Source organism: Zymoseptoria tritici, chromosome 6 (genome assembly GCF_000219625.1).
Source record: "Zymoseptoria tritici IPO323 chromosome 6, whole genome shotgun sequence".
Classification (NCBI taxonomy): domain Eukaryota; kingdom Fungi; phylum Ascomycota; class Dothideomycetes; order Mycosphaerellales; family Mycosphaerellaceae; genus Zymoseptoria; species Zymoseptoria tritici.
In genome coordinates this window covers 2,174,212-2,429,350 of record NC_018213.1, presented here as the reverse complement: position 1 = coordinate 2,429,350, position 255,139 = coordinate 2,174,212, and the positions used below count along the sequence as shown (strand labels likewise).

At 51.8% G+C, this 255,139-nt stretch overlaps 62 protein-coding genes across 62 annotated transcripts; 35 read left to right on the top strand and 27 right to left on the bottom strand.

Annotated features, from left to right (window-relative positions):
* Positions 1–16,155: 16,155 nt before the first annotated feature.
* MYCGRDRAFT_43539 (uncharacterized protein) lies at positions 16,156–17,241 on the top strand (the record flags this gene model as incomplete). The annotated part of the gene is made up of 1 exon (XM_003851654.1): positions 16,156–17,241. The coding sequence occupies one exon, from the start codon at positions 16,156–16,158 to the stop codon at positions 17,239–17,241; it is 1,086 nt and encodes a 361-aa protein (XP_003851702.1).
* Positions 17,242–17,735: 494 nt separating this feature from the next.
* On the bottom strand, positions 17,736–19,739 carry MYCGRDRAFT_110011 (uncharacterized protein; the record flags this gene model as incomplete). Its single annotated transcript, XM_003851595.1, has 3 exons — positions 17,736–17,833; positions 17,995–19,130; positions 19,188–19,739. 3 exons carry the CDS (start codon positions 19,517–19,519, stop codon positions 17,736–17,738), a joined length of 1,566 nt encoding a protein of 521 aa, XP_003851643.1.
* A 1,062-nt stretch (positions 19,740–20,801) lies between these two features.
* On the top strand, positions 20,802–22,710 carry MYCGRDRAFT_43963 (uncharacterized protein; the record flags this gene model as incomplete). Its single annotated transcript, XM_003851655.1, has 3 exons — positions 20,802–21,153; positions 21,209–22,158; positions 22,291–22,710. The coding sequence occupies 3 exons, from the start codon at positions 20,802–20,804 to the stop codon at positions 22,708–22,710; spliced, it is 1,722 nt and encodes a 573-aa protein (XP_003851703.1).
* Positions 22,711–24,275: 1,565 nt separating this feature from the next.
* Positions 24,276–25,402, top strand: MYCGRDRAFT_110009 (uncharacterized protein; the record flags this gene model as incomplete). Its single annotated transcript, XM_003851656.1, has 2 exons — positions 24,276–24,394; positions 24,577–25,402. 2 exons carry the CDS (start codon positions 24,276–24,278, stop codon positions 25,400–25,402), a joined length of 945 nt encoding a protein of 314 aa, XP_003851704.1.
* A 3,082-nt stretch (positions 25,403–28,484) lies between these two features.
* Positions 28,485–29,217, top strand: MYCGRDRAFT_105000 (uncharacterized protein; the record flags this gene model as incomplete). The annotated part of the gene is made up of 1 exon (XM_003851657.1): positions 28,485–29,217. The coding sequence occupies one exon, from the start codon at positions 28,504–28,506 to the stop codon at positions 29,203–29,205; it is 702 nt and encodes a 233-aa protein (XP_003851705.1).
* Positions 29,218–29,261: 44 nt separating this feature from the next.
* Positions 29,262–29,997, bottom strand: MYCGRDRAFT_104997 (uncharacterized protein; the record flags this gene model as incomplete). The annotated part of the gene is made up of 1 exon (XM_003851594.1): positions 29,262–29,997. The coding sequence occupies one exon, from the start codon at positions 29,962–29,964 to the stop codon at positions 29,464–29,466; it is 501 nt and encodes a 166-aa protein (XP_003851642.1).
* Positions 29,998–30,090: 93 nt separating this feature from the next.
* On the bottom strand, positions 30,091–31,727 carry MYCGRDRAFT_73517 (uncharacterized protein; the record flags this gene model as incomplete). Its single annotated transcript, XM_003851593.1, has 2 exons — positions 30,091–30,560; positions 30,611–31,727. Coding segments are annotated over 2 exons (1,587 nt in total), but the record flags the coding sequence as incomplete, so codon positions are not given.
* Positions 31,728–32,366: 639 nt separating this feature from the next.
* On the top strand, positions 32,367–33,077 carry MYCGRDRAFT_94138 (uncharacterized protein; the record flags this gene model as incomplete). Its single annotated transcript, XM_003851658.1, has 1 exon — positions 32,367–33,077. The coding sequence occupies one exon, from the start codon at positions 32,367–32,369 to the stop codon at positions 33,075–33,077; it is 711 nt and encodes a 236-aa protein (XP_003851706.1).
* A 555-nt stretch (positions 33,078–33,632) lies between these two features.
* On the bottom strand, positions 33,633–34,271 carry MYCGRDRAFT_43835 (uncharacterized protein; the record flags this gene model as incomplete). Its single annotated transcript, XM_003851592.1, has 1 exon — positions 33,633–34,271. The coding sequence occupies one exon, from the start codon at positions 34,269–34,271 to the stop codon at positions 33,633–33,635; it is 639 nt and encodes a 212-aa protein (XP_003851640.1).
* A 542-nt stretch (positions 34,272–34,813) lies between these two features.
* MYCGRDRAFT_73513 (uncharacterized protein) lies at positions 34,814–36,305 on the top strand (the record flags this gene model as incomplete). Its single annotated transcript, XM_003851659.1, has 2 exons — positions 34,814–36,172; positions 36,235–36,305. 2 exons carry the CDS (start codon positions 34,939–34,941, stop codon positions 36,303–36,305), a joined length of 1,305 nt encoding a protein of 434 aa, XP_003851707.1.
* A 224-nt stretch (positions 36,306–36,529) lies between these two features.
* Positions 36,530–38,278, bottom strand: MYCGRDRAFT_86654 (uncharacterized protein; the record flags this gene model as incomplete). The annotated part of the gene is made up of 2 exons (XM_003851591.1): positions 36,530–38,001; positions 38,107–38,278. The coding sequence occupies 2 exons, from the start codon at positions 38,276–38,278 to the stop codon at positions 36,530–36,532; spliced, it is 1,644 nt and encodes a 547-aa protein (XP_003851639.1).
* A 951-nt stretch (positions 38,279–39,229) lies between these two features.
* MYCGRDRAFT_100608 (E2 ubiquitin-conjugating protein) lies at positions 39,230–40,180 on the bottom strand (the record flags this gene model as incomplete). Its single annotated transcript, XM_003851590.1, has 3 exons — positions 39,230–39,617; positions 39,713–39,926; positions 40,014–40,180. The coding sequence occupies 3 exons, from the start codon at positions 40,101–40,103 to the stop codon at positions 39,478–39,480; spliced, it is 444 nt and encodes a 147-aa protein (XP_003851638.1).
* Positions 40,181–40,646: 466 nt separating this feature from the next.
* Positions 40,647–42,088, bottom strand: MYCGRDRAFT_73508 (uncharacterized protein; the record flags this gene model as incomplete). Its single annotated transcript, XM_003851589.1, has 3 exons — positions 40,647–40,693; positions 40,751–41,776; positions 41,835–42,088. 3 exons carry the CDS (start codon positions 42,031–42,033, stop codon positions 40,647–40,649), a joined length of 1,272 nt encoding a protein of 423 aa, XP_003851637.1.
* A 1,934-nt stretch (positions 42,089–44,022) lies between these two features.
* Positions 44,023–47,362, top strand: MYCGRDRAFT_110004 (uncharacterized protein; the record flags this gene model as incomplete). Its single annotated transcript, XM_003851660.1, has 2 exons — positions 44,023–46,603; positions 46,824–47,362. 2 exons carry the CDS (start codon positions 44,023–44,025, stop codon positions 47,360–47,362), a joined length of 3,120 nt encoding a protein of 1,039 aa, XP_003851708.1.
* Positions 47,363–47,767: 405 nt separating this feature from the next.
* Positions 47,768–48,178, top strand: MYCGRDRAFT_94131 (uncharacterized protein; the record flags this gene model as incomplete). The annotated part of the gene is made up of 1 exon (XM_003851661.1): positions 47,768–48,178. The coding sequence occupies one exon, from the start codon at positions 47,768–47,770 to the stop codon at positions 48,176–48,178; it is 411 nt and encodes a 136-aa protein (XP_003851709.1).
* Positions 48,179–49,621: 1,443 nt separating this feature from the next.
* Positions 49,622–50,805, bottom strand: mg74783 (putative dolichyl-diphosphooligosaccharide-protein glycotransferase; the record flags this gene model as incomplete). Its single annotated transcript, XM_003851588.1, has 4 exons — positions 49,622–49,803; positions 49,872–50,227; positions 50,286–50,389; positions 50,461–50,805. The coding sequence occupies 4 exons, from the start codon at positions 50,797–50,799 to the stop codon at positions 49,622–49,624; spliced, it is 981 nt and encodes a 326-aa protein (XP_003851636.1).
* Positions 50,806–51,054: 249 nt separating this feature from the next.
* Positions 51,055–53,106, top strand: MYCGRDRAFT_94129 (uncharacterized protein; the record flags this gene model as incomplete). Its single annotated transcript, XM_003851662.1, has 1 exon — positions 51,055–53,106. The coding sequence occupies one exon, from the start codon at positions 51,055–51,057 to the stop codon at positions 53,104–53,106; it is 2,052 nt and encodes a 683-aa protein (XP_003851710.1).
* Positions 53,107–53,524: 418 nt separating this feature from the next.
* MgBGL4 (putative beta-glucosidase) lies at positions 53,525–56,145 on the bottom strand (the record flags this gene model as incomplete). Its single annotated transcript, XM_003851587.1, has 4 exons — positions 53,525–55,087; positions 55,141–55,555; positions 55,606–55,927; positions 55,980–56,145. 4 exons carry the CDS (start codon positions 56,143–56,145, stop codon positions 53,525–53,527), a joined length of 2,466 nt encoding a protein of 821 aa, XP_003851635.1.
* Positions 56,146–56,870: 725 nt separating this feature from the next.
* Positions 56,871–57,814, top strand: MYCGRDRAFT_110002 (uncharacterized protein; the record flags this gene model as incomplete). Its single annotated transcript, XM_003851663.1, has 2 exons — positions 56,871–57,218; positions 57,277–57,814. 2 exons carry the CDS (start codon positions 57,207–57,209, stop codon positions 57,622–57,624), a joined length of 360 nt encoding a protein of 119 aa, XP_003851711.1.
* A 282-nt stretch (positions 57,815–58,096) lies between these two features.
* MYCGRDRAFT_94126 (uncharacterized protein) lies at positions 58,097–58,547 on the top strand (the record flags this gene model as incomplete). The annotated part of the gene is made up of 2 exons (XM_003851664.1): positions 58,097–58,142; positions 58,198–58,547. The coding sequence occupies 2 exons, from the start codon at positions 58,097–58,099 to the stop codon at positions 58,545–58,547; spliced, it is 396 nt and encodes a 131-aa protein (XP_003851712.1).
* A 2,235-nt stretch (positions 58,548–60,782) lies between these two features.
* MYCGRDRAFT_44402 (uncharacterized protein) lies at positions 60,783–61,190 on the top strand (the record flags this gene model as incomplete). Its single annotated transcript, XM_003851665.1, has 1 exon — positions 60,783–61,190. One exon carries the CDS (start codon positions 60,783–60,785, stop codon positions 61,188–61,190), a length of 408 nt encoding a protein of 135 aa, XP_003851713.1.
* A 447-nt stretch (positions 61,191–61,637) lies between these two features.
* Positions 61,638–65,552, bottom strand: MYCGRDRAFT_86648 (uncharacterized protein; the record flags this gene model as incomplete). Its single annotated transcript, XM_003851586.1, has 2 exons — positions 61,638–63,469; positions 65,543–65,552. The coding sequence occupies 2 exons, from the start codon at positions 65,550–65,552 to the stop codon at positions 61,638–61,640; spliced, it is 1,842 nt and encodes a 613-aa protein (XP_003851634.1).
* A 1,608-nt stretch (positions 65,553–67,160) lies between these two features.
* On the bottom strand, positions 67,161–68,806 carry MYCGRDRAFT_109999 (uncharacterized protein; the record flags this gene model as incomplete). Its single annotated transcript, XM_003851585.1, has 4 exons — positions 67,161–67,992; positions 68,046–68,301; positions 68,398–68,413; positions 68,592–68,806. The coding sequence occupies 4 exons, from the start codon at positions 68,804–68,806 to the stop codon at positions 67,391–67,393; spliced, it is 1,089 nt and encodes a 362-aa protein (XP_003851633.1).
* A 1,360-nt stretch (positions 68,807–70,166) lies between these two features.
* Positions 70,167–71,297, bottom strand: MYCGRDRAFT_86647 (uncharacterized protein; the record flags this gene model as incomplete). Its single annotated transcript, XM_003851584.1, has 2 exons — positions 70,167–70,394; positions 70,455–71,297. The coding sequence occupies 2 exons, from the start codon at positions 71,295–71,297 to the stop codon at positions 70,167–70,169; spliced, it is 1,071 nt and encodes a 356-aa protein (XP_003851632.1).
* A 557-nt stretch (positions 71,298–71,854) lies between these two features.
* On the top strand, positions 71,855–73,015 carry MYCGRDRAFT_73499 (uncharacterized protein; the record flags this gene model as incomplete). The annotated part of the gene is made up of 2 exons (XM_003851666.1): positions 71,855–72,695; positions 72,867–73,015. 2 exons carry the CDS (start codon positions 71,855–71,857, stop codon positions 73,013–73,015), a joined length of 990 nt encoding a protein of 329 aa, XP_003851714.1.
* Positions 73,016–73,154: 139 nt separating this feature from the next.
* Positions 73,155–74,859, bottom strand: MYCGRDRAFT_43769 (uncharacterized protein; the record flags this gene model as incomplete). Its single annotated transcript, XM_003851583.1, has 2 exons — positions 73,155–74,669; positions 74,737–74,859. The coding sequence occupies 2 exons, from the start codon at positions 74,857–74,859 to the stop codon at positions 73,155–73,157; spliced, it is 1,638 nt and encodes a 545-aa protein (XP_003851631.1).
* Positions 74,860–75,089: 230 nt separating this feature from the next.
* Positions 75,090–75,852, top strand: MYCGRDRAFT_73498 (U3 small nucleolar ribonucleoprotein protein imp3; the record flags this gene model as incomplete). The annotated part of the gene is made up of 2 exons (XM_003851667.1): positions 75,090–75,573; positions 75,630–75,852. 2 exons carry the CDS (start codon positions 75,107–75,109, stop codon positions 75,724–75,726), a joined length of 564 nt encoding a protein of 187 aa, XP_003851715.1.
* Positions 75,853–77,545: 1,693 nt separating this feature from the next.
* MYCGRDRAFT_73494 (uncharacterized protein) lies at positions 77,546–78,544 on the top strand (the record flags this gene model as incomplete). Its single annotated transcript, XM_003851668.1, has 3 exons — positions 77,546–77,753; positions 77,812–78,399; positions 78,458–78,544. 3 exons carry the CDS (start codon positions 77,664–77,666, stop codon positions 78,542–78,544), a joined length of 765 nt encoding a protein of 254 aa, XP_003851716.1.
* Positions 78,545–79,052: 508 nt separating this feature from the next.
* On the top strand, positions 79,053–79,607 carry MYCGRDRAFT_94117 (uncharacterized protein; the record flags this gene model as incomplete). The annotated part of the gene is made up of 3 exons (XM_003851669.1): positions 79,053–79,266; positions 79,330–79,408; positions 79,487–79,607. 3 exons carry the CDS (start codon positions 79,053–79,055, stop codon positions 79,605–79,607), a joined length of 414 nt encoding a protein of 137 aa, XP_003851717.1.
* A 1,445-nt stretch (positions 79,608–81,052) lies between these two features.
* MYCGRDRAFT_43998 (MEP-1 like protein) lies at positions 81,053–81,831 on the top strand (the record flags this gene model as incomplete). Its single annotated transcript, XM_003851670.1, has 2 exons — positions 81,053–81,193; positions 81,253–81,831. 2 exons carry the CDS (start codon positions 81,053–81,055, stop codon positions 81,829–81,831), a joined length of 720 nt encoding a protein of 239 aa, XP_003851718.1.
* Positions 81,832–82,214: 383 nt separating this feature from the next.
* On the top strand, positions 82,215–82,828 carry MYCGRDRAFT_43207 (uncharacterized protein; the record flags this gene model as incomplete). Its single annotated transcript, XM_003851671.1, has 3 exons — positions 82,215–82,466; positions 82,556–82,666; positions 82,706–82,828. The coding sequence occupies 3 exons, from the start codon at positions 82,215–82,217 to the stop codon at positions 82,826–82,828; spliced, it is 486 nt and encodes a 161-aa protein (XP_003851719.1).
* Positions 82,829–85,036: 2,208 nt separating this feature from the next.
* Positions 85,037–89,276, bottom strand: MYCGRDRAFT_109995 (uncharacterized protein; the record flags this gene model as incomplete). The annotated part of the gene is made up of 2 exons (XM_003851582.1): positions 85,037–85,626; positions 86,540–89,276. The coding sequence occupies 2 exons, from the start codon at positions 89,274–89,276 to the stop codon at positions 85,037–85,039; spliced, it is 3,327 nt and encodes a 1,108-aa protein (XP_003851630.1).
* A 211-nt stretch (positions 89,277–89,487) lies between these two features.
* On the top strand, positions 89,488–90,697 carry MYCGRDRAFT_73484 (uncharacterized protein; the record flags this gene model as incomplete). Its single annotated transcript, XM_003851672.1, has 2 exons — positions 89,488–89,730; positions 89,787–90,697. The coding sequence occupies 2 exons, from the start codon at positions 89,676–89,678 to the stop codon at positions 90,695–90,697; spliced, it is 966 nt and encodes a 321-aa protein (XP_003851720.1).
* Positions 90,698–92,038: 1,341 nt separating this feature from the next.
* On the top strand, positions 92,039–103,961 carry MYCGRDRAFT_94112 (uncharacterized protein; the record flags this gene model as incomplete). Its single annotated transcript, XM_003851673.1, has 2 exons — positions 92,039–103,650; positions 103,940–103,961. The coding sequence occupies 2 exons, from the start codon at positions 92,039–92,041 to the stop codon at positions 103,959–103,961; spliced, it is 11,634 nt and encodes a 3,877-aa protein (XP_003851721.1).
* Positions 103,962–108,685: 4,724 nt separating this feature from the next.
* On the top strand, positions 108,686–110,173 carry MYCGRDRAFT_44183 (uncharacterized protein; the record flags this gene model as incomplete). Its single annotated transcript, XM_003851674.1, has 1 exon — positions 108,686–110,173. One exon carries the CDS (start codon positions 108,686–108,688, stop codon positions 110,171–110,173), a length of 1,488 nt encoding a protein of 495 aa, XP_003851722.1.
* A 1,722-nt stretch (positions 110,174–111,895) lies between these two features.
* MYCGRDRAFT_60336 (uncharacterized protein) lies at positions 111,896–113,247 on the top strand (the record flags this gene model as incomplete). The annotated part of the gene is made up of 3 exons (XM_003851675.1): positions 111,896–111,990; positions 112,068–112,443; positions 112,500–113,247. Coding segments are annotated over 3 exons (954 nt in total).
* A 44-nt stretch (positions 113,248–113,291) lies between these two features.
* On the bottom strand, positions 113,292–114,708 carry MYCGRDRAFT_73479 (uncharacterized protein; the record flags this gene model as incomplete). Its single annotated transcript, XM_003851581.1, has 4 exons — positions 113,292–114,162; positions 114,218–114,306; positions 114,368–114,493; positions 114,547–114,708. The coding sequence occupies 4 exons, from the start codon at positions 114,689–114,691 to the stop codon at positions 113,365–113,367; spliced, it is 1,158 nt and encodes a 385-aa protein (XP_003851629.1).
* Positions 114,709–114,880: 172 nt separating this feature from the next.
* MYCGRDRAFT_44455 (uncharacterized protein) lies at positions 114,881–115,239 on the top strand (the record flags this gene model as incomplete). Its single annotated transcript, XM_003851676.1, has 2 exons — positions 114,881–115,007; positions 115,061–115,239. 2 exons carry the CDS (start codon positions 114,881–114,883, stop codon positions 115,237–115,239), a joined length of 306 nt encoding a protein of 101 aa, XP_003851724.1.
* Positions 115,240–115,855: 616 nt separating this feature from the next.
* Positions 115,856–117,464, bottom strand: MYCGRDRAFT_22464 (uncharacterized protein; the record flags this gene model as incomplete). The annotated part of the gene is made up of 2 exons (XM_003851580.1): positions 115,856–117,121; positions 117,333–117,464. Coding segments are annotated over 2 exons (1,398 nt in total), but the record flags the coding sequence as incomplete, so codon positions are not given.
* Positions 117,465–118,296: 832 nt separating this feature from the next.
* Positions 118,297–119,658, bottom strand: MYCGRDRAFT_109992 (uncharacterized protein; the record flags this gene model as incomplete). The annotated part of the gene is made up of 5 exons (XM_003851579.1): positions 118,297–118,482; positions 118,536–118,657; positions 118,709–118,823; positions 119,344–119,348; positions 119,452–119,658. 5 exons carry the CDS (start codon positions 119,656–119,658, stop codon positions 118,356–118,358), a joined length of 576 nt encoding a protein of 191 aa, XP_003851627.1.
* Positions 119,659–120,460: 802 nt separating this feature from the next.
* Positions 120,461–121,339, bottom strand: MYCGRDRAFT_94108 (uncharacterized protein; the record flags this gene model as incomplete). Its single annotated transcript, XM_003851578.1, has 1 exon — positions 120,461–121,339. One exon carries the CDS (start codon positions 121,337–121,339, stop codon positions 120,461–120,463), a length of 879 nt encoding a protein of 292 aa, XP_003851626.1.
* Positions 121,340–125,211: 3,872 nt separating this feature from the next.
* Positions 125,212–125,603, top strand: MYCGRDRAFT_94107 (uncharacterized protein; the record flags this gene model as incomplete). Its single annotated transcript, XM_003851677.1, has 2 exons — positions 125,212–125,436; positions 125,499–125,603. 2 exons carry the CDS (start codon positions 125,212–125,214, stop codon positions 125,601–125,603), a joined length of 330 nt encoding a protein of 109 aa, XP_003851725.1.
* Positions 125,604–127,330: 1,727 nt separating this feature from the next.
* Positions 127,331–128,515, bottom strand: MYCGRDRAFT_109991 (uncharacterized protein; the record flags this gene model as incomplete). Its single annotated transcript, XM_003851577.1, has 2 exons — positions 127,331–128,387; positions 128,453–128,515. One exon carries the CDS (start codon positions 128,036–128,038, stop codon positions 127,331–127,333), a length of 708 nt encoding a protein of 235 aa, XP_003851625.1.
* Positions 128,516–129,798: 1,283 nt separating this feature from the next.
* MYCGRDRAFT_73475 (uncharacterized protein) lies at positions 129,799–131,761 on the bottom strand (the record flags this gene model as incomplete). Its single annotated transcript, XM_003851576.1, has 2 exons — positions 129,799–131,285; positions 131,370–131,761. The coding sequence occupies 2 exons, from the start codon at positions 131,473–131,475 to the stop codon at positions 129,799–129,801; spliced, it is 1,593 nt and encodes a 530-aa protein (XP_003851624.1).
* A 401-nt stretch (positions 131,762–132,162) lies between these two features.
* On the bottom strand, positions 132,163–134,447 carry MYCGRDRAFT_73474 (uncharacterized protein; the record flags this gene model as incomplete). Its single annotated transcript, XM_003851575.1, has 2 exons — positions 132,163–134,122; positions 134,182–134,447. The coding sequence occupies 2 exons, from the start codon at positions 134,445–134,447 to the stop codon at positions 132,250–132,252; spliced, it is 2,139 nt and encodes a 712-aa protein (XP_003851623.1).
* Positions 134,448–134,951: 504 nt separating this feature from the next.
* On the bottom strand, positions 134,952–137,619 carry MgSkn7 (response regulator receiver SKN7p; the record flags this gene model as incomplete). Its single annotated transcript, XM_003851574.1, has 7 exons — positions 134,952–135,499; positions 135,550–135,742; positions 135,792–136,733; positions 136,787–136,930; positions 137,002–137,074; positions 137,141–137,157; positions 137,234–137,619. The coding sequence occupies 7 exons, from the start codon at positions 137,276–137,278 to the stop codon at positions 134,952–134,954; spliced, it is 1,962 nt and encodes a 653-aa protein (XP_003851622.1).
* A 1,189-nt stretch (positions 137,620–138,808) lies between these two features.
* Positions 138,809–139,907, top strand: MYCGRDRAFT_104975 (uncharacterized protein; the record flags this gene model as incomplete). The annotated part of the gene is made up of 7 exons (XM_003851678.1): positions 138,809–138,954; positions 139,013–139,052; positions 139,111–139,138; positions 139,194–139,227; positions 139,304–139,415; positions 139,486–139,635; positions 139,721–139,907. 7 exons carry the CDS (start codon positions 138,812–138,814, stop codon positions 139,763–139,765), a joined length of 552 nt encoding a protein of 183 aa, XP_003851726.1.
* Positions 139,908–140,321: 414 nt separating this feature from the next.
* MYCGRDRAFT_43295 (uncharacterized protein) lies at positions 140,322–142,602 on the bottom strand (the record flags this gene model as incomplete). The annotated part of the gene is made up of 3 exons (XM_003851573.1): positions 140,322–140,597; positions 140,652–142,301; positions 142,360–142,602. The coding sequence occupies 3 exons, from the start codon at positions 142,600–142,602 to the stop codon at positions 140,322–140,324; spliced, it is 2,169 nt and encodes a 722-aa protein (XP_003851621.1).
* A 7,969-nt stretch (positions 142,603–150,571) lies between these two features.
* MYCGRDRAFT_94102 (uncharacterized protein) lies at positions 150,572–151,550 on the top strand (the record flags this gene model as incomplete). Its single annotated transcript, XM_003851679.1, has 2 exons — positions 150,572–151,034; positions 151,165–151,550. 2 exons carry the CDS (start codon positions 150,572–150,574, stop codon positions 151,548–151,550), a joined length of 849 nt encoding a protein of 282 aa, XP_003851727.1.
* A 1,925-nt stretch (positions 151,551–153,475) lies between these two features.
* On the top strand, positions 153,476–156,775 carry MYCGRDRAFT_43818 (uncharacterized protein; the record flags this gene model as incomplete). The annotated part of the gene is made up of 2 exons (XM_003851680.1): positions 153,476–155,926; positions 156,044–156,775. 2 exons carry the CDS (start codon positions 153,476–153,478, stop codon positions 156,773–156,775), a joined length of 3,183 nt encoding a protein of 1,060 aa, XP_003851728.1.
* Positions 156,776–158,821: 2,046 nt separating this feature from the next.
* Positions 158,822–161,813, bottom strand: MYCGRDRAFT_94100 (DNA replication licensing factor MCM2; the record flags this gene model as incomplete). The annotated part of the gene is made up of 5 exons (XM_003851572.1): positions 158,822–159,073; positions 159,127–161,378; positions 161,429–161,550; positions 161,601–161,609; positions 161,785–161,813. The coding sequence occupies 5 exons, from the start codon at positions 161,811–161,813 to the stop codon at positions 158,822–158,824; spliced, it is 2,664 nt and encodes an 887-aa protein (XP_003851620.1).
* A 4,703-nt stretch (positions 161,814–166,516) lies between these two features.
* MYCGRDRAFT_109989 (uncharacterized protein) lies at positions 166,517–170,071 on the bottom strand (the record flags this gene model as incomplete). The annotated part of the gene is made up of 1 exon (XM_003851571.1): positions 166,517–170,071. One exon carries the CDS (start codon positions 170,069–170,071, stop codon positions 166,517–166,519), a length of 3,555 nt encoding a protein of 1,184 aa, XP_003851619.1.
* Positions 170,072–171,422: 1,351 nt separating this feature from the next.
* Positions 171,423–173,516, top strand: MYCGRDRAFT_60318 (uncharacterized protein; the record flags this gene model as incomplete). The annotated part of the gene is made up of 2 exons (XM_003851681.1): positions 171,423–172,322; positions 172,441–173,516. Coding segments are annotated over 2 exons (1,632 nt in total), but the record flags the coding sequence as incomplete, so codon positions are not given.
* A 489-nt stretch (positions 173,517–174,005) lies between these two features.
* Positions 174,006–175,225, bottom strand: MYCGRDRAFT_94097 (uncharacterized protein; the record flags this gene model as incomplete). Its single annotated transcript, XM_003851570.1, has 2 exons — positions 174,006–174,227; positions 174,743–175,225. The coding sequence occupies 2 exons, from the start codon at positions 175,223–175,225 to the stop codon at positions 174,006–174,008; spliced, it is 705 nt and encodes a 234-aa protein (XP_003851618.1).
* A 1,709-nt stretch (positions 175,226–176,934) lies between these two features.
* On the top strand, positions 176,935–179,217 carry GND1 (6-phosphogluconate dehydrogenase; the record flags this gene model as incomplete). Its single annotated transcript, XM_003851682.1, has 4 exons — positions 176,935–177,079; positions 177,351–177,945; positions 178,003–178,431; positions 178,487–179,217. The coding sequence occupies 4 exons, from the start codon at positions 177,063–177,065 to the stop codon at positions 178,925–178,927; spliced, it is 1,482 nt and encodes a 493-aa protein (XP_003851730.1).
* Positions 179,218–179,778: 561 nt separating this feature from the next.
* On the top strand, positions 179,779–180,821 carry MYCGRDRAFT_43227 (uncharacterized protein; the record flags this gene model as incomplete). Its single annotated transcript, XM_003851683.1, has 3 exons — positions 179,779–179,908; positions 180,056–180,266; positions 180,386–180,821. Coding segments are annotated over 3 exons (777 nt in total), but the record flags the coding sequence as incomplete, so codon positions are not given.
* A 3,140-nt stretch (positions 180,822–183,961) lies between these two features.
* Positions 183,962–185,478, top strand: CYP-6 (putative P450 monooxygenase; the record flags this gene model as incomplete). The annotated part of the gene is made up of 2 exons (XM_003851684.1): positions 183,962–185,392; positions 185,463–185,478. The coding sequence occupies 2 exons, from the start codon at positions 183,969–183,971 to the stop codon at positions 185,476–185,478; spliced, it is 1,440 nt and encodes a 479-aa protein (XP_003851732.1).
* A 12,497-nt stretch (positions 185,479–197,975) lies between these two features.
* On the top strand, positions 197,976–198,570 carry MYCGRDRAFT_94093 (uncharacterized protein; the record flags this gene model as incomplete). The annotated part of the gene is made up of 4 exons (XM_003851685.1): positions 197,976–198,041; positions 198,112–198,225; positions 198,287–198,352; positions 198,406–198,570. 4 exons carry the CDS (start codon positions 197,976–197,978, stop codon positions 198,568–198,570), a joined length of 411 nt encoding a protein of 136 aa, XP_003851733.1.
* Positions 198,571–226,269: 27,699 nt separating this feature from the next.
* MYCGRDRAFT_109984 (uncharacterized protein) lies at positions 226,270–228,517 on the top strand (the record flags this gene model as incomplete). Its single annotated transcript, XM_003851686.1, has 6 exons — positions 226,270–226,378; positions 226,484–226,914; positions 227,682–227,753; positions 227,808–227,907; positions 227,972–228,036; positions 228,386–228,517. 6 exons carry the CDS (start codon positions 226,270–226,272, stop codon positions 228,515–228,517), a joined length of 909 nt encoding a protein of 302 aa, XP_003851734.1.
* A 1,281-nt stretch (positions 228,518–229,798) lies between these two features.
* On the bottom strand, positions 229,799–230,128 carry MYCGRDRAFT_94091 (uncharacterized protein; the record flags this gene model as incomplete). The annotated part of the gene is made up of 1 exon (XM_003851569.1): positions 229,799–230,128. The coding sequence occupies one exon, from the start codon at positions 230,126–230,128 to the stop codon at positions 229,799–229,801; it is 330 nt and encodes a 109-aa protein (XP_003851617.1).
* A 13,497-nt stretch (positions 230,129–243,625) lies between these two features.
* On the top strand, positions 243,626–245,811 carry MYCGRDRAFT_60310 (uncharacterized protein; the record flags this gene model as incomplete). Its single annotated transcript, XM_003851687.1, has 7 exons — positions 243,626–243,906; positions 244,019–244,144; positions 244,198–244,363; positions 244,417–244,595; positions 244,649–244,918; positions 244,975–245,058; positions 245,135–245,811. 7 exons carry the CDS (start codon positions 243,718–243,720, stop codon positions 245,678–245,680), a joined length of 1,560 nt encoding a protein of 519 aa, XP_003851735.1.
* An 8,114-nt stretch (positions 245,812–253,925) lies between these two features.
* MYCGRDRAFT_43924 (uncharacterized protein) lies at positions 253,926–254,321 on the top strand (the record flags this gene model as incomplete). The annotated part of the gene is made up of 1 exon (XM_003851688.1): positions 253,926–254,321. One exon carries the CDS (start codon positions 253,926–253,928, stop codon positions 254,319–254,321), a length of 396 nt encoding a protein of 131 aa, XP_003851736.1.
* Positions 254,322–255,139: the final 818 nt, after the last annotated feature.

The window sequence follows — 255,139 nt, the reverse complement described above, 5'->3', positions numbered from 1 at the left end:
CCTAGAGTATTGTTCTATTATAGAGATATACTTGTAATGCTACTTCTAGAAGTCCTTATAGTACTTCTAAGTGTTTATTCCTTAGATCTTAATATTACTAATTCTAAGAATCCTTAGGCTATTATAAATGTTTATAGTTATAATAGGCCTGTAGGTAGCTGCAATAGTATTATATAGTTCCTTAGCTATCTTCTCTATATCCCTAAAATTAGGCCTTAAAGATTAGTTAATCCTTTTGCTAACAATCCTATATGCAATTAGGTTATGCTTATGCTAGACTTAGAGAGGAGTTAGTCTTAGTCTACTAGTTAGAATAGGTTCTATTACTAGAGTGTCCCCTCCTTCTTTTTAGGAAGGAGTTAAAGCCTAGGAGGATAAAGTAGTACTCTCCTTAGTTAGTAGAGAGGGATATCTAACTTTAATTCCTAGCTTTAGTTAGGTAGGGCACTAGGGAATGTCGTAAAAGATATAGCCTAATACCTCCTTATCTATAAGGGCTGCTTTAAGTATCCTTAACTAGTCTAAGAAGTTACTTCCCTTTCTTAGGACTTTATTCTCTTTCGCAGTCTTAAACTTATTAGCCTGCATTGCGGCTATTATTGTAACTAGCTCTTTCTCGGCTCGCTAGTTAACTGTCTAAACAGTATATAGTAAGGTTCTAGTAGCTGCGCTTAGAACAGACAATTCTTCCTTAAGTGTGTAGTAGTTACGCCGGGCTTATAACCTAGTGTAATTAGACTTAAGCTAAGTAAAAGAAGACCTCTAATTAGCAGGTATATATTGTTATATAGAGAGAATCTTAAGTGTGAGATTCTCACTTTAGCTATCTGTGTGTGGGAATGCCTTAGCACTAGTCACGTGCACTTTACTAATGGTCAGTCTGATGATCCACAACAGACCCCGATATGGACGAGGCTACGATCACTCGCGCGGCCACCTCCCCGGATGATCATGTCCACATTCATGAGATGGACTCACGATTCTGCGAGCTTTGCGAGCTTGAAATGGGAAAGTCGCTAGTCAGTACTGCCCAAGTATAGAGCTATGTGATGCCGATCAGATCGTAGCATGGCTGGTTTATGGCTCTCTTCGGTTTCAATGCTTTGCGATCCTGCTTTGGAATCTGCCATCAGGCCCGCGAGAAGCGATCCGCGATGGGAACCGATATTGTGCATCTCAGAAAAGCCTTGCTGTAGACAGCTATTCCGAACAGAGCGAGGATATAGCTCTAGAGAGTCCAGTCGTACTCAGATGGCAGACACTGCAGCGGCATCGCCCTAGTACGTGTACAGTGGCATGACAGCAGCCACCTCTCTATTCTCGTACATTACTACTACACTGCTGTCACCGTGGGCAGAAAGTATTGCATATACCGGCCAAGCCATGCAGCTGAAGTCCCGTCCGTGTCCTTTCAAGACCCCGCACCTTTGCGGAAAGAGCTCAAGTGAAGTGCGGGCACGGCAAAAACAACCACTAGTCTCAGGCGCTCAGACCACCTCGCTTAACGGGCCTATTAGCTGCAAGCAGCTGGCCCTACTGTAGGTGGTCTAAGGGTCCAGACGCGCTTTTTTCGTAATAGAGCGCAGCATTAGTATATAAACACTACTAATATACAGTGTAGCATTAATAACGGCTAGTAGCGACGATAGCGATACTAGGTATAATATTCAAATTTCGGATACTATAACTTTGTACAACTGGACCTGCTAAACAACCTCCTACTATCTATTTGTCTATACCTCCTTAGTAGCGACCTCTAATAGAGCTCGCGTACCTCGCATCTTAACAACGCGTTTATATAGTAGGACGCGAGCTCTATTAGAGGTCGTAGTTGGCGACTAATACTAACAAAACTATATCTACTAGAACCGTACGCGCTCCCTCTACAAAGTTATAGTCCCCGATTTTCTAATAGCTCCCCTAAAGGCCTACTATAGACAACTAAAGGTCGCTAATCCCCGATCTTGCGCTAGCGATATCTCGAGCAGCTTTAGTGCTAGTAGCACCGGACAAGATAAGAATAGTATAGGGACGTTAGTCGTCGAGGAAAATCAATCGTAAGAATAGTTTCCTAATATAGATATTAAGTATATAGCTGCCCTGCTCGACTAGTTCGATAGGTGCCCGGGCAACGACGACGGTAGTAATAGCAGGCTTTCGGACGTACCTAGTAACTTCGACGATGTAGGAGGGCTTTAGGGTAGTCTACAAGCATCCGTTAAGGCGTCCGAGGAAGATTTGTCTATATAGAAGGTCCTAGGTAGAGGGGATATAAGGATCTATTTCGCTAGGCGACGCAAATAGGTAGCTAAGATAACCGCCGCTCTATTATATACGCTAGTAGAGGTTAATAACGTAGGCATAGAGAAGGTTGTGCTTTAGGCGCTACATAATGTATAGCGGCAAAACACTAACCTAGAAGCTGTGCGTTCTACCTAGCTTAGTCCGGTAGGCGCTAACGGCAAGCTAACCCTCGAGATACCTAAAGACATAGTTAGTAGTCTGTTTGTGCTATCGCGCCGGTAGGCGTTTCTTTAGGTGCGCAATGCAATTAACTAGGCGATCGACGAGCCTATCCCCGTCGATAGTAGGCTACCTATAACTACCGCTTAGTAGATGCATTTAGTTTAGCAGGCAGTGCGACTCCTCCTTCCCTACTACGCTCGCCCGCCGCAGGTCCGGGCACTCTACTAGCTGCTATTTAACAACCGAGATCTTATCTAGATCGCTGCTATGTCCGTAGGCAAGAGCCTCGTCTTCTAGGTGTAGCCTATTATCCGCAACAAGATGTCGATCCTAATCTTGCCCTTAAACTAGATTAGTAGGGAACAGTTTAAAAGGATCGAAGGTATAGGAGGCAAGCTAGTTGTACTAACACATAATACGAAAGCTAGTACTACGGCGGACGACTAGAAACTCCTATATTCTAGCAGGTGCACCTACTTAATATTGTCTCTAGAGATAGCTATACAGTCCTAGTTCTAGAAGCTTATAATAAGGACCGACATGTAGAAAAGGCTAGGAATACTCGTCTATAATAAGTTTTATCTCGTCTACTAGTAGGGCATTAAGGGAGGAGGATTCCGGAAATAGTATGCCTAGCTAAAGAACCTCTAGACTATACTTTACAAGTAGGTAAAGTTTTACAGCTGCTCTGCGACGCTTAATGCGTCTACTCTGCTTAAATGTTAGGAGGCGGCCGGGTTCGACCCGGACACTTAGCTTATTCGCGATCCGATCGATCGGCCGGAGATATCGATATAGTATTATACTATTCCGGACAGGATGCTAACGAACTAGCGGGCGCTTCGGTATCTACTCGTAGACCTAGTCGGCCCGGATAGCGTTGCTAGACCTTAGAGCGTAGAGAAGACGGTCGTCTTTATTAATAGCTATGCCGGCATCTATGCCGCTGCTACTAGTCTCCGGGCCTATATCTAAGTAAGGTATCCTAGTTAGCTAAGTTCGGACGAAGTATACCAGCTCGTAAGGACTTACTACGGCAGGACCGTAAGGAGGACTTAGGCAAATGTTATCTAAGAGTTCCAGAAGCCTAACTCCCGTATCCGCATCCTTCTAGCTACTAAGGCGCTTGGCCTAGGGGTTAACTTACCTAACATTAAACGCATTATGTAGTACCGACTAGCTATAAACAGCACTATGCGTACTATTATCTAGCGTGCTAGCCGCGTAGTCTAAGATAGTCGAAAATAGGGAGCTAGTTTGTTTACGTTCCTATATAATCCGTAGATGCTCGGTAATCGGGTTATATAAAGGCCGCCGGACTCTTAGGTCCCTACGAGATAACAGAGCTAAGCAGACGACGATACTGCAATGCCTACGAGCTCTAACGCTAACATAGATTGCCTGTTAGACGCTAGTTCAGATGTCGATAAGCCTCTTTAGGTTAGCTAGTCGAAGAAAAAGAAGGGTAAACTAACGAATTAGCAGAAGCGCGACAAGATAGATAGATGTGTCTAGAAGTTTGTTAACGCTTGTCCGCCGAGCAGTACGTCCTTTCTACTATCTTGTTACTACGTTGCGGTACTTAAGTTGTTTTCCGAGGTACCTAGGCCGGTAGCAGGACGTGTCTGTTGCGATATCTGCTCGCCGGCGTCCGCTCTGCCTTCGGATTATATGCTCGAATAGGCGACTAATCTAGGTACTTGTACGGCGGCAAGCATTACCCGGCTATACCTTAAGTCGATCCGCGATAGTCTGATTAAATAGGAGTCCGGAGCCGCTCGGTTATACTATAGCAACGCCGTCTTTCCGGGAGTTCCTAGGTCTCTACTGCCTTCGTATATAGTTAACTACCTCGCTAAAGCGTATAGTATAGAGGACGCGCTACCCGATTTTAGCTATAGCCGGATCTAGGGACTCTATATAGGTGTCGACTTTGTAGTCTCTTCTAAGTTGTGCGACATACTAGTACTATAGTTGTCGACCCTACGTAAGGTCGCGGAGTCTATTAAAGCCTAGCGGCTATAGAAGCTTGCGACTAAGCGCGAGGGTCGGGAGAGGGAGCGCTAGGAGGAGCGCTAGCGCTAGCGGCTCCGACGAGAAGAGGCCTCTTCTAGTCGAGAACGGGATTGTTTCGTAGCCTCTTAGGAAGTAAGGTCTGCTAGTGCTCCGGACCCTTGTATTGTCGCCTTTACTACTAGCAGTACTCGTTCGGTCCTTACTCGTACACCCTCCCTAGTATCGCCTACCTCCTTAGTTGTTACTAGTTCTAAGCGCCGCCGAGGGAAGGCGAAAGCTCCTCCTCTGCCTACTCCCGGCCTGTCTACTAGCGCCTAGCCTCTACCTCCTACGGCAGTTCCTAGCCCTACAGCGGTAGGCTCTCGGAAGGGCAAGAGCGCGGCTTCTAGTCCTGTTATTGCCCGAGCCTCGCCGGTGCGTAGATTCGGCATAGAATTAGATCCTAATCGTCGAGGCTCTCGTGCGCCTACTCCTGTTTCTCTAGCATCCTCCGAAGCAGCCTAGTCGCCTATAACTACAGAAACATCTCGAGGTAGGAAGCGGGTCGTAAACGGGGTTTATTAGCGGCATCGACTCGGGTAGATTAATAGTTATGTAGATAAGCTAAATAGAGAGAAGAGGTAGTCGGCGCTAGGTAGTTTGTTTTGCTAAGAATGCTAAGTTATAAGTGTATTTTTAGCTACTAGGCTCTTAGTTAACATTAGTTAACACTGTCGTCGACCTTATCTTAATCTAAGTTAATATTAATATCTTACAATATAGATTAATAATAGTTAGCTTCTAGTTCTCGCCGTATGCGTAGTCCTCGTCCACCTGCCCCTAAGTCGCTATCTAATTCGCCCGAGGGCTCGCCGCTACCTATAACTAAAGCTAGCTAGTAGACGAAACCTAAGCCGACTAGGAGGAAGAGAGGGAACAACTAGCATAGCGACTCGAAGTCCGCTCGCGAGAAAGTGGACTTTATACTACAGACTATTCGCAGGCAGCACCTGTCGTTCGAGGACTTCCTAACGCTTTATATAACGACTAAGAAAGAATAGAATACACCTAACTAGGGCGAGCGGGCAGCTACTAGGGCGGTAAAGTTAGCACGGATTCTACAGGAGGATAAAGTAGTAGAGTGCATCGCACTATATATGTCTAATAGTAAGTGGCTAAGTGCTGCGAGTCTAGCAAAAGAGCTCGAGGATCTAAAGGGACGGAAGGTAAGCAATATTAGCACGTATAGGTTCTATTACTAAGTCTATATAGGAATTCGGGTCTTAGGACAGAAAACTGCCCGTAGAAGAACTAGATTATAGAGACGCGGTAGTAGCTATAGGTTAGTACGTCCTATCTATTTAGGCTCTCGTAAAGGAGCTCTTAGGCTTGCCGGCAACTTAGGATCTCTCTAAGTTAATGCTCCGCCGTATTAGTCTTATTTCTAGTATGCTTCTGCGTATAAGACATCCTCGATCCGGGAACTAGTTCGCTATATAGTTAGGAGTGTACCTGCAGAGTTAAGGTATTAAACGTCGCGTTCTTGCGGTCCTAGCTAGACTAGGTATATACGGATACCCGAAGAGTATATACCGTTATAACCGGATGCTCTACGACCTAGCTGCCGGTCGTATTAAGGCATTCGGCCGGTCTAACCTTACCTATAGTGTATTCGACAACCTGGACTACTTTGCCTACGTCGGCTAGCATAGCTTCGGCAGGCGGGACGTCCTAAAATATGTTACTACCGCAAAATAGTTTAAGAGCATCGAGGTGCTACGCTTAGGCCTAAAGAAAGAACTATTCCGAGAGGATAGGCCGCTTTAGCTATAAGACATCCTAGATAGCCCGGGCAACTAGCACGACGCTTAGTAGAAGGCGATCTTACTCTACTTAATCGCAAGCGCTATAGTAAGGGTATATCTAGCCGACGTTGTATAGGCATTTAGTGTCGAATCTAACGATTCTGTTTTAAAAAAGAAACCGAAGAAGAAGAAGAATATTAGCTAGGACCCTAGTATTAGTAGAGATACCGCTACCGGTAGCGAAGCTAACCCTAACGGCATCGACTAGACTAAAGTAAAGGGCTTCCCTTAATTCCCGGCTTTTAATCGTATAGTAAAGCAGAAAACTATTAGTACTACTATAAATCTAATCTACGAATAAGAGGGTACGACCGAAGGCACTTATAACATTATAAAGAATATACTAGAGGAGCAACTTAAGCTTAGGGAATTGTACGAACAGGCCGTTAAAGGACAGAACGCAGACTAGATCTGCCGCCCTAGTAATTTCGACTGCTACGAACGCCTTCCTACTACTTAGACCTAGCCCTTTACTAGGCAGACCTAAGTGCCCGCTCCTCTAAATTAGTCGCCTATAGCTAATAACTATCGTCCCGGCACACAAATTTAGCCCCCCTCCTTGCAATATTAGCCGCCTACCTCGCAAAGCTGCCCTCCTAGCTTATAATATTAGCCGCCTACCTTGCAAAGCTACCCTCCTAGCTCGCAATATCAGCTGCCTACCTTGCAAAGCTACCCTCCTAGCTTACAATATTAGCCGCCTACCTCGCAAAGCTGCCCTCTTAGCTCGCAATATTAGCCGCCTACCTTGCAGAGTTAGCCTCCTAGCTTATAGTACTAGCCGCCTACCTTATAGAGTTAGCCTCCTAGCTTATAATACTAGCCGCCTACCTCGCAGAACCGCCTCCCTACGCTACGGAATCCGCCTCCTACTAGTCGAGACTAGCCCCCTAGTACTCGCAATCGACTACCTACGGACAGAGAACGTGCTAAGGATAACGTTCTGCATGTTCGACGGCTGGTCGAGGACTTTACAGGTAGTACGTATAACCCCTCTAGGTATATTCTACTAATATACAGCGATTAGCTCTCCGTAAGCAATATACGGACGTAGCTAAAGGAGTCCTAGGAGAATAAGGACGATTTTAACCGTATGTAATAGGTACTGCTATTGCCTAGGCTCTTCTACCTTAAGATGTATCTAATATAGGCAATCGAGAACAATTTTAATAGCAGAGAGGGCTGCCGGGCTAAATCGTTACTCCTAGTACACCGGGAGATAATAGAGCGGAAGATATGTCTATTATTTTACGCGCCGCATAGCCACCTGGAACGACTAATACTCGACAGCTTTAATACAAGGGTGCTAGCATTCGTGTACGAAGAAATCGACCCGGTAGTTCCTAAGAGGCATATTATATCTAATTACATCTAGGCGCTATTAGCCGACGGCTTTATAGGTCTAGTCGGAAAGGTATACGAGAAGGTGTTCTCGCTATCTGCTCGTCGCCTAGAACCCGATGCTATTAAAGCTAATACCTAGAAGGCAAAGAATTCGTACTCTTCGAAGAAGTAGTAGGGGAAGAAGGCAAAGGCGACTAAAAAGGCAGCTGCCCGGATCGATAGAAACGAAGAGCGGAAAAACTATGTCCGATTCCTACATATCGTCGAGACGTATTATATACTTAGCCGGGCTGTTAAATATACGGACATTAGCCTGCTGCGTCGAGTCGTTAACCGCTGTATCCTAATCTTCTATACACGCAGCTATAAGAATTATACTTTTATTATGCTATAGATAAAATAGCTAACCGATTCTAAGGCGTTAGATCCGGTGCTACAAAGAGCGATGCTAGCGAACAGGTTCGTAAATATAGCGGGTGCCGAGGATAGTTAGTTCGAGATTAACCGGGCAAACGAGTTCCTTAATTAATACCTAAAGACTCTTATTAGCAGCCGCCGTAATAGGACATTCGACGTCGAGAATTAACTAGAAGAGGCAACCCTCTTAGTAACGCATACTAGCTATCTGCGAGAGGTTATAGAGGCTAGCTTCGGGGAGTCTACAAACATAAAGCACACGTCCCCAAAATTAGTTAAAGAGGTGCATGCTGTCGTAGCGGCATACTAGGACGAGACGTTAAAGACTAAAGAAGTCGATCCGGATCCTAACGTAGTAGCCTAGTTTTACGCTATAGACCTATATGCTATAGGTGTTAAGAACCTAGTAACTCTAGTTAAGAATGTTAGCCGTCTAGAACGCTTTAATAAGAACGTAGTAGTTAAAGGATAACAGATTGTATAGGCCGATTAGCCCTTATTATCTATTAGCATAGAGCTTCCGGACCTAAGGACGGACCCTTACTTGCAACGAGCGGTAGCGACCGACCTAACACCTAGACTTATTATATTATCCTAGGATCTAATAGACGGATACGAATTAGAGCTTTTATAATAAGGCGAGGTAGAGTAATGTTAGTTACTTCGCTAGTCGCTACGTACTATACGGGAGCAAACCGGGCGTAGTAGGGCGCTGTTATGCGCCTGCTATCGTTAGCTAATTTACCGAAATTTACGGGCATTAATTGTGTTAACTACACAGGTACCTCCTAGTATATCTACCGCCCTATCGATATTATTACTCGGAACTCTTCTATCTACTAATAACATCTCGACTCCACTTTATTATCTACTTCCTTATCTACTCTCTTATCTACTTTATCTACTAATTAACTATCTCTTCTATTACCTACCTTCGCGAACGTACGCGAACTCGAATACTAGCTTACTATAAGCACTCCTACGAGCGGCAGAAACCTCTCGGGTCTCTAGCGACTAGCCGACTTTAGCGAAGCCCTACTAGGTACTAATTAAGACTAGTACAACGCGGCATGCATCTAGATATAGGCAAACTAGTTCAGCTAGCCAAAAATACGGATATTAGAGCTCGAGGTAACAGCGTTTATCGTTAAGCTTTATAGCGTCCTTACATAGGAGGATAGTGCTATACTAGATCTACTTAAGAGATTCATACCTAGGTTACACGCCTCTAGCAAACCGCACACCGAACTTATGCTTCTCCTCGACAGCTAAGCCGACTAGGCGAAGCTTATTCCCCGGGATAAGATCGCTGCGCGTATGCGCGGCCGCAATGATTTCTACCCGTATGCAAGCACTACTTCGCTTTCTGCGATCCTAGCTAGCTTTATAATAGGTGCCGAGCGCATAGGCGAGCCGGAGGAGAAGGATAGTTAACGCGGCTGCGACTAATACAGTCTATACGATAACCAGAAAGGCTTCGTTAAAGGCTGCTACACATTCCCGGCGCCGGATAGTTTGTCCAAGCTCTAGTTGGGCGCGTGTACTAACTGCCTACTAGACGGTAATAAGAAGGGATGCAGCATTAGCAGAAGGAAGTTATCGCGAGTTTACGACAGGCTAGCATCTAAAAACACAGCTAATACGTCGACTAGACGGCGCAACGATCTGCTATTAGCATTACTTAGACGCGTCCTAGCCGAAGTTAACATTGTAGACATCTTCGACGGAGATAGTGTCCTAGATGCTATTAGCTATCCTACTTCGAACGACTCTATCCTACGAGAAGACTGCATAGTAGGTACACTTAACATTCTATTCGTCTTTAGCTAGTATAATACTATAGAGGCTTACGTCGGTCGGATAGAAAGCGCAGCGGCTAAGACTGTAGAAGCATGTCGGACTGCTATTAGGAATGCCGCTATAGCTCGAGACTAAACTAAGATAGCTGCGGCCGAGGAGAGACAGGTGTCCTTATCTAGATCTAAAGACTCTGTACTAGTGTTTAGCATGCCGAAGGCTAAGATCCGAGAGCGCAAGTAGTATAGGAGCACGAGATTAGAGCGACTAACTTAAGGCAGGAGGGTTCCTATCGACGAGGACCGTTCTAGGCGCTGCTCGGATCGAAAGAATTTGCCTAGCAGCTTCGGAGAAATAGACGTTAAAGATAAAGACGATCTAGTTGTCCCTTCGGCCCGGAAATCCGGAAGGAAGAAACTAGCACTTACCGACCTGTTTAGTAGCCCCGAGCTAGAGACTACGCTAGCAAAGAAGCAAGCTTTAATAATAAGCAACATCTTTAGCAGCTTGCTAAGTAGTCGTAATAAGAGTCGCATAGTAACCCAGCCTTCCTAGCCTCGCGCCTTGCAGCCGCCGGGGCGGAGGGTCTACAAGCCGCGACAAATTTTAGATAAGGAGATAGTCGACGCTAAAGGGGACCGAGACGTTACTATAGAGTCCGTGCCTATAGGTACTATAAGGCCTAGCAGGAGCAACAAAGTAGACAAGAGTAATCGCCGCTATAAGCGGTAGTTAGATAGCTATACTAAGACACTAGAGCTTGCTTAATTTATAGCGCCTGCACTACTATTTTAGATTCGCGTTTTGCTTTATTACCTGCGTAGCTGCTATGCTGCCGTCCTGTCGTTAGGATAGCCCTATAGGACTAGCGACCGCTTCTTAGCATTTGTTTAGTGCATTGCGCCTTAGATTTTACGAACGGCAGTCGCTCTAATACGACATGCTAATTAGCAATAGACTACAAGCCCGTTATTAAAGGTCCGTTCGCACCTGTCGTTAGGATAGCCCTGCAGGTCGATAGCAAGTTGCTAGATATATTCTTCGAATTAAACCTTAGTATCCCTATTAGCTATCGCCTTATATTACTTAGGTGTTACGTAAACCTAGTAGTGTTATAAATAGGAGCGCAGCTTCTTTATCCGTATTATACTTATTATCCGAGCTACTATAACGCCGGAGTCTAGGACTTACATTATGCCTATACTAAAGTAGGCGGGCCTAGTACATATACACGGACTAAGGAGTCTAACATAGCCTCGAGGCTCGTAAACATAAGAGGAGCTATAAGACGAGGTCTAAACCGTAGACCGGAATGAATCTTAGATCCGGCTATACCGTACACCTTATAATTCCTAGTACTACTAGAATAGCTAAAGTTACTACTAAGTCCTTACTACCGGAGCGAGGCTAATAAGCTATATAACCGACTTTACGGCTAAGATCTTACTGCTAAAGTAAGCCTAGTGAACTATGTAACCTAACCGCGACGATAAGTAATATCGTGCTCCCTAAACACCTACGTGCAAGGCGCGACAGCAAACCTATTACGCGCTGTTATACGCGCAGGAGGGGCCGCGTAGTGAATTCACGAGCTAGCTAACGCACTAACTAGCCGACTCGAAAGCGGTAATTGTGCTAGCTGCATAGAGGGCAACCTGCGTATATCTATAGCCCTACTAACCTCGTTTCTTAATCTTCTTTCTCTATCCTTTATTAACCTCCTTCCCCTTCTGCCTTCCTTATATTATCTACCACATTATCTATTACACTATCTATTACACTATCCGCTATACTATCCGCTATCGTCCGCTTGCGTCGAGCAGGCTACTATTCGTAACTGCGCTGCCTTATTAGAAGCAGCTATTATAAGCTTATAACTTCCTAACATTTACCGCGATTTACAATCTAAAGACTAACGAGATTATAGTACTACCGAAATGTCCGAGACTCTAGGAAAACGCGCAAAGATTATCCGCGACGGTCTCGAGCGCCTAGCGAGCTAGGGCAATGCGCTATCCGGAATAGACTAGGAGGAGTACAAGGCCGTTATAAGGTAGCTATAGAAGCATTAGTTCGGCTGTAAGCGAGTCGAGCATACAAAGGAGAGCATCGCGGAGTTTATTAGAAAGCTTTACTAGGCTCTGTTATAGGAAGATAGAGTAGTAGTGCAAAAATGTAGAGAGTTCATCCTGTCGACTTATGCAAATAGTCGCCCTTATAGCGAACTAGAGTCTATCCTAGATTCTTTAGCAAGCTAGGCGAGGCTTATTAGCCTACAGGAAATTAAGGACCGTCTACGCAGCGACATAAACGTTAACCTATAGGGAAGCGCTACGAAGCTTAGCGCTATCCTAGCTAGCTTTATAAAGGGTACAAATGAAATAGGCGAGCTAGACGATAAGGTAGGTTAACGTAGCTATAACTAATACAGACTATCTTTAGACGCGAAAGGCCTAGTTAACGGCTGCTTTACGTTTCCTACGCCAGACGGCAAATCTCTCCTCTTCGGCAGCGCCTATACGAACTGCCTGCTTAATAGTAGTTACTATTTATATAGCATTAGCATAGTCCCGGTAAAGAAGCGCGTATCGCGTACGAGCAAAGGTAGCAAGCAAGAAGAAACTTAGCTGTTGTTATTGCTAAACAGAGTTACCTAGTAAGTGCGTATTAGCGAGATCTTCGACGATAGTGCTAGTATCCTAGACTCCGTTACCTATCCTACCTTAGACGACTCTATCCGGGTAACTAACCGCATAGTAGGTATACTAAGCGTTCCCTTTACCTTTAGCCGGAACGACGATGCCGCTATATACGTTAGACGGATTAAGAGCGTATTAAAGGACGGAGTAGAGGAGTGTCGGTTAATATTGCGTAATTAAGAGCTCCGGAACTTATCTAAGTCCGATACTAGAGATACTTAGTCGATAGGATCGGGCATTTCGAAGCTAAGAATAAAGACTACGAGTCCGAAGAAGAAGATGCCTTAGAGGACAACTAGTAGGATAGAGGAGGAGCTAGAGGAACTAAGGAGGGAGCCTAAAGACTTCGCGCGCAATTAGCGCCGCATTACCCGCTCGCAGAGCACTACCTAGCAGCCCTAGGCGGACGAGATAAAGGTAGACGATTAGCTAGTAAGCTGCCGACGTCGTCGCCGCTCTAAGAAGACTTCCTAACTCTTACTAGAGTTTGTACAGGAGGACTTAGATAAGGATCTCGAGGGGATCTAGACGTCTAGCCGTCCCCCCTTTAAGGACAGTAGGATAGTTAGTTCGAAGGTAGATAAGACACCTAGCAAGAAGAAGAAGGGTAGTGTTTTCTCGGACATAAACTTAGGCTTAGGTTTCAGCCCGGATCCTAGCGTAGAACCGGAACCCCGGACTAGAGCGATAGGGATGTTCGACAGGTTCCGTAGCCGCAGCAGCCGCTTAGTTGCACTATTAAGTGTAGTAAAGCCTCGCATAGCGGAGGCACTAGCTCGTCGAGCATACAAGCCTCGGGATTAGGATACGCGCATAAAGGATCTCGGTAAGGACGACACGACCTAGGACCTTACTAACACGTCTACTAAGGCAGGAAAGCAGAAGCGCCGCGAGTCTGGCTAGGGCGGTCGCTACCGCGACCGCTAAGAAACGGAGCGACAGGTACGGATGATAGGAGGGCACTATAGAGCATGCGGATGTTTTGACTTGGATTTCAGTACTTTTATTGCATTTACCAGCATCGCGCTGCGACTTTAGGACGGCCGAACAGACTGCACCTTCACGCGGTGGCCGTCGTAAGTACCTTCCTCGGAAGGGAAACCAAGACAGTCTAGAAGAAACCTCCTTAAAAACCTCTTGAAATCCGCCCGAAATCCTTCTTGAAATCCGCCTCGAAATACAAGCTATAACAGAACAACGGCACGATTCGAACGAACAGCCCTCTACGTTGCGAACAAGAAGAAGCAGTCCACTCTGCCCTATACGCGCACCTCCTCGAAATCCGAATCGAAATCGCATGTCCCTTCTCTAGAGACTTCGTCGCCCTCGAAGGAAGCATACATGCACTTTAAAGAGCTAGAACAGTTAGTAGAATCTATAACTCTGCGATTAACCTACGTAGCTGTATACGTTTAGAAGCGGTATACAGTTCTACAAAGGCATATTAAGGATAAGAGAAGGCAGCGAGTTGGACAGCTGCTTTTGCACTGCTTTTGTACTACGTTTCGAATTTGTAGTATGCGTACGTGCGAAGCGGAAGGATCCGCTAAAAATTCTACAAAAAGCTTAGCGCGAAAATTCTGCAGCCCCGGCTGCAGATAACGACACTCGTTTGATTTCCTTTGTCTTACGCTGTTTTAAAGTCCTTCGGCAGATTCTGCTTGTAGGTCCTGCCTTAGGCACGGGGTCTCCCCTAAGGTCAAAGAATACCGAAAAATCTAATTGTAACTAGATCTACTACTTTGCCTTTATAGCAAAGCCGTCCTACATAGTCTTGGACTCCGAAAGGACGTAAATGGAACAAACAAACAAACAAACAAACAAACAAGCTGCGACTTCAGCAGAGCAGCATCGAACTCAGCCCGTCGTCAGGATGGCCCTGCGGGTGGAGCGATTGCTAAGCGAGCATTGGATTTTACGCATCGCGACTCTTACATAAGATAGGAGTAGAGACGAGACATAACGCGGACGGCGGTGGACTGCAAGTCCTAACATCGCTGTCTAATTCTACCTGTCGACAGGATAGCCCTACAGGTTAAAAGCATACTTATAGTTAAGTCCTTTTTAATACAACCCTAGTGCCTTTATAACCCGAACCGTCTTATTTACCAGTGCTCTAGCAAACGTAAGGCTCCCTTTTATTAAACATTGCTATATAACAATAGAGTTCGCCGTAAGATTATAGATCACGCGAGGCGATTACTATTCTTATAGCACTTTAGCATAACTATTTATTAGATAAAGGCCGGCAACGTAGATAAGTCGACAGCTACGTACGAATAGCAATTAGCAGCTAACAGAATTCACTAACGAGATGCTAACATTGCGCCGCGTGGCCAGGCGACCGAATAGCATACAAAACAACCCCGTAAGAGCCCCTAAGACTTCTCTCGAATACTAATATTAACAACTATTAAGCGAGACTAGTAAGCATACCTTAGCTGCCTAGGCAAACATCCGAACTATACTAACATTTGCCAGATACTATGTGCTTCTCCTTAGACGACTAGTTAGTCTATCGTAGTGTTAACCGCTACCCGAAGTAAGGTCTACGAAAGTTGCGCGCCTTCCGGAACTACTTAGAAGAAGAGCGCCAGGCGTAGCGGTAGGACGAGCGCATAGCGCAAGAACAAGACTTCGAATCCGCATACGATCTTCTAGCACGGCGCCTATCTAACAACTGCGATTAGTCGCGATACGGAGGCTTAGGATACTATGTAGGAAGCTCTAACTACTACTACATAGATAAGACGCAAGAATCACGTTTAGGACAGCGCGTGGAGGGGAGGCTAGGGATAAGGCTGGATAACGGACGTAATACTAGAGATGCTAGGCGGACGACCCGGAATCTATAGCCCGCCTAAGTTAACAACCCGTTTATAACGCGGCCAGCGCCTTGTAGCATAGCGCCGTCGACTTATCGCAACACGGGACAGCATCCCCGTATTAAGACTATAGCAACTCAGTCGAGTGTACGTAGTCGCTCTAGCCGACGACTAAGAGCTTATTAACCGCTATTAACGAAGCAGAACCTAGCGGATTAGCAGAGCAGGGCAGCAGCGATTAAGGCTAAGGAGGAACGCGCGCGGTAGCGTCTTACTATAGCGGACAAATAACATAGTACTAGCGACGGATATGGGGGCGCAATAGACATAGGCATAGTAATTTTAAGCTTTTAGTATAAGAATCCAGCTACAATACTAGTTAGAAACTAATACCCCTACTGCGCACGACAGCGATAGAATTATAGCATAATTTTTATAGCAGTGCAATTAGATTAACATGCAGCTTCTTATACATACCTTAATTATGCGATAAAAGTGGTTTTGAATTTTCGATGTCGCGGCGCTGCATAGCATTACCTAAAAACGCTGCTGGGCCCTCAGACCCTCTTAGGCGAGGCGCTCGAAGAGGTTAGTGCTCGCCAAGAGGGTCTGTGCTTCTGAGACTAAACAACCACCTCACATTCCCTTCGTCCTCTCAGCATTGATTCAGATAATCGATCACCTCGCAAGCACATACTTACACAGTCCCAACCCAACTCTTGAAACACCACAGAAATAGCACCCATCATGAAGGTCAGCAAGATCATCGTCTACCCGATCAAGGCTCTCCGAGCAGTGGAGCTCGAAGAAGCAGAAGTCACGAAAGAAGGCTTCCCCAACGACCGTCGGTTCATGATCCTCCACGTCACAAAAGACAAAGATGGCAACACAGAATACAAAAACGTCCACGTCGCCCACTACCCCGAGAGCGTCCTCTTCTTCCCATCCCTCAACACAGCAGCGGGCACCATGACCGTAACCTACAAGCCTCCCCAAGGCGAGTCCAAAACCATCGACATCCCCCTCCGACCAGACATCAGCGACCTCTCCACCATCAACATCGAAATGCACAAGTCCCCCACAAAAGCCTACCAAATGCCCCAAGAATACAGCGAATGGTTCTCCACCTGCTACGCCAAAGAAGTCATCCTCGTCTACCTCGGCGAACACCTCCGTCCCGTGCTGATGTCTTCCACCCAACCCCCTCAAACATCCAACAACTCCGCCACAGGCTGGCTCTCCTCCATCACCAGCACCGCAGCCGCCTACCTCCCCACCTCCATTTCCAACTCCCTCCCTTCGCCCGGCATCACATTCGCCGACTGCGCGCCTTACCTCGTCGCCTCGGAAACCTCCATGGACGACTTGCAGACACGGCTCGAGTCCGAGAAAATGGACATCATCAAATTCCGACCTAACATCATCGTCTCAGGCGCGGACGAAGCCTGGGAAGAGGACTTCTGGTCGGAACTCACGATTGGCAACGCCACGAAGATCGAATGCGTGCACAATTGCGGAAGATGTAAGAGTGTCAACATTGACTACGAGACGGGTCAGCCGGGCACGACGGAGCAAGGGAGCATGTTGAAGAAGATGCAGAAGGATCGGAGGGTGGATGCCGGGGTGAAGTATAGTCCGATTTTTGGGCGGTATAGTTTCTTGGGTGAGGGTTGTGAGGGGGAGGTGGTTAGGGTGGGTGATGAGGTGGTTGTTTCGAGGAGGAATGAGGAGAGGACGAAGTTTGGTGAGTTTGACTTGTTCTCCATTTGTCCAATGCTACATGCTTCCTCTCGTTCTATGTTGTGGATACAATCGCTGACTGTGTGCCAATAGATTGGAAAGGCCTTGCCACGTCATGATAGATAGCGAGAACGTTCTGCCAGCACTCTCATCACGTTGCCCTGAGCGAGATCGATCATCAGAATGACTTCGTCTGACGATCCGTGATTTACGGCTTACGAGCTGCTTACTCGAGTGTTTCGCTGTCTCCGTGGCGTAAGGCTGCATATGCCACCTCGCATGCACAGGAACGAATTGCTCAGCGGCGAGAAATGAGCAGTCGTGCCCATCCGCCTTGCCGATGTGCAGTTGCTTGAGTGGCATGCCGTGCTAGTAGCTGTTCTTCCGAGGTATTGGTGTTCAAAACATTGTCAGCAGTGAACCGGCCCCGCTGGTGTGGCAACAGGAGGCCGAGAAAGCCATTTCTTGGATCTGCTCGTCCTGGCAGTTTGCATATCCATCACATCGTGGAATAATGCCAACCTCAGCCGTGCCTTGTCCCCTCCAGATATATCGGCTCGCGCGACGGTCTCGCTTCTGGGCGTCATCTAGCTCAAGGTGCTGTACTTGGAGTCGTACTCTTGATCGCTCAGCCTTTCGCTGACTCCGCTTGAGACCTTCGCATATACTGGCTCGAATTCGGCAGCTGCGGGCCAGCATGCCAAATGCCCTCTTGTCTCGGGTTACGAGAAAGCAGCGTGAACGCAGATTGGCGGATCGTCGGATTACGACACCTTGAAATAGCCATCCAGAGAGGATCTGTAACCCACAACGAAAACGACAAGTACGGCGTCCCAGAATTCGGACCAGACAAAGTCGGCAAAGGCGGACATGAGAACGAAGCGAGCACTTCCCTCGCCAGGTCCACGATCGCACGGAACTCCGACTCGTAGGCATCATACGCCACCGGGCCGGCGGACTGATCGACAGCCGCGAGCATCGTGCCGACGAGATGGTTCGCTTTGAGCACCATGGCGCGTTTGAGGTCCATGTTGGACATGTAGTCGCGCTGGTCGGAGAGGAAGGAGGTGAAAGCAGATTCCCACTGCTGAAACCAGGGCGAGTAGCGGAGGTACTTCTCCGCCATGGTCGCGGCGATCTGTTGTTTCGGAGCTGTGGGGTGAAAGCCCTGCATGAAGCGCATGACGCTGTTGAGGGCGGTGTGGAGGGTGTTGTGGGCGTGTTCGAGGCTGAAGATGAAGTCGATGGGTGGGAGAGGTGGAGTTTGGCCGGACGTGTCGATTTCGGGACGGCGACCTTTGTCGAGGAGGGCCGTGGCTTGGACTTCGAGGCGCTCCACTAGAGGTCGCATTTGTTCAATGTCGTCGTCGCCTTGGGGTGACATGCTGGTTATTGCTGCTCGGCCGGTGGCTTGAAGCAGTCGTCGGCCTTGCAGAGCGTGGTTCACGGCGCTGTCGCATCGTCCTTGCATGGCTTCAAAGCAGGTGAACAGCACACATGTGGTCAATGCTAGCCGTGAGCTTGGTATTCGTCTTCGATTGGGATCGTAGCCGCCCGCCGCGTCGTTGGTCAAGCAGGCGATAGCTTTGTTGCATTGACTCAACGCGAATTGCATCGCCTTTGACCTTTGCTTCTCATCGGCGAAAGCACGCTGCATGATGCATTCGTGCAGAGCTCCAATCGCAGTTATAGCGTGTCGAATGGCAGGTTCGTGGTAAGACGTCTGGATGACCATTCGCTGCCAGAAAGCAGAATCGAAGAAACCAGCCATTTGGGGAGCGCTGAAGTTGACGAAGAAGTTTAGAGAATGTCGCTCTCTCCAGCTCCGTCGCCATGTCGTATCAGGTCGGAAGGTGCTGAGACTCGATCCAAACACACCGTCTTCATCCCCTCCATCTCGCCCGCCATCATTCAGCGCCCAGTCATCGGAAATCGCGAGTCTACACTCCGGATTCTTCGGATCACACCTGACGCCCTTGATACTGTACGCAGTCAGACAGAGTCCATATTCAACGAAGCCGTGCCGTGTGAAAACCTACAGACAAGGTATACATCCCGTTTGCATCTTATTCCGCGGAATCTCCTCGACATTATCCTCCGTCTCCGTCGACACGTGGGTGCCGTTGGGCGACAGCGGTGGTGTCACACCGAATCCTGGCGCCACGTTCCTTCGCTGTACCTGCATGTCCATCCTGCTATCGTGCCGCACAATCTCTCCTTCTACCGGCGTGACGACCTCTTCCCATGCTCTCTTCCGCCCGCTTGGGGCCTGCATTTGTGGTGGTGGTGGTGTCCGCCATTGTAAATCCACCCCGCTGTACCAATTACTGCTACTCCGCTCTTTCTCTCGAACGTGGTTTCCGGCAGCCATGACCCGCTCTCGTCACTCCCTTTCTGAGGTGTTTAAGGAAACCAGAATCGCATCGGCGGCAGAGTCGGCGGCTGCAGTGAGATCCTCGATATCGATTCGTAAGCTTTCGGTGGGATGCTGGCCAGTTCGAGACCACCAGAAGGCCTGTCGGTCTACCGGCACAACATGTAGCACGCTCCGCTACCCCAGTAGTACGGTCTGCTCACGCAGGAGGTACTCGGCGAGCTGGCTAGTAGAATAGTGAGGAAGGCCGATGAGAAGGAGGGTTGCGATCCAGGCGGGCGAGCACAAGCGCGTTCGCTGGTAGGGATCAGCGTTGCAGGGCTGCACATGTACAGTGGAGCAACGATCGAAGTTGGAGAAGATGATGGGCAGCGATGTCCTATAACTACATATACATGGCTTGCCTCGTTATGACTGTACCTTCAAAATCTTCAACTACGGATGCTTTGCTTTCAAGATTGTCCACTCCTGCTCTCTTCACCAGCTGTTTCCACGATTGTTGCCCCTCCGGAGCCTGTTAGTACCGGTGTGATCGACAAGGTGCCACCTTGTCCGGATCTCGATATAGGGCGAATACAACCACGCTATTTTGTGGTAGCGCTCGAATTTCGAACTTCCGATCCGACGAGGTCTTGCATTTCATACTGGGAGCACGTCGGGAATGCTTCTGCCGCCGTCTAGAAGTCGTGGCATCTGGTACCCTGATCCCTCCCAAGTTCGACTGTCGATGTCAAGCCGGCGTTTGAGTTTGACCTCCGCATCCTTCCAAACCTTCCTCATGCTTCATGGAATACTCCGCTCGTTCTGCGCGGATGCAGCCTGAGGCCAGAGGCCATGGACGACAAGGTCATATCAGGCAGTGAGCTTCACTAATGGCACGCAGAACAGAAGATCCTGTCTCCTAGAGTTCACGGGTTCACGGGTATTGTGCAAGTTGATTAAATTTCCTGTTGTCTCTGCAGGGATCGGGACTTGGGTCTCTCGGCATGAGGTGATCTCGATGGCGTGGTCGAATGGTCTGGAGCCGGAGATGCAATCTGGCGAGGTAGACGCCTTCAGCAACCGTCTGATAGTCGCTGCCGTCAAGTTTTAATATAAGAACCGCTTCGTCGAAGAAGGTTTGGAACGAGAGTAGAACTATGGGTTGAAGAAGACAGAACCGGATACTGGAGCTTACTCATCCGGTCCGGCTTTTGGCCCATCGGATCATGACGCTTGATGAACTTCGACCTTCATCGTTCAACTTCCTCCGTACGTCTAAGCAATCAGCAATGCGGCCATGCTTCACAGCCGATCATGCACATACAGGCTGTTAGCACCCGCAGTCGCTCGACGCATTACACCGCTGGTGCCCTCGCAATGCCTCCTACAAACTCATAGGTCCCGGACCTACAGCGCGGAAGCCGCTCCCTCACACGATGTAGCAGTCCTCGGAGGAGGAATCACCGGCCTTGCCGCCGCCCATTATGTTACTCGCGAGCATCCGAGGGCTAAAGTTACACTCTACGAAGCTTCGGATCGTGTGGGAGGATGGGTCTCGTCGAAGCGGGCGGACGTCCATGATGGCACGGTTTTGTTCGAGGGAGGACCTCGCACGTTGCGACCCAACGGCAATGGCGTTCTTGCTGCGAGTCTGGTAAGTCAAGACCCGAGAGTCGTTCATTGAGAGGCATCGGAGACTGACAGATGCATCACAGATGCAAGAGCTGGATCTCACCAAAGACGCCATATTCACGCAAAAATCCTCGCCAGCCGCTCAAAATCGATTCGTCTACTACCCCGATCACATCGTTCGCATGCCTCATCCCTCGGCCGGACTGTTCAATAATCTATGGAGCCTCATGACCGAGCCCGTCTTCGCCACGGCTTTGAAGAGCGGATTTATGGAGGCATTCACGACCGGACGAGACGGAAGCATACAAGACGAGAGCATTGCAGAGTTCTTCTCGCGACGCCTTAGCCCGACTATGGTAGACCGGATCTTGAGCGCTGTGATTCATGGCATATATGCTGGTGATGTGAATAAGCTATCTGCAAAGAGCTTATTTCCAAATCAATGGCGGCACGAGGCCAAGTATGACAGCCTTATCAAGGGTGTTATTCAGGAACGAGCGGAAGGTACTATGGTCACAAAGCGGGAGGCGGACTTCTTGCAGGCAATGAAAGTCTTCGAATGGGACCCCTTATTGAAGGCAACACTCAAGGACAACTCCGTGTTCACGTTCAAGGACGGCCTGCAAATGCTACCGGACAGGCTACACTCGAGGCTGTTCGAGGACGGACGGGTCGAGTTCAAGACTGGTTCGCCGGTAGAATCCATCGTGCAGTCTCAAGGAAACTCGGGCATTCAAGTCACGACGAAAGGATCAACAGAGTCCAAGACACACACGCATGTGATTTCAGCGCTCTCTCCCGAGCATCTCAACACGGTTTGCCGGCATGGGAGCGCGAGCTCTCGTCTCATCGACAGCATCCCGACCGTGACTGTAATGACAGTTAGCATGTACTTCCGCACTCCGGATCTACATGAGCCGGGGTTCGGATACTTGATCCCACAGGCAACGCCCTTCGAGAACAACCCGGAGCGCGCACTAGGAGTGGTCTTTGATACTGCGTACTCGCCTGGGTCCTCGGACGTCGATCCTGCACGATGGCACGTCGATGCAGATCAGTTGAAGCAAGCTCGCGAACAAGGCCGACTCATCAACGTCAACGACTTCGCATGGTACAACATGCCCGATGTACCAAATATGCAGGACCACGTCAAGAGTCGGGGAACGAAAGTGACGGTCATGCTTGGTGGGCATTGGTGGGATGGCTGGCCAGCATTTCCGGATGAAGAAGAAGGCGTGACGATGGCTCGCGCAGTCCTGGAGCGTCATCTCGGCATCAAAGAGGCTCCAGAGGCATGGCAGGTGAATCTCCAGGCGGACTGCATCCCTCAATACACCGTGGGCCACGAAACGCGGCTCAAAAAAGCGCACAACAATATCTGGCAAGAGTATAAAGGCCGATTACGGGTTGCCGGAAATTGGATGTCTGGAGTGGGCGTAAATGACTGTCTGCGCAGTGCCTATGAAGTCGCCAGAAATCTATCAAAAGACGGAACAGGTCTGCAGCATGTGGGTGAGGCCCCCACGTTGCGAATGAAACCTGTCCGACCCGGTGAAAAGACTGAGGAATCATGATCAGCGTACATAAAGGCATTGCACATGGAATCTACGTCAGCCTGCGTCGATGTCAGTCGTTGCGTGTTTCACTTCACCTGTTTGAGGCGTTGCACGGACCCGCATTCATGTGCCATCTTCACCACTGCACCTTGCCTGACAGGCACAACTTACTCTTGCGCTACCGCTATTGTTCGATTGTCTGTCAATCGAACACGAGTGCCACGTTTCGCATCACACCAGGACGATAAACCCCTCAATCCCGTATGCGTGATCAAAGTCCGGGGTATGAGGTCGCACGATGAGCTGTGAAGCAAACACGGCTGCATGAATCACGCGCCAATGGTCGGTGTGCTGACTGAGGCCTCACAACCTGAATGATCCTGTCATTCTCGGTCTATGAGCGGCCTCATTCAGTCTTTGCACGCAACCGTGATCCAGCTTCTCATTATTGAGGAGACATACCGCAGCTCGCCTCGTCTCGTCACCACATATGACCTCACGCGTGCAGATACCTAGACTCCAGCTGGGATACCCTGACTTCCACGACAACCTTCGGCCCCATTCTGCTACTATTGCCAACTCGCACTCGCCACCGCCGCAGATCATCCCGCAATTCGACACACCTGCACGTTGACGGCACCGGCCAATGCCCGTCAGCCTGCGACAGTCACGTCTGGGCGTTTGAGATTGTGACGGTCGAAATCTTGATCTCATACCGCCTTGCAGGCCATCCTGCACAATGGCTTTCCCTTCCTATTACCAACATGACAATGGCGCCGATTGGATTACTACTTCATATTCGCGGGGTCCGCCCTTGAACCACTCTTCGCGTTCCTGGACGGACAACGGTGTGCAATATACCGTCAACACAGCTACGTTCTCAGCCCCAGGTCTTTCTTTTGGTGCGATGACAAGGAACACAAGTGATAATATCGGTGCCGGTCTCGCGATGCCTACACGCAATGCAAACAGGACTTCGACGTTCGTGGGAAATGCTTTTGGAATGCTGGAGGATATGTTGTCGACGCAGGAGCAACAAAGGAACGTGCTGACAAGAAATAACGGCCAAGACGGGAGGCGACAGGTTGAGCTTGAGAGAGAAAGTGGGAGCACGAGTAGCTCGGAAGATCATTTGGCATATGAGAAGTATGACAATCAAAATCGTGCAAGGCCACAGTCGATGTTCTCCAAGATCAAGAGCCGATTCTTGGACACCAAACCAAAGCCAAGGAAGGAGGACATCGCTCGCGAGTCGTCTCCAGCAAAGAAGATCTCAGCCGAGCGACCGCAGACTGCTCATCGCTCGGAGAGGAAAGAACCTGGCTGTACCCGGCCACGACCCAGGACTGCCACTCAGGCAGCGGACTTTGACCGCGTATCATCATCTTCCGAGGACGAATATCACGACATTCATTCCCCCCGCCAGAGCGAGGTAGACAACTTATGGATCCAAGCATTGGAGAATGCTGTTGAGGTACAGCGGCGAGCAGTGAAAAGCTGCAAGCGGCGTCTCGAGCAGGCTACACGGCAGCCGAACGCCAGCTCAAGTCTTCTGCAACGGGTGGTGGATGACATGAAACATCATGAGATGGCGTTGGCTACCGCAACAAGTAGTCTGCGCAGAGCAAAGTCAGAGCAACGAAGAAGTGCTGTTCCCCAGCAACGACCACGCCCGCAGTCATATCATCCTCGATCCGCACCAGTGAGGCAACCGTCCGTCAGGCGACCGCCGCCGCCGCCGACGCAGCCTCCGTCATCGCTTGAAGAGCACTTCATCTTCACTCCACTCGACATTGGCATCGAATCTGGATGGCATCCCGAGCATGATCCCGACCCAGTCTTCACCGCTTTCGAGCAACTGCATGGTTTTCAGCCTTTCGCCAGGCCACAGAGCTTTGGCACATACGAACACATCTTCGGCGGTGGCATACCTGAGCCAGCAAACGACGCTCGCTATAGTTTCTTCGCAATGCCCGGTGACCCACCGCAACAAGATCCACGCAAAAACTATCGATACTCTCACATGCCACCTCCAAACACGAGTCACCGAGAATCAATCCCAAACTACCGTGGCACATCGTTCACTCCGCCTCCACCACCAAAAGCAAGCCATCGCCATTCCTCCGCGAACTTCTCCTACAAAACGCCACCGCAGTCTAGCCATCGCCACTCGTCCGCCTACCAAGCCTACAGTCCACCACAACCGCGCCCTCCCGCCAACCTCATGAGACCCGAAGAAGCCAAACACCTCTTCAAACTCTACACCGACCGCTGGAACAACCTCTCCCCACTCGATCCAAACGTCCCCTACCCCGCCCGAGGCCTCGCCGCCGCCTCCCTCAGCGCCCGCGACACCCTCTTCGCGCCCGACGTCGACGTCTCCATCTCATCTTGGTCAGAGGAGACAGTCATGCAAGCCAACGCTCAGGCATTCTACCTCGGCGTCGTCGGTCTCAAACCGGCGTACAGCGAAGTTCCGGGTACGGGACGGGTGGAGTGTGGGTTCGAGAAGGCGAGGGCGACGGCCCCGCAGATCAAGGAGTTGACGGATTTGCTGAAGAAGGAGAAGGTTCGGTGGCATTCGGATCGGTTGGGGAGGAGGAATAAGGGTAATTCCGGCGGAGGGCAAAATGAGGCGTTGCAGAAGGACGAGAGGGCGAGGGCGGTGTTTCATGCCGTTTGTGAGTTGATGGAACGGGCGGCTGAGTAGCTGTGTCAGTGCTTCCGCCATGCGAGGCTCATTCGAAGTGCTGGAGCGGAACGGACTCGGTCGGTGCCTCTTTCTGCTTTTGGGGAGACTTCCGTATTTCCTTGTTGGCGCTTCCATATCACGACTCTCGTTCGGAGGGCGGGAGCGGAAGGGATTCGGTTGGTGCCTCTTTTAACCGTGGAGAGCCTGTATGAGAAGATCGAGGATCACTTCTGCCATACCAGTCTGGCTTGATCTGCGGCCGTGGAAGGCATTGGGCTGGTTCCCCTTCTATTGTGGAGAGCCTACATGGGAGGGAAAGATTGACTTCCTCCATGCCAGTATCGCTTGGAGTGAGGGGTTGGAAGGCATTGGCCTGGTCTCTCTTCTTTTGGGGAGAGCCAATATGAGAGGGCCAAGAAGAATCTCTTCCGCCATGCCAATCTTCCTCCCAGGGCGGCCGCGAAAGGCATTGGGCTGGTCCCTCTTTCCACTGCGGGGAACCTCCATGAGAGGAGAAAGAATCGCCTCCATCATGCCAGTCTGGCTAGGAGTGCGGCCACGCAGGCACTGGTCTGGTCCCGCTTTGCACTGCGGAGAGTCACCATGTGGCCGAGACGGAGAAGAATCACTTGGAGTTTACTGACAAGAGTCGAAGACTCCACCTGTTAATGTAGAAAATATGCATCCAGTATCAGTCTGTTGCGGCCCTCTATATCCCGCCACCACAGCTCTCTCAATCTCGACAGGTCCGTCAATGTCTCTCTGCTGGATGTCCGCATCAGCTTCTTCGTCGCCTCGTGTTCTGCTCTGGCGTCTCTTCCGTGGACGGAAGTCGTCAGTTGTTGCCGAACTTCGAGCCTTGGTCCCGGACTCCACTCTGACACAGGTGTCGAGGCTGACTCGGCTTCTGGTCGTCCAGTGTATCGCCTCCCAGAGCATCGATGTCCAACTGCTCTTCCTACTCGATAGCGCCGTCGGGAGGGTTCTCCTTGGGTGCATGGATGATGTTTCCAGCTGAAGTCCTCCAGTTGTGGTAGCAGCCGAGCCGCGCGGTTGTTTGGGTTTATTACCTTCGAAGATCGGAAGTCCGGCGGGTGGAGATGCTACCTTCTCGACAAGCTCAGGTTGTGCGGCGGGTGTACTTACAGGGGTCTCGTCGAGTTTGATGGCGCCGCCATTACTCTGGCCTACGCTTTCCTGAACAATCTTTCTCTTCTTCAATGCCAAGGGGCGGAGCTGGAGTCCTCCGAATGAGCTAACTGTTGCTGAGGCGCTGGCGGTATTGGTAGGCTTGGTCTGCTTGACAAACATAGAAGTGCTGTCTTGGTTCGTGTCATCTCCTTTCGCTGATTCTTTCTGCGCGCCATACCGCCGATACAAAGACTTCCCAATCGTGGCTCAATCCAGAGTCTGACGGCTTTGACCACTCATGGATCATCCTTCAACGGCGGTGAAATGCACTTGACCATGGGCGAGGCCCGCATACAGTCAGATTTGGCACCCCACCCGCCCTCTTCCACCCGTCCTCTTCGAACATTCTTTACTGAGTGGACTGCGAAAGTTCTTCGGAGCACGTCGTTCGTCTGTTTTCTTGATCGAATTGCCGGAGGTATGCAGGAACGTGTCTTATGTACGCTTTGTCCACGATGCCACCCTGTACCGACCCTCGTGGACAGGCATGTAGCCCAATAAAACTCTCGACTAGGGGTGGCTAAACTTCAAAGTTCTCGTCCGGGGGGGCGCGTCCCGAGACAGGGAGCCAAATGAGGAGAATCAGGAGATCATTCGAGGCAGATGGCAAGGTGTTTTTCCACCTCATAAGCGCAGTCAGCTCCCTCTTTCTCGTTCTTCTCTTTTCCTTCTTCACAACGTCGCAGTCAGATTCCATCAGGTGTGCTGTCTTGATCTCTTCAACTTGCACTCTTCGCTAACACATCAATTAGCTCACACCAACCCACCAACGCAACAACCAACCAACACACCACTCCAACCATGCGCTTCACCACCATCATCGCCGCCTTCATCGGCTTCGCCGCCGTCAGCGAGGCAAAATGCACTCCTACCGGCGCGTCGTGCTGTCGTACATGGAAGAACATCGATGGCAGAGAGCAATGTCTCGGCCAAGGCTATTGGTACGACCCGACATCTCATTCTCGCTCTCATGTTTTTACTGACACTATCGAACAGCGACGGGACTGGCTTCTGCTCTCCGTGGTCGATATAGTAAGCCTACTATATCGAGACGACCTTCGAGAGACTACACCATTTAAGAGCTGTGCTTGGCGCTACAGAGGTGGAAGGATACTTCAAAGGCTAACCTCGGGTGTGGAAAGGAAGTGCAAGTGCTCCGAGGGGGCCTTATAGGATACGCGTAACGTTAGAGAAGAGCATTACTACTTGTTTATTTCTTTTGTCGAACTTGTTAGAGGAATTAGGGATCTGTCTTTTCTTTTCTTTCTTATTCCTAAGCATACTACTAGAGGGTGCCTTATTACGTTTCCGAGGAGAGTAGACTTTTCTACGCCGGGTTTTGACTAAACCGGGTTTTTAGGTCCTCTTTTTCATAGCTAAGTCGATCGTTTAATACAAAGCTAGTTGGGCTAGACATGTTTCGCTAGGTACGTGGCAAGTGTATTGACAAGATAATCCATAAGCAACAACATCTAGACTTCTATAAGTCGTTCATGTGCCCGGAGGAGGACGCGGACACGGCGCGGACTGTAGAAGCGATGCCCCGATGGCTACCTGGAAGCTGTGCCTAAAGACTTTTTATCCCTTTTCTCGCTGTCCAAAGCTTAAGGACAATGCTCTCCAAGGCGAGCAGTCTCTTCGGGTCCTCGAGGTCTGAACTGGCCATATTCCACGTTGGGGAGTCGATGTCATACAGACGGTTTGAAAAGGACTCACGCTCACGCCGTCGTGCTATGCATATGTCAGCGTAAAGTACGCGTATCAGATATCGTTCCTTACCAATATCTGCAGCATGCCCCGCAATGATGTCTTTCCCTCTCTCCGCAATCGTCAAGTCGGAGTTGACTGCATGTCATCCTAACGCCATGGTGATTTATCATCTCAAAGAGACCGGACATTAGTAATTACCTACTCTTCGACAACTACACATGAATCGCTTGTCGAGTCTCCGTCGTCGTCCATTCTCCGCCTCAACCAGACTGCTTCACCCCACCACCAGAGCCTCCCATTCATCTCGGACCATCTCAACCACCACCCTCCAACACCGCAAAGGACCACCCTCAACCACTCACCCCTCCACCCCTCCTCCCTCCCGCAAAATGTCCACCTCCACCCCTTCCTTCCCCCCGTCCGAACTCACCTCCATCCTAACCGAAATAACCACCCTCCTAAAATCCCGCTCCGAAACCCTCTCCATCGCCGAAACCGCCGCAGGAGGCCTCATCTCCTCCTCCCTCCTCTCCCAACCCGGCGCCTCGAAAATCTACGCCGGCGGCCTAACCCTCTACACGCTCCCTTCCCGCGTCGCCTACGCCGGCTGGACGCCCGAGACCATCGCCGCCTACAAAGGTCCCACCACCGACATCGTGGCCGGACTCGCGAAGGCCGTGAGGAGGGATTTGAAGAGCACGTATACCCTCGCGGAGAGTGGGACTGCGGGACCGACGGGTGGGAGTACGAGGAATCGGACGCCGGGGTATGTGGCGCTTGCGGTGGATTGTGAGAGGGGAACTTTTGTGAGGGAGGTGGAGACGGGGTTGGGTGGGGATCGGGTTGCGAATATGGTGAGGTTTGCAGAGGAGGGGTTGAGGTTGTTGAAGGATGTTATTAGTGGGGAGGCGAAGCTTTGAGGGGAGTGGTGTTCAGGTATGAGGGATGAGAATGGCGGTTTGATTCGATTGTGGACGCTCTCAGGGAGCGAGAACGTGGACAGGCCGCGAGGGCGCTCCGTGCCTAGAGCCGAGGGTGAGATTCACAGCTCATCGACCTATCAGCAAGATAGGACGTCGTACGTGGCTATGTCTGGCCTCCTCGTTGTGGACCCTCCGTCTCTTCTTTCAGCGTATTACTCCTTGCCAACGGCGACATACCACCATCCATCATCTCGCTCATCCGACGCGACATGCCCTGTTGCCGCGGCTCGCCCCATTGCACTTCCATCTGCGGCACGACATCGGCCTCCTCGCGAACCACGGCCTCACGCACAGGCGGTGGAGAGAACTTCTCAACATTCTTGCTAGACGAAAGTCTGCGCAGTCGCCTCGCCATCTTCGCGTGCGTTGAGATGTCGCTTGGCAGAGGGTAGTCGTTCGCAGTGGTCGGAGCCACGATCGTGGTTGCACGACTGAAAGCTGGTGAATCGTCGTCGTTGTTGGCGGAGTCTCGTCCCGGCCGTATCCTGCGGAGACTGTTCCACACGGCGTAGCACTTGGATCGCCACCAGTGAAGACCGGCTCGCGAGTTGAGGGAGCCGACGAGGATGAAGCATGGGAGACAGATTGCGACTGTGACGGCGGCGAACCTCCATAATGGCTCGCCTGCGCACTGTTAGTTTGCGAAGTGGCTTGAATGATTGACGGAAAATGCTTACGATCCGGGAGGATCTCCATCCCAAAGACCGAGGTGACGAAAGTGAGCGGAAGGAAGAACAAGTTGACCAGTGTCAGCAGCTTGATATTGTGTCCTTGTTGGACTGTAATCTCTGCTTGCTGGACGGATTTTCTGGCCTCCATAACACTCGTACCCGAGAACAGCTGGTCGCGCAGACGAGAGATCTCCTCGCGCCTCTTTTGGTATTCCGCAATCAGCTTGTTGATGCGACTCACCTGTCGAGTGAACTTCATTCGCACGACAGCGAGCTTCTTCTTGTAGTACTTGTTGCGAGCAGATTCCTGCTCAAGCAGCGGCCAGAGTGTACGGTGCTGCCCTTCCCAGACCTCGTCGGTGAAGTTGTCTTCGTATGCGTCGACCATTGCGTTCATGCTGTCGATCATGATGCCCAGCGTTTGGAAAGCCCAGAAGTAGCGCCGGGAATAGGTGTATTTGTCGTCCTCGAAAAGCAGTTTGTCGCGGATGTCGGACTCGAACATGAAGGCGAGTGGAGGTGTGACTAGTCTGGCAATCTGTTTGTATATATCATCGAAGCGCTTCTCGGCATCTTTGTACTCTGCTAGTACAGTCACCAGAAATGTCTCAACTCCGTTCACTGGCATGTGAGATTAGCACGTGATGTCAGATAGCCCGTCGTAAACACACCATAGTGCTGGTTCGAACCGTGTACGTCCATCGAACTTTCCCAGTCAGGAAAGCACTGTATATTGAGCACATGGTAGGGACTCCAAGGGTCATACACGTAGCCATACGTGCTACCAGCTCGACGATCCGGGTTTCGTATCTTCTTGATAGCTTTGCCCTTCAGCGACAGTGCGACCACCGAACTACATCTTGTGATGGCAATATGTTCGGGGTTCCGCGACCGGTGAGAGTCGGCCATCTGCCACGCCATGGGTTGGCAATCCTCGCCAATGAGGGTAAAGTACTCGAAGACGAAAACGAACGAGCTCTGCCGTCGCGGATCGGCGTGGAAAGCACGGTCAAAACTGCACCATGTGGATGTCGTTGACACGAGATGTCCAAAGAGCTCATCCACGTCAAAGTGCTTGTTCATGGTGTAGTGCAGAGCACCGAACAGTATTGGAGCCGGCTCGCGAACGATGGTGAGTCTACCGACAGCTTTACGCTGTCTTGACTCAGGGTTGATACTCTTGATCGTCTGCCACAGAGCCGTGGGCCGATTCGTGACTTTTTCGTGCTTCGCTTCAATGGGCAGTAGCGCGCCGTCGTTTCCTACATCGAAAATCTGGAAATGGGTGTGGTGCGATCGATCCAGTAGAGGTCCTTTCTGCGGTAGGATGAGATGTTCGCTCTCGAGACCGTTCTTTGCTCCGGCGAACTTTTGCACTACTTTTCGCCCGTCTTCATCCCAGGCATAGCTTCGGAGATGTTCTCGAAAATCTTCATCTCCATAGTTCTCCTGGGGAAGAGCATCCTGAGCATACAGACTCTGATCTTCCTCATCGTCGGATTCATCGCCCGTCAAGCGGGATGCGGAATCGAGAGTCGACAGTCCTGCCGACGGCCATTTTCTGAGATGTACCAGACCGTCTAGTGGCGTGGCAGGCCGTTGTGGAGTGGAACGCGGCAGATACGATATCCTCGGACTCGGAGCTGATGCTGGTGTACTCGACAGCACGGCAGGTGGCGAGGCCGTGTACTCCTGTACCTTGCGGAAAGCTTGATCGTAGGCCTCTTTCTGTTGCTCCAGGTCCTTCAGAAGTTGTTGCAATTCCGTCGGCTCGGCAATTGCGGCCATGTTGAGTCTACAGCATTAGTATGGTGTGACGAGAAGCACATTGCGAGGAAGTGAGGCCCTCAGCCTCGTCTTGATCAGACGTGCCGTCTTGCCATGGCGCCCTCGCGAATGCAGCCAAGATATGCATGGCGTCCAGATCCTTCTCGCACATCGGCAAGAGAATTGGTCTTTGCGAGATCTCGGACGATTCACCGTCTCATGAATTCATCATGTGAAGATTCGATTTGAGGGGCCGTCGTAGGATCCGAATCCTTTGAAGGCAACGTGAAGTGGATGGGGAGAAAGGGAAAGTGCAACGCGAACATGAAAACAGATGCGGAGACAGCTCCGCTTCCAATGCTGACTACGCATGTCGAGGAAGCCGTGACCCGAGGACCTGTCTCTTGGTCTTAGAAGATGTATAGGTGCCTCGGTGGTGGTAGAAAGCGAGCACCTGGGAAACGTCAGTCATTGTCGAGCCTCAGCTCAAGGAACTGCAAAACCCGTAAAACAAAATGCCATAGAAACAGGCCGCGCGTGAACTTTCAGAGTTCAATTCCAGCCATCCCTCAAAGAAGTCCGGAGGAGCCCACAGCATCTCACCGAAGGACTATAGAAAGAATACAAACCACAACGAAAGAAAACCTCATCTTCACCACCATGGACGCCACCCCCTCCTCCCGCCTCGAAACAGAAATCTCCCTCCTCGAATCCATGTACCCCGACCAACTGCACTGGACCGCAAACTCCCGCGAACTCACCTACACCACCTCCTCCTCATCAACCTTCACCGTCCGCCTACCAGACACCTACCTCTCCACCTCCCTTCCTTCCGTACTCCTAGCCAGCACCCACAGATCCGACGTCCGCGACACACTCCAACGCTCCATTAACGAAACCTGTCAAGTGGGAGAAGAATGTCTCGACGCTGTCATTGCTCTCTTCGACGAGCTCTCTTCCTCGCCAACGGAGCCTGGACCCTCCTCTAAGACCACTGAAGTGGCGGAGGAACGAGGTTGTTTGACGGTAATAATCTGGCTCCACCACCTCCTCGCACAATCAAAACGGAAACTCGCTCTCCATCCTTCCTCGCAATCTCAGCACATCTCTGGGTTGACGAAACCCGGGTATCCAGGCGTGATGATGTTTTCCGGCGAGAGGCAAGCGGTCAGGGAACATGTCGCGGAATTGAAAGGGCAGAAGTGGGCGGCGTTTCAAGTGCGGCTGGAGGAAGAGGGAGTGGCGGGCGAGGAGTGGGAGTTTGAGCATGGGAGTGGGATTTGGGAGTGCGAGAGTATGGGCGAGGTGATCAAGGGCGTGGTTGGGGAGGAGAGGAGGGAGGTTGTTTGTGGAGTTTTGGGGATTAAGTGATGTGGCGAGAGGGTCAGAGGTGAGAGTTCAATTACTGGTCCGGTGATAGGTGAAGTGGGAATTATGGATGGCAGCGGTCATGCCAGTGCATTGGAGATCTCGTCTGCGCCTTGGTCAAAGCTGCAGGCTGCTATCTAAACTGCTCGAGAGCGATGATGGCAAGTTGGTCTGCGATGCCAATGGCAACGAGAAGAGCAGAGTCGAGCCGAGCGGACAGCCGGCACGAGCACAGAGCGGTCGCCGAGGAGGCGTCTGCTTCGGCCGTGATCAGTAGGCCGACATTCGATACTTTGTCTCGCCAACGTCGCTGTATAAAGCGGCATGGCGCAATACTAGCATGAAAGCTCTCGGTTCGGGGATTCATCCCTTCCGCGTACTTCTTCGAGAGAAGGAGTGGCTCGTTAAAGCGTTGCGTCGCGACTCGGCACGGCGGGATGTGTCGGCCAGGAGGTCCGCCACAGGAGATTGTGCACGAACATGTAATCTGGCACAGCACTTCCCATCCGTCCAGTGCCAAAGAGTGGAGATTCAATCAAATCCAGATCCCAACCATCCTCATTCATCTTCACCTTTTAACCTCTCCAACCTCTCCTGTTCCTTCTTCGCCGCCTCCTCCACAATATCCGTCGCCTTGTCGTCGTAAAACTCCACATCTCCATCCGCACCTAACCTGCCCTTCCTCAACAGCTGTCCATGTTCCCTCGCGATATCCTCCATTGTCATACTCTTGTCGTTGAAAATCTTCAAATTGTCCGATATCAGGTGCTGGGATTTACATTTCGGACAGTTGATGACGCAAGTACCGAAGTGGTAGGCTTGCTTAGAGATGGTGTGGCCAGATCGTTCGAGGCACTTTTTGCATGTGAACCAGAGTTGGTAGGCCGGGGATATGGCTTTGCGGAGCGCGATGGCGTCGGCGTCGGATTGTTGTTGGGTGGAGGTTTCTGAAGGGGTTTGACCTTCTTGAGTGCGGTCTGTGAGCGGCCGTGGAGCCCGGGTTTGAGGTTCTGAGTCGGTGGAGTTGTGGCGGCGGGTGGTTTTGTTCACAGGTGATGATGCGATGGTTTGTTGGCGGGAAGGGATGGAGAATGCGCGGATGGCAGGTTGGTTTTGTACCCTTGCAGTGGAGCGATACGTCCTGAAGACTTGCTCAAATGAACGCTGAAAGCGGCGGAGGTTCCTGGGTGAAGACATGGTTGTGGTGCAATGTGAAAGTGAGAAAGTCGCAGCATCGAGGAACGACGTAGAGCTCGTCTCGGGTTCGGATTCGGGTATGTCTGCCGAAGTGCTTCCAGTATTCAAAGACGTCTTGCCAATTTACTTGAACATCCCGCCGACATGTTCTTCCTGCTACCAAGATCACAGGCTGACCGTCAAGATGGCCAGCCTGTGCTATTTGGACCGCGAAAGGAAGGTGATTCTGCTCCATCTTCGGAGACCTCTGTCTTTTGCTCCTTCTCCCTGCGTTCCTCTCTTCCTCCGACTTCCTTTCCATGTCAAAACAGTCGGGCTCGGCTGCATGGTCTTGGAATGCTGTGGAGAGAACGAGACATCCAATCTACTCGACGTTCCACTGCTGCGACATCAGTCCGATCTCACCGTCTCATCTGGCACGTGAACGCGTGCTGGAGCCTAGCACATGAACGCGTTCCGACGCGACTCACTTGGCCATGACGTACTTCATCCAAACGATTCAATGCCACTGACAACAGAGTGATGATGCACATGTGAAAGGATAAGCACCATTCACTCGATCTTCTTGGCCTTTCTCTCTTCCTTCCATCATCATCGATTCAAACCACGACCTTCGCTTCATTACCATCAACAACCAATCCAACAGACACCTCACACCACCCACAACATGGCTCAGACACGCTCATCTCAAGGCGACGACAAGTCCAGCTCACCTTCGGCCGGCACCAAGCGCAAGGTCGAAGACAGCACCGCCGCCGATGACAGCAACCCAAAGAGCGAGAAGCAGCAGAAGACGCTCGAAGAGACTCTGTCGACCACCAACGGTCGCAGCGAGGCGAAAGACTCAAAGGACAACTCACAGGACAACGCAAAGGACGATGCCAAGGACGAATCGAAGGGCAAACCACAAGCAGAGAAGTCTGCACCTCAGGCCAGCAACGGAGTCAATGCCTTCGACCAAGTGAAGGCAGACGAGAACGATGCTGGATCGACTAGCAAGCAGGAGGACGACAGCAACAATACCGAGGCCAATGCTTCGAACGGCGACAGCAAAGTCAATGGTGGAGAAGAGAAGATCAAGGACACAAACGGCGGTGCAGTCGAAGAGAGCAAGGATCGTGAAGAAGCCATGCCTTCCAACATTCTCGAGAAGGGAATCATCTACTTCTTCTCCCGTGGCCGCGTTCAAGTCGACAACCCAGACAGCGTCCAAGATCTCGCACGCAGCTACTTCGTTCTGCGGCCTCTTCCCGACGGCGCCAAATTTACCGACGGAGCCATTCAAGACGTCAAGAACAATCGCCTCATCGCATTGCCCAAGAAAGTCTGGCCAAAGAGCGGCAAAGATCGCTTCATGGCGTTCGTGGAGAAGGCCAAGGTGGGCATGGACACGCTCAAGGAGGAGTTCTTCTCGGGCTCGGACTACAGCACCAAGACGACGGGCACGAGGCATACACCGGAAGTAACGCCGATGGGCGAGGGCGTGTATGCGATGACTTCGACGGGAGGCGGACAAGGCACCACGCATTTGGCGTACATGCTCACCATCCCATCGGAGATCGGTGAGGTGCAGAAGGATCTCGGAATTGCGCAGAAGGGCTCGTTCGTGCTCAGCCTGAAGAACCCAGAGTCGAAGGGACCAGCCAACGCTCAGCTCGACAAGGGCGCCGAGTACCCATCCGAGATCATGGAGGAGTTCCGCGGCCGTTCGTGGATGCCCGTACAAGCCAAGCATCTTGACTATGATAACGCGCAGATGCTGTTGATTGGTGAGGACTTCGAGTCGAGCAGTAACCTCGAGCCGGCGCCGAAGGATGAGAAGAACGGCGAGAAGGAGACGCCGCAGGAGGAGTTGGAGAAGCTCGAGGAGGAGGACGAGCATCGCGTGGAGCACTTGAAGGGTATGACTGACATTGCTCTACAACTTTTGAATGGCTTGTTGCTAACACTCTGTTCTTTCCAGGCGACGACACCATCTTCGCTGATCTGGGCATCTCGAGCAAGGACTATCCCAAAGTGCCCACGACTTGGTAGAGACTCCCCGTGCGATGAGAGTCAGATCCATCTCGTCGTGAAAGATTATCACATTGCAGAGGACGGAAGATCTCGCCACGGATGCCGCCTCCGCAGCCACCACTGGCACCACGCGAACGAAATACCAGCTATGCGTTTATACCGCTTCAACGCTTCAGAGAGACGCTGTCGTATATATGTATGTAAATACATATCCGCCACGCGCACCGCCTTTCCCCCAACCCTCACGTCCCCGCCAGTCTCAACCCATACTCCTCCAACCTGAACCACTCCCCCAACAAATCCCTCAACACCCCCTCCGCCTCCCCTTCCGCCTCCTCATGGCTCGTACCCTTCGCTTCAATATACAATTTAATCTTCGGCTCCGTCCCCGACCCTCGCACCGTAAACACCACACCCTCCACCTCACACGTAATCATCTGCGCGCTCGCATCCACAGGCAGGACGGGAAGATGATCCGCCGTACCACTATCATATCCCGTCGTGAGATCCCTCCACCGTAGAATCTTCCTGTTCCCCAACATTTCCGGGCGAGAACCGCTGTTCAGAACACGAATGTCGCCGAAGACTTTCCCCGTGACGTCGGGAGATGGGGAGATGAGATATGTATTCGCGTCCACGAAGTATCCATATCGTTCGTACAGTTGCTGTAATTTCCCCCACGGCGTGAGACCCTCCTTCTCCCACGCCCGACATGCGGTAAGGAAGACCGCTGCCGCAGCGACGCCGTCTTTGTCCCATACTATCGAGGGGAACATATACCCGATCGCCTCTTCGAATGCGAAGACCGGTTCGAGACCTGGAGTTGCGAGGGTTTGCGCGACATTTCCGAGCCATTTGAAACCAGTGAGGGTTTCGGTGTAATGAACTCCCTCCTGGCTGGCGAGGGAGGAGAGCATACGGCTGGAGACGGTAGATGCCAGCATAGCCAATTTTGAGCGGTCTCCTGTATATGACTCGAGGACGAAAGAGGCGAAGAGGATCCCCAGTTGGTTTCCGGTGAATTGTATCCACTCTCCACTTTCCAATTTCTGCGCGGCAGAGAAACGGTCTGCGTCCGGGTCGTTGGCGAGGATGAGAGGTGTGCCGTTCGCGTCGGCTTCACGCATAGCGAGGGCGAGAGCACCGGCTTCTTCTGGGTTAGGGAACGGCACGGTGGGAAATTCCGGGTCGGGGTGGCATTGAGCTGCGACTTCGTGCATTGAGTCGCTGAGGTGGAGGAGGGAGGCGACTTTTCGCATCCAGGGGAGGCCGACGCCGTGCATGGCTGTGTAAGTGAATGGAATAGATTGCAGGTCGGAAGGCAGAGGGGAAACGAGCTCGCGCACGCGGGAGATGTACAGTTCCGAGGCTTCGGGGTAGATGCGCTGCACACTGGGATGGGTGTCGACGAGGGAGGTGTCCCAGGTGGAGATTTGCGTGATGGCATCGATGGAGGCTGCGATGCCGGAGTCGTGGGGTGGGATGATTTGACTGCCGTTGGACCAGTAGACTTTGTAGCCGTTGTCGTTTTTGGGGTTGTGGCTCGCTGTCACCATTACTCCCGCTGCGGCGTGGTAGTGGTTGACAGCAAAGGGAACGCAGGGCGTGTGGACGATTTGGCCATACCAGAGCACGCTGAGGCCGGCGGTGAGGAAAGCTGCGGCTGCGAGGCGGGCGAACTTCTCGGAGTTGTAGCGGGCGTCGTAGCCGATTGCTATGCTGAGTTGGGATGGAGGCGTGGCTGGGTGTTGGAGGAGGATGTAATCGGCTAGGCCTTGGGATGCTTGGAGCACTGTGAGGCTGTTCATGTGGGCGAAACCGGCTTTCATTGATGATCGTAGTCCTGCGGTTCCGAAGGCGATGCGTGTCCGCAGACGGCTTTCCAGTTCTTGAGTGTCGTTCTTGCTGAGCAGGTCTTCGATCTCAGCTCGTGTTGTTTCGTCCTTGTCTTGCTCGAGCCATCGTTGGGCGAGAGTCTCGATTGGCTCCATCTGGAGGTGTATCGAGAGCGACTGTCCGCTGGAACTTGATGTTGGCCTGCGGTCTGCTCTATTTGATATTGCGATCGCTTGACAGCGTCCGTCTTCGTGCTGCTAGACTCCTTCTCCGATGCTCCAGTCACCTTTGGCCGTCGAAGTGGTCGAGATCTGGATGCCGCGGCTCAAATTGTCCTTTTTTTTTTCCTGATCTTGCCCAAGGTTCCTCTTGACCTGCTTGCATTTAAACCGATTAGACAAGAGTCAACACAAAAGTTGTCTTTACAACGTGAAATATCTCGTGGTCGGCTCAAGGCTTCAAACGGAAACGGAGCCGACCGCGGAGTTTCAACGCTTGACGGAAACCGAACTGCGTCCGATGTCGTTTGCTGTCGACGTTGCGGTACCTTTTAAGGAGCATGGAATAGTGACACAATACAAGTGAGTTTTACTGGCGTCACCGATCACAATGGGCTCGAATGGGAAGTGGAAGATAGAACATTCAGCTGTGAAGACCAGCGCTTCACCGTCCAAGCCAGCAAGACCTTGACTACGATCGCAGCCTTGAAAGTGTCTTCAAACCACGTGGGTTGCCTACACGCCGAGTCCTCCAATCGAGCACTGATACGTGTAAGGTACCGCGGTTCTACCTTATTATCCGTGAACAACCCAGACGAGGCACGAGGTACATTGATGATCTCACAGGGGCGCAGCAAAAGTCCCTGCCTTGTCTCACGAGTGCGATCAGCCTTGCCTCAGCCGAGTCACACGCTCAAACATTAGCACCACACCGATGAGAAACAGTGACGCCAGAGCCCAGCAGAATTGACATTCGGCACCTAACGCGCAATCCATGTATAGTCAAGGCTCCGTGGGAACCTATGCAGCTTCTCTCGTCAAACCCGTGAAAACGCAAAAAGGACTGACTGTGCCGCCGAAATGCCAGGCATACCGACCATCGCAGCGAGTGTTGTAAGAGCAGCGCAAGTAAATGCCCGCTACCACTTCCTTCCGCCGTCGATACAGCATCCCAGCAGAAACTCCACACGCGATAACTCAAAGCCGCATTTCCCTCCCAGCATATGACCGCTTGTCAGGTACCAGACGCTTTCTTCCCTCGGGATGTGAAGTCTTTCTCATATCCCTGCCGTTGCTTCGTGAAAATGTGTTTCCTTCCCATACGTGTCTAGGTGACGTGAAGTTTCACTTGCAGCCTAGATGGCGTACTTTCGAGTCCACTCGCGTGCCGTGGCCTCGTAGCGCGAGCGGTCCGTCTTGTAGACGTGTGCGATCTCGGGCACGAGAGGGTCGTCGGGGTTCGGGTCTGTGAGCATGGAGCAGATGGAGAGGAGGACTGTTTTGCGCAGGTTAGTCATGACTCTATCGCTGTGCCGTCACACGATCACAGAGGTATCGTGATGAAGGAGGGGCAGGGTTTTCTTCACTCACCTTTCGAGATGGTGAGAGCGGGGCTCCACTGATCTCTCAGAATGTCCAAGCAGATGCTGCCGTTGCTGTTGATGTTCGGGTGGTAGATGCGGGTGGTGAAGTTGACCTTTGGCGGCTTGAATGGGTAGTCGGTGGGGAAGTGGATTGCGAGGAAAAACACGCCGCCGGAGTAGGGTGAGTCGCCGGGTCCCATGATCGTCGCTTGCCAGTGGAACTGTGCGCATCGTATGTCAGTGATTGTCCTTTGAATGTCGCTCGAGGTGTGCTGTAGTGCTGACTGGCCAGCAAGAGGCAAACATACCAGGTCGTCACCGATCGGGCCAGCACTGCACGAGGAAGGAGGGTCACGGCCCAAGTCCGTCAGCTCCTTGTTTATTCTCTTCAACGCCATGGCTGATGTTTTGTGGTGGTATGGGGTGTGGTTGTGTGGGAAGCGCGGTGGATGTAAGTGGTGGAGGGGATGGTTGTGGTGAGGGGTGTCTTGCGGTGGTTTGTTACGAGAGCAGAGAAGTGACGCTGTTCGCGGCGGCGACGGGATCTCCGTCGCTTGGCACTGCCTGACGCTTAAAAATAGTCGACAAAGACTGCCGCCGCCCTCTTCTGAAAGTCACTTGAGTGTGATTGGTAACGAATCGATCACTCTGGCGGCTGTTATGCGCGCAGTGAAACTATCGGAAACATTCGAGAAGGACCACATTCACCAGCACAAGCATTGCTCTCTCCGAAACGACGGGACTGCCCTGGTTGTCGTTACAATGCTCGAGCGATCTCGCATTCTCACATGATCTTCCTATATACACGTATATCTTGCAGACTGGTCCTGTAATAGCCCGATGCTGCTGATAAACTTGCGACTGTGCCGCTCTCATAAGCGCCGTGATCTTCGCGTACAACTCTGAATTCTCGCAACACACCGAGCTCAGACACCTCACCCTCAAACAAAAGCCTGAATGCCAGTGATGGCACGTCCAAGGATGAGGGCTAGCAAAATCTGTCAGCTCGTCGCCATCAACATATGCGAAAGACTGTCAAACTCACCGTGAATATCACTCTGTCCCTCATATGTCTGCGTCACAAACAAGTTGGACACGTGCCTTCCAATATGGTACTCATCACTCGCAGCATTGCCTCCAAAGATCTCCTGTAGATTTCTCGCGCCAACAAGCGCTCGATCACAGTTCTGACGCTTGATCATAGAGATCATCTCGGGCGCCGCCTTGCCCTCATCCTTCAGGCGACCGACATGGTACGCCGCGAGGATGCCAAACGCTGCGTCGGTCGTCGCATCGGCAAGCTTCTTCTGCACAAGCTGGTACTTGGCAATCGGGTTGTTCTTGAATTGCTTGCGCTCCAACGCGTATGTGCGTGCTCGGTCGATCGCATCTTCAAGAGCACCAATCACACCCCAAGCGATACCGTATCGTGCGCTGTTCAAGCATGAGAATGGTCCTCGAAGACCCTCAATCTCGGGCAGCATCATCTCCTTTGCGACCGGCATCTCGTCCATGTGGATCATGCCGGTGATGGAAGCTCGCAGACCGTTCTTGTCTCCTAGCTTGGGTGTCTCGAGTGCGCCCGGTGGAGCCTGAGATCGCTCGACAAGGAACCCCCGGATCTTGCCAGTCTCCTGCAACTTCGCCCACACGAGCATGACATCCGCGATCGGCGAGTTCGTGATCCACGTCTTGCTGCCTGAGAGAGAGTAGTATCCCTTCTTAGTAGGATGTTCCTTTGCGACGCTCTCCATGCTGCCAGGATCCGAGCCATGGTTGGGCTCAGTCAGGCCGAAGCAGCCCAACATTTTCCCCTTCGCCATTTCCGGGAGAAACTTGTCCTTTTGCTCTTGCGACCCAAACTCCTCAATACCACCCATCGCGAGCGAAGACTGTACGCTCATACCCGACCGGTAGCCCGAATCCACTCGCTCCACTGCTCTTGTGATTAACCCCGATGCGACAGAAGACACTCCGGCACAACCATATCCCTTGATCGTTGCTCCTAGCAAGCCCAGCTCGCCCATCTCCTCCAAGATCTTCTTGTCGTAGTTTTCATGTCGGTAGGCCTCTGTAGTTGTGGTTAGTCGACGTCACCATTTATTGTTCCCTCTGAAAGGTTTGCACACCAAGTACTCGCGGCAGCATTCGTTCCTGGCAATATGACTCTGCCGTCTCTGAAATCGCGAGCTCTTCCTCTGTGTAGAGGTTGTTCGCTCCAAGAGGATCTTTCCAGTCAAAGGCAGCCGGTGTCGAGGCATATCGTCGGCTAACGCGCGACGGCTGTATGAATTGCCTTGCGGCTCGTGATGTGACTGATTTGTACATTGTGGAATGATGAGACTTGTATGACGAGAAGAGAGGAGAACTACTGAGAAGAAAATGCTTCTATTTGTCGCAGTATTCAAGGGTCTCTAGAGTCTTGCCGTCGTCGTTGTTTCGTGGCCGATCAATGCCGGATGCCGAACCGCGGCCAAAAATGGACCAATTACTTAAGCAGGGTCTTCGAGGTAGCTTGCTTCCGCTCAGACTGCATCAATCAAGCCAAACCGAGCGACATCTGCACGGAGAAAGTTGCGCGGAAAGATTGGGGAGATGTGCATTAGGATCGTTGCTCTCACGGTCTTGTCAGCAATCTGTCTCTACGCTTTCGTGTGAAATGCACCGCACGAGGTAGGCCTGATTGGGTTGGTTTGGAGTGTTGCAGTTTGAGCGGAAGGATGGAGGTAGACGGACGGCAAAGCCAGAAGACGCAATTTACGTCAGGACAACACAATTGCAGTCGGCGGTTGTTGGACGGTTGTGAGGGCTCGAACAGTTTACTCCGAAGTAAAGTAACAACAAGTGCGATGAAGTGGACACCCTTCCTCCTCCACCTCCGCTCACCCTCAATCCTCCTCGCTGTTCTCTGCAATTGGTCAACCCCTTCTCGCAGTCCTCAGCTCCCCTCTTCTCCAAGCCAAACAATTTGTCCAATCCTGCTCGAGTCTCTTCGCCGAACTTTAGATGTTGCCAGTCGATGTCGCCTTAGTCGATGATGTGTTGCCGTGTCGTGCCGCCAGACGGAAGGACGATTTAGTGCCGAGGCGCAGATGGAGGGTGCGGAGGGCATACGGTACCGTAGGTACCAAGGGTCTATTGCAAGAGTTGTGATGTTAGCAAAGCGAACGATGAATACCACTCAAGGCATACTTACGCCGCATGTCCCTGCGCGATCTTCGGCATCAGCCTCGGCCAGAGGAGCAGCAGGCGCCATAACGAGGAATGTCGCGAGGACCTTGAGGTAGTTGGCGAAGTTCATCTTGTTTTCTTTGGTAGCTTTACCGGCGTAGATCTGTCTCACTTCGAACCCTTTGACCCTTTCAACGGCGAACGACACGCCTTGGAAATGCTTCTTTCAACCAGATCCGCTGTGTCCGGACCAGATACAGCTCCAGTAGAGATCATGGTAAATGCGAAGTTCCAGGCTCAGAGATGAGAAGGGTGAGTGTTTGATCTGATCGTCCGAGAAGAGCAGGACGCCTTGGCTGTAACATGGCGGAAGTACCGTCGTTGCTGAGATGTCGCTATCGTTCGGCTCGAGGCGTTCAGGACGAGGTGAGGTCGAGTCTTTGCGAGTTCGACCATGCACCCATGTTGCTGGCGAAGAGCCGAAAGAAAGATGGCTGGGCGAACCACTGTGATGTCACCGACGAACTGCCTCTGAATCAAGGTCTTCCAATGCAATCCTTCGTCCGGTCTCTTCTTGTAATGCCCAACAATAGACATCTGTCAATCGTACTGCTCGAGTCTGACGGGCATGCTCCTCTGCTTCATACTGCAGCATTGGAGAGCAGCTGGAGAAACGCAACAGGCAAACGCTTCCAAGTTGAACTTTCCCCCAGGTCGGAGACTTTCTGGCGTCATCCTCCGACAGGGCCAACCCAGCCCCACCAAGAGGCACAATCGATAAACGACCACGACCACGACTCGACCAACATTTCTCTCTCCCACCTTCGCCCTGGACGACGACATCTCCAGTAGCCGACGGGAGCAACATCATATCTGAGACCATCCTCTGCATGACTGCTTGCGACTCCATCGCTTGACCACTCTACTCGACACCCCTGCAACTGCATGCGACTATCCCACTTTCTCATCAGCTGCCTCGACCTCGACCTCGACCTCACCACAGCCTCGACGCTCATTCTCATCGAACAGTCTCACCCTCACAGTCTGTTCCCTGCGGCTGGCCTTTCCTCGATCCCCACCTGAAACACCACTCCGCATCACCTCCGACCTCGACATAGACCTCACCATCACTATCTGGTCGGCACCATGGCATCCGTCCGCGGTGGTCGCACCGTCTATCGCGACCAAGATGACGATGATGGCACCCCTCGCCGCTCCTACACCACCATCAAGCGATACCAGGTCCCGGAAAATGTCACCCGCGCCGTCTATCAAGACGACGACGAAGTGGTGGACAAGAAAATCGTAATCAGACGCACTCGCGCCGCCTCACCACAGTCGTCGCGGGCAAGTCATGACCATCATCACCACCGCAAGGCACAGTCTTCACACGACGACACAGACTGGCGTATCACCGAGCGAGTCGTCGAACGAGAGGTATCGCGCGAACCTCCTCGCCGCGACATCCAATACCGAGTGGTGGAGCAGGATACCGACGACCGATCGGAATATCGCACCGTACGCAAAACCAAAGTCGTGCGCGCGCCATCACCACCATCTTCACCTTCACCAGAACGAGAGCGGGTCCGCGAATATCGATTTGAGCGAGAACGCGACTACTCCCCACCCCGCGAGCGAGACTACGATGTGGAGAGGTATAGCAAGAGCACAGAATACTTTGCCCAACCACAGCCCATCATCATTCGCGAGCCTGCACCGGCCGCACCTATCATCATCCGAGAAGAGCGTCGCGAGCCACAAAAGATCATCATTCGACGGGAAGAGCCACAATACGAATTCGTTGAGCGCAAGGAGGTGGTCGAGACCAAAGAAGAGAGCCAGGCACTTGTGAAGAAAGAAGAGACACCTCCACCAGCTCCAGAGCCTGCGAAACCGGAAGAAGATTACTTCTACGAACGTCGAGTCGTTGAGCGCCGTCGACGAAGCGACAGCTACGATCGCGAGATCAAGCCGCGCGACTCTGCTTCGCAATACAGTGATGAAAGCTTCGAATACGTGCGACGCGAGCGCTACGTTGACGGTAGCAGGAGTAGGAGTCGCAGTCGCAGTCAGAGTCGGAAGCGCTCACTCGCAACTGGCGCGCTTGCTGGTGCCGGTGCGGCAGCAATCCTCGGACAGCACCGCAAGAAGCAAGGTCATGAGGAGTCCCACCGTGGTCGCAACGTGCTTGGTGGTGCTGCATTGGGCGCGGCGGCGACAGAGGTCATCAGCAGAGCGCGTAGCATGCGTAGTCTTCGTGGCGGGTCGAGGTCCCGCTCACGTAGTGGTGATCGAGGCCGAGATCGAGATGATCACCGGCGGCGCCGCAAACATCACTCGCGATCGAGATCCAGGTCCCGCAGCTTCAATCGAACGCAGAAACTGGGTGGACTGGCCGCAGTGGCCGCCGTGGCCGCTCTTGGCGCATACGCGTTGAAGAACCGCAACAACAAGGAGACGGTCATTGTGAAGGAGCAACCTCCTCGCCGTAGTAGGTCTCGGCGGAGGAGAAGCAGCTACGACAGTGCGCCTTCATCCGTTCGACCAGGAAGTGAGCACCGCAGTCCAGATCACCGCAACCGGCGTATAGCACAAGCCGGTCTAGCGTCAGCAGCCGCAGCGGGTATCTGGGATCGTGTTCGTTCACGCAGTCGACCTGGCGGAGCGCGCAGCAAGTCACGAGTGCGTACTGGAGCGCCGATCGTCGGTGCCGGCTTGGGAGGCGCCGCACTTGCAGGACTCTACGAGAAGAACAAGGCGAACAAGGAAGCCAAGAAGGAGGCCATCATCGAAGATGAAGTGGGACGCGGCAGAAGACATGCTAGCAGAAGTCGATCGCGCAGAAGTCGATCTCACAGAAGCCGCTCTCGCAGGTCAGCGTCTCGAGGTGCGCCCTCGGAAGATGATCGCAGGAGAGATGAACCTGGCTTGATAGCATACGGTCATGATCCCATCTACCCTGATCATCGCCGTGGAGGAGATTACTACAGTGATGAAGAGCCTGGCCGGTACCGTCGTCGAGGCGGCAGCAGATCAAGCAGTCCGGATAACAGAAATCACAGCCGCTCTCGCAACGCCGCTATTGGCGGTGCTGCTCTTGGCGGCGCTGCTCTGGCGGCACATGAGATGGGCAAGCGTCGCGAACGTAGTAAAGTTGCGAAGGAGAACAGACGTGAACGTGAGTGTAGGCAGTCCGCTGACGATGAGGATTTGCTGACTCAAATCCCAGGCCGAGACGATCACCAGGAGGACTACTACGACGACCGCCGCCACGATGATCGACGCCACGACGATCGTGACAACAACATGGGCTACAACGACTATCCTCAGTCGAACGCTCCGTATGGCGGACAACCATCTACTTACCCTACCAGCCACTACTTCCCTCCTCCACCGACTGGCGAAGACGCTGCCCGCAACGACCCCTACGGCGCCCAACCCCAAACATACCCAGCATATAATCCCGCGGACTATGCCGGCCAACCCGCACAGCAACACCCACCATACGATCAAGGCCAGTACGGCGGCGGCGAGATTCCCTATGGCGAGAGCGCGGATCCGAATATTAACCAACCCTATCCGGGTGATGCCTACGCCGGCGACCAGCGGTACGGCGCCGAGCATGAACCTTCAAGACGCGAAGGCCGCAGAGGCAGATCGCCTGAGAATGTGAGTGCGCCAGATTCTACCAACCACCCTTATCCGCCTCCTCCGACAGACGTCGCGGGTGAGTCGCCGAGAGAGACAGCATCGACGATGACGAGAGGTAATGTTCTTGAGGAGGATAATGGTGAGAGAAGAAGATCGCGTGGTTCGAGGGACGGGGGTACGTCCTGATGAAATGGACTCTCAGCACAACTTTGACTTTAGCACCGCTCACTTACTCACGGCAGAACACGCTGCATTTCCTCTCGATCAGATCGCTGACTATTTATTCTTCGAAACAGATGGTCTAACCCGCCGCAACTCCTCTACCTCCACCCTCCGCCGCCCACGCTCCTCATCCCGCGTCCGCTTCGATCTAGATCAAAATATCGACTACTCCCCCGACGCCAAACGAGGCCATCCACCGACGACGAGTTCTTCCGAGTCGAGGGATGCCAATAACGATGAGGACAGACCGGAAAGAGAACGACCCTCCGAACGCAACAAGCTCCGCAAACGACGGCGCGGTCGCGGCGGTAGAGGCAGTAGGGATGAGGACGCGGCATCCGACTCGGAAGCCAGCACGATCGATTTACCACCTCGATTCGACGAGTCGGGAAATCCTCGCAGCAAAGAGGGGGCGGATCCGTTGGCGGTGAAGATTAATGAGTTGTTGAGTGGGCATATGTCGGGTGGAGGTGGGGTGGGTGGGATTTGGAAGAGTTTGGCGGCGGGGTTGATGGGTGGTGGGGGTGGGCAGGGGAGTGGAGATGAGGGAGGGGAGGGGAGTAGTGGTGGTGGGAGAAGGAGGCGGAGGAGGGAAAGCAGGGGAAGGGAGTGAGTGTGTTTGAGGGGTGGTTAGGTAGAAAGGGGTCCTAGGATTGGAGGTTGGTTAGGTTCTGATCTGGGCATTGCTATTGCGACAGAATGGAGTGTCAGTCTTCGCATGACAGAGAACATGGGCTATTGCCCCGGTCAAGTCGAGAGCGTGGCAGCGAGGGTTTTCTCGTTTTCTTTTTCCGAAGCAGGGATTAGAGGCATGTGGCAGCGTAACGAGACCTATGAATGAAATGAAATGATTGCATTGCTCAGAACTCGAACGCAGACTTGTCATTCTACACATTCAGTTTCTAGCTTGCAAGCCTCCTATCGTTGGTGTCCTGTACTGTTTGTCTAGTAGCTCCCTGTTTAGAGCCTGTTGTTCTCCCATGCACTACCAATCCGTGGTTCCCATGTGCCGTCAAACATGAAAATCCGACTTCACCTCCTTCCGCCCTTCTCCGCCCAGGAGTTCTCCAAAAGCTCCTATTCACGACCCCTCCACCCCCTCCTTCACCTCACACTCCCCAATAACCCCCTTCCGACCCGCAAGCCGCTCAAACATCCCCAGCGTATGCTCCCAAACCTTCTCCGCCAGTCCCTCCTCCCTCATCGCACGCATGCTCTTCCCACCAGCGACTGTCTCCCCATTCCAATGGACCAGATCCGCTCCGCCGCCGACGAAGCCATTCGAACCAACCAACCGCTACTCTTTGTGGCGCTGCATTTCCATCAACTTTCTCCCTCCCACTTCACACTCGTCGATGGAGGAGCAGTGCATAGCGGGATGGCCGACGCGGCTGGTGGGGAGTTACATCCCATCCATCCGTCGCATTGAACAAGTTGCCGTTCTCCACTTTTCCTTCAGAGCAGGGGAGAAAGGATAACATCAACGAACGACCTATACACCGCCGACCGCGACGGGAGCAGGGAAAGAATTCGTGTAGAGGTTCGTGCCGTGCGCTAAACCAGGCCAGGCGTGGAGGAAAGAGACGTTTCTTCGAGGCAGTGGCGAGGTGTTTCCATAGCGAGCGAAGTCATGGTGACGGAATGTAGGGCGCAGGTGAGAGGGTTACCTTATAGCCGGTTTTTGAGGTCGAGATTGGAATCTTCAATGGGGCCTTCGAAGCCGGCGCCTGGGATGCTGATGATACGGGAGGAGGCGGAGTGGGAGTGGGAGAGCAGAGGGAGGAGATTGTGGACGAAGCGCATGCGGGCGTAGTAGCGGAGGGCGAAGAGGTGATCGATTGCCCTCGTCCGTCTCTTTTCGTCTGGAATGAGATAAGCCGCCGGGAGTCAGGAATAGGAGGTCGAGGGACTTCTCTCGCTGGACAATGGTCGCGCAGGCGGCATCTACGTTGCGGAGGAGCGAGACGTCGGTTGCGATGAAGGTGTAGGTGACTTGAGGGTTGAGCTGTCGAAGTTCGGAGAGGACCGCAGCCGCATTGGCGGCACTGCGGCCGACGATGTAAGCCTTTGGAGAGGCTGTTGTTGCGGGCGAGAGCGAGCAGGGTGCTGCGCCCTATGCCGCTGGTACCGCCTACGAACAGTGCTGTCGGAGATGGGAGTCTGGAGCGAAGGCTGCTGTTGGCGGTGCGGACGGCTCGGAGGCTGACCATTTTGATAGGGAAAAATGCACGGTCGACTCATGCGTTAATGTCTGTCTTGTCGAGAAATGCATGGCTCGTCGGTTGAAGAGAGGCCTGCCAGTATCGTTGCCCTTCCTGGGCATATATGGCTTGAACGGAAGCGGAATTCGAACAGTCTCCGTTCCCGCGGTAGCCTTTCCACCAAAGTGTTGTCCAGAAGAGCGGCTGCAGCTTTGACAGAATTCCCGTCTCCGTAGAAGGGCTCACATCTATCAATATCAAGTAGCGTAGGGAGTTTGCTGCAAAAGATGGGTCAAACAGTGGAAGGAAACGATAGAGCCTACCTACTTTTGCCAGCCATTGCCTCCGGATGCGACGTCCTGATTGCCCGCGCGTGCTTGCTATAAGGATGACCGAAGACGGTTTGATATTCGACTGTAAATGCTTGACTTGTCTATTGTGAGATTGCGTTCACTATGGGTACAGGTCCCCGAATATATGGGGTGGGCCATCGAGGTCTTTCCAATCACGGCCTGCTTTTCTGATACCCGCACGCACGGTCGACGTGAGCAGTGTGGCCGAATTGTTCGAGCTTGTCCAGCTTGTAGTTGGACTAGCAGCATTACCGATGCCTCCGCAGTTCTTCTCCAGGATCTGACGTTTTACTCCAATCACGTCTTCGACCCGGACCTTCAAAACGGAGGCAGCCAGAATGGATAACCGCCATTCTTGATCCGGAACACGCTCAACAGGAAAGAGTACACGAAAAGGATGATACCCGCCCACACTACCACGGCCACCTTTTGCGATTTGGGGTCTGCGATTCGAGGGACCTTCAGCGCGAGGCTGATGGTCGCGAAGGAGAGAACGCCGTCTAGAAGTCATTTCGTCAGCACATGTCGTCCGTTCGCTCTACATATCTAAGCCAAGGTCTCCACTCACAAAGCGCCGCAATAATCTGCGTCTCAATTCCGATCTGGTTTTGGAATCCTCCGGCAAAGTAGCTCACGCCTCCCTTGCCGTTGCCTTGCACATACGGCACTTTTCGAATGTGGTTGTACATGTGTCCTGAGGTGAACAGCAGCACGGCGATCAAGCTGACTGCGGCCCACAAGTTGCGGTTTTGCAGGAGTGGAAGGATGTATGGTGCCGCGATGGTGAGAAAGGTGAGGGAACCGAGGACCGCGGTGGTGGTGACGGCGATTTTGACATAGTTTAGTGGGCGGACGATCGCTGGGTGTGGTCGGCCGGGTAGGTGACGGGCGAGCCAGGTGTGGATGGGGTCGGCGCGGGACATTCTGGGAAAAGAGGTGTTAGACTATGAGGACGAAGCTGTATGTTTCTGTGTATACGCACCCTGGAGTGTTGAAGTCGAGGCGGTCGAATGGCTTGTCGAGTTTGGCATGGGGGCCTGTGGTTGGGTGGAAGAGTAGGAGGACGGGAGCGGTTTGCAGTTGGAGCTGAGGATTGGTCTCGTCAGCACTTCGTCCACCAATGTTTCCATCATCTTGTCTCCATGTCCATGTCTCACCGATTGAAAGGTCGCCTTTCCGTCGCCAAAGTCCAGTGTCCCAAAGAGCAAGCGGGACTCCTTGTTCTTGTCCCCTTTCGACCACGACTTGGCCAGCAGCTCCCACTCGGGCTGAAAATCATTGCATAGTTGACAAGCGAACCGCGAATCCAGTGCGGTCAGCAGTACTGCCACCGAGTAGTCTCGTGGAGCTTTGGTGATGGAGTCGAAGGAGATGTCCGTGAGCTTCTGCGGTTGGCCTTTGGCGAGGGCGGCATTGAATCGCTCTTCGGGAGATTTCTTGGCGGCGAGAATGGCGACTGGCAATAACGCCGTCGTCAGGAGGGAGAGGAGACGCATTTTGTGTGAGGAGAGTGGGTTGGATTGAATCGCAATGAATGTCTTCGATCAATCCCCAGCTGCCGTTGGACTTCCTCAAGCTGTCCTCTCTCAGCCTGAGGTGTCATTCACGTGCCGGTCGTTCCCTCTCGCACATGTAAACAAACACGACATCGCATCCTTGACTTGGAACAACCACGACTTCGAGAGAGCATTGAATACAACACCTCAGTGTATGCCACGACACACCTACATTGCATGATAGTTACCGCCAGCATGGCGCCTCAAACATCGCGACTTCACGAACAGGCACTTCACACCTCCGCGCTCGAACTCAAGTACGAACGCAGCTGCAACCTTGTGGAAATCATCGCGAAAGACGAAGACCTACGCCGCTTACGCTTCGACATACATATCCTGAAGGACGACAATGACGAACTCCGCGAATTGCTAGCACAGGAAGAGGACCGATCGGACAACTTTGAGAAATTGGTCACGGAACATCTCGCACGCGCACAGTCTGCTGAGACGCGTCTGCAAGATGTGGAGGATGTGTTGAGGGAGAAGGAGCAGGAGGTCGGGACATTACATGCCGAGAGTCGCGCGTTGCAGTTGAGCGCAGCTGATTCGGAGGCGTTTTTGACGGAGAAGCTGGCATTGACAAGGGAATTGTCGGTGTTGAGACCACAATTGGAGCACCTCAAAGCACAGGCGGCATGTACCGAGGCGTTGATGACGGAGAAATTGGAGCTGCAACGACAACTATCCGACACGCAATGTGAGATGGAGAATGCCCGTCGTGACGCAAAGCGCGCAATGGCCAAGCGTCGCAACACTGGTGTGGAGATTGCACAAGAAGAGCAAGTTGAACAATTAAAGCGCGAGCTCGCCAAGGAGAAGCGCGCGAGACAACGTGCTGAAGAAGCTGCCGACGTCACGCAGATGGACGTCGGTCTGGATGATGTTCGGAAGGAGTTGGCGAGAGAGAAGCGCGCAAGACAGAAGGCGGAGGAGGAATTGGAGGCTGCGCAGGAAAACACCCAGGTCGAAGACGTCCGCAAAGATTTGCTCAAGGAGAAGAAGGCCAAGCACAAGCTTGAGGCGCAGATCGAGAGCTTACAAGCAGAGCTAGAGAAGGAGCAGAAAGCTGCCGCTCGTGCCGCTAAGCGCGCAGACGGGAATGCGAATGCCGATGATCAAGCAGCGGAATTGCGCGAGGAGCTGGCGAAGGAGAAGAAGGAGCGTGTCAAAGCTGAAAAGGCTGTGCAAAAGGCTGCGGACGAGTATGAGGCTCAGAGAGCGACTCTTGACGACAAGCTGGGCCAATTCCGAACGAAATTAAAGGCGACCAAGGAGAAGCTCAAGGAAACGGAGCAGGAACTCGCAGAAGCGCGTGAACAAGCCACCGCTAATCGTGCCCAACCCGCGAAGAAGACCGCAAAGACCACCGCCGCGGGGAAAGCCAACCCCAAGAAACGCGGAGCCGCCGCTTTCGACGCCGATGCTACTACCCTAGGCACACCAGGCGACGGACCCGCAGCAAAGCGCGGCCGCAAAGCCGAAGCAGGCGTAGGCAACAAGTCGACCTTTTCCATCACGCCGTTTCTTAACAGGACAACGAGCATACTCCCGGACGAGTCGCCTGCAGTCGACGTCGACGAGGAAGAAGTCTCCGAGAACGACAAGCCAGCTGCATCACCTTCCGTTGCACCCACCAAGAAGACGAAACAACCCCTCGCTCCCAGCGACGCGAATCTCCCCATCAAACCCAAACCTCGGGCACGTAAAGCGAAAGCTCCTGCCACCCTCCTCGAGATTGTCAAGGAGGAGACCTCCGAAGTAGACGTCCACGCTCAAGGCCAGGAGAACGCCAACGGCCCCGCAGCCGCGAAGAAAGTCGCCACCAAGACGTCTGACGGTCCGGAAGACGCGCCGAGCAAAGACCTCGTCGCGAAGAAGAAGAAACGCAAGTCCCTCGCCGACTTCCAAAATTTCAACCTCGAGCCGGAAGTGTCGAAGAAGAAGAAGTCCGCCACGTCGACCGTCACTGGTAACACGAAGTCGAGGAAGTTGGGTGGTTTGGGCAAGACGTTGTTCGATGAGGAGGACGAGGCGAGCGCGCCGACAAAGGGATTGCCTGGCAGGGGGATCTTTGCGGGCAGGTCGTTGTTGGGTGGGAAGAAGGCGGCGGGTTTGCTTGGGGGTGCTAAGGGAGGGAGAGGTGGTGTGGGCAGTTCGGTGTTGATGACTGCGGGGGATGGGAGTGGGTTTATGTTTTCGCCGTTGAAGAGGAAGAGGGGTGGGTTGGATGATACGCTGAGAGGGTGATGACGAGTTTGGAATCTGCTTGATTGGGCGGTATCTGGCGACTCTGGCGGCGCGGGAGCATATGACGGGACGGCTGGGCGAAGTCGGATGCTCTGATTGTGCGATGTACTGTATGACCACACTCTCGTATCGATTGACATTTCAACACGATCCTATTCTCTGTGTGCCCACCGCACCGTTTCTGCACCAAAACCATCTCCAAAGTCTGTTGGACGGAGTGAATTGTGATTTCGAGGTCTAGAGGCACTCGCACCATTGCAGAGAACAATTAGGCGGAACGTTCTCTAGCAGATTGCTTTTACGAGATGGGTGATCAAGAAGTTTGTAGTCTGCTGTTATGACATTCATCTTCTCAATGAAGGATTTTTATATACATCGTCTATCTCATATCTTGCATTTCATGCTCGTCTCCATAAATCTAGTAAGCGCCGGCAGCGTCGACAATCGTCACCTCAACCGACTCTCTCAAATCCCGACTACTAAATCCCACATGGAACGTAAACTCCCCTTCCGGAATCACCCACTGCTGCGCCGTAACATCCCAAAAACTCAAGTCCCTCCTCATAAGTTGGAAACACACCGTCTCACTCTCCCCAGCCGCAAGGGGAACCTTTTCAAAACCCCTCAACTGCCTCACCGGCGTCTCCGGCACAGACCCAGGAAGAGAAACATACAACTGCGGAACCGCAGCGCCGTGCACATCGCCCGTATTGGAAACCGTAACGTTGACTTCATACAACACTTCCCACAACGCGGGATTTCCACCGGGAGCGATGGGGAGGTCGGCTGGGTGAGTCGTGATCGGGTCGCTGGAGATCTTGGCGGCGGAGATGGAAGAGGTGTTGAAAGTGGTGTAGGAGAGTCCGTAGCCGAATTCGTAGAGCACGGGGATATCGTGCGCGTCGAAGTAGCGGTAGTCGACTTCCAGTTTCTCGTCGAAGTAGACTTGCCAGTCGTCGATGCCGGTTGTGTTGACGGCTGTGACGGGTGGGGCGTTGTAGTCGGATTCGTTGAGGGCGATGGTGTAGGGCAATTTTCCTGACGGGTTGGTTTTTCCGTAGAGGATGTCGACGATGGAGTTGCCGGATTCTTGACCCGGGAAGTGGGCGGTGAGGATGGCGGTTACGTTGACGTGGGAGGCGAAGGGGAGGTTGATGAGGCCCGGGATGTGCATGACGACGACGGTGTTGTTGCAGACGGAAGCGACGGATTCGACGACTTCGTTGCCGGACCATTCGGCGTCGAGGGAGTAGCGGTCGGAGGACTCGGCGGCCCAGGCTTTGAGGAAGACGAGGCAGACGTCGGGTATCTGGGGGATCCAGAGGGTGGAGATGTCGGTGTTGGCGAGGAGGGTGTTGTTCAGCCAGACTTGGACGAGGGACTTGTCTTCTCTGGCTTGGGCGGAGAGGGCGTCGAGAGGGGTGATGAGGTATGTGGGACGGCCGGTGCCGGAACCGCCGCCGGCGACGATGGTACCGTATTCGAAGTCGTCTTGGTTGATGAGGCCGTTGGTCGGCTGGTCAGCGTCATTACCGAAGATGGCAATCGAACGAGGCGCTTTAAGAGGAAGGGCGTTGTTGGTGTTCTTGAGGAGGATCGTCCCGGCAGCGCCGTGGACGCGAATCTTATCGCCATGATCCTCACGGACGTCCCGGCTGGAGTCGTTGCCGAAGTTCCAGTCGTTGCGGTAGTAGGAGCTGCGAGGGGAGAAAGTGTTCAAGTCGGCGGAGGAGGGATCGGTGGAGGGGAAGTCCTTGTCCTGGCCGAGGTGGTAGTACGGTGTCATGATGCGGATGATCATGTCGTCGATTCGGGATTCTGGGACTGTGCCGTTGTTGACCATGGATGTGATGTTGCCACCATAGTAGGACCCGACACCGTAGGATGTTCCGTATGGGCCGAGACCACCGGGCATGTTCATGTCCAGGCCGCCTTCGACGGAGGCCACGCCGCTGTGGGTGCCGCCCCAGTCGGACATGATCTGGGAAGGGTGTCAGCTTGGAGTTTATCTCGAACGGGCATAGCTTTACTCACGTAGCCCTGGAAACCGAGTTCCTCCTTCAAGATTCCATTCTGCGCCTTCGAGTTCTCACACGCGTAGGAGCCGTTCAATCTCTGGTACGCACACATGAACGAAGCAGCACCCGCCTTGACGCTGTTCGCAAAAGGCCAAAGGTAGAGCTCGTGCATGGTCCTGTCGTCGATGTTGCTGGAAATTGCCTCCTGGAGGACCGTGTTCAATGGCGCACCCTCACTGTAGTTGTAGGTTGGGTTTCGCTGAGTCTCCTGCTCATTGCCGATGTAGTGCTTGGCCGTTGCTTGGACGCCGGCATCTTGGTGGCCGCGAATGGTCAACTCCATGCCAATACCAGTGAGGTAGGGATCGGGAGAGAAACCCTCCCAGTTTCGGCCGCCGAAGGCAGAGCGACCGAGAGGGCCTGCGACTGGTCTGCAGAGATGTCAGTTGATGATTTTTAGCAAAAGTGGATGCAAACTCACGAAAGTGCAACCTGTGCGCCCTTGCCTTTGAACTCCTTGCCCATCAGGTAACCTCTCTCGTAGAGGATATCCTTGTCCCACGTGCTCGCAGCAGAAACACCAGCGGAGAATACGCTTGCGTAGTCGGCCACACGGATCGAGAGAGGACCATCCTGAAGACAGAGACCATTGAAGCCAAGTCTTGCAATCGGCGCAATGTTACCGACACATGGGCCGGGCTGACCAGTGACCATGAAAGCTTTCTCCTCGAGAGTCAACTGGGAGACGAAAGCCTTGGCCTTTTCCAGAGCATCCTCCCATCCGCCAACACCGGTTGCATTGGCTGTTGCAGGGTTAGTATGGACCTCGCTTGACATGATCGGTGCGAGACGTACGAGAGGGCAACACAGCTGGGGAGTTGCCATATCCTCCGAGAATGGTCGTGTTCAATGGTTGCACATAAGTAAAAGAGCCCTCTGGTCGAGCAGGAGGGTTGTATGATTGAGCGGCCGCCCCGGACAACAGCAACGGCAGAACCGCAAGGTTCAAGAGAGTCGCCATAGTGAAATTGATGAGGGAGAAGACTGAATTCCTTACCTTTGACAATGGGAAACGGTCTCTTATAGCCATAGCCGCGAAGATGGTTCGCTTCGGATCTCGACAACGGCAAGAATTCGGTTTGAGCAAAATGGAATGTTGACCTCCACAACCCACAGTCGATGCCGTCAGTGCAGAGGTACATCCTCATTCCCATGGGGTCGTGCGTTGAAGTTGGAGACCAGCGGAAGAGTTTACCCATGGGGCTAGAGAGCCGCATTGATGAAGAACGAGTGGACTCTGTGGGGCCATCGTGATGTTTAGCGCAGTGGTATGCAGAATTCTTACCTCATGCGGTGTAGTCAGTAGTCGACTCGCCTCGAGGTCGGCTACGTACCTGGGAGGTCGTGGAGTGTAGTGGGCTCGAGGCTGGAGCATCCATGACAACACGAGGTATAGCGCAGGCATCGAAGCGCGGCTGGCGTGTGGGTTTGTGGAGTTTGGTCGGCAAAAGACGGCGATGGTGCCGATAGTTCTAGTCGCCTCCACATGATGGAGAGGCCATGCGAGACCATGTGGACCGCATTTGCTTTGTAGCGTCGTATGGTCCGGTGGGATGGTGAACTTTGAACCAAGGAATCGCGGGCCTGCTCGCCGTCTTGGCTCGGGAGGACGAGGAAGAAGTGCTGAGGCATCGGCTGTTGCGATCGGGATTCGATGGGATTGTGCGAATATCCTGTGGTCAGCGCACCGCCACCGTCTGGTCGTAGACCTTTCCTCCATTGCCAGGTACTACTATACCCTCGCATGGAGTGGCAGCTGATGAGGCGAAATTAATAAATCAAGGGTGGTCATGTCCTCGACAAAGCCTCTTGCTGACGCGTGGCGCTCCAAGGCTCGGCAGCCACACCTTTCTCTGCCACAACCACTTCACCTTGGAGACTCGAACCTCTACATCTTTGCGTCACCACACTCCATACCATACTCGAACAATAATCAACACATCTCTCATTGCGACCACGACATCAACATATCAGACTGCGCACCGCTTTCGCCCGATCTAAGCGACTCAAACCTCCATCAAAATGTCTAAATACGTCCGTCCAGTCCAATGCTTCCACCCCATCTCCACCCTCACTAACCCTCCTCCCACAGGACGCACCCAACGCCCCACCCCCCGGCTACCCCCAACAACCCCCCGCCGCCCACTACGACGCCGGTCCCGCCAACGCAGACTACTACAACTCCGGTCCTCCCCAGCAATACGGAGGGCAACCGCAATATGGCCAACCCGGACCGCCACAGCAATACGGAGGGCAACCACAGTACGGCCAGCAGCCAATGATGTACCAGCAGCAGCAGTACCCTCCTCAGCAGGGACAGTACTACGGAGGTCCACCACCGGACAACAGGGGTGGGAAAGGAGGCATGGGAGCGGGAGGATGTTTCGCGGGATTGTGTGCGGGTTTGGCGGCTTGTTGTTGTTTGGATATGTTGTTTTAGAGAGAGGAGGAGAAGAGCAGGTCGTTTGGTGGGAAGGGAGAAAGAGGCGCCATATGAGATGGGAGGGATCGGATTCGAATGTTATTATAGGATGGGTATGGGTATATGCAGGATTGGAATAATAGGTATGGCGGGACTCCATTTGTTCAAACTGCTGGAGATGGTGCTCGCAAATCGACTGTGCTGCTTGTGTTCGTTGTACAGAAAGTTGATGGCGGTAATACGATTTTCTCTCTCTGCGACATTAGTCCCGCTAGATACTGCTGCGGAGATTCCTTCATCTCCGTCACCGTACGATTCAGACTCTTAAGCAATGCACTCAACATGATGCTAACTGAAGAGAGCAACATCCCACAAACGGAGGACTCGGCGCATGCCACCTGTCGCACTCCCAACTTCAACTCTTGGAAGCCATCAAAGCAACCATCAACCAAGTATCAACATCAGAAATCTCGTAGCGTCCATCATCATCATGGCGAACAACGAGGGCATCAGAGGACTGCGCGAGCAGATCTTCGGTAATTGCGCACCTTTCACGTCTGCATCAAGGCGCCGCGCTGACACCAATTGCAGACAATGCAGCTTTCCTCTACCCAGACGCCATCATAGACCATTGCGGCTACCAAGCCAGTCACATCGTCAAACCATCAGAGATTTTCAGCATCGTCATGCTCAAGCAGCGGAAGCCGATTCTCGACGCCTACGGTCACGTACAGCAGAACGTCGTACTAGCAGCGCCGGTGTTCTACCAAGCCGTAGTCATGCATGGCGAGTTGACCATTCGCAAGATCGCTGCTCGCAGCGACCAGAGAGACACGGTTCACGAGGCCTTGGAGTCGCTGTTGGGAAAGCTCGCTCGGCTTACGGCGCTCAAAGTCTTCCACCAGATTGGCTGCAATATTGAGGACTTTCAAACGGATTGAAGGATCTCAGAAGCTTCCCAGAGCGAGATGCTGGCGCACACAATCGCGGTGGTAATCGGCGCCGAAGCATCATGCGATTGAGCTTGCGGATGCACATGCGCACGACCATAGCAACAAAGGCCCCTATTTTGGGTCTTTCACATGCCGCCGCGGCGACCTGCAACCAACGATATTTAATGTGATGGTCCAAAACCGTAATTCGGTTCTTTCCGCATGTGATCATGTCGTGGTGTCGGCTGCTGATGTCTTGTCAATGTGAGAAGTGAGGTGAAAGTGGAGACCTTTCACGCCGACGCCAAGACATGGGGTCGCGCCTGCTCACGTCGACCTCACTTCGACAACGGTAGAACTACTGCTAGAGGCAAGCTCACCCGCGGTACACCATCCATCATCGTGACCAGACAGAGGCACGCACAGCTGTCGAAATCCTCCCTTCGCTCAGCGAGCTTGTCTCCTGATCCTCCAACATCGCCGTACATGAATCACATCTGAACGCCGACTTCCCTCAGACATCGCCGTCTTTCACGCTCATTGCGCCGCGAACGATCTCGACATCATATGACTGCCATATAGTCCGACAGAGCATATTCCACCATCTGGCAACCCTCTCCTTACACACCACCGGGTGTTGTCCTATTCCACATCATGGCTCAGCCAAGCGGCTCCGGGGGAGTCCCGCTCATCAGGCCAAACCAGATCGAACAGCTGCCCTTCCTTTCAGCACAGCAGAAGGAGCAGTACAAGACAGGTCTCACGAGTTTGTGGAACACATACGAGAACAATCCAGATGGTAGCCCCGAGAAAAATTCAGCCTATGAGAAGATCCGCACCGCGAGCACAAAGCTTATGAGTCAATTGGCTCATATCAAAGGGAACGGGGCCCGCCCAGGCTCGGGCGGAGGACAAGCAAGGCCAAATCCGCAGCAAGCGGGCGGTCAGCAACAGGCGTCGCAGCAGGCAATGGCGGCACAACAGGCGCAACAGGCTCAGCAGGCTCAGCAGGCTCAGCGAGCACAACAAGCACAGCAAGCACAGCAGCAGCAGCAGCAAGGCCAACGTCCTGGCGGTCAACCCAGCGGTCAACCTGCTCAAGCGTCGAACTTGCCTGCTCCGAACCCAAAGCAGCAGCAAGAGCTGGATGCTATCAACATCACCATTCCCCCCAATATCCCTCCACAAACCGCCGAAACTTACAAGGAGTCGTTGCGGAAGAGCTTGCGTGATGCCATTGTTCGTCGAGATGGCGTTATTGCTAGGGCGCATAGCCTCAAGGCCCAAATCGCTTCATATCAAGCACAGAACAAGCCTCTGCCGGAGCAAGCTCAGAAGCAATTCCAGGACTGCCGGAAGATGCTCGACAATGTGCAGAACAACTTTAGAGTGCTCAAGGCCCGAGCAGAAGGACAAGTTGTGAACGAACAGCAGCAGCAGGTGAATGGTGCGCCAGCTCAACAGCAGCAATCAAGACCGGTGACGCAGCAAAATGTGCCCCAGCAACAACCGGACACAAAGCCGATGCCCGCTGCGCCTCAACCAAACGCGGGTTCTCCTTCGCAACCTCAAAACGGCTTCCAAGTACAACCTCAACTACCACAAAATCAGCAAGGTCCGCCTGCGCAGATGAATCAACAAAACATGCAGCCACAGCAGCAGCCGCAGCCGCAACAGCAGCCGATGTCTGGTGCCCCGCAACAACAGCAAAATCTTGCGCAACATCAACAACAAGCACAGAATTTCCAGCAACAGAACAATATGTCTCAACAGCATCCCAACCAGCAAGGTCGCCCGCCACAAATGAATCCACAGCAGAATCAGGGGCAGAACATGATGCCGCAGCAGCAACAGCAACAGCAGCAAGCTCCTGTTTCTGCTGGCCCGGCAAACCCTCAACGCCCGCAACCGCTGACCCATCAAGGGGCCATGGCGCGCGCCGCGGACTCATACAAAAACCAGCAGCCAGGACAACAGCAGCAGGTGCAGCAGCAAGCTCCTCAGCAGCCCCAGGTGCCGAATGGTCTCCCCTACCAGAACCCAGTAAGCCAAACGCCGCAGCAAAACACACCTCAGCAAGCCGCGTATCCAAACCTCCAGCAAACCACCGGTCAAACCAGCAACCCCAACACTAAATTCCCCATCCCAAAGAACATCCAACTAGATCCTCGCAACCAAGCCCCCGTCGCCGGTCCTCCATCCCGCCCCACCCTCGCCAACCCCGGCATGCTCTTCAACCCGGCCATGCAGCGCGCACCACCCTACACCCTCGAAGGCGAAGGCGACCGCGTCCTCAGCAAGCGCAAACTCGACGAGCTCGTCCGCCAAGTCACGGGCGCCGCACCCTCCACCGACAACAGCGAGTCCACCTCCATCCTCATGCCCGACGTCGAAGAGTCCATGATGGAAGTGGCCGACAACTTCGTCGACGAAGTCATCACCGCCGCGTGCAAACTCGCCAAACTCCGCGGCAGCCAGACGCTCGACCTCCGCGACATTCAAATGGTGTTGGAGCGCAACTATGGCATTCGTATTCCCGGATACAGTTTGGATGAGGTGAGGACCGTGAGGAAGTTCCAGCCCGCGCCCGGTTGGCAGAGCAAGATGCAGGCTGTTCAGGCTGGGAAGGTCATGGGAAGTCGGGATTCTTAGAATGAACCTCGGGTTACCAAGAGCGTTCCACCAGCTCGAGGTCGGCATTTGCCGAGGCCGCAGAGGAGGGATACGGCGCCGTCGAATGGTACGGGTATGGACTGGCAGAACGATGCGCCGGAATTTTGAGGGGTGGGTTTTTGTCGTTTGGGAAGGAGTGCAAGATTGTTGCAAGATATTCGATGCGAGTGGTGCTTTACGGTCATGCAGGAGCTCGGAATCAGGGCAAGCGAGGAGTTTGGTAATGGGCGGGTGGAAAGTAGCGTTCGCTGTATTGTCTACAAGACGATTAAGACTTTGACAGGAGTTGAAGTGGCGTTCTCTGTACTCTTTTGAGGAGATTGAGACTATCGCAGGAGTTGAAGTGCTTTTTTGTATTTCTACTGTACTAATACTTCATCACGACATGATACCTCATAATGCATTCTATCAACACCACTCCATCACTCACAACCCCTCCACCTTCCAGACCTTCACCGCCGCATCCGCCCCTGAACTAATCACCCTCCCTTCTTCCGTCCACACAACCCCACCCACGCCTCCCTGATGCGCATTCAACGCTTTGATCCTCTTCCCCGGATCCGCCAAACTCCACACAAAAACATTCGTATCCAAGGCTCCACTCACGGCTTTTTTGCTATCTGGCGACCAGGCGATGGACGTCACTCGCGCGGTATGAGCGGACCAGCGATTCGTTTCGAGAGTCCAGGTTCCGGAGGTGGAGGTGTTGTTGTAGACGAAAATTTTGCCGTTGGAGAGGCCGACTGCGAGGTGCGTGCCGGACGGGGAGAAGGCGAGGGCGGAGATGGCGGAGGTGGGGTCTTTGAGGATGGTGAGTTCTTTGAGGGAGGTAGGAGTGGAGGCGTCGAGGATGTGGACGGTTTTGTCGTCGGATCCAGTGGCGATGAGGGCGTTGGAGGCGGCGATGCAGGTTGGTGGAGAGGGGGTTTTGTGCTGGGAGACTTCGGCGCCGTTGGCGTACAGGGTTATGCCGTCTGCGGTGGCGACGAGGGTGTGAGGGGTGTTGTTGATGGTGGCTACGGCGATGCTTTTGGGTTGACCGGAGGTTTTGAGAGCTGTGCCTGTGTAGGAGTGTTGTGAGGCGTCGATTGTGCGGAGGGTGTCGTCCCAGCCGATGCTGTAGATGCGTTCGCCGCTGGGTTCTGCGGCGATGCCGGAGACGAAGTTGGAGTGCGACTCGCCGTCAATGAGGTCTGCTGCGCCGGTGCTGAGGTCCCAGTTTCGTGAGCGGCCGTCGGCGCTGCCAGTCCAGAGAGTTTTGCTGTTGGGTGCAGATGCCACCGCATTGATGGCTTTTTGATGTCCTCGAATGACCTTGACGGGCTTCGCACTGCCTTCTTGGAAGTAGTTGAGGTTGCCTTGCAGATCGACCGATATGACCAGTCCATCACTTCGTCCACTCGGCCATGTCACGCCGACCTGCTGGTTCTGCACGCCCACAACACCCTCCTCGCCCATCCTCCAACTCTGGGTGCACTTGCCGACTTCCGCATCCCAGATCTTGACCGTCTGATCTCCACTGCAAGTCACCAATCTCTTACTATCGTTCGCCCAGCTGACACCAAAGATGCTCCCCTTGTGCTCGCCTTCTCCAATCTGCTTCACCGCCTCTCCAGTCTTCCCATCATACAGCCATATCCTCCGATCACTTCCCACCGTCACGAGATGTGCTCCATCCGGCGAAAATTGCGTCCCATACACATACTTGTCATGCTTGCCTCGCACACTCGTGTTGAATTTGAACGGCGCTCCATGGAAGAAACACATACTCGTATCATCACTCCCCGTCGCCGCTCGCAGTGGCCGTTGCTGCCGAATGCTGACCGAGTTGATCTGCTGGCTGTGTCCACTGATCTCTCCCACGCTATTGCCCGAGTCCGCCGTAATGCAGTGTCCGAATCGTTCCTTACCGTCTCCTACTGCAATGATACGCTGACTGTCTCCGTCCCATGCGATGTCATTGATTCGTCCGGCGATGATGTGATATTCTCCTTTCGTGTTCTCCGCGCCCATGGCGTCCCAGACTCGTACGCTGCCGGAGACATCGCCGGATGCTACGTAGAAACCCGAAGGGGAGAAGCGGGCGACGGTCGTTTGGGCGGTGTGTTGGGTGTATTGTTTTGACACGGCGGGATCGTCGATTGAGCGGACGAAGATGGACTTGTTGGAGGCGTATGCGATTCGTTCGCCTTTGGCATCACTGGAGAGCGGAGTAGGGGATCCACGGGTTGTGGTTGGAGATGCGGCCCAGATGGCCTCTGGGAGAGACGCGTTAGGGAAAGTCCTTGATCGAAGTGTCTCTCATTGGCGTACCTGAGGTTATAGACATGGTCGGACGCTTTCTGACCAGAAAATGCGGTTGTAGTAGGTGTCGCTGATATGTTTATGAAGTCTAGAAATATGGTGCCTGGAACTGACGCAACGTGGGAAGCAGCTCCCCACTACAAGAGGAAGCTTGAGTGGATGCCATTGAATGGGACCTCACCTCTTCACAAACAACAACGTCGGTCAACATCCATACACACCTTGACGATCCTCCCGCGGGTTATGAACACGATACCACTGGACAAGAGCATTCACGACGAGCACTGGAAGAGACGAGGTACTCACAGCTTTCAACGCCTTGATACGGCCCAGTCCTGCAAGGCCTTTGCATATATTGGTACATCAAGGCCAAATCTCTCCATGGAAAATACTTGAATGATGGTACAGCTCAGAATCGCTACTCTTCATCCTCATAGTCACCCCAATACGAAACGACTGTCGGCCAGTCCGTCGTATTGCCCGTCACACTCCCACCATACGTGAAATAACCCTCAGCGTCCGGTAACGGCACCCTGGTGATCTCAGCCGCGTCGCCCATGACCCACACCGTCTGCATGCCCATGATCATGTGCTGCAGAATATGGCAGTGGATCATCCAGCAGCCAGCATCCTCGATGCGGATCCGCCAGCCACGCCATCCAGCGTCAATCCCGGCGTCCGTCTTCGTGCCATATCGGTAGAGCAGCGTCGTGTCGCGCTTCACGGGCTTGTAGGTCTCGAGCTTTTTCTCGTTCTCCACGGCGTTGTAGGTGCCGTTGCCGCTGCCAATGTCGTAGCAGTGGCCGCCGTGGAGATGCCAAGGGTGATAGTCGACGCCGCCGCTGTTGTTGACCAGGGAGCCGGTGTTTTGGAAGATGATTTCGATCACCTGTCGAACTGTCAGTATGGACGTCGTATACTGGTATCGGAAGACTGCAAACTCACCTCGCCGACCTTGGCTGGCCATGTCAAGGTCGCGGGATCCCATCCGCCGTTTGCAATCGCAGCATCGTAGTTCGGAATGGCGGCTTCGCCGTTCTCGTAAATGTTGACCAAGTATGGCAAGTCGCCGGGCAGTGGATCACTGGTCTCATTCCACATCAAGTTGTTGAGGAACCATTCGATCGTGTTCAATCTGATCTGGCGACCGTCAATGACGACTCTTCGAGTCACCTCGGCGGCGGTGGGGAAGTTGTTGTCCACCAGAGGCTCAAGAGCATACTCTGCCCACTCATAAGTGGCATTGGTCAAAGTTATCGGTGCCGTGTCTGGCGGCGCGGTGATCTGCGGGGGTGCGTTGTTGTATCGTAGGATGGCGTAGCCTCTGAAAACAGCTGGACGATCCTTGGTCTCGAATTGAATGAGGAAGTCGGTCTGGCCGTTGACCTCCTCCGGAGTCTTGGTGGTGAAGAGTGCATCGAATCGCTGTCCGGAAGCCAGCTGCATATGGTCGATATCGTATGGTTGAGTGTAAGCACCATCAGCCTCGATGATGGTGAAGTTGGGATGGTCGACGATCGCAAACTGAACCAGAGATAGTGCTGTCGCGCCGATGAATCGGAAACGATAGGTCTTGCAATGCTCGACTTCGATGATGGGCATTCCGCATGTACCTGTGCCTGCAGTCGAGTTGATGGAAATCCCAACGCCATTGATGAGAACGGCACTCGTCTCACCAGACCATGTGAAGTTCGTGGCGATCAATCCCTGCTCAATGCTGGAGTCGTTCTTCTTGAAGTGGTCGGTGATGTGCACGATGCGCTCCTCGTCGTACTGGTAAGGCGGGTTCCCTTTGTCTAGAACGATCAGTGGACCGTTCGAGGTTGAAGCCTGGAATCCAACGTGTGAATGGTAAAAGTAAGTGCCGCTACAGGTCGATGAAGTTAGTATAGGCGTAGAAGATCGCGGCGCCAACTTCATACGGCACGTTCACTGCGGTCCTGGGCTTGACTCACGATTCTGATAACAAAGGATGAAGCTCGTAATCGAAGTAGTTCTTTGGCGGTATGGGCCACTGAGAGACAGACGGAGTGCCATCGGCAAAAGGACTCAAGGCTTGACTGAGACCATGCCAATGCATGGTAGTGTTGAGCTCTTCCATATCATTGTAGACTCGCACCCAGGTTGTCTTGCCCGGTTGCAGGTAAATGGGCGGTCCGGGAGAAGTACCGTTGACCACGACCGAAAGTCTCGACTGGCATGCGATATCGATCGTCTCGAGCGAGACTCTGAGCACGAAGTCGGGCACAAAATTTTGGTCGTGCTTGACCAAGCCTCCATAGTGCGGAGGGAGATTGGCAGGTTGCGTTCCATTTGAAGCAGGCGACGGGTGCGACGAGCCCGATTCCGGCGCGGGACATGATTGTGCTGCTGTCGTCGCCCAAAATCCAGCATAGAAAGGAATGAGATGTAATAACTTCATGATGTGGAATGGAAAAGACAGCAGTAACGACAGTGGGCCCAAAAGCAAAGGTGGGCGGCGTGGTGGTATCGAGGAGGAGAGCAGACGAGTATAGATGTAATAATACATACGAGTGTAATTCCATGACCCCCGGCAGCCGAGCAGGGATAGCGATGCTGCAAGCCAATGAATCGAGCTTACCACGAGGCCTCATCGCATGAGCATGCCACATGCTGGCGGCGTTTGACCGGAAGTGACAGCGTTTGATTTGATCGATCGCGACCAGGATGTAGCAATGTTTGCTGTTTGCTTGACTGCCGGCAATTGACGGCGACTCGCGAGGCATTTTGAACGAACCCTTTTGTTTCTCCTGGAGGCTGCCCGAGCTGTAGGGGTTCGCAGGCATCGCACTGGAGGCCGCGACTTGAATAGCAGTTCGGCGTTGTCAAAACGACCGCTTGCGCTTGCGGTAGAGTCAAGTATTCCAAGGTTTGCATCTTGGGTCCAGAACAGACATCACCTTTCGTCATCCATCTGTGCGTAATGCTTTTCCTGTCGAGATTCGAAACGCGGAGGCTGAGACTTCTTGGATAGAGTTCGGCTTCGATCTGCGTATGCCGGGGTTTCTCGAGTCAGTCAAGGATCCCATGTCCGATCAGCACTCAAATCTCCCGCACCGTAGCTAAAATCGAATTCCTTTCGGCGTTTCGGGTTTTGGCATCGATAGCTGGTTGTTGTAGGCCAAAAATATTCAGAATGGGGTTCCATTGATCTCGCCTTGCCATCGGGTGTGTCTCTTGTAGATGGGTCGTCGGACATGTTCAATCGGACGGAGCGACCACGCTGAAACGGAGCAATGTACAGTGTGGGAGGAGGAATGGAGAGACAGCCAAAATGCTCTCGAGAAAGTGTAGGACCGTCGGTAACAATGCAATACAGGTTGGAGAGGAGCAAGCCGAGCCAACACGAGGAAAGAAGAACGTAGTTCTAGTGGCTCAGCTAAATTTTCCTCCATCGTGGGTGACAATTCCTTTATATGAAGGCTGAGTTGTTGAGCAAGTATGAGGCCGTAAGATGGACAGGCTTGTAGATCCTTGAGCTGAGGTTGGATGAAAGCTCTTGCCAAGCCAAAGGTAATGATCTACGCCCAAGGCCTGGTGAATTGTACGGCAGTGTTTTGCCTCAACAATGTTGCTTTTTTATCTCTTACGCTGACAACCGCTGAGATCTTGATCGCGTCGCGCTGAGAACGTACCATGCTGGAGCGGGAAAAAGTAGCAGCTCGGTAACCTGCTGCGATGAAGTTCACGGCTGACACTTGATTGCCGCCGGGCATTATGTGCAACACTAAAAGTTGTTCGGTTCATATTGCCGAGAAGAGCGAGCAGGTCTGATTGAAGCTGAAAGATCCAACGCAACGAACGCAACGACATGCCACAAAGGAGAATGAACGGCATAAGCTGGCACCGAAACCTCATCTTGCCACCGCCATCTCATGTCGAAGGGGTGCATCTGCAGCCAGTTCCAGCGGGCTCAATGGTCGCCCGGCAATACCCTGCACCGGCTGGTGTTTGTATGCTGTGTCCTCCACCGATGGAGGAGTCTGGCGATACTGCGGTAGATGGCCCGCATGCGAGAAGTACTGCTCAGAGATCACACCTGCTGGATACTGTGGCCATGGCGATATGCCTTGCATCGGAGATTGTGTTGAGTATGGACTATGAGGGTATGATGGTGGGCCAGGAAGAGGAGGCTGCTTCCTGCGATTACGACGTCGGCGCAGGCAGATTGTCAAGAGTGCGATGGCGGCCAGGAACAGGACGCCTCCCGCAATTCCACCGCCGATGCCGGCTTTGGCACCAGTCGACAGATCAGAAGACGAGTTAGACGAGGATGTAGCGAGTGGAGCAGAACTCGTCGAGGTGGTGGAGGTGGGGCCTGACCGACTCGGAGGTGCAGAATAGCTCGCCGCAGCAGCGTATGTGGAGGGGCCGGGAGTGGCGCTTGCGTCGACGTATACGGAAGTCGTTGGGGCCTTTCGATACGTCGTAAGCTGAGTGAAAGGAGTCGGCGTGTCTGTCGACCTCTGGTCAGTCCACGCCGGTAAACAGAAGGCATGAGGAACATACATCCAGGTACGGCGGTCTCCACCCACGAGCTGGTTCCATCCGTACCGATCGTCGGCGAATAATATCCAGTGCTGCCACCTGCTTTCGAAGGAAGCGAGACGTATGGCGCCAATTGCTTTGGAGCATACAACGCGACCAGCGCGTCGCTGCCCATGTCTTTGCAGCCTCTTGGCGTCAGAACAAGCATATCTGGGGTCGGGTTCCACTCGCAGCCACAACTCTCAGGCGCATGACAGACCCACGCATTCGAGAAGTCCTGGACATCATTGCAGTATTCCAGTGCCGTCCAGGGCGATTTGACTGACATCTGTTAACTCTGACCCGAGGTACATCACTGCCAGGTATCGCTTACGAGGATCGAAGCCGCACTTGTAAGGACAAGTCGAGTCCTTGTACCTGATATCCGTGCATCCGTACCTAAAACGGAAGGGTAGAAGGGTCAACAATGGTTCGGACACAAGGTATAAGGATAGACTGAGACCTGCTGGCATAGTCCGAGGGACTATCTCGGACAGCTACAGGCGTTCTGCCCTTCGGTTTTCTTACATGTAAACGTTGCCCGTCAGTACGTTGTAACAGCTATTGCCAGATAAGCAGGTATCACCCTGCAGACAGCAGGCGGAAGTTCCAGTAGTATTGCACGGCACCAGATTGGAGCCTCCTCGGTACTGCGCACCAGGACCATAGTAACATTGCTGTTGTCCCAGCACTGCGGTGGCCACGAGAGCGAAGCAGGCGGCTGTGGCGAGACGCTTGAACATCTTTGCAATGCGGCTGTCGAATAGTGGATGATGTATGATGAGAGTCGAGGCAGGGGATGAAATTGACCTGGAAGGTGGACGTGGACTTGGAGTCGGCCCACGGGTCTCACGGCACCAGCTACAACCGAATGTCTCTCGCCGCCGGGGCTAGCTACGAATAGTAGGTTGGCCAAGCGTAAGCAGATTGAGGCACAACGTCTGAACTGGCATGCAGTGCGCACTCAGCTGCCAAGGACGAGCCAGAGGCAACGGGCGAATTTCGTTGTTCGCAAGGCCAGAGGCGACATCGATTTCATACCCCTTCAGCAGCTTGCTTTTGCAATCGTGGAGATGTTCGGATCAATCGTCGTGATTATCAGGCAACGTCAAGGCATTGATTGAGGGCCTGTCAATGTCGCACCGCAGGCAATGTTTGCGGCTGACAGCGTGCATGATGCGCAAATGTCCAGCAAGGACCAGTAGCTGAGCTCCCGGTGTGGTCAGCGTGTCAGCACGACACGAATCGTGTTTATAGACAGTGGTGACTCGGCGGAGGTTCAGGGCCAGGTACAAATTCGCAACGTCCTACGGCGCCCCCAGTGATTGGCGTGAACGGCTTTGGAGGCGCGCCGAAGATTGTGTAGAACATCACCTGCGGCGGCCAAATAACATGTGTCCACATGTTAGGAGTATGCCTCCATAACGCGAACCGGTGATGTAACGGGACGACTTCTTAGCCGGCGCGCTAACTCTCAGGTCTGCTCACGAACATGCACCAAAGATCGGTTTGAAGCCTTCACAAGGCAGGCTTGTCTTGCCAATGGATCCAGAAGTCGAAGTCACCGTGGAATTGCCAAATGCGAGTAAAGGCCGGTGTGTGCTCAGAAAACAAGGGCGGGTGACCCTTCAATCTCCGTGGGTTCTTCTCTTGATTGTCGCGAAGTCTGTCGAGGTCAAGATAAGTCGTGGCCAGACGATATACCTGACGAATACATCTCCGGTCGCTTATGGCCCGGGTCCACGCTGAGTAACCTGATGACCTGATGCCATTGCTTCCCATTCCTGCTCCATCTCGGCCCGACATTCAACGAATCCCACCACGCTGTTTTTGCCCATATGACAGTAGCTGCATCTGCTCGCATCGTTGGCATTGCCAGGCCATGAAGGACGATCACACAACTCTCCGCACCTGGCGCCGTATGGATTTCTGCCGTGACATGCAGAGCTAGGGTCATTAAATCGACACCTGGAAGGCTGAGCCGGATCCTTCATTGGACGTGGAACAGAGCAACGAGGCAGAGGTCCGAGGCTAGTATGCAATGTAGCCATCCCAAAACTTCCGGTAGCAGTGTGTCATTCATCACACCAATCTCTTGGAGGCTTAGTCGCTGAGTGGTTCAGACTCGTCATCTTCACTGCTGGCTTTCTTCGCTCCCTTTCTTTTGCTGCCAGCCTTTGCCTTTTTAGCGGCCTCCTTCTCTCGCTTACGGTCTTGCTGCTCGGTGAGGCGCTTTCGCTCTGGTTCGCCCTTTCGCGACAACTGCTTCTCCAGGCTCAAGAACTCCTCACTTTCAATGTCCATGCCCAGAAGGCTCTCCATGAGTTTAATCTCTGTAGCATCAACAATCCTGTCTTCCTTCTCCTTGCCCTTCTCGTCCTTCACGGGTACGCCATCATCGTCTATGATCGTGATCGGCGTCTCCAAAATTAGAGGCATACCCCAGAAGCGAGAATCGTTGACAAGGGTATGGAATGCGCGTAGACCCAAGAATCCAGTCCCGATGTTGGCGTGGAGGTCTCGGTGAGAGTCAAAGGGCGCCTTCGAATCGTTGATGTGCATTGCACGCAGATACTTGAATCCAACGACATCCTCAAACTTATCGAATGTTTCTTTGAACGCCGCTGGGGTCCTCAGATCATACCCTCCAGCAAAAGTATGGCAAGTATCGATGCAGACGCCGATACGATCTTTATTGCTCACGAGCTCGATGATGTCGCGAAGATCCTCGAATGTGCTGCCGAGAACATTCCCGCCTCCAGCCATGTTCTCTAGCAAGGTGATCACCGTGCTAGTCTCAGCGTGGGCTCGATTGATGTTATCGGCCAGATGTGCGATGGCTTCGGCTCGGTCGTTAGACACCGTGTTTCCTGGGTGTATATTGTATAAAGAGATCCCGAGTCTTTCACAGCGTTTGAGATCGTCAAGATAGGACGTATAAGCCTGCTCTGTACGGTCCTTATCTGTATGTGCCATGTTGACGAGATACGAACCATGAGGAACGATATACTTGCTTTGCTCATATGATTGTGTTCTGCAATTCGCATGAAACGAGGAGCATTGATCATCTGTCAAAGGTGGATTTGCCCACTTTCGTTGCGACTTCAAAAACACGGCGAAAGCATTCGCGCCAATCTGAACAGCATTACCGACAGCATTTTGTACGCCACCTGCACTACTGATATGAGCTCCGAGGAAGAGCTTGTGACCGGTTGTCCGTGCTGCGAACGGCATTGCCTCTGCTTCCTTCTCTTCTTTCGTTTTGCGCTTGCGAACGACTTTCTTCTTCTCCTCCTCCTCCTCTTCGCCTTCGACACCGTTCTCCGCCTTGACTTGCTTCTTTGTGCGCTTCTTCGCTTGGGTAGGCGAGGTGGTACGCTCCTCCTCTGCCTCGATATCGGGCTCGACTTTCGGCTTCTGTTTGGTCGCTCGTGGCGCCGAGACTCTCTTCTTCGTCGAGGGCGACCCTGCTACTGCTTGAGGTTCCTCCTTGATCTTCTGCCTCTTCGAAGGGGAAGGTTTCTTGATCTCTGCCTCTGAGGCTGGTACCAGATGTTCGATCTCTTCTTGAACGATCTTGCTGACCTTCCGTTTCGGCATTGTCGACGAAGGTAACGATGGCAAGTCAATGCCGTCGAGTGAGCTGTGCAGCTCGAGAATGACGCGAAGAGCGGTCGATAGCTCCGGTCGAGCCTGAGGCAGGAACAAGCGACCAAAAGTTTAGCCGGTCTCTGAACATTTTTTGACCGATAACTCGACTTCTCTATTCACGCAACTGCCACCACACAACCATGCCGAAATCCGCTCGAAAGCCTGCCAGTAATGGAGTTGGCAAAGGGGATCCTTACGCCGGCGCTGCGGCGCGCAAGAGCAAAGCCGCGAACAATATCTTCAAGATGAACACAGACATCGGTCAGCACATTTTGAAGAACCCCGGCGTAGCGCAAGCGATCGTGGACAAAGCAGATGTCAAGCAGAGCGATATTGTGCTGGAAGTCGGTCCAGGAACGGGAAACTTGACGACTCGCATACTGGAGAAAGCAAAGAAGGTCATCTGCGTGGAACAAGATCCTCGCATGGCGGCTGAAATCACCAAGCGATTCCAGGGCACACCTGCTGCGAAACGACTAGAGCTGATCCTCGGAGATGTGATCAAGATGCCTGAACTCCCATACTTCGACGTCTGCATCTCCAACACTCCATACCAAATTTCCTCGCCTCTTACATTCAAACTCCTGGCCACGAGCCCCGCTCCTCGATCCTGCGTACTCATGTTTCAGCGCGAATTCGCCATGCGACTATTTGCGAAACCCGGGGACAAGCTGTACAGTCGACTGTCGGTCAACTGTCAGATGTGGGCGAAGGTGGATCATGTCATGAAGGTGGGCAAGAACAACTTCAATCCGCCTCCACAGGTGGAGAGCAACGTGGTGCGGATATGTCCGAAGAACCCGAGGCCGCAGATCAGCTACGACGAATGGGACGGACTGCTACGAGTGTGCTTTGTGCGGAAGAACAGAGTGCTGAGGAGTGCGTTCATTGGGACAACGAGTGTGATGGCAATGTTGGAGTCGAATTACAGGACGTTTTGCGCGCAGAACGAGATTCCTCTGGACGATTCGCCGATCGAAGGTACAGAGGGAGAGGGCATGGACGTCGATGATGGGGAGGACAATGCTGGAGAGGACGACTGGGCTGGCATCATGGACGTCGACGAAGATGAGGATGTACCAGACTTCTTCAAAGAAGAGGCGGACAAAAAGGCAAAGAAGCTGGCAGGCAACCCGAATCGAAAGAGGAAAGGAAAGGTTTCTGAGCTGGTCCGGGCAAAGGTCATGAAGGTCTTGGAGACGGACACCGAACTGGCAGATAAGCGCTCAAGAATGTGCGACGAGGGAGACTTCTTGAAATTGCTGTATGCTTTCAACCAAGAGGGCATACATTTTGCTTGATCTCGAAGGAGATCCACTAGGCAGTTGCAAATTTAGCGAGGCGTTGGCAGGTCAAAAGTTGATATGACATGATATGATACCCATTCTCGAGCTCTATTCATCGCTGTCTCCCTTTGTGAACTATGCCTCCATTCGGAATCTAAACATCCTCTTCAAATCTCCTGACCAGAAGTCCCGTCTTCTGCAGATCTTCCTTGACCTGCTTGACCGTCCACTCTCCACGGTGAAACATACCCGCACCCAACGCAGCATCAACGTTCGTCTTGCTGAACACTTCCGCGAAGTGTCCGGAGTTTCCGGCACCACTTGACGCAATGACTGGGATCTTGATCGCAGCCTTGACACTGCGGATCAGCTCCAGGTCGAAGCCGGAATTTGTGCCATCCTTGTCAATGCAGTTCAGTAAGATCTCGCCTGCACCCATCGCTTCGACAGCTTGGGCGAGCTGGACGACATCGAGATCCCGAGTCTCGCGCCCTCCTTTGATGGTGCAGGCGTACCAGCAGTAGTTTTCGCCGTCCGGTCCCGGGCAGGCGGTCTCGATGGTGTTATGCGGTGTGGAGTCTGGCGACTTGACGTACACGCGTTTGGGATCGATTGATACAACCACGGCTTGTGCTCCGTACGCCTCGCTGATAGTCTCGATTGCGGTCTTTCGTGTGAGCGTCTTGTTTGACTCGTAGTACTGCTCAGCAGCTGTGACGGCATCTGATCCGATGGAGACCTTGTCGGCTCCGGACTTGAAGTACAGCGTCGCGACTTCGAGCGCGGGTACCGTTCTGCCAGTCTCGGGATCGTGCGTATCGCGAATCCCACCACCGATCGTCAAGGGAACGAAGACTGTCGCGGATGTCTGGCGCAGAACTTCCAGCATGGGCAGATCCTTGAGCGGCGTTTCTCGGAAAGAGGTGATATTGAGGAAAGTGACTTCGTCTGCACCCTGTTCGTAGTATTGCTGTGCCTTTTGAACAGGCTTTCCAAGATTTCGGACGGCGTTATCGGACTTCTCGCGAACGTCGTACTGATCGCCTTTCGTGACGACGAGATCGCCCTGGTCATTCGCGCGCACGTCCAGGCATGCAATGATCCTACGTGTGAGGCCTTCTCGTGTCGATGCAGTTTCGAGGTCTGTTGGCAATGGCTCACTTTTCCGACCCTCGAGGAAAGCTTTCAACACGCGCTGTCCTGCGGCGCCACTCTTCTCCGGATGGAATTGTGTCGCGAACACATTGCCTTTTGCGATGGCTCCGACGAACTCCTCGTTGCCATACCGGGCTTTCGCCACAGTCCAGCCGTCCTTCTCAAGTTCACCTTCTCGATATGGTACCGCATACGAGTGTACATAATAGTATTTGCTGTCGGGTCTAAGGCCGTATATGCTTTGATTACTTCCGCTGGTGTTTGCAGAATTCCATCCAATGTGTGGTACACTCTTGTCGCTAGAGTCGAAGCGTTGCAGACGAGCATTGATGATTCCAAGACCTGAAACTGTCGGGTTCTCTTCCGATCCTTCGAATAATGCTTGGATGCCCACACAGATTCCCATGAAAGGTTTGCCAGAGCGAATGTGCTTTTGCACAGGCGCGACGTATCCTGCATTCTTGAATTGTGTTAAGCAGTGACCGAAGTGGCCGACACCAGGAAGGATCAAGATCTACAGTTGCAAGTCGCCTGTTAGCCATCAGTTCAAAAGAACAAATCAATGCGTCCACGATCCTCACCTCAGCATTTGCTACATCTTCTGGTGACTTTACCCATTCGACTTGCCAGCCAAGCTTCTCGATCGCATTGACCAGAGAGCGAATGTTCCCTGCTGCATAATCGAGCAAATGAACGACAGGCATTTTGCAACTCTGGTATGTCTCGCAATTGTTATCGCATTGATCCGTAGCAACGCAAGAACAAGTGACGTTGTCGTGGTGGGAAAAATGTTGGTCGATCTGACTCCAAAGTAAAGTCCGCACTAAGTCAGTCACTAGCGTCGCATCGCTTTGCGAAAGCCGAATCCGAGATTTCCTGGCGACGACGAGACTTCACTGCAATCACGAGATCTTCTAAATCTCATCCTCCAACACATCTACACCGTTCAAGATGGTGCGCAAATTGAAGCATCATGAGCAGAAGCTCCTGCGGAAAGTCGACTTCATCAACTACCCTGGCGACGACCAGCATCGCTCCGCAGCGGTCATCCGACGATACTCAGTCTCGAACCCAGCCGATTACACCTCATACAATCGTCTCGCCGGCAAATTGCGACACCTGGCGCACCGCATCGCACTTTTGCCACCGGAATCAGCGTTTCGGAGAAAACAAGAGGATGTTCTGTTGGAGAAGCTACACGATATGGGCTTGCTAGGCATCGGGGGAGGCGGAAAGGGAAAATTGAGCGATGTGGAGAAGAAGATCACAGTGTCTGCCTTCTGCCGAAGGAGACTGGGTGTTGTCATGACCAGATTGAGGATGTCGGAGACTGTTTCATCAGCGAACAAGTTCATCGAGCAAGGTCATGTTCGTGTGGGAACTGAGGTGGTCACCGATCCCGCCTTTCTCGTTACCAGGTAAGGAAATACTAACATGACTTGAGCGGACCCTGTGATGCTGACACTCACGATAGGAACATGGAAGACTTCGTGACATGGGTCGACTCATCGAAGATCAAGAGGAACATCATGAAGTACCGTGACAAGCTGGACGACTTTGACCTGCTATAACAGTCCTGCATACTGCTCTGACCGGACGAGACACGGACCCTGCACAGCACATCATTCCCAAGACTGGCGCCATGGTTGCTCAGTTGTCCTTGTTCGGAGCTCACGGTTCTGAGAGATGCCCGGAGCGGGACCGTCACCGTCACGTGAAAGTCCTCGAGCACATGCAGGGTTTCAACGACCCCCCACACTCCTCCTGCTTTCTGCGCACTACCTTTCCTCAACCTTCGAGCATTCACTATTAACGGCAAACGTCGTCTTCGCCATTTCTGGACCCATCTGGAAGGCAATCAAACGGCTTGCAACATTTTACAAAGGTTTTTGGGGTCATCTTCAGCACTCCTGCCATCATGCTCGCTGTCACTACCACCGCCGCTACCACGTCGTCGCTGAACCCACTCGAAAAGGGCAAGGCACGCTACAGTGCGCAAGGCTTTGACAGAGACGAGCCGAAGTACGAAGGAAGGCTGCCATCGGGGTTATCAAAGTCTGCCGTCGCTCGCAAGTCTGCCTCGACATATTCCGCCCTACAGCAGCATCCAGGGTTCCATCAATTCAAGATTGAGAGGCCACCTCCAGCCGCGGGTGCGCGTCTGATGAAGACCACGAGGGATGCAGACGATGCGACGCCTTATATTGATGACAACGAAGCTCTTGAGGTAGGCATGCGCGGCACAAGCCCCACAAAGCATAAATCTCACACGGCACAGCACGCCATCACCAAGATGCGACGAGACCGGGAAGTCTTCTCTGCCCAAGAATCGAAGCTTTCCCAACGACAGGCGACCTTTGAACCGTCTTCTGAGACGAAGAAAATAAAATCCGAGACCTCTCCTCCCCGAAGGCACAATCCACGTGCTGGTGACAAGAGATCGGCCGTGCCAGGGTTAAGCGCCACCCACCCATCACACTACACTCGCCCACTGCCCGTCATCGCTGAACATCCCATGTCACCCTCACGAGTGTCTTCAAAGCGGCCACATCATCGCCCAGTCCATGAAATGCAGCCTGAGCTTGCTGTCCCACCTTGGCAAGTCTACTCCGACCCCAAGCGCTTGACCTCGGCGGTGCCTATGGTCGACAATCCGAGGTTCCGTCTGCTGAAGATGGATGTCAAACCTGATCAGCCTAGTGTTGTCAGTCCTCTGTTCATGATTGCGTTGCCATTGGGCACCTTGATCGAGGGCGCGAATCGGTATGAGGATGACAGAGTTTAGCGTGGGGTTATTATTCGAAAACAAGGAGCAATTTTTCAGGCTCCGTACTGAACGTGTGTGTGCGTGTGCTCAGTCCCGGGCTCCGTGGTCTCGCTCAGACCGCACCGAACGTGTCGATCTTCGGTGGCTTGCAGTGTGCAATCTGCGCAAGAGAGAATTTGGGGCAGCGAAGCAGTAACGATGCGTTCGTTCCCGGCCAAAGTATACAATCTGAGTCATAGGAGTTCAAGGCGATCGACGCGTTTTGATCGAAGCAATGGAGATATCTGGAGCTGGTCATAGACAGATTGCATAGACCTTGGCGTGACAGCCTCTCCTTCCAGATCGTCTCATGCTACAAATCGCTACTCGTACGCTACGGAACCCACAAGGTGTATAGTGAAGACTCACGCCCTCATTACGACCAATCAATCTCAAATGCCGTCTATGCCGTTTATCAAGGAGCAAAAATGATGCTCGTGAGGAAGTGAGGTGTCTTCGATCTATGTTCAAACTTCGGAAATGGCTCCGATTCCGCTTTTGCGCCTCGACCGGTTGAATGATGTCCCGGCCGATGAGGCGTCTCTTTCTTGAGCATCAACACTCCTCTTCTTTCAATGGAAGATCTGGTATAAACAGCACAGTCCAATCAGGATCGTGTAGTTGAACGCAATTTGAATCTACATCTTGAAGTCCCGTACTCGACCCGCACCCAAACACTTGGACCACACGAATCATCTCGACATGTCGGTCCAGAAAGTCGCCCTCATTACAGCAGGCACAGCAGGGCTAGGAGCACAAGTTGCTCGCGTGCTGGCACCTGACTTCCGTGTGGTATTCCAGAGCACTCTCCGACTTGCACACATAACAATGTACTGACATCCTGTCCCAGGCCATCAACTACGCCAACAACACAGAGCGAGCCAACACCCTCATCAAGGAATTAGAAACCATTCCCAACACAAGCAACAGTGCATCCACCTCTCCACGCTTCGCCGCCTTCCAAGCAGACGTCGGCTCCCGCCCTGCTCTCCAGGACCTAGTCCACCAAACCGTCTCGACCTTCGGCCGCATCGACCTAGTCGTCAGCAACGCCGGCTGGACTCGAATCACCAACTTCGCCAACCTCGAGGAAGGCATGATCGACGAAGATTGGGACCGATGCTTCCTGTACAACGTCAAAGCACATTTATGGCTACTTCACGCGGCGAAAGCAGAGCTGGAACGCACAGAGGGAGCATTTATCACCACGGCGAGTATTGCGGGAGTCAAGCCAAGCGGTTCTTCGTTACCGTATGCGGTGACAAAGGCGGCGGCGATTCATCTGAGCAAAAGTTTGGCGATGATTTGTAGTCCGAAGATTAGGGTCAATTCTGTGAGTCCGGGACTGTTGCTTACGGAGTGGGGAATGAAGTTTCCCGAGGAGAAGAGGGAGGCGGCGAGGGAGAGGACGGCGTTGAAGAGGTTGGCTACTGTTGAGGTGAGTTTTCTTCGGGACGTCTGTCATTTTGAACTTCGGCTTGCTAATGTGTGACCAGGACTGTGCCGATCAGATCAGAGCATTGGCTTTGAATCGATCGATGACGGGACAGAATATCAATATCGATGGTGGATTGACTTTGTAGATCGATGGATATACGGTCCAGTCTCTGTGCTCCCATATTCCTTTGTCGAATGTCGCACAGCGCCCTCCCTGAGATGCATGACATATGCAGCTACCCAGTTCCGTTTCTCAACACTCTTCGGTCTGCAGCACGAGCGCGTCTACACGGGATGCGACTGTGTTCTCTCTGATCATCTTACCAGATCCGCGTAACAATCAATCATCATGTAGTCCTTCTGGATCTCTAGACAACCTCGAATCTTGCTTTCATGCAAGGCCCCGTGTTACCCTCGCTGAAGCCACATGGTCATCGGGAAGTTTGCCTCTCACAAGCGCACAGAGTGGTTGTGCAGGATCAGAAAAATTTCCTTTCTTCTGGTTGAGACCTTGCGTTCGGAGGCAAGGTTCAGCGTGCAGAGAACGCAAAGACAACTTACATTTATACTTCCCTGACCTCTTTCATCTCTTGTCGTGCCTGTTCTCTCGCCCACCTCGTCATTTCGTCACCTCATCTCGACATCTCGCCGATCATGCGGACCACAACGCTCGCTCTCGTGGGACTCGCCACGTCCATCTCCGCTTTCCCATTTCCTTGGACAAGTCTTCGCAGAACAAGCGATTCGGGCTTCATCGCCGCCGATGAGCTCAATATCCTCGCTCCCGTGCGGGTGGGAATTTACATTTGCCAGAACGCAGACTGGGTGGGACCTTGTGAGCATCTGTTGAACGGACCGGGAATGTGCAGTAAGTTCACTCGAGAAGATCCAGACACCGTTCCGTGAGTGCTGGGCACTGACAACGCGATAGTCAACCTCAGCGACCAGCTTGCCGGAGAAGTGAGCTCCGTAGGACCGGATCCGGAAGCTTCGGGATGCACCTTGTTCGAGTAAGTCGTCCGTCCGCTCTCTGTATGCGTGGATATACGACGGCAAACCAAGGCTAATGCTCGATATCTTGATTGCAGGGAGGAGAATTGCAAAGGCGACCAGATTGTGGGACTGAAGACGCCGGGAGAGTCGAATCTGGGTCTGAGCCCGCAAGCCGGGAGGTTCAACGACGTGTTTCGGAGTTATATCTGCTATTAGTTGGGAGGAAGGCAATGGAGAGACATTGCGAAAACAGGGAGCAGCGACCGATAGTGTTGGTGCCTCAGGCACGAGTGCTTAGATTGAAGTTCGCTTAACAGATACGGCATATGCACCTTCAGATTTGGCCCCTGCTTCAACCACCAGACAACTCACCATGCATATGCATCCCTTGCAAGTGGCACGCTACGTTGTACAGGCGACGCCTTCGTTATCAGTCACCTCACCTGCTTCTTTGGATAGCTGGATACAACCTTCCTAATTGAACCAACGCCCTCCGTCTCGTGGGTCGATCAAGCTCTACTTCGACCTTGGCATGGCCGCAGATCTTCCAATTGAAGCTCGCTGCGCCGGTTGCCAAGTCTCGTCCACACCTTCCATTGCTCCTTCCGTTCCTGGTGGCGCGCAGATCAAACTTGCAGAGATGCACATTGCAGGGCGGAGGGGGCGTGAGGGGAAGTGAGGTGGAAGAGAGGGTGCTGACTGTCCGCCCACGATGATGGGTGCGGGACCTTGATGGCTGCAATTCTGGTACAAATATGAGCCTGATGGAGACTATGTCTCATCACTCCTCTCAGAGCACCTCTTTGCCACCTCCCGGACGCAGCAATCCGGATCTATCAACACCCACCGAGAATCACGAACGACGAGGCTTGACCGACAATCCCGCAGCCCCGTCGGCCTTGTCCGGCGTCTGCTTCATGTTGAGTGCAGCTGGAGCTATGACCGGCGATAGCATTGGTGCTGAGCGAGTCCACTGCAATATACGCCGCGGTTTCTACACATTCTTCTCGGCCGACTGTCCTTCTTCCGTCCTGTCACCCCGACTCGTGCATATGTCGCACACGATCAAAAGTCGGCGGACTCCGACTGGAGGACCGATTTCTCCGTGCTGGCCATTCAATCTATCAAATGACCACTCTACAGCCTACTTCCGCAATGCGAACCAACCATGCCAAGGAGTCTCGCGCTGAACCCTTGCAGAATCTCCTGCCTTATTGGGTAACGACTGGCATTGCAAGCTGCTAAACTACCCAACCACATGTCCCTTCCGACCAATCAAGGCACTTGTCCGACGAACGGCGATAAGTGATCGTCTGCAAACTGCCCTGCTTTGTATGCGAAACATTGTAGCTCGATGCTATGGTACCTTCTCGTAGGGGAGACACGCGAGACAAGCGTGACAAGCGAGATGGATGGAAATGGCAACTCGCCGTTCAGCGAGTCCATCTCAGGAGTGGGTATAAAGAGGTCGACGTAGGTCGTTGGAGGAGCGTTTCTCTGACATCCTCATTCAATCATCTCATCTCATCCCAAGCTCCATTTCCAACACCGCCAACATGAGAGTCGCCATCTTCCTCGCCGCAGCTTCTGCCAGCTTCGCCTACGCCAAAGAATACGTTCGTTGCGGCACTCCCAATGTGTCCGACACCCACAAGCATGAGATGAACGTTGCCATCGAGGCTGCTGCGGACAGCTTCTCCGCCCAGGCTGCCAATGTCGACGTTTTCGTGCACGTCGTGACTACTTCCGCCAAGTCGAGCCGCTACACGCAGTCTCAGGTCAACAGACAGATCCAGGCCATGGTTAGTAACTCTCCAACCCAACTCAAACGTGAACTCGCAACTGACTTTCATCCTCACAGAACTCCGCATACAGCTCCATGGCCATCTCTTTCAACCTCATCGACACCGACTTCACCGTCAACAACGCTTGGGCCGCCGCAGGCCAGGGTTCCTCCGCTGAACTCGCCATGAAGCAAGCGCTCAAGAAGGGCTCATACGGCGACCTCGACCTCTACTTCCTCTCCGACCTCGGCGGCGGCCTCCTCGGATTCTGCTACTTCCCCGTCGCCAGCCCCACCACCCGCGACCGCCAGCTCGACGGCTGCATCAACTTGGCCGACTCTCTCCCCGGCGGCTCCGCTACCAACTACAACATGGGCTACACCGCCGTGCACGAGGTCGGTCACTGGTTCGGTCTCTTCCACGTCTTCCAGGGCCAGTCTTGCTCCGGTGCTGGTGACTCTGTGTCCGACACCCCGATTCAGTCGACTGCTACCAGCGGCTGCCCGGTCAACAAGGATTCTTGCCCGAATGCTGCGGGTCTGGACTCGATCAGGAACTTCATGGACTACTCGTACGATTCTTGCATGACTGGCTTCTCTGCTGGTCAGAGTACTCGTGCCAACTCGCTTTACAGCCAGTACCGCGCTGGCAAATAAGCGTTGGAATGAATGATTTTGAATAATGGCATTTTGAGCGAGGCGTGGCGGCGATGAGCGATGAGCATGATGAAGGCAGCATATGGCGATCTCTTATGTTTGGTGGTAGAAGAAGCATATAGCTTGGACACGGGTAGCTTGGATATAGCAAGCAAACGATGAATGAGTTGAATAAACTTGTCGAGTGCCATCCCGATCGTCTTCTCGAAAGTGCATTCTCGCCTTGAGTGAAGTGGGGGCTGACGCCACGCGTTTGACACGTGCAAACGCGACTACCTACCTCACTTCATCAACCAACCATTAACAACTTCCAACCCTTTTCAAAACAATCCAACAACACCATCCAACCTCCATCAACATCAAAATATACAACCATCATCACAATGTCCTCCAAACCCTCACGCAAGCGTGTCGCCGCCTTCGAAGATCCCGACTCCGACACCAATAACCAGCAGACCAAGAAATCCAAAAAGACATCTGGCTTCAGCACAGAAATGCAAACCGACGCCGATGGCAATCCATTCTGGGAGATCTCGAACAAGCGCCGCTTGGGTGTCAGCACGTTCAAGAACAATGTCATGGTCAGCATTCGGGAGTTTTACGAGAAAGATGGACAGATGTTGCCGGGTAAGAAGGTATGTTTCCACCTTGCTTGTGAGATCTGAGAGTCCGAAAGCGAAATTGTTCGCGTGGTGAGTTGCGTGCTGATGATATCAATGTCTAGGGTGTGACGCTCACGACGGAGCAGTTCAATGCTGTGATTGAGCTGTTGCCGCAGATTGAGCCGGTGTTGAAGGAGAAAGGGGTGGATGTTGTGAGGCCGGAGTACGATCAGGTGGGTGATACTGCGGCGAAGGACGACAGTGAGGACGAGGATGAGGCCGAATTTGAGGAAGTGGTCAAGCCCGTCGAGACGAAGAAGGTGAATCGGCTCGACAAGTACAAGAACAAGAACAAGAAGAATCACGAGAGTACGAGTGAGGAGGATGCTGGCTGAGGAGTGTTACATTCGAAGGGACAGGATCAAATGAACCGAGCTGGATGGACTTGCTTCGACGGAATTCCCAGGACGAGAGCAACGAGCACACGACGCCACGGTGAAGCTACGAGAGCCGGCGTAATCAGGTGGTCGAACAAAACTTTGCGCCTCTGCTGAGCAGCACCGCCACTGTGATGAATATGAGACTTGTTCCTGACTGTCTAACGCCTCAGTGCATACATGGCAGGGGGTGAGCCGCATGGCGCGAACCAGTCAGTGATACTGCGATCACGCAGGAGTCATGAGCCGAATCAGCTCACTGTATCATACATCTCGAACAGCGAGTTGCTCCGCTTTCAGTCTCATTTGCGTTCACTCCGCCTCTTTGTTTCGCAAGGAGCGGCGCCATGGGCATTTAGCTGTCTCAGACGCGGTCTTACCTGGTTCACACGCACCGCAGCCCCTTCGTATCGGCACGCAATACATAAACCTGCATCGCTTCCCTTCCTGGCCCTTGATCAGACCACATATCATCACACTTTCTCGCCTTCCATCCGAAGAACATTTCGCATCGCCGCCGCTCTCTACATTACAATGGACGAACAACTCCCGCAGAAGCCAGCCACCCGATCCTCCCTCTATCATGCCGACACTCATCGACGTCTACCACTTCCTCGTGTATCCCGAGCTAGCGTTCCGCGAGCAGTAAGTGATCTTGCGCCCTGCCATTTGCGACTCGTGCTGATGTGTACAGGATGCTCGCTGATTGCGAGACTACGTGGGGGAGGTTCTTGACGATGTTCTTCTTTGTGGTCGAGGATCTTATCGAAGCAGCCAGGAAAGAAGACCAGCGCAGAGTAGAAGACCAGCGCAGAGTAGAAGACCAGCGCAGAGTAGAAGACCAGCGCAGAGTAGAAGACCAGCGCAGAGTAGAAGACCAGCGCAGAGTAGAAGACCAGCGCAGAGTAGAAGACCAGCGCAGAGTAGAAGACCAGCGCAGGATAGAAGACCAGCGCAGAGTTGGGGATGCTTGATCTTGAACATCTCACATCGTATTGGCAGCGATGGGACAAAACCCACACGAACCTGAAGTCGTTTATGTTACCGGGTCGTTCCTGTCTCACTTCCTGGCTGGAACAGGAAATGGCAGTCGCCTCGTACTTTTCTCACCGGGCTTTCCTGCTGGATCAGGGAATGCTCGGTATCTTGCACCTTTCTTTCCCTACATCTTGCTGCGAAATCAACAACCAAATCTCTTCCTTGCACTCGATTCAAGTACCAACACCGACAACGACGACTGTCCACTCTCCTTCATCCCATTCGAAACCAGGTACAATGGCCCTCCTCTTTCAATACCTCCCTGCAGACGCCAAATCCAAAACGTCAGAGATCGAAGATACCGTGCGATACGCTCATCAACTCATGAAACAGCAACAACCGTGGGAGGAGCACGAGTAAGATACTCTGCCCGTGTCCGTATCCCGCGCAACCTGAGCTGACAGAGACAGATGCGTTGACTTGCGTAAGAGAGATGGCGAGCTGGCGGAATTGCTGTGTCACATCGAACGGTATTATGATCGAAAGACAGCACGTCAAGAGGGCCGATTTCACACGATCATGGGCAGCGGCAATGATGCTGAGCAAAAGATCTTCACGGGAAGAGTTACCGGGGGGCACCATGACGGTTCCTGTCGACGAGTTGAGCCCCTGACGAATGCCGAGGGCTTCGGGACGATTGCGGTGTTGGTGGTCTTGTGGATGCTTTGGCGGTGGTACTGCTAAATGGGCGAAGAATGCTTGCCTCACCGTCTTGGCTCATGGTCCAGGACGAGAAGACGTCACTGCGAAATCCACGCGGATTTGAGATGTTGTGGGTATCGGAACACCTCGATTGCTATATTGACATGAGCAACGCTGTCGACGAAGAGTACAGAGCACAGAGTGAAGAAAAGGAAATATCGACATACAGCAGATCATCCAGGCAATCATCGGGAAATTGAATAGAGCGCATCTGTTCTTCGAGTCGAAAGGAAAGCCGCCGTCGGAAGTACAAAGCAAACCACAATGAGCATAGTTTAAACAGACATCAAGCAGCCATACAATCCAGTCGAGTAATAAGCACAACTTCGTCCTTCCAAACCAACACATCCAACAAGAAAGATCCCAACACCAAGAAAACTCGCAGACCGTCAACCACACACCACAGCGTTCCTGAACATCATTCCCTCAAGGCTTGTGCACCACCAACCACACAGGAGGCAATCCCTGACCCCTCTTCTCAGTCCACCCCATGCTCGCCAAATTGCCCTTCGCCTTGTCGTCCTTGTACGGAATCGTCGTGCCCTTGATCCACCTCCCATCTCCACACTCCACCACCTCCGTGCACGCCCAGTCCTTGCACTTGTCCTTGTCGTCGCCCGCACCCATCACCCTCTCAACAACCTCCTTCACGGAATACTGCGTGCTGACTTTGAAGATCTTGAACGCCAGTCCTTGGCCTTTGTATTTATCCTCCCAGATCGGAGCGCCTTTGTTAAACACATGCAACATCGTGTGAGCCGGAGGAAACATGTAGTTGACGCCGGGGGCTAGTGCTGGAGGTGCTTGGGAGCCGGCGGCGGGTTGAGTGACTGGGGCGGTCCAAGTCGTACCGTTCCAAGTCGTACAGCCGTTGGCCACGGTAACGCCTGGCTGTGCTGGTGGTAGGATGTGAGAGCGATCTGCTGGTTCGGCTGATGCGACGGCTCCGAAGTTGGGGTAGAAGACTTGGTGTGCGTAGCCGGCGGGGAGAGGTGGGCTGTTGTAGGTTGTTCGACCTGGAGGAGGGCAGGCGGGTACGTTCCAGTAGGGAGATGACTGACCTGGAGGAGCGCTGGCGGGCACGTTCCAGTACTGCGAGGCCACGATTGGAGCGGGCACTGAGCCTGGGGGTGGGATGTAGCCGGGTCCTGCGCGCCAAGCGTAGGGTGCAAAGCTCATATGGGATGGAGGGGAGGTGAGCGAATGGTGTTCTGCTTGGTATAGCAGAGGTGCTGTGTTGTCTTGGAAGGTTGTTGATGTTGTGGATGTGAAATGAGAGGAAGTGGGTTCAAGGTGTGGGATGAGAGGGACTAAGTAGGCAGATCGAGGATGGAAGAAGTGGACGTCGGATAGCCAGCAAACAGCCCAAAGCCATCATGCGGTATTGAAGACGGCGGTCACACGTTCACGCGGTCGGGGAATGGCCCATTGGCAAAGATCCAGTGAATGGGTCGACCATGTGGCCACGCCCGATGGGACGGTGTGTGATCTGGTCTCATGGGAGGCGTTACCAATGGACGAGACGGTCTCCCGGCCGGAGGACGAAATGATGCGTTTGTCTGGACGAGTTGTGCTTGCTTCGAGCATCCCGTTTGTCCACATCAGCGCTGGTATCGAGATCATGTGAACGGTCAGCCGACGGCCAAACAATACAAGCTCGAGAAGTATTGGCGCAGTTCGGGCTGCATTCGTGGTGGCGGTCCTCCAACAGTATATTGATACAGTACTCTTCAGTATATCGTACCCGTCATCATACACCGGCCACAACGGCCAAGCCTTCGTAGATCAGCTTCCGCACAGCATAGAAGCTACCCTCGTTGTCTCTCGTCCTGGCCATCGGCCTTCCCATTCCGCCCGCCCCAGCTTCAACCTCGATCTTTCCGGTGGTAGACTTCCTCACGACAACGGTGTTGTCGATAAGCAGCGTACCCTCGCCACGGAACTCTGCCGTGTGTCCAGACTCCCGCATGAGGTTCCTCAGGTCTGCCAGGCGCAGATCTCCAACGTGCACAGGCTGCGTGGCGCGGTGATGGACTACACCAACGCCGCCGGCAGCCATCATGTTGACAAGATCGAGGACAGGCATCGAAGGCCTGGCCTCGAGACCTGTCATCTTCGTGTCTTCCTCTTTTTCATTCTTGATGAGCTTGAGCTTCTTCTTGTCGCCTTGATCCGCGACTTCATCTGTCTCTACTTCTTCCGCTTCCAGGCGCCCTGTCAGAGCCACAACCCCCAAGCCTTTTACGTTCTGCCATGTGAGCTTCTTGACGAGCTGTCGGCTCAGCTTGAGGGTCCACGCGTTTGTGTCAACGCTAGCATCGACCATCTCGCCGATGATTGGAGCGAAGACATCGGTCGAGTTGCCATCGCCTGCGAGGAGTTGTCTGCAATCTTCTGCGAGTGTCTGCGTCTCGGACATGCTTCCCGAAATTAGAATGAGCTTCCGCGGTCGAATAAGAGGAATCAACATCTGCAAGTCTCGCTTTTCGTGCAGTCCAGAGAAGTCGACATGTGCAATGCGGAGATGCAAAGCGACAGTTTGAGTTGTGAAGACAATCTTTTGAGGTCCATCGGCGGCCGCATCTTCGGGCTCGTAATCGCTTTCACCATCACTTTCTTCGTCTCCATTCGCAGCGCCTTCGCCTTCGCCAGTGGCTTTGGCGATCAGAGCGTCGATGTCGTCAGGCTGTCGTGGTTCCTTTGGTTCCTCAGCTTTGGTTCGCTTGTTCGGCTCTTGTTTGAGCGACCTCCGTCCTTTCCCGCCAGGACCATTCAAGGTGGCGGCATCATCCCACTTCCTCTTTTGGCCGACAGCTGGTGCTTCTTGCTTGACGGTTTCCCTCATATCAACACCATCAACATCATCTCTTTCCTCTGCGCGGAGGTAGTCCTCAGGCCTGATGATGTCTCCATACTCATCTGCCTTTGCCCTATGTGCCACGAATGGAAACATCTTCTCTCTTCCGCGCTTATTTCTCACATCAAAGTCATGGATGTTTTTACTCCGCAACAAGACATTGATACCGAGCTCAGCATCTGAGAGGCCGACTTTACGCTTATTCGTTTGCGTCATCTGTGCCGAAAGGTTCAGTGCGCGACCTTGATGCTCGGTGTCCTCATCCTCATCTTCTGATTCAGACGATTCTGAGGCTTGATCATCTGCAATCTCAGTGGTGACCGCATCATTGGCTGTATTGTCACCTTGTAGGCTACTATGTAGCTGTCGTTGGCGAGCAATGTATTGCTGGTACAACATGTTCTCGTCTCCATCGAGCGTTTCCACAGCATAATTTCGTAGCGACACCTCATGACCCTCTGCTCCGACCACTCTCGCGCCAGATTTCCCTGATGACCGCTCCTGCCAACACTTTGCCAGTTGTGCTGCCAGACTGGGGCTGGCCGACTTGCCGTGGGAGACGGTCTCGGTAAGCACGACCAAGTTTCGAGAATCTGATGCTAAGCTCTCCAGAGCTGATCTCGAGAATCCCCATTCTAGCGAAGCATCACTGGCAAGCAGGATACAAGGACTCGACCTCTTCAATGCTCGATCGAACTGACTCTTCCTCTCAATCTGCTTGACGAAACGCCAGTCCAGCAACGTCGGCACCTTCTGGTTCTCCACCTGCTGCTGACCCATAGCCACCTCGGCATCTCGAATAATAGACTCATCTAGCCACTCCAGCATTCCTTGCAGTTGACGAACGGTACTCGAGCTAGTCTTACTGGCCATGTATATTTTTGCATGTCGATACGTATCCGCGTGGGGTCCGTTGATGTTTTCCTTCCAGTTCTGATTGAGCACAAATGCCAATTCTAGAACTCGAGCAGATGAGTCTGTCGGTATGAGGACTTTGCCCCCTTGCGCGATCGTATCTCTGATCAAACCGACCAATGTCTCGTCTCTCTTCTTTCGTGGCATGGTGTCCGTCTTCTCTACGCCCTTCGAGCTGCATATCAATGCTGTCGGTCGACGCAGCGCCTCGATAATCTCAGCCCCTCCTGAAGTACTCCCCAGCCATGCTGCACCTGAGAGCAGATTCTCGCGACCTTGATTCCAGTCTGCCGCATACACAATACTCTCCATGCTGTGTTGAATGTGCCATATTGTACCACCGATCGTGTGTCCTGCACTGTATGCCGTAATCGTGAGATTGCCGAGCGAGGGTGACCATGGCGATGGGATTGGCTGATGTGGCTGGCTGTACTTGAGAGGATGGATGAGGTTGAAGTATGAGGCGATTTCGTCAGCCGTTGGAGGCTGGAAGAGGAGATTTGGGGTAGACTCCGGCGCAAGTGCTACTGGAGAGGAGGATATGGATGATGTCGGTATTACAGAAGCGGCGAGAGGCGAAGACGCGTAGATATCGGCGATGAGTGTCCGTCCGAGGTTGATGACCGGCGTGGTCGCGTAGACAGGAATTTTGTTGAAAGCCGGAATATGCTTGCAGCAATGCGCGTATGCTCCAATATGCTCCACGGTCGCATGGGTCAGGAGTATCACTGACAATGTCGACACATGCTTCTCCAAGGTCTGCAACTTTTCCGCATCAAAGGTCTCATCCCATCCGACGTCCACCAGCAGTTTGACACCTCCGTCGAGTTCGAGTAACGATTGTGAAGCGGGCGAGTCGGACTGCGCGCCCAGCAACGCCGTGAAGTTGAACATGGCGGTGTGTCGAGGATGGCTATCGCAGTAGCATGGTCGTTCGAAGGAGTGTGTGCGCACAATGCGATGGCTTGAAGAAGATGAGTTGAGAGGTGTGATGTGGTATTCACATGCCAGAAAGCTGAAAGGTGAAGCTAGAAGCTAGAAGCGGGAACAGGGATCTGACGACGATCAATCTTCAATTCGCGGACCTGAGCTTCTTCGCGGACCTGAGCTTCTTCACGCGACAACACCAACGTCTCATCTTGATACACCACCACGAAACCTCCTCGAAACCGAATCTTTCGCATCGCGCACGACGAAAACCTCTATCTAGAACACCACCGCACAATTTACGACGCCGTAGACGAGATACCACGATTCTGAGCACTTCAGGCGCAAAGTACCAAATACGCAAGCATGGCGACCAGAGAGAAGGGCGGCCGGGTGGTCTTCATTGGCAACATCCCATATGGTACGAGACGAGCGGGGAACATTGGACGCTTCGCCATACTAATGACATCGATATAGACGTCAGTGAAGAGCAAATCATGGACATCTTTGGCCGCACAGGACAGGTCGTGGGCTTCAGATTAGTATACGACAAAGAGACGCAACAACCCAAAGGCTTCGGGTTCCTGGAATACACAGACGCGGACTCGGCTGCGTCTGCTGTGCGTAATCTGAATGATTTTGAGCTGAATGGTCGGACCCTGCGAGTGGATTACAGCAACGACAATCGCGGAACGACCAACAACAAGGATCAGAACCAGGAGCACAGCAATCGAGCACCTCCACCAGCACATTTCAATATGAACCAAAGTGCCCCTCCCAACGCTGCAGCTCTGCCGACTCTTCCTCCAGGAACGGAACTCCCGCCAGGTGTCACTGCGATCGACGCAATCAGCAAAACGATTCAAGCCATTCCCACCCCACAACTACTCGATCTCATCAGCCAAGTCAAGGGCATTTGCACATCAAATCCAGCACAAGCCACCGCGCTCTTCCAGCAAGCTCCGCAACTAGGATATGCCATCTTTCAGGCAATGCTCCTGCTCGGTCTCGTGGACCCGAGCATTGTCCATCAGCTCATCGAGAGCACTGCACCACAGCAAGCGCCTGTCGCTCAACCGCCGCCGATGGCATACCCGCCTCAACCTCCTCAGGGCTATCCTCCACCGCAAGCTGCGGTTCCCCAGCAGTATCCACCACAGTACGGCGCTCCTGCACCCTACGGTCAGTCGTACGGCCAAACGCCGCCAGTTCAATACCCTGCATACGCCCCTCCTCCGCAACAGGCACCAGCACCAGCACCAGCTCAACCGGCAATGGATCCGGCTATCAAAGCACAAATTATGGCTCTTACGCCAGATCAGATCAACAATCTACCTCCAGAGTTTAGAGCGCAAGTGTTGCAGCTGAAGGCTACCCTCGGAATGTAGTGCATGTTCATGCTCGGGCGAGATCGATGTCAATTGCAGAATCGGAATCACCGCGGAATCCTGCCAACGCGTTGCCGGTTTTCATGACGAATAACGAGAGCTTGTTTTCAATGTCAACAGGTCCGCATGATGGCTATGATATCAACGCCAACACCATCAACGGAAGAGTCACCGATGCAGGCGCACGCGAAGTCCGACGAGGTTTCGAGATTCGCACAAGCTCGAGGAGGAAGCAAGTCCTCGGAGCGATGATTAAGGCCTCGGTGTCTCGCAGATTCAATGCCATCGCTGTCATTGCAGTCGGCGGATCACAAAGCTCGGACTCACTAGCCAGGATTAAGCTGCCCGGCATTGGGCTCGCATATCGGGCGCCAAGGCGTATGCAATAGCGTGTGTAAGGTAGTGGTGTTGTAGTACCAGCGAAACATGAAAAGTTCGATTCATCTCACGTTGCAACATCAATTTCTCAGATACTCTACAGCACAATGAAACTGTCCAACAGAAGCACAGCCACAGAACGCCACACTCGCATTGAAACAGTCGAGCTGGGACCGATCGTTCATTAACTTTATTAGCTGTAGATCTGTTGTGTTTTCCGGTCAGCCCAGCCACCTCGGGCGGGCGAGCTGCATGACAACGCATATCGTTCGCGAGAGACTTCTCCACCAACGACCACGACCATTCACACAATGGGGTGATTGAATCGGACTCCTCCCCTCAAAGTACTCCGCAGAATTTGGATTGTGCATATTCCTGCATTACTTCGCACCGTTGTACAGGCCCGAATCGTCATATCACGAACAACAACAGCCTGCGACCGACCTACGAGACCACACGACGAGACGAGAACGACCACACATGACCTACAATTCTTTCGAGCGCAACGAGAACGAGCTCTCGCATCGAGTTCGAATCAGCAATTAACCGCGGCCGCTACGATCATATCAATTGTGCTCCGCGACTGCGACACCGTTGCGATAGGATCAGCGGCTTCCAGGCGCCACCCAACCGACCCGTAAAGCATATCCGCATTTTACTTGAGAACCATTCGCAATGTGGAAGGCAGCTTTCAGTGGTCGCAGCGAAGCCGGTGGCTCCTCCACAAGCCGTCCTGCTGAACCACGGCGCAAACGTAGCCATCGCGCAGAAAGCGTAACGAGCTCGGCGTCGCGAAGACCACAGGAGGATGAAAAGGACAGAGAACGAGACCGGCGACGCAGTGGCAGGAGTGGTAGTGTCTACGGAGACGACAGCGTGTATGCGACACCGTCAAGTTCTCGCGCTGGACCTCAGGCATCATCCTCGTCCTCTGCAGCTCCATTGACCGCTAGTGCATTGCGTATGCTTCCCGATGATGAGGAGGAGTGGGAGGACGAAGACAAGGATGCACGAAGCGAGCGAAAGAGTCGACGAGGGGATGGCGATGAAAGGAGGCGCAAGAGCAGCAGTGGTAGAGCTGGATGGGTTCGAAGCCGCAGCCGGTCGCGAGATAGGAAGGACAAGGACAAGGACAAGAAGAAAGCACCCTCGAGCTCTCAGAAAACTTCGCGAGAGAAGGACAAAGATCGATCGAAGAGACAGGAGGTCGTCTCGGCGGAGCCAGAGGCAATGCGAGCTATGCCGGAGATGGGTAGTTTCGAACAATTCCCGGGACAGTACGCGAGTGGCCATATGGGCCCTGCGCGATCCGCGCATTCGAAAGCGATGATGTCTGGCGCTCTTCCGAGCTCTGCGCCGCAGCAGGGTCAATTCCCTGGTCAGGACAATGTGCCATTTGAGCCTTCAATGCCCAGTCGTGCCGATAGCTACGGACATGCCGCGGACTACTATCTCGATACCGGCGAGTCAGTGCAGCATCAGCCTGGCGTGAGACCCGCTACTCCGAACATGCTTGTGAATCCGGACCTTCATTTGGCACCTGCTCTGGCTGAGGCGCAGCCTGTGAGTGATACTGGCAATGGAGCAGCGGCCGACTTCTACAGTGAGAACGTCGGTACTGGGACAGGCGTCTCGGCTTCAGCGCCAGTCACACCGGCTGGGAAGACAAAGCCAACTAAGCCCGGAAAACAGTCCTCTTGGAGTGCATCCAAGCCCTCGAAGACATCGAAGCCATCAAAGACGTCCAAGCCATCCAAAGCATCCTCATCGGGTGCTGCCGCTGCCACATTGGCTGGAGCAGCTGGTGTCGCAGCACTCAGCGCTCACTCTTCTTCCGGATCGTATCAGCAAGCCAGCAGTAATGGCTACTCGAAAGACCCAGTGACGCCTCACTCCAAGCCAAGCCGCCACGATTCCCAAGAAGTTGTCTACTACGGACCGCCACCTCGAACCAGCGCTCCGAACGGCTACGGAGCGTCGAACCCACCTACTTACACATACGGCGTGCCGGGTTCCGCGAGCGCATACATCTCTGCGCAATCTACTAACAACAGCTACGCGACCGCGCACACTTCTCACGGCAAGCAACCCGCCAACTCTAACATTCCACTATACGCAGCCGGTGCCGCCGCCGCAGGACTAGCAGCATACGGAGTCAATCATCAGCATCATCAGCACAACGGTCACAACATGACTTCCAATGGAGGGCACGGCGGCGGTGGCCGACCGCCGACCGGAGGAAACAGTTACTACCCCTCTAGTGCTTCTGGCTCTGGCAACGGCATGAATCAAATGCATCATCATGAACACAAAGGACCAATCACACGCCTCAAGGACGGTTTGCTCAATCTGATCTCCTCGCCGGAGGACACCGCGAAGATGGAGATGTACACCGAGTACATTGGCGTGTGCAAGTACTGCTTCGATCCGCGGACCTCAGCTTGGGATGCGCCACGTGTCCATCACTACCACAAGCGCCGCGATTCGTTCGAGGACTTGCGCCGGCGGAGATCTAACGAGAAGTTGTACCGGAAAGGGAGCAATGATTCTCTGCGTCGTGTGAGAGTGGACAAGGGCGACCGTTACTACGCTTCCGATAGCAGCCGGAAGAGACGTGAGAATGGCAAGGGCAGCGGTATTCTCGGCGCCGGCCTGGCTGCTGCTGGTGTCGCGACGGCTACCGACGCGATGTTTGGTAGAAACAAGGACTTTGATGACACCTACAGCGTCAAATCTGGTCACCGCGAAGAATCGGCGGCGCGAAGAAGGAGCCGAAGCTCATCAAGAGAGCACAGACGCAGATCCACCCATGGTGTTGTGAGGCCCGACAAGGAAGAGTTCATTACAGTCCGTAAGAAGGATGGAACGACTGAGCAAAGGAGAGTCCGCCGATCTTCACGCTCAACTTCACGAGAGCGGAAGTCGAGTGGCCTCTACGGCATGGCTGCCGGTGCTACGCTTGGCGCTGTAGCTGCTACAGCCGATTCATCGCGACGTCGCTCGAGGAGTAGTTCGAGAGAGTCAAAAAGTCGACGAAATACTCGCCGCTCGACAGCAGGGTCTTCTTACTCTCGCAATGATCGCAACGAGGCCCCAACTGGAATCTTTGGTGGCTTCTTCTCACCTCCGCAGAAGAAGCGCCGAGACTCAGGTGGTCGCAAAGAGCACCGCAAGAAGAATCGTGGCTTCTTCACCTTCAGTAACAGTTCCGGTTCCTCAACGAATTCCGAGCTCGCATTCGGCGATGCATTCTCTAGCAAAGCAAGCCTACCATTGAGCAGGAAGTCATCCACTCGCTCTACTGCTAGGCGTGGAAGGAGAAAGTCCGACGACCACATCGCAGCAACAGTAGCCGGTATTGGTGCCACTGCTGCTGCCTTGGCCGCCGCTCAGAGAGGCGGCAGAATCAACAAGCGGCCCAGCAAGGTCGAGCTTGGTGCGAAAAAGGACAGCCACCGCATTGGACGGGATGGGCGCCGTGTTCGTTCCTCGGATGATGACGATTGGGAAGACGAAATGCCATCTAACGGCTCGAGCGAGTCAGTCGATGGAGGTCTTGCATTCGGCGAACTTGACGGACGGCGACTTTCCGGGCGTCAAAGTCTAGAAAGCATGACCTCTCAGTCTTCCGCTGGCGGTCTCGGCGCCTGGGGCTGGAGATGGGGTGGCAAGGATAAGAAGAGGAGGCCTCGAGTGTCGACTTCTCCGCCCCCGTCTTATCATTCGGGATCATTCGCGGGCAGCACTGCTGTGGGTCCCGCTGCTGGGTATGCCGCCAATGCTGTTGGTTCGTCATATTCCTCCGGGCAGTCTGCGTACGATGATACCGGCAGACGGCTTCCAAGCATGGCCGCAACATACCCGCCAAGCCCTGCTCAGCCTCTGCAATATGTCGACCCGCAGCCTCTATCGGAAGCAGGAAGCCTTGCCGGATCTCGACATCCGTCCATGCCAGGTGCATTTGACGTTGAACCGCCATCCATCTACCATCCAGGCGCCGCCCCGCTTCAGCAACCGCAGCCAACGACACCAATCCGCACAGCCTTTACTCAGAACTCCCATGATGGAGTCGATGCTGACTGGTCCCGCCCCAAGCCTCGTCGCACCAACTCTAGCCCGAGTCGCGGGACGTTTGCCCAGGATGCCGCTCTCATTGGTGCCGGTGCTCTTGCAACCGCAGGCATCATTGCAGCCACTTCATCTTCCGCTGGCAAGAAATCGCGCGGGGAACCGTCCAATGTGCGCTTTGGCCTGACCGAAGAGCAGCAGCGGAAGGATGACCGTGACCGCGTGAGGGACAACCAGCGAGCTGACGAAGAGCGCCGTCGTGCCGATCGTACACGAGCTCTGAAGGAAGAAGCTGAGCGTGTCGCAAGAGAGTCAAGACAAGAAGAGATTCGTCGTGCACGTGAGGATGAGAATCGTCGCGCTGCGGAGGCGGAGCTTGTGAGGCAACGGGACATCGCGAAGAGAGAAGCCGAACACCAGGCCGAGATGGAACGACAGCGAGCCGAGAGGGAAGCCATGGACCGTTACATTGCCGAGCAGAACCAGCGCCGTGACCGCGAGGATGCCTATCGTCGCGAGCAAGCAAGGCTCGCCGAGGAGGCGCGACTACAAGAGGAGAAGAGAGAAGCCATCGAGCGAGGAAGATTCGAGCGCCTGCAAGAAGTCGAGCGGATGGAGGCCGAGCGAGGACGAATGACCTCCGATCGTGAGCGCCAGGACTCCTTCTCCAAGCGTGACGGCAAACAACCTCAACAAGACTACAGAAAGCAGTCTTCCTCCTCTCCTTGGGGTGCTGTTGCTGCAGCCGCGGCTGTTGCCACTGTCGGTGCTGCTGTCGCGTCCAAAGACCGCGAATCTTCTCGTAGCCGGAATCGTAGCGGCGAGTCGTATGACCCATATGTCAAGGAGATCACACCGCAGAATTCCCACGACGGCGAGCCACTCATGGACGACGACATCTACGATCCCGACTTCTTCAAGAAGCACACGCCCGCGGAGAACGCCCGCCACGAAGAGCTCGCCCGTAAAGCTGCGGAAAAGGTCGTGTCCGAGCGAGAAAATGCCTACGCCGATCACTCGACATACGCCGAATTCTTTGCCCCAAAGGATGTCTTCTCTGAGCCCGCTGAAGGCAAGACGAAGGTCATGGGCCCCAATGCGGACAACGACATTCCCGTCTTCCGTGCCATTGACACGGATGTGATGTCTCGGTTCAACCGCTCGGTCTCTGGCGAGGTGCCTAACAGAAGTCGTCATGCACCGTACGGCGTTCCCAAACTCACCGTCATCTCGCCTACGCCTCCTCGTGATACGACAAGCCCAAGTCGCACTAAGGGTTCTGAGGCATCCTCGCCGCTCTCCAAAGCATATAGCGTTGACGATGATGTTGAGGACATCGGGCCCGATGAGAAGGCTGAGCGTAGCAGGAGCATCTCTTGGGGCGAAGACCAGACCCACGTGTACGATGTGCGGACTCCTGAAAGCTATCTAGAGAAGGATCGTGATTCCTTCTTTCCCAGTCCAGTCGGTGTAGCAGCAGGAGCTGCCACTGCAGCCGTCGCTGGCGCTGCCCTGCACGAGATTGTGGTTGAGGACGCTTCCACGAGCAAGCCGAAGACTACCAAATACAGCGAGCAGGACTTTGCCGAAGACTCCCAGACATCTCGCGAGCAAAGCAGATGGACATCGCCGGGCCAAAGCAATACAAGACCAGGGCCGTCGTCGTTCTATCAACAGCCATTCTTCGACACTGTTTCGGACATCGGGGTCGTGCTTGACTCGCCTGGTACTGAAGGAGCGCCACCTGTCCGCGGCTTCATCGAGGGTGAGACAGATGAGCCAACACCCATCGACGAGAAGACTCCACGCATCCCCGGCGGTTTCAATGATGACAACGATGACATTTACCGTCCAAGACGTACTCCGGAATCTGCCTCGCAAACATTCGTCGACAAGCAACAAATTGACGAGCCGACTGCCGCAGGCGCATCTAAAGAAGCGCCGCCAGCCGATGAACTTGCATGGGAGCCACCACTCTCCAAGAAAGAGCAGAAGAAGCGAGACAAAGCCAAGCGCGCGAGCCTGGTCGACAGCGAGCCTGAAAAGGCGGTGAAGGAGCCTGAACCCGCCACCGATGCGGAGCCTGCATGGGAACCTCCACTTTCGAAGAAAGAGCAGAAGAAGCGTGACAAGGCTGCGAAACGATCGAGTACCATTGACAGCCAGCCTCCGACACCCACTGAAGTCGAGCAAGAGGCAATTCCGGAGCCCTTGGTATTGACGGAATCTCCTGCTGCCGAAGAGGAGCCGGAGGAGTTCTTCATGAGTAAGAAGGACAAAAAGAAGCGCGACAAGGCCAAGAAGCAGGGCTTTGCAGACATTGTCACTTCGGTTGATGGCGATTCGCGCGAGATGCCTGAGCCTGAACCCACTCAAGAGTACGTCCGCGAACAGAGTCCAAGCACTCGCGACGATCCGCCGCCTTCGAAGAAAGAACAAAAAAAGCTCGAGAAGCAAGCGAAAAAGTCCGGCTTCAGTGGCTTTGCTGATGTCGCTGATACGATCCTCGCAACTGGTGGGGTTGCTGCAGCTGCCGCCGCACTTGCGGGTGACGACGACTTTACTCCGAGCTCGAGCGGCAAGAAGAAGGACAAGAAGAGCAAGAAGCCCAAACTTGGCGAGCCATTGGACCGCGACCTGCGCGACGTTGAGCCCGAGTCTCCATCGCCGCAAGAACAATCTGGCATGCCTGGCGGTTGGGATAGCGAGAAAGAGCCATCCCGTAAGAATAGCGAGACTGGAGTACCGGAGGAATCATTCGACCCATTCCAGTACCAGGTCTATGACGGCAGCGACGCCTCTACAGCCTTGCCAGACTCCGCGAAAGTACAGGAAACGGACCCTTGGGCCGAGTTCTCCGAACCAAAGAAGAGCAAGAAGAAGTCGAAGCGGAATAGCGCTGCGTTCAACTTGCCCGAGGTAAGCTCGCCGCTCCGAACTGAAGTTGCGTGGGACGACTATGTCACTGGTTCGAAGCCTGCTGAGACATCTCGCGATGCTCCGGAGACTGATCCTCGTGCAAATGGCACCACCAACGGAAAGGGTCATCAAGCAGAGCGTTCTCCGCCGTCAAATGCAGAAGCGAACCCGGTTTCAGCGGAACGCCGCCAGTCGGACTACTTTGGTGATGCCCAGGACGCAAATGGCGAGAGCTCAAGACGCAGATCCCCGGATGACTATCGTTCGGTGGTGTCGGCGCCAACACCTGGCACTGACGATCGTCGAAGGTCTCGACGTGATGAGACTCGCCAGGGTAGCGACTACTTCGATGAGCCCTCTTACGCTTATGACACAAAGTCGATCGCGGCTTCGGAACCGGCGGACCTCTACGAAAGCTCGAAGAAGTCCAAGCGCAGATCTCGCCACGAAGACGATGAACCACGAAAGTCCAGGCGCGACGACGATGACACACGCTCTGTCGTATCTAGTCGCTCCCGTCGCGACAAAGACGAGTCTCCTTCGTCTGCCAAGAAGGAGAAAAAGAGTGGTATCCTCGGATCGTTGTTCGGCCGCAAGTCCGAGGGTGCGCCGTTGAGTAGAGAGACTACGCGGGAGAGCAAGACCAGCAAAGAGGACGACGATGAGGAAGATCGTCCTCGGCGCAAGAAGAAGCACCGTGACTCTCAGGCTGGGCCGGATGATGATGACGACACCCGTAGTGTCAAATCTGATTCGCGCCATCGCCGGCATCGATCGTCGAAGTCAGAGCACGGCGATGATGACGATGGCAAAGAGCGCCGGAGACGCAGCACCCCAGAAGACGACAAGGAGCTCGATGGCAGCGAAAGTGGGCGTCGACACCATCGTCGTCGCAGAACGGACGAGGGAGAGAACGAGAGCTTGTCTCGCCACACAAGCCACAGCTCTCCAGACAGTGAGAAACGCCCCCATCACCACCGCAGAAAGACAGACGAAGAGAGCTCCACCTCGAAGGATCAGTCTTTTTTAGGGATGCGGGTAGAGGACATGCCGCCTCTACCCGTTGAGATTCCGGTAGCTACCACAAGTTCAGTCGAAGATGACAAGACCGCGCAGGAATTCGGCACCCCTGCGCTGGCTGAACTTGATACTGGAATGGTGAGCGACGTAGTACGATCCGTGGAGGTTGAGCATGAGGATCCAGCTCCCAGTGCTGTACTTTCGCCTCCGACTCCACATAGTGGTACCCGGCCTACGAGCAGACAAGGATCATCGACTGCGGTCCCACTCAGGTTTCCCTTTGGTCATTCACCGCTCAGCCCTCTGATGGGGTCTGGAAGAGACCGATCGCAGAGCTTCAATGTGGCCGCGTCTCCTGGTGTTCCGTCTCCCTCTTCCCCCACATACCATCGCAAGTCTCGTCAAGATCGTCCTCGTTCGACCGAGATCAAACCGTTGTACCTTGTTGAACGCAACCGCAAGACACCTGAGGTGGAGGACATCCTGCCAAGTCTTCCTTCCAGCAAGCCCTCCAGCCGTGCATCGAGCGCCCATTTCAGCGATGACTATGAGTCTGCCGTTGAGGATATGTCGGCTTCGCCCGCAGGGGAGAGGAAGTTGCTCATCGACACATCCGCCGCCGAGACTTGGAATGCAGAGAACAACGATGTTCTCGGTTCAGGAGAAGTCACGCCGAAGGCTAGTGAGACGCCGAGATCTTTTGTTCCCAATACTGCAGAGCGACAGCATGTCAAGCAGCAGCCTCAGTTCTACACGTGGGAAGACTTTGCTCGAGAGCAACAGATGCACGAAGCCGAAGAGGACCTGCCACCGCTACCGCAGAGCCGTGCTCTGTCTCCAGTGAAGGCAGAGCGGAGCCGCAGCAGCTCCTTTAAAGCTACCGCTGCTGCAGCCATGCTGGGCGCTGTTGGCGGATATGCTGCTCATAAGCCTGCAGACAAGTCGCCGGAACGCACTGACGGACATGACGCCGAAGCCACGGAGGTGTCTCGTGAAGCTCAGATTGGTCCGCTGCCTGCGCCTGTCAATGAACCAGAAGACGAGACTCTGTCCAGGAAGATCTCCACCAAGAAGAAGGGCAAGAAGAGTAAGAAATACCAGCAACTTGACGCGAGCCCCTCTCGGAACATTGAGAACATCGATTCTGCCGAGCCACAAACAGATCCAGCCATGGACGCGCCGAGAGCTATCGACAACAGTGGAGCAAGTACTGTACCAACAGATCTTGCCAATGAGAGTTTCTCCAACACGGTCTATGCATCTGCAGCTGCGCATACGCTGCCTGTGTACGAGTTCAGCCGTGGATCCATCACACCAAGCGAAAAGCCAGGCTATGCAAGCAACCAATCGATGCTTCCACAGTCCTCGACAGGCTCTCCTCATGAGGAGAGCCGACCAGGCACCTCATACCGCGTGCCCACCACCAAAAGTGAGCCAGCACCGCTGGTCCTTGAGGAGCGCAGTGTCGTCACTCCTGGCCACGATGTGCTCTCTGAATCTGCAGAGATATCTCCTGCTCCACAATTGACGCGAAAGCAGTCCAAGAAGGCAAAGAAGAACCAAAAGTCGATCTCTCTGTGGGAGGAAGATGACTCCGCGAATCTGGCGGCGCTGTCGGAGGATCCTGACAAGTCTTTGGGTCTGGCCGGTACTGTGGACAAAGAGCAGACTCCCACCGCTGAGCACGATTTCAATACCGCGCCTTCAGAGACTGTGCCTACGCCGTCCAACACTTCGTACGTCAATTTTGGCGTTTCAGACTTTAGCGATATTGCTCAGAGCAACAAACTGGCTTGGCAAGACTCGCAGGCTTCAGCCTTCCAGAGCGCAATGTCTGCAAGTGCTTCTGATCAGAAGACGAAGCTGGCCACGGACGACATGCAAACTTCGCGTGGTGTTCCCACTGATGAGACTCCAGGATCGATCGCTGACGCACCGCAAGAAGAGCAAGACGTCGACTTCGCGCCCGTATCGTCGAAAAAGAAGAGCAAAAAGGACAAGAAGAAGCGCGCATCGTTTTGGGTCGAGCCCGAGGCTGAGCAAGATACCGTACCATCTGTCACGGAGCCGGAAGACCTTCAACGAACAACAACGCCTGTCATCGACCAAGAACCCTCACGCGAGATCACGTCGGACTTGCCATTGGAACCGCCTGCTCCCGAAGACACCCTCACGCCCTCGTCCTCCAAGAAGAAGTCGAAGAAGGACAAGAAGAAAAAGTCGTTCGCGTGGGACGAGCCCGAGCTTGAAGTGACTCCTGCAAAAGAGGTTGTAGACTCAGCAGGCAATATTACCGCAGAAAACGAGGACCCACCCGCCACCGCAGATGTTGACATGGAAGCTAAAGAGTCGAAGTCGTTACCCGACCATTCAGCCGCAGTGCCCGACCCTGCAGACGAGTTCTTTGCCCCGGTCTCGAAGAAAAAGAGCAAGAGAGATAAGAAGCAAGAGTCGTCGTTGCCTGAAACGCCAAGTGAGCCTGCGCTGGATCAAGCTGAACAGGAAAGGCAACTGTCTCCTGAGCGTGTAGAAGAGTCGAGTCGTGACGACAATCCGGGCTCATTCCCAATGACTGATGCTCCGTCGGGTGCCGCTCTGGCCCTCGCTGCGGCCTCACTTGCTGCAGAAGCGCCGACTGAATTGCAAGATACTGTCCCACAGACAGCGGACGATGATTTCGCGCCTCTGTCAAAGAAGAAGGGCAAGAAGGGCAAGAGGAAGAGCCAACTGGATTGGTCAGACTTCGACCCGACTCCGGTCGTCCAGGACGAGCCTGCTGTCGTAGTAGAAGCTGTTTTGGAGAATGACACCAACCAAAATCCAGGGCTTGCAGTTGATGAGCGCGATTTGAGTCGCCATAAGGACGTCGATATGCTTAGTCAGGACGATGCTGCCGGGCCTGAAGACATCTCGACGAAGGACGCAGTGGCAGAGCCGACTGGGGAGGCTGAGTTCACGTCAGCTCTCTCTCGCAAGCAGAGCAAAAAGGACAAGAAAAAGAAAAATCGGCAGTCGCAAGCATGGGAGCCAGAACCAGAGCCTGAGATTGCTACCACGGAAGCGACGTTTCCCGTTGAAGAATCGATTGAATCGCGGGATGCATCACGGCCTTCTAGCGGGCCAACGACCATAGATAAAGATGTTAAAGCTCCTCAAGAAGGTCCGAATCCTACTACGACCGAGATCAAGTCTGTCAGGGAAGAGGAAGTCGAGCCTGTCATCTCTCGGAAGCAAAGCAAGAAGGACAAGAAAAAGAAGATGCAGTCCATCTCCTGGGACGCGGAGCCCGAGCCTGCGCCTGAGCCTGAGCCTGAGCCTGAAGTCAATCAAGGAAGTATCAATGACTCTCCGCCAATGAGTTCCATTCAAGTTGCGGAAGATGCTGGCGAAACACAACACGGCGACGATGATGCGCAGAACGTGCCTTTGCCGGAAGACGAAGACAATGAGCTTATCGAGATCACGGATGTTGCTACCCCGACGGCTACCGGTCGCGACCCAGGTCTTGAGTTCACCAATGATCATGAAACAGAGGCATTCGAGCCGGCGAACGGGCCAGATTCGGGTGTTGGCGAAGCAGTCGGCGCACACGAGAGCCAACCTCAATCTCAGGGTACGTGGCTGCCGGATGTCGACAGTCTCCCAGTCGACGCAGAAAACGATGATGGCACAGACGACTTCTTCGGTCCTGCTGACCCGGTCATGGAAGAGCCTTCCCGTATGACTGAAGATCTTGACGCTTTCGGCGACATGGACGAAGCGACTGTCGAGAGGGAAAATCGCCGAGCAGCGAGGGAGGCCGCTGAAGCAGCTGCTTTGGCAGAAGCGAACCGACCAAGGCCACAGGATGACAATTACGCCGCTTTGATGGCTGCCAGAAGACCTTCCGGAAGCAAGAAAAGCAAGAAGAGCCGAAAGTCGATCTCATCTGTCAACTGGGACGAATCGACTTCTGGCGAGCAGACTCCGAAGTCCGAAGAGCAGTCTACCTCTGGCGCTCTGACATCTGCTTCGATTCCAGAAGAAGCACCCTCAGCTAAAGGCGCCCAGGATGCTGGAAACGATACCATTGATGATACCCCACAGGACTTCGCACCGAGTGCTGAGGCTCCACCTGATGACCTCGAGTGGAAGCCAAGTTCGAAGAAAAAGGGAAAGAAAGGCAGGAAATCTGCATCTGGTAGCCTAACGCCAGCGGTCCCCGAGGAAGCAGACGTTCCGGCGATCGATCCTACGACAATAATCCCGGCAGCAGAATCCACGAACACTTTTGACGCTCCCGTCGAAGAGCCTCAACTGGAAATTACTAAGGCCACTACTGGAGCGACTGAAGCTGCACGGGAAGTCTCACAAGATGCACCGCAAACGGAGGAGCACGATGCGGAGATTGAGCCAACTACGCAGACCAGAACGGAGCCAGTCGAGGTTGAACCGGCGCAGTCAACGCTCGCTGAAGATGGCGTTGCCGTCACGGACAAGCCAGCAGACGATACAGCATTCACGTTCCAAGAGACCAAGAAAGCGAAGAAGAAGGGAAAGAAAATCCGCTCATCGAATACTGACCAAGGGTTCGAAAATGCCGAAGCCCCGCCTGGAGTGATAGCAGACGAGTCAAGCCGCTCCCTCGACACCGCTGCTGCTGCTCTGACCGCGGGAGCAGCTGTTGCAGTCGTCTCCGAAGCTGCCCAGCCGGAGGACGACGAATGGGCAAGCTTCTCGACCAAGAAGTCCAAGAAGGACAAGAAGAAGTCGAGGATGAGCGGGACTGCTACGCCATTGGCCTCGTATCAAGATCAGGATCTCTCCGACATGCCGCCTGACAAGGCTGTGGAAGTCAGCCCCACGAACGACGACCAGGCAACTCGTGACGAATCTGTAGACAATGCACCGAACGCAGTCGCGGAAGCGCCGGAAGTGGACGAGTGGGCAAGTTTCTCCACCAAGAAATCCAAGAAGGACAAGAAGAAGTCGAGGATGAGCGGGACTGCTACGCCATTGGCCTCGTATCAAGATCAGGATCTCTCCGACATGCAGCCTGACAAGGCTGTGGAAGTCAGCCCCACGAACGACGACCAGGCCACTCGTGACGAATGTGCAGACACTGCATCGAACCTAGTCGCCGGGGCGCCGGAAGTGGACGAATGGGCAAGTTTCTCCACCAAAAAATCCAAGAGGGACAAGAAGAAAGCAAAGAAGGACTTGTCGGCAGCCGCTGAAGACGAAACTTTCTCCGCTGAAGAACGGACCTTTCCGGCTGAAGCAGAACCGACTGAAGTCGCCGAGGAGATCATGAGAGAACCTCAGTCAGCACCTGCTGACAACACCGAAGAACGGACCTTTCCAACTGAAGCAGAACCGATTCCAGTCACCGAGGAGATCATGAGAGAGCCTCAGTCAGTAGCTGTCGACAACACCGAAGAACGGCCTTTTCCGGCTGCAGCAGAACCGACTCAAGTCACCGACGAGATCATGAGAGAGCCTCAGTCAGCACCTGTCGATAACAATGTAGAAGGCGAACCCGCCACGGCTTTGGACGAACCGCCGGATGACGCCTGGGGCGGCTTCGCAGTCAAGAAGTCGAAGAAGGACAAGAAGAAGGCAAAGAAGGGGGTTCTCGCCATGGGCGAAGAAGAGACTGTTCAGATCGAGACCGAAGCCACTCATGTCACCGAGGAGAACGTGAAGCAGTCTCAGCCGACACCAACTAATCTCATCGAGGAGACCATAGAGCAGATTCAGCCGACACCAACTTATGCCTCGATGGAAGCAGAGCCTCCAGCAGGTCTGGGACAATTGGATAATGATGGTTGGAGTGCCTTCGCGGTCAAAAAATCGAAGAAGGACAAAAAGAAAGCAAAGAGAGACTCTTCTGTTGTGGAATCAGAAGCTGCAGTCTCGAGTGCGCCTGAGCGGCCTTCCTCTTCACAGGAGCTAACCCAAGAGGCGCCGGTAGAGGCCACCGAGAATCTGGCAGAAACTCCGCGAGCCGAAGTCGTGGACGGGCCTGCTGACGAAGACTGGGCTGGGTCTGCACCTAAGAGATCGAAGAAGGACAAGAAGAAAGCAAAGAGGGACTCATCTATGGTGGAACAAGAAGTGGCAATTCCGATCGCGCCAGAGCCCATCTCATCTTCCCGGGAGCTCTCGCAAGAGACGCCAATAGAAGCCGTTGAGAGCTTTACGAAAAGTGCGGAAGCCGAAGTCGAAGATCGACCTGCTGACGATGACTGGGGTGAGTTCGCGCTCAAGAAGTCGAAGAAGGACAAGAAGAAGGCGAAGCAAGGCTCAATTCCCACTGCTGTGGCAGACGACGTCGCAACAAGTGCAGAGCAAGAAAGCGAAACGGTCATAGCCTCACTCAAGCCGAGCACGGACGGTCCAGCGGTCCCAAGCGCTTGGGAAGAGCCTTCCATCGCGGCCGCAGACCCAACGGACGGAGACTGGGGTGGCGTTTCTACCAAGAAGTCGAAGAAGCAAAAGAAGAAGGCGAAGCAAAGCGGGTTGCCCACGCCTGCACAGCTTGAAGAGGTTCAAGACGTCAATTCGAAGCAAAGTGATGAGCTATCTACCCAGGAGTTGGCGGTCGACCCATCATCAATATCCGTCGAGACCGCGAGCGTTCCCGTCGCAACAGAAAACGCGGCCAGCGTCGTTGCCGAGCGAGAGTTGGTCGCGGAAGGGGTCCAAGAGGTCGGTCCGGAGCAGCACGATGAGCTATCTACCCAGGAGTTGGCGGTCGACCCATCATCAATATCCGTCGAGACCGCGAGCGTTCCCGTCGCAACAGAAAACGCGGCCAGCGTCGTTGCCGAGCGAGAGTTGGTCGCGGAAGGGGTCCAAGAGGTCGGTCCGGAGCAGCACGATGAGCTATCTACCCAGGAGTTGGCGGTCGACCCATCATCAATATCCGTCGAGACCGCGAGCGTTCCCGTCGCAACAGAAAACGCGGCCAGCGTCGTTGCCGAGCGAGAGTTGGTCGCGGAAGGGGTCCAAGAGGTCGGTCCGGAGCAGCACGATGAGCTATCCATCAAGAGATCGGAGGTCGACCCATTCACGACATCCGCCCAAACAGCGAGCGTTCCGATCGAAAGAGACAACGAGGCCAGCGTTGTCGTTGAACGAGCATCTGTCGCAGAAGAGGAGCCCACACCGAGATCACCACCAAACCCCTCCCAAGACATCGACTTCGCGGCCACATTGGCTGCAGGCCTGGCAGGCAGTGGCTTCAATCCGGACATGGTGATCGACGACCCAGTTTTCCATCGCCGAGCCTCGCCACCTGGAGTATTGCCTGAGACCGACCCGGAGGAGACCTTCTTCACGACAACGAGTAAGCGGAAGAAGAACAAGAAGGGCAAACAATCACTCGATACCACAGTGACGCAACCTGAAGAGCAGATAGCAGTCCCCGGTCCATCACTCGATGCTGCAGTGACACCATCTGAACAGCTGGGTTCAGCAATCCCTGGCCCAGCGACGGAGCCTCCCGTGGCCACTGACGACTTCAACGACACCATCAGTCAGGGCCTGAGCGGCACTGGCTTTGATCCCGCTTTGCTTGAGAAGGCGTTGGCGAGCGACCCTGAAGCCTCGATGGAGGAACCTCAGGTTGATCCGGAAGAGTTTTCATTCACGACTACTAAGCGAAAGAAAGGCAAGAAGGGCAAGAAAACACAACGTGATGGAGAAGTCGCTGCCGAATCTTCCGCTGTCCTGACGCTCGCCGTCAACGACGACGTCGCCAACCCGGCAGTCCCAGAACACTCTCTGGACGAATCCACACCTGCTGCATACGATCAAGCCCAACAGCAACCCAATAGACAGATTGCGACTTCTTCCGACTACGTTGATCCAGCCAGCAACATTTTCGTCGGAGGCACCGAGATGGATGTAGACGACATGGATAAGGCGTACAAAGCGTACAAGAAGAACAAGCGTTTGCAGAAGAAGTTGAAGGCTGCAGGGAATGTCGTGGGATCTTCTCCCGACGACACAGAGCGCTCGGCCGCGCTTTCGGACCGAGAGACGGGTCCGCAGGCCACGAACGTCGAGAAGCCTAGCGGTTCAAGCAATGCGAGTCGATCAAATTCGCGATTTGGACCTGAAGGCTACTTGCACACCTCTGAGGTGTCTCAATCACTTCCGGTCGCCATTGGCAAGGATACTTCGCAGTTGGACGAGCCAAAGCAGGCTTCCCACAGTGGAATGTCTGGCTTCGAAATAGCCGCAATGGGAGGGGGTGCTGCTCTTGCAGCAACCAGTGGGCGAGCCGCATCTCCTCCGCAAACAGAACCGACACGGGACCTTTCTTCAGACGCGCCAGCATGGTCATTTGGCTCTCTACAAGACAATTCGTCTGGCAAAGGACATCATGTTATCAGAGACAGTGGCTACGCACACTCACAGGAGCAAACACCACGGTCAAGCCGCGAGGTTCCAGCCGTAGTCCGGACAAGCTCGTCTCAAGAGAGTCTGAGGAATCGCAGGTCTCTCGAGCCGTTGCATATCTCGACTGGCTCAACTCCGGATCAAGACCAAGAGTTCACGACCCCTCAGAAGCAAGCTGATGCTGGTGGTTCCGAAACCTTGAATGCTCATGCTCGGAACCTCAGCGCTAGCACGGGGACTCCTTTGATGCCTAGCACTAAAGACCGAACGTCTTACCTGTTTCAATCGCCTCCGGACGTTGTTCCAGGGCCTTCAGATGCCTCGTCTGTGCAGACTGGGACTGCGAGCAGAGACCAGAATAACGACTATTTCGCATCGACGCCAAGAGGACACAATAGCAGGGCAAGTCGGGATGGCTCCCGCGACATGACAATGTCTCCGTCGAACAACCCGCTGAGCCCAAGGACACCACTGCGACCGATCCAGGAAGAACACCATGCAGTCAAAAGAAGCAAGGCAGACACAGATGTCGGTGGGCCAGAGCGAACCAAGGCCATTGATCGTACGCAGACGCCGCAGGGCATTCGCGCGAGAGAGCTGGAGCTGTCGCCAGATCAATCCGCGATGGTAACGATGAACACCGCAAGAGGCGCAAGCAACCCACTGTCGACAGACGACCTCATTCGCCGCCTATCATGGCCAGCAGTCGACGAGGACAACGACACGGTCAACATCGACCGATCCTTACAACGCAAAACCATGGCACCCGACGTACGCTCCGCCAGCGTCCTGAGCAATCGATCCAACAACAACACTCTTCAACATCGAACGCCAGAGCAGCTCCGATCGTTCAGCCGTGGCAGCAATCACAGCAATCAGAGTTCTACAGGCCCGTCCCTGAGACGCATCAATCTGTCAGGTGACCTGCGGGCCGCGAGCCGCCGATCTGACTCGGGCTCAGCCGTTGACGCTAATCGCCCCGCCAACATGGTTCCTCCGTTTGAAGCGCCGCCAACTCCGCCGCTCAACGAAGACGATGAATTGAACGATGGTAGCGCTTCGCGCGCCGCTGATAACATGAGTGATGTTTTTGTAAGTCTTGAATGTTTCAATGATGATTATGATGATACTAACAATGCACAGCAGGGATATGGCGATGCCGCACAGTCGCAAGTCTCGCCGACGCGACCGCCGAGCGTGCGGAAGCGTCAGAGCATGCACATCAATGACCTCGAGTCTCGTCTTGAGTACTTGGTCGCTGAGAACAGAGCACTTCAGGAAGCACGATCGAACAATGATGTGACCATGGGAGAGGGTGGAGGTCTGCAAGACGAACTCCATGCCCGCGACCTCCAATTGCAAGAAAAGGATGCGGAGATCAATCAGATCAAGGCGATGCTTCAGCCGCTGCAAGATGAAATTGCCAGGTTGACTGAGATGAACAATGGTCTCACAGAAGCTAACAGGAATCTGGTGGACGATACGAACGGTCGTTATGCGACTCTCCAGGCCGAGCATGCCGAAGCACACGAACAATGGCAATCGACCAGCCGGGATCTGCAGGCCATGCAACAGGAGCATGGTAGAATCACCTCCGGCATGAAAGACATTCTGGAAGCGGAAATTGCATCTGCCCTCGCCGACAAGAATTCGGAAATCCTTCGCCTCCGCGAGCAGCTCGACATTGCCACGGAACAGATCCGCGCATTGCAGGTGCAGATTCAGTCCTCCAACTCCAGCGACTTCTTAGTGCAGAGGGATGAGGACTACTTTGACGGGTCCTGTCAGAAGCTGTGTCAGCACGTCCAGCAGTGGGTTCTTCGCTTCTCCAAGCTATCCGACAATCGCGTCTGCCGCCTGTCTACCGACCTCAACGACGATAAGATCGAAGCTCGATTAGACAATGCAGTGCTCGATGGCTCCGACGTTGACAAGCTTCTCGGTGACCGCATACGCCGCCGTGACGTGTTCATGTCCGTCGTCATGACCATGGTCTGGGAATACATCTTCACCCGCTACCTCTTCGGTATGGATCGCGAGCAGCGACAAAAGCTCAAGACCCTCGAGAAACTGCTCTCAGACGTCGGTCCACCGCGAGCAGTCGCTCACTGGCGCGCTACAACGCTGACTTTGCTATCGAAACGTCCCAACTTTGCCGAACAATGCAGAATGGACACCGAAGCGGTGACGCATGAGATTTTCGGTGTACTGTGCGCATTACTGCCACCTCCCTCAACTTCCGAACAGCAACTCCTCACCTCGCTGCAACGCGTTATTGGTATTGCCGTTGACCTCGCAATCGAGATGCGTACCCAGCGCGCGGAGTATATCATGCTCCCACCCCTACAACCCGAATACGACACCAACGGCGACCTCGTGCGGAAAGTGCACTTCAACGCTTCGTTGATGAACGAGCGATCGGGATTCTTCAGCTCGAACGAAGACCTCGCGGCGGAGAATGCAGTGGTTAAGATCGTGCTGTTCCCATTGGTGGTCAAGAAGGGCGATGACATTGGCGAGGGAGACGAGGAAATCGTGGTCTGTCCGGCGCAGGTATTGGTGCAGAACGATGGTGGAAAGGGGAGGAAAGTGGTGAGGGTTCAGAGTGGAGCGATACAGATGGATGTGGATGAGGGAAGGAGAAGTGGGATGAGTCGGAGGAGTATGTTGAGTGAAGGCATGGGGAGCGAGGCGATGGTATGAGAGATGAGTTTCTTCCTTTGGAACGATTGGAGGACTTGCACGAGATACTGGAGTTTAGAGATGATTGCTTACGATGGCGTTATGGGGATTGGGTGGGTATATACCTTGACATAACATATCTAATGTGCAGCTCGTACAAACGAGTATTCTTGACTGCTCAGCTTGACTTGTTGTGTACTGTGACTCGTGATGCATTAATTCTTGTCCGATTCTTGCCTGTCCGATTATACATCCATGGGTATCTCCTTCTCGCTTTATCGATGGTCAACTTGTAGAGTACTTTAAGAGTCTTCTGCTGTGGTTTACGACGGAACGAAGAGCCAATATATGACGCAGCGTCTGGCCTCAGGCATCATCACCATAAATCTGACTGAGGTCTTCCGAAACGTAAAGCGAGACACACCACGGCACTTCCAAACACCATCGCATTGCCGATCGAGCTTCCAAACTCTCATGGAGGCCGGAGGAGGCCGCCCGGAGTAGACGCCGTGGTTGGTGGTCAGCATCATCATCCTTCCGCGGCGCGAGCGGGCTGATCTCTGGGCATTCGGTCGTGGTTACGACGATGTAGGAGATAGCGTAGGTCTAGGCGGGTGGGGTCTATTCTTGACGAAGGGTTCGAGATCTTGTTTCCTGTCATCAGTCCGGTTTCTATAACTATCTGACGCAGGTATACTCTCACTTCTGCTGCTATAGACAGTCCACTTCGCAGCAGCATACACCATCTATCTCCTGCCGCGACTCCGAAGCTCGAACGCGTTCACAGCCCACTACAACCATCCGTCGACCGCTCCTCAGACCACTCTACATAACGCCTCCCACCCCTCCACCTCAGATCTCAGATATCATGTGTCTCGTCACCTCTCCCAGCAAGAACAAGAAACGGACCGTCGTCCGCGAAGACTACCACGCTCCGCGCCCGGTCTCCAACTACCACGGCGGCCACTCTTCGCCGCGCACATCCACGACCTACGTGCAGACGACGCGCCGCTCGACCAGTCGCGTGCCGGCGGAGAGGAGCGTGTATCGAGAGAGCTATCAGAGTGTGGGCGGACAGCCGAGGGCGAGTCGCGAGGTTTATCGGAAGACGAGTCGGACTTATGTGAGATGAGGGAGGTTGGTGAGGGTACAGGATGAGATTGAACGACATGATGAACGAGATTATACGGGTATGAGGATTGTCTTCACGGACTGGTTGATGGATTGTGCGCGTGCTGGTCATGCGGTTGGGATGGTCGTTGTATACTGCTTGAGAGCTACCTGACGTCTTTGTCGAGGAGTGTCGCAGCGCGATCATATGGAGTCTGGATACGATGCTTGCACGTATTTGAATACCACTTTCCAAGTTGCTTCCACCCGCCAGATACAGCTTGTTCATATCACATGTCTCTTGAGGTCTGGACCTCTACCGGGTGAACCGAATGGCGTAGATCTACCTTACGTGCGCCAACGGCTTTGTGCTTTTAGGGAAGGCACTACCGTATGTACCACGGTCAGCGTCAACACCATCGTTATTGCTTTGACCACATCCGGTCTTACCTTTTCTTAGTACCTTTGATAAACTGGATTCCGGCGTTCCTTTGACTTTGTTCACGGACCATCTGGAGATTTGTGGCTGTCAAAGCCATCGTGACATTTGTGACATCATCTTCGGAGTCTCAGGAATGACGACGGTGTTCAGGCGCTCCAGCTCGTCTCCTTCTCTCGTCGCGAAGACTTGATCCAACTTCTCTACAACGTACCTTCCCAAACATACTTGAAGCAGATTTCCTCCTACCCAACACAAACACCACTCAGCAAACTACCTATAACAAAATGTACGTCCACCACGGCTTTCACCGAGTCGCCTGTTGTGCCTGCATACCTCCGAAACCACACTAACACCGCACCACAGGCTCGGACGCTCCCACTCCAAGAAGAAGTCCACCGATGGCAAGCACCGCTTCGCCATCTCCTCATTCCGCGGTCTCGGCGCTCCCGAGCTCTCTAAGAAGCTCCGCAATCTGATCAAGACCCAAAACCACCAGATCGGCGCCTACGAGCAGGCCGGCCGTGAGTCGCAATCCCTCGCCAGCCAGCTCAGCGAGTGGGGCGAGAGCACCGAGGACGATGCCGTCAGCGACATCAGTGATAAGCTTGGCGTGTTGCTCGCGGAGATCGCAGAGCAGGAGGACCAGTTCGCGCAGAACTTGGAGGAGAGCAGAGGCGTGTTGAAGCAGATTCGCAATGTCGAGGCGAGCGTGCAGCCGACCAGGACCAACAAGCAGAAGGTGAGGACATCCCAGCTATAACCACAAGCATACAGCGATTAACACTTCCCTCCCAGATCCAAGACGAGCTCCAAAAGCTCAAGTACAAGGAGCCCGAATCCACCAAGATCGTCACACTCGAGCAAGAGCTCGTCCGCGCGGAAGCGCAGTCGCTCGTCGCCGACGCCCAGCTCACCAACGTGACCCGTCAAAAATTCAAGGAGGCCTACGACATCCACACCGCCGCCGTCATCGAGCGTGCCGAGAAGCAGATCATCCTCGCGCAGCAAGCCCGTCGTCTGATCAACATGCTCGACGACACACCCATCGTTCCCGGCGAGGACCGCGTGGCTTTCACCGGCGCGGACGAGGGCAAGGAGGTGTTGAATGATGCTGAGACCGGACTCAGGGGATGGAGCTTGAATGTTGACCCGATCGAGAGCAATGCTGGCAAGATTGGCAACAGTGGTATGGGTGCTCCCCCGCAGCAGGAGCAGTCGGTTACTACTGTCACCACTGCTGGCGAGGGATCCGTGACCTCGGATCAGCAGCGCGTTGAGGAGCTCGAGAGGCAGCAGCAGGAGGAGTTGGCTTCGGAGAACCCACCATACCCAACCGCTGAGAAGACTGGCAACGCTGCTCTTGCGTCTTAGAAAGATTTCTGAGGTAGCCAGCCGTAAGGAAGACGGGACTTGGATGGACGAGCGATGTACTGCATGACTGTGCGGTTTTGTTATGTGTGCTTTGCGCAATACCAGGGTGTGGGCAACTACAGTAATTGACAGCGACAGATAATTTCGGGTGCAATCTATCATACCCAGCGCATCTGGTGTTCTTGCCTGTCCTCGCATGCAGCTCGCAACTACGCTATATCGTCTACCTGTACTGAGGCCATTCACACTGCGCCTGTCGCCAAACATCTGCTGCAACCCCATCTGTCTCTCACAAACCCGTCTTCGAAATCATGATCCCGTAAGGGTCTCGGTCAACCTCACTCACAAACACCCCCTCATGCTCCCCCTTCAACACCTCCTCCGCCCCATCCCCACTTCCATCCTCTTTCCTCACCTTCTCCCACTCCTCCGGAATCGCCTCCTCCAACTGCCCCTTCAAAACAGCATGCAAAAACCCTCTCTCGGAATTACTATGAAACAACGCCACAACCACCTTCCCCTTCTCCGTCGCCGCCAACGCTTCATGATGCGACAACTCCCCCGTGAAATACAAATCGACATCTTCACCCTGCTTCTCCGCCTCTGAAAATAATCCGCCACCGGACCCGGCGCATAATGCGATGGAGCGGATGGTGATGTCCGAGGCTGTACGACCTTGCGGGATGGCGATGGGGAATGCGGCGGGGTTGTTCAGGCCTGCGGAGATGCGGTCGAGAAGAGTGGGGAGAGGAACGGGAGTGTCGAGGTGGATGATGCGGCCCATTCCGCCGCCGTGGTCGTGGCCGGAGACTTTGGTTGGGGTGATGGGGTAGCGTTTGTGGGGGTGGTGGGCGGGGGTGAATGTGGACTCTTCTTCTTTGAGGGAGAGTTGGGAAGGGTGGTGGTTGAGAGAGAAGGTGGGGCGTTTGGGCTTTTTGGTGGGTGTGTCGGGGGTGTTGTTGGCGTTGGTGGTGGAGGAGTTGGAGGTTGCGTCGGAGGAGGTGCTGGGTTCGCCGGTTATGATGTCGGCGAGCCAGTCGCCTAGACCGCCTTTTGCGGCGTCGACGGCGGTGTGTGGGCTGTAGACCTGTCGATATCGGGTCAGTATGGATGGTGGTTGGTTGATCGATGACGAGACGTACGCTGATTCCTTCGGCTGCGAGTCGGAGGAGACTTTGTTGTTGCGTGTCTTTGAGCGTGAGACTCTTCAGGCCGCGGAAAATGATCGGATCTAGTCGCCGTGGGCTAGTCAGATCAATGGCTTTGATCTCAGTCGTTGTACTGATACGCACGGTATGCAACAATGATCGAGTCCTTCCGTCGAATGGCTTCGTCCGCAACAGCTTTGGTAAGGTCGATGGTAAGGAGGACTGAGTTGTTCTGTCGACGAGCAGGATTGAACGGAGACTCTAACAGCACTATCGAATAGTAAGCTCTTGCATTCCGCCAAGGACGATGTATATATGCTCACAGCCAGTGTTGTCGAAGCTCTTGTCCGCCAATGCTTCTGGATATAGTCTTCGCATGGCATTCACGACTGCCCGTGTGTAGGGCGACGTTGTTGGAGGCGACGCCATCTTGGAGTACGCTCGTCTTGTTATACCAGACAATGACATTCAGATCCAACTCGCTTGCAGGAAGAATCGATGAATTGACGAGTGTTGTCGTTACACAAGAAGAGAGATGTATGTGAAGTCGATGTTCATGCCTCAGGCAGAATTTCACTCCAATATGTCATCCTTTCTTATCAGATCGTCCACTGCAGAACGACATATTCAAACTACCGTGAACGAAACATTCCTACCATGTCCGCCCGAACCGATGCCGAAGCAGAGCAGAACCAGATCACCTCTGGAGTCACTCCCGATACGCTCACGAGCTCCTTGAAAGAGAAGCTCGAGGCCACTCATGTAGAGATTATGGATCTGTCAGGTATGGCGCTTTTACCATCGATGCTTTGGACAGCAGCTGAGAGGTACTTCCAGGCGGATGCGGTCAAATGTACGAAGCCATCATCGTGTCACCACAATTCGCAAAGAAGACGACACTCGCGAGACATCGGCTGGTCAATGCCGCTTTGAAGCAAGAGATTGCTGCGATACATGCTTGGACGCCGAAGTGCCATACGCCGGAGGAGTGGGAGAAGAAGAAGGCTGCAAGTTGAGGGAATGAATTGGGCATATACGAGAGCACATGATGACATGCTGGGATCGGAATTGAGAGACATCGAACCGCACAGTACCACCTGCCGAATGGACAAACCTGCCGCTCGCACGCTGCAAGAGCATTGCATGGCATGACCTGAGAAGTAGGTACAAGGCTGTGGAAGAGAAGAAACTCGCAGATTCTTGGCCCAACACCGCCGAATATTGCCGAGCGCGCGGCATCGAGTGGGAGTTCAGAGCGCACTTTATGGCCCAGCAAGGCGGAAAGATGGCAGCATCTTGTTCGATTCGACATTCAGTACTGCTACCCAGCGAATACAAACTGCTCTTCTATCAATCACTCCGCCGACGAACTATTGCCGAATGCTGGTACGACAATGGCCAAACCTGATGGCCGAATCTGCCGAATAGCCATCCGACCAGGAGCGGCCAAACCAGTTGCAAAACGTGCATGTTCCATGCCCGCAGCGGTTCCTCGACTAGCAGATCAGGTGCCATAGTGGCCTCTTCCTTCTCTTCTTCCGGCTTCGGGACCTGCAGCACCTGCAACGAACAGTCCGCAACGCCACACTTCGCCGCCATGTGCGTCGGCGGCATCGTGAGGTCGACCACCTCCGAAGTCCCAAGCACATGCCCGTCTCCATCCAGAGCTTCGACCATACCACGATCGACTTCGCCATCCCATTCGAAATGCGTCTCGAATCCTTCTCTTTTGACCACGCCTAGATTCGCGCGTACGTCGCCTTCGATGGCAAAACACCTCCACTCCTTCACTTCTGTGGCTCCATTCCAGCTCATGTAGAACTGCGTCTTTTCATCCCGGCTTCTCGCATACATGTACAAGTCCGGCTTCGTCTTCGGCCGACCGATCCAGGAAGCTTTCATCACCCGATACACATGCAAAAGTTCGTCCGCGAACGCCACGTCTAACACTCTCTTTCCGGAGGGCGAAAACTCGCTGAATTCAGCAATTTCGCCCCAGCTCACGAGGGTATTCCCCGTGACGGGCATGTCATATTGTACGGTGCCTTGGTGTTCGGCTTGGCCGTCCTCGAATGGGAGCCATGTCTGAAGTAGACGGCTGGTCGCTCTTCCAGAAGCAAACGAGATCGCCACGCGCAGCGCCGACGAATAGTCTTGCGTGTAATACTGACCGTTATCGGCATTGTCGACCAGAGTGAGCTCGATCTCATTGCCATTAGCGGACTCCCTGCGCACCCGGGCATCGTGCTGTGCAGCGAAGTTGTAATCCTGCAGCGGGATGTACGTCTCTGCGGTGGAAGAATTGTCTCCGTTCAGTCGCCAGAGGATCGACCCATCGACGTGCGAAATGCGGTAGATGGTGTTGGTATGCCGGGATGAGATCAAGTAGTCGCCGTTGGCAAACTTGTCGACGCTGTTGACGTGGCAATAGTCAAAGGGAAAGTGACTCGACAGACCGCCACCATGCTTCAACGCCGGACTGATCGTCGTTTCCTCCAGCGGGATGTGGTCCGAGGCTGTCCATTCGAAGACCACAGAGCCGGAGTCCAGGTCGATCTCCTGGAACAACGAGTCCAGCACCCAGCCCATACTTTCGGTGACATCGAACAACGAAAGATCCATTCGCCGAGTTGGGTATGCGGTAATAATGGCCGTGTTACTTTCTGCTCGGATGGAGACTTCGTGGAAATCTAGCGCAAAGGCTGGACTGCTGGATCTGATGTTGTGTGTTATGGTGTAGGAGTCGTCGAGGAGAAGGACAGAGCCGCGGCCACGACCTCCCACGGACATGCCGCGGAAGACGGAGAGGAGTTGGGTTCCGTTGGCATAGTGGTGGGCTTGGAAGTTGTAGTGGCCGAGCGCGGAGAAGGCTGGGTCATAGCCTGACCACACGAGGTTCTGTTGGAAGATTAGCTGACGATTTCGTCTGGTCCGAGGATGCAATGATTGGCGAGCTACAAAGCATTTGTCGACGAGAAAGAGACAGCGTCAACGAGATGGAGCAGTCTGGCTGGGGATGCACCGATACTGAGCAACGTCGTCGAAGCTGAAAGCGATGAACGCCAAAGAGATGGACGCCGCTGATGCTGAGAAAGAATCTTCAACTCACCAGATCGCTGTCGTATATGTACGGCGCCCATTGACCGACACCACCCCAAACGGAGAAGAAGATATATCCTGGCTCAACAGCATCATGGGACGCTACGCGATTGTGAAGGATAGGCGCAAGGATATCGGGTCTCTGGACTTGCTGTGAGTACAGTGCACATCCGATGAGCATGGGCGCGGGCTTACTGAGTGGTAAGTCTGACCTCTAGGAATGGCTACGACGATGCCCACGAGGCAGGAGCTCAAGAGTTCGAGCAATATTGCGGACCGCATGCTCGCTAGGATTTGCGGAAAGGAAACGATTGTCAACACATCATGATCAAGTGAAAGCTCGGGTTCTGTTCAGCCACAGTCGTCGAGTTTCACGATGCTGGTCTACCATGGCCGCATGGCCATGGCATTTGACGATTCATGTTGTGTTTCAACGTCGGATGGTCACCCCTGTCCCATGCACTTGAGAACGACTGAGCTTGATGTCATCATACTGCGCCTTTGTACGAACATTCTTTCAACAACACATGGAAGAACCTGGCAACGATATCCTTGCCTCACACACGCCAGCAGTGAGGCCCCGCGGGACACCGCCGCAGCAGAACAGGTGGAGGTGCACTGCGATCGAGGTGACCTGCTTCTGTGCTATTGGTGGACTTCTCAGCATGAGTGCACGAGACGGAATCGGGCTTGTGGCTGCCGTGGCTGAGATCACACAGTTGGTCGAGTCGTCGAAACGGGTTTCTTCACAGAGGAATGAGACTGCGGCCACGAGACTGCCTGGCCACCGTACATGAGAATGAGAACAAGGTAACATTCATGATACTGTAAAAGCAAAGCAGGAACAATATCGCAGCAACTCGCCCTCAAAACAGATCCTACACCGAAATCATCGCCCTCCTTGATCTCCGCTCAGCACTCATCACCGCAAGGTGCATACCCCGTCGTCCGAGCAGTCTCCATCACGCTTGGAAAAATTGCGTTCCTTGAGTTTGCGTCCGCTGCCAGTGTTGCCGCCGTTGAGGAGGAGGGATCAAGGACCGCGGCAGTAACAGTCCGCAAGTCTCCAGGTGGGAGGCTCCGCCGGATGTCCGAACTTTGGCGGAATTCCATGAATGGGGTCGCCGGGATCGTCGGGAGTGGCGGGTTGACCGGGATCGCTAATTGCTAGGTCAGTTTCGGCTCATATGAAGAGTAGGCACTTAGAACTGACTGATACGCCGTGCAAAGTGTTTCCTTGTAGGTTGGGCCGCAACTGTTCTTACACCAATAACTCCCACAAATGTCGACAAATTCGCCGCGAATTCCCTTTGCACCGCAATCAAAGTATTTTCCCTGCCTCGCGAATTAGTGATGTATTCAGTGAGTGGGCGATTGCCAGCGTACACTGGGCTTAGTGTTGCAGTAGACTCCACCGAGAACGGAGTTGACAAAGATGGCGACAACCGCCATAACGGATCCAGACACCATAGTGCGCGAAGGTGGAGGTAGAGACACAGGTCTGGGATGTGTATGTGTATCAGGCACCGGAAGGAGGGACTTGCGAGGAAACAATTGGTCCAAAGGCGTAAGCGGAGAGTTGGTTCGAGGGCATAAGTGGGAAGGTACGCTGCGCTTTATATCCCGCCAAAGACATCGGAGGACGGACAACACCGTGATGGCGGTTCCCAAGAGTCCGGACACGTCGTTAGTTCTAATCCTCGCGATCGAGACAGGGTCCCGGACAAAGCTGACCTCTCATCATCAGGGATGAGGTGGTGGGAAACTCTGATAACAACACCTGGACCAAAAGCAGAAAGTAGTGCATAGCCCCTTGGGCATGTCACCGCACACCGGCCTTTCCGCGCCAATGCGATCTCTCAATTGATTGCCGAAATGTGCTCAAGCAGACTTTGTCGACCGTCCGCGCTATTCTTGTATGCAGGATACAGGTTGTACCCCCCGGTTCCCAGCGCCCTTCAAGGGCCCTAGCAAATCTAGTTCTATACGAGGATTGCCTCGATTCCAATAGAACTACGGACCTTGACTGTGACGATATTGCCGTCACCATTGCCCTCCTCTCAGTTCAGGGCTTGACGGATCTTGACATTGCCGCAATCGTTGCCGTGGCAGTTGGCCATGACACTCACATCGTCAGGATTCCCATCCCATGCTTCGCGGCGCTCCATGGCGTTGTCTGAGGTCTCCATTGAGACCATTGTCGGAGGCTCGCGAGCCTGGATGGCGTTGTCGTTCATCGCGCCAGCTAGGGTAGCCAACGAATGTCTTGCAAGCTGTCTCAAAGCGCGGACCAAGAGAGTGAGGCAGTGTCCGCCCCTTTGGTGAGAAGCCGGCATTTCCAAGCCAGTGCATGACCAATGCGAAATTGAGGGGCTGTCGCTACTGGGCTGAATTCTGTATGCTAATGAAAGTGCGTCGAAGGACAGGAAGCCCAGTCCTCGGAAGAACTTGACTCTACGAGTGAAGTCCGCGCTAATCCATATGCGTGAACGCTAAGCCTACTGCGTCAGATGCGTGAATCGTGTATCACCGAAACTCACGCATGCGTGAACGCTAAGCCTGATGCGTGAGCGTCTTTCAGCTCACGCACTTATATCCGCGTCTGCTACCAAAGTTCCCGCTTTACGCACCAAGCTTACGCACCCACCAAAACGATATTTCGCGGTTTTTATCGACACTCACGACGATGCAGGTATGCCGCGAATTCGACTTCGGTTCCATCACGCTCTTCGTTGAAGGATACCTTGTGAGCAGCACGCGAGACCGGTCCGTGACTTCGGCCACTGGAGCAGAGAGCCAATGCGTGTACCAGTCGTCGGAACGAATCACTCTGAATGAGACTGCAGTCGGCAATGAGCGATGTTGACGATGCTACAAAAGTATCATAAACCATCGCAGTAACAGACTCCTTTGACGACGGTTCCCGGTGCAACTCCTTTGCCGATCAAGCAGTGAAGACCAACAACCGACATTTCCCACACAGCTCGTATCTCTCTCCTCGATCCGCATTCAGCAATTGTCCCCACAAGGCTCTTGAAACGATCCGCCATTGTTGTTGTCGCCACTAACAGGACGGAGAGTCGAACGTAGAGCCTCCCTGCGGTCCTTGGCTTTGTGCCCACTGCCAGTGTCACCGCCTTACTCGCCTCTGTCACCATCGCCTTTCTCCGGGTCACGACGGGTCAGTCGGTCGGTATTCTGGCGACGGACTGTCTTGACTTTGGTCCAGCAATCGCCGTCAGGGCAGTACTCTGGGTCGCCTTTTCCGGGTACCGTCCAGCAATCGCCGTCAGGGCAGTACTCTGGGTCGCCTTTTCCGGGGTCACGACGGGTCAGTTGGTCGGTATTCTGGCGACGGACTGTCTTGACTTTAGTCCAGCAATCGCCGTCAGGGCAGTACTCTGGGTCGCCTTTTCCGGGGTCACGACGGGTCAGTTGGTCGGTATTCTGGCGACGGACTGTCTTGACTTTGGTCCAGCAATCGCCGTCAGGGCAGTACTCTGGGTCGCCTTTTCCGGGGTCACGACGGGTCAGTTGGTCGGTATTCTGGCGACGGACTGTCTTGACTTTGGTCCAGCAATCGCCGTCAGGGCAGTACTCTGGGTCGCCTTTTCCGGGGTCACGACGGGTCAGTTGGTCGGTATTCTGGCGACGGACTGTCTTGACTTTGGTCCAGCAATCGCCGTCAGGGCAGTACTCTGGGTCGCCTTTTCCGGGGTCACGACGGGTCAGTTGGTCGGTATTCTGGCGACGGACTGTCTTGACTTTGGTCCAGCAATCGCCGTCAGGGCAGTACTCTGGGTCGCCTTTTCCGGGGTCACGACGGGTCAGTTGGTCGGCATTCTGGCGACGGGACAAGATGGCTGTGATTCTGCAACCGAAAACGCAATATCCTTCATCTCTGGGTTCATGACGGGCCACGGGTTGGACGATGCCGAGAGCGTCTGCGATCGGCGCAGCGGCGACACCACTGATGGCCAAGGCGGCGAAAAAGAGAGTGCTTGTGTTGACTTTCATCTTGGATGTTTGCGTATCGTACAACTGGTTGTGCGACTAGAAAGGTTTCAAGAGGATGGATCTTGTGGAAGCTGATGATTTTCGATTGCTTGGACCAGCGGCAGAACTTCCAGGAAATGGTGAGCGCCATATATGCCCACTCTACCCTGAGTAAGCAGAGTGCCAGAGCCACCGTCGACGTGTCTGCGTGTTTCCAGAGCAGGGACTATCCACGGTAGACGTATGCTGCGGATTCTGCCCAGCTGGGAGACCCATCGAATGCGGTTGTCGCAACAGAGCAGAGCGACATCGGCGTCGTCACAGGCGGCAGGCCACGGTGCCGGAAAGCATGCGTGTTCTCAGAACAGGGCTCTACCACGTTGTGTCACATCCGCGAGTCGCCACAGCCGGGATGCCTTCGCACGTGCTGTACGCTGAAGCTTTGTGCAGCTAGGCAGCGAGCAGCGACGTTTCAGGACTGCTATCATGATGAGAGCCATGCGCGGAGATCTGGCAGCCCCCTTGCGGAAGTATGGCCTCAATCTCGATCTGGTGGTCTTCCACGCATTTATCGATCGTTGCGACGAGTTTCGTTCGATGATGATCATGAGGCTGCTGGAGATTCTACAGGATGAGTGCCTGCTCTCGTGCTACCGAGTAGCTGCGTCTATCGAAGCATGTTCTCGAGCTCGCGTGGTGCTGATCGAAGCTGCGCGGGTCTCGAGCAGATCGTGGTAGTGGTTATGATATTGGAGCCGGCTGTACCTCGAGCTGTTCGTTGTGGTGAGGAGCATGCCTCGTGGTCTCGTTTCATGCTCATTGTGTTGTGAGCAGCGATGCCTGATTGTTCGATGCTCATGTAATTACAGGAATTCAAAATGAAGGCAAAGCGTGTACGTATGAGTGCAGAAAGCTGATTGCTGCCGTAATAACAAGATGAGACGACCATTGCTCAAGATAAAAGAGTGACAGCAGACGAGGCAATTGAGGAGTTGTGATCAACAACATCCCTAGGTTTGAAGCCGTTGCGAATGAACCCAAGCCCACACTCCAACAGAATCCGAGACTTTCAGATCACACTTCCAATCATCCCTTCGCCAGAGCAGATGATCATGACGACGGCGCTCATGGATTCCATCTCATGAGTCCTGGAGCGAGGGCTTAGCAACCCTGAGGTCCGCAGTAAGCGCCTCCTCCGATAGTTGATGGGGGCCCTTGGTCGTTCTCATATGGATCCTTCGTCCATCGGCGAACTTTTCCGCAACCCGGATCCGGGTTGCCGGGACTGCACCAAACGCCGTGCGGTTGGAAACCATGGTTGGGATCCTCGTGACCTCCGGTGTCACGGCGAGATTTGACCTGCCTGAGTGTCAGCGACCTGCGCGACGTTGTTACGAGAGGGGTCGTCGAACTTTACGGCAGTCTCCGTCACCGCAATAAGCGCCTCCAGAAGGCGGGTCGTCGCTGTGCTCGAGTGGGGGTGGCGCTTCAGCCCGACGAACGTTGGCCTACCTGAGTGTTAGCAGAGTTGGGCCTGCAGTTGGAGAGTACTGCACAAACCTGGACACCATTGTCGGCGGCGACCGGCGCGGCAGCGACATTCGAGACAGCCATGGCGGCGAAGAGGACAGCGCTGAGGGAGAGCTTCATGTTTGTGGTGGTAGTGTTGGTGTCGAACAGTTCTTTTGATGGCCGTTCCGTTGTTGATGGGTGTTTGCGAACCTGCTGTTGTGATGAGTCGGATACTCGACCATTTCAACGCGAGACTCGTGGCCCCATCTTATATCCGCCGTGATCCTATTCTGGGGGGCATGAGCGTCATATCCGCCTGATGCCTCAACAAGGACCGGCCATATCTGAGGTGCGGTTCCAGCTGGGATGCCTGGCATACGTTTCGGCGGCGCTGCTGTGAGCTGTAAGGTGTATGCTGGAGTCAAGCTTGCCTTACACTGCGGATCCCTGCCACGCTTTCGAGGCTGTAGCGGATCGGATGTTTATTAGCGGATCGCACTCACGGACCTTACTGCACAGCCTGCTTTGCATGTGGCGGCTCTCTTGCGTGCAGGACTGGTTCTCCGGTCATTGTCAAGACTTCCATCCACGCTGTCTGTGCGAAGGTCTCATCTGACCCGCGGGCTCGTGCTGGCTCGAGCAGGTCAAGGTCCGGTCAAAGCACCGGGCGATACGGTCGCTACCCTACGAACAGGACATGAGCGTCCGGGAGATTGTGAGAACGGCCGCTGCTGGAGACGAAACAGTGGCAGCCAAATGTATATGTACATGCTGAGGTAGAACTAACTTAAACGAGTCGGAAAAGAAAATGCCAAGACCAAGACCAAGACCGAAGCCATCTTCCTCCACTGAAATCTTTCCTCCGCGGGCAGAGCCATGACCGTACCCAAGCCGAGCCCGTGCCGTGTCGTGCATACCTTACGACCGACGCCGGGCAGCCTCCATTGGATTCCTTGGCGCAGTCTTGTTCGTCGATGATGTCCTTCACTCAGGCGAGGTTGAGGTCTGAGTGAACTCTTCAATCGGTCGGACGATGGCAAGTGGGTGGGTAACAGGCGCCGCCTGCGGAGCCAGGGTAATATCCGCTTTCTGCGCTGCTTCCACCTTTGGGGTTCTTGCCACCACCGCGGGCGCGCTGATTATCGTTGACGGCATCGCCAGAGCCAGAGCCGACGTCGGCGTGTGCAGAGCGAGCGAGTTTGTCCGTGTGGTCAAAAGCCTGGACGGCATGGTCGGCTGCAAGCGGCGCGGCCACAATATTGCTGATGATGGCCATAGCGGCGAAGAGGATGTTGCTTGCGAAGAGCTTCATGTTGACGCTTTGTCGGTCTTGAAGGCGTTGGTAGCTTTGCTTCGTCGAGGTGATGAAGGGAAGATCGAACTGGTTACGGTAAATGGTGGAATCGTGCCCGCTTTTGGTGCGTCCGAGGCTTTTGGAAAGACGACAAGCCATCTGTGCTCGATGCTATTTTCGGACAACTGCAGGGCGCAGTTTTATCGCTGGTCCTCGCACGAGCCACTCGTACACGGTACATGGCACTCGAGTCCTGATCCCGGTCTTGCGGCATTGCCGACACGATAGACCTCTGATCCAATCGCCGGCGATGGCGAGGAAGCTCTCACAGTGGATGTTCTGTATGCGACCCACAGGCTGAGTGCAGTTATAGCGGTTGTTCAGTCTGAGGCTGTCTGAGCGCAACCGAGCGAGCATTGTGACTTGACGCCTCGCCCCGTGTGTGACCAGGAAGTCCGCCCTAAGACAAACACTGGAGACTGTGAAGTACAGCTCCATGTGCATACCTGAATCTCGGATCAGAACTATCGCCGCCTCCGACCTCGTCAAGATGGTCTCTGGGGCTTGCAACGGTCCGGACGTGGCGGTGTCATTTCCAGGAACACACTCTACATGATCCATGCAGCCTGCGTCCAGACCAGGAACTGTGGTGTAGCTAAGGTCAAGTCATATCGGTCTCCAGCGTCGCTTTTTCGATTGTCGCATCTTCGGGTTACCCCTGCGATCGACCTTATATAGAACTAGTTCAATACCGCTAGTCTATCTCATCACGGCCTCCTCCTTCAATTTTCAATACTCATTCCGGTCGTTTCGTCCAATGGTCCGAGAGCATGAATCGAGAACAACATACAGCCGTCTCATCAGCAGGTTAGCACATCGGAGTGGTCACCGTTCAAACCTTGACGTGAGTTCAACGGCCTGATGACCGGGAAGTGAACCAACCCTGGCCTGGACTCGGCATCATCCCTGAGCCTGCAAAACGTGACCACTCTGATGCGCCAACCTGCTGTATTTCCTCCGCTTGCACGTCGCAGCTTTTTCCTTTCTTTCCGAACCGCGAATCACCAATCAAAACACAACGAGAATCATGCAGATTTCTCAGCTCGCCACTGCCCTTGCTATGGTCGCGACCGCATTGGCCGACGGCGTCAGTACATCCTCTCTCCTACGTTACCCAGAGTCTATCACTGACAACAACGGCACTCAGGTTTGCTACCCTAACACCGTCAATTACCCTCACGTCGGCGGCTGCAGATTCTCCCCTGAGGGCACACAGGTGATTCCAGGGGTCAACTACTTTCCCTGCAGACAAGTATGTGTCACCGTCTGAATCGACACGCAGCATGTGCCTGACTTTGCTGACCCTTTTGGCAGGATTCGCCTTGCAAGAAGATGTACGCCAGGTGCCACTTGGACGAGACGGACCGCAAGCACGCGAAGTGCCACAGACAGACCAACTACCCGCCGAGTGATGCTTGATCGCGGCAGTCTCGTCGGTACGGTGGAGGGAGGACTGTCGTCGTTCCCGCATGTCACGCAAGGTTACCTCTTGCAACGACGATGATGCCGCAGTTGGTGCCTGGTTTCCACAACCAGCTGACCGGGAATGGGAGATGTTGGAGAGACTGGTATTGCCTGCGTATGCCGGATTGGTCGAGGGCTGCATGTGCGTTGGTTGGCGATGCAGGCTGTTCGGTGAGCGGAGGAGGTGAGGTCATTCTGCTAGACTATAAAGCTTTGCTTCGACTATCACTTGGCGATGATCCTCTTGACACAGGAACACTGATCGAGTCGGGTAACCTGAACATGCCTCCCTTCAGAAAGCCTACTTCGGAGTAAAGAACAGACAGATCTTGCGAGCCAAAAGACGTATCCATTCAATCATGATTCAATCATGGCTTGCCAATACCGCAGAGTCTCTCTCTCAAACCAAAAGCAGACTCTGCCACCTGCTCAAAGACCCATTCACCGACGAATGAAAAAGAACAAAACCGCCAGAACGATGATCTTATCCTCCGACAGCGTTGCAACAGATCTTGCACCTAAGCGGAGCCCACATCAATCATCTCCTCGCGCTCCTCCATGGCCGACACCTCGCGGGCCTTCTTGGTTTTGCGGCCACAGGTAGAAGTGTCGTAGCCATAGCAGCCTGGATTGGGAGCCGCGTCGCGGACCTTGACTTTGTCGTCGTGGATCTGAGCATCGATATGGGCGGAGCGGGCGAGTTTGTCGGAGGGGTGGCGAGCTTGGATAGCGTTGTTGATGACCAACGGAGCTCCAGCAACGTTGCCGACGGGCAGGGCAGCGAGGAGGATAGTGCTTGCAAAGATCTTCATGTTGGCGATTGGTCGTTCTTGTCTGACTGATCGGTGACTTTGGTGTGTTGAAGTGGATCCTGTGGTGGTAAGAAACGCCTGATCGGACCTGGTAGAGAGCTGAATGCTGTTGAAGAAGTTCCGGAGTACCCCTGACGGATCGTGCGCTTTTATAAGTTATCTTCTCTATTTTGAAGAGCAAACGTCACCGCTTTTCTCTCCGCATCTGCCTGTTTCAGCGCTTGTCGCCGTGAGATGCCGGAATAGGCACCGACCAAGAGTGTGGTCAGATGTGCTCCTCAAGAACAAGGAGTAGTGAAGTAGCCGTGGGCTGTGCACATGAAGACAGCCTGTGTGGGCAGGTAAGGCGGTGCCGTCAGGGACACAACGCTGTACGCTGATCCATGCTTTCGATCCAAGCATGCTTCGCAAGGAGACCGAGCCAAGATGAGGCTGTCGCCATCAGAGCGCTCGGACTTCAAATCAAAATCATCATTCGCCGCAGGTGTAATCCGTAATGATGTTGAATGCCTGGATTGAGATCAGAGTCCGTCCGTCCTGATGTAAAGACGCTGTCAACATGAAACAAAGAGAAGGTAGGCGGGAAGAATGAAGAGGGGAAATGCAAGCTTGTATGAGAGAAGTCAAAGGGAGTAAGCTTGGAATTGTAAAGGCAAGCTGTATGTCAAAAGACATCTTCATTCAATCATAAGTAACAATCTTTGCGATTGAGATTCCTGTTCATATCTGAGATCCAAAGGAGAGTGTGCGACTTGCGCGAAGAATACAAGCACCAACGAAATTGACTGGGAAATATTCGGTCAAAACGCAGCAGTTCAGCAACAAACTCCGCATCCGCGGCCGTGCAGCGTCCATCATCAACAGTTCCGTTCAAGCAGAGCCAACGTCCATCATCTCCTCGTCGCGGTGACCCGGGGTCACATGGCTACCATCGTAGTCGACTTCGGCATTGCGAGCTTCAACTGGAGCGCGGCGTTCCTTCTGGGTGTAGATGTACGCATTACGAGCCTCGATATCAGCTGGGTCTCGGCGTTCCTTCTGGGTGTAGATGTAAGCATTGCGGGCTTCAACATCAGCTGGGGCTCGGCGTTCCTTCTGGGTATAGATGTAAGCAGCTGGGTCGCGACGTTCCTTCTGAGTGTAAATGTATGCGTTGCGAGCCTGAAGATTGGAGTTGTCGCGACGCTCCTTCTTCTGGGTATAGATATAAGCCTCGCGGGCCTCGATATCAGGAACCTGGCGACGCTCCTTCTTCTTCTGCGTATAGATGTAGGCCTCGCGTTTGTCGTGTCCAAAATCGGGTTCAAAGGGCAATTTGGAACGCTCTTCCAAGTGATGAGCGTCGTCCTCGGCACCGTTCTGCGGGCGTCGCTCCTTGCGGTTGTGGTTGGGTTGGGTGTGGGTGAAGTCGGCTTCAGCGACGTTGAGTCCATTGCCGCCGGTGTTGGGAGGGCCAGATTGGAAGCTGTCGCTGACATCCTGGCGAGCCTGGATGGCACTGTTGTCCGCAACTGGCGCTGCCGCGACGTTGCTGATGGCCAGGGAGGCGAGGAGGAGGGTGTTGGTGAGGTACTGCATGTTGAGTGCCTGGTGGTCGTGGGAAACGACGAATGAAGGGTGTGGTTGATGCTTGGAATTGATGAGATTGTTGGTGCTGATGATCGTGAAGTGGTAGTCCAGTGCTCGTCTTATATGTCTGCCACGTTGTGGATCAGCGCAGCCTCCGCCTCGTGTTCAAGTGGTCGTCAGGTCCCTGTACACGCACGCTAGGAGCACGCAGCGTTTCGAGTGTTGCTTCGCGATCGCTGGGATGAAAGCTTACCCTGGAACCGTTTCGATGATGGAGGTTCTGGACCTCATTACAACCACAAGCATCATGGAGTCCCCTAAGTGTTTGATGTGGCCACGGACATCCCAGTGGTCATGTCTGAGAAAGCTGAGTTTCGGCTTCGAGCTCCACATACCTTTCTTTCCTCTCATTCGTCAGCTTACCATCTAGGCATCAACAACGTGAAGCATTTTTGGTCGTCATCCGGCCACTAGCTGAACATCAATGCAACAGGACCAGAAGAGACCAGGATTGGGGAGGTCGGAATGCCCCCGAACGGCCACGAACATCCTGGTAGGGCTGTCTGAGTCATGACTCAATTGCCATGTGCTCTCCACTCCTTCGTCATATTGCCAATTTCTGATCAACCACATGCTGAGAATCCTGCGGTGTTCGTCGCCATGACAGCAAGCGAGATGGTCGGAGGATACCCCGAATTCCGGTCTCTGAGCCTCAAGCTCTTGAAACTTTCGTGTTCGTCCCCATCCAGGCCGGACCTGATCACAGGCGATGTTTCATATTCCGTCGCAGTCGCCGGCAGCGATGCGAAGGGACCGCTAGACGAAGCAGCACAGCCCCATGAGCTCTCGAATCTGCCTCGCTACGCGTTGTCAGCACTCAGCAAGACATCCTTCATACGAACGAACAAGTCAACAGGCGTAGCAATAATCTCAAGCGAACCTTGCCCTCGACCCTCACACGTACCTTGCGCGATGACCTCTGACTGTTGAACAGCATCGTCAGCAAGCGAAAGAATGCACGGAGCAATCTTCGATCGTCAGCTCCACTCACGATAGCTCCACCCTGCAATCGCCGCACCTTTCTCGTGACCCTTGCTAAGCAGCAAGTCATGAACAGAGCGTCTACCGACCATCATCAGCGCAACAGAATAATCAGCATACATGCCTTCCGCAGCACCATGGCTCCTCTCCTTCGAACACAAGCAAGCTCTCACCCAAACGTGCCAATCAGGAGCAGGGCAACATGGGAAGCAAACCAGTGAGCCTAGTCATTGCTCCGCACCAGACAACCACACCAAACGTACGGAGCAATGCCATCCACGGCCCATCACACTCACCAGCGAGCGAGATGAACATTTAAAAATGCTGTGAATTTTAGCTCTGCGACACTGCCGCGACACTGGGGGTTCGAGAGAAATCAACAATAAAAAGCCTTGCTTGCTCAACATATCTGTTTTGCTCCTGAATTTCGCACTGCCTACCCTGTCACCCATATCGATGGTGGTGATGATGTCCATGACCCGCTGTGCTGAACGTTGAAAGTCGAAAGAGTGAGGCGCCAAAGCGAAGAGAATCCCAGGAAGAACCGCAAAAGAGTGACGCCGTGTATCGTGAACTCCAGAGTCATGTCGAAAAGGTAATTGAGAATTCGAGGTCGTAATGATGCTGGTAGAATCGGATTCGCAGCCGAGCATCGGCGTAATCGCGAAATCGTGAGAAAGATCGATCCTGGTCGGATTGAACGACCGAACGCTCAAGTACGTCACTCATCAGAGGTCGACATTGAACTCCCAGCCCTCTGTAGCGCCATCAATCAGCATCGCGTCGCCCTGCATAGTGTTGTTCTTCGGGTTCCTCTTACCTTCCTTGAGGTTCTTAGCCGTGTCGTCCAGCAAGATGATTCTCCTCCGATTGCAGTAACTCGTCTTGTCCATCATCTCTACCTTCAAACTCGCCAGCTGCTCGACGGGCTTCTCGAACATCTCGCTCAAATTCTCCACGGCCATTTCCAGATCTTTCTGATTGTCTTCGAAGATCTCCGTCTGGTTGTTGCGGGCGAGATAGTAAGCGAAAGCGTAGGTCCACTTCAGCGTCTGGCGACACTGCTGCAGCGCATGCGAGGCATTCTCAAGGAACTGCACTTCAATCCACGACAAGCCAGACTGGTTCTGAAGAAGAGTCATCTTCTTCTCCGTCTTGTGGAAGATGTCGCGGTCGAGTTTGGCGGATTGCTCGTGATTTGCGTAGCGGTTGTAATAATGGAGATACCGCTCAAGCGACTGCCGGCTTCTAGCCTGCGCGTCGCGAGCGTCCAGTCCACTCTTCTCCTCGAACCGGTTGCAGTTGTACCAGCTCGTACCGTGCTCGGACCACACACCCATGCACATCCAGCAGAACTCGTTGCGGCACTTGCGGCAGGTCATGTGGTTGCAGCCGCCATTCTTCTCGATCGTAGAATTGCACTTTGGGCATTCTTTCGTGTTGGCGGAGATCCAATTCGCGGTCTCGCTGTCGTCGGCGCACTTCTTTAGCCACCGCTTGACGAGCGCGCAGGGGCACGGTTGATGGTCGGAGAGCGTGCAGCCAAAGCAAAAGCTGTGCTTGCAATCGCATTGCACGGTTGGGACGATGCGGTTGAGATCGCGCTGCTTGACGCCACACTCGATAGCGTACATGCACTCCGGCGCAGGACACCACTTCAGGTTATCCTTGTCGTCGACGTACGTCCGCGTGAGCAGTACTGCATAGCGATCTCGGATCTCCGGCGTCACCAAGAGATCCAGCGATTTGGCATCCACAATTCTATTGCAGCCATCGCCGGGACACTTGATGCGCGCCGCTTCACCCTCTTCGCGGATCTTCTGCGACAGATATTGCCGGTAGCAATCCACGCAGAAGCGATGTTCGCACCTCATCGCGAATGTCTCCATACCCGGATCGTCCTCGCAACATATCTCGCACATGAAACCCTCCACTGCTTGAATCCGCGGAGGGTGTTTCTCAACCTCCTGCCCCAGCCCAGCCTTATCCAGAATCTCCTCCTGATTGTCCATGTACTGCTCAATCAACTTCTCCTTATTCCACCTGCCATATCGTAGAAGAATCGCCGTAGCTTCGTGTGGTTGTTCGAGTAGTGTTGACACCTCATCCACCTGTCGATCTTGCTGTGCTTGGATATCCGCCGGACTGTAAACTTTGAAGTCGACCTCAAAGTACCTCTTCTGCGGCTTCAGATCCTTCTCCTGTGTCTCAAAAGCTCCATCGTCCTGTGCGTCCTCATCGTCGAAGTCTACATCAGAGTCTGTCAAATCATCGTCAGCTCCGACCTCAAGATCACCACCTCCCTGATCAAACTCACCACCAGCACCAAACCCCACACTGCTGTCGGCATCGACGTCAATGTCCTCACTGGACACGACGCTGCCGAACTCATCGTCTGAGTCCATAGGTTTGTCGGAAGCGAGAGTCTGCGGGGTAGCCGGCAGAGCGGCGTCCGATTCGTGGTGTGATGTCTTGCTCGCCTTGCTCTGGCGGTGAGAGGGGTCTGGCGCAGTGGCGAGGGAGGTGTCGGTCTTGTCGGCTGTACTGTTGCTGTCCAACTTCCTCTTTCTTGATGTCGGAGGCGTGTTGGCGGTCAGGGCGGGCTACTTCGCCTTGTGACGAAGCAGGCCGGTGTGGAGGGAATGTTGGCGGGCAAGGGTGGCGTTGATGTGATGGTGTTGTTTGGGTGGAGCGATGACGGGAGCGTCAGTGAGTGGAAGCAGGCAAGTGGAGTGGTGGTGTGGCGATGATGTTGGTGAAGTGGTGGTGGTGAAGTAGGTGGTTGTCTTAGGCGGCTTTAGGCGTGATGACGGAAGCCGCGTTCGGAGTAGCGTCAAATCACGGACAGCGCTCCGACAAAGAGACGGGAGGCCGAAGTTTGCAAGATTGTGTTCACGTGCCGACTGTCAAATTTCTTGTCAAGTGACCTTGATGAATGATACAGTGAGCCAGAAAGGTACAGAAAATGAATAATGAAGTACATCCCCCGTGTACATGTATGTAACGTTCTACGTATCGAATCGCGCCACCAAGCCGTGTCGATCCAGAAACGGCCGCCTGCGCATTCCTAATACGGCACAGTAACGATATACCTCCTATGCCTTGCTCAATTGCCAATAATTCGGGCGGCGGGATCATTTCTACTCCAACGACATGGTCGTCTTGTTGCTGAGCCCGCTCTACTCATCATCCTCCTCCTCCTCCTCCTCCTCCTCACTACTTCCCTCCTCCTCACTATCCCCACAAAGCACCTCAACCAACTGCCTCGTCTCCCTCCTAACCTCCACCATCCTCTCCGTCGCCGAACTCCTCCCATCCGCCCACCAAATCTCAAACCCCTCCGCCTCCACCAAATCCTCCGTCGCCAGCGCATTTGCCATAAACAACAAAATCTTCTCCCCTTGCACTCTCTGCGTCAAATCCGTCTGCAAGAAAAGCAAAAACTCCGCTTGTTCCTCTTCCGTCTTCACACACCCCTCGATGAGATTCTTATACTTCGGAATCAGCATCGCGACCGCGTCTTTGGGGGACTTGGAGTCAGACTCGATGATGGACGCGATACGTTTCCCGAATGCGGCGGCGACGGCGCGGCGAAGTTGTTTGTCCTCTGCGTTCATCATCATGCGGAGGGAGTTGAATTCCAGCTGGATCGTGTCTGGGTCGGTGAATTTTGAGAGGTCGTCGTTCAGCGCGGCGACGGCTTCGTGGTGGAAATCGGAAGCTTGCTGGCGTGCGCCGGAGGACTCTTCCGAGTCGATGGAGGCGAAACTGTCGCTGCGGCCGGACATGCGGCGGTTGGAGAGGGGGATGTGGTCGTCGTCGTCGTCTTCCGAGCCGGAGTCGAGGGTGGAGATGGATTCGTCGTCAAGGGAGAGGTCGTGGACTGGACAGAGGAGGGCATCGGAGGGGTCTTCTTCTTCCTCGTCGAGGGACATGTGGTAGCCTGTGCCGCCTTGGCCGACGACTTTGGGGTCTGAGTCCGCTTGGATGACTTCGTCTTGTTCGTAGCCGCGTTTGCGTTTAAGGGTGGATATCCGGCGGTTTCCGGGGACGACAGTGCCAGCTGCCAGGACCACGCCATTGGAGAGCAGAGCGCCCTTCTCGATGCGACAGCCCTGGCCAATCCTGACCTTCTCCCCAACGATCGCCGCTTCCACCACAGAATCATCCTCAATCCGTGTATCGTCCCAGATATACGCTCCCTCAATCTTCACCCTCTGCCCAATCACACACCTCCTCCCGACAACACTATTGGCCACCGCCGACCCCTCACCCACACTCGTCCCCTCCCCCAAAACACACTTCCTCCCCACCACACTACTCCTCGCCAACACCACCCCATCCTCGCGATACACATTCCCCTTCTCCAACCGAAACGTCTGCCCACCCACAAGATTCGTATCCGGCGTCAACGGATACGTCCACCTCGAAACAACATCCTTCGAAATCGCATCATACGCCTGCAAATTCTTCACCCGTGCCGCATACCCTTCTTCCGCCACGTGCACATGCGCCGTCAACTGGAACGTCTCATAGTCCTTCAACACGCCGTTCAGAAACCCTCGGCGTGGAAGCTGCCAGTCGAAATTGTCGGTATACTGCGCCAGCACCTCGGTGGTGCAAATGTCGATGCCGCAGTCAATCAGATCCTCCCGCACGTCCAATTCTACATGCTCCTTCAGCGCTTCCGGCGCTATTTCCAGCGCGCGCGTCTCTCCCGGCCGGACTTGCTCGTAGTGCACGCATCGCAACTTCACCGGGTCAATGACAAATGTCGGTCGGAGATGGGCGGGTTTCGTGCGGTGCGCCTCGCCCGCTTCTCGCAGCACCATCGTCATGATGCATTTCTTGTCCTTTGCGACGCGGGCTTTGTGCGCGGACATGGCGGACTCGAGGGAGATGTTGGCTACCACATCGCCGTAGACGCAGATGAAGTCTCCCACGATCAATTCCTTCGCGTGCAAGTCGCGCATGCAGTCGCCGACGGAGCGGGAGTTGGAGCGGATTATGTCTAATGAGAAGGGTGAAGTTGCCTGCATCCACTTCGAATCCCTTTCGACACAATGTCAGCACGACCTTCATTCAGCTAGGAGGATTTTCGGGAGACTCACTTCAAATACGCCTCCACCCTCTCCGTCCCATTTCCACAATACAGATACACTTCCTCCACGCCCTGCCCGCCCAGAAATTCGAGTGTGTACTCAATCAACGGCGTGCCCGCCAATGGTAACAGACATCGTGGCGTCTCGAGTGTAAAAGGTAAAAATCTCGTCTCGAATGAGTCCGCGAAAACAACGGCTTGGAGCGGCTCTTCGCGCTCGGCAGTGTCGTTGGACTTGGAATCTTTGCCGCCTGTTTTCTTGGATTTCGGAGGCATGACGGAGCTTTGTTGTGAAGATGGATGTCGAAATGGTAAAAGTTCCTTGGGTGAAGTCGACGGGAAGTCAATTGTGGTTGGCGCTGACTCATGCGTTGGCTCGAGCGCCTGGATTCCAAGGCTCCAAAAAGTCGGGGTTTGCAATGCACTCTTTTGGACGGTGATGACCACACTCCGATTCTGCTTTAAGGGAATGAATGGCTAGAGGTACAGGCACGCGGATTGCTATTCACATCGCAAAGACGAAGATGACGACACGATAGCGGCGATAGAGCGAAGAAACAGTTCTGTGTTTCCAACTGCTGTAGAACTGCCACAGCGTGATCCTGTTCCTAGCAATGCCCACCATCTTCAAGTCGACCATCTCAGTCGACAACGGAGATATCTTCCTCTATCCACGACCCGCGCGCCAGCGGGTACCAATACAAGCGCCCGAACACATCCCCTCCACCTTCAACATCTGTACAATTCGCGAACCCCTTCAATCTCCACTCTCCCCCCATCTCACGGCCCTCTCGGCTGCATAGGCTGCTGTAAATGCGCCAGCGGATTCTGCGGTGCACCCGGTTGCCCCTGCTGTAAATGCGGCGGCAATCCCCCATAGATCTGCTGCCTCTTCGCATCCCCTTGTGGCTCCACCCCACCCGATATCTCACCAATCCCTCTCCTCTGCAATCCTCCTACCAGTCCTCTCGCCTGCACCGCTCCCGCGCCATACATCCCTCCTCCACCTCCAGGCCCTTGCATCCCTGGTCCGACATATCCCGCTGGACTGAGATATGGTTGGTCGTCGGCGGTCATGGAGCCCGCGGGAGAGTTGGAGGGTAGTTGGCTGGGTGAATTCCAGTTGGAGACTGTGGCGGGTGATGTAGCTGGGGAGTCTTCGGATTTGAGACTTCGTTTCGTGGATGCGAGGCCAACGGAAGCGGAAGGTGGAGGTGGCATTGCGTCGAGAGCGGCGCCAGAGGGTTTTTTGAGGTGTTGGAGGTGTTTTTCTAGCATGCTGAGGAGACCTTCTTTTGTGAAGGGTTTGGGGAGGACGTCGTTCATGCCTGATGGTGATGTTAGAAGGCAGCATTTGGGGATTGAGGGAGAGACTGACCGTGCTGAAAGTACATAGAAATGTCGTCGCTGCGGATGTTAGACGTCATAGCGATGATGGGTGTGGTGTTGTCGAATTGCCGGACGAGATGCGTGGCGGAGACACCGTCGAGGTTGGGCATTATTATATCCATCAGGACAAGGTCGTATTTGTTTCCGTTGTTGAGTTTGTTCACAGCTTCCAGTCCGTCGAGCTAGTCATTGTCAGTCTCAGTCGGCGTAAACACTTCCATCTCAACTCACAGCGCTGTCAATCGACGTCTGGAAAGCATAGAGGAACTTCCCTCCAATCCTCCTACACGTCTGATCATCCTCTACGAGCAAAATCTTCGGCTGACGAATCCACCCGGGATCCATTTGCGCGCTCTTCTTTCGTGCCTCGGGTGCTGGTGCTGGAGCCATGAGACCATCCGGTCCCTTCGCTGGCATCGGATATGGAATATTATGGATATGCTCGCTGTACATCGGATCGATACCCTGAGTGTGGCCAATCGGATAGACCATGTTGTCCAATTCGCCGTACGAAGGCGACGTCGATGAAGCGGCGGAATGAGGTGCGGCTCCTCTGCTGGAAGATCGAGTCCCTCCATTTCGAGCCGCTGCAAGATCAGGTGGTGGAGTGGTGAGGGCGGCATTCATTCGCATCTGGGCTTCGTTCATCTGTTCGAGATTCCTGGTGTTGAGCATGTGGTTGGCGTTGACTTCGCTTAGCAGTTTCGATGCATGCTGGAGTGGTGATGCTGGGACATCATCGTCGACGGGAGGTAGAGATGCCGCGTCGCTGGCTGGTGTGTTTGCTGATCCGTTCGCAGCAGCTCCGTTCGTAAATGGATTCGATGTGACAATCCTGCTCTCCCTGCGACGTTGTGCATCGATGTTGTTCAAGAAGCTCATCACATATTGTATGACATGTTCATGGTTCACCACCGTCTTTTGCACGCCGATGAGCTCTTGCAGCAGCATTGTGTGATGCATGCTCAGATCGTTATATCTCTCTTGTAGCTGTTGGAGTTGTTGCTGGGTCGCGACCAGCTGCGTATTGACCAGATCCATCTGTTGTGTTGGAACGAGCTCATCTCCACCGGAGGCGGCGTTCGCTTTCCGTGGAGCGGGCGCTTTTCGTCTGATGTTGTCCAATGCATCTTTGTTGTTCATCTTGAAGTCTGGATGTTTGAACTCCCACGCCTGTCGAGTTGTAAGCCTGGTATCACATCGCATGCCCAGTTGTCGAATCTTACTCCTGCTCCGTATGGAGATGACCCTCCCTCTTCATTGTTATGCCGCACTTTGTGGAAGTCGTACTTATTCAGTTGCCGCACGAAGCTGGCAAAGTTGCTGTGCTTGAAGTGTTTCGGGAGGATGTGCTTGGTGAACTTCTCGTTCTGCGGGTAGTAGTGGTCAGTGGCCTGTCTTTTGTCGAGTCCGTCATGACCACCCAGCGAGCGCAACGCACCTCAAGCACAACAAAGCTATCGCCCTCGTTCCCCCATCGTACTATGCTCTCATCCTGGGGATTCTCCAACATCCTATTCGAGTCCTGATCAGTATGTGCATCGCGGCGCAGAGCTGGACAAGGTATGCGGTGGGCCTACTTGTAGAGCTTGCGAACCTGCAGTCAGGGAGAAGGTTGTCAGCACGAATCCAAAGCGCCGGCATAACTCATCGCCATATCGTTATCCACATACAAAGTCGCTGGAGTTGTTGGCCCCTTGGTTCGAAGAATTATCCATCGTGACGTCTTGATCCCGCAGCAGTACTCATAAACAGCGACAGCGCATCCAGACTCTTTGCGCCGACTGTTGCGCGACACTGCTTTATCCCTCCGAACAAGCCCCTTCCCTCTCTTCGCTGTTGTTCCGAAAACCCGCACCACGCTGTTGCTGATGCGACTCTTTCAATATGCCCCTCTTATGTCATCCAGCGCCAGCCACCCGGTCGTGGAGATAAGTGAAGTCCGCCAAGGTTCGAGGCGCGGGCGGTATAGGAAAGTCGAGTATGAGGATTCCCCGCCAAAGGTCGCGAGGTGGGTGGGTGAATGAGGATCGCAAGTCAAAGGACGGGGAATGTTTTCGCGGGCGACAGCGGCGGGAAACACCGATGGCAGAGCGGAGAAACGAGAGGTTGACAAGTGGATTGCGAGGTCGCCGGCGCGGCCGATGGGTGGTAGTGAATTAAGTTCGAGGGAGCGGACTAGTGAGCCACGCGCTTGAGCACCCTTCCCTTCTTACGGAGTCGGTCTCGTTTTGCCGAGAGAAGGAAAGAATGCTACGTCACGTTGCTTCGATCCCGCGAGCTTGGGAGATTCATTGCTATGGGACCTCTGGCTGCAGGAACAGCTGGCGGTGATTGAGGACGTGTACGCTGTGAGTAAGTCGATATATACACACCGTCCCTCCCACCGTCTCCATCACCCGGTCGATTGAAGCAGGAGAGTTTGGTTGTGTTTTAAAAGTATGAATCCGAGCCAAGCTGCTATTCGGCGGCGGCTTCTACAGATCGCCCCGCTTGCACATCACAATAAACGAGAAGTCGGCAACGACCACGTGTGGTTGGTATAGATGGACTTCCCGGCCGGGAGACACCGACTCGTCTCGACTCTCGTAAGGCTGTGATATCGCAAGCTGATCTGGCATTAGTCGGAGGAAGCTCCCTCACGACAATTCGACTTGTTCAGCCACAATTGAGAGTTTTGAGACACGGCTTGCCGGCTGGTGTCCCTGATCGAAGACATCCATGGATTGTACGAGTATGTATTTGTGAAGTGCATTGCCCTGCACGTTTTCTTGCGGTTGCTACAACGACTTGCAGAGAGAGTGAGTACGTGGATTTGTGGTCGTCCGGACTCTTACTACTGATGAGGCGCAACATCAATACATATTGGCATTGCTGACATTGCTGACAGTTTCGTCATACAGCATGGAGGGCTCCAAGAAGATTCCTTCACCAAAAGTGCTCGACAGGAAGAGCTCGGTCGGGGCTCTGCCATTCGAGGCTGCTTGGCCTGGTGTAGCCCTCCCAATAGTCTGACATCTCCAACGACGTTGTGTAGACATCTCAACAGTAAGGCAGTAAGGTTGTCAATGGGAGCTTGCCCTGTCCTTCGAAGCGTTTCCTCCTTGTAGACAGCTTCCCTTCCCTTCCATTGCCGAGGAAGATCCAGACCCGGCCGCCGACCACGACATCACAGCTGCCCTGTACAGTCATCAAGCTCAAAACGCACTCCACCTTCCCAATCACACCTTCTCTCCCATCCCACTTCATCCATGTTTCGTCTTATGTCTTCTCGCTCTCGACAAATCTCCCAGCACCTCAACAGACCACACAACTTCCACGCTTCAGCACGCAAAATGGTTCAAGTCGGCGACGCAGTTCCCTCGGTTGACCTCTTTGAGGCCAAACCTGGCGCGTGAGTTGCATTGAGATGACCCTCATTTGTCATCGACCATTGCTGACACAAACGACAGCAAGGTCGACCTCTCCAAGGAGTTGGCTTCCGGCAAAGGCGTATGTTATGTGCATTGCATCTAACTCACTAACATTGATCACTGACACTCTTCACCAGGTCATCGTCGGTGTCCCGGCTGCCTTCAGTATGCCAACAATCACCGCACTTCGCACCAAACCATACTCACTAACACCCACCAGGCCCTGGCTGCTCCAACCACCACATTCCTGGCTAGTGCGTCAATCTCCCATCCCGATGTCCCACACCAACATCACAAACCTCCAAACTAACCACACCTCCCTCCCACCAGCATCAACAGCAAAAAACTCGCCGACGCCGGCAAAGTCTTCGTCATCTCCGTCAACGACCCCTTCGTCATGGGCGCCTGGGCCGAGTCCCTCGACGCCGACAAGAAGTCCGGCGTAAGTCCCTCCAATCCGTCCACCCTCCCACCCCACCTCCTTCCCCCCACTGACAAGCATGTGTGTCAAGATCCGCTTCCTCGCCGACCCGCACGCCGAATTCAACAAGAAACTCGACACTCTCTTCGACTCGGCCGCCGTCTTCGGCCAGGACCGCTCGAAGCGCTATGCGCTCGTGACGGAGGATGGAAAGGTCAAGTCGGTGCACATTGAGCCGGATGTGAGTTTTCATTTCTCCTCGACGCTTTTGTTGGGATGGTGGTGTGGTTGTAAAGTGTGGTTTGCTGACTAGATTTGTGATGCAGAACACTGGTGTCAACGAGTCGGCTGCTGAGAAGGTATTCGCTTAGATGCGGTCACTGTCTGGTATCGAGGTGGCTATGACTCTGGAAGGATGTAAACGAACGATGGACTCAAGAACCGTGCAGGAGGAAGTCCGGACGCTCACAGTAGAAGGATAGCAGAGAATCAAAGTCTGACTGTCTTTTCGCGTTTCCACCTCCGATGACCTATCCGACCGAGCCGTAAAGCTTGTGATCGTCAGTACGGCTAAAGTCCTCGACATCTTCGGCATCGCATTCGGCTCGACTGACGACAACGACGAAAGAGACCAAAGTGAAAGAAGTATACAAATCGAGGTGTGACAAAGACCTACGACAACTACTCTGCGCTAACTCTAACATGAAAATACGACTCAACACGAGTCGTAAATTGAAAACAGAGGACGATCACATGCCTCATAATCGTCCCCAATCTCCTTCAGCAAAAACGAGAGCGCCGGGTACCATTTCGTACCATATTCGATCCGGGTATCGAGCGTCAAACATTGAAACTCCGCACACACAAACACGCACGCATCACCACCTTCTCCCCACTCCCACCACCCGCGTCGCCAGAAGACCTCTTTCAGGAAAGACCCAACAACCCTCCCGCCCTCGCAAACTCCTCCTGGTAAACCCTCAGATCCGCCCAGATTCTCAACTCTGCATCTTCGTCGCCGGCCGTTCCACTCGCGCTTCCATTGGCGTCCCGCTCCTCGCTGTTCGCTGGTGAGACACGTTCCAGTCTCGTGAGTACTTTCAAGAACGCGGAGAGGTACTCCTGCGCTTGACTTGCGAGTTGCCCTTTGCGTGCGTCGGGAACTTCGAGGAGTGTGCTGGCGATGGAGCGGATTTTCATCGTCTGTTCGCATGTTAGCATTGCCGGCAGGACGTGTGATGAGATGGCATGACTTACAAAGGAATCGGCCGAGGGCTCCATGTTGACCTGGTCGATACTACTCAACACGGTCAAGAGGTCCCGCACGATACTCTCTCGCTCTTCCCTCATCTCCGCTTCGATGGCGTCGAACCCGCCAGACGTAGGCGGCACAATACCATCGAGACCAGCAGACATGATGCCCGCAGTCGGTGAGTCCGGCGTAGCAGAGGAAGGTCGAGGATTCTGCCTCGTGCGACCATACGCTTCACACAGGTTCCAGTATTTCTCCACGAGGTACGAGCGCGTGGCGAGGCTGGATGCGTAGATGTTCGCTTTTTGGATCTCGTATTGGGAGCGGCGACGGTCTTCAGGTGAGGGCGCTTCGATGGAGGAGCGGGAAGTCGGCGACATGAGGGAATGGGCTGGGTCGCGGTTGAAGTGCGGTTGGGCATGGGAGATCGATGTGTAGTACGAGCCGTTGTTGTTGCCGTTCTGCTGCGCATCAGCTCCGGTATTGTGCACGACGAGTTCTGCGGGCAATTCGGTCATGGCCTTCTTGCACCGGCGGAGAGATTCGTGGAGCACGCGTTTCTGACGGTCCCAGTCCACGATCGAGTCAATACCCCAGGCCACCTCCATTGTGGCCACGGCGTTATATGAGGAGTAGACGCGAACATTGGCATTGAAGCCGGCGATCATTGGGACAAGTCCGGCGGGCTGCGCCTCGGTATGCGTGGGGTAGATGCAAAAGTCGTCGACCTCTGCTGGAAGTGGAGGGTATGGCTCGGTATGCGTTGGAGGAGGAATGACAAGCTCTCCGAAACTGGCGCCCAATTGCTCCATCGCCTTGACATTGACAAACATTGTCCAGAAGATTCGTCGGCCCATCTCAAGAGTGATGTTGTCGACATTCTCGGTCATGAGATCAAGGCTTCCACTAGAGTGAGATCCCATAGCAGAGGGAAGTGTTCCCAACTGCGTGTATGGTTGTCCTTTGGACTTATGCAAGCCGAGAGTTCGAAGGATGGTTAAGCATTCTCCGAAGTAGAGCCGACCGAGACGCCATCTGAAAGTGTAGATTCCCATGAGCGCCAGGAAATGGCTCGTCGCGGCATCATACACATTCAGACTATCACTCTCCAGGTATCCCGGCCCTCGCGCCGCCGCACAAACTTTTTGACATCTGTGGACCAAACTCATGTGGTTTGGGAAGAGGTTCTCGCGCTTTTGTGCCTTGAGGTGTAATCTCGGTTTGCGCGGGAAGGATGCGACCAGTGCTCCGATCATGGAGGCGAGGAGTGAGAGGAAGGATCGGTTGCTCAAGTCTTCTCTGCGCTTCCAAGCTTCGCGGAAACTCGGCTCGTGCGGGAAAGGGCACAGCGGGTGGATGTAGGTGAAGAAGTCGTCGATGAGGAGGTCGATGGTCTCGATCGGGCAGATGGACTCGGCGGAGAGAGGCGCGGAGGAGTGCGAAGCGAGCGCCGTCAATGCTTGCGCAGCGTGTGTGGGTGAAGTCGGGGAGGAGTGTCCCGAAAGAGCTGGAGAGCCACCTGCTTCTTCCAGACGGCGTCGCTTCACTGCCTCGGCGTGTCGATTTGGTGGTCCTCTCCGTCGGCTGGGTCGCTCAAATGTGCATGGGATGTCCAACGCCGCGCAAGCTCTACATGGTGGGCCGGTCTCGTCACACTAGCGTTATATGTTAGATCTGAGCTGCATAAAATCACCAGGCGATAACTGAGCATACCTTGACTTTGCGGATACTGCATGAATCGCATGCTTTTCGTAGTCGGTTCGTCTTCTGCGTCTGTTCTGGAGTGGAATTCTGTGTCGGTGGCTGAGAGTGATTGGCGTTGCTCGTCGGATGGCTCGTCACTGGCGTAGGCTGCTGAAGGTGCTGTGCGTGCTGGCCATGCTGGAGGTGCTGTTGATGCTGCTGCTCGTCCAGACTTGAATGGTGCTGTAGCTCGTGGCTCAGAGACTGCTGCATGTGCTGGGTCGACGGACTGTGGAGTTGGTTTGAAGCTTCCGCCTTCGGGTACAGAGGCTGATTCAATGCGCTGAACTGCAATTGGTCTTGATGGGCAGGTTCCAGTAATGACGGCTGCTGGGCACCGGCGGAGGTGGGATATAGGCCATTGTAGTGGTGCTGATCGGCCTGCGGAGGCGGAGGATAGTGCGACATCTGCGCGAGCATCCAGTTTTGCACCTGGAGCTGCGATGAGTAATAATTCGACATGGTCGCGGCAGACATTCGGGAGGAATGGAGTGGGTGGAGAGAGAGGTAGGTAGGTAGGTGGTGAACAAGCACGGAGGGGAGAGAGGCTAAGAGGCAGCGCTTGTGGAGGGCGAATGGCGATATGCCGCGAAAGAGGAAGTGGGTGCGGCGCGTCCGGTAAATAGTCTCTGAAGGGAATGGGATGGCAGTCCAAACACGAGACTTGGGAACATCGAGGTGGGGCGAAAGAGAGGGAGGCAATGCAGCATGGACTGGGGGGCAGACTTACTCGGAGAGACCAAACGATCGTCGGGGTTGTTTGGGGCCGCGTGGTCGAGGGACTGAGATAACTGCTCCGGCGGCAAGTGGCGGGCAGCGACCGGGATGCCCTTCACTGGCGTGGCACGAGGATGTGTGTAGTCGGCAGGAGGTCCAGTGCAGTATCGATGAGGCAGATACCAGTCGAGAGCTAGTGGTGCGCCAAGTGACAAGTGACAGCAGTAGTTCCGGGCAGGCGAGGGGACGGGGACGTGTCGGGTGCGGGCTGCGCGTGTGTGGATGGACGGGCGACGATGATGATGATGTGAGAAGGGGAGGCGAGACGGGAAGGGAAGGGAAGGGCATGCATGCGCGGATGCGGTAGGGTTGGGCCTTGCGCTGGGCTGGGCTGCGGTCAGAGGGAGGGAAAAAGAGAGACGACCGACGCGAGACTGTCAGTGAGGGCGAGACTTGACTGGCCTTGCGGTGCTGGGTGCTGCTGGAACTGCCATACAAAACTCTATCTCTGCACCGCTGCGGCCGCTAACAACGGATCCTCCCTCGCGCTAGTCTGCTTTGACCTCTAGTCTATTCCGTCGTCCCTTCGCTTCCTTCCCCTCGATAGTACTTCCTTCCCCGGCCTCACATCATCGTCGTGGACTACTCAGTCCATCATCTACATCCACATGACTGGCATCGACACCGAAAGCGATGGACCTGCGCTGGCATCATACCCATCTAAGCGACATACACTCACCCCGCCCCACCGCCGCCGGAATACGCAATCTCCAATCCAAACTACACCCTGCCACCCAACGACAACAACCATACCACTCACCCTGGACTAGACCCTGTTCGCGACCAGCCAGCCCTGGTCCTTGACCTTGCAGACTGTCCCAATTTCCCTGTCAATCACATGGAAGACATGCCCACTTTCCTGTCACTACTTTGTCTCACCCCGAATTCCTGCATCTCGCATGACAAAATGATTGAAATCCAAGACATGTTGACGACGCTGCAAGCCTACAGATCCCATCATCGTCGACGGCGTGTCCAGACAACACCGTGATGACGGGTCCCGAAATCCACGACTTTTCAGCACGTGCTTGCAGGACCCAGTCATGTTCTGCGTTATTGCAATCGATGGATGAATTTGCACAGCGATCGCGCATTTTACACTCGGAGTCTCCACCGGGTGTAAACCCTGAGATCAACCTCGTGTCAGACACCCCGCGGTGAGGTCCGATGCAGTACGTGCCCACTGCTCGCTCGACTCGTGTAGAGGTGTTGCCCTTAATACACGCACTATGCACACAGTGCATTTTGCACTATGTGCACAGTAGTTTCTAAAAGGTCCGTTGTGCATATACCGGCTTGCTATAAATAGTAATCCGTAACCGATATAGAGCCCTTATAACCTCCTTTAATCTTATTATTTATGCTCTTGCTATGCCCTTACTATCCTATGTATATCTCCTACTCTATAAATAGTAGCGTATAATATTGCGTCGTAGAAGAAGCTAGTAGATAAGGGCGGTGTCGGTAGATAAGTTATTAGACCGGTAGAGGTATAAAGAGGTAAGGAATATACTATAAAAACGGTTAGTTAGTCCTTTATTACATCCTTATTTATTAACTAACATAACGAGCTCTTACGCCTCTAGCTCTTAATCTACTACCTTCGACGAGCTAATAGACTATATAGTATTGCTAACTAAGAAGCGTAAGACTAATAAGGGTAACTACTAGAAGGAAGTCGTCTAAGACTTTACTACTAGTAGTAGGAATTACCCTTAAGTAATATATATCTATTACTCGGATCGATAGTATTCCGGATCTACTAGTCGTTATATTATACACCTTTAGAGGTGTTAGAGACTGCCGGCGAGGTTGTATCTAGTCTACTAACGCTACCTTTTAGATCCGGACGTAGTCGTAAACTCGGACTCTAAGGGTAAAGACTATAACAATAGTTAGTAAGACATAAGGGTGTTAGGGCTAGTAGACTCTATAAACGATCGTAACTACTATACTACTACTAAGGCCTGCGTAGAGTAGATATTCGCCGCCGGCTTGCTACTATATACTATTAACTATCCGGTGTTTAAGAAGTTTATAAAACTCGTCCGGCTAGCCTTTATACTGCCGACTCGATAGCAGCTTACTAAGACGATCCTACTACGCTAATACAAGACTCTTAAGAGCTAGATTAACGAGGAGATTAGCAAGGCTAGAAGGATTACGTTACTAAGTAATAGCTAGACCGATAGAGCGAGTAGGAGCGTTGTTAATTACCTCGCGGTTACTACTAAGGCTATATATTTCCTATCGTCGGAGTAGGTCGGTGCGGAGCATAGCTTAGCGTAGAATTATACGAGAAGTCTTATACGTATCGTCTAGAAGTTTCCGCGTAGTAAGGTAGTTATAATAACCTTAGATAATGCGAGTATAATAAAGGGTACTTAATAGAAAGTTAGTTTAGAATCGAAGAAAATAAAGCTTAGCTTTAAATTTTAGCGATCTATAGACATCTACCTAAAGGGGCTAAGCGTCCGCTACGGTCCGCAATTTCGGCTGCACCCTATATACTATAAATTCTCTAATTAGCTCGCTAACAGCTTAGTTAGATATCTAAGTAGTATCCTTAAATTGTCGGACTTAGCTACTACTCTTACTAACTTAACCTTCTTATAAACGACCTTTACGAGGAGTAGCTTGTTAAACTTACCTTCCGCGACGCTTAGGCAGTTGCCGAGTACTTTAAGAACACCTTTATGCCTAAGGAGTTAATTATTAAGATTAGTAAGGGCTATGCGAAGCGCTTCTAAGTATAAGGTAGTATACGTTAGCAAGGCAGACTAAACTGCGTAAAATTAGTCTAAGACAACCGCGTCTATATTAAGGAGCTAGTTAAGAGGCACTAGGATCGACTGCTTTATAGCGCCGACGTAAAGTAGAGGGTAGTATAGCGTAAGATCTTAAAGATCGTAGATAAGACCGCTAACTTCTAGTATAACCTTAAGTGTTATATTAACCTTATAGAGCCCTTCCTTAAGGTAACTATTACTCTCGAGTACGACTACCCTTGCCTTAGCTATATATATAGCAACTTCTAGTAGCTATATAATTAGTCGTAGAACAACGGTCTACTTACTAATAACGAGATTAAGCCTATAATTAACGTGCGATACGAGGCTCTTTATTACCCCCTTATGCTCGTCGCTTACCTCGCTAATGTTAAGGAGCGTAGTAAGGACTGCAACGCGTTCGTCCTCGTTACTAACGACTAGCTTTACTTAATAACTAGCTTCCTTGTCGACTTCTGTGCTACTTAACAACGCACTAGCACTCTTAAGGGATATAGCGGTTAGCTAGAGTCTACAGTCGAGATACACACTTGTGCTAGTACCCTCTTAGCTAATCTATAGAGCCTTCGCAACCGCAATAGTGTCTTTAGCAACTTAGTTATCTAGAAGTCCGGCTTGGCTAAGAATATGTTAATAACGTAGTAGTAGCATAATAACTTCCGGACGAGCTATCCGGAGCTTACCGCCCTCTGTTTATTCGCTTTAGCAGTATATCTAACAATAGGGCCGGCTAAACGTAATTAGTTAGCCTATAGCTTTATTTAGAGCCTCCGCCGCAATTGCCTTACTATAAGGTCCTTAAGATGCTTATCTATATATTCTAGAACCTTCGCATTAAGTATCGCGTTAACGATAGTATCCTTAAGGACATTAAACGTAATTCTAATAATATAGCAGGCCCTATAGAGATGCTAGAGCTGTTAAGGGAGTTACAAGATAAGGAGCAGATAACAGCAACGTTTACAGAGGTTGTTAAAGAGGCGTTATTAATAGATCTAGCACTAACAGAGCGATAGTAATAAACAACGAGCACTATTTACTAACATACAACTTCCTATTAAGGTTAGCGTAGCTACTGTGTGCACCATAGTGCACACTAGTGTGTACACGTGCACACCGCCATTTTGCTTATATGCACCGTGCACTAACACCTCTAGACTCGTGGACCATGCACGCTCCATCACCCACGAATAACGTGCTTGGACATTGGCGGCTGTGCCACGCTGATGATACCATCTCACGATGCAATGGCTTTGGCCCCATCATCAAGGTCAACCGTATCCATCAAACTGTCGACTGTTGTTTCCAGCTCTGCAATACTTGTTGACCGGGGCAGCACTACGTAGGTACCGGATGGCGAACCGCGAGTTGCACGACTTCTGCCACCGTGGAGGGTCGTCATGTATCGACCAGGAGTAATGCCTGTCCTCGCTCCCTTCATCAATGATGGAACCTGATGCTTGCTCGCCATCACCACGAACCACGTCAACCAGACGCGAGAACGCTGCGCTTGCCTATCACATCCGACAATCGGAGCCGACCTGATTTTACTGTATCGGTTCGCCTGGTGTACGACGTGCCTCGTGATCGACATCCATCTTCCGAGCCGAATATCAGCCTTCAGCCTGGACATTCGCTCGACACAGCCGGCGCACGAGACGAGCCTCCCCACCCACCAGGTGCATCCCGCAGACGACATGGATCTCCGAAAGTTTATACCCCATTTATATCCAGCGCAGGACCCAATCTCGTCAGACTCATCCCTCCAGCCGGCCACGATACCTCGTCTACTTTTTATTGATTGTCAAGGTTAACCTGGCAGCAGTATCCCTCGCGCAGGTATCGCTTCGCCTTCGCCAGCCTTGCACAAACCATGGACTCCGTACGTCAGGCCACACTTCGTATGACGAGGGTGAAAGAGGGGTTATCCTGACCAGTGAGCTTTCTACGGCCGTTCCATTCGTGGTCTCATCAGCCTTCCGCGCCTCGCACCCTATCTGACATTGAGCTAATTTAGAGAACTGCAGCAAGCTGAAGTCAGATCCAACCACCGGCAGTGCGTTTCCGAGTCGTGAGCACACCACAAAAAGTGCCGTGCACCAAACAGGACGTGACTCGCGCAGGCATTGTGCTCGCTTGCGCACATCGTGTGCCACGCACGCGTCACTTTTCCGGGGTTCCCAATACAGAACAGACTTCGAAATCTCAAGTAGGGCTCAGCTTCTCCAGATCTTCGACCTCGCTTCCATGTCTCCGAGACGTCTCTGTCCGACCCTCGTGGATGTCTTACGATCTGCAGACCGCCTGTCACAAGACCGCGATGGTCAAGACCAGCACGACATGACCGCAATGCATGGCGAAACTACATGCATTTATCGCGTACTCGCGCTCGAATCAAGTCGAAATCTGAGACCCCTCGTTCAAGGTATCGGTGAAAGCTTCCGCGCCACCACCAGGACGGCCTGTAAAGTCAAAAACAGCCAGCTTCGCGGAAGTCTGACACACTAAGGTTTGGAGTTTGGTCCGCGATTTTGGGTACGTACTAATTCTGGGATGCTGGTTGTACCTTCCTCTGTTGGCGACACTGTCATCGTCAGCGAACTAGCGGTGAACGACAGGATTGGCCGTATACACTGGCTGGCACTCGCACAAGTCCTTGGGCGCGAGTGCGACTTACAACACTGCCGACACTATCGACATCGAGACGGAAAGTACTGCCCAGCGGGCAAATTTCTTCCTCTCTCTCCATCAGCAAGAACCGCTATCATTCGCAACCACCAAGCCAGAACTCTCCAAAAAAAAAACTCACCAGGTTCATCCCTCGGCCTTTGACCGACCCTTACGACCTCCCAACCTGCAACCCGTCAATCCTTACCTTTCACTACTTACCCTTCCTTCCATGACACCCCTCCCTCGTCCGCGGAAGATTCAGACTTCTTCCAGAACACAGTTCACGATCCTAGCTTGACCAGCATCCATTGCCATCCAGGTCTCCATCCAGGTCTTTCCCTCAGCCTGAGGCCAGCAGTCACCAGCTGGACTTAGGGCATGGCGCCGGTCTTCCGACGGATTCTCTCCCTCTTCTCTCATCTACGATCGACCAATTGTTTGGTTTTCCGCCAGCGTGTGGTCGGGATTTCGGACTTTGTAATGCTTTTGCAGAGGACAAGGACTGTGATGGAGACGACGGGACAATGGCAGGGCGTGACGGGTCGTGCTGTCTGTGCTGTAGGGACAAAATTTACGATCACCATGACTGAGGCCGCTGCATGATTCGCGCTCGAGAATCTGTACGGCACTGAAATGCGCTTGTACACATAGCTACCGATGCGTGGTATACGACGAAAATCCTTCAATCCCATTCGTCCCTCGGAACCTCACCGGCTGAACCTCACCGGCTCACGGCTTTCTTCGGATCACGGCTTTCTTCGGATCATGTGGTTGTTTTTGACAAGTGCCAACCAGGGCGAATGCCGAACCGGGACAAGTACCAACCAGGTCGTTTTTTGGCTTCAGCCTTGCCCTTTATTCCCTCGCTCGCGCTGTACATATGCCGGAGGGGGAAATGAAAGTCACGAAAGTCACTACATACGTCCTTCGGAACTTCACCGGCTCTCATGGCTTTCCTCGGATCATGTGGTTGTTTTGACAAGGCAAATGCCAGACCGGGACAAGTACCAACCAGGTCGTGTCTTTGCTTCAGCCTTGCCCTTCCTCCCCTCGCTCGCGCTGTATGCCGGAGGGGAATCATGAAAGTCACTACGCGTCCCTCGGAACGTCACCGGCTGAAACTCACCGGCTCACGGCTTTCGTCGGAACATGTGGTTGTTTTGACAAGTGCCCACCAGGGCGAATGCCAGACCGGGACAAGTACCAACCAGGTTGTTGTTCACTCTCGTGCGTGCCGGAGGGGACGAAACTCACCGTACCTTTTCGAGTACGGTATAACCACGGAACGATCTGCTCCGTTGCTTGTACGAGTAGTGCACGTGGGGCGTGATGTGATGGTGAAGAAGTGGAGACTCATGTGGTTGTTTTCGCTTGCGGTTGCCTGAAGGCTGAGGGGATTTGGTGAGGCGTGCGGTGAGGTTTTGGGTTTTTGCCATTTGTGCGGCAGTCCGGCGATGGGCCGATCGGGGGAGGTTTTCGTTGGTCTTGTGGGACGATACGATCGATGTGCTGTCGATTGTCGTCCTTCCCTTGAAGGAAGACATGAGGAGAGGTCTTGAGATGGCGACCGTGTCTGCCTTGTGAGATATTCGACATCAGGGTCAGCGTGCTGTTGTAGGACATACCTTATAGATGTTCTGTCTGTTTTTATTTTAGGATGCTGGTCGCCGTCGTGTGCCATCATGGCAAAACGAGATGATATATTGCTTCGAGCTGCGCGCAAACTGTCACCTGCTGGCCACGGATTCGACATGATGCAATAGCTTCGCGGTATCTTACAAAGTTGGTTGATGTAGAGATGAGGTCGGTATAGTGGATAGACTCTGCGGGAGGATGGAAAGAAGGTTTGAAGCCATCGACTTCACTGCAGCTTCCAGAAGGCTTCCATTTGATGGCGCTCTCACACTATCATCAAAGCATGAAATACCGCGAATCAGTCTTGCAACATGCAGAAGCTCGACAATGGTACTGCGCGCCTTTTGCTGCAATTGTCAACGTTCGAGCTGGCGGCGTACTCGATGAGCGAACCCCGAGCGCACATCCGCAGCTCATCGCCACCGCAAGGTACACCGGCACTCACGACGAAGCAGCAGCGACAAGCGACGTTGCTACTGAGGAGAATCGACCGCGCACTCCAGCAGGACTCCACCCATCAATACGACGTGATCCTCCGTCTCAACGAACACAAGCGCCGGCTCGAAGCTCTGATACCGCGATGCAGGCTTTTGGAGTTGCCGGCAGAGATTCGCGAAGGAATATTCATACTTGCGGTCACGGAATGGGGCCCGGTACCCGGAGATGACTTCATTGAGATGCCACCGTCGGAGGTTAGTGATGCGCGAAGAAGAGTGCCGTTGCTTGAGAAGCGAGCAGTCCGGATAGACAGGCTTAATCGACCTGCGCCACCAGGTAGGTCGACACATTTGAATCCCACACTTGCCCTCTCACAATTGCAGCAAAGTCCACAAGCACGTCCGATCACGACGGTGTCTATGAGCCGGCCAGAACGATGCTCACCGCTAACACTCACTTCATTCAGGACTCACTTGCGTCTCGCGACAGCTCCGAGAAGAGACCCTCCACCTCTACTACAAGCACAACACATTCGAGCTCTGGCGACCCTTGTACTGGCTGCCCGACTGGACCTGCAGCACCTTCATCGATTGGTTGACCATGCTAGAGGAGAAGATACACTGGCTCCGAGACATTGTCCTCCTCTACAAGCACGATGATGAGATGGAGCACGACCTAGAAGGCGCTCTTGCGTACGAAGGATTCCAACTCCGTCCTGGTATCATCACCAGCACCAAGGAGGTGTCCGAATACGAGATAGCTTCTGCGCAGTTTGGACTTCCGAAACACTTTGGCAGCAAGAAAGGGACGTCGCGGCGGATCCGTTGGATTGCGTCCTCCGGCGGGGGATGAAGATCCCGTGCGACGTCGGCTCTAGGTGTACACGAATCTCCCACATTGCAGCATGAAGATACGAACATACGAAGACACGCGTTATGCCATTGGCCGAAAAAAGGACCTTCTGTACATGCACTACATCCTTCGCGGTAAAACAAGATCATCGACAACGATGCAAATGACTCGCGCAGAGAATGAGAGGAGCAGGAGCTGATCTGTGCAGCTGTGCCTCGAATCCTTCAATCACGCACGTTGTTAAGCGACATCATTGATCGACCTGCCCGCATATCGCGCACGTTGTTTCTAATGAATCCTATCGGACCGCACCATGCATATCTCGACGTCAGCTCTGAGGGCGTGCGTTGGAGGAGCAGCCTTAGATCGGCCGGGTCTGCGGAGGTCGCCGAGTTGGTCGCCTTCAATGCCATCTGCGGTTCGGTAGTTTGGGAAGGTGTAACGATGCACGACGACGCACTGCCGTCTGCCCCGCTTGGGATTGATGCCCAGGGCCTGCAGGGTGGTTGTTTCCATCCACGACAATGCTGCTCATTTGGTCAGCTTCGATTCTTGAAACTGAGCCTGGCCGGACCAGCAGCAGATGAATGTAGCGCAGCAAGGATCCTCCAATTCAATTCACTCATCAGCGGAATGAAAACATGCAATTCCAGTCCGAACGAAGGATTGATGGATACCACATCAGCCGCGCTATAATCACTCCGGCCACGTGCGTAGTCGCACACAGCCTCAGTCCAATCTGCGGAGTTGTGAAACGAGCACTAACTGAGGATCCACTTCCCCTCGATTTCGCTAACAAGTCTGGTTGTCGTCGAGTCGAAATGTGCTTGTCGTGTCGATTCGCACTAGGCTGCGCTACTTCCCCGATCCTTGTGACGGAACGGCCGGGCCTCATGGCGACGGACCTGCGGAACATCGAAGCAGACTTCAAGGATAATGGTGATTGTGCTCTCGTCCATCGGATCCGAATCATCCGATACGGAGCTTAAAGATGCCGGGGCCGCGCAGAGGGGGAGTTTGCATTCATACCGGGTGCCCTTGCGCAGAGCTGCTTCCCCGAAGCACAGGGCTTGCGCGGAGCATCACTTTGCAGACGCATCACATTAAAGCGCGAGCCTGTAGGCCAGTTTCAGGGTCTCGTATTCGAGAACGCATCGCGGGCGATTGGACCATGCGCGTGTCGACATGCACGTGAGACGATTCACATCACATTGGCCTCTCAGCTCAGGCAGGGGCGACAACCTCTTTTGAGAATGTCGATGAACACGGTCCTCCGTTCCCCGTGTCGGATATGACGACTCAATAGATCAGGGAGAACACAACCTAGATGCGGCCCGGGTCTTCCGCCATGTGGTTGTCAGCACTACTGTGGCCGGATTGTGTTGGCAAGTGTCCTCGGCAAGTGTCCTCTGCTGTCGCCATGTGCCACGTGCCACGCGAGGCAAAGATGGCTGTTGTGTAGGCAAATTGCTGTTTGAGCTGCGATGTCGCCTTCGCCTTCGCCTCGAAGGCGTGAGAGCAGTGGCAGTGTTTGACCGATGTTCGAAGAAGTCCTCTGGTGTGGCTCTTCAAAGCTTCCACAATGTGGCAGCAGTGCGTCGCATTCGGCTTCAATAGCACTGCGGAAGATCGGCGGAGACGTATCCTCAAGCTTCGCATTCTTCACCAAGGTCTTGATGTCGTTGGGCAAGGACGTGAAGTTGACGGTGAAGTTGACGGTAGTGCTCACCTCAAGGACTGTTTCTTCGAGGGCAATCAATATTTGATGGCTGCCTCCACACGTACATCAAATTTGAGCCCCACTTCTGCTTTGCGATTCACGACGTCAGGTACATCATGACGCACATTTTTGAGAAATCACAATTGAAACACCGCGACAGCTCCTCTGTCCTCTCATACGAACACCCCACCCGACCTATCCCACGATGAAGCAGCGATTCTCCTCCTTGGACGTCAAGGTCATCGCCCACGAACTCTCCAACACTCTCGTCTCGCTCCGCCTCTCGAACGTATACGATCTGTCCTCACGAATCTTCCTCCTCAAGTTCGCCAAACCAGACCACCGCGAGCAATTGCTAGTCGACAGTGGTTTCCGATGTCACCTGACAAGCTTCGCACGAGCGACCGCTGCGGCGCCGACACCATTCGTTGCCAGATTACGAAAATTCCTGAAAACACGACGTGTAACTGCAGTCAGGCAGGTCGGCACTGATCGAGTCATCGAGTTGGAATTCTCAGATGGCGCATACCGGCTGTACCTCGAGTTCTACGCGGGAGGCAATATCGTTCTGACGGACAAGGAATCCACCATTTTGGCACTGCTACGCAGCGTTGGCGAAGGAGCCGAGCATGAGCAATACCGGGCTGGAGCGACGTACAACTTGTCGTTGAGACAAAACTTCGACGGCGTCCCTGATCTTAGCACGGAGAGGCTACGAGATGGACTACAAGCTGCGATACAGAAGCAGCTGATCGAGTCGCAAAAGCCGGGAAAGAAGATCAAGAAGAAGGCAGGAGATGCGCTTAGAAGGGCTTTGGCTATTACAACGACTGAGTTCCCTCCGATACTGCTGGATCATGCTTTGCATGTTTCTGGTATTGATCGCAATGTTCAGCCAGAACAAGTACTCGAGAGTGATGAGTTGCTAGACAAGGTGTTGGCGGCGCTGCAACAGGCGAATATAGTCATAGATGATATCACGCAGGCTGAGGTGGCAACCGGATACATTCTAGCCAAGAGGAACGGCGCAGTAAAGGAATCAGATGGTGAAGCAACAGACGAGCGCGGCCTCATGTACGAGGACTTCCATCCGTTCAAGCCAGCTCAGCTTACTGCGGAAGAAACGATTGTGTTCCGCGAGTTCTCCGGGTTCAACAAAACGGTCGATGAGTTCTTCTCGTCCATCGAGGGACAGAAGCTGGAGTCGAAATTGCAAGAGAGGGAGGATCATGCCAAGCGAAGGATCGAACAAGCTCGCGAGGAGCAGGCGAAACGCATTGATGGTCTACAAGAAGTGCAGGAATTGAACATCCGGAAAGCTCAAGCTATTGAAGCCAATGTGGAGCGAGTGGAAGAGGCTACGGCTGCGGTGAACGGCCTCATTGCTCAAGGAATGGACTGGGTCGATATTGGCAAATTGATCGAGAATGAGCAGAAGCGTCACAATGCTGTTGCGGAGCTGATCAAGCTGCCGCTGAAGCTGCATGAGAACACCGTCACCTTACTACTCTCCGAACTGGACGCGGCGGATGGCGGCGACGACGAGGCCAACGAGACAGACAGCGAGCCTGACGACAGCGACGATGAAGACGCTGCGCCTGCTGCAAAAGGTGGCGAGGACAAGCGTCTGACAATCGACATTGACCTCGCGGCATCCGGCTGGGCCAACGCTCGGCAATACTACGATCAAAAGCGATCTGCTGCGACCAAGCAAGAGAAGACTGCACAAGCCTCGCAGAAGGCATTGAAGTCAACCGAGCAGAGAGTCATGGCTGATCTGAAGAAGGGCCTCAAGCAAGAGAAGGATGTTCTACGGCCAGTGCGTAAGCAATTCTGGTTTGAGAAATTCATCTACTTTCTGTCTTCCGATGGATATCTTGTCCTTGCTGGCAAGGATGCTCAGCAGAACGAGATCCTCTACCGCCGATACTTGAAGAAGGGCGATGTCTACGTGAATGCCGATCTACAAGGAGCCGCGAGCGTAATTATTAAAAACAACCCTGCGACGCCGGAGGCGCCCATACCACCATCGACTCTCTCCCAAGCTGGCAACTTGGCTGTCTGCACGAGCAGCGCGTGGGAGAGCAAGGCGGTGATGTCCGCTTGGTGGGTCAACGCAGATCAAGTGTCCAAGACTGCGCCCACTGGAGAGTATCTCACGAACGGCGGTTTTGTCATTCGTGGTAAGAAGAACCATCTACCGCCCGCCCAACTGCTGCTCGGGTTTGGTGTGATGTTCCAGATTAGTGAGGAGAGCAAGGCCAATCATGTCAAGCATCGCCTGCAAAGGACGGATGCCAACAAGAGTGTGGCAGGAAGTGATGGCGATGATGCTGCTGGATCTGATGGCTCGGATGATGACGAGTTCCCTGATGCCGCCGCTGCACCGGCCAACGATGACGACGACGACGAGTTTCCAGATGCACAGCAGCCAGATGATGCAGAGTCGGAAGAAGAGTCACCCGGACCAAATCAGCAGGACGCGGATGCTGCCAACGAGGATGACGACGACAATGAGCGCTCGCACGCACAAAGTAATCCTCTTCAATCCGGTGTCAAGTCTGGTCAGGATGCCGAAGATGATGAAGGAGAGACTACCGCCGGCGAGACAGATGGTGACGCAGCCACAGACAATGGCGACGCCGAGGAAGACTCCGTCACCACAGTCGACCCTAGTGTTACGTCCGAGGCTGCCGAAGATGGACCACCAAAGGAAGGCGCCCTCCTCACCAATAAAGAGCGCAAAGCTCTCGCACGTCTAGAGAAAGGCAAGCCGATCCACGGGGACCCAAAGCCAAAGCCCTCCAAAGGCCAGCGCGGAAAGAAGTTCAAAGCCAAGAAGATCGCGGACAAGTACGCCGACCAAGACGAAGATGACCGCGAGCTCGCCATGAAACTCCTCGGCTCAAAAGCCGCCGAGGAGAAGCGCGAGGCCGAAGCAAAAGCTGCCGCTGCGAAAGTCGAGTCTGCGGAGGAAGCGAGAGCCCGGCGGAGAGCGCAGCATGAGAAAGCGCAAGAAGAGGGTCTGAGGGCGGAGGAGATGAGAAGGCTGAAGTTGGCCGAGGGAGAAGCAGGTGATGACGAGGATGACCACGACGCAGATATCTTCACCCAGTTGGACGCCCTTGTCGGAACGCCTCTACCGGGTGACGAGATCCTCGAGGCTATCCCCGTTTGTGCGCCCTGGGCGGCGTTGGCGAGGTCGAAGTACAAGGCAAAGCTCCAGCCGGGACAGCAGAAGAAGGGCAAGGCCGTGCGGGAGATTCTTGGAAAGTGGACGAAGGGTATGAGCGAGCCGAAGAACATTGATAACTCCGCGCAGGACTCTGAGAGGATCTGGCCGCGAGAGGCGGAGCTGGTCAAGGGATGGAAGGAGGCGGAGATCATGAGTGTCATCCCCGTGAAGCTCGTGCGGGTGATGATGGGTGGTGGTGGAGCTGGTGCTGAGAAGGGCAAGGGAGGAAAAGGGAAAGGAGGGAGAGGAGGCAGGGGCAAGAAGAGGTAGAACAGGTCAGGTAGCTGAGTTATGATCGACCATGCCCTCACTACTGTCCAAATATGGTTGCTGCAATTTGGTCAGAGTGAACCATGCAAGGTCACTCACGCCTCGGCGGTTGGCCGCAACGCCGGACACTGACGATCCTTGACGCGATTTGCTCCCCGACAGCATCTCCAAGCTCCCGCTCAAACTGCACTGCACAACGTGCTCCTCATTGGCGGAGAGTGTGCACTTTGAGCAGGTGAAACAGAAAACATCTCCTCCGTTCATCTCCGCGCCATGTACACTTCAATAGAGTGGGGTCGATGCAACCAAGTCGACCGTGGATCCAATTCCGAACGCACCTACGTTCTCCCACTCGAACTGCGCAATCCAAGCCATCGAGGGGCACCCCGTGCAGTGTATTTCGAGCGGGAGAACGGAGGTATCTGACGAGCCGGGTTGCCGCCCGTTACTGGCATTGCCTCAGCTGAACCTGAGGTCTCACATCGATTCCTGCCATCCTCCCGGAACAAGATCAATCCCTAGTCGTTTCCGCACGGGCAACAACGTCCATTTTCCTCGCCGGGATGTCAAAGGGAGGTCCGCCGTCCGCTTCCCGGCGCCACCCTGCCGTGTCTTCGCCAACATTCCCTTGACATACCCGCTCATCGTCCTCGTCCAGTGCTGGACTGAGAGATATTTGCAGACACGAGCAAGCATAGTCTTGCGACGTGAAGCATACTGAACCGTGAGCTCACTGGCCTCGTACTTGACAGTGTGAATAGACTGGAACCCCCGAATTCCCGGAGGTACCACTGTTGAGCTCTCAATGCCAAAGATCCGATGGAAAAAGTATTCTTCAATCGCTTTGACTCCGTCGATCATTCGATTCCGAACGACGATGTCGGTGAAGACTCGAGGAATTAGGATCGTGCGGTCCATGTAGAGCTTTGACGCTAGTCCTTCGACACCGTAGTCGTAGAGTTGACCTGTGACCGAGCCTTTGTAGCGTCCGCTGCGATCTGTATATCGACTGAGGAAGATGACGCAGTCGTACACGCTATCGAGGGGCAAGAGAAGCGCCTTGCAAGGTTCGTGAAGATACTTTATGAAGAAATCAACGATTATTCTCCTCTCTTCAGTGTCGGGGTCGGCTTTGCGAGGTTTCCCATCGTCCCGAGGGTCCCTCCTGAACAGGCGAAAGGCTTCAGCGAGATGAACGAAGTGCTCGCGGTCGGCGGCGGAAATGCTGGCACCGGCATTCCTTTTATAGTCCACCGAGAGGGTGAACTCCAGCATATTGCGAATTCTTTCTGTTTCGCGACCAAGGCTTTCTTGGGCTCCGACTGGATAGTCGGCATCGAGAGCAAGGTGCTCGTTTGCACGCTTGGTGAGATGGTCGATAAGAGCGTTACCCTCGTCGACGCCTGTTTCAGAGGACGGTCCGTGACCGATGCTGGTATACGGAGGTGGGCTGGGCTTCTCCATGATGTTGATGATGGAGCAGCTGTGATGTCTGCGATAGAGAGAATTGAAGAGGACGAAAGTGTCAAGAAAGTGCGCGGCGCAGGTTCATGGCAAGCCAAGCAGTGAGCCTCGAAATTTTGACGGAGCCATAGTAGTTCCGTGGTATCGTGAGCATCAGTTCAAAAATTGCTTGTATCCGTACTGACGGTACTGGAGTCTCTTTTGAGTTCAGTCTGCTCCCTCCGCGTCGTGAACTCCAAAGGAACCGAGCCGCCAGCAGACTGCTAAGCTCTCTCACATAGCCTCTAAGTGCCGACGAGATATAAATCGGAGGCAGCAAAGAGCCAATGCGACATCCCCGGATTAAACGCACCGCACGACCTGCACCATGAAAGGGGCGAGTATGAAGTCACCCTTGGAGGCCAGGAAGATGGCTAGATCTCGAAAGTGGTATTCTCTGCAACTTCACTGCCCAGGTGCGCGCAAAGTTCTCCTTGACTGTGCACAGAGTAACGCCGATCAATCCCTCAAGGTCTTCCGAAAGGCAACCATATCCAACCGCCATAAACGCCGTCATTTCACAAGTCCCCCTCATATCATCATCTATGCACTCGCACTAACCGCCTCACCTCTCCTCCCACCGCGATTCCTGTTATTCGCAGCACCCGGTCGGCCGAGCGTATACTTCGCAAATGCTCGAGCGAGAGCCTTCTTGCAAGACACCTTCTGGCTGCCAACAAAGCTGTCAATCGTCACTGCGATAGCACGGTCAATGTCGATCGAGCTACAGTACTCGCTTAGTCGCATCTTGGCGAAGGACTCGCTGATTCGGAGGATGGACTCTAGGTGGCGGACCTGCGGAATCATTAGTATATCGCTTACGATGAAGGTAACGTGGAATGACTTACAGTGATGGGGTAGGCGCCGGTCGCAAGAGACTCGCGTCTCATGTCAGCGAAGAGACGAGCGATCTTGTCCTGATCGATCTGGTATAGCTTTGGCCGGCAGTGCTCTCGTGCGTAGAGGATGTACTTTCGCAGGAGCTCCTGTGGAATCTCAGTCTTCGGTCCTGCAGCCGGAGGTGGGTGATCGCCGTCAACGTCCATGTCCTCTTCGCCAATTGCTGTCGTCTGGGTCTGCGAACCCAGTGCAGAGTTGGCGACAGGATGAGCACGACCGTGGCTGTTGACGACGAAGTTGGCTAGTCTCTCGTCTTCTTCTGGGTCAACAGTGTCGCGAACGACGACCAAGATGTCGAAACGCGACAAGATGGGCTCTGTGAGCTCGACGTTCTGGCTGAATGGGACTGTTGCGTTGTAGCGACCACCGATGGGGTTGGCTGCAGCGATGACCGCGCAGCGGGCTTGAAGAGTTGTTACGATACCAGCCTTGGAGATGGAAATGGTCTGCTGTTCCATGGCCTCGTGAATACTCGTTCGGTCCTGGTCGTTCATCTTGTCGAACTCATCGATCAAGCACACACCCTTGTCGGCAAGCACAAGCGCACCACCTTCAAGAGTCCACTCTTGTGTGAGCGGGTCTCGTCTGACACTGGCTGTGAGACCGACGGCAGATGCACCCTGACCAGTGGCGAAGACCGCACGATGAGCAGTGTTCTCGATGTACTTGAGAACTTGAGACTTTGCAGTTCCCGGATCTCCAAGCAACAAGATGTTGATGTCTCCACGGATGGAGTGCTTGCCTTGCGCCATCTTCGAAACTCCACCGAAAAGAGATAGCGCAACTGCTGTCTTGATGTCGGTGTGGCCGTAGATCGAGGGAGCAATAGAGCTGATGACCTTGTCGACAATTTTTGGATCCTTGCTAAGGGCGCGGATCTGACGCTCATCTTCTTCTGTGAGCCTGAATCCAGCAAGCTGATCGTGCGACTTCACAACGTGGTTCGCCTCCAGAATCGTAGCAAAGACAGGGAAGCCGTTCTTGTTATTCAATTGCGCATCGTAGTTGTTACGGTAGATGCCAGAGATTTCGACCTCCTCGCCGGGCTTCGCTGAGTCGATCAGATCCCACAGAAGAATCACTTCGCGAGTGCGAGGTAAGCGGCCTGCTGGAACTGTGCCCGGTGACTCCTGCAGAGTGAGCTTCTGGTAGTTGCGATAGACAGTCTTCTCGCTGTTGAGAGTGAATGGTCCTCGAGATTGGCAATTCTGGCAGAAAGACAGCTTGACCTCTGCATTGCTGTCTTGCGGGAATGGCCCCAGAGTGACTCCACACTTTGTGCAGTCAAACTTGACATACTTCAATTGTGGGAACACGCCTGTCCGTCTTGTCACAACACCGCTTACGCGAAGCAAGCAGTTCAAGTGGCTTTGACGCAGCTGGCGGAGAGTGTATGAGATGGGCAGACCGGCGATTCGCACGTGAAGCTCCGAGTGGATGCGCTCGTAGTCCGGGTAGTGGTAAAGAGCGACTTCCAGGGCAACGGCATCGAAGATTGGCAAGATCTCGAACGGCACATTTGTAAGAAAATAGCCCAAGACCGGCTTGAACTCCGCCAGATGCGCCCAGTCGACTTCCAGCGATTCCGCGTTGACCTCACCAAGTGTGCGGATCCGTACGCCATAGACAGATGTTCCTGTTGAGTCGGTGTATTCGGTCAAGAAGGACTTGAACTCTCGCGCAATCGATCGGTGCACCGCAGGCTGCGACACCCAGTCGGTCAAGTTTGCGGCTTTGACATCTCCAAGCGCCTCAACGGAGATCTCTTCGTTCATGATATCCTCGTGCATGTCAATATCGTCCTGATCTTCATCAAAGCGATGTCGGCGTCTTCGTGGTTGTCGAGTCAGGTCCATGACATCCTCCTCATCGTCTGGCAGGAATGCAGCGGGTGCTCGTCGTTGACGTGCTATCTCTCTGTCACGGCGGTTGAGTCGCGCTTCCAATGCTCTTCTGGCTGCGGGATCCAGTGTGTCGTAGTCCTCCTCATCGTCAATATCAGCACCTTGGTAGCCTTCTTGCTCTTGTCTGTCGTAATCGCGGTCGAAGTTGTCGCCGAAGAGATCGATACCGGCATCGTCTTCTGCCATCTCATCCGCGTCTTCCAGGTCGTGGATGAGATCCTCCTCAGGGTCCAGATTGTCGTCCTCTTCGATGTCATCGTCGTTTGCGGGAAAGACGGGCGGTGATGAGGCCGGAGCTGTTGCAGTGTCAGAATGGGATGGACGAGCATTTTGCGACCGTACTCACGACTTGAGGGCGGCGCGGCGGACGATGAGGGCACATCATCCTCTGCGTCTCTGCCGCGCTTTCGCCCGCCTTGTGTGTTTCGTCCGCGATTCGCTGCCGACATGTTTGATCGGAGTGGAGAGCTGTGATGGTGTGAGAGGTTGTCGTGGTGGGCAGATTCGGAATGGCCTACCTCATGATGCTGTTGTTGGTGTGTCAAATTGGAGAAGAAGAACGCGAACAACACACGGACGAGTGACGCGCCGCGTCTTTCGCTCGAAATGCCAAGCCCTCGCCCATTCTGGCGTTGCTTTTTTGCTTCAAAGCGCCTTGACAACTACAACTTGACTTCACCTCCTCCTTCTTCTCCTACTTACCGACACACATGCAACGTTAAAGGCGACATCACGCGCACTACGCGACTATCGCTCTGGTCCTCAAAGCATGATCTGGTGCCCGGCCCTTGAAGACGTCCAATATGAGCTCGAGAATCTGTCGATACCTGCCTTAAAAGAGCCTCAATCGGATTTTCGACAACGAGCGCTATTGACATGCAGAAGACCGTCTGTACACCGTCTCAGCTCGCCTCGTTGTTTTGTTAATCGCCTCGCTCTTGTGTTAAGTATCCATGGACAGAAGACCGCGGCCTCACTTGAACCAATTCACACTGGCACTACATACGGTAACCCTTTCCAGACTTTGTAGAAGCAGGACTTCGAAAGTCGGTATCGCTGAGCTGGCACGCATCCTGGCCTGAGCAGTTGAAACTTCCAGTACGCAGAATGCTTGCCGAAGAACAAAAACATAAGGCGTATGCTATACAGCTAAGCCCGGAAGCAAGAATCAGTGGCCATTCCTTGGACCTGGTCATTGATCTATCCGAGCCGAAGTCTGCTCGCAAAGTCTTCGATCACTGCCTCAAGATGTTTTCGATTAGTTCTCGGCGACATGTGCTGCTCCTGTATGCAGGACACAGTCTTCACCACGGCATCTGCCACGCAAGCATTGCATTGCACCGACACATGGAGATGAGCAACTGGCGTATACACTCAACGGAACACCGTGAGAGGCATCAACTCGGAGTATTGGAAGACCAGTCCGGTATGAGTCGAATAGTCGAGCACGTCCAAGGTCGCGGAAGTGCGTTAGCGCATTGCTTTTCCCCCTGTGGGGTGCATTGCGTGCTGTCTCGAACGGTGCCCTTGGTAGATGGAACACGGGGAGTCATTTCTCCAAGGGCCGGCGCAACATATAAGGGCCCTCTTCGATTCCACTTATCTCGCCCAGCAATCGTTGATTCTACAACAACAGCTCCTCTTGCCGCAGCAAAGCTCCACTTCAAGGTAAGCACGGCCTGCGGCCTGAGAGAATCATCACACACCCGATGACCATGTCCTAGCAGATCAACATGCATTTGCTGACTTCTCTCATCATCATCAGCGTCCTCACGCTCTGGCCTCGAGGCCTGCCCATCGTTATCTACACCCGATTTCTTCTTTCCTCTATTACACACCCACGCCTGTATGACCACCATCCCGCAGGCTAGCCGACACGGGATTGATGGCTCGGCGACCTGGTAAAAGCTCATTGCTGCTGCTCTAAGACGGATCTGAAGGATGTTGGGCTGCGTGTGATCTTGCCGGGGTGAGCTTGGAAGATGATGGCGATGAGAGGGACCCGACTAAGATGTTGTAATCGGGACATGCGGTGAGAGCGGCGAAAACATGCCACTGTCAACAATGAGATTACCTCCAACAAATTGATCGCGTCGTCATGGCCCAAGGATCAGGATATCGATGGGACGATGCCTGCTCAATGCGTGTCACGCCGTAACCTGCGGGCGATGCCGACATTTCCGCATGTGCAGGGCCATTGTCGGCGGCCACTGTTTCTTATACGCAGGGGACCGTCTGTAGGATCGGCCAATCGATCTTTAGTGGACAAAGTGGATACAGGAAGCAGCGTCGGGAATACGCAACCAATGCCGGCATCACATCTCGACGAGATTTCGCTGATACTTGTATGCAATGCCACTCTTAAACGAGCTGGATTCCGCACACAGGTTATCAGTCGAACTCCCAAGATGGTGTACCATACGTTAGTTTCCCTCACTACATCGATTTCGTGATTTTGATGGTCACGTGCAGGGCTCAAAGACATCCGTTCATCCGGCAAGGATAACGTGGGGATGGAGTGGCTCGCTTCCTGGTAATCAGGCCGTTGACATCCAGCCGGGTCTGAGGGGTGACCTCTTCGATGCGTTCGCATGCTGCGTTCAAGCCATTGGTCTCGGCCAAGCTCCTGACGGTGATACTTCCGATGCGACCATGGAACGGGCTCTAGCACGTCGGAGTGCACTGGAGTGAAAAGAGCATCCTCAAAGGTGCAAACACCCTTGTAACAAGATGCTCGACAAATGATGTCAACCGCTCTGATGCGTTCACACGCTGTACAATGGGAGGCTCCCTTTGGGCAGAAATCAGTACTGCCTCGGACGGTACAGCCTGTCTCATGGAGATCTTCCACCAATGTCCACGTCGCGATTGTGATGACCATGTCTGTTGGACCAGCACTATTGAACTCCGGCTGAACTTTTCTTGCTGCATCGACGCCCTCTGGATGCATCGTTTGATTTTCTCGGAAGCTCATAAGATCCGTGCCGCACACGATTCGACATCCAACGTGCACTGGACCCAACTGGAGTGACTGCGACATATAAAGCGCCACTCCAAGCTTCTTCTTTCGCATCACCTCCATCCGCTCCATTCTGCATTATCGCTCTCGTCTTCTACTTTTGTATCACCTTCAGATACAGATTCCACGATATCCAAGGAGCCGATCAATTCTCCAAACACATCCAGGCGACTGTACCCGTCCCACAAGCACGATCTATCATCCAAGCAGTGCATTGATCGTTCTCCAAGCGGTCCATCGAACCATTATCCAAGCGGTCCATCGGTCCATCATCAAGCCAATCCCCAGCCATGCAATTCCGTGCACACTTGCTCGCCGTCGCCGCTCTGGCCTTTGGTCTGCTCTACCCTAGCCAAGCACTCGCGGGCAGCTGCTTCTCGCCAGCCTGCGCCGAAGGTTCTGGTTTCTCCGGCTGCACCTGTCCTGTCAACGGTCACGTAACTCAAGGTCAATGTGGCGTCGGGGGGGTACGTGTCATTCGGAAAGTTGGGAGTCGTGTCGAGAAGCTAACGTGGAGCCATGCAGTCCTGCGAATACGGCGACAACTAGACACGCCCTTCATCTCGGCTGCGCGGACGAGACCCAATTCGAGCTGCTTTCCACATCGCAGTCACTCGCCGGACTTGGAAATATAGACGGATGTGGACGGTGGAGGACGAACTTCGAGCGCATTGAGTTGTAGTAGAGACAGGAGACAGTGGAGGGACTGGTATGTAACCGAACGCTGTGGAGGCATCGCTACGTTGTTCGATCACAAAATTCAATGCTTTTGACTGGGCTTCCTGATGTATACTTGCGCATAAATTGTCAAACATCGTCATTTCCGGGCTGCGCTACTCGATGTGCATCTTCGGAATATCCTTGTTGGCGGAATCGCTCGAGCCGTTCGATCCGGGAAGCTCTAGTTCTAGACGGAGCTTCAAATGGCCCACCCCGCTAAATTCCTAGTTTTGCGAATTCGCAGAATTAAACACTCTGTAGACTGTCGCCTTTTCGTATAGCGCGGCGCCCGACTGCTAGTCGTAGGCTCCCTAGGTCGCCGCGAGCTTTTACACAGTTTAGCCTACCTTCTAAACTTAGTTGTAATTATAATAGAAATACATTAATTACCTCGTAAAGTTGTTGTAGCTTACGTTCCTCTATCGTAAAAGTTAGAAACTTAAACTTCGAACTTTAAATTCTAAACGAGGTTATAAGGATCGTAACAACGAGGATAGTACTATAAAGAAGCAACTTTTATCTTAGTTTTTAAAGATGCGATGTATATAAATAGCTTTGTGTTATACATTATAGGCAGAAGAAACATACGAGGCTCTATTCTACGTGTTGTAGACGTCGGTCTCGCTGCCGTTTCCAAAAATCCAGGAATTTGGCGGGGTGGGCCATTTGAACCTCCGTATTCTAGTCCCGGTTGACCGCGGCGGTGCAGGATCGTTAGAACTAATCTATCCTGCCCTACAACTGCCGTGATCGTCCGATGCGCTAAGCGGTGCTGTACGCATCTCGATGCTCTCCTGATAGAGACATCGTCGTTGTGCAGCTCTCCGTCTGCGTAAGTTTTGCTGGGTGCAAAGTGGCCGATCGATACGGACCCATGACCGAATGGTCAAGCAGGGTGAGCGAATCGAAGAACAGAAGGCCTGCAGCGGGCGCCGAGATCGTCTCTCGAGCTATGCTGGCAGGTTCTCGTCTGCTACACTTTGATCGGTTGAGTCATCGCTGACCTGTCCTAGGCGAATTGTCGGGACTGTAACCTTGGATTGAAAGGACGTATCTGTGGCGTTGACTACCGAGCGTGGAAGATGCGCAAGGAGCCACGCCCGTATTGCAGTTGCGAAGCGATCTCGTCACGAGCCGCGGATCCCTTGCTAAGAAACACCGCCAACTTATACGGGTACTGCAGAATGGGCGGCAAGAATGTACACTGCCGCCACCGTGGTGCCCTGGACCTGGAAGAACGTGCCGATCCGGCGGACACGCCTCTCCGCGATATTCCAGACTCGATCAAGTGGAAACCAAAGCTTTACGTCGGAGACGATCCCGAGACTCTCGCCCGCGTTGGACGTGAGCTGGCTGAGCATGAGAATGGTTCTTCTGCTTCATAAGTTCACTCGGGCTCTGTGTGGGCTGACGGGCGTTCTGCAACTTAAAAAGTGGATGAAGTCGGATGGTGGATGTCTATCATCGAGCGAGCAGCGATGAAGCGAAATGGCAGTCATTGTCCCATTACCCTCATGTGCCTAAATGAATGAAGTGCAGTCGTCGGTCGTTACTTGCGTCCGCTGCATTACTTTGCTGTCTGTCGATATTCATTTTCTCCGTGCTGCCGCATTCCACTCCCAAGCTTCAAAAGTCAAAAAGACATTACCCTGTGCTGCACACCCAAAACAAAAGAAAACACGCAATCATAATTCGTCAACCCCTCAACAGCTCCCCAACCGTCAAACCCCAATTCTCCTCCCTGCCCATCCTACCCACCAAGCCAACCAATTCATCCAGCGCACTCTCCGCCTCTCTCATCGTCAGATGCTCCGCATCCCAGCTGAACCCCAACACCACACTCCTCTTATCATCCGCCAAAAATCCCGTGATCGTTAACCCGTTGTCCATCCTCGTCAACATCTCCTGGAACTGTAAGCCCTTGGAACTCTGCGCCGTGGGAGCCGTAGGAAGCCAGTTGAAAGACTGCCTTCGGATCAGAGGGAGTAGGGAGTCAGCATCGCGCTCCCGCTCGGCGAATGTACGGACATCGTCAGAGGAAAGAGGATCCCGTAGACGATCAACGATGCGGAAGAACGGCGTGTGCGCGAAGGACGAGTTGCGTTCCTCATCTTGAGTGACTTGACGCATGAAGTCGAGAACAGACTTGGATCGACCAACGGGGATGCGGTCGAGGACATACTCGGTCGTGCAGCCGGAGATGTCGAGCGGGTTGCCGGTGTAGGCTTCCCGCTCGAGAGCGGTGTAGTCCGAAGCGAAAGGCCAGTTGCGAGCGGCGTTGATGGTGCCGAAGATGGCTTCTTTGCCGTTTGTGCGGGAGATGTTGAGGAGGGCGATGGCGGACTTGACGAGCATGAAGGAGGGAACGTTGTGGGCGGATTTGAGGAGGGGAATGTCTTCGACGAGGACTTTACGGCGGAGACCTTTTTGTGCGGCGAGTTTGGCGGGAACAGAGACGGTGCGTTCGTTCTTGCGGGGTTTGGTGCCGTTCGAGCGGGTCCAATTGGTGTCAATACCTTTGAACCATTCGGGTGCTCGCTGTTCAGGCCAGAGAGAGGTTTCTGCGGTGGAGCTGATGCCGGCATGCTTTGTCGCCCAGTATGTGACGCCATTTTCGGCTTCGAGGCCATCTTTGTGGTCGTAGAAAGCGGTGGCGTAGTCTTTGAAAAGAGCGTGCGGGATGACTGGAGCTTCGCCGGTAAGTAGGGAGACGATGTCTTCCAGCCAAACTTTGGTCATGCTCATGTCGTTCACTGCATGAGACACAATCATGACAAGGCCTGAAGTTCCATCGCTTCGCACGTTGGCAACGTGGAATCTGACGAGCGGTCCGGAGGCACTCGCGTTGTCGAGGACTGGATCATCCAGAAGAAGCTTGTTCAGTTCTTCTTTGGTCTCCACTTCCCAGCCTGTTGTCATACATGCCTTCATCCACTCATCTGTGGCTCGCATCGTGACCAATAGCATCTCCTCATCTTGACTCTCAAATGCAAGAGCTCTCATGGTAGGATGGAACTCGAGTGAAGCCTTGACAGCCGCAGCTAAGCTTGAAGCATCGACGGCAGCGTTGTAGACAAAGCGAAGGTTCCATGAAGACGGACGAGATTGCTTCGCGAAAATGGCATCCCAGTCAGGCAAAGGTACAACGTCTTCGACATCGTCCCACGACATGTTCAACGGGCGAAGCATACTCTCGACGGCTTCCTGAGTTTGATTGAAGGCTTCGACCTCATCCCTAGCGTGCGGCATGTCTTGCAAGGTCGGAGGTCCAGCTCGTTGTGGCGCGAGAACAATTGCACTCTTCAACGGTCGAGCTTCGATGAGGTCTGCTTGATCCTGGATGGTGATGCATGTCTGGTAGTCCTCCACAGTGATGTCTCTTCCGAGTTCCTTCTTGACTGTGCCGGAAAGCTGCATCATCATCAGGGAGTCCGCGAAGGACTCCAAGACGGACGATGGCAGAAGTCCATCGGTACCGCTGATCATCTTCCAGATGCTGATGAGGGAGTCGATCGTGGAGCCGGACTTGTCCAATGCAGCGGAGTGCTGCTGTTTGAGATATTCTCGGACGACTTTGGCCAGTTCGACCTTTCGCACTTTGCCAGAGGCGGTGCATGGGAATACATCCAGTCCAAGGTCTTTGTTCAAATGTAGAACCATCTTTGGCGCGAATGCTGGTCCAAGATCTCGTTGAGTATCCAGCTTGAGCTCATTCAAATCGGCTTCACACCCGTCGACCGTGGTGATGACAGCGATTGGCACCTCTCCTGCCATCTCATCCGGCGCACCAACCACCTGTACCATGAATATATCTTGCTTCTTGCTGAGATAGTCCTCGATACTGGCCGGTGAGATATTCTCGCCACCTCGGATGATCATGTCTTTGTATCTTCCAGAGATTCTCACAGCACCATCCGCATCCATGATCGCCTGGTCTCCGGTGATGATCCATCTTGTGCCTTGTTCATCAGTGTAAAAGTCGTCGGTCGATACTCTTCGATCCATATATCGCGGGATAACCTGAGGCCCACCATTGTGCAGCTCACCAAATTGTCCGCGAGGAACAATCTCTCGAGTACCAGGCTCGCACACTTTGACACAAGTCGCTCGCACTGGTCGTCCAGACATGACCTCGCCATTTCGAATGACATATCCCTCATCAACAGACCAAGCCATGGTGCCCGGGCTTTCAGTCATGCCATAGCTGGTGCTTGATGGCACTTTCAACGCCGCTGTGCAAGCATCGACCAGACTGGGTAGTACACCAGCGCCACTGATATCAATGCTCACCAGACTACTCAAATCAGTCCTTGCGAACTCCGGATGAGCGAGGATGGCTTGAGCAGTAGTCGGGACAAGACCCATGTGTGTTGCCCGAAATTGATCAAAGCACTGTAGTGTCGCCTGAGCCTCGAAAGAGTCGGACGGGAATATGACTGTGCCACCCATCACCCAGAAACCGAGTGACCAGCCAATACCGTATGAGTGGAATCCAGGCAGGTGTTGCACGAATCTATGAGCGGAAGTGACTTTTTGTGCGTCCATGTATCCCAAAGCGGCATTCAGACATTGGTAGCTTGTCAGCGCACAGGGCTTGGGAAGTGATGTGGTTCCGCTGGTGAAGAGGATGACGATCGTGTCGTTGGCTGAGACGACGTCCGGAGTGTCTGGCGGTGAAGGGTCGCCAGACATGATGTTCGAAAGGAGACTCCATGAATTTGCGGTCGCAATATCCGACATGGAGAGAGTGATCCTTGTGGAGATGGATGCCATGAGTTTTTCTGATAGGGACTGCTCAACTTGCGCGGCAATGTTCAGATCCGCTGTCACTAGTACCACCGGACCAACGAGGTCGAGCATGTGGTTCAGCTCCTCCGCTCGGCTTGCAATCTTCGGGTTGATGGGAACGAAGGGTGAGTGGAGGTATGCTGTCGCCCAGTAGAAGAGTGCCCATTCTGCTTGGTTGTTGATGAGGGCGGCGATGGGCCGTCGTTCGATGTGAGCCAATCTGTTGAGAGCAGTTGCCAGCCGTCGGGCGCCGCGGTCGAGATCGGCAAAGGTCCATTGGACGTATTCCTTCTCGGAATGTTGACTGCCCACCCATCGAAAAGTAAAAGGTGATTGATGTTTTGCGATGAGTGCGGTGGCATTGGGCCGGGCGTTGACAGCGTCCTGCCAGAGCTGGAGATGTGAGATGTTCTGGTCTTCAACGCGAGGACCATAGGCCAAGGAGAGGTTGGTGTCACTCATGTTGCTTGATTGACCTGCTGAGTTACACTGGTCGTCGCGATGGGGATGGACCGGCAGGAAAGGCAGTCGGGAGAGGTGGACCTATGTAGGGCGACAGTGATGCCGCATGCTCACAATTTGCGGGGACAACATGTCTTGCCACGTCGACACCCTGCAGGATCCCGTTGAGAGGGATCGGGAAAGGTATGATGCACGTTCAACCATCAACGCATTGTTACGCGAATAAACATGTCGAAAATGCGGACTGTGGATTCACGGTGCCAGCGCTCGGAGACGCCACGGACTCACGGAGGACTGATACTTGGCAATGTTCCAATGCATCGAAGCGAGAACGAATTTCTCCATCCTTCGGAGCAAAGGCGTCAATAGCTGCTGTGACACCTGAAGGCGTCTGGGATCCCAACGGCGGAGCAGCGAGAGCCCATCCGAAACTGTGGGTGAATGTGGCATGCTTCTTCTGGAATGTCAAATGGCTGCTTTTGTGTCCATCCTGATTTCTGCCTCGGGTCTGCTGTGCCGAGTGAGCTCCGTTTCACCTCCACTTTTTCAAGGCGTCCAAAGAATCTTGCCGCCAACAGGTATGGGGTCGATGCGCCACGCGGAGCACAAGATTGGGTCCTTCTGAGGTCACACACTACATGATGCACTGCCCGTGCAATGAGAAGCGCACCCTATCCTCGGTTACATGACAGCTTTCGATAGGGACAACAACGCAGGATCTCGGTCGTGGTCCCGAATGCAGTACTCGCAGACTGCAGTAAACAGATGTACTATTTCGAGAGAAGAGAATGAGTGCTGAGCAATGTATGGACACGACAGGAAAGCTTGGTGATGGAAGCCAACTCCTTACAGTGGGACGCTCCTGAAAAAGCCCACTAGCGCAGGAACCAGGCGGACCCGGTTCATCCAATCTCACCCATGGCTGAACTCTATCTGATGTGAAGAAGAAGGCAATTCGGACGTCAGACGAAAAAGAACAAACCCGTAACACTCCGATCATCAACCTGACACAAACAACATCACACAGACATCGCCGTCCGCACCGTCAAACACGCCACGAGCGAACCAGCCGCACAATGTCGCAATATGCATCACCAAGATACCGCCGGCAGGGCCCATTTATCTCGGGCGGGCTAGTCTGTACGACCGTATGCAAGCACTCCCACCTGCAGTGTCAAGAAAAGAAACAAGACGGAGATCCACCTTCTCCATCCAGACAGATGGGTCAGAGTGCTAGCATCCCCGTGGCAGCGTGCAGCCAAACGCAGTTCCGGGCGGCTACGTTGTCCGAGGTGTGGAGAGTTTTTTCTTCCTCAGCCTTTCCATCTTACAGCAAAATTTCCATTCTCTCCACTCTCACGTTTCTCGCGTTCCCACAAATTTCGCCTTACGATATTTCATCTCCATCCCCAGGCCGTCATTCCGTCTTAGCTCGTGCTCCCCTCGACTTCTCATCCTGCTGTACATCAAGCTTTCGCACGCAAGGACTACTAACTGCTAGCCTTGCGACTAGCATCGGGCCAGTCCTGGAAAGAGTTCGTCCAATCTGACAATACATGCAGAACATACTCTAGCGCTCGGCCGAAGCAAGCGAGAAACACTCGAGCGTCAGGTCTAGAACGCAGCCATCAAGGCTAGCATCGCTGACGGGCAGCAAGACTAGCATCGTAGACGAACAGCAAGACAATCCTCACAATGTCGGAAGACGACTACCACTTCCAAATGCGGGACTCGCCCTTACACTCGCGAGCGGCATCCCTCCATTCCAACTGGACGTCTGCTCAACCAATGATGCAGGACACCGGTCCTTATCAAGCATCCGAGTTTGGGGACTCCACCAGACAGTTGGTGCATCTCAACAATGCTTACGATCAGCGATACCATGATCCTGCTCCATCTCCTACGCGGAATTCGTTCATGTCGATCGACTCGCCGACTCGTCAAGCGTTTCTACAGAAGTCGCAACCGTCTTCAGGTCCTCCGCCAAACTCGTACCCGAACCACAGCTTCTCTCTCGCTATGCCTGCCCACGTGGCCAGAGATTCAAACCACCAATCGACATCCTCTCCGCTCGGCTACAAAGAAGACTACGACCACTCCTCTCACGACTCACTCCAACCTCAAAATGCCAGTCCGCCACCTCCAGGTCCTCCAGGCGGCCCTCCTCCTGACGGTGGCCTCACAGCCTGGCTGCAAGTCCTCGGTGGCTTCTTTCTCTTCTTCAACACCTGGGGCTTGATCAATGCTTTTGGTAAGTGGAATCATGAAGCAGATCAAAACTTGCCATCTGAAGACGATCCTACCAACTCACTGGTCCAACACCTACAACATATCCGAGACTCTGCTGACCATCCCGCTCTTCCCTTCAGGCACCTTTCAAACCTACTACAAAACCTCTCTCCTCCCCACAACCTCCAACTCCACCATCGCCTGGATAGGAACCCTAACCTCCTTCCTCCTCTGCGCCTCCCCCATCCTCCTCGGACCCATCTTCGACACCGGCTCCCCCCGCCTCCTCGTCCTCTCCGGCTCCATCTCCGTCGTCATCGGCATCATGATGACCTCCCTCTGCACGCACTACTACCAGCTCATGCTCGCCCAAGGAATCTGCTGCGGTCTCGGCGGCGGCTGCCTCTTCATAACCGCCACCTCCATCCTTCCCTCCTACTTCACCACCAAACGCGCCCTCGTCATGGGCATCGCCGCATCCGGAGCCTCTTGCGGGGGGATCATCTACCCCTTGATCTTCACCTACACCCAACCCACCCTCGGCTTCCCCTGGGCCGTCCGCATCATCGGCCTCATCGCAACCTGCACCCTCCTCATCCCCATCGTCGTCATCCGTCCTCGTCCTCGCCCCTCCCCCCTGCGACCCCACACCTTCTCCACCTACCTCTCCACCATCCACTCCATCCTCACCACCTCCTCCCTCCCCTTCAACCTCCTCAACCTCGCCACCTTCTTCGGCTTCGTCGGGCAATACATCCCCTACTTCTTCATCTCCCAATTCGCCACGTCCCACAACCTCTCCTTCCACCAACACCTCCTCCTCCTCCTCAACCTCGGCTCCATCCCCGGCCGCATCCTCCCCTCCCTGCTCGCCGATCGCCATTTCCACCCGCTCACCATCCTAACCCTCACCACCACCTGCGCCACCATCCTCGCCTTCTCCTGGATCGCAATCCGCACTTCCACACCCGGCTTGATCGCCTGGTGTCTCCTCTACGGCTTCTTCTCCGGGGCGTTTGTGTCCCTGCAAGGCGCTGCCGTGGCGTCCATGACGACCGATATGAAGACGATAGGCACGCGGTTCGGGGTGAATATGTTTGCGGGCGCGTTGGGGATTCTGATCGGGAGTCCCGTGGGAGGGGCGATTTTTCCGACGAGTTGGGCGGGAGCGCAGGTTTTTACGGGGGGGTGTTTGGCGTGTGCGACGGTTTTTGTGGCGGGGACGGGGTGGGTTTGGGGAAGGAGGAGGAGGGAGGAGGGGGTGGGGAGGAAGGAGGTGGGGTGAAGTGGGTGTTTTGGTTTTTGTGTCGTGTTGTTGCGAGGGAGGGGGTGTGGAGGGATGGGGGGTGGATTGGAATAGATGGGGATAATTGAATGCAGAGAGAAGGAAGAACAGCCTAGGGTATATTAGCACAGCACCGTCGAGGGCATAGGACAGACACGAATTGAAATGGAAACGATGTGAAATGAAATGTCTCTCGATTGCCAAAGTTCAAGCTTTGCATTCTGTATAGTCTTTACAGTATCCACTCTATGCTTCCACCGAACAGTCCTAGAAACACTCTTCACAGCCACTCCTCGGCGCTCGACACCGCTCTGAAATTGAAGCAAAACTCCAGTCCTTGTCTCCGCAGTACCTCTCTGTGCCCAAACGCCATAATCCCCGGGGTATCTTTCCATTCATCCAAACATACAATCCTCTTCATCACGGTCTGTGTCGCCTTTCAAAGACCGACATCTCTGTACCCTTGTCCTCAGACGTCGAAGTCCCGTGACAGTCTTCCTCTGTCTCCTTTCCCACGTAGCCTTCACACCTCTTACCCGGGTCTGCTTCTGTCGAACGACGAGTCTTCGTTGTCGCTGTATTGCTCGTCCACTTCTCTGTTTCCTTGCCGACCAGTCGAAGACGACTGCTCGATGCGATAGTCTATCGCACGTGAGGTGACATTCGTAGAAAATCGGTGCGTCGGTAGAGAGTCGAGTATCGAGTGGAGTGAGCGTCTTCCTCGACCGATCTAGCCTTCAGCCTAGGTGGACTCAATGGCTGGGCGTTCGGGACGTCGTTCGTCGATGAGAGTGTGGCTTCTTCATCTGTTGCGACAGTCTCATCAGCACTTCTGCATCGGCATTCGAATCGCGGAAGGCTCAATGAGGGGATGTGATGTGACGAAAGCAAAGAACGCACGAATTTCAACAATCCATCTCAACATCCATCTCTTTCCACGCAGTGCAGTGTAGTGTTGTGCCGTTGATCCCACCTCCTCCTCCTCCTCTTCAATACCCATCCGAACTCGCAGCATGCACAGACCTATACCCCCCACCAGACACTCTCTTACTCCTCGACTTCCTCGACGGCGGCGGCGGGCCAGCCCCCCCAACACTCGAATGCTCCTCAATGACCTCGACAATATCATCCCCCTCCACCCTTCTCGGCGCCCTCACCTCATCCACAAACACACTCTCCCTTATCCGGCTCGGTTCCCTGCCCATCGGCGCCGCAGGCCCAGCATCCCTCACAATCCTCTCCGTGCGAATCACCCGATCCCCCCTCTCCCTCCTCGGGGATCTCGACGTCATCTCCGTGCGCGCGCGTGTACTCCGGTGGGAACGATGGACTGTACCCGGGGAGCGGGAGCGGTGCCGCACCACGACTTCTTCTTCGGTGAGGCGGGAGGAGCGGAGGAAACCCCCGCCCGTGGATGCGATCCAGAGGAGCCAGATTATGAAGAGGAAGGCGGCGACGCTGCCGAGGACGATTCCGGCGACGGCGCCGGGGGCGGGACCGGAGTTTAGGCCGGCGTATTGCGCGGGGATGGCGATTACGGCGTTTTGTTGGCGGCGGAGGAGGAGGTTGGGTTGGGAGGGTGGTGGTGGTGGTGCTGAGAGGGAGGTGAGGAGGGCGGAGGTGGAGGGTATGGCGGGCATTGCGCCGGAGGTGGGTGGGGTGTTGTCGCTGGCGAGGAAGTGGGTGCTTTATTCGGTGGATGTGATCGGGTGGTGGAGTTGTATCGTGGGTTGTCGCGGTATTTGAAGTGGACTCGGTCTTGTCGCGGTATTCGTCTTGTTGGTGAGCTCTCTCTTGTTGATGTGGAGATGGAATCGCGGGGCAACGACTCAGTCCAGGATATCGCAGTTCTCTCTCGTCTCTTCTCTCGGAATAAGTATATGGAAGTGTTGCAGCGATTGACAGAAAATGAACGAGTGTGTGGAAAAGTGTGTATGTCAAAGGGAAAGAGGAAACGAAGACAACCGAACCTCCAACGAGTAGTGGGCGCAAAGCTGACGTACCTGAGCTTTGAGGCGGCAAAGCTTCACAAGAGAGATGGCTGGTATGGGGACGGGAAACTTGGTGGCTGGCCGGCGAACATTGAGACTTTCAGAAATAACTCGCAACGCCTTTTTCACATGATCGTCCAACGACTATCACCAAACGGCTTTCTTCCAGTGTTGTATACTTGATGGATATATCTTCTGTATATGTCCTCGGAACACTTCTGGATGTACCGTCCCGGCGAAAACATCGGTGAGGGACGGACAATCGACAACGCGGCAACGACAAATCACCGAGCCCTGATCCATGACACGTGGGATATAATGACCACGGACACGCAAGCTGTCCGATCTTCGACGCGACCGCGACATGTTATCGACAGAGAGCAACGGATCGTGGCCGCAATCATTAACATTCTCTGCCTCGAGCTTCGAGACGGCTTACTACCTCCACGATAAGAATGTCGACCGCTCGCCGCTCGCAATGGCTGATGTACAGAATTCTCAATCGAGATACTTGGATGCCCTACTGAAACGCTGAACATGATGACTTGCTTATTACGATGTCAATCGCAATAATATGTAATCTTTTGTGTTGGCGCCGTTGTACGCGGTAGTCGCCCGCATCTCACGCAGAAGTCCATCATCATGTTGACGTCGCGGGCGAGAATCAACGAGAACATGAGCAGCAGACTTTTCGATGCGCAATGCACGAGGTACATGGCAATTCGTCGTATGCTCCGCGGCCAGAGCGAGCGCATCAGAATTGGCCGGCCGTTGGGAACTGTAGTCGGCTAAATGAGGTTCGTGTGAGCTCACACGAACCTCACTTCAGCCGTGCGTGTTCTGTGCTGGTGCTGCCGGTCTCGAAGGACGAGCCTCTATTCCCACGTCTGTAGGTGAGGCAGAGTCTCGAGAATCTCAATTGAAACCCATACGCATCGGCCGTCATCCGTCGTCAATCGAGGTCGGCGTAACTCGCTCTCAACCATCGGCGAGACGATGGGCTCCACGGCCGGCAGTCGGCGGATGAACACTGGTGACGACAGGGAGTGTGCTGGGAGAGCGTCGGCGATTGCAATCGCATCAGTGCTTTCATCAAGCACCGCCCTTCGCTGCCCTCGCCATCAATAAGCGCAAATTCGATCAACGTGAGCCGTCGTCTCGTCCGGCATTTGCGTTGGTCACGGATTGAAGTGAGAAAGGTTCAATCAGCCTCATTCATCCGCCGATGTTTGCTCGAGTGATGGAATTCCTCCGGTAGTTCTAGCTTAAGTAAGCATTCATCATCCCGCCGGGCTGCTGTCGACGATTGCCCCACCTCACCAGCAAAGGTTCCCCTCCAAACCCAACATTACAATCTTGGACCTCATCAATCTTGACTGACTTCCCTCCACCACCGATCACCACCACGTCGTCCTCCAACAAGACCACCTCACATCAGAGGGTCGAAGATATCTCCAGACACCTTCAACCTTCCAACACCTCCACCATGTCTGCTGAGCCAGTGTAAGTGGAAACATTTCATTCTCTCGTCCCGCTGATGTCACCGTGAAGATTTTGTTTCTCACCCATAAACACCTACGCCGGATGGGAACTCGGAAACAGAATCGACACGCCACGGACACCTGCCTACAACATACGCCGCCTGCCATTGTCATTGCCAAACTCGGACATCATGCCATACCATCGCCCGGAGGATGCCACTTCACTCGCATTGTCTTCACTGTTCTGCACTTGCAAACGTCGCGCGACCTTGCTGACAATGCCACTTTTCCAGCGGAGACTTCGGTCTCATCGGTCTCGCCGTCATGGGCCAGAACCTGATCCTCAACGCCGCCGACCACGGCTTCACCGTCGTCGCCTTCAACCGCACCGTTTCCAAGGTCGACCGTTTCCTCAACGATGAGGCCAAGGGAAAGAGCATTGTCGGAGCCCACAGCATCAAGGAGTTTGTCTCCAAGCTCAAGAAGCCACGCCGTATGATGTTGCTCGTCATGGCCGGAAAGCCGGTTGACGACTTCATCGAGACTCTCCTCACCGAGGGAGGTGTCGAGGAGGGAGACATCATCATCGACGGCGGCAACTCTCACTACCCTGACACCAACCGCCGCACCAAGTACCTCGCACAAAAGGGCATCCGCTTCGTCGGCAGCGGTGTCTCCGGTGGAGAGGAGGGTGCTCGCTACGGTCCATCCATCATGCCCGGTGGTAACGAGGAGGCATGGCCATACATCAAGGACGTCCTCCAATCCATCTCCGCCAAGTCTGACGGCGAGCCTTGCTGTCAGTGGGTCGGTGACGAGGGCGCTGGTCACTACGTCAAGATGGTGCACAACGGTATTGAGTACGGTGACATGCAGCTGATCTGCGAGGTGAGTTGGAATGATGTGAGGTGATATCTCCGCAACACTTTCTAACATCCTCCACAGGCCTACGACATCATGAAGCGCGGTCTCGGACTCAGCGGAAAGGAGATGGGTGATGTGTTCGCTCAGTGGAACAAGGGCGTCCTCGACTCTTTCCTCATCGAGATCACTCGCGACATTCTCTACTACAACGACGACGATGGCACTCCTCTCGTTGAGAAGATCCTCGACTCCGCTGGCCAGAAGGGTACCGGCAAGTGGACCGCCATCAACGCTCTCGACATGGGTCAACCCGTGACTCTCATCGGTGAGGCCGTCTTCGCTCGCTGCCTCTCATCCCTCAAGGGTGAGCGTACTCGTGCCAGCGAGAAGCTCTCCGGTCCCAAGCCAGAGTTCACTGGCGACAAGAAGGAGTTCCTCGCCAACCTCGAGCAGGCTCTCTACGCCTCCAAGATCATCTCCTACGCCCAGGGTTTCATGCTCATGCAGGAGGTTAGTTCAAGTCATCACTTGTAGCGCCATTCTCTCCATACTAACAACATCACAGGCCGCCAAGGAGTACAGCTGGAAGCTCCAGAAGCCCGAGATCGCCCTCATGTGGCGCGGTGGTTGCATTATCCGCTCCGTCTTCCTCAAGGACATCACCAACGCATACCGCTCAAACCCAGACCTCGAGAACTTGCTCTTCGATGACTTCTTCAACAAGGCCATTCACAAGGCCCAGCCCGGATGGCGCGACATCGTCTCCAAGGGTGCCCTTTGGGGTATCCCCACACCGGCCTTCTCCACCGCTCTGTCCTTCTTCGACGGTTTCCGCACCAAAGACCTCCCCGCCAACCTTCTCCAGGCCCAGCGTGACTACTTCGGTGCCCACACCTTCCGCATCAAGCCCGAGCACGCCAGCGAGAAGTACCCAGAGGGCAAGGACATTCACGTCAACTGGACCGGCCGTGGTGGTAACATCTCAGCCTCGACCTACACTGCTTAAGTGTGGGAGACTGAAAGAATGTGTTTGTGTGTGTAAATGCTTCTTCCGCTTCCAACCGGCAACTTTACTTTCATCTTGAGTTGGCCCAGCATCAGATATGGTTGGATTCGGAAGTCAGATGAATGGAAGATACGATCGATGGATACGAAACGATGAAGCACATGTCAGGTCCTCTGGTGAGATGGATACGGACTCGAGATAGAAAACTGCACAAGCCACTTTTGGTAGCTTCGGCAGATTGAGATGAGATTACCCAACAATGCAATCGAACGATGAAACTGAATGTGGACATTGTTGACTCCTCTCGGCTTTGCGCGAGATGTATTTGTGCCGATGCATCTCGCGGATGCTCATGCGACCACAAAAGCACCGCATTACAATACTGCCTGGAAGAAACGCTGCACACTTCTGCGTAGGCCATTTCCAAGTGAAGTCGGATCTCCACGGCTCTTTTTACCCACCTGCCGTTTAGCAGAAAAATATGACGTCGGAAGCTCTCATGCAAGGCGCCGCGAAAGCATAGAACTATTCAAGCTCGAACACCCGTAGTGTAGATCGATCTCGAAAGACAGCGCGCCGTCCGTTCCATTCGAATTTTCTTCTTCAAAAACAGATCCAAGTGTCTTCCAATCCTGCCACTTCGCATCTTCGACCACTACATCGCTCCGAAGCCGCAGCAAGTTCTCGCCGCCCGACGACGACCCAACCAGGGATAACATGTCCTCCGAGCACAAACCCAACCTCACGCTGTAAGTATAAGTACAACATCATCACCACTACCCTCCACCTCTACTATACCCCGCAAGAGAACGCAGAAATCACTGATTTCCTGGGTGTTGTGTTCATATAGCTACACAGCCGGAACCCCCAACGGCCAAAAAATCAGCATCGCGCTCGAAGAATTGGGCTTAGAGTATAAAGTCCACCATGTCGATCTCGAGAGAGATGAGCAGAAGGAAGAGTGGTTTTTGAAGCTAAACCGTGAGTCTTTCCTCCGTCCCAATCACCCACCAAGACTACCATATACCATCCGCCGACACCAATCATCTCATCTCATCGACCTATCCTCCCTCTCCCTTTCCCTCTCACTCTTCAACACAGCTGTCTCAACTGACGCGATCGATATAGCCAACGGACGTATCCCCGTGCTTACGGATCATTCTCCCCCGATGCATCCGGAGAAGGAAGTGCATTTACATGAAGGGTTGGCGATTTTGCTGTATCTCGCGGGGACTTATCCTTTGAAGGGAAAGGGCAGTTTGACGTTTCCGCCGGAGAGTAAGGAGTATTGGGAGTTATTGGTGTGGTTGAGTTTTGCGCAGTCGCATCTGGCGCCGATGTAAGTGATCCTCCTCTTCCAAACGGGTCAGCACCTAGGTTTTCGGGTGGAGAGTTGAGCTTTCTTCCTTCTTCTGCGCCAGCGGCTGACTTTCGTCTCGTTTCTTCCTTCTTCATCAGGCAAGGCCAAGCGAACCATTTCCACCGCTACGCTCCCGAGAAAATCCAGTATGGCATTGAACGGTATCAGACGGAGACGAAACGGCTCTATGGCGTGTTGAATACCCGGCTGGTGGAGCAGGAGAGTGTGGGGGAAGGGTTGTGGTTGGTCGGAGGGAAGTTTACGGTGGCGGATATTTGTGCTTTCAGCTGGGTGAATTGGGGGGAGTGGGCGGGTGTGAGGTTGGAAGATGGAGGAGGGGAGGGGTGGGAGGGGTTAAGGAGGTGGGTGGACGTGATTCAGGGGAGGGAGGGGGTGAAGAGGGGGGTGGATGTGCCGGAGAAGTTTGTGATGAAGGAGAAGATGAAGACCAAGGAGGGAGAGGAGGAGTTTGCGAGGTATCATGGGAATTGGGTGGTGAAGGGGATGGAGGAGGATCGGGAGAAGCATAAGTAGAGAGATGTTGAGGTTGTGGTGGATGGGATTCCTATGGTGTTTTTCAGTTGTGCTTTGTTGAGTTGAGACGGGACTTGAGATCGAGCTGCTTGGCGATGAGGTCTGCAGATCTTGTTGCTGTCTGCTTTGGGTATGTATACCTTGTTCGATAGTTCCAAGCAGCATTGGCGACGCAAGTGTGCTGCGCTGTGGTACTATCGCTAGATTTCGTGTCCTGAGGTCGAAAAGGCTCGAAAAGCGAACAACCATGGAACGTATTCTAGCGGCGGATTGAACCGAGCCAATGAGAGCTCCCGAGCACAATATATATCATCCTTCGCAACAACAGCTTTCTTCGAAACCAACACCACCTCACCTTCACACTGATGGTGCAAAAGGAAACAAGAGCAGATCGACTACATCCACGCTATGGACACCGGCATGTCAAGATCACACCTCCTCGAGATCCCAACAGAGCTTCGTCTTAGGATATACAGCTACCCCCTAACGACTCCCGCTCACCTCATCGTCAACGGATCGTCACTTCCCCGGCCTTCCATGCCATCTCTACTTCGCGTCAACCGCCTCCTCCGCCACGAATACATCAACGAACACTTCAATCAACCTTCCATGACCTTTTATGCCTACTACCGCGAGACGGGCAGTTGGTGCATCTTAGAGGGCGCTCGCACGAAGCTAGACATCTGGCATCGATCCTGTTTCCAAGATCTTTCGTGTCTGTTGACGAGCTTTGCGGGTGCGCAGAGATGCTGTGAGAAGATGGCGAAGGTGAGAGAGGGGCAGATGGAGGGTATTGTGGTGGTGGAGAGTGATGGGGCGCAGAGGTGGTGGCGGTGGAGGACTTTTGATCAGGAGTGTGCTGGATCGTGAGGCGCGTGCAGCATCATTTTTTCGATGTGTGGTGATCCTTGGCATGAGGACGAGCATGCAATTTTTTCCGGCAAACATCTTACGGATCTGGTTGAGCCAGAACTTGTTCTAGCTTCGGACCGTTCCAATGGATGGCAGTAGCTGTTGATGAGGAGTCATACCGGCTGGTCAAAACCGCAGAACCTGCACTTCAAGATCGTCTTCCCCAAACATCCTACTCCTTCACGACTCTTGTTCGCTCTGAAAGGACACTTCGCCATGTCGACATCACCGCTCCTCCGGATCCCGCCCGAGCTCCGGATCCAGGTCTACAGCCATTTGATCTACGACGACCTCATCTCTCACGTCCAGAAATCGAAAAAGTTTCCATCACTCCTCCATACAAACCGCCTCATCCGGACCGAGTACTTTAGCGAGCTCTACAACAATCCCCGGACCAGCCTTTGGGAATACGTCCCGCAACCCGCAAGCTGGAGCAAAGTGGAAGGAGTCGCCGCGAAAGCGGACATTCTTCCATGGTCTTGCTACGAGGAGCTTCCTGTCATAGAGATCGACTGTCTATCGGACGCGCAGGAGGCGTGCGAAACTGCTACGGGGAACAGTTGGAGACTCGGGATTAGGCAAGGTGTTTTGGTCTACGAGTATCCTGGCTTGCACGGATGGGACTCTGGGCCGACGAGGGAGTGGCTGTGGTGGAACTGGACACCTAGATGGTGACATCGTCCTCGGTGACGAGTCTTGCGCATACCCTTGGTTGCGCATTTGCTATCTCGTGACTGGCGGTCAAGGCCTCGTCATGGTCGGCTCTTGTAGCCCTCGACTCGAGTTGATAGTCCCGCCCTCTGCCTGCAAATGCAGTGGAGTCTTCTCCGAGGTCTTTTCTTGGACCTGGCGTGGTTGAACATAGCATGCGACCAACAACATCCCCAAGGACAGCTATCCTGGACGCAGATGGCAGAATTCGCAATGATTGGACCGCGTGGAGTCTTCGCGAATGCGGCCAGGCTAGCGTTCAAAGCAAGTGAAACAAACATCTGGCCTCGATGCTGAGCAGCATTGCAGTATGACGACCATCGCAGCCATTAAGGTCTGATTCATGTCTCACATCAAGAAGACATGACGCTGTCTTCTCGAAGTAGCGTGGCAGCAGGGGCCTTCCAGCTATACCCTTGAGCTTGCACCAGCCCTTGTGCCATCCCCTGAAGCCACGCCATGGACCGACCCTTCTTCCAGTTTTACGGAACGTAAGACATTCTCAAGCACACAATGTGTCACGCGGCATTCCCAGTCTCCTAGGGTTGCACGTTGACGAAGTCGATTCAGGGCTCGCAAGGTCCACCGGACGGTCGACTTACGAGCACATATCTCGATACTGCAAGTCTTGACAGAATCCTTGCGATGTCCTTAGTGACCTTCTCGAACTTCGAAGGGCTTTTGCATGATGGCCACGTGAGAGATCTTCACCCTCGACCTTGACTCGTTCTGCTTGAGCAGGTCAGGGTACTCCTCAGCGACCTTACGCGGATGTCACTGGCTCATCGCATGCGTTGGATTGGAGGGGACAGCTCAGCCATGCTCAGCATGTAAACCGACCGTCTCGGAGTTGAAGATACAGGTCGACCAGATCGATGTACGATCGCCGGACCTCTTGCACGGCTGACACACGACTGGAGTGAGCAAGATGACATCAAAGCTTGCCAGCAGGTTGACTATACCTTCAATTTCACAGTTCCGCGATGAGTGGTATGTGTCTGCTGCTCAGCAACCTGAGTGATTTCGGGCAGATCCAGCTCGCTGAGAACGTCCGAGATGCTCGCCTCTCGAGCCGAGTGTGTGCTACTGCGAGAGGCTTCACCATAGTCATGCTGTCGTCGTACCTTTTCTGCAGGCGCCACAATACTTCGAGCCACACCTTGATGCAGAGTCTCGCATCAAAAGATACTCTAGCGGACCCACTGGTGGACCGTGACGACCAGAATGCTACACCGCTGAAACGAGCACGTCAAGTCTGTGAAAGGGCATCACTAGGGCTTACCTTTATGCAACACGGTTCCACCCAACCGATTCACGCTTATCTAAAGGATTTTTACCATGCTCCTGAGTTGCTGGCAGAGCAGAATTGATTGCGACCCACCATGAAGGATGCTCGTGCAGTGCAGGATCGTACAAAGAGGGGCGGACCCATGTACGGTATCCACATTATTGCGGCTGAAGAACAGATCATGAAGATATGAATCTTTTGTCGAACCTGACATCTTCACCACGGATACAGCGAAGATGGGTCTCCTAGAGGCTGCATTGTCGCTGGTGACAGCAACCAACATCATTCTGCTCATCATCACCGCCTATGTCGCGCAAACATATCTCGCATCCCGCTCCCTCGCCCATATTCCAGGACCCTTCTTGTCGAACTACACCACAATCCCACTGCTCTGGAAGACCTACCGCGGCACTCTTTACCACGACATTGGCGAACTCATAGCAAAGCATGGTCCGCTCGTGCGTATCGCTCCCGGGCGAGTCATCACCGGATCCGCGAAAACATGGGCCAAGATCACGGCAGCTCGCAGCCCGTATCTTCGATCCGACTGGAACGATGCCATGAGATTCGCACCGGGTCAAGATAATGTCCTCAGCATGCGTGATGAGAAAGCGCACTCAGATCTGAGGATGAAAATGGCAGCGGGATATTCTGGAAAGGAGAACCCAGATCTCGAGAAGACGATCGATGGCGTGGTGATGCAATTCGTGAAATTGATCGAGGAGAAGTACCTGAGCGATGCGGAGCACTTCAAGCCGATGGATTTGACAGAGAAGTTTCACTTTTTCACTTTGGACACTATTACGGCATTAGCGTTCGGTGAGTCGTTCGGTGATCTCAAGGACGACAACGACAAGTACGATTACCTGAAAGAGATTGAGAAGAGTATCACTTCCATCATCATGCTGGCTGATGTGCCTTGGCTGTGGAACTTCCTCGAAAGGACGAATCTTATGAGCTTGCTCCTGCCAGGCGAGGAGCTCGGTCTTGGGAAGGCTACGAAGATTGCGAAAGATCTCGTGGATGCAAGGTTCGAAGGATCGTCAGACGGAAAGCCCACGATTGACCGGATGGATATGATGGGATCTTTCCTCCGCCACTCCCTAACGCGGCAGCAGGTTGAGAGCGAGACTGTTCTACAGTTGATTGCTGGTAGCGATACTACTGCCACGGCGATCAGTACCGTGTTCCTGAACGTACTGACCAGCCCGCCGATCTATCAGAAGCTCATGCGGGAAATTGATGAGACCTGCATTCCAGGTCTTGCCATCGGTGATGCAAAGGCCAGGACAATGATTTATCTCCAAGCATGTATCAAGGAGAGCCTACGGATCGCACCACCAGTGTCGGGCGTGTTCCCCAAACTTGTCCCACCTGGCGGCGAAACCATCGACGGCTACTTCGTGCCCGAAGGAACCAAAATCGGATGGTCGTCCAAAGCCGTGACCCAGAACCCGGAACTGTACGGACCCGACGCCTCGTGCTTCCGGCCTGAGCGCTGGATTCTGCAGACTCACGGCGGTGACTGCGAGAGCGTGGACAAGTTGCTTCAAATGGAGAGGGACAATGCGATGATTTTCGGAGCGGGAAGATTCAAGTGTCTGGGTCAGGCTGTGGCGGTTCTGGAGCTGAATAAAATTGTGGTGGAGCTATTGAGGAGGTTTGAGATGCGGACTTGCGATAGCAAGAAGCCGCTTGCGTATGAGTTCAATATTGGGATTTGGATCCAGCATGGTGTTTGGATGAGGGTGACGAAGCGGGAGAGGTACTCTGGTTGAAGGAGGGCGAGGTTGAATGAATACCTTATCAATGGGGCGCCGGATGGGTGTCGAATAGATGTTGCTGAATATTTCTGTGGCTTGCATTGGCCTCTTGTCTGAAGAACTCTTGATGATAGGAGATTGAGAGTACAAGAGCACGAAGAATCGATAACACCGCAGAGCCTTGTGTTTTATCTAACGTCTGTAAGGGGGAAGTTAAAACGCCCCTACTCTTAGACCTTAGTCTTATATGATAGGCGAGAACAGCATGTCGGCTTTATGTACTACTACGCTTTACTATTTCACGCCGGATAGCATTCGCCAAGCTTAGGACTTCTTAGCGAGGAATATCTAGGCACTCGGCCTGAACCGCCGGACCTGTCGCAGTATCGCGTCCAGCTAAGCAGTACCGGAGTAGATTCCATCTCCAACACGAGTCGTCGACATCAAAAACATACAACAATACGGACTCCTCAGTCGTCAATAACACACGCCGCGCCCAAAGGTATCTGTCTATTCACTTTCTCCACCTTCGAAAGGCCTCTCCAGCAACATTTCCTCCTCTTCCCATTTCCTCATCCTCCTGTTCCCTCATCCTCCTGTTTCCTCCTCTTGGCATTTCCTCCGCCTCCAACAACCTCCACCATCAAAACATGACTCCAAGCGAGCAATGCCCAGGCTGCCACTCTCACCAGCAATCTCCACCGTTTTTGCGACGGGATTTGATCTGAGGGTTTGGTAGTTGCGCGCAGATCCAATCCATCCGATTCCACTCGTCCCAGTTGAAGACACAACAGGTTCCGTAATCGACCTAAAGGTGAATGCGTGAGTTTGATGCGGACGACGCAGTGGTTGGGAGTGACAAGGCATACCACCTTGAGACCCCAGGAGTCGCAGAAGCTCGTCACCCTTTCGGCTTCTTGATCAAGACAGTACATGCGCGTTCCTATGTTGGCGAGAGCAGGGACGACGGCCCCGAGGAGCATGGTGGACAGAACGACGGTGAACTTCAGTGTTGATCTTGTGTCGAAGAGAAGACTTTGTTGCTTGGTTCGTTGATGTTGTAGACTGGAGCAGGATCCGTGGACGCAGAGCGGAACCGGGACGGTGTTGTAGAGCTAATGGATCCAGAACAAGAACTGGGAAGGGAGCGGTTGCAAGTGGGAGGGTACAATGCACTGGAGAACTAAAAGCGCTATGCGTCTGCTCGGTTCCTATATGCCAAGGTGCCAATCTGCCTCACGAACGCGAGTCTCCCTGAACGCACCACCATCAGGTGAGGAGCGAGATTGTCGACTTGGGCCTCGAACCACACGGGTCATTGTTTGAATGTCTGTTGATTAGGGTACAAATCCTGCATGCAAGAGTAGCCACTCGCGGAGCGTCCGTATGACCAAGGCGTGTTGCCATGTGCTTCCACGCCATCTAAGGCCTGCAATGTTGAGATTGTCGTGCGAACTCTGTGTCAACAACCCTGTATTAGAGGAAAAACCTTCACCGTAGAAGGAAGAATCAGGAACTATAGAACTATGTCGGCGCTAGACCTGATCCATGCTTTGAGGTGATAGAATATACGCCTTAGCCTCGCCGGACCGTACGAGGGTCTCCGTTCCAGGTGACAGCTGATCCAAGGTTGCTGACATTCCTCGCGTAAGTTGTTGCCTGCAGGAGAGGCACGAAATTCCAAACATGGTCCTGCACGCCACTGTCGTCAGATCAGCTCATTACAGTATCATGCCCGACTCGCATCGAGCAGTGATGACCCGGGCTTGCCTCCAGGATGTTGAACTGGTTCCCTCGAAAGCATGCCGCTCCCAGCACTGATCAGAGGCTCTGACCCACATCTCTCAGGGTTCAAATTTTGTAAGAGACGGCCAAGGCCCTCGCAATAAGCAATGATATATATACTCCACAGTTTGTGGACTGTAAATAGTAGCACCCACTCGAAGATCGTGTCCAGGACATGGCCTCCTTTCTCAATACTGTGATTCCTGTCGCAAGAGATCCGTCCCGCTTGCCATTTGCGAGCTGACAACTGCAATCTCGCGGGCACGAGCACCATGTCGGGAACGGTTAATGTCTCGGTCCAGACGTGACCCGCCCAGGATGCTGTGATGTGACCGCATCGAGAGTTGCGGGACTCAGGAGATCTACGCTGGGAGACCACGATGCAGACTCTGGAGCCTGGACCAAAAGCATGAGGCACTGCCCGGACTCAGGTTGAGACCACACCGAGATTCCCGGGCCAGTAATATTTGCAGAGTCGAGAAATGCCAAAGTGAGCATCGACTGAGTTTTCGACGTAAGCACTATTGATCGTATTCCGCGGTCTGAATCCTACATTCTAAGAGGGTTGCGGCGGAAATCTTTGGCGGACGAATCCTCGGGCGGAGCATTGAACTACCGACGCCTTTCATGCCTGGGAGATCGATTCCGAACAAGACGCTGGATTGATCCTCATCGTCGTGTTGCGCAGTCGAGAGCAGCTTGAAGCTCGGAGATTATTTGGCAAGGTTCATCCCTTGTGTTCATCTCCGGACCCCGTTCTCTCATCAACATCACCCCATGAACTGGTCCCGGTGGTTCGCTTCTCACAACATCACCCCATCGATCTTTTGCACAAATTCGTTCGATTGGCTCGCCGACCTGGCGTGAGCAGCATGGTCATCCCGTGTAATTCAGAATCCATCGCCGCTGGAGTGAGCCCTATGATAAATCGTGAATGGGAATATGGCCTGACACTGAAACGAGGTCGTGGGAAATGGTTCAGTGCTCCTCGCGCTTCCGAACCCTGCCACTGGTCTGATGCGGTGAAAATAGCTGCTGTCAGGCCACTGAGAGACCTGTCGGTATTGCAAGTGCTTGCGCCTCACAATCTCCAGGAAGGAGTGAGAGTCTCATGATCAACGACTGCCGCCTACAGGTGATCCGCGCCGCCGGTAGGTCTTACATCGAGTCTTATAAACCGCCAATCGCTCGATCCTCTCTGCAGTTCTTTTCCTCCAACCCACACGCTCGCTTTTGTCTGCAGTTCTTTCCCTCCAACCCACACACTCGCTTCTGTCTGCACTTCTTTTCAATCAACATCAACCAACATACACCGAAAGATGAAAGGCTTTGCCATTACTGCGACGATGTCGCTCCTCGTCGCCTCTGGCTTGGCGATGTTCAAAAACACCAAAAACCTCGCTTAGGTTTACTTGAACCCTTAAAGCCTTAGGCACCGTTTCACTTAAAGGCTCGTTATTATCATATAACTCGCTCGTTTCAGTTAGTCTATATAGCTTAAGGGCCTCCGCCCTTATAAATAAGTATTATTCTTTTTCCGCTTTTTGATTATCTAGTAGCTAAGAGCACTTAAGGCGGCTCCTTAGCCGTCTTACCGGCTGGCTCTGCTACTTAAGGGTCAGAGCTAGCCGGATGCTCGATTTATTGCCTATTTAATTAAACTAGCTTGAAACGACTCTGGTTTAAGACCTCCTTAGACCTATAGACTATACCGGACTTTCTACTTAGACTATATACCTAACTAGAAGTACCGGGTTTTCTATAGCTAGGGGTCCTATATATAGCGATTCACTCGGCGGTGCTATATATGCTAGATTGCCAACTTCTACTTAAACGTTAATGCAAAACTCGTTTTGCCTTAAGTTTAAGACTTAAAGCATAGAATTACCGCACTTAAAACTGGTCACCTAAACACTTAAAGCGCGCTATGTTTGAACACGATAATAGCTAGAGCTGCCTAGCCGCTTAAGGAACTACAAGGAGGAAGTTATAACCCTTTAAGTTACCGGAAGCAACAACAATAGTAACTTAATTTAGTTCGATTAATAACCTATCCTACTAAGACAAGATATCCGTTACTAGCTAAGCCGAAGGAACTATAGAGCTTCCTTCCTCCTACGACTTAAACCTAATAGTCGCTAAAGGAGAAAGGCTTAAGGAAGATAGGGAAGGCTATCTAAGCCTAATTAGCGAACTTAATCGCATTAAGGAACGAGGTAGCGATACAGGGGCGGCACTATCTACTACGGCTCGTCTCTTCCCTAAAGGAGATCCTTAGACGGACCCCCTAGCTCTACTTAGAGCTAATATTACCTTCCGAACTCCTACTTAACTAAGCCGACCTACTACTACGAATGTAGGCTTAGGCCCTACTCGTTTTAGCGAGCATGTAGCCGCCTTAAGGGAGATAGAGGAACATATTAATCGACTTAAAGCGGACGCTGTCCGACTTTAGGCCGAGAACGCCTGCTTGTCCTAGGAGCCTGTTCGAGCAGGATCTGCTAACAGGCCTATCCGGGGACTAAGCGAGCTAGGAGCCGTACGGTTTAAGCTATCCCTATATCGAGGAGATAACCCTAGACACGGCTTAAGTAACGATAAGGGACCAAGTCGTCCCTATCGCTATACGTCTAGAACACTAGGCAGGGATATAACTCCCCTTAATTCCTTAGATACTTCTATTAAGGCTTCCGTCCGGGCACTAGAACCATACTAGGGAGACACTCGAAACAACGCTGCTAATATCTGGGTCAGGTCTATAGAGCGTTACTTAAGGTCTTAGATTGCCCTAAGATAGAGGGGTATCCGCCTATCCGAAGCTAACCTTATCGAATTAGTAGGTAGCTAAATGCAGCGTAACGCCCTTGCTTAGTAGGAGGAACAGGAAGAGACTTGTAGGCTTAAAATTATTAAGGGAACCTATACCCTTAACTTAATGCTTAGCAACCTCGTCTCCTATTTCTAAGATTATTATTACTAAGAGAAGCTCTAGAGATAATACCGAGCTCTTAAGCAAACAGGAGGTGTTATTACCTTCTACTACAAAATCCTCTCCGTAGCTCGCATGCTTAAGCTAAGGCCTAATAACTTCTCTAATACTACTATCTTCTTTAATAGGCTTAAGCTGTCGATTCGAGCTAAGCTTATTCGACATAAGCTTACCCCTTAAAAGGCTAGACTACAGGAGATTATAGACTAGGCTTAAGCTATCGACGCAGCTAACTAGGAGGTCGTAGATTCTTAAAGGGGCCTAAGAATAGATGCCCCTGCCTTTAAGGAAAACCGCAATGCTCTTGCTAGGAAGGCTTTTAAACTAAGAAAGGTAAACAAGACTACCGTAGAGTACGTTGCCGCTGCCCTTAAATATATAGCTAACGACAACAGCTCTAAGCTACCGGCTTAGGAGTATTCCTTAAAGTGCTATAACTGCGGAGTCGCCGGACACACCTAGTATTACTATTAGAAGAAGCTTAAGCTAGACTTGCAGAAGAAGCAGGACAACTACAACAGACGCAAGGGGGGCTTAAGCAAGCCGACAAAAAAATAGATAGCGACTTAGATGCTAAGGATTCTAAGTCGTCTGTTGCGTCGCCCTTATTACTTAGGATCTCTCCTAATACTTAACTTAACTACCTTAACGCTATAGGACCAAACCTTTTAGTTACCTCTAGACGCTTAGGTTTAAGTAAGCATTCTATTAAGGCTAAGTTCCTGTTCGATACTAGGGCTACGCATGTATACGTCTTACGAACGATCGCGGACTAGTTTCTAGAGGCTTAAGTAGCTATAGATTCCCAGACCGTAGTTCTGCCTAACGGCACAGCAATAGAGACAACCCTTAGAGTTAAGCTGCCTTACTAGCTGCGTAACTTTAAGGGGGAAATTACTGCCCGAGTGCTTAATCTCGCTAATTACGAGGTAATCCTTAGCCTTAAATAGTTTAGGCAGTACTGCCCGACTATTAATTTCTTTACGAACAAGGTGTACTTATACGACAACGGTGTTAAGTATGCTATACTATGCTCTAAATACGCTCCTAACTTAAGGAGCGTTCTGGTAGATAAGGACCTCTGTTCCCTTAAGGAACTAGAGGATTTACTTAACGTTAATCCCGACATGCCCTTATATCTCTTAAACATAGATAAATACTAGGAGCGGCAACAGGAGAGGGAACGCGATCCTAAGGACGACCCTATGTCCCTTAAGGAAGACGACGTTCCTCCTCCCTTAAGTAAGGAACCCAGCTTAAGCCGCATTATCCTAAACAATAGGGATCTTTTTAGATCTTCCTTGCCTAACAAGCTACCGAAGGACCGGTTTATTATGCATTTAATCGACACCGGGGACTACAAGCCGATTAATTAACAGCCTTACTAGCTGTCTTATGCCTAATCGCTTAAACAGGAGTCTTAAATTAAGGAACTCTAGAAGCGTAGGTTAATTAACAAATCCTAATCGGCTTAGGGAAGCCCTGTGTTACTTGTACCTAAGCTAGGAGGGAAATGGCGAATGTGCGTTAATTTCAGGGCTCTAAATAACGCTACCGTTAAGGATCGATTCCCCCTACCTCGGATTTCCGACTACTTAGATGCATTTTATAGTTTAAGGTACTTTACCAAGATTAACTTAACCTCCGGGTTCTAGCAATTAAAAGTAAAGGAAGAGGACTAGCACAAGACGGCATTTAACACTCGCTAGGGCAAATACTACTTTAAGGTAATGCCTTTTAGCTTATGCAATGCACCGGCAAGCTTTTAGAGCTTAATAAACGAAGCCCTAAGAAAGCACCTTTACAAGACGTGTGTAGTTTACTTAGACGACATCGTAATCTTCTCCGAAACTTTAGAGGAGCACGAAGTCTACTTAAAGGAAGTCCTAGATATCCTGCGATTATAAGAGCTGTATTGCTCCCCTAAGAAATGCTACATTAGGGTTAAGGAATTCGACTTCTGTAGGCACTAAGTAAGCTATAATTAAGTTAGGCCTATAGAAGACAAGATCTCTATTGTCCGAGACTAGCTACAGCCGACTAACGCTTAAGAAGTGCGGTAGTTTATTAGGCTAGCTTCCTTCTACCGCAAGTACGTTAGAGACTTTGCTAGGCACGCTACTCTACTATTAGACCTCCTTAAGGAAGATAACTTGCTACTACGTGCTAAGAAGAAGCGCCCTATTAAGTAGACTACCTAGTGCACTATCGCTTTTACGAAGCTTAAGGAAGCCTTGTGCAGCGAGCTAGTACTAATTATGCTAGATACTAAGAAGCCCTTTATTATTAAAACGGATGTAAGTAAGTAGGCGCTTAGTGCAGTCCTACATTAAGCTAACTCTAATAGGAAATTACATCCGGTTGCTTTCGAGGGCTGCAAACTACAAGGGGCAGAACTAAACTATCCGGTGTACGAGAAGGAGCTCCTTACTATTAAGGAAGCCCTTCGAAAATAGAACTACTACATCGACAATAGGACCAAGACTTAAGTAATTACGGATTACTACAGCCTACAGTACCTAAAAACCTCTAAAACTCTAACTAAGCGACTTACACGTTAGATTAAGGAGTTTTAAGCTTACGACATCGACATCCGCTACCGCAAGGGGAGTAAGGCTATCGTTCCTAATGCCCTCTCCCGCCGGCCGGACTTAATAGAAGCAACCCTAGCTAATATAGCAGGGGAGGGTTCTATATAGCTAGGGGATTAATTACTTAAGCCTACGGATTTCTTAACCGCCTTGCCTCGCTGCTTTAAGGAAAACGCTACAAGGGGAACGATTATTCGAGGATTCTCCGAGTGTAAGGTAGTTAATAGGGTAATCTAATTTAAAACTATAGGGGAGATGCCCGAGAACAAGAAGCTAAGCCGCTTAATTAAAAAGAAGGTGTTAGATCTTGTCCTTAAGGACGACCTCCTGTATTATCGCGAGGCTAATAGAAGCCTTGTACCTTACGTAGATCCGGAATTCCGGTAGGACTTCCTTAAACGCTGCTATAATAACTACGGGCACTTCGCATTGCCCGGCGTCTGTAGCATTCTTCGAGCGAGGGGCTAGTAGTAGTTACTTGAACAGGATGTTTATAACTACGCTTCTACTTGCCCTTAGTGTTAAGCTACGAAGAAGAAGTCCCGGAGTCCCCTACAGGAGCCGCGATTCTACTAAGCTAATTCCAAGCTTAAGCCATTTAAGCGCTAGGCGATTAATGTTGTCGGTCTAATGCCTGTTACACTTAATAGTAACAAGTACATTATTATAGCCGTAGATTATGCTACTAGTTAGCCGGTTACAAGGGCTACCTCGAATTAAGAAACCGAGACAGTCGCTCGCTTTGTTTAAGAAGAGATCTATACGAACTTTAGACCCCTAAGGGAAGTCCTTAGTAACAATAGATCCAACTTTATAAGCAAGGCGTTTAATATCCTTATAGATACCCTTTAAGCTAACTATAGGCTAACGACGCCCTACTATCCCCGCACGAATAGGAAGGTTAAAGCCTTAAACAGTGTTCTCGGCCGGATCCTCTCTAAGATGTGCTATAGTAAAAGCGTGCACGCTTGGGACTTATACCTTCCTAAGGCGCTGTATTTAAGTCGAATCCGGGCCCAGTCCGGTTGTAGATATAGCCCGTTTTTCCTCTTGTTCGGCTAGCAGCCCCGAATACTTAAGGATTATCCGTACCTACGTCCGATGCAGCTTAAGCCCGAGGATCCTGAATCTAGGTATTAAGTAATGCAGAACGCTAGGACAATTGCTGCAGAAAAGCTACTTACGAAAGTAGTAAGAGCCGGCGCTATTAGTAGGCACACCTTTAAGGAAACTAATAGCAAGTTTATCGAGGGAGACTTTGTTCTTGTCTTAAATAAGACTAAGACGAAGCTCTAACCGACCTTCGTAGGCCCCTTTAAGGTAATTAAGCGGAGCTAGCTTAGTATATATACCTTAGAGTCCTACGACGGTTCTATAGTTAAGCATTAAGTGCATAGTGATCGACTAATCCGCGCTAACTGCACTAGTTTTAGGGACTGGCAGAAGCGCTGTAGACAGGAGATTTTACTTAAGGCCGCTAGCCAGGAGTTTAAGGACTCCTTACGTAATAATCTTGCACTTAATCTACACTTAAGTTTCTCTACTCTAGCGACTATTCCTAAACAGAAGTAGGACAAGTTGTCTTTATAGCAGCTTAAACGGTTAGGAGCCCTTCGATTCCTTTTAGGGGAGGGCAAACCTTTAGATTCCTTAAAAACTAACGATTAGCTAAAGTTTTAGCACAAGCTTAAACTCGCTGCTAATAAGATCCGAAGGAAGTATAGGGACGTTTTACGCGCGAATCGAGATAATGCTAAGGAGGTAGAGAAACTTAAGGCTACTCTCGAAAAGAAACGTTTTAGGGAGCTAAAGAAGTTAGCACCCTTAAGTTAGCCGGTTATGCATCCGGTAAATGCAGCAGCAACATTAAGGGAAGACGCTTAAGTTAACCCTATTGCAGCAACTATTCCTATCCCTACGGAGCCTATTATAGAAGAAACGGAAGAGGAACTACTTATAATCCCTTCCGAGCTCTAGGAGACTCTACTTAAACCCTAAGGGGAGTTAGGTAATAACGAGGACACTATTGTAGTTGTGCCCTGTCGACGACTACCCTAGAACACAAGGGAAGCTCCTCGTAATCCTGCGGTGTAGCTACGAAGGAAGCTAACCTTTAAGTCTAAACGAAAGGTTAATGCGAGGGCCTAAGTTTAATAGATCCCCCGGAGGGTTTTTATTTTATGTTTTTTATACTTAAGGCTAGTCCTTAAGTGCTATTATACATTCATTTCGCGCTAGCTTTCTAGCGTCGTATCGCATTGCATCGCATGCACAGCCTAGCAGATAAGGGGGCTTAGAAAAAAAAAAAAGAAAAACAAGAAAAACAACGCTTTTAGTGCTCCTGCTTAAGCCTACGAATTTTCTACCGATCCTACTTAGACCCGAATTAACCCTTCTTAGCCTACTCCCTCTTAGCATCTTCTTCCTTCTTAGTAATAAGCTGCGTCTTAAGGGCTGACATTACCGCCTGCAAGTGCAGCATCTAAGGAGTAATGCCTTAATTAGCCCTAAGACGCACTTAAGCCCGCGAGAGAGCTATCTAGACGACTTAATATACGGAGTAGCGCTTATTAAAGCGGTTGCGGTAGAGCTGCTCGATATGCTCCGTGTACACGCGCGTGCGTTAGCTTCCCGGAGGAACTGTTGGGCCCTCTACGCTATATGCTTAACGCCTATTGTCAGCCCGAGGAGCCGTGCTAAAAAAACAGGTTCCCCTAGGTAGCGAAACCGCTTAAGGGGAGCACTAGCTCGTGTACAAGGCGGCCGGAGAAGGTTAGAATTAGGTCGTAATTATTAGTTAAGCCGGTCCGTGCTAGTATTAAGGTCTAATTAATAGCGTATAAGAGCCTCTCTCCTTCGTGCATTAGATCTACGAAATCCTCCGCCGCATTATAGAACGGTAGGCTTAGAGATTAACGAGCTAGAGCTAGTACGTTTCGAACCGGAGCTTAAACGGGAGCGGGTATGGTGCTCGGCCGAGGAGGCGGGCCCCGACGAGTACTTAAACTAGAGGGCACTAGCGCTAGAGTGCCTTAACGATCGCCTGTTAGGAAGAGGGTAGGGCCAGGCCTAGAGGAGCCTTGTTGCCCTATACGGAAGAGTAGAGGTGCGTTAGCTAGACGGGTCGTACGCCTAGCTTAAGGGTTGTCGCGGCGATACCTGTTATCTATAGTTATAGGCATTCCTTAGGCGTAGTGCTTAGGAAGCTAGAAGGACAAAGGCCTAGAACCCGGAGATCCACCGAACCCCCTTAAAGGATCTAAGTAAGGACGCTCTAGCCGCGAAGGAGTAGTGTCTATCTCCTTACGAGCAGACAAAGGACCCCTTAAGTTAGGGGAACGAGCTGCGACAGCTATTAAGTTAATATCCTCTATATCGGCGATATCGTAGTAGTTAGTATAGCTGTAGTTAGCGCAGCAGCTAAAGCAGCCTTTACTACTACGGCATAACTTAAAGGGACTAGCCTTGCGCTTGCCGGACTCGCAGCTACAGTTGCCTTCTTAAGGGCTGCTACCAAGGGCTTAAGTAAAAAGAGAGACTAGACGCTATTACTTACAGGCCCTAATAAGGTAACCGTCCGATTTACGCTAGTCTAAGCTGCGCAGATCGCCTAGCTCGAACGCTTAAAGTCTATCGATTAAGGCATTAAGTTAGGAAATCGTAAAGGCAGCTAGAAATTGCCGAAGGTACTTAATAGGCGCATTCGACACTATGATTAGATAATACATTACTTCCCTTATCTATGCGTCTGTAACCGCGATGCGATTAGAGGCTAGGCTAGGAGTAAGGAGAGCTTTAAGTCGAGCGCCGACAGAGGCGTACATAGCAGTGCTATTAATGTTTCCTTAAGGGTCGAACCGATCTAGCTTAGGGTACAAGCTACGAAGATCCGGAGAGCAGTTAAGGACGTTGCGAGGTATCGTAGGGTCCTAACCTTATGCGGTAGTGCGACTCCTTAAGCTACGGCCCTAGTTTGCTAGTTAAGGGTTGCGCTAAGGGATTTCGTAATTGTTACTTGTAGGGGCGCGTATGCCTAGTAGCTTAGACCTAAGGCTTAAGGCAGACATGTTAAGCCTATCGCGATAAGCATCGTATGCCGACTTGTAACCGGTAGCTTGCTTATACCCAAATTTAGTATACTCTATACGGTTACGCCGAGACATAACATTAGGCTGGACGTAGAGTTTCCTTAAAGCGAACTTGTCTATTAATTCTTAGGTAGCAGCAGCTCGTAACGGCTGCTTCTTACTGCTTAAGACCGAGCCAAATGCTTAAGTTAATATCCTTACATCTAAGTATCCGCGCTTGACTGTCTTAATAGCACTTTAAACAGCCTTCGTAGGAGGGAACTTAGGGGCTAGCTTACGAGGAGATCGGCGGAGCTGCTTGTCGACCTTGTCGTCCTTACTCTTATCGTCTTTCTTGCGCTTGTCTTCGTTACCCTTCGCCATAGCGACTATTACTTAAGGTATGTTATAGTGTTATAAGGTATAGTAATCGTAGACTATATAAAGGTCTAAGGAAAGGGGAAGGAAAGGATTGCGGAAGTTAATAAAAGAGAGAGGGTTTAAAAAGAAGAACACAGTCGCTTTTGTGCCCTTAGAGGAGCGGCCTGCTAGTAAATTCGACTACGTGCCAGCAGTTACCAGCTTAAAGCTTGTAATAGTACGTAAATTAGATTATTCACCTACTAGAATTAGCTAGACGATTGCACTTAAGCCCTTACCTTCCGAGCAATCACGGACCTCCTAGATCACGCTCGTTCGTTCGAGATCACGCACACCTACTTAAGAGCATTAGCATATAACCTAAGCCTTTAATTAAGGTTGTCACGAACGCTTAAGGTCACGTATTTACTAAAGGGGAGGATGTTCAAAAACACCAAAAACCTCGCTTAGGTTTACTTGAACCCTTAAAGCCTTAGGCACCGTTTCACTTAAAGGCTCGTCATTATTATATAACTCGCTCGTTTTAGTTAGTCTATATAGCTTAAGGGCCTCCGCCCTCATAAATGAGTATCATTCTTTTTCCGCTTTTTGATCAGCGAAGACAAAGTTCGTGGTCAAAAAACTCGATTCTGTTGCAATGGAGGCGAACCACGAGAAGAGAGGGCTCATGGGGCTCAGAACACGCGACAACCGGAATGAGTTCCGCTGGAACCCTGACGGACGCACGGCCAGTGTAAGTCTCGATAGACGAAGAAACCGAGCGAGAAGGTTGATTGAATTCACACTGACTGTCTTACTTTCAGTGCACCGACAACAGCCATTGCAAAAACTGGGGCAGGGATGCTGTTCGCGGATGCTTCGGCAATACTCCGCATGACGACCTCTGCAATAACCACTTGGGCCTCTGCATCGTCGCAGTGAGTAGCCTTCGTGCCTCATGACGCAGATTGTTCTCTTATCTCTGACGAGTGCCGATAGACCACGGACCCGGCGGCCTACTGTTTGTGCGGTTGGGGAGAACCGACGGTCGACGCTTGTCACCGCGTAAGTATGCCCTCGACATTGTTGATCGGATCAAATACTGATGCACCGCGTAGGGCCCTGCTGCCAGCGACATTACCGGAGCGGGACAGGCCTTCACATACTGCATCCAGAACTGCGTAGATGACAGCCTCGAGCCCAACGCTAAGGACAATGGAGGGAACGGGCTGTGCTCCCTGGCCGAGAACCCCGTGGACGAGGACCCTTGCCTCGGGTCTTGAGCGGGATCAGAATGGATTCGATTGCGGAGAAGCCAGATCGGGCGTGGCTCTCTTCCTCAGGATCACAGAGAGCGCGCCGTCGGGCTGACAAGATGGGATTTTGGTGACTCGATTTGGTGTATTTTAGACTTCGTGGAGAGCATGCGTGCCACCAAGAGCTACGCGTATTCACCACCGGCCCTCCTGCCGGTTGGTGTCCTAAACATTGTTACATGCGTTCTACCTTCTTTCCCACCGTAAGCCAACACGTGCAGCAGATGTCCTCACAACCTAGGTTGCAAGGGTTTGTCAATATGTCCAAGAGCCTCGTGCCGACGACAGTGACAACGCGCACGATGACCTTAAAGATGATGGGTTGATGTCCAACATGAAGGACACTCGCCACCTCGCTCACCACCAACTTCACCGGCCACAATCTTCCACTCGCCGGGTGCGCCGATGCGGCTTGGACCGCTCAAGACGAACGTCGCTCCGCTGCAGCCTCGCGATCATCGATGGCCTGGTGATGTTCAATGAGTACGAGCTTGATGTTCGTTGCTGCAGCGGTCGGCGTCTGTTTGGTGCCTTGTCTCGGCGTAGTCGCACTGCTCAATGACCACTCCAATCGCTCTGATGATCCTGACATTTCCTTCCCGTCTCCTCTATTCTCGCCCTGGAGCAGGTATGTTTTCCCCTGTTGCATCAAGGGCGCGATTGACCCTGCTGAAGCAAGACCAGGTCTAAGAGCTAAAAACGAGAGACTCCTTAAGGAAAAGGGCATCAAGGTAGCGGCATTGGAAGCCGATAGGAAACTCCGATACGGCAAAGTTATTGGCGTTCAACGAATTGGAAGAGGAGCGTTTCGCAGAGCACTTAATGCTGGCACCGATGCTTTCCCCGTTCTTCGAGTCATGAATCCCTCATCGCTTGGAGGTATGGTTCCTGAATGGGAAGCAACATTTCCCTGGCCGGCCTGCGATCTTAAGGCACGAGGTCGTGAAAATTTGGAAAGTAATGTGGCTATTTTGGAGGTCCCGGAAAGCGCAGCAAAAAAGGCTCGAGATGCAGAGAAAAGCGCACTAGGAGTAACCCCATTTCTGGGTGCAGTGGAAATGGTCAGCAATCAGTGCTTATGAGAGCAGCTTTCGATATGTTTTGTTCGTCAAGGCTCGTCTTCTGGTCTCTTCACCCGTGCTGTCCACACTTCCGGATATAAGGAGCGGAATTTTTGGATGGTGACAGGCGCGACCATGCTTCATTCAACGGTGTGTGATCCCTCGATCAAACAGCTAAAGGCCGCCGTGGTGAAACCGCTTCCCACCGATCCACCGGCCCAATAGTGAGATATCATTGTATAGCCAATTGCATCGCTACGTGCGGTGCTGATTCGAAGCCGCGGGCACAATGACGCCGCAACAATCATGCGCAGGTAGGGGTGTACGGTTGCTGGCTGTGTGTTGAGCTCCCTGGAGATTCCGCGGCGGACAATGTCAAACAGATACGAGGCCTTTTGCCAACCAATACACTTGCACCGTGACGAAGTGCGAGTCCTGTGAACCAGTGAGAACAGTTCTTGAAAATCTCGGTGCGTAATCGAACAAGGTCCCGGCCCACTTTTGGACAGCACGTGCTACTCCCATATGAAGTATGCAGGTTACGCAATAAGCGAGGATGTCCACGGGAACGGATGGGAAAGGAGGGGGAAGCAGAGATACTTGTTACAGTCTGCAACAACACAGACACCATATACAAATACATACAAGAGCCTGCAACGAATGAGCATACCGTGTTGGTTGCACGTGTGTGTACTCTAGCTCTGTAGAGGTGGGGCGATTCACAGGAACAAATGGAAACGAATGCGAATGGAAAGTATGTAGATTACACGAGGTTCGACCGATTGGTAGTATGTTGAATATTGAACACGTGTTCAGGTCCGACATCGTACTATATCTGTATTTAGTTAAGACTATGGCCTACTATGTAGATCAACAATCTATAGCTTATGACTTTTAAAAGGTTATAAGCCCGGGTAAGCGTTTATACGTAATATAACATTACTGTTCCTCTCCTTAAACTACCGCATTAGTCGTAATGCTTAGCTAAACGAAGTCGTAGAACACGAAGTAACGACTTTATATTAATTGTAGTTAATAACTAAATAGTAATGCTATATATACAAAAGGGATTAATTTATCCTTAAACAATTTAAATTAATTTGCCTAAAGGGCTAGACCTATATAACTTAAATTAAAGCATAGTCTATTAATTAGTAGTTAATAACCTATACCGTAAGCGGTAATTAAATCCCTAAGGGGTTAACTTCGACAGTTGTTTAATTTTAAAGGTACAACGCTACCTAATTCTCTAATATTATATTAACGTCTCTTATATACGGTAACTTACTATTACTTTTTAACTCGTTATAAACGACGATTAAAGGTAGCACGCTACTAATTTTTTAATTGTTATATCTATACCTACGGCAAAAGGACTAAAACCCGGCTAAACGTAAGAAGAATACGAAGCGGTTAAACGCTAGAACGCCGATAGAGTCGCGCTATACCGCTATAATAAGAAGGTCGGTACGAACCTATAGACTATTAAGTTAAGAATAGGAAAGAAAAAGACCGAACCTACTATTATTAGCGAAGGACTCGTAGCAATGCTAAATAAAAATACTACTTAATAACTATAAAGCGAAGGGGTATAAGGCGATAAGAATTCTATATACCTACTAAAAAATCTAAAATCTAAGCGCCGTACCGAGGCTACAAATACTTTAACTACCGATCTTCCTTAAAAGGACATAACATCTACGGACGCTATATAAACTATATCCTTATTAGACTTAGACTCTAATAGTAACGTTAAAGAAGAAACTAGCGGAACACTCCTCGCTAAACCCGGCGCCGAACCTAGCGATCTAAGTAATAGTAGCGACGCCGACGACATACTAAACTCCGATCTACTCCCTAAGGGAGTAAGAAGGTCTACCTCGACCTTTTCCGACATACGACCGCGTAATAGACGCGTAACAACAATAATAGCGCCTGCCTTAAGAGTAGTCGCTAAGCGAATTACTCGCTACTTACTAGAATAGCGAAAAGTATAAAAGGACATCTACGGAGATAGTAAAGTTTTCGATATAGTTCCTCTCCTCGAGGGACTAGAAAATTAGTCGTCCTTCTACGACGACTATCGAAATATAGTAAAGCGTATAGGAATAGTTAAATTCTTTAATATAGGACTACGAGTACCCCTACTAAACGAGCCTTATATTAAAGGTATAGCTCTAATTCTCCCCGAGAATGTAGACGATATTAATAAATATAACGACTATATAATTATACTAGCCGAGTACGAAAAGGTTAACGAAGTACTCTACGGCTACATCGTATCGTAATGTATAAAGCGCCTCTCCGATAAGGTTAAAAACCTCCTAATAGTTAAGGCGGTGCTTATAGTCCTTAAATTAGACTATATACCCTCGGGCGCGTTTATAACAATTCTTAAGTATCGCGAGATATAGGCGTTAACTCTCGACTCCGTCGCCGACTACTTAATATTCGTTCTCGAATTTAATCGTCTAATCGAGGAGTATAATCGACTACTATATACCGCGTAGTATAACGAAGCGTATAAAATCCTTCTATTTACCTCTACTCTTAGACTAACCTTCGCCGACTAGATAGACATAGTTACCGAGATATATAGTATCGCTAGTGCTAGTACCGGTAGCGACCTTACCTTTAGTAAACTCGAAGGTCGCGCCCGAGCTAAATACTTCTCGATGTAAAGTTAAGGCGAAATTAGTATAGCGTACGTAGTACGCCTATAGAGGTTTAACCTCTAGAAGAGAAAGCGCGACGGACTAAGGCTACCGCGTACGTCGTACATTACGCCCGATTATAATACGGTAAAACCGTATCTAAGTAGTTAATTAAAGGGTAACTTTAACGTACCCTGTTTAATTTATAATAGGAATAGTACTCCTTCGTATACTAACGGGGCGTGTTTTAGTTAATTTCCTTACCTTCTAAATAAGGAAGACTTAGGCCGGCTAGACAAGCGTTAGCGTATAGAGCGACCCTCTCGCCCGCCTTCTAATTAAATAAGAAAAGGTAGAACATACCTAGCTAGTATTACTAATAATGTCTCTAACGACGACGACGATAAGGAGCAAATTAGGAAGGACAAACCCGCTATAAGAATAATGTCCGGCCTATCTAAGGCGGGAATATATACATTCTTAGCGAACAAGGGTACCTCTCCTACCCTATTAGAATAACTAGCTAGAGTACGCCGTAGTCTAAATAAGCTCCGTATCTAAGCCTTTACCGCGATTAAACTAAATACCTTACGCGTATAAGTCGAAGACGTAGACCTTAGTTAATTAGACTAGGTAATTAATTTAGGCTATTTAATATACGTCTACTACTAGCGCGAGATGTTTAAAACATATAAGCCCTTTAAACGTAAGATCGAGATAGAAGGCTACGGAACTAGCTTCTTTACTATCGGTAGAGGTACGGTAGAACTTACTATATAACAGCTAGATAGTACGCAAACAATCGCGCTATAAGGCGTACTCTACGTCCCTTAAATGTCCGTTAATCTACTATCCGTCGCTATAATTTATAAAGGCGGTACGAAGTACAAATTAGATACCGGTTAGTATAAGTTCTACGATAGACAGACTAAACGAACGATTATAACCGGAACATAGCTTAGGAATCTATAGAAATTAGACGTCTCCGTAAAATTATTATTTTGTAATTAGTACGATAGCCCTAAGGGCTACGCCGCTTAAGTACTAAATAGACGAATTCCTCTCCGATAATTATTCTTTACGAGCCGATTAACGAAGCAACTCCCTCTCCGTATCTAGTGTAGTAGGGAATATCGCACTATTACGTATAGTCTGTATCTAGCTTTAGCTTCGTATATAGGTCGGAGGAGCATTAAGACACCTACGGAGGAGATAAGACACCGACTACTAGCACCTCCGGAAGGACCTTCGACACGCATACGAGGCCCAACAGTACAGAGCACTTAATACTACCTCTTTTGCCCCCCCTACCTTTTACTCTAATTATATAGTTTACCGCCCTTTTTGCCCCCTATACTACTCTATACGTCTGTACTACTACTATCCGCGGGAGATCGGAACCTTTAGAAGTTCCCCCCTTACATTTTAGTAGACGATATAAGACTCCTTCCTTCGCGAAAGCGGAGAAGGAGGATATATAAAGGATAGGTAGTAGTGTGGAAGTACGGAGTAGCTACGACCTCGACAATAGCGCCGGTCGCCTTACGAGTACTTATAACGTATACGACGAATACCCTCCCTCGAAGAAAGGATTACGATATACCTCTGCCCCTTAGCTAGGGTAGTAGGCTTAAGTACCTAAGATTAAAGTCTAAGTTTAAAATATAAAGTACCTTAATGTACAAATCGCTATATACACATTACTAGATCTACTACCGAATATACCCTACCTTAATATACAAATTGCTATGTACATATTGCTAGATCTACTACCGAATACACCCTAAATATACGAATATATAGACATATTCCCTATGCCCTACCGAGCTGTACACCCTACGCCGAGCAGCTCGTCGATACAGCCTAAGAAGGAGAAGGAAGAAACCGAGGGAGCAAAAGAGTATATAAAAAAGGGACACTAATATCGTATAGAGGCTCGGTATAAAGCGCTCTCGTACTAATGTATACAACCGCGCTACCGGACTCGGATGTACGCCTTTAAAGCGCGACGCTATAGCGGAGAGCATATCGACTACAATAGGCGCGATTTAGGGTAAAAAGAAGCCTCTTAGGCCTAAAAATCGTACTGCTATAGCTTTTCCTATGCCCGACTACCTACCGGTAAAGGTAAGCGAGACGAGCAGCGACCGCATTTTATCTCTTATTTAGCGGCCCGCAGTGCCCTACATGCTCCGAAAAAGAAGGACGAGCAAGTGAATATGCCCCCTTAAGTACCTAGAATATCGCACCGGTCGCGGTAAAAGTTATAATAGACATAATAGACATTAGAGATTATCGCTCCTACACCTGTACGAACGACTACGCTACCGAGCTTAGCTGCACGCCTTTAAAACGCGACACTGCTACGGAGATAATATTAACTCTAGCGGATGCAAAATAGGGTAAAAACAAGCCTCCTAGGGCCAAAATCGTACAGCTATAGCTTTTCCTATGCCCGACTACCTGCTAAGGTAGGTACGCTAGGTGTGCGGTAAACCCTATACGAGGCGCTCGTAAAGAAAAGAAAGAGAAATAGGGTAGAAAAAGAGCCCTTAAGTACCTAGAAAACTTCACCGACTGCCGTAGTAGCTATAATAGATATGCTAGATATTAGAGAATACTCGGTTACGTAAGCCGTCCCGCGCTCTCGATAGAATAGCTATAAGAAACGGGACTAACTAGCTATTATAGCGTAGGCGTCGCGAATACCCTAAGAAACGTCGCCCTATCGTACTAATCGCCCGACCGCTCCTCGGTGTTACTTTCCGAGGCAATAGTAGATAATATCGCTACGAACCCTGTACTAGAACTAGGAAGCATATAAACCCTACCTAGATCTACCGACACTAGGTTCTCGGTACGAGAATGCGATGTGTAGTTCTCGGCTCTAGCTAGCTAGAAAAGTCCAAGAAGTGCGATCTTTCGAGGATGCGATGTTTCCTAGACTAAATTAGGAAGAGGGTCTGGTAAACAAATAATACCGAGCTACGGACCCTAGACGCATCCCTAGTCCTTATTTCCCTACCCTGGACTCTTTTACACCGCACGAGAAGTAATCCCGCCTTATTCCCGAGTTTCTAGATACTTAGCCGTCCTACGTACCTAGAACATATAATTATACCCTGCCTATACTAAGGAGACTATTAAATATAGCCCTAGACTATATGTAAACGGCATAATTAGCTGTAGTGCACTACTAGCAGCAACAATGTTTCCTAGACTAATAGTCTAGCAAACCCTCGAGAGCTTTAAATAGCCTACTCCCGCCGCTCCGGTATCGACGACGACTTACTAACCTTTTCCTATACGCCTTCCGAATACGTATCTACACTCCTTACTTCCTATTTCCCTATTTGCGACACTAAGCTGTATATCGCTATTACGATATTTTCTAATAATACTCTTAATAACGGCCCGGACGGACCCTCCCGTCGTAGCTATCTTAATACTCCTTCGGAGATTCTCCGTAACACCCTAAGTACTAGCGAGGCTTTCGGAACTAATAGCCCTATCTAGGTACCTTCCGATGCTCGCGCCTTCCGCGATAGTAATAGGATTCTATTAGCTCGCTTTGCGACTAATTCGACTAAAGGGTCGACTAATAAGGCTCTCCCTTAAGCTAAAGGGATTACTACTATAGCGACCTATAGTATAGTTCCCGCTCCCTAGCCTACTAATATAAATATCGTAGATCTTATTACTACCCTTACCGCGGCTACTCGTAATAATAGAGCCCCTACTTACTGTAGTCGCGTACCCTTCCCTAGAGAGCCTAGTACTTTATCCTTCGATAGTAAGGATGCCTCAACTTTCTTCTAGACTATAGCCGACTTCTTCGATTCGTACTTTAAAGGATTACGCACTCCTAATAGGGAAAGGATCCGACTTGCTGCTCGATACTCGGTACCGGATGTTCGAGCTTAGCTCGAGAGTCTTTTAGGCTTCGACAGCGAAAACTACGAAGCTTTTAAGGAAGAGGCTCTTTCTTACTATTAGTGCTATAATAGCTAGGTATATAAGTATAGCCTCCCTTTCCTTAAAGAGCTATGCGCAAAGGAAAGAGTCTAGGATGTCTCTAGATAAAAGGATAACCTACGTTAGTACGTTATAATATTTAAAGTAGTCTCGAAAAGGATACCTCTTAAATAATGTAACGAAGTTGCTCGATACTACCTCTTCCTTAAAGGCTTGCCCTCTAAGGTAGGATAGGAAATTATAAACAAGCTCGAAGTAGACGTCTCGAACCTAGCCTCCTATACTTAGCTTCCTCTATTATACGATACGACACTTAAGTACGTTACAAGCCGCATAGCTTACTAGGAGTTGTACGGCAAGGGTAAGAGCCAGGTTACTAGCTAGCTTGTTAACTAGACTAAGAAGAGGTATCCGAAGCTAGATATATCGAACAATAGAGTCTAGTCGTTACGCATACTAAAAGAGAAGCTGCCGGATATAGAGGACCTATCTAAAAAGCTTTCTAAGATAACTATTACTAAGATTAAGCGTGCAAGAGCTAAGAGAAGTGCATATATAGCTGTTAATCTACCTAGAGACTTTCCGAAGTCTTATATAGCTACGCTATATACCGATAACACCCCTAATTCTCCTAAGTACTACTTGTATAATATCGCTAGACCTAGACTAGTGCCCTATTAGTCGTCTAGTAGCTCGAACCCCTTCTACTAGGAAACCTCTAAGTATATATGCTTTTATTGCTTTAAACCCGGTTATAGTGTTTACAAATGTAAGTATATAAACTACCTCCTAAGTGCGGGCTAGACATACTACAACAGTAAAAAGAAGTAGTATATTGGACGAGAAGGTAATGTTAACAGACGAAAGGTGCAGTTTAGAAACTAGCCGGATTAGCCTAAGCTCTGGATAATAGCTCCCGCTATCGAGAAAGCATAGGGAAGGGCTATTACTTAGCCTACCGACGCGAATCTCGAGGATACTAAGAAGTACTAGCTAGCTTATAAACTACCTATAGCTGCCTTTGCTCCTCGGACACGTGTACTAAGTATACCTCTTAACCCTATACTTGTTCCTAGCCCTGTTCTACTAACCTTAAACTCTGCACCCTCGTTACTAGCTTAACCTAGTTACCTAGGCTAAGGCTTAGGTCCCCCTATAGGACCCGCACTAGCGACGAACATAAATAGAAACTAGTGCAACATCGTCGCTAGAAGCACGGTTCCTAATAATCTAGTATATATTAATAAGCGAGACCCTCGTGCCCCCTATGTAAATTAGATCTGTACTAACTCTCTATCTACGAACGCTACGACTAGGCTAACGAGCACAACTAAGGGAAAGGAGCTAGCCGCTAAGCCGAGTAATAATACTAGTCGTGTTATAAAGCTAAAGAAGACAGTATCTATTAAGATCGATGCCCGCAAGATCCCTAATACGGAAGAGTATATAAAGGTAGTTAAAGAAGGCTCGCAGTCGACATAAGGCACTCTTACTAGTAATAGTATATTTAATACCGGTAACTAGCCGCAGTCCGCAAACGACAGCCAGACCTAGGACCCTACTAGAGGCATAGATCTAGATCCTACCCCTCCTTCTTAGGGCTTCGTTAACCCCCCGCTGCTTAAGAAAAAGAAGAACTAGAAGCCTACTACGACTAGAAAGGGTGCGCAGAGAAGGGACATTTACCTTCGAGAGCGGCTTAACATAGAAAAGGTGCTGCTCGACAGGATACTAGCGCAGCCGTCTAATATCCCTATTAGGGAGCTTCTCGCTACCTCGCCTACCGTAGCTAGGGGACTTCTTAAGCGCTATGCTCGGAACTAAGAAGACTTCGCAATAGCTGCTAAGGAAGCCGGGCTGTCGATTATCGTTAAGGAGGACAACATTGCTACTACTACAGCATACTAGTACGATATAGACGAGCCGCTTCGTTCTTACGGGGTACGAGTCGAGTTTAAACTTAGCAGTGCTACCGCTAAGCACATCCTGCCCTCTAGATTTTATATACGCAATAGGTTCGTAGAAGAGATAGAAGACGATAACCCTACTTTCCTCGGTCCTATAATTAAGGAGCTATATGTTACGATGCCCCCGAGACTAATACAGGACCTATACGAAGACCCTAAGGACGCGAGGTTGTCCTTTAACGACCGAGACTATATTATTGTACCTTCGCCCGTTGTAGAATGCATTGTCGGTCTAAAACGACATAGGGAGCGTCGTGCTATAATTAACGAGGGATCTAAAGGGAACATTATAAGCTAGTCTACGGTAAAGCGAGCGGGTGTTAGTATACGCACCTGCTAGCTAATACAGATAAATACGGTTAGTAGCTATGCAGATTTCCTAGGTATTGCAGAGCGGGTACTAATTAAGGTTATAGGAGTTCTTACCTACTCGTCGTTTCTTGTTATACGGACTGTACCTTTCCTTCTCGGCTAACTATAGACTAGATAGGTACGGCTTAGATCTGTAAACTGCGACGACGGGTCCCTCGAGTGCACAATCGCGACACCGGATAGAACAACGATTACCTTTACTAGAGTTAAGGGATACGGAGACAGGTACGGTCCGACCGAGGCATTTTATACGACTAAGCCCGAGGAGTCGGGAAACGAGTAGGCTGCCGACACCCCGGTAACGCGGTAGCATTATTTAACTATCCGGAGGATTACTTATAGTCGTCCGGAACGAGGCTGCTAGTCGAAGTCGACCCGAAACCTTTCCTAGACCCCGGGTCTAGCAAACATTTCCTTAGCACCTAGGATAAAGTAAGGGCTTAGGAGGAGTTCCGGACTATTACTTTGACAAAATACACCCTTAATCCCTCGGATATAGTCTAGGAAACCCCCTTATAAGCTCGAGTAGCGTCGCTACTTATTAAGTAGGCGGATATTCTCTAGTTAGATTACCTCTAGCGTAAAGCGGAATAGGAGACAGGATCCGCTCCGAATGTATATACTATATACAAACGCAAGGCGGACAAGATTAGACCCGTTAATAGTAGTATTTACGACACTGGCAGCAAGCCCCCTAGTAGTACTTTTAACTAGCGGCAGAGATGTCTTAAAAATAAGGCTAAACTTATACCGAGCACGCACCCCTAGGATAACAAGTACCTTATCCCTAAGTTTTCCGATATCGAGAAGGGTTCGAGACTTACCCCTAAACGTATAAACAGCTTTAAGACTATAATCGAACTAAAGCCGAAAGAACTCGAGCTTTTTTATACCTGTCTCTTCCGACGAGAGAAGTCTCTTACTTAGGATTTCTTATATGTCGGTCGCCTTAACGAGGATGTTTCCCTACTAGTAGAGATCCGTACGATTCCTTATAAGGCCTAGCAGTGCAAGAACTTCCCTATCCCCGTAGCCCTCGAGAAGGTAGTAATATAGATAGTTAGTAAGCGAGCCCGCAATAGAGTAATCGAGCTATCCTATAGTATATACCAGAACCCCTAGTTTATCGTATAAAAGAAGCTAGACAACCTAAAGCTACTAAAAGCTAAGGATCCTATACCGGAAGGGGAGCGTGTCTAGGAAAAGAAGGAGGAGAAGAAGTACCGACTTATTAACTTAGCTATAGAAGTAAACCGTGTTACGCTAAGGGATGCTAATATGCTACCGGACGCAGACTCCTTTTCCGCAGACTTCGTAGGGTATACTACTACCTCGCTTATAGACCTCTTCTCTAGATACGACTAAATACCCCTAGCCGAGCACTATCGGGACCTTACCTCCTTTTATATACTACTTGGGCTGTTTAGGCATATAGGGATTCCTATAGGCGGAACGAATTCGGTCGCTTAGTTCTAAAGGATTATAACTACTATCCTTTAGGAGTATATAAATTACCGAGCTCGCCCCTTTCTAGACGACATTAGAGTTAAAGGTCTACGCACTACGTACGATAACAAGGAAACCGAGCCCGGCATCCGACGTTAGGTTGCTAAATATGTTACGAACCTTAACGTAGTCCTTGCCGATATTAAGAGAGCCGGACTTACTATATTAGCTCTTAAGTCGCGATAGTTCTCGATAGGGGTACTAATTGTCGGATACGTTTGTAATGTATATAGCCGTTACCCTAATAAAGCACGAGTCGTTAAGATTACCGAGTAGCCTGCTCTAGATAACCCTAAGGAGGTTCGAGTATTCCTAGGCGTGGTCGTGTACTTCCGCATCTAGATTAAAAAGTATGCACAGGTGTTAGCTCCGCTGTACAATCTACTAAAGCCTAATATATGCTAGTGTTAGACCGCCGAGCATAACGCATCGATAGAGAAATTAAAGAAGGCTCTCGTTACTATACTAGCTCTTAAGACTATAGACTACGTTTCGGGAGGATAGATTATCCTTGCTATTAATGCATCCGGGGATAGGTTCGGAGCAGTCCTTATATAACGAGATGTCGACAACTATAAGACAAGACACCTATCTCGGTATAAAAGCGGCATCTAGAAGCCGAACGAGCGAAAGTTCGATGCTAGGAAACTTAAGTATCTTAGTGTTTTAAAGGTATTAAAAAAGCTAAAGTACTATCTCTACAGTGTTTACTTCCTACTTAAGCTAGATACGAATACTCTAGTCTATTAGTTAAACCGACTACCGACCGACTTGCCTAACATAGTAATAATAAGGTAGCTTTTATAGATACGACTGTTTAATTTTGATATAAAGTATGTCCCCGGCCGACTATATAGTGCTGTAGATGCGCTGTCTCGACGACTGCGTACTTAGTCCGATAATATCGATAAGGAGTATAAGTAGGACTACGAAGAAATAATTAATAGCACGCTATATGTAGTATACGCGAATCGTGTCGAGGCCGAAGAGATTACCCCTACGCTAGAAGAGGAACTTATTCGGAGCAGTATTAACGGCTTCCTCTCGGACTTCTACTGCGATATAACATACTACCTCCTAACCCTTCGACGACTAGTAGGAGTAAACAGGAACAGCTAGTATGCCTTTAAGAAACGGGCATCTCGCTACTTAGTTAGGGAGCGCTGCCTGTAGTATTAGAAAAGAATTAATAAGCTGCTGTGCAGAGTTATCGACAAGGAGTCTAAGTAGAAGTCGATTATCCGTACCCTCTATAGGGACCCTACCTCCGGCTATAGAGGGCGTAAAGGGACCTATATAAAGATCGCTTGTCGGTATTACTAGTAGGGACTGTATAAGCAGGTCCGAGATTTCGTCGGAAAGTGCCCTAAGTGTCTTCTTCGATCGTCCGGACTAGCGAGTATGTCGGAACTGCACCTAAGATATAACAGCTATGTTAGCGAGTCGTAGCATGTAGATATCGTTTATGTTAATAGCTCCGGAAGCATTATTATAGCTAGGGAGTCTCTTTCTAGATAGCCGGAAGGAAGGATCGTAAATAAGGGGCAGAATTAAGGTGTAAGCTTAAAGTAGGTCGCGAAGTTTCTTTTTAAGGACGTCTTCTTACGTACTAGAGCCTACAACCGGATCTTCTTTAATAGAGGGCCTAAGAACTACGGCGATGTGCCTATACTGCTAGCTTAAATAGATACAAACCTTAGTCGTATATCCGCCTACTACCCTAAAGTAAACGGTCTAGTCGAGCGTAGATATCCTAACATCCTAGACGTCCTCTTAAAGTATACGCAGGGCAAGCTAAAGGGCTGGAGATCCTTTTTCTACGCAGTACTATAGGCAGACCGTACTACTGTTCGTAGGTCTACGGGATGTACGCTAGCAAGTCTTTTCTATATATTTAATGTCGTCCTACCTATTAAGCTACGGTACGACACTTAGAAAACGATTAACTAGAAGACGGTTCGTACGACCGAAGACTTGCTAGCCGCTCGAGTAAGATAGATCTTCTATTCTAAGAAGGATATTAGAGAAGTTACCGCCTTATAGCGTAGGCTACGAGATACCTAGAAGGAGTACTAGGATATAAACTATAATGTCGATAACAAGCTGCTTAAGAAGGGGCAGCTCGTACTATTAAAAAGAGGCGAGCGAAAGTCTATTTACGAGAAGCTGTCCTTTCGATAGAAGGGGCCCTACCGAGTAATAAGTATAAGCCTAGATACTAGTACCTACAAGATTGTAGAGCTAGACGAGGTAGAGCTCTAAGGTATATAGTCTAGGGACATACTTCGGGTAGTCCCTACAGACTACCTCGAGCATGTTAATAAGCTCGAAAAGATAACACGCGGGGACTTAAACCCTAAATAGCTTACAAGTGTTAAGAGTAAGGATAAAGAGTCGGCATTACCTTAGGGCGACGACCCTGCCGCTAAACAGTATAGAGAACCGGCTCCCGGACCTCCGAACATCGTGTAGGGGGTAAGGGAATCCTCGCTATCCCCGGAAGAACGATTATAGTACCTAAGAATCTAAGTGCGGCTATAATTCGTATTAAAATGTTTCCTAGACTAAGGGTCTAGCAAACATAGCGACGTATGCTCTCGGCTTACTATAGTTGTTTTCTAGACCGGTAGTCTAGCAAAGGCTCCGCTCGCTCTCTCGGGCAAACATTATTATTACCTAAAGAGACATATACATTTCTTTGTATTAAAGGGAGCTCTTTTCGCCTACAATAAGACTCCCCCGGCACGACCTTATCTCCGTCCTCGCCGCTAGTACTACCGGATAGGCCTAGTTGTTTACCAGACTATTTAGAAAAAGGGGTCTAGTAAACATTTGCGAAGGATAGGACATTGCCTAGGTGTCTCTGCTAGCTACGACTGTTCCACTATTGTTTAGAGCGTACTAAACACACGCTCTCTACCCTAAAGGGGAGGGAGTTACAATTTACGAAGCTTAGTCGCCCTTTCGGACATTTAGGGGCTAGGCTGCCTTTTCCTGGACAATTATGTACATTCTGCCACAATTACGAGGCTGCTAATGCGAGCACCTACGTGCGCAACAATTACCGACATAACATTTACCGACATAACAATTACAGGCCTTTCCTAACAATCACGAGCTACACAATTTACGAACAACAATTACCGACATAACAATTACAGGCCTTTCCTAATAATTACGAGCTCTTTTAACAATCACGAGTATAAGTACGTACACAATTTACGAACAAGTAAGGGACCCGCTTTCTACCTGCTTGCCCTACTTAATAGCCTTAATCTTCTCTACACCTCCGACTTCCCTATAACATCTACTATATCTTCTTTCTTTCCTATCTCCTTGCACCTCCCCTAACGACTCCTTTTCCTCCTAGACAAACCTTATCTGCGTCCTCGCAGACCTTCGACCTAATTAAACACCCTCTACGAGCCCCCCCCTCGATATACTTACTAACCGAGCGTATTAGCGTAAAACAACATATATACTAACCGAGCGCATTAGCGCAAAACAACATATATACCAACCGAGCGCATTAGCGCAAAACAATATACATACTACCTAAGCGCATTAGCGCAAAAACAGCTTCGAAACGATACAAGCGCACCGAGCGCATACAACAAACCTTAACAACGAGCGCAACTGCGCATACTACTACCGACATAGACAACATCCTAGCTCGCCTCCGGAGCGCACCCTTAACAAACAATAAAGAAATGCGTATAGCCTTCTCGACTGCGTAGAACACTAGAGAGCTAGGAAAACTCGAGAGTCTCCTTAAGAGCATGCTAGACGCGGACCGCGAGCGAGTAGTGTTAGACATCGTTAATACCTTAGAATTAGGATTAGAAAAAGCAGCAGAGTTTGCAGTAGGTATGTAGGATTTCGTATAGATAAACCGGGTCCCTATTACCTTAGGAACCGGGAGGATTACTAGACAGGACAGTATTGCAGCTACTTATCCGAGGCTAGTAGCAGCAGCTACGGATAGCAGGAGGACCCGCAACCGTAAGAAGGGCATTTACAACGCCCTTACAAAAGAATAGGGATAGGACGTAATAGATACAAACCCGGAACTAAGGCAATACGTGTATAAATCCGAGAACATAGCAAAAGAGATTCGAAAGCTAGCTTCGAAGTACAAGACGTAGTCCGATAAGGGTACGACAGTAGCTATGCTTATTTTACGAGAATACATTCGTTAGTACAGTTAGGGCGTAGGACAGGGTTATTCGGATCCGAGAGGGACTAAGTACACTACTAAGGACTTCTTTACAGTCGCTAAACTAGGAGGAATCGATCGCCCTACGTAGGAGTAGATTAACATCGTACGCAACACGTACAACTAGCACATAGATAGTCGTAGGTAGATAGTACCCTACAAGACTAAGGGAAAGGAGAAGGAAATTACGTCCGGATCTAACACTTAGAAGCAGATCGAAGCACCTCCCGCTATAAGTACGCAGTCTAAAACTAAGGAAAAGCTAGCTAATCTCGGTAGTCTTCCTATGCGCGGTACCCCTTCCGAGAGTAGCTCCGGCCGCCCCTAAATACTATACTCCGGCAGATCTATTTCTAGCCCTAGTCTCGGAGGGAGTATCTACGCGTCTCCTATTGTTCGCACTATAGGAAGGGCTCGCTCGGTAAGTTAGGTAGTAACTAAAACATAGATCGCTCTCGGTATGCCTATTACGGAACCTACAAATACGACCTATAATTATAAGGACGCCTTACCTTAAATTATCGCTACGATTAATAGCCTAAGGAGGCTTCCGCTCTCGCAACGTCTTGCTACCCCGAACCAGCTATTTCGATGCCTGTAGCTACTATATCCGGACAGTACGAAGCTAAAGGATAAGTGCACGTTCCTATGCTACAATTATGCGAGGGACCTGCTTCGATACTTCGGAATTAAGGTAAAGACCGGGAATGTAATAGCAAAGAACAACACGCTCTTCAGACTTACTACCCTTAAGTATAATACGTATAAGCTTAGCTAGCTAAAGATAGGTTCCGAGACGTATAAGATGTAGTTTAAAGATGCTTGTCCGTCTCGACTATCAGACTTCCTTAGGCCGTACCGCTTCGACAATAACGTCCTACGTAGAGAACTCGGCTAGCTTAACTTTAACGGCTTCTTTAATAAGGCTCGCTAAGCGATATACTTAACGGCCGGTTAGGAGAACGAGTTTAAGAGAAATAGCATACTTAACATTCCCCTCTTCGCGTAGATCGGATAGGACAAGGCCCTTTGCAAGATTATTAATAAGGAAATAGACATATACTTATAGCATTAGCGCGAAATTAATAGCTAGCCTAACTACGGATAGCTTCGCACGATGTGCTACTCTTAGATCTAGCAGCTTATCCGCTAGGACATTTTATACTAGCTGCTATATGTTCTTCTGCGAGGTAACTATAAGCACCGGCTAGTGTCGTACCTATACTACGCTAAAAGCACTAAGAAGGGCGACAACACTACCTTTAAGCATATCGACCTTACGGTTAGCCGTATAGTCGAGGAGAATCGCGGTATTAACCAAATTTAAGGTACGGTCTCCTTAACAGACGAGGGCAAGAAGGACTGTACGGTGCTCGTTAAGAGGATGCACGAGAAGGAGATCTTCTAAGAATAGTACTAGTAGATAAAGGCTAACAACTGCGTAGACGGAGTAGTACAGAAGATCGATTCTACGGTGCTACCGCAACACTTCCTAGATCGCTATAAGCTTAAGTAGGAACACGTTCCTTATAAGGTATTTAATGTTCGCATTACGGTTCCGCATCTGCTATATAGTGTCGATACTAAGGCGGAGACCGAATGTCGAACAATTCTTCCCTAGTTCGTAGCTGTATATGCAGATAGTTCTCTCGAATATGCCGAAGCTAGTAACTAGGAGATGCTACGTAAAGCTTATATAGACCTAACTGCCCCCGACAAGACACCCTCCGGGCTTATTAACAAGTACGGCAAGATTCCTTACGCCTTCCCTACGGCTGTGTCTTTAATACCTAATAACTACATTGCTGCTATACTTGTTACTTACGAGAAGTAGGAGAGCCCTAGAGTTGTCGTCGAATTAGAGAAGCTTATACGCCTTAATGTTATCGATCTAAGGGCATAGATTAAGAAGTAGCGAGATGCGACTATAGCTCGAGTAAAGGCAAACTATAAGGATATTAAGTACGTAGAGCGGAATACGTTCGGTAACTAGTCGTACTACAACGCTAAGGACAAGCATCCGACCGACTTCTAGAAGCACTAACCTCTACTAGCTAAAGTCGCGCCTAACGATGTAGACGACAGGGAACGTAAGCTGCTTAGGTAGGGAGAAGTAGACATTATAGTACCTTAGGAAGTCCCTAACTTACTTATCGGCAAGGATAGTAAGCGCGTACCTAGACGCGACATATAGTAGGAGGATAGTACTTAGCGATAGGCTTATAGCCTTTGCTAGACCTAAAATCCGCATCGGGTCTAGGAAACATTTAGTACGAACAGGACATAAGGAGCGGCTGTTTTCTGCACTAGCGCTTGTTTTAAGGTTCTTTTTTCTTTTTGTTATTTCTTTTGTTTTGTTTCTTTTGTTTTAGCTACAATGCATACGATAGACATACGTAGTAGGTGCAAAACCCGAGGATAGGGATAGTCTATGTTAGCAACAAGTTAAAAAGGACGACGCTAGTACTAGATCTAGAGGGTTTTTACGCTTTAAGCGTACACAATGGTATAGTTTAGGTTCTTGTAGTGTCTAGGTTAGACACTACAGGAGGGGGACAGATGTAGTAGGGAATATCGCACTATTACGTGTAGTCTGTATCTAGCTTTAGCTTCGTATATAGGTCGGAGAAAGACATCGACCTACGGAGGAACAGGACATCGACTACTAGCACCTCCGGAAGGACCTTCGACACGCATACGAGGCCTAACAGTACAGAGCTCTTAATACTACCTCTTTTGCCCCCCCTACCTTTTACTCTAATTGTACAGTTTACCGCCCTTTTTGCCCCCTATGCTACCTCGTACGTCCGTACTGCTACTATCCGCGGGAGATCGGAACCTTTGGAAGTTCCCCCCTCACACTAGGTCGTAGTAGAGCTGCCGCCGTAAGGAGAGATAAGCGTCCGTAACGTAGCGAGTCTCTCCGCCGCGGTTACTTTAAAGTACCTAAGGGCTATAGAGGGTTAGCTCGCGGCCTGTTCGCGGAGTATTCGTGCTTACATAACGCCGCCTTTCTTAACTATACTTATGTATTATACCTAGGTCGATACCTACGTTCTGCCGGTAATTCCGATATAGATCTAGACGATTTGGCGGGAGTATGTATCTACGCAGCTATAGACCTAGATGCCAAAGTATTTAAGCTTATAATAGGCGTCTATTAACTAGGTATAGTTAGGTCCTAGTAGTACGACAGCGCCTTAATGTCTCCTACTACGCTCTCTACGGAATCTAATGCCCTCTAGGTTTAGCTCCCTTAGGATCTTATACACCCTCGTCTAGCTAACGACGTTCTACCTTATCCTTATATGCTTATATAAGAAGCGGCGGCCAAAGTCCTCGATCGAGCCGTTATCTAGCTCCTTACGAAGCATAAGCCGGATGCTAGCCTCCGTAGCCTCTCGATCCGCGGCGGCGACCTACTTATATAGTCCTATCTCCTTCCGTATACGCATTAAGCGGTCGATGCTAATAGTAAAGCCTATATATTCGATAAGGGCGACGGCCTCTTTATCCTTTATGTAGTAGACATAGAAGTAGTAGGTAATCTACTCTCGGAGAAGAGCTATGTCCTCTACCGCCGGCCGTACTTTTGGGGTTCGAACGCCCTATTCGTAGAGATATCGTTATAGCGTTCGTAGAGGCAAATTAATGCCTTGTAGCTCCTTAAGGTCCTTTAAGACGGTAGGCTGTGTAGTGCCGTCGGCAATGCGTACTAAGATCTAGTTACGCTAGTCTTCTACTATAGCTCTTCTTGCCTTATGCGTTATCGTTGTGTACTAATAATCCTTTATAGCGATACTAGGTACGAGTGTTACGTATATTACGTTTAAACTCCTTCGTCCTAGCGGATCGATGCGAACACTTAGCGAATAGCTACGAACGGAGGGCGATAAAGGGTCGAGGAAGTATAGATAAGCAAGGACGCTCTACCCGCCTAAGAAAGTAGTGCGAACACTATACGAATCGCCGCGATCGTACCGCTTCGGATAGGCCGGATAAGTACGATAGCGATCGCTCTAATTAGAGCTAGATCGGAGTAGCCTACGAGGTATATAAGACCCCGCTCGTATAGCGTTCGACTAGCGTTCGTAGCGTATTATCCCTCGCCCTAATCTCCTTAACATCCCTCGTCCCTATTCCCTTAATAATCTCCTTCTTCCCTTAGCCTTTATATACTATATTACTGCCGCTCGAGTCTCGATACCGACTCCGTTCTCCTATCTACTATAGCTATACTACGCGTAATCGGTCTATTCTACACTACTACCGCCCTACTACATAACGTACTACCGTCGGAGTAGTGCTATAGAGACTGTAGCCGCTCTAATCTAGCTTATGTAAGCGGTACGAACGCTGTTACGAACGCCGCCCGACCGGCTACGACGTAATCTTCTACGACCTTATTTGCCTCCCTTCCTAATAAGGCCGAACAACACCGCTAGACAAGCATCTCGAGGACATAGCAACGTCTAGCCTAATATAGTACCGGTAGCCGTCCCCGTTCGTATAGAGAGGAACTAACTACTTAGAGTCCGAGTCCGTCGCCGTAGAAGATAATAAGTAGAGGAAGGGGAAAGGGCAAGTAGGCTTAACAACCTTAGGTCGAGTTCTTCTATGTCCGACTACGTATCTAGTTCTAGCGCTATAATTACAACGCTAATAATAAGGAAGACTTCGAAGTAGTAGATCCTAATAAGCCCGACGAGGAGAAAGTAGACAGCTTTACGTAGAAGGATATAGACCTCGCCGGAAGGAAGTATAACTTTATTAAATTCCTCCTATACCGGACTAGAATAAAAGCCTTAATGTAGCCTAAGGAGCACATAGAGGACTTCTTTAAAGCCGACGTAGTAGAGAGCTTCTATTTAAAGACCTCTAAGCTAACAAATATTAATAGGGAGGCGCTTAATTCCGGAGAAGCAGCTAAGTGCTTATAGGCGTTTATGCCGGAGCCTAAGACTAAAGGGGATCTTCGTAAGCGGTATCTAGTAAAGGTTGTAGTCGTACAGATAGATCGCTAGGCGAGGCTGTTCCGCGAAGGCAAGATTAATTTAATAACGAGCCCCTACGAATTACCTAAGGAAGAGGACTCGGACGTAGTAGAGGAGGAATTAAATTCCCCCTCGTTTATTAAAGACTACACTACTACGAAGGCCTCGCTAAGCGCCTTATTAAACGCCGGAGACGAGGCTAACGATAGGCTCTTTGTAGTTAATAGTTAGCAGTTGCTAACTATTATACTCGCGGACCTTAAACGCTATGTACCGGCACCGGCACCGACACTAGCATTAGGCATAATATGGCCGACTCTAAGTGTATCGCAGTCTGTTACTAAGCCTAGTTAGAACGAGGAGGTTCTAGAGTTTTAACCTCCGGAATCGCTGTAGCAACTACGTCGTAAGAAGTAGCGTGTTACTAAAGCTATAAAGCCGCCTATTAATCCTTTAACGATAGAGCTCCGGCGTAAGCGATTATAGTGCGTTCGCGGTATGTTCGTAGTAGGCTCGTATCGATATCTCCTATATAATAGTTAGAAACATATAAATTATTCTAACTTCTATCTCTCTCTAGCTTTACCGTTAATATACTACCGACCCCCTCGCCCTTCCTCTATGTTATCGTCCTTATTAACCGCTATAGCATTAGCTAATCCACCGTTACCGCCGCTAGAGAGCTAAGGCTAGAGCCGGAGCTAGAGCTAGAGCTAGTCGGTGCGTTGCTACGGTAGTAGCTTCTTTATAAGAGGGAGAGAGCTTAAGGCGGCGTTAGTAGTATAAATATCGAACGCGCTACGAACGCGCTACTACGTCCGCGCGAGCGAACTCTACTAGTCCACTAATCTACTCCTTAACTCTATCTCTACTCCTTCCTTCCCCTATAACGCCTTATCCGTACGTTACCCTCCTACTAGGCTTAGCCGGTCGGTATAGTGTCGGATGTTAATAGAGTCTTACTAGTAGATTAGCTTATCGTCGCTCTCGTCGGAATCGCTACGTACGTCGATATAGCTATTGTTATATAGCTATAGAGTTTTATCGAAGTCCGATGCTACGGCGGTAGTCGATATAGCTATTATTATATAGCTATAGTATTTTATCGAAGTCCGATACTACGGCGGTAGTCGATATAGCTATTATTATATAGCTATAGTGTTTTATCGAAGTCCGATGCTACGGCGGTAGTCGATGTAGCTATTGTTATATAGCTATAGTGTTTTATCGAAGTCCGATGCTACGGCGGTAGTCGATATAGCTATTATTATATAGCTATAGTGTTTTATCGAAGTCCGATGCTACGGTAGTAGTCGATATAGCTATTATTATATAGCCGAGGAGTGTTATTAAAGTCTAATGCTTTAGACGGAGAGTTCTCGGTACTACGAAGGCGGTAACTAGCGGTCTTACGATCTATTTTCCGAATTAATACGGGCGACTAATAAGCGCCGAATTAGGTAAGTAAGTCGGAGGCGTTAGCCGTATATATATATCGAGCGTCGGCCGTATATATATATAGAACGCGGCGCGAACGCGCTACTACGTCGGCGCGAGCGAACTCTACCGCTAATCTACTCCTCTAAACGTTCCTTCTTTGCTACACCTTAAACCTAGCTATATATCCCCCCGCTACTAGGCTAGGCTAGTCGTTCGTTAGAGGAAGGAGGAGCGGAGGAGCGGAGGGAGCGGCCTAATACGTCCGTCTTCTACCTAGCTGTTATCCTCGTCGTTATAGCTACCCTTCTATACTAGCGGACTAGGAGGGGGGTATTTAACTAGGAGGGGGGGTATATATAGATAGGGACGCCGTCTACGACGCCGTTAGCGTCGTAGTAGCGTCGTAGTATATATATACACCGCCTACGCTACTCTACCGTAATGCGCCTACTTAGGGAAGTGCGCCTACTTAGGGGACGCCTTAGCATCTATAATAGTAACAAACTCCGCCTTTCCGCGGTAGAATTCTACACCGCGCGTTCGAGGTAAACATCGCCTTTACCGTCCTTCTTATTACGAACGACTAGCTAAGCCTAGTAAGGGGAGGGAACAGCGCGAGGTTAAGGTGTTATAGGGGAAGGAAGGGGTTAAGGTAGAGGTAGAAGGGCCTAATAAGTAAATAGACGGCGGAACGAGGACGTCGGACGTAGGCATTCGAATTCCGGTAGCGGAGACGGTGCCGCGATTTTTACGAGGCTAGTCGTAGTACGTTCGCGGTGCATTCGCGCTCGAGGGGATACTACGATAGTTAGCTCTTAATATTTTTAGCTCCTAACTATCGACTTTTAACTTTTAACTTTTACGCTCTAGAGCTTAGTTAGTATCTACTTAAGTGCGATTACTTCGCGAATGCTCTACGAACGTACTCGTCTATATTATAGGGCTTACTCCGTACTTATCCCTCCGATTATTCGGCATAGATACATAGTTATACTATAGGTTATTCTGTACGGCTATATAGTTATGCCGCCGGTTATTCTATAATACTCCGTTGCTAGCTAATGTTTGCCTGTCCGTCTAACTATTGTATATAGCTTTCTAATTATTTAATAGGTTATCCTACGCCGTTCGTATATAGAATTATAGCCTACTAATGTTTGTTAGTTACGGTTATTCTACGCTCGGTTATTCTATAGTGCTCCTGTCCTTGCCTTATATATACCCCCGCTAGCGCCCTATTCTTCGTTTCTTCTTCTTCTTATACCTTATCTAATATACTAATCTTCTTATATTACATCTAATAAACTAATCCTTATATAGCTCCTTTAACAAACTATTAACACCCTTTACATTATTGCTAACATGCAGGCTCCTTCGTAGCCTAACCTTATCCCCTCGGCCGATCCTCGCCGTAGTACCTCCGTCCGTCGCGGTAAAGGTTAGTACTTATAAATGCTATATCTCGGCCGTAATAGCTATACCGAATTCTACTATACCTAACGCCTTAATGCCGAAGGTAGCACTAAGGGATATATTCTCTTCGACCTTTAGAATCTAGGCACTAACTTTAGGGTCGGGGTAGCCTAGTTCTAGCGACTTAACGTTAGAGACAAGTATTATCCGCTAAACGAGGTTAAGCTAGAGCTTAAATACTAATACTACGAGAACCGCGACTATACTATTTAGAAGGATATTAATAGGCTAGAGCGTTACTATACGTAGCTCGGACTTTAGCTACGGCTAGCTAACGTAGCGTTAGCACTAGCTGTTAGCCTGCCGCTAGATAATAGCATATCGACGTAGGCAAACTAGATTACGTCGAAGAGAGACGGTTAATCGAAGGGGCGGTTCGGAGAGAGGTTCGGAGGGGCGTTCGAAGGGAGTAGTAGCAATAAGCTTTAATTAAGGGATTGTATGTTGTCTACGAGTAGTTTACGAGTCTTCTATCGTCTACGAGTAGTCTACGAGTCTTCTGTCGTCTGCGAGTACGAAGGGAGCGGAGCAATGCTTAATATAGCGAATCTAATCGACGTTCGTTGCCTATAATCTCTATCTCGTAGTCTATGTTATCCGATAGTAATAGTAAAGGAGTCGCATATATAGTAGGGGAATAGGAGAGGGGTTAGGGGCGTTCGCTGTTCGTTCGCGGTACGTTTGTGCGCTAGGTTACTCCGTAAGGACTCCTAGAGGGTTCGAATTCGAGGATCGAATAGAAGACTAGTCGAGATAGAGATATCCGTACGACCTGCTCGAGTGCGATTACTCCGCGAACGTAGTACGAACGTGCTCGTCTAGATTACTATTTAATTTAAGCAATTAGCTAACCTTCGCCGCCTTTTTTAGCTTCTTATTGTCCGTTATTCTTACTTAATTGTTACCGGCTTCTTCGACATTACTATTCCCTTACTATTGTTACTTTATCGCCGTACCCTCTTTAAAAGCTACGTCTTCGGCTTTTAAAATCCTTCCTTAAACAATATTACTACCTCTACTACCTCTACTAGTATAGCGACCTCTACGCGTATCTAGTAGGTAATTAATACGTACGATGCTTCGTCTTAATCGCGTAGCGATCGTATGCTAATCGTGCTTAGCCTATACCGTCTATAATAGTCCGGTAATAGCGTTTAGTAGGATTGCTCGCTCTAGAAATAGTAGACCTAGGTAACTAAGGCGCTTAACGTCGACGGCGACAAGACGTAGGCGAAGAATGCGCTATACGTTCGCCGCTACTCGCTATATAATCGTAAAGCTAATAGTTTAGTACTAACCTCCGCCGCATTAACTATAGTAGGCTATTAATAGAAGCCGGTTAAGGACGTCTTACTCCCTCTCCCTACGATCCGTATATATATCTAAGCTCTTCTGTGTCTTTAGATACTAATTAATCGTAGATGTATTAACGCTAATATCGACCATACCGTCTACTTAACCGAAGATACGTAGTGCGCTCGCTACCGTATAAAGGGCTTCTCGGTGCGTACGCCGCCTATTCGATATACACTCGTGCTCTTGCTAACTCCTTAAAGGGCTGTCGCGCCTTCGAGCCTCCGGCTAATATTAACATCCCTCCGCTAATGCCTCCGGCTAATGTCGACGTCTCTACTTTAGCCTAGTAGGTCGCTATGCTATAGAGGTAGCTAGGTATATTAATTAGCAAGTTCGAGCAGTTTAAGGACTACGAGGTGCGTCTATAGTTAGCACTCTATAAGACGTAGCTGCAGTAGTTCGGTAGGCGTATTACTAGTCGCGAGAGATAGACTATTAATATATCGGACTTAGAGGTAGGACGCGCTAGTATTCTACGCCGCAATCTATACCGCTAAGGGTTCGAATCGAGGATAGTGTAGGCCCTAACGAGTGCGAATATATAGCGAATAGTATACGAACGCGCTCGTTATCTCCCTTAAATACCTCCGAGTTGTCTAAAGTCGTAAGGTTAAATTGTTATTATTATTGTTGTTACTCGGCGCTATCGTAGGGTTAGGGTTTAGGTTGTTCCTTCTACTATACAACGACGGCGACGGCAACAACCTAGTAATGCCGGTGTTATATAGTACTCGTAGAGCGTTCGTAGTGTTAGTCGTTAATTGTTGTAGACTTTAAGGGACGTATAAGCGTATATTCGGCGAGTTCTATATATATCTGCTTCTTATAGTTGTTTAATCGATAAACTTATATATAAACATACATAATTGCACCGTTCGTATTCTATTCGCGCAGTGTTCGGAGCAATTAAGGTAGTTTTAAACGATATAATCGAAGAATATCAACTTAGGATGTATCTACTTATATAATTTCTTTCTAGTCTATGTTTACCGCGTTCGTAGTGCGGTCGCTCACCAAAACGCTCGACTTTACGGATTTCAGAGAAATTCGAAGAATCCGAAAATCCCGAAAATTCCGAAAAGTGGCGAAGTGCTAACTTTGAACCTCCGTATAACGTCTAATTTTGAGTTTGGGGCAGCTTTAGTAGTTTCCTCTTTTGATGTTGCACGTCAGCGCCCTGACAGGGGATGAGGGGAATCCTAGCCGTCGTCCTACACGTGCTGTAATCGGTAGGTTAAGCACAATGGTCAGATCCATTAAGTCCGTTCCTTTCCCGAGGAACACGAGGATCCAGCGATCGGGTTCGAGGGCGAGGGTGGTGAGTCGCCTTGTTGTTTCATTCCCGTCCTCTCCATTGACCGGATAAGCGGGGGATGTGTGGGAAGATGGAACGATGCTGACTATTGGATGCTATAGAACGTGCGGAGGGGATGAGACTTAATTGGCCTGTCCACTGCGAGATGTGAGTGGGCTGGCGCACGAGGCATGCCATCGAGTTCTGCCCTTGAACCCTTCCGATTCAAGATAGCGGAAAAAAGCGTGGGCTGCTGCCCTACAGGGTAGGGCAAGCATGATCTACATCCTCCGGAACACTGGACAACACCTCAGACCCCGAAGAACATCGTGAACGGGCTGGCGGCGGTCTACGGACTAAAAACCTTCAGCGTGTACAGAGAGATGTGCTACGGGGTAGAGACGAGCAACTACTAGGTGGAATTCAGCAAACCAGTAAAATGCTCCACAAGACGATTCTTACCAGAAGCAAGCAGCGGTGTCGGAGGATGTCGTCAATCGATCGCAATCGCACTAGACCTTCCCTGTCAAACGAACAGTTTGACCATCTCATCGCTGCATTCGGCCTTGTATTGACGAGTATCATACTTGTTATTGCCATCTCTTATGGGGCGCAGCGAAGTTGTGCTGCACCTCCGCACATTTCCCGCTCGAGATACAGCCAACTACATACTCAAAGCTGGCCACGTTCTCTCTTCACCTTGGCCACTCAATACGAGAATTGAAGATACCTCACTTTTCCCGCTCTGTTGCAAGGCTGTAATCCGACACTAGCACGGAGATACAGCCAACTGCATACTCAAAGCTGAGATACAGCCAACTGCATACTCAAAGCTGGCCACGTTCTCTCTTCACCTTGGCCACTCAATACGAGAATTGAAGATACCTCACTTTTCCCGCTCTGTTGCAAGGCTGTAATCCGACACTAGCACGGAGATACAGCGAACTGCATACTCAAAGCTGGCCACGTTCTCGCTTCACCTTGTCCACTCAATACAAGAATTGAAGATACCTCACTTTTCCCGCTCTGTTGCAAGGCTGTAATCCGACACTAGCACGGAGATACAGCCAACTGCATACTCAAAGCTGGCCACGTTCTCGCTTCACCTTGTCCACTCAATGCGAGAATTGAAGATACCGCAGTTTTTGCGATTCTCGTCATTTTCGTATTACCAAGGAAGAAAGTGTCGAATGTCCACTGGGAGAAGGAAACATAAAAGGGACACCAGCACCCGCTGATCTGGCCGACCAAGCCTCCCACGCAATCCGACAAGCCTCGCAAGCAGTACAAGCAGCTCCACCAAAGCACGCATCGCAACGACTTTGACAACTCGAACGCCAGATTTCAACACATCAAACATGAAGCTCTCCGCAGTCCTCGCACTGATCCCCCTGGCAGTCGCCCTCCCCAACCTCCACATTGAGCGAGACGACACCGAAGGGAACTTGGCCGGCCATCATCCCCCAGGTGTTGGCCATCATCCCCCAGGATCTGGCCATCATCCCCCAGGATCTGGCCATCATCCCCCAGGTGTTGGTCATCATCCCCCAGGATCTGGCCATCATCCCCCAGGTGTTGGTCATCATCCCCAAGGCTCAGGGATCAAGCCATACTACCTTGAATGGCACTACTCCAACAACTTCGTGACTGTCGGCGACACGAATCTCTTCCAAGCCATCTCGCAAGTCGGCTCCACCCGCGGAGATGGCACGGGGATCCAGACCGACGACACGTACAAGGCATACGGCGCAGACAAAGCTTGCGTCTACAAAGAGGAGTATGATCCCAATCTTGATGTTACGGTCAAGCTCAGTGGCGAGTGGGGCGTTGTGTCCGGCATCGATGGCTTTACCGTGCGCAATCAGTTGGTCAAGTCCATGATGGACTTGGTGGAACAAATCCAAGAGGCGGACGGCGACATCTGGAAAGACTGCGCGCAAAGTTGCGGGCCTATAGGGGGCTGCAGCGATGATCCGAGCGCTTTGTGCGGAGGCCATCGTCCGGTACATTGTGCTTGTAATAAGTATAATGGGGGTGGGGGGGAACTGATCGATTTGTGCTTTGGGAACAGCCAGAACATGAAGATTCCTTCGGAGATGGTCCTGTCGATATACAACGCCGACGGTACCTTGCGAGCGGATAGTTTGAGCGTGACCGTTTCGAGCAGGGAGATATCAGCACCGGCGATGAGATGTGGAAAGTTAGGGGCTGTGGCTGAGGTGGTCCTCCCTTTAATTCCGGAATTTGGCAAATACCTCTCGGACCAGGTCAAGATTACATGCAGAGTATAGGAAACTGCTTTTGACGGAGCGCCAACTGATACACCCCGCCTGTTGAAATACGGTGGCTGGCAATGGCTGGCTAGCTCCAAATGGTGTATATCAGGATATCTCACTCTCTGTTGGTAGTTAGTTCCTTCAATCAATCACTTGACAAGATATCTTTTCAACACCGCCAACTTCAACTTTTTTTAGGAATTCGTACATTCGAACGACTCCCTAGGTCGCCGCGAGCTTAAATATAGTTTTGCGCTGCCTTTGAAATTTATCTAGTATTGTAATAGCCAGAACGAAGAAAAGTACATTGACATGAAGCCATGACTAAGCATGTTCTGCCTCAAGCTCCAACAGGCATCAGCTCGTAACCTGCGAGATTAGAACAAAAGAGACGACTTGCTTTGATATCGCCTAAGACTATATAGACGTACAGACGGGTGCGCGGCTAATGGTTAAGGACGAAGCTTTGAACATTAATGCTACGGACAACTCAGGCTGTACAGCACTTTGGCATGCAGCAGACATGGGCAAAGTCGATTTTGTCCGCCGAATACTTGAGAGACCAGGTGTGAACCCATGAGATGCGGACATAAATGGTGGCACTGCATACTCTAGTGCAGCTGTCCAATAACATGAGCAAACATGCGCACCGCTCTTGCAACATCCTGGAGAAGATCGATGACCGTGCTTGCGCGAGCATGAGAGGCGGGCAAGACGTCAGTATGTTCGCGGTGTACAAGACTTTCTATTTTAGGCAAGGAATGATCGCTGTCACACACTCTAGTAACTACTGGGGGCGCATTCGAGTCGCTGAAACAGCGAGGGCAGATTATGGCAACTTTCACACATGTAAGTGCTACTTTGAGCTCCAGCTATCCAGCCAAACCTTCACACTAATTGTGTTCCCTCTTGAGTGCACCATATTCCGAATCTTGCTGGGGACTAATTTTGCTTAGGCGCACCAACAGGCGTTTGCATCTTTCAAAAGGTCATCCTCGCTGTCGCTCCCCCTTTTTCTACAAGAATCCGTCGAACCATCAAGAGCTCCGGTCACTACAGCGGCCTGTCTCTGCTGGTGATGTAGGGCCCTGTGAATGAGAAAATCGATCCGACCCTGGGCAATTCAGGGGGCTGTTCTGCACATGTGCTGTTGCTGGGCCCGGCTGAAGCATACATGTCCCTCTGATCTGCGTCGTAGACCAACTCGCAGTCGATTGCAGAGGGACACTTCGAGTCTTTCCAACGACATCAACAAGTCGCTTCGAATTTGGCAGTTGCAGGCCGCACAATGGTTTGGGGAAAGCTGACGGCACCTGTCTTTGCATCTTGATTACGAGATTGCGGGTTGGAAATTTGATGTGGAATTCATTTGTCTGTGCAGAGGAAAAAGTCAACGCACGCGGAACGGCGAACGCCTCCAGAGCTTGCCCGCACGTGAGCGGTAGCATGCACTACATCTGTGGAAGTGCTCTGCCAGCGGTATCCAAGCACTCATCGGGATGTCGTGCTGGAGAGGGGTCTGAACGGGATGCGATGCATCGTTATATGCACTGTGCCTGTTCCCACATCAAGACTTCTCGTGGAGAGACACTGCTTGTTCAGTCTGAGAGTGAGGAGACACTGCTTCGTTCAATCCGAGAATGGAGAGACACTGCTTTGCGCAGCCTGCGACGAGGACAAAGGGCACCACGGAGTCATGAAGCACTGTGTTAGTCTATGAAAGCCAGCAGAGTCAGACATTGGGCGAAGATGCTGCGAAACGGTCAAGACTGGGTCCTTCGAGCTTTAACAACTGGGAAATTATGTCTAGGTAGGCCGCCAGATACGTATTCCTGTGTCTGATCCGAGATATCATCCGAATCATTGTCCTACCTCCACTTGTATTGCGCCCAATCTGTCTGATGATGGTGTAAGACCTCAACACCTCTCCATGCCGCCGTATCAAGTACCTCGCAGATCACGCACAGGACGTTCTCGAACATGCGTGACCGACATGATCGACAGCGCCGCCTGATCCCTTCTCGCGAAACGCGGCTCAATGATCTCCGATCATGTGGTGTATATGCTCCCAACAAAAGAATTCCACGGGATAAACCGGCATGATCTTCGGGACCTCTAACGGAAAATCGTCTTGCATACGAGTAAACCAGAAAGACGCCTGGCACCACTCCCACCACTCGGGGTACCACCCAGAATCCTCCCAGTCGATAATGGTCACTTTAAAAACACCGCTTCCGTCCTCGTTCCTGCCTTGCTTCTGCACTATAATGTTCTTCGGTTGCAGATCGGTATGCGTAAAGACGGTCCGGTAGTCCTTAAGCACTTTATTCATTTGCATCGTCAAGAGCGCGACTCTGTTCGCCTGCTTTGGCATACGAATGCCGAGCCGAGCCGCGGCTGCATCGTTGAATGCTTGGGCGTTCGGAAAGGGCCCGCCAAAGCCGCGCCCTAGAAAGAATTGGGCATACTTAAAGAACTGATGTGCGAGCGGGCCTTTGACTACGGCCCCGAGGTAGTCTAGAGGCGGGAGGCTGCGATATTCGGCGATATATCCGTGTAGCTGTTGTAGGATGTTGTCCTTGTCAACGCGAGAGAGGTCGGGCTACAGATTCTAGAGCGTGTCGCCCTCGATGAAGTCCATAATAAGATACTTCCCGTTTAACTCGCTGTTAGGCACGATACCGGAGGCGTAGCACTTTGGCACCGGAATTTTGGTGTGAGCGGCGATGTACGCTAGGTTGTCGGCTTCCTGGAGACACGTTCGTCCGTTGTATTTCATAACGTACGGTCCGATCCTCTTGACCGTTGCAGTCCTTGATCGGTTGTTCACGGGGTCATCGTCGCTAATCACGTCCTTGCTGGCGAGAAAGTCGTCGGCTGTGGGGATGTCCATGATCAGGGAGAGTTTGGACTGGCAAAGCAGGATGAATGGGTGGGTCATCTGGAGTCGGGTTGGACATCGCTTTAACAAGACGTATGCTCCGTCGAACAGGCGGACTAAGGGAGCCCATCATCCGAACGTGGATGAAAGAATGAGGGGCGCCTTCCTTTGTCGACGACGAATGCGGCCCCGTCGGTATCTGAACTTGACCGCTTGCGGTGTTAGCATCCACAACGACAAAGGCCTCGCGCACAGATCGTGGCGTTCAGCATCGTGCGGCGGCTTTATTCAGCCGCTTGCGGTGTGAGCCCGCACAACAACAAAGGCCTCGAACACATTCGCAGTACCCGGTTCACATACGCAGCATCTGGGCTAGACTATCGCTTGCCGATTGCAACCCGTCTAGAGCGAAGGGTTCTTTGCCGTCTTTGTTTGCATGTACAGTACTTGTGTCGCGTCCGCTCAAATATCGACAGGCGAGGTCATTCCGGTGCCGGGCCGTAGAACTACCGAGCCGTGCCCTGGAATCGTGGTCTTCGGCTCGCACTTCTTCATCGAGCGCCTCGCCTTCCAACCAGTAAGCATGTCGGTCCGTCAAGATGACCGACGACTGTAAAGAGCGCACCTGAATATAGAGTCCGTAAGCTCAACCTGCAGAGCTCAACCTGCAGTCGGCAGTCTCACTGTCGCGACCGCCAGCACAGCCATGATCGAAATCCGAGCTCGGCAATTGAACACTCTCCCTGGAGATCCTGGGGAGCCAAACAGCGACACACGTGGGAGAGATCGCACGCCTTGCTTTGAACACTGCCCCCACGCAGGAGATCCCTCCCCATCCTATCAATGTTCGCACATCCAGCCACGCGTTTTCCAACGCGGATACCGTCGTCGCCCTGGAATGTAGACGATCACGAAGTATACGTGGGTTGCTGGAACTACAATAGTAAGGCCTCGTTTCCCATGTTTCTACCCTCATCCACCCCCATTCCCGGCGCAATGCCGTCAAAGTCATATGCCACGGCCGGTCCGTCGCTCACACTGCGGACACAGAAGATCCTGAGAAGTCTTTTGCTCTGCGTGGTCATCTGTCTGCTTCTCGTGACCCACTGGAGCTTTCAGTCTCGATCGAAACCCAACATCGATGTACAACAAGTGAGGACCGGGCGTGGAGGCAGTCCGTAAAGTCCAATCTCGAGAGAGTTGTTCGGAGCTAACCAGCCCTCAGAGTGGTACATCCCTCCCACCTGGACCGACAAAGCCAGTGCGAGACCTAGCTCTGACACTATTACTAACATCGTCGACGCTGCCGAGTGCGCTCTCCGCCTCGCTCTCCGCCTCGCTCTCGCTAATAAGGCGTTCCTCGACAACACTAAGATCCCTCGGAAAGCCGATTTTACCATCTATCTGTGGTCGTATGTACCTGATTCGAATTCTTTACAATCATATACATTGTCTTGACGCCCGGCATACCATGCAATCGATTTCGCCTTTCGACTGATGAAGGCGGCAAAGCAGATGGCACGAAGGACGATGCCGTCGTCACGAGCAGAATTCCAAACGCATGCGTGTTACGACTTGGGTTGAAGACCTTGTCATCTCCGCATCATGGATTCATGGAATGGCCAGTTGTCAGAGTTCCGAGGACAATTGGCCATCGCTTGTGTGCTGTACTCGCTATGCTAATGGATGTTGGTACACAGGCTGCCCGTATCGGATGATGGTTTGTGGAACCTGGAATCGAGGCGATCATCCAGGTAGGCATCTTGTACCCAAATGCGGTCCATGCCTCGGACACCGCAGGCTCTTGCGCCTACTGACGGACGATGAAAGCTCTCTGAGGGTGCCGAGGTCGGTTGTTGTCTAGCAGATCCCCAATTTCCGAGGCAGCCACAGCCTTGAGCTCGGGAGTTTCCATCTTCCATCGTGCATGGACTTTCAACAAAGATGAAGGCAAAAAGATGGAGGCAATAATCTCCGACTGACTAAGCGGGCCGAGCCCAATCTGGAACGCTAGTCGAGTCAAATCCTCCTGTGCTGACCTCAGGCCTGATCCTCTCCCTTGACATCTCACCTGCTGGCCCTCGACATTGTCAGTCAATTGTCAGTCCATCGTTTGCTCCCGACCACAGAGCTCATTAACAAACAGTAGCCGGCATACAGGCCTTGATGAAGCTCTCTTGATGAGCGACAAGACTTGGCCTGAGGGCGAGACGCGAGCGCGGATCTCAGGAAAGATTTGAAGTCGCTCAAAGTAAGCAGTCGCGCTACTACTGCGGCTTGGTCTACGCACGCGAACAAAAAGTTGGCAACCCCATCGAAGCGTTCCTCACGACCTGTGGACCCGGACCCTCCTCACTACTCAGGCACGTGTCGCTCGGTCCTTGGATCCGGAGTGTTCTGAAGTCGCAGCTCGAAGGTCGCTGCGGATATGGGGGTTGCACCGCCGGTTTCCTTCCTTTTGGCCCCACTCTCTCAAGATGAATTTCGGAAGCAGGCTGGCTAGTATCAAAGCTCGCTACGATATGGGGAGCCTGCGATCGGCAGAGGCTGGGCGCTGCTTGAAACGATGACACGCACAACGCAGACATGATATCGTCGTACCAGGATGCCTCCACGAAAACATATACCGTCCGTCTGACTTGTGGTTCGTACTACCTGTTGCGCACCTGGTACCGTGCGTACGATTATCCCAAAACGTTCCTCAGCGCGAGCATTACCGATCCGGAAGGCAATATTCTCATGTCGGAGACTAGTGGCGCGTCGGATGTTGTTCTTCGCTATTCTTGCGATAGGACGGACGGCCCCACAGATTTTCAATTGAGGTGGCAACGCAGGCATTGTCAAATCCTTACATTTGCATGTTGCTCGTGGTTGTGGCTCCTCCAAGAGGAAGCAATGAAACCCGGAGCTGGAGTCAAGCATTGAAGTGTCGATGAAGTACCCATTTTCACAGACAGCAATGCACGCATTCATCGCACTGGTGGCACGAATGTTTCATCATCTCTCGTGCTCGTTGAAGAACCACCTCCCAACTCTTCCAGTGTCGTTCCCGGCCTTGGATACCTCCACACAATCGAATCCCTCATCCCAGAATGCCAACTTTCGAATTCATTCTTCAATGTCTCGCACCTCACAAACCCGCACTTCTCCAATACCCGGTGACTCGCGAAATTGGTCGTGTCCGTAAAGGCGTTCAGAACATCGTGACCCGTTCCGCCTTCACTGGCGGGCCTTACATGCTCAAAGTAAGCAGGAATGAAAGCTCGCAGTGCCTCTGTTGCGTAGCCCTTGCCGGCGTAAGAGGGTGAGATAATGTATCCGCAAGTAGGAATATCGACGGCGCCAAGGATCCCGACGACAGTCTGCTGAACAATCAATCCGCTGGATTGGTGGATTGGTGGATTGGTCAATTGATCAATTAATCTATGGCTCTAGTTGCTAGATTGTTGCCTTAATCAATTAATCTATAGCGTCTGCGTTAATTAAGGGTGGATTAAAGGATTAATAGTGGTGTTGAAGGGGTAGTAGAAGGTGGATTTAAGGGTAGATTTAAGGGTGGATTCTGCTCTATATACACCTATTCGGCCGCACATTTAAGCACGGCCGCAGCAGTTCTGTTACCTACGCAAACGACTCGCACAGAAGCTAGAAACGACGAATCTGCTGTTAAACGCTCGGCTAATAAGAAGGCTAGAAACTCCTTCAGTTTTTATAACTTAGCCGGCTATGTTTATGGTAGTAAGGGTAGTAGAGGTGTTGTTCGTGAGGCTCTTAGTAAGGGTAGTTGTAAGGCATTGTAGTCGGTTATCTAGCTTCCTTATTAGCCTTATTATCTACTAATATTACCGCCGGCTTGAAATTAGTCTATGTGATAACACCCTCTCTCGTCCAGCTCTGTAGTAATGTTGCTGCTGCAATAGTGTCTTCCTTAAGGCGGCTACGCCGGTCGGTAACTATCAAGCCGGTAGAGCTGAACGTACGTTCAGGCTCGTCGCTTATCGGCGGTGTTATAAGGACGTCTAGTACTATACGTGTTAATTAAGGCCATTTAATACGGTAATTCTACTACTATCGGTAGACGTTATCGACGTTGTAGTCTGCTTTAAGGGACGTATAAACCGACTATTGCTCGGCCGGTGTTAACGCCGTCCGCTACTACTTAGCTCGCTCTTTATCGCTACTATTGGCCATACCGGCGAAGTCGTCTACGTCGTTATTAAGGACTCGTTAGTAGCGTAGGCCGGTCGTGTGCGGTAGTAGTAGTTGTGCGGCAACCTAAGAAGCTAATTAAGAAGGTGTTATCTCGCTGTTCGTAAGGTCGCTGTTATTACTGTTAAATAAGCTCGTAAGCGTGTATTTATGCTACAACGCCTTTAACTTAGCCTTCGTAGCGGTAAGCTATGCCGGCTTCTTACTCTACTTCTTCTTAAGCTACCGGATGTTGTATCGAGGGTGTAGGACGACGGCTATAACGTAGATTAGCGTATTGTCGGTAAGGGTGTAGTAGGCATCCAGCTTCTGCTACGCGAGGTTAATATTAGCTCGGAAGTAGTACTCTTATTAGAGCTCTTATAACTCTAGATAGTTAGTAATAATAGCCTCTACGTTGTCGACTATATAGAGTCGTTTTACGCCTTCGAAGTAAGTAAGGAGGTATTTAAGGACTAGCAACACCTGCTATATCTAACTATGCCGGCTAACCTAACCTTGCAGCTTAATCGTTACCTTAGTTAATAGCCTAAGGATCTTGTAATACTGCTGCAACATATGCTAGTCCTTATGTAAGAGGCGGTCGTCTAGCTGTGCCGGTCGAGCCTTTATTGCCGGTCGCTTGTTAAGGGGCTTGTAGCTATACTTGTAGAGCCAGTCGTTCTGCGAGGGTGTTAGCTAATAAGGTCGATATTTATTGTGCGCTCTTACGTGCCTTATAAACAGTCTATTTGTTAAACTCTAACTACATAAACTGATTAATAGCATCGCGGAGCATAAGGCTGCGAGCAATTATAGTATAGAGGCTGTTCCACCTAGTGTCGTTGTCGCGAATAAGCTTGTATACAACGTCCTTGCTGTCGTTGCTCGCCCTCTAGAGGCTCTCGAACAACTCTACGCGTAAGGTTAAACAAAGGATGTATGTGATAATGTTATAGAGCTTGCTAACAGGCCCTCTCTTACGCTATACAAGCAGTTGTTGTCGCTCTGCAATGCCGTCCTTGTTAAGCTCGACTTCTAGTATATCGTCGTCGCCGCTGTATCTAACGAGCAACGCCTTAGCTACTAGGTTAATAATATAGCCAATATAGCGTAGTCGTCGTTTAATAGCATCGAAGCAGAACTCCGCCGCGAGAGCCGCTATGTAGGTGTTATTGTTAGCCGCGTTGTTACTACAGAAGAAGCTAACCTTATAGTAAGGGATGCTAAACTAGTGTATAATCGCACTAACTATCTTAGTAATGTTAACACCGCTATAAGAGCTATAGTAAGCAGGTAGCCTAAGGACGAAGTTCTAGACCTTGCCGGCGTTGTCGATAAAGTAGACGATTAGTCCTACAAGAGTAATGCTATTCCTTAAGGTCTACATATCTATTAAGAAGTAAATAAGGCCGAGGGTAGTTGCGAGCGTCTTAACAACGACTCCGAGATAGCTGTTGTATACCTTGTGAATCTAGCGGCTTACGGTTGTGTTATCTAGTAATAAGTTCTTAACGAGGGGGTTTAGGTAGATAAGCAGTGTACGCTAATGCTTATTGTTAACCTTGCGGAAGGGGATATAGTAGAAGACGATCTATTGTAGTAGCAATGCCTTAAATCGAGTAGCATTAAACGTAGTAGCAAAGCGGCTTATAGTAATAGTGTTAGTATCTTTAGGAAGGTTAAACAGCTCTGTAACTCTGCGCTTCTTTAGTAACCGCCGTGTAGAGGCTGTAATTACTCTATTACGATTAATCTTGTAAACATCCTTTATATGCTTGCCAGCACTGCTCGTCTGTAGGCTAGTCTAATATTGGTGTAGTATACTAGACCGCCGCTAGTAACAAGTCCTGTAGACCTAGTATTCAACCTCTCTTATAGACCTAGCTATTAGCTTGTTTAAGCGATATCTATATAACTATACCTACGAGTCCTTATTAAGTAATAACACGGCGATGCTTATGCTACGTAGTAAGTGCCTCGTAAGGTCGAGCCCTTCGTATCTAGGGATAACCGGAGGCGGCGGTGCGTTGGCGACGTTGCTCGTATAGTCGTTCGTCTACTAAAACTCGGTAGGGATTAGCACCTGCGAGGCGGCTATCGAGGGGGTAAGGACGCTATCCGTGTTATTAGTAGCTGTAAGAAGAAGGTCTGTAAAGGCTAATAATAAAGAGGTAAGCAGTAATAAGGAAGGTAGTAGCATTGTAGCATAGCGCGTTGTTATTATAGTTAGAGCGTAAACAAGGGATAATGTTAAATTGCAAATTAGCGTGTAGCTTAGCATCTCTAACGCTTAACATTGTTAGCTTCTTCTAGACAATATTATGTGTAATACAATAGTCGTAAAATAATAAGTGTAGGCTCGTTAGAAAGCGCCAGGTCGTAAGAAAATTACAAAGTTTAGTAGGTGTTAGTATGTTAAGTTTAAAAGAAGTTGTTAGTTGTTTAGCTGTTTAAACAATTTATTAACAGAGATGTAAGGATCTGAAACTTAAATTCCGATGCTAAATATTACTGTATTCTGCGATCCTATATAACTTTATATTAGAACATCGGATCGTTACGATTTTTAATTTGTAGGATACGGACGAGCTTGCTCTATATGTGTAGTACCTAGTTATAGTATTAGTATAGTATCTTCGACAGTCGAATCCATAATTAAGAAATGAAGGAGGTAAAGCTCGGCAGGATATAGCGCTAACTTAAGGCTCTGCGCATAATCGACGTAGGGTCCCCGCGTTTCGGCTGCTCCCTTGTCTAATTAAAACCTCCGCTCGCCGCACAGCTCTACAATTAGGGTTCGCCCTTAGGTTTACAACTTCTTTAAATTCTTCGAATTAACCCTAACTATTACCTTTACAACAACACTACGCTCTACCGCACTTACAACACCTCCAAACTATCAGAATTAACTAATCTAAGGCCTTACGGATTAACTAATCCTCCAAAATCGCTCCGCCTACGGCGCGCTAGCCTCCGGCGGTGCCTGCAGCAGGCTCTTACTAAGTTGATTAATCGCATTAATCAATCCTTCAGATTAATTAACCAATCCTCACACCAATCAATTAATCGATATAGCATAGATTAGTAGATACAATTAATCAACCCTGGCAATAGTGTTAATCAACCAATCCACCGCCTTCGGCGGACGGCCGAACAGACTGCACCTTCACGCGGTGGCCGTCGTAAGTACCTTCCTCGGAAGGGAAACTAAGACAGTCTGGAAGAAACCTCCTCGAAAACCTCTCGAAATCCGCCCGAAATCCATCCTTCTCGAAATCCGCCTCGAAATACAAGCTATAACAGAACAACGGCACGATTCGAACGAATAGCTCTCTACGCTACGAACAAGAAGAAGAAGAAGAAGAAGAGGCAGTCTACTCTGTCCTATACGCGCACCTCCTCGAAATCCGAATCGAAATCGCATGTCCCTTCTCTAGTAGAGACGTCGTTACCCTCGAAAGGAAGCATACATGTACTTTAAAGAGCTGGAACTCGGTGGAATCTACAACTCTGCGATCAACCTGCGTAGCTATATGCGTTTGGAAGCGGCATATAGTTCTACAAAGGCATATTAAGGACAAGAGAAGACAGCGAGTTAGATAGCTACTTGCGCATCTGCGTCGCTCCTACACTGCTTTTGCAATGCAATGCATTTCCTCTCTCTTTCGAATTCGTAGCGTGCGTGCGAAGCGGAAGGATCTGCTGAAAATTCTGCAAAAAGCTTGGCGCAAAAATTCTGCAGCCCTAGGCTGCAATACTCGTTTAACTTGGCACGAAAATTCTGCAGCCCTAGCTACAGACAACAGACAACGACACTCGTTCGATTTCCTTTGTCTTACATTTGTTTAAAGTCCTTTAGCATTGCCTTAGGCACGGGGTTTCCCCTAAGGTCAAAGAATACTAAAAGAATTTGATTATAAATAGATCTACTGCCTTGCTTGCAAGGCCGTCCTACATAGTTATAGACTCCAAAAGGACGTAAATGGAACAAACAAACAAACAAAACAAACAAACCGCCTTCGGCGATTGATTGATTGATTGTTCAGCAGACTGCCCGACGATCTGTGGGAGAGCTTCTATGGTGGGACTAGAGAGTTGACGAATCGCGAAGTTGAAGACTGAAGTTCCCAGAGCGCGGGCGGAGAGCCATGTCCGACCTTGATCGATGTTCTGGACAGGTGGGCGGGAACTGGAGATGTTTAGTCGTGTTTGGGAATTTCGTCGTGAAGAGATCGGATCTTTAGCTTACGTCCACTTCATGATTTCGAAGTCTGTTATCAATGGCATGACCTCGTCAAGATCCGACATTTGTAGTGTGGTCAGGATGAGCCGTGCGGTCTTGAGGGTAATGACTGGAGGTGCTTGGATCAGTGCTCTTCATGGTGTGGTTAGCTTGGTTCCTGGTGGTGGTTCATGCGGTTACCAGTTGGTATGGTCTTTAGGGTTAGGGTTGTTGGTTGGTAGTAGTAAGGGTTCACGTGTATACCGGTAACCAGCGGAAATAGCTCCGAACTAATAGGATTAATAGATATACTGCCGCACCTCCTTTTATCGCGTTGTTGTTGTATATCGCGTGCATTCCTTGCTCTTACTATTGCCCTTATTGCCCTCATTTATTAGCCTCTTAATGCACTATTGCTATAGCCTTCTAATAGCTATTAACCTCCGGTGGATTAACCGACAAGCTTATCCTTAATCCCTCTAATACTAGATACGACAAGCCCTTACTACCTAACTATATTAGCATTAATAGTGTAAGATACATGCGTTAGCTAGACTTCGCAAGCCTTAAGAGCCTCCGTAAGATAAGGAGTAAGATATAGAAGCATAGTAAGTAGCTAGTGCATCTAGACACCGGTAAATGCTACTATTACTACTACCTTTATAAGGACGAGAGAAGGAAGCAGGTACTGCCGGTAGTTAATAGCAACATAGGCCCTTTAACTTATATGCTAAAGGTCTATAGCATCGACAAGGACGGCAACGCAGTAAGGAAGGAGGCTTAGAAGGGCATAGTTAGCTCTATAATCTCGGTCGTAACTACTAATAGTGTAGATCGCTTTAAGCACCTTCTCGTGCGCTAGATTATATATTGTTATATTGCCTTCTATATGCTCGAGAACGAGTACTTCCGAGCTCTTATATCCTTTATAAATAAGGGCCTCGCAGGCTATCTTCCTCGCGCTTCTTCGACGATTCGGAGGTAGGTAATAGCTAAGTATTAGGCTCGGAAGGAGGCGGTAAGGGCGGAGTTAAAGGAGGCACTAAGTAATGTACATATCTCGTTCGACGGCTAGACGAGTCCGAATTCGTATACGATATTTAGTATATCTGCTTACTTCGTCGACAAGAGCGGTAAAAGGAGGACCGAGAGGCTAGCGTTTAGAAGGCTCCGCGGTAAGCACACTAGTATTAATATCTCTATGCTGCTATTAGAGGTTATTAAGGAATATAGCATTAAGAAACGCACCGGATACTTTATAGCCGATAATAGCTCTAACAACGACCCTACTATCGACGTAGTCCTAAAGGCACTATATCCCTACCGCACAGCTAAATAGCGCAAGGGCAGACGCCTCCGCTACCTTAGCTACATTAACAACCTTATTACTAAGGCTATATTGCTCGGCAAGGGGAGTAGTAAAGCGATAAAGGAATTAGAGCAGCAGGTCGAGAAAGGTGCTCTCGAGGCGGTAGATGCGTTCTAGCGTAACCGCGGAGCTATCGGAAAGCTACATAACATTATCCGGTAGATTAGGGCGTCGACGTAGAGGATAGAGGCGTTTATAGAGGTTCATTGCACTAGCGCGGCGGTAATGTTTAACGATTTAAAGGTAAGTAAATCTAAGTTTTAAGAATCTCGAGATTTAACGCTAGTAGAGCTCGAGCGGTACGGCAGCGGCCGAAGTTCGTTAGCGGCTGCTCTAATTAGCTCCCCTATACGCTAGGGAGCTGCCGTTAGAATTTCGGCCGCTGCCGCAGAGCCGCAACCCCTTACCCCCCGCTAAGAATACTAACTTTGAAATATACACCTTCTTCCTTTAACTAACAACAACACCCTTATAGCTTATTTAAGACAACTCTATACGCTAGAACTCCTTCTACTACATGCTCGGCCGAGCGTAGAGTGTAAGGGAACGCCTTATAGAGTTCTATAGGCTCTTCCGATCCGACCGTACCGTCCAAGATAACACCCTTACCGCGAACGATTAGTAGTAGATTAACCGACTTTACAACGCCCTCTACGTCTTCGAACTTATAACAATAACTACTTAGGGCAATAGGAAGCACCTCTTTAAGTAGTATCTAACGCTTTAGTTTACGCTAGACTATACCTCTAAGTTCTTAGCTAAATTTAAGGAGGAAGCCCTAGTTAATAAGTAGTTTAGCTACCTCTTAGCTTGTTGTAACTACGCATAGCTAAAGGCTAAGAAGTATTAGAAACTCGCTAATAAGATGCTAATAGTGTATGCTACCGTCGTCCTTAATCTAACACTAAAAATAGGCTAGTTCGAGGACCTTTAGCTTTATAGTACCGCCGAACAATAGGGCTATATTAAGTAGGTTCGAGAGCTTGTTATTAACCTTTAGAACAGTAACTACCGACCTTCTACCCCTTACACCGCTCCTTCTACCGCCCCTTCTACCGTACGCGCTCTCGAGAGCGACGACCTTTACGAACACCTCCGAGACTTTAAACGACGTAAACTTAATAGCCCCTTCGCACGCGTCGATCCCCTCGATAACTACATCGCTACCGACTATATATAAGACACGCTAACCGAGCCCCTTAACCTCCTTTAATACTAGTTCGAACGCCGCTACACGGAGCTAGAGCTCGCTCTTATAGCATTTAATACACTAGCTATTCCAATTATAAGTAATAAGGATAAACGAGCCTTCTTAGCTAGTAGGGACTTAATCGGATACCGTCGTTCTTGCCTATAAGAGGATATTATTAAGGCCTAGAACTGTTTAAGAAGCTAGTATAGACTACTAACATATAGAATAATAGCATTTAATAAGGAGCAAGAGCCGGTAGTGCAATACGAATATACGAAGAAGGGCAATATTAGCTTATTAAGAGCGGTCAAAACGCTAGAGTTTAAAGAGATATCGACTATTACAACACTAGCAGATACACTAGCAATGTGAGCTTCATTTTACGACCTCCTTCCTAATCCGGTAATAGTCACTACTGGTGCTATTAGTAAGGAATAGTGAACATCTGGTTGGTGATAGTAAGCGGCTAATTTTACCGGTAACTACACTATGAAGAGCACTGGCTTGGATATGTTCTGACATGTTGGCTTCGTTATGCAACGAGATGTGTGAACAATTCGAATGTCGCTGCGAAGTTTGTTTGTTTGTTTGTTTGTTCCATTTACGTCCTTTCGGAGTCTAAGACTATGTAGGACGGCTTTGCTATAAAGGCAAAGCAGTAGATCTAGTTACAATTAGATTTTTCGGTATTCTTTAACCTTAGGGGAGACCCCGTGCCTAAGGCAATGCTAAAGGACTTTAAACAAATGCGAGACAAAGGAAATTAAACGAGTATTGTAGCCTAAGACTGCAGAATTTTCGCGCTAAGCTTTACAGAATTTTCAGCGGATCCTTCCGCTTCGCATATACGCTACGAATTCGAAAGAGAAAAAGAAGAAATGCATTGTAGTACAAAAAGTAGTGTAGGAGCGACGCAGATGCGCAAGTAGCTATCTAACTCGCTGTCTTCTCTTGTCCTTAATATGCCTTTATAGTATCGTAGTAGCAGTTCTATCTACGATAACGCAGGTTAATCGCAGAGTTATAGTTCTACCGTACTCTAGCTCTTTAAAGTGCACTTATCCGCCGTGTAGAGGACCCGAATCTCTATAAGGAAGAAAGAGGTGCGGTTCGGTTCGGATTTCGAGGAGATGCGCGTATAGGACAGAGTAGACTACCTCTTCTTCTTCTTCTTCTTCTTCTCGTTCGTAGCGTAGAGAGCTGTTCGTTCGAATCGTGCTATTGTTCTATTATAGCTTGTATTTCGAGGCGGATTTTAAGAAGGATTTCGGGCGGATTCGAGAGGTTTTTCGAGGAGGTTTCTTCCAGACTGTCTTAGTTTCCCTTCCTAAGAAGGTACTTACGACGGCCACCGCGTGAAGGTGCAGTCTGTTCGGCCGTCGTCGCTGCGAAGTACGGAAGAGCTATAGCAGACGTATACAGCATCACGATGGAATGAACGACATGGAATTTCTGTCTGGGAGTCACAAGGAGCTGTGGTGATTTGTAACTCCTCGACCTTTTTAGATGCCTCAGGCGCCAATGACTTAGTCATGCATGTTGACGTTGACTCTGCCCTGCCCTTTCTCCCACGGCACCTCACTTCCTTTCCTTGTTCAATTTCTGACTTCGCATCCGGCGTGATCATACGTCCTTACTCTGCGCTTGCTTGTGGGAGCAGTCAAACCTCTGATCACGCTTTCAATGGAATTCGCGACAAGATGGTGCCATGCACGACAATAGCTGCAGGTCCGGCACGACTCTGAGTCTCTGGTCGACGGATACATGCTTACTCATCCAATAGCACCAAACGGGCTCGGATCCGGATCCAGGAGCCAACGGACGGTACGTCGGGACGCAGTCATATCGGCGAGTCTCTCGGCGGCAGAAGACGACTTCGAACCGAATTCCAAGAATGCCAGTACTCCACCATGCCAACTTTTATCGCTTGCGTAAAGTCGTGGTTGGTCATGGAGTCGAGAACTGTGGAGAAGCTGGAGCTGTGGGGACCCCGCCAAGCTCGCGTCAAATCTCTCCGAATGTATCCATTTCCAAAGGCCGACTGCGACGAGTGATTATACACCTGGAAAGGCCTCTCGTCGACTGCGCCTTACGATTTGAATGTGAGCAATGAAGCATGGTCGGGGCGACACTATACTTCCCGGAGCCGTCTCCGTCCATGGTGAGGATGGTGACGATTCATACTTCGTACGACCACCGGCACCAGCGGCTCATCTATCAGCCTAATATCCAACGAAGCGGTCTTTGACGGACGCGCCTACTCCACATCGCGCATGCAACCTCAATTGTTCGCCTGCACAAAACTTCGCCAAAACGTGCGAACCATGTGCCATCTTCTCATGCCGATCAGCACTTCGACCAGTAACAGGAAAGAGGAAGAGCGGAAGGCGGACCAAATGCCTTCCCCTCTCGCCTTGGCGGCGGTCAGACGATCGACATGATGTACCGTGTGGATCTGGGGTAGAGAGCTATACAAAGTCTGGTTGGCCCAAACTTCCATCGACCGCTTTCCTTTGAGGGATTTCTATTGCTTTGCTCTTGCGAGCTCTCAGCACTTTCTTTGCACCTTTTTCACGCACAATCTGCCCGCGAAAACGACCACGTCGACTTTGGGGCAGCGAGATAGCTCTACGATCGGCCCATTGGCTCTGGCCTACAGCTCGTCCAGCGCGACCATGTCCAAGGACTACGAGAAAGGCGACGTCCACTACGACGATGTCGTCCACGATTCCGACATCACTGGAGACAAGTCTGTCGCCGCCGATGACGTAAGACGTCATGCAGCGTTGACCGAGGAAGAGCTGGTGGTAGAGAAAAAGCTCCGGAGAAAGATGGATATGATCATCATGCCAATGGTCGTTACGGTAAGATATTGGAGTGCAGAAGGCCTTCGGTTTCTGAGACCTCGGACGCCGGGCCTTCGTCCACCCCACATTGTCTACGACATCCGCTGACCTTATACGCTTTGCTTTGCAGGTGTACTTACTAAATTACATTGATCGAAACAATTATCCGGCTGCGAAACTGCAAGGGTTGATGGAGGAGCTGAACATGACACAAGAACAGTATCAGCTGGGGTTGAGTATCTTGTTCGTCGGTTATGTGAGCATCTCACTTCTGAGCAATCTCGAAAATTTCATGCTAACGGCGTAAAGGTCCTCATGCAAGTTCCTTCCAACGCTCTACTCAACTACTGCGCCAAACCGTCCTGGTACCTTGGCTTTTTCATCATTGCTTGGGGGCTTGTCTCAGCGTTGACGTCGCAAGTCCACAACTACAAGGAGATTGTAGCATGTCGCTTCATTCTTGGAATAGTAGAAGGTTTGTTGTGGCACCTTTCTTGCACTCGTTCGTATTTGACTGACTTGTATCAGCGCCATTTTTTCCTGGAGTCCTATTCTACCTGTCGAAGTGGTACACGAAGAAAGAGCTCAACTTGCGAATGTCCATATTCTACTCGGGTTCGCTTCTTTCTGGTGCCTTTGGACCTCTGATTGCAGCTGGAATCCTTGAGAACCTCGCTGGAGAGCGCGGGATTTCGGCCTGGCGTTGGGTTTGTAAAGTTCTGGACTGTTCGTGTAAACAGTTTCGCTAATGTGGGAACAGCTCTATATCATCGAAGGCACAATCACGGTCTTCGTCGGAATTATCATCGTTTGCTTCTTGCCTGATTTCCCCGACTCCTGGAAGCTTTTGTCACCTGAGATGAAGCACGTCGCCAATCGCCGGATGGCTCTTGATGCTTCTGAAGCGGATACCGACGGCGCCAATAAGATGGATCATTGGACTGGTCTCAAGCAGGCCTTTGCAGATCCCAAGACCTACATTCTGGCAATCTCTTATCATGGTATTGTTGCGGCCTCGGGTTTTCAAAATGTATGTCGTACATCCGCTATCGAGAGAGTCTTGGAGCTGACGCTGTCACTTTTTAGTTCTACCCAACGCTGGTCAGAACCTTCAATATTGGCAACAACGTCCAAACGCTGCTCCTTGTAGCCCCTCCGTACATTTTCATGGTAAGACCGAAGGGCAGATGGTGTACATTGAGGATGTGACGCATAAACAGTCGCTGACTTCACCTGGTTCCTCTAGACAATCTACTCACTGTGCCACGGTCTCGCCTCCGACCGCTACCAAAAGCGTTTCTGGTTCTACGTTTACCCGATCCCAATCGTGCTGGCCGGAGCACTGGTGTTTATGTTCACTGAATCCTTCGGATCGCGATACTTCAGTCTGTTCATGTTGAACTTTGTTTTCGCCATGAATGGAACGATCTACGCCTGGATTGCAAACGGCATTCCTCGTCCGCCAGCTAAGCGAGCTGCTGCACTCGCATTTATTAACAGCGTCGGTAACGCCGCCTCGATCTGGACACCTTTCACCTACAACGACGGCGACAGACCTTACTACCGGTCCGCCATGGGCATCAATATGGGAATGACAGTTGTCGCGGGAGCTTCTGCCGTTGCAATGAAATTCATTCTTGAGTCGCAGAATCGCCAGCTTATCCGCATGGAAAACGAAGACACGCCGCTGACGGACAAGGACATGAGGAAATTGGAAAGAACAGCCGAGATTGAGGGCATTGATATCGCCAGCGCAAGGATGTTGCAGAAGGGCTATCGGTATATTGTCTAGCGTTCCTGGACACGAAAGACTATGATTCGACGACCAAGGAGTAGACGACTTGTATCATATGATGATCTTGGGAATTTGCACCTGGTAACTCTTCCAAGAATTGAAGTGAGGCCAGAATGGCATATCTGGGCAAGGCTACTGCCCAAATACTGCTAAAATGACGAAGCCGCATCGCGTCGGCAGCGAGGCTGCTGATAGCCCAGAGACCCGCGATTATTGACGGTCATCCAGCATTGCACTGTGGTCCTCATCGCAATCACACATATCAGCGTTGGCAATGATATCATGCATCTGCCACCGGCCACAGCGTGATATGCCGATCCGTGCTCCATATGCACGACACACTGGGACAGCCAGGGTTGTCCCGTAGACAAGCCGACCATATGATCCTTCAGAAGTGGAGAAGCTTGCTGTGCCTCACGCTGTGCTTCATGCTGTGTGCGTCACGCCTTTGTGCGCGACATCGAATATGTTGAACTCGAGCGCAACGACGGTCTAAGACGACGTCGCATAGATATTGAACAGCATTCGTTTGGGCGTTCTTCTACGTTGGTTCTTGACGATGTGTCGTCACCACGCGGAGCCAATTCTGATGGTGCCAAACGGGCATTGGACTCATGATCGGCTACTGTAGGAGCCGACGAGTCGCAGGGCGCAATGCTCGATGATGCAGCGGTGTAGATCATATGCCTCCATAGCTCAGTCGTTGGTGTGGCCATGCTCAGACAGCCCTCGCATGCGCTGATAGACGAACACAATCGCGGGCTTTACGACTACCGCAGGTCGTCCCCGTTCTGGGCGCTCAATGTCGAAGAAGCCTTGCCGTTGGCCGCTGGGAGTTATCAGCACCCTAGTAGCGTCATCAAATATCACAGATTGAGTACCAGCCTGGAAGCAATGTGTCAACAATGCATGCCTCATACCGCTAAACAGCTTTCAGATCTCTCGTCATTGCGTGTCCGTTGGTTGTCGTCAATTAAGTCATGCCATGGCGATATTGCACAAGCGAGGCCTCATAGCTCACTTTCCAATGGCTGTGCTATGCAACATGCTAATCATATGAACGATCATGATCGCAGGGGTCGGTATATCGAGGACAGCGCCGGGCATCGTTGATGTCCAGACCAGAGAGACTCCTTTATGCCAGTGAGCTTGTTGGCATGGATTGGCATGGCATGACCCCCCCTGCTAATGCCAGCTATTAGTGTTGTTAGCATGCCATTGGCATGCTAGTCCAAATAAGGTATTCTAATAAGAGCCAGAAGGTGGAAGTTATAGTATCGTGAATGGTAGATAAATTGAACGGCTCTATTAACTGTTAACCTTACCCTAACTCTGTAAGTCTACCTCCGTCGACACGAATAAGTGTTAGAAGGACTGTTGCTAGCGCTGTTACTTAAGATCAGCCTTAACATCGTCTGCATTATTAAAGGCTAGTGTTGTAACACTAGCTCTCTTCTTAACCGGTGGACCAAATGCACTGCGAAGGAAGGCACAGGCTTTAATAATGTCGCCGCTGAGCTGTGAACGACGGTAGGTTATTATGTCTCTGCCAGCGCTAAAGGACCTCTTAGGGTTGTCGCTTATTAAGGGGATTAAGAGGCAGTCGAATGCTATGCGTAAGAGGTTTGGCTATTGTTGTCGACAGTAGTACTAGTATTGTAAGTGATCGAACGCAGGAATGGCCTTGTTGTATTCACCGCTTATCCACTAAGGGTCTAGTAATAGATCAGTCGTCAGATACTCCTTAAGCTCGTCGACGAGGGCAGTAGAAGGCCGGTAAGTTGTCTTAAGCCGCTTGAATTCACGCAGACGGCTGTCTATGCTATCCTTAGTTAGCACTGCAGGTGTTGTTGTATGTAATAGAGCGGCGGTCGTTACGCCCTTGTATTCGCTCTAGAGCTCTAGCACTTGCTTATAAACTGTATCGCTCTATCTAGCCTGCTCCGGCTATTGCTATTAACTATTAAACTACTGCTTCTTTATTAAAGGGTTAAGGTAGACAGCGGCAAAGAGTATTAGTGTCTTGTTACACAGGGTGTAGTACTTCTCAGTCTTCTTCTACGCGTGGTTACAGCAGCCTAAGATGTATTCGAAGGACTTATCGTAGACTAGCTCCTCTACAAACTCGGTCTTAAAGTTGTTAATAGTGTCTAGGATAAAGCTAATAGTCGGATACTAGTCGAACAGGTTGCGCTGATTGCCTTGCGAGTCTATAGTAGCTACCTCGAACGTCTTAAGGGCATCGTGAATGCGATCGAGCTGCTTCTATTGCTGTAGCTTTAGCCGGTTGTCCTTAAGAGCCTTCTCCTACTTGTGTTCCTTTAGCTAGCCCTTCACAAACCTCTTAATCCTCTCTTGCAGCTCGAGAGCCCTCGTAATTATGTAGTAGGTGGAGTTCCAGCGTGTGTCGTTGTCTTAGATAAGCTAAGAATGTGGTTAGTAAGGTGTTAAAGAAGGTGTAAGAAATAAGGTTAAAGATTAAGGGGTGCGGGAAGCGCGGCAGCGGAAAGTCCCTTATGCGGGCCGCGTGCGGGGGCTAATTATAAATTCGGAAATCAGCTAGTATAGCGTTATTTCGGAAACTTACCTTTAGCTTGTCGAATTGCTCTAAAACTCTACTAATAACAATACCTGCGAATCGCTTAATCCTCTACGGTAATCCTCGAATAAACCGCACCGTGTTGTACAGCATGCCAACCGGCCCTTTCTCGCTCTAGAATGCCTCTACTACGTCGACCGCTCCCTTCTTAACCTTAGCCTCGAGAGCCGCTAACGCCTTGCTAGCTCTAGCGCCGAGCAATAATGCCCTTACACACAGATTCGCAACGTGGCTAAAGCAGCGCAGTCTGCGAGCAGTTCGCTATGCAGCGGTCCAGCCTAGGTAGAGCTGCTTAAGAAGAAGGTCGATTATAGCATCGTTAGTGCTAATGTTGTCGCATATAAAGTATCCGAGCCGCTTTTAAAGGCTGTATTCCTCGATAACTTCCATAAGCGCGGCTATCTCGTTCTTAGCTAACTTCGCACTATAGGTCCTTCTAAAGGCTAGCAGCCTCGTTCTACGATTGCCTCTACTATCGACGAAGTAAGCGAAGACGCTAAGGATCGAGTAGTTGTTTAGCGAGGTCCAGCCATCGAACGAGAGATAAATGTTGCTAATTAAGTCCCTCAGCTCTCGCTGCACCGCCGCCTTCTCCTTCGCATACGCATCTATTATCCACCCTCGAATCGTCGACGCCGTACGCGGCAAGAAAGAGCCTATTAAGGAGTTAAGGAAGGTAACAAGATCGCGGAAGTACTAGTTCTCGACTATCCGGAAGGCGATATAGCAATACACCATCTAGCGAACAAGGAGGTCTTTAAACTTAGTAACAGCATAGTCCTTAGTAAGCTGCTAATAAACCACGCCGCTGTTAAAGGACGACTCGATCGATCCGGTAGCTCCAACAACACGCTTACTACTAGCTCTATCGAGCTAGTGTCTGTAAAGCAAGTGGTTTGAAGCACTGCTGTTGCTATTGTTACAACATGGCAAGGTCTGCTTACGTCCGCTAACCTCGCAGTAATAGCAATAGAAGTACTTCTTCGAGTCTCTTGCTAATAATACTAGCTTACTAGCCTTCTATATAGCAGACCTCCCCTTCCTGCTCTTATTACTCGGCGTGGCTAGAGCTACATAACGAGTGTATTCGACGTCCTTAATTAAGAAGGTGTCCTTGTAGAGGGTTCGGTCGTAACGAGGGCTGGCGACATTAAGGGTAATGTTGTCGGTTACAGGCTTCCTTCGAAGGAGCGAGAACATAGCGACGGTAATAGTAGTAATAGCAATGATAATACAATTGATAATTAACTGCTAATACACACGCAGAGGTTAAGGTGCAGAGTCTGCAATGCTGTGCAACAACACTAACACCCCTTGTATTAACAACACCCTTGTTGGCATTAGCATTCCGACATAGCATTAGCATAGCATAACACCCTCTGCTAATGCTAGCCATTAGTGCTATTGGCAATGCTAATTGCCCGAGGTACGAAGGGCCAGTTCTATCAAAGACCACAGCCGTCTTCTTCCACCGGCAGGGATCTTTCAAAGGTCTCTTTTCATTAGTTTTCCTAACAAAAAGAAGGGTCTATTAAAGCTCACTTTCTATTAGTCTACCAGGACGCGTTCTTTTGTTTATAGTATTCTCACGAACCCTAGCATAGCGTAAACTCGCGTCTTCTTTTTCCGCTATGCTCGCGTTCGTCCATTCATTCTCGATATCCCTATATACGGCGCAATGGAGAATACACGGATATGTGCCCGTTGCCTCGTGGCAAAGCTACACTATTAGTTCCTTCCGCCTACTCCGGGTTTATCCTATTTCGCTTCTTCGTTACTTATAACCTGCTATACATGCAGGAATCTTAACCTTAAGCGCAAGCGTTACGACGACTACGATTTCGATATTGCGCAAGATCCACTCGACGTGGAAGATACGTTTGCCTAGAGTAGTTAAGAGAGTGAACAAACTAGGCGTTAACGCCGAAAGGTTAAGGCTACTTCGCGAGATCTCCGAGCTACGAATATTGTACAAAAACGCTTAACAGCCTTGCCTATACCTTCGAATACTCTGCCGACTGCGCTATCTAGCAGTAGGCCATCTGTCTAATTACGTGCCGACGTTCTCCGGACCCGATCTGTCCTCGGCCTACTACTAACTCCCGCTAATACCGGATGTAGCAGGCTCCCTGCTACATAGCGTTCAAGCATAGTAAATATCCCCCTAAAACATCTCTTCTTATCTAACATAAATTAAGGCTTCCTCTCCGCCGCTGTCGTCCCAAGATTCGTCGACCGCCTATTCTCCCTCTTAAGCGTTAGCGTCCGTAAGCGAACCGAGTTCTCAAACGTTTATACCTCCGCCGTATTAGCTAACGACCTCCTAGGCCGAAATACGACGTCCTTAAAGAGGTAGAATACGGCGAACTACTACTGCTTAGCGTCCTTCCTTTTAGCCTCCTTCCTCTTAGCCTTCTTCCTCTTAGCCTTCTTCCTCTTAGCCTTCTTCGTTACCGCCTTCTTCCTCTTAGCTAACGAGTTCGCAAACTAAACTTTAGCCTCGTAGGAGAGGCGGATCACATAGAGCCGCATAACAACCCGCACACCTTTAACATAATAGAGGTAACCGGGCTGCCCTCGCGCCTAGCGAACTCGAGATTCTGCGAGCAGCATTACGGGAGGATCCTCCTATCCTCGCAGAAGGTGCTACGCTTACGGACAAAGCTGTGTCTAACCGCGACTAGACCCTTATCTAGCGCTAGTTACAAAAGCTTAACGACATTTAGATGCGGTTCTGCTGTAGGTATAAGGAGCGGTAGTTCGATATAATACCGAATTAGGAGGGTGTATGTTAATTCTGTCTCGCTACGGACCGGAAATTAAAGGACGACAAGTGTACTCGGTCGCGGGCTAACAACATAAACCTAGGACCGATGCCCGAAGGCCTACCCGCACTTACCGACATCGAGCAGATAATAATTTCTCCCGTGCACATAAGCATACATATTCACCACATCCGTGGTGCCTAGTATCGTTATAAGGGTTATATTATAACCTTCCTCCGCGATGTGCCAGACGTTGCTACAAGGCTTCCGCGCCTTCCTTAGGACTGTAGTGTTATCCTTATTCGCCCAAAGTCGTCCTCGGCGCGTGTTACGCGGCAGTTCAAAAGGGCGTTTACTATAAGCAGACAACGGCTATCCGCGTAGCTCGAGTATCTCACCGCTAACAATCCAGCCTTTGCGCACATTTAGTACAATCCGGAGCTACTTCCAGAGGATAGTTGCGTGCTCGATCAAGTGCCATACCGAGAATTTAATAACGACGCCGACGCGTCTTAGAGCGAGAACGATTCTGAAGATAAGGCAGCCGCTATTTAGACCTCCGCCCTTCCGAGCACTCGGCCTACTAATTCCGAGGAAGACGATCTACGTAAAGGTAGGGTTTCCGATATTGTAGAAGGCTACGCGCACTATCACAAATACTCTGACACTTTATAAAGGTCTTAGCATCCCTAAGCCTAGCAATCTCCGTAGCGAGCTCGAGTAGCCTAAGCTTGACCCGCTACGCTTTTCTTAGCAACTCTAAGGACAACGGCTTTGGACTATAGCCTTTCCTTTCCTCTTTCCTAACGGCGAGGCTAACTAGGCACTTCCGCACACCTATCACGTAACGTTCCTGGACTAGGCGCGGCACCTACTTCGCTTCTACGACGGCAGATTTGCGCGCCACGAGCGCTTCCGTTATGCTGTCTTTAATACATAGATAAGAGAGTCGACGGCGAGCCGGTCTTGCTGGCTCCTTAACCGATAAGACGACGGTACTATCGCAACGCTAGACGAACTTCGTAAGGCGTTTTACGACAATACTCCTAAGAGCTAATCTTTGCTAAATTCTATCGTACGCTACGCTGCGCAGATTAAGGGCATTCGGCTATTCTAGACGAGACTTAGTCGAGAGCTTTACGCTATAGTGTACGACCTTAGCAAACCTAGCATCTTCTTTACTCTAAGCTCCGCGGATACTCGTTAGGACAGCCTTTAGCGCTTCCTTCCCTTTTACCTTGCCTAGCTCTATAGGTCAGATTATAAGCGGTATAGGATTAATCGCGACAATTTGCGCTCTAATCCCTACATTGCTGCTTAGCACTTTAAGGAACGCTTCCGGTTGTTCTTCCATAAGTTTCTTGTTCCCAAGTTCGCGATTAAAGATTATTAGTACCGCTTCGAGTTTCAGGGCCGCGGCAGCTTATACGTCTATAGATTTGCCTAGTTAGATCGCGATATCTGCGAGGAAGCGTATAGAAACCTCGACAACGATGCAGAGAGAGAAGCTTTTACCCATTTCTAGAGCAAGCACGTTATTGCTCTTAATCCTAACATCGCGCGCAGGCCGCCGCACAAGCTTTCCTAAGGAGTTTTTAACTACACTTCTGCAGATCTAACTAATACTATCGGGAGTGTTTCAGACGTCGCTAACCGCGTCTAGCTCCATAGGTGCAGCGACGCTTACTGCTTGCGTCGGAAGAGGGGAACTCGACCTAATGCTCCTAGAACCTGTAGATTCCGTTTTCCACGAGATCATAGACCGGCCGACACTAATAAGGACGCTAATCCGAACCACTGGGGCTTTCGCGCTCGATGCAACGACAGCTTAATAAATCCCTACTGTCCTCCGGCCCTCCTAGCATAGCGCGCGAATTAGGACCTGTCGCCTTGTACGGACCTTTCCGTAGTTATTAACTACATCGCCAAGTATTGCGTTAAGAACGAAAAGGAGACCTAGACGTATAAGGAGATTGCTCGTAAGTCTTTCTCTTCCGCCACGATTTGGTCGCTATTTGCTTACTCGCGGACAGAAAATCTAGCCTCTTACGTTTCGACTACCTAGCCCTTACTTTCGTTCGCCGCGAAATGTATAAATCGTTTTATCGGAGAGCGTAATTAGTCTACATAGGAAGTTTCGTACATCCTATTCGGCATTCAGCTCCACAAGAGCTCCCGCGGCTTTATTAACCTCGACTGTCGGCCCAACCGTTAGGTAAGTAAGGTTATCGACCTTATAGTAGAAGGGGACGAGCGGCCGGCTGGGAAGAACATCCTTACGAAATACTAAAACCGTAAGTCCACGTTTGACGACGTTAGTTTCTATACGTTTATTACGACTTTCTCCTACGACAACGGCAAGATTAAGCCTCGACTGCGTGCAGCTCCTCGGGTAGTAGTATACAATCCACGCTATAGCCCCGAGGGGGTCGAGCTCGGCGACTTCTGTCGTTTAAAGATCCTTTTACACCACCCCTTTGTAGACTATCCGACTCTACCATACAACGGCTACGAGAGCTGGGTATCAGCTTACGAGCACTGCAAGCGACATTGTACTCCGCATAAAGATTCCATAGAGGACGAGACACCCCTACCGGACGACGACGACGATTTCGAGCCGGAGGAGACGGAGGAGTCGCAGGATCTAGAGCGCGGCTACGAACAGCTAGCTGCTTAAACCGCTACCTGCAACCCTGCGGCGCGCGATGAAGATCGCAACAATCTTGGAGAACAAACAGAAGATTGCCTGTACTACTAGGACTCTTATGTTAGCACGTACGCGGACACCGACGTCTATAACACTAGCTGGTAGAAGACGCACTAGGCGCTGTCCCCTACTACCGGCCGCGTTGCCTAGTAGTCTATAGATGTACTCGAGATGCTTTCAGCCGCGCAAAGGGCGATTTATAATAAGGTGCTTAAGCACGCCAGGGCGCAAATTGTTACTAGACAAGTTGTCGCGCCCTTGCTGCTTAACATTAATAGCAAAGCTGGTACTAGCAAATCGTTTATTATCGAGGTAATTTCGGCGCATCTCCAGGCTCTTATCTCGAATTACGAGGATGTTATCTTCTGCGCTGCGCCTACCGGCGCCGCCTCGTATAGCATTGCCGGCTTAACGCTACATACCTTACTACGGCTACCTACGAAAGGAGAATTCCACCTACTAGGAGTAAGACAGCTCGCACACCTACAGAGAAAGCTTCGTAGGGTGCTCTACATTATTATTAATAAGAAGTCGATAGTAGGCCTCGAGACGCTAGACCGTGTTTAGAAATGCTTGTTGGAGGCATTTCCTTTATGCAATGCTCCGTTCGGAGGTGTTAGCGTCTTACTCTTCGGTAACTTCTAGCAGCTCCCGCCTATAAAGTCCAAGGCGCTATATATAGATTTGTCGTCTACGGGTCCGATACGAAGCCACTACGCGACCGAGAAAGACTGGCTTTAGGCTAAGAAACGACTCGGCGGAGCCTCATCCGAGGAGCGAAGCGGATACGATGTATACCGCCTGTTCGATTAAACAGTCGAACTTATAGTCCAACAGCGACAGCAGTAAGGGCAAGAAGCCTTTATCTCCGCGCTCGATAGTCTCCGAAATTGCGATATTTAGCGCTCGCATTAGCAGGTAAGCAACATCCTCGTATAGTGCACATGCGGTGCAATACCCTGTCCCCGCAATATCGAAATTTTCCGCTTTGTACCGCAATATCTCCACGCCCTGTACTTGTGTTTACTTGCCTATACTAAATCTCGCCGACTCTAGACCTTAACATCGCGCTATCCGACTAACCTTACTATGGCCGAGATTACCGAATTTGATCAAGCTATCCACCTCTATCTAACAAACGCCTAGGCCGACGAGTACAACTACCGCTGCCAGAGAGACGGGCGCCAGCCGGTAATTAAGCTATTCGCATTACACCCGAATCAAGACAGGATTGCCGCGCGAGCTACCGTAAGAGAGGCGGGCATGTTAGAAAGAGAGCTGGCGCTAAGCATCGGATGTAAGCTTATAATAACCGAGAACCTCTAGACTAAGCGAGGGATCGTTAACAGGACGCAGTGCCGTCTGTACGACATCGTATAGAGCGA